At 39.2% G+C, this 283,081-nt stretch overlaps 15 protein-coding genes and 1 long non-coding RNA gene across 25 annotated transcripts in view; 10 read left to right on the forward strand and 6 right to left on the reverse strand.

Moving 5' to 3' along the window:
• The window catches only part of LOC147333331 (sterile alpha motif domain-containing protein 9-like), a 3,673-nt gene extending 2,674 nt beyond the window's left edge, over positions 1-999 (forward strand). The window contains exon 2 of the mRNA XM_086266410.1: positions 1-999. This exon is cut by the window's left edge and continues 1,546 nt beyond it. Coding sequence (XP_086122536.1) covers positions 1-595 — 595 coding nt within the window. The 3' untranslated portion in view covers positions 596-999.
• An 18,723-nt stretch (positions 1,000-19,722) lies between these two features.
• LOC147333332 (macrophage mannose receptor 1-like) lies at positions 19,723-27,367 on the forward strand. The gene is made up of 6 exons (XM_086266476.1): positions 19,723-19,750; positions 21,339-21,407; positions 24,813-25,151; positions 25,536-25,862; positions 26,082-26,173; positions 27,164-27,367. The coding sequence occupies exons 1-6, from the start codon at positions 19,723-19,725 to the stop codon at positions 27,365-27,367; spliced, it is 1,059 nt and encodes a 352-aa protein (XP_086122602.1).
• Positions 27,368-31,994: 4,627 nt separating this feature from the next.
• On the forward strand, positions 31,995-38,135 carry LOC147333333 (Fc receptor-like protein 5). Its single transcript, XM_086266180.1, has 8 exons — positions 31,995-32,096; positions 32,352-32,387; positions 32,597-32,863; positions 33,334-33,600; positions 33,712-33,990; positions 36,228-36,518; positions 37,035-37,142; positions 38,131-38,135. Exons 1-8 carry the CDS (start codon positions 32,060-32,062, stop codon positions 38,133-38,135), a joined length of 1,290 nt encoding a protein of 429 aa, XP_086122306.1. The 5' UTR covers positions 31,995-32,059.
• A 7,273-nt stretch (positions 38,136-45,408) lies between these two features.
• On the reverse strand, positions 45,409-52,052 carry LOC147333334 (macrophage mannose receptor 1-like). The gene is made up of 7 exons (XM_086266538.1): positions 52,022-52,052; positions 49,945-50,013; positions 48,683-49,021; positions 46,612-46,938; positions 46,368-46,459; positions 45,936-46,044; positions 45,409-45,795 (listed from the first exon to the last, which is right to left on the reverse strand). Exons 1-6 carry the CDS (start codon positions 52,035-52,037, stop codon positions 45,958-45,960), a joined length of 930 nt encoding a protein of 309 aa, XP_086122664.1. The 5' UTR covers positions 52,038-52,052; the 3' UTR covers positions 45,409-45,795; positions 45,936-45,957.
• A 10,326-nt stretch (positions 52,053-62,378) lies between these two features.
• On the forward strand, positions 62,379-71,510 carry LOC147333335 (E3 ubiquitin/ISG15 ligase TRIM25). Of its 2 annotated transcripts, none has more exons than XM_086266436.1 (8): positions 62,379-62,727; positions 63,648-64,496; positions 64,676-64,784; positions 65,424-65,519; positions 68,515-68,748; positions 69,050-69,072; positions 69,804-69,952; positions 70,095-71,510. In XM_086266436.1, the coding sequence occupies exons 2-8, from the start codon at positions 63,853-63,855 to the stop codon at positions 70,376-70,378; spliced, it is 1,539 nt and encodes a 512-aa protein (XP_086122562.1). In that variant the 5' UTR covers positions 62,379-62,727; positions 63,648-63,852; the 3' UTR covers positions 70,379-71,510. The 2 variants fall into 2 exon arrangements, with proteins under 2 accessions (XP_086122562.1, XP_086122569.1); XM_086266443.1 differs by having other exon boundaries at positions 63,651-64,496.
• A 1,363-nt stretch (positions 71,511-72,873) lies between these two features.
• Positions 72,874-75,631, forward strand: mrpl48 (mitochondrial ribosomal protein L48). Its single transcript, XM_086266509.1, has 8 exons — positions 72,874-73,034; positions 73,366-73,424; positions 73,662-73,693; positions 73,783-73,868; positions 74,129-74,298; positions 74,893-74,995; positions 75,122-75,211; positions 75,386-75,631. The coding sequence occupies exons 1-8, from the start codon at positions 73,014-73,016 to the stop codon at positions 75,461-75,463; spliced, it is 639 nt and encodes a 212-aa protein (XP_086122635.1). The 5' UTR covers positions 72,874-73,013; the 3' UTR covers positions 75,464-75,631.
• On the reverse strand, positions 75,427-82,806 carry LOC147333337 (sterile alpha motif domain-containing protein 9-like). 3 transcript variants are annotated; one of them, XM_086266353.1, is made up of 10 exons: positions 82,601-82,806; positions 79,587-82,372; positions 79,243-79,286; positions 79,065-79,129; positions 78,705-78,919; positions 78,366-78,622; positions 77,741-77,869; positions 77,496-77,652; positions 77,369-77,403; positions 75,427-76,244 (listed from the first exon to the last, which is right to left on the reverse strand). In XM_086266353.1, the coding sequence occupies exons 2-9, from the start codon at positions 82,345-82,347 to the stop codon at positions 77,393-77,395; spliced, it is 3,639 nt and encodes a 1,212-aa protein (XP_086122479.1). In that variant the 5' UTR covers positions 82,348-82,372; positions 82,601-82,806; the 3' UTR covers positions 75,427-76,244; positions 77,369-77,392. The 3 variants fall into 3 exon arrangements, with proteins under 3 accessions (XP_086122479.1, XP_086122471.1, XP_086122462.1); XM_086266345.1 differs by lacking the exon at positions 77,369-77,403 and having other exon boundaries at positions 79,243-79,283; positions 82,601-82,805; XM_086266336.1 differs by lacking the exon at positions 77,369-77,403 and having other exon boundaries at positions 82,601-82,805.
• Positions 82,807-85,058: 2,252 nt separating this feature from the next.
• On the forward strand, positions 85,059-109,853 carry LOC147333338 (large ribosomal subunit protein mL48-like). Of its 5 annotated transcripts, XM_086266569.1 has the most exons (6): positions 85,059-85,142; positions 97,475-97,544; positions 97,724-97,764; positions 98,868-98,970; positions 99,281-99,388; positions 109,493-109,853. In XM_086266569.1, exons 2-5 carry the CDS (start codon positions 97,485-97,487, stop codon positions 99,356-99,358), a joined length of 282 nt encoding a protein of 93 aa, XP_086122695.1. In that variant the 5' UTR covers positions 85,059-85,142; positions 97,475-97,484; the 3' UTR covers positions 99,359-99,388; positions 109,493-109,853. The 5 variants fall into 5 exon arrangements, 2 of the variants coding, with proteins under 2 accessions (XP_086122695.1, XP_086122687.1); XM_086266561.1 differs by lacking the exon at positions 109,493-109,853 and having other exon boundaries at positions 99,281-99,601; XR_015125353.1 differs by lacking the exons at positions 99,281-99,388; positions 109,493-109,853 and adding exons at positions 98,616-98,702; positions 99,075-99,106 and having other exon boundaries at positions 85,112-85,142; positions 97,475-97,764.
• On the reverse strand, positions 87,121-92,064 carry LOC147333339 (sterile alpha motif domain-containing protein 9-like). Its single transcript, XM_086266385.1, has 2 exons — positions 89,009-92,064; positions 87,121-88,369 (listed from the first exon to the last, which is right to left on the reverse strand). The coding sequence occupies exons 1-2, from the start codon at positions 91,725-91,727 to the stop codon at positions 88,305-88,307; spliced, it is 2,784 nt and encodes a 927-aa protein (XP_086122511.1). The 5' UTR covers positions 91,728-92,064; the 3' UTR covers positions 87,121-88,304.
• On the reverse strand, positions 99,521-107,575 carry LOC147333340 (sterile alpha motif domain-containing protein 9-like). Of its 2 annotated transcripts, none has more exons than XM_086266366.1 (10): positions 106,767-107,575; positions 103,785-106,542; positions 103,439-103,479; positions 103,244-103,308; positions 102,881-103,095; positions 102,542-102,798; positions 101,916-102,044; positions 101,671-101,827; positions 101,548-101,582; positions 99,521-100,303 (listed from the first exon to the last, which is right to left on the reverse strand). In XM_086266366.1, exons 2-9 carry the CDS (start codon positions 106,522-106,524, stop codon positions 101,572-101,574), a joined length of 3,615 nt encoding a protein of 1,204 aa, XP_086122492.1. In that variant the 5' UTR covers positions 106,525-106,542; positions 106,767-107,575; the 3' UTR covers positions 99,521-100,303; positions 101,548-101,571. The 2 variants fall into 2 exon arrangements, with proteins under 2 accessions (XP_086122492.1, XP_086122500.1); XM_086266374.1 differs by having other exon boundaries at positions 101,541-101,582.
• A 666-nt stretch (positions 109,854-110,519) lies between the features above and the next one.
• Positions 110,520-114,727, reverse strand: LOC147333341 (sterile alpha motif domain-containing protein 9-like). The gene is made up of 2 exons (XM_086266399.1): positions 112,105-114,727; positions 110,520-111,572 (listed from the first exon to the last, which is right to left on the reverse strand). Exons 1-2 carry the CDS (start codon positions 114,701-114,703, stop codon positions 111,496-111,498), a joined length of 2,676 nt encoding a protein of 891 aa, XP_086122525.1. The 5' UTR covers positions 114,704-114,727; the 3' UTR covers positions 110,520-111,495.
• Positions 114,728-126,862: 12,135 nt separating this feature from the next.
• On the reverse strand, positions 126,863-184,453 carry pea15 (proliferation and apoptosis adaptor protein 15). The gene is made up of 4 exons (XM_086266531.1): positions 184,063-184,453; positions 129,243-129,417; positions 128,968-129,123; positions 126,863-127,059 (listed from the first exon to the last, which is right to left on the reverse strand). Exons 2-4 carry the CDS (start codon positions 129,412-129,414, stop codon positions 126,995-126,997), a joined length of 393 nt encoding a protein of 130 aa, XP_086122657.1. The 5' UTR covers positions 129,415-129,417; positions 184,063-184,453; the 3' UTR covers positions 126,863-126,994.
• Positions 184,454-210,211: 25,758 nt separating this feature from the next.
• casq1b (calsequestrin 1b) lies at positions 210,212-233,266 on the forward strand. Of its 2 annotated transcripts, XM_086266454.1 has the most exons (12): positions 210,212-210,606; positions 226,821-226,853; positions 228,613-228,706; positions 229,042-229,142; positions 229,356-229,467; positions 229,580-229,653; positions 229,858-229,988; positions 230,478-230,523; positions 230,663-230,717; positions 231,035-231,135; positions 231,301-231,375; positions 232,085-233,266. In XM_086266454.1, the coding sequence occupies exons 1-12, from the start codon at positions 210,370-210,372 to the stop codon at positions 232,406-232,408; spliced, it is 1,383 nt and encodes a 460-aa protein (XP_086122580.1). In that variant the 5' UTR covers positions 210,212-210,369; the 3' UTR covers positions 232,409-233,266. The 2 variants fall into 2 exon arrangements, with proteins under 2 accessions (XP_086122580.1, XP_086122589.1); XM_086266463.1 differs by lacking the exon at positions 226,821-226,853.
• A 9,144-nt stretch (positions 233,267-242,410) lies between these two features.
• On the forward strand, positions 242,411-244,313 carry LOC147333344 (uncharacterized). The gene is made up of 3 exons (XR_015125361.1): positions 242,411-242,829; positions 243,014-243,145; positions 243,567-244,313. It is a non-coding gene; the product is annotated as an uncharacterized LOC147333344 (long non-coding RNA).
• A 1,242-nt stretch (positions 244,314-245,555) lies between these two features.
• Positions 245,556-249,666, forward strand: LOC147333345 (complement C1q subcomponent subunit B-like). The gene is made up of 3 exons (XM_086266487.1): positions 245,556-245,902; positions 247,929-248,057; positions 248,266-249,666. Exons 1-3 carry the CDS (start codon positions 245,590-245,592, stop codon positions 248,544-248,546), a joined length of 723 nt encoding a protein of 240 aa, XP_086122613.1. The 5' UTR covers positions 245,556-245,589; the 3' UTR covers positions 248,547-249,666.
• Positions 249,667-271,533: 21,867 nt separating this feature from the next.
• On the forward strand, positions 271,534-272,808 carry LOC147333346 (complement C1q-like protein 3). The gene is made up of 3 exons (XM_086266520.1): positions 271,534-271,932; positions 272,058-272,186; positions 272,450-272,808. Exons 1-3 carry the CDS (start codon positions 271,758-271,760, stop codon positions 272,728-272,730), a joined length of 585 nt encoding a protein of 194 aa, XP_086122646.1. The 5' UTR covers positions 271,534-271,757; the 3' UTR covers positions 272,731-272,808.
• Positions 272,809-283,081: the final 10,273 nt, after the last annotated feature.

Genomic DNA, 283,081 nt, shown 5'->3' on the forward strand with positions numbered 1-283,081 from the left:
GTCAGCAGACTCAGCCTGGGAGGACAAGGACACTGATGAGGAACGAGACAAAGAACCTGGGGAACCTGCACAGCTTCCTGCTGACCTCATGTTTGACATCAACCTGCAACAGTATGTCACATTCATGGAGGAAGCGTTTAAGAAAGCCGACTATGCCAAGTACCTGCGAGGACGTTACTTGTTGCCATTGTTTTTTCTGGGAAAAGGCTCCGGACTGAGCAAATGGATCCACAGATCCATGCTGGATGCAATAGTGGAGGAGAAGGTGGATGCTGAGTTAAAGGATAAACAAAATAAAAAGGAGAAGATGAGGCGGATCAATCATCTGTGGCTCAGAGGGAAAGTGTGGCACATTACAGATATCAGAGATATCCTACTTCCGGTCCAGATCGAGCCGCATTCTTCTGCAGAGTCACAGGAGCTTGAAGAACAGGAAGTGTGTGTTTGTGTAGGAGACCAGAAAATAAAGGCAAGAACAGAAGCTCAACCACCTGAAGCAACGCTGCCAACAAGGCTGTTCTACTTGGGCTTCACCATTCAGGGTCCTGTTGTCTTTGAAGTTGGAGTCCTTAACTCTGAGAGTGACCGTCAGTGAACTCTATTATGGACAATTACTTTACTGAGTTTACTGTAAAAAACAGTAAAAGTAAAGCATGAGTCATACCTGAAAAATCTCAGATGATTGCATGTGTAGATAAAGAAGAAATATTAATATTAAAATAACAGTAATTTTTAAAAATGTATTTCTCAGTTAGCTGAAAAGCGTTTTGATACCTAATTTAAGTTTTTGTTTCGCCAGTTATGATGTTGTTTGAATCTGTATTTTCCTACATTTGATGAATTTCAGGTTTCATTAATGCAACATATTTGTGACTGTAATCACTGCATTAAAAATGTTTTTGTAAATGTAATAAAAATATGTACACTTGAACATGAACAGGGATTATCTCCATGTCGTTTTTCAGATTTCAGCTACAGATGTGCACGAAGTGATTTTAACCAAGTTCACCATCATAATAAATGAATAAAAAAAACTTTTATTGTCATAGGTCGTTGACCCAGCATTTTGTGTTTCCTTTTGGTTTCATCTCGTGTTTTGTGTTAATTCTTATTTTGTATTAGTTCTTAGGGTTTGGTTCTTGTGTTTATTGCTTCAGTGTTTTATCAGCCCTAACTGTGTCTGTCCTCTGTGCTCTGTTTGTGCTCCCGAATTTGTGTTGTAAAACAGTGTGTGTTTCCTATTTTACTTTGTAGGTCTGTGTCTCTTCTTGTGAATTAGGTTGAGTTGTGCTCCCCTTCTGTGTGTCATTCCCTCATTACCTTGTGTGTATTTATAGTATGTGTCTGCCTGTGCTCCTGGTCGCGTCGTCTGTCAGTGTCAATCAGTGTTTCTCTTCATCTGTCATCTCTGTGTATCTCCTGCTGTCCTTATGTTTTCAGGTCTGTTTGTTAGTTTTCCCAGTTTAGGTTTATGTTCAGTTCTGCCCTCACCTTGGTTATGGTTCACTGTAAATAAAACTCACTTGCACCTCCGCCGCTTTCTGCTATTTGGATCCTCCTTCTCACCTCCACACGACTGCTGCCCCAGCCGTGACATTTATATGCTGTTATATTTTATTTATATGTCAGAAGTTTCAAGTCATTGGCAGCTGGTAAAAAGACTCTAAGTCTAATCTGACTGTCATCCATGATGACTGCAGTTTAGTCACCACACCAACAACTTTAAAATGAAACATTTAAAATCTTGCAGTCAAATTAGGTGGAGAGGGGCACATTCTCAAATGCTTCTTTATTCTCAGGCCACAAAAGGAGTCCACAAAATTCCATCATTAAATGGTTTACTGTTTTTTGGGATTTTGTGGGAAATCACAAACGTCACTGTTCCTTTCCCCGGATGTGTGAAGCTTTGTAGTCCGTCAAGTTCTCATGTTTCGCTGCGTTTTTACTCTTGTACATGTGATTCAAACTGTAATCCTTAAACACAGCAATCTGCTCTCTATAAAATAAACACATGGCTATGTCAGTTAAATTTGTAAAAAAAAAAAAAAAATGCTGTCAAGATAGCGCCTATTTGCAAAAGTGCTTCATTGTTTCTGGAAATGCCGCTGCCAGCTCACCTTGCAAGTTGGAATGGAATGCACAGCTCTCAGTATAAACCCAGCTGGCTGTCGCCTCTCTGAGGCTGAACGCCAGACTTAATATACTTTCATATCAGGTCTTTGTTTCCTTTATAAAGGCAGTTGAATATGCTGCTGGCTATCGGCCCTATCCAGGGTATGTTTCTGGTATCTGGGCTCACCCACCCTAACACCAGGACCTTGATAAATGCTTGCACAAAGTGGGTTTTCAACTCAAGTAAACCCAGGGTTTCCCAGCGAATTCACACGAAAAGGGTGTTGACAGCATCAAACTAATCTACGAATCTAATCCATGGGTCATATGCCAGATGAGAGTACAATAATAGATTCTCTGAATCTATTATTGTACGATCTACTGTATAATTTAAATCGCCTTGAGGTGACCATTGTTGTGATTTGGCTCTATGTAAATAAAATTGAATTTAATTGAAGCAGAACAGCATTTATACACAAAAATCAACAAATGAATACACACACATTCCTGTACCAATGATACCAATGATTAGTTATTAATTAACATTAACAGTAATTCAGTGGCCAACTTACCAACACTCAGGTCAGTGGCTCAGAGTTTAGTGACCCATATACATTGTTATTGGCTCGTGAAAAAGCTTTAATATTTTATATTTTTAAATATTCATGCAATTTAATCAGTGTTGGGACTAACGCGTTATTAAGTAACGCGTTACAGTAACTACGTTATTATTGTGGTAACGAGCACGGTAACTAGTTATTATGCCAAAATCAGGAACGCGTTAGTCGTTACTGGGATTTAGATAGGGTCGTTACTCGTTACTTCGTGTGGTGGCTATCGCATAGATTCAGTAACATTAGCAAGTGGTGGAAGCCAGCAGGTGGATGAAGGAAAAGGGAGGCAAGAGGAGAGACCCGAGGCGGCCGCCGGTCCAAGTGTGAACTGAACTTCAGGTAAGAAGTTATGACCTGCAGTCTCTCTGGGTCAGATATAAATCAAGTTTAGGTGGAGTTTATTTTCGTTATTCTGACTTTTTCCGTACTGCGTGCTAGCTAGCATGACGGAGTTTCTATACAGCTGGGTGGGTGCTATGAAGTTAATGATGTTTAACTTTATTTTGATCATAAGTTATTAGAGTTGCCAACCGTCCTGTCTGGTATTCAGAGAAAATATTAAGCGTTTCTTATTGAGGTGAAAAGGAACAGTTTGCCCCGTAATTCAGTTACAATGAAAAAGGCACAAAGCTGGAGTTATTCTGTGTCTTTGCTGCACAGCTGCCTCTTCTTCTCTCATCCTCTCAACCTCCCTCTCCCGTTTCTACTTCAATCATGAAAACTGATCAGTGATCAGCTGATCGGCTCTCTTGTTTGTTTATCGCTCACTTTGCGCCGAAAGAGGAAACCAGTGGATGTCGTGCTAAACAACAGCAGCACGTTTGATCAGCTGTTGTTAGAATTTATTTAATATTAATTTCTAGTATCAGCTGATGTTTGCTGGAGCCACAGCTGCAAAAAAGCTGCTGGTCATGATATGGTTTGGTTATCTGGTGAGAGGGAAACATGAAGATGAAACCAGGAGATGTCCTTACTGAATCATCAGAGCTGAGCAGGTGATGGAGAAACAGGTTTACCTTTTAGGTGACATGAATGAGTTGAAGGGAAGTTATGAACTGTTTCTGAGAGACAAATAACACCAGGATCCTTTTTTAGGTAGCTGACAGCTGGTAACTGTGCAGGTGTGGATCTAGCATGTGTTGCCAGGGGGCCAGGTAGGGCATTAACAGGGAGAGGAGGGCACAAAGAAATACTTTTCTTTCTTATTCTCATTTAAAATGTCTCGCTTTTAAAAAATAATTATCTGAATCTTACAACAAACGATTGATAGATTGATGCATATATACCATCAAAACAGTGTACATCACTGTCACAACAGTGTTTATTTTCATTCAAAGGCTTTATGATTTTTCCTATAATGGGCCGATTTTTTGTCCCAGTCCAGCTCTGTATGCAGCTCATCTGCAGTCTGGTGTTACCTACATCTTCCTATTGAGAAGGCAGAATTTCCGAGTTCTGAGTACAATCGAAAGCACCACGACTGCAGTTTTTGTGTTGGATGTAAAAGGCGCACATGACTCTGTGACGTAGGCTAGAATCATGGCAGCAGTCAATGACGGTCCAGGCGTGGGATTTCTCTCGTGGAAATATGCACATTATCTTTTCCTTTCTATTGGTAGGTGGCACAGTGCACTTGTGGCAAGTAAGCAAGCTAGAAGACTGGCAACGTTATGGAAGAAACACATTAACAAGCGAATTCTGAGTAAAACCAAAGTTACTTTCCCTAGTAACTAGTTACTTTGAAAGTAACGAGTAACTTGAAGTAACTGAGTTACTTTTGAGAGAAGTAACTAGTAATGTAACTAAGTTACTATTTTAAAGTAACTTACCCAACACTGAATTTAATTGATACAACTTTTAATATTTTTTCACTTTCAATCTTAAAAATGTGAAGAAAGTCTTGAAATTAATGTGGTGTGGTACAAACCATCCGCTCCTTTAGACCGCTGTTTGCTGCAGGTATTGATTTCATGGAAAATAGTATGTGCTTCCCTCTTGTGGCGATGCCACGAAATTACATCTACATAATCCCAAATAAAAAACTGTGAATTAGTGCAATAAAGCGAAGCCTTTTACACCAATAATTTCTTCAAACAAATTACTACGGTGACCATACATTTGCATGTTGTTCGTATTAGCAAAATCAAATGTCAGTTATAAGTCTGTGTTTAACACTTACAGCTATATACTTATTTTCTATGGCGTTATTTTTGTGCCACTATCCGGTTGTTCAGTCTGACGTCACTAGCCGTGTCTGGGTCTAAACTCCGCTGCAGGTCCATATATCAAACGATCACTGTGGCATTACTGAGAGTTGAAAAACTGTCTAAAGTCTTTCATCTTTAATAAAATGATCAGCGTTCTGCTTTACCAGGTGTAACAATTGAGTTTAACATCCAGGCATCCATGAAAATGGAATTTATGACATTTAACGGAGTTAGAAGTTAGCAGGGAGTTAGCTCGCTAGCTTCTATCTAAATACAATATAGCATGTCCTGACTGCGGGGTTTTGGAAACAAATTAAAACATACAGCTCTGTTATCACTTCCAGCATAAATGAAGACAGAAAACTAAACAGCAGTGACACTTGTAGGGTTACTGAAGTTGGGCTAGCTGGTATATAATGATGTGCTACGTGACCGCTAGCGACACAGCTATGTTAGCATAATATAAACAAGCTAACTTTTTTTCCACTCGATAAAAGTTAACGTGAGTGTTCTCGGTGGTCAGAAACAAATGTAATCGCATGGCAGGATGCTGTAAAAGGACCAAACTTCAGCCAGGAGAACAACTGAGATAATCCATCCACAATACGAGGTTAGTCATTCATATACTGCTGTAGTTACATCCTAAGGTTTTAAAAACTGAGCTTAAATAAATGATTAGTGGTAATAAAAGCCGAGGGAGGTCAACAGGGATCACTGACTGTTTTAGGAGCTTTTTGAGATCAAATAGAAGAAAATACATAGCATTAAACATGTTAACAACACAAAAGCCATATTAAACGCAGACTACTTTAGACCCGGAAGTAGGATTCGTCGCGTCATCACTGAACAACCGGATTGTGCCACATGAAGAAAATATAATCTGATCAAACATTATTCAGCTTTAAATATTGTTCAGCTTTAAACATTATTCAGCTTTAAATATTGTTCAGCTTTAAACATTATTCAGCTTTAAATATTGTTCAGCTTTAAAGTTACTGTGCAACTGTGTAATAAAAATGTGCTCACGACTTTGGCCTTGAGAGCGATAAGAAGCGATCGCCTCATCCTGCAGGTGAAAGATATCTGCAAGCGAAGAGACTAGAACACCCAAGGCCGATTTCCTTTTATGGAGTTGTTTTTCTGCTAATGCAGCACTTTCCTCACAACCCCCTCCTGTAAGTTTTAGAGAATATATACCCATCCTCACAGCAAATATTTGGAATCTCTTGATGTGAGCTGCGTTGAGAGTTTGTCTCTGTCTCAATAAAAGTTCACTGATTCCCCATCTGCAGCAGGTGTCCGGTTGTCTTCATTCTCCGCCAGCCTGGTTAAGTCAATTCCTCCTTAACATCTAAAAGAACCTATTTAATGAAGGAAGACGGGTTCACTTTGTGTTTAATATTATTCTATTGCTGTTGTTGTTTTTTTATATCCTTCAATTGGCGTCACGAACAGGATCCGCTCCAGGTCAACTGGACCGGGTGGGAGGACATCGGCAGTGGTCTGAGTGAACGGAGTTTGGACAAAAGCTGTGTGCACACAAAAACAAGGTAAGCAGACCTTTTATTTCTGCTATATTGAACATTATAAAAACACTTAGTGTCCAAACTCCTAGTAATTCATAACCAAAATTGTCTGGCTTACTTAAGGCTTGTTGAGAATCAGACAAGTGAATAAGAGATAAGTGAATAAGAAATAAGTGAATAAGTGAATAAAGATAAGAGTGAACTGAGGTCTGACCACGGTTGCAGCCGACGGGTTTGCTCTCCGGTGTCGGATACATACCTCAGCAGGTCTGGGACCTTGAAAGGGTTTATTAGTAACGCCTTTCTAAACAAATTAAAAGGTTAAAGGCCTTGAGAATATTTTTTAGTAATATTCTCTAAACTACAGAAGGGTTAGGAAGGCCCAGAGGACTTTATTAGAAAAGATCCTCTAAAACTTAAAAAAGAGAAGTACTGGTTGGAGTCCAAAGGACGGGTCCCTTTGATCAATAGGAGAAAACGGATCTCTTCTTAAAACCCCGATGATTTTAGTGTTTTAAATGTTTTGATGTTCTGTTTGATATTGGACACACATAAATACACGCTGAATGCTTGCTGTGGAACACTGGGCAGGACAGTTTGGTTCTCCGTTGTTCACAGATTACACAATTAAAGGAACTAGGTTCCTCTTTTGGTTAAAATAATACACCACACATAGAATTTTTTTACACATTTATTACATACATAAGGAGGGTAATGAGTGACTGCAGGTAATGTATGAAGTGTGAATGAGACGTGTGAACAAGGTGACAACCAACTAGCACCCCTATCAGGAAGCTCTAGGCAAGGTTACCCGCCAGACTCCGGTTTGGTAGAAGCTTGGTAACACCTGAAGGGATATTTCAGTGCTGACTCACCTTTAAAGCAGCGCCCCAGCTGATTAGTGCCTAACAGAGGCAGAAACCCAGCTGGCCCAAATTCTCCTTTAAAAGCAATAAAAGAACACTCCTCCATTGACAGTAAAATGGATGGAGAATTAGATCGAGAAACTAATGATGATGGTTGGGGTCCCGGTGTTATTCTTAGCACATTGGGAGAACAATTAACATGTGTTGAGACAGTCATCAACTCCACACACCAGCCTAAAGAAGCAAAAAAGCAGAAAGAGTCATTGAGGAAAACAGCTGAAAGATGCTTTTAAATTAGTCAAAAATTTAGCAACACCAGCAGAGAAATAGAGAAGTGAGATAAAGTTGTTCTGGCATATGGTGTTTTCTTAGGAATTCGAGCGCTATCGGGAGGGCGTTCCCGAGGTATGTATTGATCAGCAAGGCTAGGCCTGGGCTATAGGTGCTTTTAAATTAGTCAAAAAGTTAGGGGTAACCTCTTCTGGCATATGTCTATGCGGGCCCGTGTGTAAATAGAACATAAATTACCGGTGTGTGTAAATAAAGTGTAAAATAGTGGTATAAACTGTCTGTTGAATTTCTCCTGAGTGTTGAAAAAAGGAAAAACTCTTTTCTGCTCTCTCTGAGAGAGGGGCTGTGTGTGTGAGACAGGAAGTGTGCATGCCCATAGAAGGAAAGAGATGAGGTAAACTCTGTGCAGATAGACCGAAGTAAAAAAAAAAAAGGAAAAGGGTCTCTCTCTGTCTCTGTGAGAGGAAAAAGGTGGGGGCCGAGTGAGCCCGCGGGGCCGAGCGGGTCCGCGGGAGCGAGCGTGTATGCTGTATGAGGAAGAAGGGAGTGAGGGGGAGCGAGTGAAAAGAGTAATCGAGTATTTGGTGATTTTTATTATTTCAGAGGCACTGGGTAAGAGTTTTGACTTTAGCTGTGAGAGTTGTGAAAAGAGCAGGTTTTTCTTTTGTTGTAGACTGTGAGTAATCGGTGTTTTTCTGCCTATTGTGCTGCGTGGGAGACACAGAAGTGTAGAAATGTTTGTGGTTTATCTTTGTTTGACGTTTTATATAGAGTTGGTTGATTCAGGGTGATTTCTCCCGTTTAAGGGAGGAGTTGCATTGTGGTTATGTTAAAGCTTTGCTGTAGGGGTATGTGTGTGATTTTGTGCTGGCTTCGCATGTTTAAATGGATGCATAGAAGTTTGTCAGTGAGAAATTGTTATGGTGGGGTTTTAAAGTTAGTAAAGAGTCAAACAACGCCCACTGTTTTAAAAAGGCCCAAAACATCATAAAAGACACCTCACATCCTGGCCACTCCCTGTTCGAACTGTTGCCCTAAGGCAGACGGTACAGGGCAATCAGAGCAAGGACTAATAGACTCAAACACAGCTGTTATCCAACTGCAATAACACATCTGAATACTACAAAAATGTCCACCATGCCACTCTTGTGTTAATCTATGCACGGTCTGAAGCATGACGGTGGGAATACTTAGTATTTTAAGTATTCTATCTATTTTATTGATTGAATTTTATTGTTTTTTTATATTTGATATTACTAGGGATGATGCAATGATCGGGGACCATTCTTAATGTCGTCGGTCTCCTGACAATGACAATAAAGTTTTTGATTTTGATTCTGATTCTGAAATACACCCTCCTCAAGAGTTCAATGATTTAGGCAGTTATGTTTATACAAATACTAAATGTATGTTTAGTGTCTTCATACAGGTGTTTTTTCTTAACCTGGAAGCCTGAGTACGGCAGCAGAAGACAGGCCAAGCTTTGGCTAAAATTCACGGCTGGACACCAGAGTTGTCCTCACCCCTCCCGGTAAAACAAAAAAGAGAGAATGTAGTTTGAGGCGGGTTTTTCTCGCTGAACTGCTCTGGGTGCTGTGTCCCTGAATCTCACCAGTGTTAACCTCTGGCGGAAGACATGGAGAAAAGGAAAAGATGTTCCTGGTAAATCACTGAAACAAATAAAACCACACACAACCAGAGAAAGATATGAGAAGGGTGAGGAACAGACACATGTGCGTGTTAGAGACATGCCTCGTTTGAGAAAAAGTTAAAGTAACCCAGATACAGACGCACCCATACATGCAATGAAGAAACAGCTTACATACATGTGCACGTACATGCAAGGTTAAAGTAGCGACACTTAACATACACCTGTTTTTAAATGATATAGTTTATACATTACTGACAATTAAACGCTTTGGGTTGCAGGACAACAACGTAACGTCAAAAGACAAAGACACTGGTCTGAGGATTAAGTGAGGACACGACAAATTTAGTGGTTAAAAGGGTCGACTTGGGACATGTTTTTGTTGATTGTTTAAGACAAATGACTACTGAATGATAGGAAATTCCTTTTTAGATTTCTAAACAGGATCTTAAGAATTTTAACACGTACCTGTGTTGTCCTGTCAACTTGAGGGGTTATGAGTTGATTATATGGAGAAAAAAAAAAAAAAAAACAAAAACAAAAAAGGGGGGAGACGAGATCTCGTTGTTTCTCCCCTCTCGGGATAACACAGCCAACACAGCACAGCCAACACAACATCATTTTCCTGTTCGCCTGTTTTGTTTTGTTTTTGTTTTTTCTGAGAGCCGAAGCTGACCTGGACTCCTACCCTCCCCTCTACCATCGTTGCCCTCTCCGCGACCATCTTTGACCCTTTGACCCCTGAAGGCCACAGCAGCTGGACTCACAACAACAACTTGAGGATGTCAACAGTGCTGCAAAAGAGTGATCTCATGCAGCAGAGACGGAGAGCACTAAACCTAAAGCCCGTTTCACTACACGGGGGAAATTCCCAGGCTGCGTCAGCTGACAGAGCTGTGACGAGACGCGCATTAAGCCCGGAGGAAAAGGGACGGTGAGCAGAAGGATGCTGACCTCTGAGAAGAGCCGAACAGCAGAGCTGCAGAAGGCCGTGGAGCAAAGTAAGGACAACATAAACAGACCCAAAGAGGAGGGGAGGACCCTAGGCCATGCGTCAGGCCGCTGGTTTACCTAAACTACAGAACAGGAAGGTGATGAACACAAACATATACCAACACACGAACACACACTTCTGCATGCGCCTACTTAGAATGAAGGGAAACACACACATGAACACTTATGCACTTGTTGAGGGAGTAAAAACTGATACATACCCATGCACTAAAATCAAAATGTTGATTTAATTTACTAAGAAGTGACACACAATGCTCCAGCTGCTGCAATGAAGAATGCTTTACTGACAAAGGCTCAATGCTGCACACAACAAAGTCAAATACAGAATTTGCTATAATAATAAGCCCAGAGGGCATTGGTGTGGTCTGGGGAGCAGAGTCCGGAGCGGTTTGGTTATGAAAATGATGCCCGTGCGAGATATCTGGGGCTTAAGGCCTCGACTTAATTGTTTACTCTACACTAAAAAGAAAAGAAAACACTCTGAGCAGTGGTGCAGAGTGAAAACGAGGAATTAACAGTGTGAGTTTTATTTCAGAGCGCCACGTCATTGTGATGGAGATTTAATAAAGGAGGAACACACGGACAAAGAAGAAGAGAAGGGGGGGCAGCCCTTGAACGCGATTGCCTGAGGCATTAAAGTTCTGTGCTAAATTCTGGTTTCCAGTGTGAGAAAAGTCACGCAGTGCCAGTAGTAGAGCTAGGTTGAGTGATGATTCTAAATTACTGTAAGTAAATCATCGTACACCGTTCAAGTTTCATGAAAACGGGGATCTAGACTTTGTTGAACCCTAGGCAATTTGAACAGGTAAAAGTCGAGTGACCAAGTAGCAGTTGAATAAAAGTCATTGAATAAGTGTTGAAATAAACTGGCAGAATTAAGAGAATTAAAACATTTCAAGAGCTCAACTTACTTAATGGTTCAATTTTGTTTCACGAACGCAAAACATATAGGTTTATGAATATGAAAAGGTTGAGGTGGTGTTGATTTGACTCTGTGTAGGTTTAGGTTGGTATTTTTATTGATGGGAAGAATATTCAGTGACAAGTCCTAAGACCCGGGCGTCTGCATTTTGTTTTTGTTATTTTTCATTTTATTTTGTTTTATATTTACTGATTTTTGTTGGTGAATCTTTTCTTTAAGCAGATCTGCACATCGGAAATTACAAGCATTACACGTCGGCGAGAAAATTGTTGTAAGTGAGTTTCTCCGCATTGAAATGGGTTCTGGAGGAAACACTTGTGGGGACAATTAGAAACGAGAGTCCCTGTTTAAAAAAGGATTCAGCGAGGTAATCCAAACTCAAGTTCTTGTTTCTTTTTGAGATGACGTCATTTTGCTGAGTGTGGAAACTAGATGCGACGACAGGTTTCACTATCAGCAAAGAACGGATGAATGGATGAAAGACTGGGAATAAAAACAAACGGACTGACTGGTAAAAGATGACAAGACTTGACCATGACTCAAGGTTAACCACCTCCACCTAGATAGGATAAAAGGGTGGATGAATTTATGTGGGTTTCTTTTACAGGAGTAGAAGGATGACAAAATATTCGAGGATGAGTGAACCTGTAAATGCCATTTTTGTGTCTTGTGTTGCTTACAGAGGTAACTGCGCAGCGTTACCATTTACATTTTCTTCCCTACAGGGTTACAGTTTTAATGTTTTTCTATTACAGGATTTCTGGGCGGATGTGTGAAGAAACGGTGGTTATGGGTTAGGAGTTGGGGATGCTATTACACTGTATTCTGGTGAGAATGTTGGGGGAGACACACCCTGTCTTGAAAACTGTGATTCTTTTACAGGAAATGTTTTATAGCACCTATGGAATGAGGATGCCTGACTACGGTCAATGTGCTGCTAATGTTTGCTTTGCTTTGGTGAGAGGGGTGCAGTAGAAAACAGACAAGTGACATGAAAACAAGTAATAATAACAAAGAACAAATTTGGGGACAGTTTGACCTAGAGCCCACTAACTGGCCATTAGGGGCTCTCTCTCGCTCTCTCTCTCTCTCTCTCTCTCTCTCTCTCTCTCTCTCTCTCTCTCTCTCTCTCTCTCTCTCTTGGAATAACATTGCCCAAAGGGTGAATAAAGCAAATTGTGGCAATAATAGTGATTTAATGATTGGAGAAACCTGAACATGATACTTGTCTGTTGAGCTGAATCGTTTATTACTCTTATGATTTTCCGGTGGGACTATGAAGATTTTTTGGTACAGATTGCAGGTTGTTGCTCTTTAACTCCTAGAACACGCCCTTGGCGAGGTGGGGGGAACTGGACCACCTTTCTCTGCCCCATCATCCTCTATTAGACGACATCCAAGCTAAGTAAACATGTCTTGGCCCTTTCCCCCTGAAATGACAGGCAGGCAAAGATGTTGCGTCTTTGTTTGCTTCCTGGCCCTGGGTCTCATTCCCATTGGCATAATCCTGATCTGTGAAGGGCCCCCGACACTTCTGACACCTTCAAGTTCAAAAGCTTCGCCCCCTTCTGACAGTCCCAATCTGACAAATGTAGCCCCTAGGGTCTTGCCCACCACTTCCTCTCCAGTTTTACCATATTCACTTTTGAATGTCCGTAGCAGTTACCGTTCTGAGTTTATTTTACGGTTGATTTATTCTTTCACATTTTCACGTTTATATCTCTCATTATTATAGTATACTCTGTACTCTCCACATTTTTATCATTACTTATGCTTTTTGGTTGCTGAGTTACAGGAACTGTTAATTTTGTGTCACTACCCTGGTTGCACTAACTCGTTGTACCCTTGTGTGCAGGACAGCTGTTACTGCTTTCGTCGGGAACCGAGACTGCTTGCAGCCGACCCCTGGGCAGGGTGGTGCCTGGACTCTTTTCTCCTCATCTGCAATGACAGATAAAGACAAATGAAAAGACCCGAGGAGTTTTTCGAGCCAGGCTTCGACACGTCTCTGTGTTCCTTTGAATGTTACTTATTTTTGTGTGTTGACCCATTTAAGATGGGTCAAAAGGGGGATTTGAAGAAAATATAATCTGATCAAACATTATTCAGCTTTAAATATTGTTCAGCTTTAAACATTATTCAGCTTTAAATATTGTTCAGCTTTAAACATTATTCAGCTTTAAATATTGTTCAGCTTTAAAGTTACTGTGCAACTGTGTAATAAAAATGTGCTCACGACTTTGGCCTTGAGAGCGATAAGAAGCGATCGCCTCATCCTGCAGGTGAAAGATATCTGCAAGCGAAGAGACTAGAACACCCAAGGCCGATTTCCTTTTATGGAGTTGTTTTTCTGCTAATGCAGCACTTTCCTCACAACCCCCTCCTGTAAGTTTTAGAGAATATATACCCATCCTCACAGCAAATATTTGGAATCTCTTGATGTGAGCTGCGTTGAGAGTTTGTCTCTGTCTCAATAAAAGTTCACTGATTCCCCATCTGCAGCAGGTGTCCGGTTGTCTTCATTCTCCGCCAGCCTGGTTAAGTCAATTCCTCCTTAACATCTAAAAGAACCTATTTAATGAAGGAAGACGGGTTCACTTTGTGTTTAATATTATTCTATTGCTGTTGTTGTTTTTTTATATCCTTCACACACACAAAAAAAACCTGAACTCACGTAAAAAGATTTTTGCAAGTGCAAGTGTTGCATTTTGACGAAAATGTTAGAGCACTTTTGCAAATATGCAATGTCTTCAGCACATTTTTAAAGTTTACACAGCACCATTCTGGCTTGAAAATGTATCTTAAAAGTTTATTTTGGGGCGATCGTGGCTCAAGAGTTGGGAGTTCGCCTTGTAATCGGAAGGTTGCCGGTTCGAGCCCTGGCTTGGACAGTCTCGGTCGTTGCGTCCTTGGGCAAGACACTTCACCCGTTGCCTACTGGTGATGGCCAGAAGGGCCGATGGTGCGATATGGCAGCCTCGCTTCTGCCAGTCTGCCCCAGGGCAGCTGTGGCTACAACTGTAGCTTGCCTCCACCAGTGTGTGTGTGTGTGAGTGGGTGGATGACTGGGTGTGTGAAGTGCTTTGGGGTCCCTAGGAGGGACTAGTAAAAGCGCTATACAAATACAGGCCATTTATTTTGTGATCTAGAAAGAGTAATATTTCAAACGTCGCCACTCTGCGTTCTTCTGCAACTTCCTCGTTTGAGTTTTGGACGAAATGCATTCTGGGTTTGGGTACAGTAGCTAGCGAGCTGATTGGAGACCAAAACAGCCAATCACAATTTTTTGCATCCAAGTCTGTGGTTTTGTGGCACAAATATAACAGTGTACAGAAAGATTTGAATGTAGGGGCAGAAATGTTGAGAGCGCAAGCAACACATTGCGAGTGAAAATGTGGAAAATATGGATAATAGCAAACACTGAAATACATTTTTTGAACGCATCAATGAATTTTGCTGCCTCAAATTTAGCTTTTCTTCTCTCAAGATAAATTTCTTCTCAAAATGCAACACGTGTACCTGTAAATTCTTTTTAAATGCGCTCAGAATACTGGCACAAAAATAACGCCATAATTTTCCATTTCCTTTATTCAGAATCATGTATAATGAAAGGCTTTATTATATTTCCCATTCCTGTAGCCACACAGAGACGCTAATCTGCCAGTGTCAAAGCTAAGTAGTTTTCTGGAACTCCAAGTGATTACCTGATGACATCCTCACTTACCGACAACACCATCTCCACACTGCATGCAAATCCATCTTACCATGGTGGATTTGTATGCAGTGTGAATATTTTAAAACTTAGCACACCTAAAACAACCACAGAAGTTACAGGGAAGCCACAGAGTACACAACGCATCATATCAGGTAATTGTTCATTATAAATAATTATTTGAACATAAAAAAAAAAAATCTATTTCCATTAGTTCCTTTACTGGTAGCTACCAGTAAAGGAACTAATGGAAATAAATTATTATTATTTTAATTGCAATCGTTATGTTTAGTTTTTTAATCAAACTGTGCTTGTGTTAATGTAAAGTTCAATTTGTGTTACAGACATAATTTGAATCTGCTAACTTGAACTTTCTCCTCTATTTTACAATCATGAACCATAAACCCATCTGTGGAGGTAAATCAACATTTTCTGCTTTAATTTTTGGCCACCTCAAAATTTTCATAAGAATTTAAAACTCTTATGATAGCGTATCTATGTATTCACAGTCTTTTCAGAGCTAATGACTTTATGTGTGAGTGAAAAGAGCAGAGACGTTTTCTTTCCCTACACATCCTGATAATTGTATCAGTAATAACTATGACCTATACTGTATATTGATGTGTGCTTAAGCGCTTTAAAATGGTGGAAATTTGGTTTGCAGTGAGGTTTTGACATAAACAAACTACCTGGATATCAGATAAAGGGAAGCAGGAAAACCTCTGAAATGTTATAAAATGCGCACAATGTGACTAATTTCACACAAAAATCAAATTTAAAACTAAATTTAGGTTTTCCATAAATATTATATTTCAAATAGTTTAGTAAATACTCTTAAAATAATAGCATCACGCTAACGCATTTTGTCCACTCTGTGTGCTTGTAAGGGTCTGACCCTTTCACTCCTTTGATTTTTTCCTCGTATCTTTTCTTTGACTTTTCATCAAGTCTGTCTTTGTACGGACCGGCATTGTTCTCCTTCGTTTTGTACATACCTTTTTGGGGGGGCAAAGAAAAAGCAAGAAGGTATTGGAACCGGAGAATGAACGTTTTGCGGTGCTGCAAATGCTTGCATTTGATGCGGTACTTGGATTGTTTTGCCACGAGTTCCTGGCATGCAATGTACGAAAGCCACGTGGTCTGTCAATCTCTATAGGGAAGGGGTGTTTTTTCTTTTTCTTTTTTCACTCGCAAAGGAAGAGTGTTTGCTAGCGATGTCTGTAGAAAACGCAGTTTTTACCATTCTTCCCACTGTAAACACCACTGTTTTGTTCAGAAAAAAACATCACGTGTAGTTTTTATCATAACTCTGGTTTTACGTGGCCCATCGATACAATTCAAAAACTGGTATGTAGTTTGAAGTCCGCACTTTCGACCCAAGTTGAAATGGAGACTCTGAATCGCTGTATCTTGTAGCTGTGTCGTCTTAAATTGGTCATGTGATTTTGACGTGCCGGCGCGTCCGGCGACCACAGAGGGTTAACTGAAGGCTTTTCAGGGAGTTTTTAGGACTTCCTGATAACAACGAATTACAGTAGTCCAGCCTAGAAGTAAAAATGCATGAACTGGTTTTTCATCATCACTCTGAGACAGGATATTTCTAATTTTAGAGATATTGTGCAAATGGAAAGAAAGCAGTCTTATATATTTGTTTAATATGTGCATTGAAGGACATATCCTGGTCAAAAATGACTCCAAGGTTCCTCTCAGTGTTACTGGAGGCCAAGGTAAAACCATCCAGAGAAAGAATCTGGTTAGATACCATATATCTAGATTCTCAGGGCTGAGTACAATAACCTCAGTTTTATCTGAATTTAGAAGCATAAAATTAGTGGCCATCCAGGTCTTTATATATTTCAGACATTCCTGCAGTTTAACTAATTGGTGTGTGTTATCTGACTCATCTAGCCCTTAAGAACCCAGACCTATTTCTACTTTCATGAAAATTACGGGGGTTGTAAGTTATATCAAATGAATCATATATAACACACACAGTTTTTTTTTGTAATAGCTCCACCCACTGCCCCAGATCTGAAATGTCACATATGCGTCACATTGGGCATACAAGGTACATTTGTTCCATATTTAGAAAGTAATTCTGTAAACACTTTCTTGCTTTTAAAAACAGAATTCTGTTCTGTGATGGGCGCTCCCTGTGTGATTTCCAAAGGATCAGGCTTGTGGCAACTTCTGCCTGGAAGCTTCTTTCTTTCAGTGGCTTTTGGACACCAAGTAGCTTGCAGTCACGATGGTAAATCAACCATGTGTTGACAACACCGAGCATGATGGTTTGCCAGAACAGGTAGAGATACCACCTCCGTGACTTCATGTGGTACTTGTACCTTGCAATGCAGGCGTCAAGCAGGTCAATACCCCCCATGAATGTGTTGTACTCCACAATGTGTGGCCTTTTGACCTCAACAAATGCCTTGCCCGATTTGCTCCAGCGACGGACTGTATCTTGAGGCTCAGTTGCACAATAGGATGAGATGAGGGTAACAGATTTGTTGTCATACCACTTCACAATAACCATGCTCTCCTCCTTAGTCACCCTGGCATCAACAGATCCTCTGCCTCTCTGGGCAAGATTTTTTTCATCTTCAAGCTGACAACCTGCTAAGCGATTTCCACGAAGTGTTCCTACAAGGTAGATCTGTCGCTGAAGAAGTGTGAGCACAAGTGGGGCTGAGGAGAAGAAGTTATCAGCAAATCTTTGTAGTTTTGCTCAGCTGGCAGAGTTTCACACAACTTCACCACAACATCTCCTCCAATCCCAACTAAAGTCTTCTTCCCAGTACCACCTTGATAAACAACAAAATCATGGAGCATACCACAGGATGAGCACTGGGCCCAGATTTTCAATCCCCAGGGGTGGGGCTTTCCCTTCACATACTGCCTTCTTGGGCTGTGTGTCCCCTTGAAGGGTACCATTTGCTCATCAACAGAGTTGTACTCCTCTGGGACGATATCCAGGCATTGTTTGCGAAACATTTCAAACCATGGACGGATCTTCCAGCACTTGTCTTCTGCATCTCTGTGTAATAAATCTGTATTGTCAGTGAAATGTAGAGATCCCAACAGGGTTTGAAATCGGTTGCGGGACATGTTATCTGCTACCATAGGACACCTGGTGTCATTTTCCCAGTATGCTCGATTTCCAGGCATTTGGCATAGACCCATCCTCAGATAGAGACCAGTGAGTATTTCTAGTTCTTTAACAGTGGTATTTACATTTCTCAGATGGTTGGATTTTTGTACACTGTATAAATTTGTTTGTTCCATTAACAACAGCAGCATATCATCTGTGATAAAGTTTTTGAAGTACTCCAGTGGAGTGTGGATCTCATCTGGAGGTTTGGCACAGGGTCCCTTGAATGTGGTCTCAGGGGTTTCGAACGTTTTCTTTCTCTAGGATAATTTTTGTCCTTTGATAGCTGCCTTGGGCTGCCCAGTGTCCATATGGCTGTGGCTCTGTCTCTAAATCACTTGAATCACAACTGTCTGAATCACTGGATTCACTTGATTCATCACTCTCCACGTCTTTGTGGGGGATGTAATTAGGGTCTCCAGAATCTTTCACATCCCTCATGCTCACTCTCCTCTGCAGTGATAAACTCTAGCGCCTCTTGAACACTATATTTTTTCTTTTTATCCATTCTACCAAACAGTGAAAATGACAAAAAAAATGGGGGGTAACTGAAAAACGCCTCGACAAAGCTAAAGTAAAGTTCCATCACAAATTTAGGTAATTTAATAAATTAGTTATGCTTGAATTTAGTTAAATATGACTGAGAATTAACAACAAAGAATACATTTACTTAAAATAACTGAATGAGCTAAACTGACTAAGCAAATGATCAGTTTTTGTCTTTTTGTGACAAATATGTCACAGCATTTTTTTAAAGAAAATTTAGAGTTTAATGCCCGATGTGACATATTTGTCACAGCGATATTTAACAAACTGATTCTAGATCAAAATGTTTCAGAAATATTACCAAACTAGGTTACAAATGACCTATGACATCTTATCTAAAGTTTAGAATTGCTGAATGAGTAAAAGCTTACCTTTGCAAACAGAAAAGAAAGTTTTTAAAATTGGCATAGTGGTCTCATTAGCTAACCAGGTGGACCAAGACTTTGAAAATGGTGTCTTGAACACCCAGAGTGCCTCACTTGTCACATGACTGAACTAGTTTGTGCAGTAGACGTCACTTAGGGACTTTATTAGTTAAAAGTCAAAGTTAAACCATTATACATAGTTTTTCACTGTGGGTCCTTAAGGGCTAGACATGTATACATTGGATAAGCATGTAACACCAACGTGCAGGCTTTAATGCTATAATGTCATGTTAACTGTTTCTGAATCACTTAATGATTTTGCACGAGTGTAGTGTTAATGTATAATTGCAGAAAGCAAAATATTAAAATGTAATCTTACTTCATTTTCTTAATGTCAGATGCTCCGGTTAGACTAGCCTAATGACTGTCACTGGCTCTTTGGCACACCTATAACCAAATAAGTTTCAGTGTCTGCATAGTTTCTTTGCATAGTGTGTAAATCAAAAGACCTTCAGATTCACAGAAGGTTTCAGAAGCAAATCAAGTCATTGAACCGCATCAGGTACTTGTATATCTCTGAGTATAAATTATTTATAGATCAACCGTTAACTTTCTTTGCTTGTTGGTACTTGTTGCTGTACTGGTTGCAAAATATTTAAATGGTGTATGTGGTGTTGTATGCTGTAGTTGAGAAAACTGAGTATTAAGTTGCTGTTTTGCTTTTTTTTTTCTAGACTACTTCTTCTGAACCATGGGTCATAAAACTCTCATTTGTGCAGGTAAATCCAAACAGTAAAAACATTTTTTGTGAAGTAATGATGAAAATAAAAAAGAGTTAACTATGAAATAAATCAAAGCAAACTTTTTAAAAATTTTGTTGCAAATTTAGTCTTATAAACTCATTAAAGAGGGAAAAAAAACACAAGATTTCATAAATGAAATAAATTTTTTATTTTTTATTTTTTTTAACTGAGAATAAAAAAACGGTTTCGTGGTAAAGAAGCTGAAAAACTGCATCGAATATCACTAGTGAAAATATTATGACTGAAAGCTTTTTGAAACTAACAATGATATGGGTCTATAAACATGTTGCAAAACCTAGAAACATCTTTTCAGGGTTGGAACAGTGGGTGACATCTGGTCACAGAGATTTTTATATTCATTGACTCATTTGTATTGCTTTACATGCAAGTCCACAGTATCATAGAAACTCAATAACAATGGTAGAGTTTAGCTTGGTGATACAATACGCTACCAAACTTTTGAAACAAACAGTGAGCTTGGTCTATAAACACTGAAATTTTGCAAACTTCATCTTTTCGGAGTTTTAAGAAGCAATTGCTATCACAGTCACAGAGATCTTTTCATCCAGTGACTCATTTGCATCATTTTACATACAATTCCCATAGTGTCATTGAAACTCCACAAGAATAATAGAGTTTAACTGTGTTATGACAGAGTACAGTGCAATCTAAGGAGTTTGGAAAGAGTCTGGACTTCTTTAAGTTTCTTGACGATGTTTCATCTATCATCTGAGAAGCTTCTACCATTCTGAGAAGAATTGGTGGAGTGTCCCAGATTTTAAGCCCTATTGGAAGTGTCCCTGACAGGGTCGTGGACCAACTATTGATAAATGCCAAATCACACGAGCCAAGATTTGAAAACGGTATTTAGAGAACTCTAAACACCCCCCATTAAAAAGACATGCCAAGAGACCAAATGTGATATCGTTAGCTTCATAGCATAATTGCCTAAGTCATTTGACTAAGTCAATGACTTAGGCACTTATGCTATGAAGCTAACGATATGATTCTCTGCATTTATAACAAATCTAACACCAAGGTTTTTGCAAGCCTAAATAAAAAAACAGTATAAAACAATTTATAGGAAATGTTAAGCTTGCTCAGTTAATTGGTGTCATCGACATCAAAGGAGAGTTATTGTGTGTAATCGTTATAGAAAGATTTAGCCATCCTGTACAAATGGGGAAGAAAGAAGAAGAAAAAAAATGGATGGTAAATTATTATGTCAAAGTTAGGATTTTTGTAACTTTCCATTTTACAATACATTAGATATGAACAATTCTTTTTATTATTCATGTTTACTACCTACTGCATCATTGAATAATGAATTACTTAGGAATTTAGTTAGGTGATTCAAAGCCTATATGTCAAGATATGTGTTCAGTTTTAAATTAATTAATTATCATACATGTGTAAAACAATTGTTACTCTTTTTACTCTTTCTGTAACTTCATAGAAAATAACAAAAAAGATGATATATTTATACATTCAGTTTGGATATATCATCAACTGAATATGGCAATATTCAGTAGATGAGTGCTAGTCATTCTTCTTTGGTTTGCAGGAATTTTCATAATGCATTTGATGACCACCACCAGACCTGCACTGCTTTCAGCAGGGTCCAATATAACAGGTAAACAAGCATGCACTGCAGTAGCTCAGTCAGTGTTTTGTTTAGTTTTTTTCATCCATCCATCCATCCAGTCAGCCAGCCAGCCATCCATTTTCTTCTGCTTGTCCGGGGGCCGGGTTGTGGGGACAGCAGCCCAAGCAGAGAAGCCCAGATCTCCCTCTCCCCAACCACCTCCTCCAGCTTGTCCGGGGGAACACCAAGGCGTTCCCAAGCAAGCCGAGAGATATAATCTCTCCAGCGTGTCCTGGGTCTGCCCCGGGGCCTCCTCCCTGTGGGACATGCCCGGAACACCTCATCCAGGAGGCGCCTAGGAGGCATCCTTGTCAAGTGCCCGAACCACCTCAACTGGCTCCTTTCGATGTGAAGGAGCAGCGGCTCTACTCTGGGCCCCTCCTGAAAGGTCGAACTTCTTACCCTATCTCTAAGGGAGATGCAAGCCACCCTTTGGAGGAAACCCATTTCCACTGCTTGCATCCGCGATCTTGTTCTTTTGGTCACTACTCACAGCTTGTGACCATAGGTGAGGGTAGGGACGTAGATCGACTGGTAAATTGAGAGTTTCATCTTTACACTCAGCCCTGTCTTCACCACAACAGACTGGTACAGTGTCCGCATCACGGCGGCCACAGCACCAATCCGTCTGTCGATCTCCCACCCCCTTCTCCCGTCACTTGTGAACAAGACCCAGAGGTACTTAAACTCCTCCACTTGGGACAGGAACTCGTCCCTGACCCGGAGTGGGCACTGGCGGGGCACTGGCGGAGCACCCACCAGGAACGAGTGTGGCCTGTTCCACACTCGTGTGTGGGAGGTGTTTGGAGAGGCCATGGAAAAAGACTTTCATACTGCCTCAAAGAGATTCTGGCAAATAGTCAGGCAACTCAGGAGGGGAAAGCGATGCTCTACCTGCACTGTGTATTTTGCAGGTGGAGTGCTGCTTACTTTGACTGAGAAAATTTTCGGGCGCTGGAAGGAATACTTCAAGGACCTCCTTAATCCCACTGACACATCTTCCGTGGAGGAAGCAGAGTCTGGGGATGAAGGGGATGACCCACCAATCTTTGGGGGCGAGGTCACTGAAGTAGTTAAGCAACTTCTTGGTTGCAGAGCCCCTGGGGTGGATGAGTTCCGCCCCAAGTTCCTTAATGCTCTGGATGTTGTAGGGCTGTCTTGGTTGACACTCCTCTACAGTGTTGCGTGGAAATCAGGGGCAGTACCCCTTGATTGGCAGACCGGGTTGGTGGTTCCCATCTTTAAAGGGAAGCCCAGCTATTAAGACATTCTTGCGCTAAAATATGTACTGTGCTTTCAATAACACATATGTGGTATTAAAATACACCAAATGTTTTCCTTTTAAGCATATTTTACATAAAACCGATTTACCAGTAGGTAAATCGTTGTTATTTACTTCTCAATGCACTCTGGGTAACCTTTCCAGTTTGAACCAGAGCAACCCGAGAGAGAGAATGAAAATAGTCAACTGCACTTAGTTTAGATGAAGATGAAAACAATCCGTCACACGAGGACGAGAGAGTGAGGGAAAATTACTGGTGTCTATGCGGCTACTGCTTGCCAATGACAACGGCGACTGAGAAGGTTTGTTGTAAAGCACCAAAACTTTTTGAAGCCGTATGTCTTAATCCAGATGTTCTTTGGGCAGCCCTTGTTAGCCTCCATGACCAGTATCCAGTCTTTAAGTGATAACGTGATGAATCCTGTTTCAGGGCCCTAAGTATTCTCATTTAATAAGAGTGTTGTGTTTTCAACATATTTTAATGCTTTGTATCTTGTTCGATTTAATCTCAACAAGCCCCTAAAAACAGTCAGTGATCACTGTCGGCTTCTCACAGTTTTTATTACTGCTAATCATTTTAAAGCTCAGTTTTTAAACCCTTACGATGTAACTACACAATAGCTTGTCGCGCTAGCGATCACGTAGCACATCATTATATACCAGCTTGCCCAACTTCAGTAACCCTACAAACGTCGCTGCTTTTTACTTTCCTGCCATCATTTATGTTGGAAGTGATAGCAGAGCTGTACATTTTAATTTGTTTAATAAATCTCTCAGTCAGAACATGGTATTTTATATTTAGATGGAAGCTAGCGAGCTAACTCCCTGCTAACTTCTAACTCCGTTAAATGTCATAAATTCCGTTTTCATGGATGCCTGGATGTTACACTTAATTAACAATCAAACTTAATTGTTACACCTGGCAGAGCAGCCACACTGACCAGTTTATTACAAATTAACAATTTTAGACAGTTTTAGAACTGTCAGCAATGCTGCAGCGATCATTTGACTTTTGCAGCAGAGTTTGGGCCCAGGCATGGCTAATAATGTCAGACTCAAATACCGGATAGTGCGGGTCTACCAAGTCGTCACCAGGTCACTAATAGGCAAGTTAATTAATACGGTTGCTACACTATAAAAAACAAAACAGGTTAGCTGAATGAGAGCACCTATACAGCCGACAACCAATACACGTCATCGTCCCAGAATACGTTGTGTGCGAAAAAACATGGCCTCTCCCATGGCTCCAAAATAGTTTTAAACAACAAACATTTAATGAATAACAAAGAAATTGTAGTTATTCTCAAGTATGTTTTTATGTAGGGGACATAATTTGTAACATATATAGAGTAACTTGTCATAATAGTCGTGGTTTGAAAGGGGACCGGAGGGTGTGTTCCAACTACAGGGGAATCACACTCCTCAGCCTCTCTGGGAAAGTCTATGCCAGGGTGCTGGAGAGGAGAGTTCATCTGTTAGTTTTTTTAAATACATTTTTATATTTTTTTTGAGCAATGATAAACCCAGCTGGATTTTACTAAAATTGAGGAGATTTTTTGGTGATTGTAATGACAGTGCATTGTCATACTTAAAGGGAAAACTAAAAGTAGACAAAAGTAGAAAGATCAGCTTAACTGGAACTGGAACTAATAATTTCCAGTTTTTTGTTTTGTTTTTGTTTTTCAAGCCAAGAGGACACTGTTGGGTTTCGAGCCATATCTGAACTGAATTCTTGGCCAGCATTTATTGCAGATCTGTTTCTGACTGAATATTCCTGAGACCTTGACGTGTTTATCAGATTTACCAACCAATTAATATTTTAAAGTTGCAGACGTTTTTCATCTCTTAAAACCAGCTTGTTTCTTAAATTCCTTATTTCATGTTTCTTGATTTCACGAGACAGATTATTCATTGGAACAAACTCACTGAATAAAAAAGTATTTTAGAATAAAACAGTTATGAGATGGGAAACAAAATATATTTTTGGTTGGTAGGTTTAACTTGAGTAATCAGATGTGTATTTATGCATGAGAAAGTTGATGCTCGTTGGTGATGCACTTTGTCTGTTTTTAATTGAAGAAAGAAAGGCTAATCTGCTGGTTTTTTTTAAGTGCTTCAGCAGTATCACTTCATCAATAAATCCCTGACCTGGTATGAGGCTCAGAGCTTCTGCAGATTAAAGTACACCGACTTAGCAACTATAAATAACATGGATGATGAAAACCAGCTGATCAACACACTGGACGTGACATCGTCATGGATTGGACTTTACAATGGACAGACCAACAGGTGGCTTTGGTCTGATGGCAGCGGTGTAACGAGCTTCACCCAGTGGACCCCTGGTGAACCAAGCAACTCTGGAGGAGTTGAGGCATGTGGACAGATGTATGATAACGGCCTCTGGAATGATGCTCAGTGTGGATTAGCCATGGCTTATGTGTGTTATGAAAGTGAGTAAATGACACAATGATCTTTAAAGCAAATGTAAACTGATGCAATTACATACAGTGATTAAGTTGAAATAAAACCTTCAGGATTTTGATATGAATTATTTAATGGTGAAGATAAATATAAATTTATATTTCTTATATCTAAAACAAAGAAAGAAAAATCATTAGCTGGGTAGCACACAAAATGATAGCCCAGGTGTGATTCTTTTAAATGTGTGCACATATATGAATCAATACACAATTACAATGGTTTAAGGCATTTAGCCACACTATGGCCCTCCTAAATGTTAATCTGGCTCTAAAAATCTTACCTGATTTCTACTTTTCTTGGAAGAAAAAAGATGTCTAACTTCCTTTTATTCCTCTCTCCTTGTATGTTTTTAGTTCAGCAGGATGGCAGCAAGAAGTATGTGGTTTACACACAGGGACAAACCTGGCCAAACAGTCAAGATCTGTGCAGGCAGAAGCACACTGATCTGGCATGTGTGCATACAGCACAGGAAAATTTAGCGATTGCTTCAGTTACAAACGCAGTGTGGTTCGGTCTGTTTAAAGATTCCTGGTACTGGTCAGATGGAACAAAGACCTCCTTCAGGTACTGGAAAAGAGGCGGAAGTTATAGTGGAAAATGCGTTTCTGTGGAAGGATCACAGCAGGGACGCTGGATACCAGCTGACTGTAACCAGAAAGCAACATTCATGTGTCAAGGAGGTAAGTTCCTGAAATACAAAAGCAATAAGTCATTTCTTGGAAAAAGTGTGATGTCAAAACTCGGATAGAAAAATAATAATATTCATAATAAGGATCGCAATCAACACAACGCTCAGATGAACCAAAACAACTTTCTTCTTCCTTTCCTGGATGTAAGAGCATTCATCAAGACAGTCTAAATAATGGCTGAGATTATATTTCTGGGTTTGTATTCTGCAGGTCTCAAGCTAAAGAAGATGGTCATAAAGATGAAGGTGCAGTCTGATGTGGATCTCACTGACTCTACTACTTCCAGCCTATTCCTACAGAAGGTACAAACATAGCTTCAAGGGTCCACCAGGGGAAACTGGTTATACTGCAAGAGTTCATAAAATTACAGTAAACAGAACATCAACCAAAAACTACCTACAGAAAAAAATAATACCAGTATGCAAAAAGTCTTGAGTAGAGTCAAAAATATAAAAAGAGTAATATTTTCAGTGAAGCACATCTGAAACACTTTGTTATTTATGACATCATGAACTCATCCCTGAGGTCTAGCAAGACTGTCAATTCTATTTTTATACATAATACATTATGGTCTGTGTGCATTTGTTTTTGAAAGTAATAGAAACTAAATAAAAATATTTAAATTCAACACTTAAGTATCTCCTCAAAGTCCAATTCAATTCAATTCAATTCAATTTTATTTATATAGCGCCAAATCACAACAAAAGTCGCCTCAAGGCGCTTCATAGATACAGAGAAAAACCCAACAATCATATGACCCCCTATGAGCAAGCACTTTGGCGACAGTGGGAAGGAAAAACTCCCTTTTAACAGGAAGAAACCTCCGGCAGAACCAGGCTCAGGGAGGGGCGGCCATCTGCTGCGACCGGTTGGGGTGAGAGAAGGAAGACAGGATAAAGACATGCTGTGGAAGAGAGACAGAGGTTAATAACAGATATGATTCAATGCAGAGAGGTCTGTTAATACATAGTGAGCGAGAAAGGTGACTGGAAAGGAAAAACTCAATGCATCATGGGAATCCCCCGGCAGCCTATGTCTATTGCAGCATAACTAAGGGAGGATTCAGGGTCACCTGGTCCAGCCCTAACTATATGCTTTAGCAAAAAGGAAAGTTTTAAGCTTAATCTTAAAAGTAGAGATAGTGTCTGTCTCCTGAATCCAAACTGGAACTGATTTAAAAATGGTTTAATTATTATAGTTATCTTAATGTTACACAGAGAGGTATGAAGCTGTGTGCTAAATCTGGAGAGTATGTCAAACAATTCTTTTCTTTGATTGTATTTTTCTTTTAGTTGGAAACAATCCTGAGAGATCAAGGGGTGACTGATGTCCAACTTAAATATAAACGTGTATTTCAACCTCAGTTGAAGACCACTGAGAACACGGGTACGAGAGGCCTCCGTACAGGGAGCATCTATCATGCTAACCTTAATTCGAAACATACCAATCATTTTGTGCAAAGTAATTTAGTAAAAGAACAAACAAACAATCAGTGAAAAGTTTTTTTCCTCTCTTTACAGGATGCTGAGAGCAGAAGTGCCAATGTCGTTTTACTGCAACATTAGTGGTTATAGTGGTTTGTAGAGCTGATGGATGGAAACAGATTATTTAAAGATTGTTGCGTTCCCCAGCAAATTTATTTACCCTATACTTGTGTAGTTCATAACAGCTGATGTATATTCTAACCTAAGTTATTAAGTAAATTAAACTTTTACTTACTTTAAGAGTGTAATTAAAACAGTAGATTTTGTCCTCATTTTCCCCCTAAGGTTTTTGGTCATAATATTGTAACTATGGGTGGGAAGAAGAACCTATGCAATATAACATTAAATATTGTAATAATATGAACTCAAAATCAAAGTGCTAATAATAGATGCAAATCACTTTCAAGCTTTGAAAACTTTGCATTACAGTGCTTTGGACATGGCATCTAAGTACTTTATTTTGAGAAGACTTTAAATTTTTAAAAAACAATTGTGTGAAGAAAATTTTTTTCTGCTTCTTTCAGTCAGTAGAAAAAACCCCAAACATATTTATAGCTGCAACCAGACTGCTCCATTACTTTGTAGTGACTCTCATGTTTTCATTTGGTCACCATATTGTTATAAGATAGCCATCTCTCCTAATCTGTGTTTATGGAGGCATGTGTTCTGTCTACAATAAAATAACTCTCTGAATGTTGAACCTTGTTATCCAGTGTTTTTCTGTTGTATTTATCCCCCCTTGCCTCACAGCACAGGTCTGAGAGAGATCATTTTTACAACTAACAGTCTGAGATCACCCGGACAGGTAGAATCTCAGCCATGATAAAACCTTTCCCATAACTCTGGTAAGATGTTCTAGTCTATACCAAAAAAATACAGTCATCCACAGTGGCTTCATGTGTCTGGCCCGTCGGTGTGTGGGAGCTGAGTCTTCAGTCCTGCAGAGAATCCGGTTGTTCAGTGATGACGCGACGAATCCTACTTCCGGGTCTAAAGTAGTCTGCGTTTAATATGGCTTTTGTGTTGTTAACATGTTTAATGTTATGTATTTTCTTCTATTTGATCTCAAAAAGCTCCTAAAACAGTCAGCGACCACTGTTGACCTCCCTCTGCTTTTATTACCACTAATCATTTATTTAAGCTCAGTTTTTAAAACCTTAGGATGTAACTACAGCCCAGCTAGGGTTGCCAACCGTTCCTTAAAATACGGAATCGTCCCGTATTTCGAAACAAAAGTACACGTCCTGTATTGAGCTAATAAGGGACGCACTTTGTCCCGTAATACAGTGAGAATCAAAAGTAGTCTATAAATTTTTATGGAATTAACGCTTTGTTTGAAAACATAATTCCCAGCCCCTCTCCTGCTTTGTGACCAATGAGCTGACAGCACACTTATGACAATTCGAGTATGACAATTCAGATTACCGCTCATCTCATTGGTCGAGGAATGGTCGCTTGCGGAGAAAATACCGGAAGACAACAGATGACCACAACAACAAGCATGGCCAACAGGGAAACAAACGCCGACACTGCGGTGCAAGTCTCGGACGTCAGTACACCTAATGCTGGGCAGACACTGTGCGATTTTTTCAGTCACGTTATTCAGCTCCTGCTCAAACTGCACGATTGACTTGCAGGGGTTAGAGGTTCGTAGGTCACGTAGCTCTGATGCGACCTGAGTGCTCACACTGTGCCAACATAAAATGAAGGTTATAACAGAAAATCTGTCGCGCTCTCTCTCGCTCTCTGTCTTTCACTCACACAGACACACCACCATCAACTTTGTTAAATTGCTAATGAAAAACATTGATCAGGCAGCTGTGATTGAGCAGCAGTGTAAATCCAACTATTTTCACGGTTGTTGTGGTCGTGATAATTTTGTGATGCCACATGGAAAAGGCTCGGATGAGCTTTCCAAAGTTCTACAAGTTGTGCCTCCATCGCTTGTGTCCAGATCACAGGCTGCACAGCCGTGCTGCTCCGTCTTTTTCACCGACGTTTACGTGTTTGCGCGTGAGCAGTGTGAGCGCCTGTGGTGACACCCTCACGAGCGATTGATGATCGGGAGCTGGTCGTGAGGTGTTAATCGCTTCTCGTTACCCCACGTACACTACACGATGCACGATGAAGGCCAAAATCGGTCCGATCACTCAAAAATCGGCTCAAAATGGGCCTAAAACCGCACAGTGTGAGCCCAGCATTAGAGCAGCAATGTTTGTTTCCCTCAGAGAAAGGGAAGAATGGGAAAAGGAAAACACCTGGCTGGAAAAAGTTAATATGGGCATGTGCAGTGAATATCAGCGCTATGTGGCCAGAAGTGTGATAATATAACTTATTTTGTGTAATAAACAACTGCAAGGATAGATGATTACAACAAATAGATGACTAATACATAAAAGTAATACATAGATGAATAATGATGATGAGCTATGATGCGTAATCATGGGAACAAGTGGGTTTACAAACAGGAGCAGCTGATTACTATTAGAAAAGCTGAAATAATACCTCAACTGAAGCCAATTGTACTAAATGCACTAAATGTGCACTGTTACAAGAATGTTTTTCTTTCTATTGTTTTCTATTATTTTAAGTTAAGCAGGACAGAGTTCTTTTAAAGAAAGATTTACTTATATTCTCAAAAGTTAAGCATGACAGGCTTCTGTTTAAGAAGGAGACCTGTTTTACTGTGTTAATGTTGTAATTTTGAGCTAAAAATAAATGGCTAAATGATCATTTGTTTCACATGTGTTCATATCACAAAGAATAGAATATGCATCTGCTTAAATCAACTTCAAGTCAAATGGTTAAAAAAATAATTTCACACACAAAAAAGAGCTAGAAAATTCACCACACTGGGAAGGGTGAAGACAACTGGGTCGCCCGGCCCTGGCCACGAGGTGTCCCTTATTTATTTTTCAGGGAGTTGGCAACCCTAAGCCCAGCCCATGCAGCAGTATATGAATGACTAACCTCGTATTGTGGATGGATTATCTCAGTTGTTCTCCTGGCTGAAGTTTGGTCCTTTTACAACATCCTGCCATGCGATTACATTTGTTCCTGACCACCCAGAACACTCACGTTAACTTTTATTGAGTGGAAAAAAAGTTAGCTTGTTTATATTATGCTAACATAGCTGTGTCGCTAGCGGTCACGTAGCACATCATTAAATACCAGCTAGCCCAACTTCAGTAACCCTACAAACGTCACTGCTGTTTAGTTTTCTGTCTTCATTTATGCTGGAAGTGATAGCAGAGCTGTACATTTTAATTTGTTTCCAAAACCCCGCAGTCAGGACATGCTATATTGTATTTAGATAGAAGCTAGCGAGCTAACATCCTGCTAACTTCTAACTCCGTTAAATGTCATAAATTCCGTTTTCATGGATGCCTGGATGTTAAACTCAATTGTTACACCTGGTAGAGCAGAATGCTGATCATTTTATTAAAGATGAAAGACTTTAGACAGTTTTTCAACTCTCAGTAATGCCATAGTGATCGTTTGATATATGGACCTGCAGCGGAGTTTAGGCCCAGACATGGCTAGTGATGTCAGACTGAACAACCGGATACATACAGGAAGAGGTGGAACTTCATTTTTATGGGCACACAATCGGCCTATCACATGCAAAGACTGAGATCACACCATTATGTGAAAGAAGGGCAGACGTTCTGAAGACGGTGGTACAGGCCAGGTATGCAGAGAGACGGGGAGCCGCATTTAAATGCAAGCGTGTCAGAAAAAGTAACAAGTGAACACATAAAATGAGCAGCATCTGACTACATTTCACTGATGTTGGAGACTGCAAAGCTGAATGCAGGATTTATAAAATTAGGAGATGGATAATGTGATACGCATTTTTATTTTTTAGCCATTTTCCATTGTGGAGAATAAAAGGTTTCAAACTTTTCCAGGCTTTAAACCTCATACGTTCTCCCTATTAGCAGTGAATGCATAAAAACAAGGCTTTTATGAAAACACTGAATGAAAAATTTCTTCTTGAAAAAGACTAAATGTACAGTTCAGTATTGAATATTACATAAAATAAACTATGTACAAAGTGTCTTTAAATGGCAGAGATGCAGAAATGTGTGCATGTAACACAGAGGTATTGCTCGTGTCTGCGTGCATAAATGAGTCACTGGCCTGAATGTGGCATGAAGCCATTTATAATTCTTACTCAATTTGATCTGCTGCTCACCACAAACAAGCAAGTAGAAAAAGTTTTTGGACTTTTATTTATATTTTCACAGGTTTTACACTTTTTCCTACTGATAAAAACCTCCCGTATGATCATTCATACTACACAAAGTAATTATGAAATAAACAATTAACTTGTAGAACCAAAATGTTCCCGGTATTTGAGGCAAGAGGGAGTATGTTATGTTATGTGAAGGTGCAGCCAGAGCTCTGTTCTTGTTGTGTTTCTGGGTGTAAAATAAAGGACTTCACATTTAACTTTAACTTGTGATCTCCTCATAAAAAATCTGCGTAACATGTCTCTGCAGCAGCAGGAGACAATAAACATGTGACAGTATGTTGTGGTCAGATCTTCTTGCTTTGTCTGTGTAAAAGGAAGGAAGCAAAAACTTATAAAAAGTGTTTGTGGTCTTCACAGCTCTTTGGTATCTGCTATGCTGCTGCTTCACTCGCTGTCTTTACAGAAAGTTGTAGAAGTTTTCAGACGTGTCACTGCTGGATGTGAGGATGGGAGCCACTTTGCTCTGTGAGCTGGGCCTATTCTGTGAGTACATCACTGACTCCTATTGTTTGATTCATACTGATCCATAAACATGTTTTAGTAAGAAGAACAGAGCATCAGTCGTTTGTACCATTTCAGGTCATGTGATCAGAGGACTCATGTTTGTTACCAACATGTTTGTTTGTAGACTGGATTAGATTTTAGTGGACTGACTTAGATCAGAGTGGAGCTGGTTTAGTTTATCTAAGAAAGGTTTGTTTAGTTTGATAATGTCTGAAGTCTCTGTCTTTATTGTAGTGCTCTGTACACTCCTCTGCACTGGACACACTCAAGGTGACTGAACAGTTTTCACTTTTTTTTTTTTACTTCTTTTTATTCATTTAGTAAAGATTCATCTTAGCCTACTGCATCAGTTTTAAGCACTTTCTGGTTTTGCTCATTTTTGCAACACATTTATATTTTTTATGAACATGTTGCTTCTTGACTAAATAAAATGTTTCAATGTTTCAGATTGTTAACGATGTGGTTGTGTTGGATTCTAGATGCTGTGCTAACGATTGAACCCAACTGGTCCAGTTTTTTCATTGGGGAGTTCATTGTCTTCAAATGTGACATGAATGAAGGAAAAGACACTGACTGGAAATATATAATCAAGAAGGATGGTCAAGAATTTATCCGCTACAGTGATTACAAAAACCACAGATTAAAATGTACAATTACAGGTCACAGTGGTGAATATCAGTGCTCTGGTCACAGGACGAGCAACAGTTATACAAAGAACAGTAATACTGTCTCTATAACTGTATTAGGTAAGTCCTCAGTGACCAACAGCATAAATTTATGATCCTGTACATTTAAATGTTGTCACATCAGAGGTAATGAGCAGACCCAAACTCTTCCAAACAAAGACAGTGAGTTTATTTACAGTGATAAATAGTGACAAAATAATATGCAAATCCCAGTGTTGTGCCAAAAAGTGGTTGTTTTTCAAGTATCTTTATAACTCTGTGTTATTGTGCTTACATTATAACCAATCCGGTCCTTTATGTCCACTTCGTCAGGCAGGACAATGGAAAAACAGTTATATTCTGTTTATTTAGAGATATACACCCTGCCTCTGTTACCATGTTGAGAAAGACAGCAAAAAATCAAAGAGCAGAAAATATGATGAAGAAGAATTTTGAAGATTTTCCTGCAAGTAGCAGGTTTTATGACATTAACACATGCTTCTTTTTTTTTTTTAATGTATGTATCTGTTTTTCTTTAATTTTTATAACAGCAGATAAACCCAGGGCCACACTGACAGCAGGAACAACAATCATACCAGTAGGGGGCAGTGTGACACTGACCTGCTCTGTGCAGAGCTCTGATGGATGGAAATATGAGTGGTTCAGACGAACCCAAAGAATCTCTGAACTTCAAATCAGAGATCAACAAAACAGAGATATCAGAGTATCTCAAGGAGGAATCTACAGCTGCAGAGGAACAAGAGGAAACCCAGCTTACTACACTGATAGAAGTGATGATGTCACCATTGAGAAAACCTGTGAGTTTAGTATGAAATATACATTCACTCATGATTATCAAATGATGCTAAGGTTCCTCTGTTGATTTCATGTTTCTATTTTTTATCTTAACTGTTAATATGTTTGAACAGTTTCCAATAAAGTTGTTGTAAAACAACAACCCAACTGGCCTCAGATATTCAGAGGTGAGACGATCACTCTGACATGTGAGGTGCAGGAAGGAGGTGAAACCACTGAGTGGGAATATAAATGGAGAGGACCCAGGACACTCAAAGTGTGGACACGCAATAATGATGTGACATTCAGAGTTTCTGAGTCCAGCAGTGGAGACTACATGTGTAAGAGTCGACGCAGAGATGACTCATATTCTTCAACAGAGTGGAGTGAAGCCTTCACATTGTCAGCATCAAGTAAGTCATGTTTGTTGTGTGAGCCCAGGATGAATTCAATGGTCTACAAAGGATGTTACATTGTTACATTGTTACAAAGAGCTGCAGCTGATAGTAGCTCATTGTTGGCAGTTTGTCACCACTTTGTCTCCTGAACTTTCAGCTGGTATAGGGACAGCAATGCTGACCTGCTGCTCCATAACCTGAGTACAATAATGATATAAATAATGATAAAAAAAAATGTTTTTTGTAAGTAGGGAGGCAAATTTGGTTTGTGTGTGTGCATGTGTGTGTGTGTACATGTTTAGACATCTTTGTAAAGACAAAAAATTGGCATGCTACTATATTTGTGGGGACCAAGAGTCCATTGTGGGGACAAAATGCTCGTCCCTGCAAGTTTGAAGGTATTTCTAAGACTCAAAATGTGGTTTTAGTGTCAGGGTTACAATTAGGTTATGGTTAGGTTTAGGCTAAGGTTCAGGATTAGGCCTTCAATTTTTCAATTAGATGTCCTCACTAAGATATGACAATGAGTAGGGATGGGTACCGGTGTCCGGTGCCATCTGACATAAACGGTAGTAACCAGACCGAAAAGCAGCGCACATTTCGGTGCTTTATTTCGGTGCTTTTTTTTCCTGAGCTGTGATACACTTCTAGCCAATCATTTTACGTTTCCGAGGATAGTAGGCGGGGCCAGCTACGTACGTTCTGTTAGAGCAGAGCTACAGATTAAAAATGTCCAAGGCGAAGCGGTCAAAAGTCTGGCTGTACTTCATAGCAAAATATGCAAACTCAGCAGCAACAAGTGCTTTAAGCTGACACTGTGATACTGTCAAAGGAGGTAACACCTCAAATCCGATGAAACACCTGGCGACGCATAGCGTTTTTTTTAAAAGCCCAGAAATGCGCCGTATTTGATAGCTTGCTGCGAGACCTCACACCGAGCACATCTACTGCGGGTGGGTTGCCTGTTATCGGACCCGGAGTTAGCAACATCCCCCAAGAACCCGAAGAGGAGAGTCCTGACCCCTAGCCCTGCCAGTGTAGCAGAAATGATGACGGATGATGGCAGCAGCAGCCGTTCTTCTCTGCGTGAGTAGCTAATTTACGTTGAGTAGGCTAACCACGTTATTACATTAATGCATGTAAGGTGAACTAGCAAACATCATCATAGCTACATGCGGCTGTCCTCTTGTTTGATGGCAGATACTCCCTTCACCCTGGCTAAAAAGGCTAAAATGACCAAAGAAAAAGTGGAAAACAGTTAAACATGAGAGGTTTAGGACAAAGTTTGTGTTTTTTCCATTGTTTAAGCACTGCTTCCAGCCAAGAGTGATACCATATATGCCCCATAGCTGCAGAAAAGGCTAACATTGTTATATTTTTACAAAAAACAGCTGAACATGAGAGGTTTTTGGACCAATTTTGTGTTCTCCATTCTTTAAGCACCGGTTTGAGCACCGTTTGAGCACCGGCACCGTTTCAAAAGTACCGATTTGGCACCGGTATCGGATAAAACCTAAACGATACCCATCCCTAACAATGAGTGTGTGTGTCTGTTCCTGTCTATCTATCATTGTGAGGACCGAAATCTGCATTCTACTATACATGTGAGGACCAACAGTCATTTGTGAGGACACACACCTGAAGGCTGAAAATGTGGTTTTAGTGTCAGGGTTACAATTAGGTTATGGTTAGGTTTAGGCTAAGGATCAAGGTTAGGCATTCATTTTTAATGGTTATGGTTAGGGTAAGGGGTTAGGGCAAACATTATGTCAATGAAGGTCCTCACTAAGATAGCTGAACGAGCGTGTGTTTGTGTGTCTTGTGTAAATGTTGATACTAAGGTAAAAAAAAAGTGTAATGTGATCTGCAGGAAGTTACAGCGAGATGAGCAGGATTTTCTTTCCTCTTACAGGAAGGCAAGTGTTGATTTCTTCTCATGATGCAGGACGAAGTTGTCTAGCTAAACTGTTGCAGTCTATAAATGGAAAAAAAGCATCAAAATGAAACTATGTAAAAGGCATTACAGCTATGTATTAGAGGAATGAGTGTGTGAGAGGCGATGACATCAGTGTTAACACAGTTTGGGCCATTGCACTATGTTGCATATACTCACACTGTTACAATTTGGTAATTGGAGGAGGAAGACCAGAAGAAAAATGCAAAATGAAGGCACATAACATCAGGGTAGTGTAATCCTGGCCTGTGTGTGGTGTAATATCTATTTTCTTTCTGTCTTTGTTTAAACTCAACAGCAGATCACCCAAAGGCCCAAATAACTATTGATGTGAGAGACATTCCAGTAGGGGGCAGTGTGACCCTTAGCTGCTCAGTGAACTCATCATCTGGATGGAAATACTACTGGTACAGAGATGTGAACTCATCTGAACCTCTGACCACACAAGATGCTGTTCAGATGCAGATGCAGTTCCCTTCAGAAGGACAAATCAGTGTCTCACAGGAAGGACTCTACAGGTGCAGAGGAGGAAGAGGACACCCAGTCTACTACACAGAGTACAGTGATCCACTCATCATTGATGAAAATGGTGAGCTTTTCATCAGTGAGTGTCATAGAAAGACAAAATGTAGAAACGTTTTTTATTTTCAGTTTTATGCCTGGATCAGTAAGTCACAGTTTTTGAGATATTGCAACACATTTGGCCTCAAATACGCAGACTAGTCAAGATAATAATCAGATGTGAGATCCTGGAGAAGACACTGAGTGGGAGTGTGAAGGGAGAAAGTTAGTGTCAGTTTTGCAAAGAACAAAAGGAAGCTGATATTTCACCCCTTTGTGCTTACACTGTGCTTATAAACACTAAACACTAAAATAGCAGCTTTAAAAATGCTTCTGTTCACAAGGACGATGGCATTTTACAGTAATATAATGCAGTGGATAAGGAGCGGGACTAGAACTAGATTCTGAATGTAACAAAGATTGGCCTGAGTGATGTCAAACTGAAGTATTTCACTCAGGTGTGTTGAAGACTGTAGAGAACTTTTCATTCTGAGGAAAAGTTTCAAGATGGTAGCAGTTAATGTTTCTTTTTTTTTCACAACAGATGTGCTCGATCCTGAAAGCTCTTCATTTGTTGTTCTGATGATCTTTAGACTAATGATCGTTTTCATGTTCCTCCTGTTCTTGTTGTATTGCTGCACAAAGTCAAAAGGTGAGTGTGGTTTTTCTTCTGATATTAAATATTTTACTTTTTAAGTACAGTACTGTGCACAGGTCATGAGCCATCCCTCATTTCTTAATATTTTGCTAAGAAAATGGGAAACAGTTGCAGTAATCTAGTGAAACATGTAAACATAAATGGAAATCTAGCAAATAAAATAAAAACAATGTGGATAAATAACAACTAAGAAGTCAGATGTTTTCCAAATGTTATTTCATGGTGGATCAAACTCTGACGGTCCTTTTCTGTTCATAATTCATCAATTTTAACAAGATCTCCAACAATGTCAAATTTGTATTCATCGTGTCATCAGAGCCATTCCCACTGATTTTCAGCCCAGTTCTTTTGACATTTGGTGGAACTCAGCCTTTTCTTTGTTTTTCTTCCTTAATTCTTCGCAGCCACCCTTCCACTGAGACCATTTCTGATGAGGCTTCATTGAACAGTAAAAGATTCAGCTGAAGGTTCAGATGCATCATCAGGTGCTGTGTCAGGTCTTTGCTGCATATAAAGAGATGAAGGGTGGCTGAAGACTTTTGCACCACACAGATGCAGCATGTGGCCCTAAAGTGGAAACAGCTATGTATAATAGATGACCATGTAAAAGCAAATGCCTTTTTAAAAGTTTCTAATAAAGGTTTTGCGGATGAGGGTCAGCCTGGATGAAAACCAGGCTGAGTTATGGACTCCTCTTGTCTTCACAGTTAGTTTTTCCATCAAGTTTAAACTATTCTGATGCTTTTTGTAACACAACTGTACTGATTACATCTGCTGCAGCTCTGACACTGTTGAATTAAACAAAGCCAAGTTAATAATATTTAATTTAAATGTGTTTAAGTTAGTATCACAGACATCAGGTGACCTGCAGGTGATCATTGTGTCTATGAGTCAGAGTTCGTGATACACTTTTATTAATTTAAAGTAGTTGTAGAAGCTTTGTGGTTATCATTAAAATCAATGTTAACATTTTTTTTTTCAGGTTGACCGGAAGTTAATTATCCATCCTGGGATTCAGCTCAAAGTCATTAACAAAAAAACATGAGTACACAAAAAAAGTGATAATAAACATGAAAATAATAATTATGATCACTAATAATGACAGAGGCTGTTTATTAGGGACAAGAATCTTGAGAAGTCTTTGTTAATAGTCTTTCATTTATTGTCTTAATTTTCCTGTTTTTATTGTAAAGCACTTTGGTGTACCGCTGGTCTTTTAAACGTGCTATACAAATAAAGTTTGTGACAAAGTGGGTGAGAAGACCATTTGTCTATATTCTTAGTTAACATTCTTGCTTTGATTTAACCATATTTCACATGTAATCTGCAAGAGGCAAACATCTACTATCCCAGGTTTGTTTATGTTGTGCACTTTTACAGATTATATAATATCTTGGTTTAAATCAATTCCTACAAGTTTAAGTTAACATGTTCTTTATTTCAACTGTTAATTTGTATTGTTTAGAACTTGCCTTACCTACCTGTCTTCCAGAAACAAAAGGAGGAAATGTAGTTTTACTTCCTGCTTTATACCTTCTGGGTTCATCTGGGGTCACAGGAAGAGACCAAGTGCAGAAGGGGAAGAACTCTTATAATTTAATAAAGTTTATTTTACAGGGTTTATGAAGAAATAGATTTATTGTTGTAATATGTATTGATTACACCACAGAGTTCATGTTGCCAGTAAAGAGGAGTAGTAGAGGTTTGAATATAATCATGTTCATCTTACCTACCTACTGAATGGAATAGTCCAGAGGAGAAATTGTTTGGTTAAGTGGACTATTTAAGCAGAAGAACTCAGGTGTTTTGAGAGAAAGGTTCAGGTCAGTGTAGCTGTGTGCAGGTTGACCTTAATTTCAGTTGATTTAAGTTCAGTTATGTTTATTTGAACTGAGTTAATTATAGAGTTGAGTTTCTTATTTGTTTCTTTGTAAATACTGTTTGGGTCACAAAATGGTGAAAATGCGAAATGACGCGCAGCTGCACTACAGCGATGTTAAAGCGGCAGAGTTTACTTCTACGTTTAGAAGACAAATTATTGAAATTAAATAATGATATTCAGCGAGTTTAATTATTTTACAATGTAACGCAAGTGCATTGTAAGTAACTGTAATTAAAATACCTAAAAATGAACAGTAATCAGTTACTCTACTTTTTCAGTCGAAAAGTAATTTAATTACAGTAATGCCTTACTTAGTAACATGTTACACCCAACACTGCTTGTTCACTAGTGACGGGAGAAGGAAGCCGGAGATCGACCGGTCTGTTGTGGTGAAGAGGGAGCTGAGTGTAAAAGCGAAGCTCTCAATTTACCGGTCGATCTACGTCCCTACCTTCTAACTATGGTCACGAGTTGTGGGTAGTGACCGAAAGAATGAGATTGCGGATACAATCAGCAGAAATTAGCTTCCTCCAAAGGGTGGCTGGCCTTCCTTAGAGATAGGGTGAGAGGTTCGGCCATCTGGGAGGGGCTCAGAGGAGGAGGTCCCGGGGCAGACCCAGGACACGCTGAAAAGATTTTATGTCTCAGCTGGCCTGGGAACACCTTGGTCAGCTGGAGGAGGTGGCTGGGGACAGGGAGGTCTGGGCTTCTCTGCCTGGCTGCTGCCAGATAAGTGGAAGAAGATGGATGGATGGTACATGGTCTGTGGACCACATTTGGTAATAAAAGGCACACACTGTGATTTTTGTTAACTTAACTTTTTGATAATTAAAAAAATAGTAAATGTTGTCTTATTCTTCTATCCATTCATGCATATTACAGAGTACAGATGATGCCTCAATCATATATAGCCAAAATTTGAAGGCAAAATTTGAAATGTGAAGGCAAAATTTTCCTGAGTATTTTATTATCTATTGGAATCTGGAATTTCATTGGCACTCTTAATGACATTATTTGTTAAACTGTTTAAAACAGGATTTGAATTAATGTTCATACACTATCTAAATCTATATTTAATTAATAATTTATAAATATACTCTTAAAGCATGACTCAGGCTCTAGTTACCTGATATTGTTCATCATTTTTAACTGCGTTTAATATTACCACAGACAATTTCCTGTTTCTTCTTTCAAATCAGATATGATATATCCATAGCTCTTTCCAAGCCATACACCATAGCTGGTTTCATTACCCTAAGTACCCTAAAGCAGATGACTCGTAATCTGGAGAGGAAATGGCGTGTCACAAATCTAGAGGATCATCATTTAGCCTGGAGAAATAGTTTGCTGCTTTATAAGAAAGCCCTCCGCAAAGCCAGAACATCTTACTATTCATCACTGATTGAAGAAAATAAGAACAACCCTAGGTTTCTCTTCAGCACTGTAGCCAGGCTGACAAAAAGTCAGAGCTCTTTTGAGCCAACCATCCCTTTAACGTTAACTAGTAATGACTTCATGAACTTCTTCACAAATAAAATTTTTATCATTAGAGAAAAAATTACCAATAATCATCCCACAGATGTAATATTATCTACAGCTACTCTTAGTACCATTGATATTAAGTTAGACTCTTTTTCTCCAATTGATCTTTCTGAGTTAACTTCAATAATTACTTCCTCCAAACCATCAACGTGTCTTTTAGACCCCATTCCTACAAAACTGCTCAAAGAAGTCCTGCCATTAATTAATTCTTCGATCTTAAATATGATCAACCTATCTCTAATAATCGGCTATGTACCACAGGCCTTCAAGCTGGCTGTAGTTAAACCTTTACTCAAAAAGCCATCTCTAGACCCAGCAGTCTTAGCTAATTATAGGCCAATCTCCAACCTTCCTTTCATATCAAAAATCCTTGAAAGAGTAGTTGTCAAACAGCTAACAGATCATCTGCAGAGGAATGGTTTATTTGAAGAGTTTCAGTCAGGTTTCAGAGCTCAGCACAGCACAGAAACAGCTTTAGTGAAGGTTACAAATGATCTTCTTATGGCCTCTGACAGTGGACTCATCTCTGTGCTTGTCCTGCTAGACCTCAGTGCAGCGTTCGATACTGTTGATCATAATATCCTATTAGAGCGATTAGAACATGCTGTAGGTATTACAAGTACTGCGCTGCAGTGGTTTGTATCATATCTATCTAATAGACTCCAATTCGTGCATGTAAATGGAGAGTCCTCTTCACACACTGAGGTTAATTATGGAGTTCCACAGGGTTCAGTGCTAGGACCAATTCTGTTTACATTATACATGCTTCCCTTAGGCAGTATCATTAGAAGACATAGCATACATTTTCACTGCTATGCAGATGACACCCAGCTCTATCTGTCCATGAAGCCAGATAACACACACCAATTAGTTAAACTGCAGGAATGTCTTAAAGACATAAAGACCTGGATGGCCGCTAACTTTCTGCTTCTTAATTCAGATAAAACTGAGGTTATTGTACTCGGCCCTGAAAATCTTAGAAATATGGTATCTAATCAGATTCTTACTCTGGATGGCATTACCTTGGCCTCCAGTAACGCGGTGAGGAACCTTGGAGTCATTTTTGACCAGGACATGTCCTTCAACGCACATATTAAACAAATATGTAAGACTGCTTTCTTCCATTTGCGCAACATCTCTAAAATTAGAAATATCCTGTCTCAGAGTGACGCTGAAAAACTAGTTCATGCATTTATTACTTCCAGGCTGGACTACTGTAATTCATTATTATCAGGATGTCCAAAAAACTCACTGAAAAGCCTTCAGCTAATCCAAAATGCTGCAGCAAGAGTCCTGACAGGGACTAGAAAGAGAGAGCATATTTCTCCTGTTTTGGCTTCCCTTCATTGGCTTCCTGTTAAATCCAGAATTGAATTCAAAATCCTGCTCCTCACATACAAGGTCTTAAATAATCAGGCCCCATCTTATCTTAATGACCTTGTAGTACCATATCACCCTATTAGAGCGCTCCGCTCTCGCTCTGCAGGCCTACTTGTTGTTCCTAGAGTATTTAAAAGTAGAATGGGAGGGAGAGCCTTCAGTTTTCAGGCCCCTCTTCTGTGGAACCAGCTTCCAGTTTGGATTCGGGAGACAGACACTATCTCTACTTTTAAGATTAGGCTTAAAACTTTCCTTTTTTCTAAAGCATATAGTTAGGGCTGGACCAGGTGACCCTGAATCCTCCCTTTGTTATGCTGCAATAGATGTAGGCTGCCGGGGGATTCCCATGATGCATTGAGTTTTTCCTTTCCAGTCACCTTTCTCACTCACTATGTATTAATAGACCTCTCTGCATTGAATCATATCTGTTATTAACCTCTGTCTCTCTTCCACAGCATGTCTTTATCCTGTCTTCCTTCTCTCACCCCAACCGGTCGCAGCAGATGGCCGCCCCTCCCTGAGCCTGGTTCTGCCGGAGGTTTCTTCCTGTTAAAAGGGAGTTTTTCCTTCCCACTGTCGCCAAAGTGCTTGCTCATAGGGGGTCATATGATTGTTGGGTTTTTCTCTGTATCTATGAAGCGCCTTGAGGCGACTTTTGTTGTGATTTGGCGCTATATAAATAAAATTGAATTGAATTGAATTGAATTGAATTACCATCTTGTGTTCTAAAATGCACTCATGAAACTTGGGTTTTAAAATACTGAAAGATTTTAAAAGTGGTTGAAAGTAAAGCAAAAGGTTTACCTAAACAGGTGACAGTTTTATAATCCATGCATGAAAACCTCAAACAAAGAGTCAGTAAATAGCATCAGTTTCTCTATACAAAAACTGAGCAATATGTTGGACATAATTATGAAACTGAAAGTAGGCTTTATGCAATTAAAAACAATGAAAAATGAAAACATTTTAATTATGTGTAAATATTTTTTAATCAAGTAACTTATTTTAAGTGCGTTACATTTGGCATGTGGAAGTCTTTTCTTGGCTCTTGACGGAGGCGGCTGCACTTTCTCCTTCTCCCTCTCCCTTATCTTTCCTGCTTGGCTTCTCATGTCTTTTGCATAGTCTCGCTTATTCTCTATCCCTAAGAGAGTCTTCCAGACTTGTTCTCTAAAAACCTAAAGAAGAATTATGGATTTGATCAACAGGTCCCTTAACGAAACTGAAAAACTGATTGTCCCGCGGAGACATTTGCTGCCAGATACTCAATGGTTGCTTACGTCATGTGTCTGACAACACTCTCGATGGAGGACATTGAAAGACATCTACCAATTCAGAACCATGATAACAGAGTTCTGGCTGATTGGAGCTGGCTTATCGAAGTACAAGAATCGGCTAGAGCTGTTTAAAATCCCACAAGGCTGGCCGACATGATAGATGATGGGCAGGGCTGTGAGTACTCAGACTGTGTTTATTGAAAGCAATATGGACAAGATCTTGGAGAAGAAGAACGGGAATTGAGAGACCTGGTGACCAGTGACGGACATTAGACCAACTGGAAAACTGGAAGCAGTTTGTTCACGCTAACCAAAACAACTACCATCTTCATCTAATGCGACCCCCCTGGCACCAGCTGGATGCTCAAGGCAAAAGCTGACGGTCAAAACTCTCCTTTAGATAACAAGACTGTTGATGTGACTCTCTCCCTCCTCAATCAAGGCCAGCCGCGTCAACTGAAGATTGTTGACTTTTGCCCAAGCGAGTGAAGGGCCACTTTCTCTTGGCTGAACACGGAACACACACACACACACACACACGCATGTACACTGACACAGACACCCCCTCCCCCCCATGTTGTTTCCTCATGTTGTGCATTTTCCATTGTTTTGGTTCTGGGTCACTGCTCGTGCAGTCAACTGGCCAGTGCTACCAGGCCTGACCTGTTTCCCCATAGTGATGGGTCGTTTGCGAACGAAATGGCTCTTAGAGCCGGCTCTTTGACGTGAACGACGCGAGCCGGCTCCTTATCGCGAGCCATCACGTGGTTTGTTTGTTTTTTTCTCTCAGCCTCTCTCTTGCACTTCTTTTCCGCTTCGCTCCGCCGCTGGGCAGAGGGGGGAGGGGCGGTAGTTACACTGAGTAGCACAGGAACAGAGCCAGAGGGAGAGAGAGAGAAAGAGAGCCAGGGACAACAGCGTCACATTAGAAAGGTATAGTAATCATTCACAACTATTTTCGGTTGCAGATGATAAAGGATTCAGAAAGTTTATTCATGCAGGTCCATATGACAGAGAATATGCATGTTCTTTTTGTTTTCATATTATAATTTATATTTAATTGTGTTGTGGTTTGCAGTGTTTTGTGTTGTTTCACTTTAAATTTGTAAAAGGAAAAAGCTGAAAATTTAAATAGTTAAAAGTTGAAATGTGAATAGTTGATTTTTGTATTATATGATTTATTTATTACATTTTATGTGGAGTGAATAAATAAAAGTATATTTACAGTGGCCCCTAGAGACAAAGCACATACAAACTCCAAATCACGTACAAACTCTGAAGCACGTACAAACTCCAAAACACGTAAAAACACGTACAAACTCCGAAGCACGCAAAAACTCAGAAGCATATAAAAACTCAAAACACGTACAAAAGACAACAGAAGTGCTCCAGCATGCTGGGCGCAGTGTTGAGATTTTGTTACCTTGTGGCTACACAAGCCAGCAAGTACCAACGACCGGATTTGGTGTGTGGTAGTAACAGGTAAATGAACTTTTTTTAAAAATTATTTGAATATATGTGAGTGCTTGTGTATAAATACACAAACAATACACACATGCTTTCAATTGTGTAATTTAAGTGATCTAGTAGCTCTGCTTTGGAAGTTCAGTTCATGCTAGAAATGTGTTTTGGAGTTTGTACGTGTTTTGTCTCTAGGGGCCACCGCATATATTTATATATAAACATATATAAATAAAACTACTTTTTTTTTACGTTAGTAATTCCTTTTGTGCATAATTTTATATTGTTGTTAATAATAAATTAATTAAAGCAACAAAACAACCTGAAGAGCCGGTTTGGAGCTGAAAGAGCCGGCTCTTTTTAGTGAGCCGAACCGAAAGAGCCGGATCTCTAAAAAGAGCCGGAAATCCCATCACTACTTCCCCAGCGTGATGTTTCTGTATTGTATATCCATTTGGCAAGGTATCATCTATCTTAATTGCCTCTTGGGGATAAGTCTTTCTGACTCTGACTCTAAGAATCACTTGTGATTAAAAAAAAGAATTAAGTGGCACTATAAATGGTTTTAGAACATAACAAAGAACAAAATCAAGACAATAATGAGTGTGGGGAATCAGAATCAAAAACCAGTACGAAATCAATACATAAATATGAATAAAAGGTTGAAAATTCAGAAAGTTACTTTATTGTGGACAGCCTTTAACATTATAGAGGCCACATAAAAGCACAAGAATCCTTAACAAGGTAATAGAACAACTACAAACTTGTTTTTTGTTTTGTTTTTTTGTTTCTTTCAAGCTACAGGAATAGGCAGAGAAAGCTATTCTTCTTGCATTTTTAAAGCTCGTTTTTGCAAAACAAAGCACTTGGACTGCGATGTCCAAACCAGGCACATTTTACAATGCTTAAAAATGATTTGCATCTATTATTAGCACTTGGATTTCAGTTCATATCATTGCCTTATTTAATATTATATTGTATGAGTGCTACTTCCAACCTATAGTTTCCACCTAAATTCAGTGAGGTGAGAACCAATCTTTAAATAATCTGTTTCCATCCATCAGCGCTACAGTAAAGCAACATAGGTACTTCTGCAGTCAGCATCCTGGAAAGAGAAAAACATGTTTAACTTTTTGGTTTTTAACTATATTGACTATATTTCTTTCCACAATGATTAATATGTTTCAAATGAAAACTAGTTCAATTGCAGCATGGTGTATACAGTCTGCAGTGAGCATCTCTTACCCGTCTTCTCCATAGTTTCCAACTAACGCTGAAAGAGACTGCCATTTTTATCACTTTGCCAGCTGAGTTTGAAATCAGCCACCCCTTGATCTCTCAGGATGGTCTCCAACTTGAAGAAAAACATTATAAAAGAAAAGAGCTGTTTTTCATACTTGTTAGATTTACCACACATAGCTTTATGTCCCTGTCATGCAGGTAATAATCATATTTAAATGTTTTTAAATCATGTTAAAAGTGAAATTTCGTTATGTTTTGGAACAAAATAAAAAACTTTTGCTACTTTTCTTTACCTCTAATATTTTTTTCTGTAGATATTTTGTGTTTGTTGTGATGTGTTTGGTGTTTACTGTTGTTTTATGAACTCTTGCTGCACAACTTGTTTTCCATAATGCGACAGTAAAGATACAAGGAACCTAGAACCTACGTTTGTACCTTCATTAGGAGTTGACTGGAGGCAGCGGAGTCAGTGAGACCCACATCAGACTTCACCTTCATCCTTATGACCATCTTCTTTAGTTTGGCATCTGTAGAACACAAATAAAGAAATATGTCATTTATTGTTGTGATAATTATTATTATTATTTTTTAACCCACGTTTTGATGCTTTAATGAAAACAACAGTTGTATCACACTTATAAAGAAATTGATTTATTACTTGTCCATTTCAGGAACTTACCTCCTTGACAGATAAATGTTGCTTTCTTGTTACAGTCAGCTGGTATCCAGCGTCCCGTCTGTGATCCTTCCACAGAAACACAGTTTCCACTATAACTTCCGCCTCTTTTCCAGTACCTGAAGGAGGTCTTTGTTCCATCTGACCAAACCCAAGCATCTTTAAACAGACCAATCCACGCTTTGGTGGTAACTGCAGCAATCGCTGCATTTTCCTTGTCTGTAAGCACACATGCCAGATCAGTGTGATTCTGTCTGCACAGATCTTGACTGCTCTGCCAGGTTTGCCCCTGTGTGTAAACCACATACTTCTTGCTGCCATCCTGCTGAACTAGAGACACACAAGGGGAGAGGAGTAAAAAGGAGTTAGACTTGTTTTTTCTGCCAAGAAAAATAGTCAGGTAAGTGATTTAGAGCCAAATTACTAACAGCAGAGCCATGATGTTTCTGGTCATAAACACTTGGACCTGTTGTCCATATATGTGGACATCACATTTTGGGGTTGTCTACAAAATCTTGTTTTTTTTTTTTTTTATACAAGGGCCTGTTATCCACTTACGAGGACATTATACTGCCACAGTTTTATCAAACTTTAAAATGAATCAGGCCCTTGAAGAGCAAAATCAGGTTAAAAGATAATTCTTTGTTTTTACATTCATCAAGTCCCAATCAGCCCAAATAGCAAGGAGAAATTAAAAATGCATGCCATGAAAGAGTTCAGGTCTTAGGAGGTTAAAATATAAAGCGCCTTGAAGCAACTTTTTTTTAATGATTTGTTGCTATATAAATGAAATTAAATTTAACTGAAGTACAACTTAGGCTTGACCTGTATTATTTTGGTCAGTAGATCATTTGCTCTTTCATTAAGTCTGTTTGGCCACTGTAAGAGCCAATTAAAGGCTAGTTCACTGGTTCTGGTAAAAGGGGTTAAAAGGAGAAATATAAATTTTTTGTTGTTAAGTATAATTTTCAGATGATTTTCAAATACTGTTATGTTAAAAGCATATAATACAGAAATGTGAAATTCTGATGCGCTTTTTGGTAATTATGTGCTTAGATAGTTGGAAGTCGGATAAACTGGAAGCAACACAGTTTTTTCACCAAGTCTTGCAGTGTTAATTTACAGTTTCATTAAACATCTCCTTTGAAAGAAAAGTACCTGGTCTTGCCCATGTTTCAAATGCCTGTTGCTGGACTGACTTCTAAAAGAAGATGAGTGAAAAGGAGCCGGAGTGCCGCCATTGTAGCCACTAATCTACTGGTTTGCTCAGCCATTGTTTGGACGATGTTTGTCATTACTGAAATAAACTTGCTGTATCTTTGTTACATTAAAAATATTTTATATTTATTTTATTTTGTTTTGCTGGAATTCATCCTAAAGTTCACGCAAAAGCGCTGAGATGAACCTGAGGAGAAAATACAGACCTACCCAGAGAACAGCCAGAGTTGGTGGGATATTTTACATCCTTTTGGAAACATAGCTGTTGAGTTACTTCAGTCTGGACCACAACTGTTCGAATCAGCACAGTGAGTTCTCATAATCTCACCACTAGCAAATTATCATTTTGTGTGCTAGTCACTCGGTCACGTTTTCATTTTTGTTTTTAAATATTATATAGATTAAATTGATTATCATCAATAAAAATTTCATATTAACTCATTCACTGCCAGGGCTTTTGAGCATTCTTACTCATTTTTGATGAGCCACAGAAAACTGTGTTATGATCATATAAACGCTGAACCTACCAAAATGAAGAACAGACTCTCTTCTTCCATCCAAAAAAAAAAAGCTTGTTTCTACCATTTTCCATTCTTTAGTAATCAGCTCTAGAAGAGAGGTGGGTTCCACCAAAAATGCCTGTTTTGACCACAAAAAGGGAGAAAACGAGCTTTTTGTGAAAAATACATTTCAAGCAGTCTGATGTTCACTGACAAGCTGCCCGAGGTTGTATTCTAGCCCCTCCCATTGAAAAACGTAATTGACGTCTATAGACGTCCATGGCAGTGAATGAGTTAAAATTATGATCAATTATGATCACTCACAACAGTTTCAACTGTAATTGCAATTTACTCACTTTCATAACACACATAAGCTCTGGTTAAGTCACATGGAATATCATTCCAGAGGCCGTCATCTTGTATCTCTGCACACGACTCTTCCCCATTATAGTTGTCTGGTTGATGAAGGCTCCATTTGGTGAAGTCTGCTCTGCCACTCCCATCAGACCACAGCCACCTGTTGTTCTTTCCGTTGTAAAGTCCGATCCATGTGGCGGTCTTGTGACTGTCCAGTGTACTGACCAGCTGGTTTTCTTCATCCATGTTGTTTATGGTTGCCAGGTCAGTGTATTTTAATCTGCAGAAGCTCTGAGCCTCATACCAGGTTAGGGATTCATTGATAAAGTGGAACTGCACTAAAACACAAGATTATCCAGTCTTACACACAGACGCCAAGAAATAATTCCCAATTTGTTCCAATGACTTTATGTCATCATGGTCTTATTAAATAATTTTTTTTCTGAAAACATTTTAGAGTGTTGCCATATTTGTGCCAACGCAACTTTGAGAGATGAAGATAATGATGTAACCTGTACTTCCCTCAGGGGAAGTACAGGTTACATCACCCTGGACAGGTTGCCACTCCATCATAGAGACACACCTAACCATTCATGCTTAAGTTGGCCAATTTTGAATCACCAGCTAAAACACTATGTATGTCTGTGGATTGTGGGAGAAACCCAGAGTACCCAAAGACAGTACACACAAGCACAAGGTCAAACACGAACACATATAACAGAGAGTCCCAAGTGCCTGGGGATTCAAATCCAAAAACCTCTTGACGTGAAGCAATAGTAGTAACTGCTGTCTGCTTATCTAATCAGCCAATCACGTGTGTGTATCTCAATGCATTTAGACATGCAGAAATGGTCAAAATGACCGGCTGAAGTTCAACCTGAACATCAGAAAGAAGAAAAGGGGGATTTATGTAACTTTGAATTTTGCATGGTTGTTGATGCCACGTATTTCAGAAGCTGCTGATCTACTGAGATTGTCCCAAAGAACCATCTCTACTGTTTAACAGAGAATGATTAAAAAAAGAAAACAAAATTCAGTGGGACAAAGTTTTCTGCTGGGAAAATGCCTTGTTGATACGAGAGTTCAGAAGACAAAGGCCAGACTGCCCACAAAAACATTGAATGCTGAATACTGACCTGAAATACATGTATACTAAAATATTAACTGTATCAATGATTGAAAAATGCAAAATGCAATGACAACAAAATAAAAAGCAAACAAAAACACCAAAAACAAACAATGATCATGTGTGCTTATTTACCTGTTTTACTGGACCCTGTTGAAACCAGTGCCATCCTGGTGGTAGTCATCAAAAGCATTAGGAAACTTCCTGCAGCCCAAAACATGCAGAATAATAACTTGCTGTCATCCACTGAATGCACAAATATGTCATATGTTTTGGTTATGTATAATAAGGTGTACTATAAAGTTACAGAAGCAGTAGAAGCTGGCTAAATTATTTTAAAAGCAAAATAGGTAAACTTCCATCCCAATGACACAACTATAACTCTCCATTGATATTAATGACGCCAATTCATTGGACAACTTTAACATTTCCATAAAAGAAAAATATAGAAACAGACATTATATAATTTTTTCTATAGTTATGGTATTAAGGCTTTGGTATTATCATTATTATCTGCCTGAGTGCAAACTATCATATCAATTCTGTCGTCCACTCATGCCTGCTTGTTTGTTTCCCAGGTTGTTTCCCAAGATGCTTTTTTTGACAGGTCATTTAAATATACGAATTGCAATTGATTCATTTATTCTTGGATGAATTTTAAAAAAGTGATTTTGAGTTCACTAAATTTCTTCTTCATATACAAGATTTTGTATATGTAGACAAATTAGTCTGGAAACAAGAAATACACAAGCACTTTTTTCAATATACCAACTTTGAAATAAAGGCATACAGATTGGTTTTACTAAATTATATAAAAAATGATACATAGAGTTAAACCAGTGCCTGATATGTTCCACTGTATCTGGTGTAGTTTATCTATGCACCTACTGTAGATCTGAAGGTCCATTTACTTGTACATTATGCAAAGCAGTTTTGGAGAAACTGAAATGCATTTGGTTAAAAGTGCGTCATAGGAGATTTAAAGAACCACTGACAGTCATCAGGTGAGTCTAAGTGGAATGTAAGACATTAAGAAAATGTTACTACTATTTGGCTGAGGGTAATTGTACATTCAATTATACATTCAAAAGTCATTAGGATTCTTAAACCTGCTATATAAAGTTTACATACACAATGCTTAGACGCTAACCCATTAACGGAGATTTACCATTAATGCAGTTATGGCGTTAATGTCATTTTAATGAGATTAATGCTGACAACACTAATGCATAAATAACTTGGATTTAAGTCTTTAAGTCCTTTGACAAACCAAGTACACCCTATGATTTAATAAAATGGTCTGGCACTGATACGGCACCGTTCTAAATGATTTACGACAATCTATGCTGTGGAGCCATAGTCTAAATTAATCTATCTTGCATTCAGCTGTTATGTTATACTGGATTATCTCAACGACATCTCTGCACTGCCTGCACACAAGAGCTTGCCTGGTGTGATAGACAAAAGCATCCATCTGTCTTGTGCTCAGAGCTAATTCTAAGCACCATTTTTAGGATTCCATGATGGTTCTTCTACTTGCTCCTCTTCTTTTTTACTGCTTCCAAGGTATTCATTAAGCATGTGGTCAGTTGTGGCCATGATATTTCATCCTGGATACTGTTCTGACACTCACTAGTCCTAGGCCTCCTTCCTTCTGCTGAGCATAGTCTCAGGGTGATGGATTTAGGATGAAACCATCCAAGGACTTTTCTTGCCTTGATGGCCTCTAATGTTGTTTTCCACTTTCACATGGAATTCCCGGTGAAGTTTCTTAGTGTCCTAAAGCTCTTGTACATTTCCAGGCATTCCAGAATCCAAGTGCGTCCTGTATGACTGGGATTTTATCTGAATCAGTTTGCAGGTGCATCAGTCTAAGCCAAGTTGCCAAGAACTTTTTCTTCTGGAAACAAAGAAGTGTTTCGTTGCTTATCTAGAGTAACTTGTTTTTTAACTATAGTGATTTTGATTAATAAAACAAATAACAAAGTTGGGCTGTACCGAATTGGGTCACTACCTGCAATCATTGGAGCCTTGCTACTCATTAGCCATTCGTGACACTTTTCCAGCAATCAGTCATTCTTAATTTGCCCTGCTTGGTTTCATTAAACTTGAATGTCTGCTGCCATATGATATTCAGCTGAGTCATCAACACATTATATTTTTGAAAGACTTAGTCTTAAAGGCCATAGCGGGTGTAACTGTACTCAGTTACCTGTTGAATGTGACATCGTGGTCTCTGGAGTCAAAAGCCCAAAGAACATTCCTGCAATTCACAGAAAGAATTTAAATATGGCTGAAGTCAAATCCAAGAATTTCTTTGAATGGAAAATTATCCTTATTTGTTTACTCTCAAAGCCTACCAGGCAGATAATTGTTGTGTCATGCATTGCACCTACTATATTTACTTAAAAATATAACTATGAATAAATTCACAAAAATACGTGGTCATTTATTATTTGATAATCAAATGGTTTACAAAAGCACCATAAAAACAATGAAGCCAGCTTCAGTAAATTTCCGTTGTTTACATGTTGTGATCAGCGACTGGTTGCTCTTTGTAGATTTACACAACTGAATTCAGGAGGTTTCATAGATATCTTGGCTGATTTCCATTACTCTAACAGTATACTGTATAGAAAGACAGTATACAGCTGGCATAAAAGTGAATTCCACTTATGTCCGTAATAATATCTGTAACCATCAAATTAAGCTACTACAGTTGATGTAAACCACCACTGACCATGGGCACCACAGTCACTGTTACAATAAATTCACCACAGTACAACAAGCTAAGCTCTTTCCACCCGTACAAACTACCGAGTAGTTTCAGGCAGAATTTGAGTAACACATAGATATTATAGCCGAGTTTGTTTTGCAGGAATAGCTACTATGTGATCAGTTCATTTCAATTCCACTTTATTTATACAGTGCTAATTCACCAAAATAATAAATACAGAGAAAAACCCAACAGTCAAAATGATGACATTACATATAAGCTTTAAATTTGCAGTTTATCAAGCGTCACTCAGCTGTCCTTTCCTCTCTCTCCTATCCTGTCTTTTCTCAAATCTCCCTGTGTACAGCAGCTGGACCTTAAGCTGACAACACACTGTGCAACAAACTACACACAACAGTTTGTGTGTTTGCTAATATTTGTTAAAATGTTACATTTGAAATGACCTGACACTTAAAAAAAAGGTGACTCCCTATATGCGCCCTCCTCTTCTGTAGGGTGGGCTAGATTCTGAATTTACAGATACCTGCACTCTTTCTGGCCCACTTTGAGTCCCAAATATAAACGTTATAAACGAACCTAAAGTTACAAGTTGATTTTAAAAATACAAGAAGTAAAAAAATACTTGTTTAAAAGTGTAGGGAGTAAAGGCAAAAAGTTGTCAGAAAAATAAATACTCAAGTAAAGTACAGGTACCTGAAAAGTCGACAGTATTGAAGTACTTGTACTTCTGAGTATAATTATAATTGTGGGTTTATGTTCTAAAAACCTTACGAGAATACGTTCCAATTTTGAAAGCTAACAATTAAAGTAAAACATTAAAACTAAAAACAACTATTACTACCAGTAAAGCAACTAATAGAAATAAATAAATATTTGTACATGTAAAATTTGAATTTATAATCAAAGTTTAGAAAGTACCTGATCTGATGTGTTGTGTACTCTGTGGCTTCCCTGTAACATCTGTGGTGCAACGTGCCAAAACATTCACACCATATGGAAATCCATCACAGTGAGATGGATTTGCATACTCTGGTCTGGTGAGGTGATGTTGTTGGCACGTGCATTGTCAGGTACATCTGCTGTGTTTTGACTGTGAATCCTTCTGTGGAACTGAAGGTCAATGTATTTGTACGCAATGCAAAACAATTATGGAGAAGAGTTAAGGGAATTTAGTTACCACTTCCTGGCCGAGTTGTTGTCATTCCTAATTGTTTCCACTTTATTACAATACTACTAACTACAGGGGTTTTACCTTAAAATATAAAGCAGCTTTAGGTGGCTGTTGGTGGTATATAAATAAAACTGAACTGAATTTCATTTAATTAAATTTCACTGAACAATTGACTATGGAATATTTAGTAGTAACCAGTGTTGCTCAAGTTACTTGAAAAAGTAATCAGTAACTAATTACTGATTACTTCCCCAAAAAGTAATCCCTTTAATTTACTGATTACTTATTTTCAAAAGTAATTAGTTACTTAGTTACTTTTTAAAAACATGATTTACTACTTGAATAGGTAATAAAGCAATAGATCTTTCAGCTCAATTCGACTTTACTACTTTCTACTACTTTCTGCATAATCCATTATATAAAATGCAATCAAATGAAAAAAAAAGTCTAAAATTTTTTTATTAGTTTAAATCTTAACTTTATGCATCAAGCAAAAATCAAATTATATGCAACATTCTCTGACCGGAAGAAATTTGTTTAACATTTAAACCTATTTTCTCCACATTCCAGCACATAAAATAAAATATTTTTTGTGTTTACACTCAGTCTTTCAAATAGATGCAAGTAAAACACAGCAGAAAATAAATAAAATCAAAGACTCAGCGGTCCTGTTGCTCTGTTTTCACCTGTATAGCAGGCGGAGGTTTGTCCTGTAAAAAGAAGTTTTCTTCGCACGCAGTGAACAGCAGACACTAATGTTTTTGTCACTTTTTACGGAATCAAACTCAAAGTAAGGTCAGTACTTCCACGCTTTAAACGTGGCATGGTCATACTCTCTCTAGCACTCAATATATGATCTATTGTTGATCTGCACACAGCTGTTGTCACGCACGTCGCACTTGCTTACATCATTGTCATGAGACACTCACAAAAGAATCATGGTTTTAGTAACGTAGTAATGCAGCATGCTTACGGGTAAGTAACGGTAATTTAATTACCGTTTTTGCAATAGTAATCCCTAACTTTACTCATTACTTGAAAAAAGTAATCAGATTACACTAACACGTTACCGCGTACTGTATTTTCAACCCCTCATAGTACCATATGAACCCAATGAAGCACTTTGCTCTCAGACTGCAGGATTACTTGTGGTTTCTGGGGTATTTAAAAGTAGAATGGGAGGCCAAACCAGTTCCCAGTTTGGATTTGGGAGATAGACATCCTCTCTACTTTTAAGATTTGGCTCAAAACTTCTTTTTTTTTAAATACATATATTTTGAGTTGGATCAGCTGACCTCCCTTAATTAAGCTGCAGTACACCTTCCACTCTATATGTGTTTATACAACACTCTGCATTTAATCATTGTGTGCCTTTTGGCCTTACTCCCTCCCCTCACCCCAACCAGTCGCTGCTCCTGCCTGAGGCTTCTTCCCGTTAAAAGGGACTTTTTCCTTCCAACTGTCGTAAAGTGCTTGGTCATAGGAGGTTGTTTGTTTGTTGGGGTTTTCTCTCTATTAATATAGGGTCTATTAGATGCATTGAGGCCAATACTGTAGTACTGTTGTGATCTGACACTATAGAAATAAAAAAGGAATTGACCCATATTTACTTTATTCTCCTGTTTTAACTTTAAGTAAGAGAATGATAAAGCTCAAGAAAATGCACTTATTTACATGTAAGTCCTTATTTGCAAATGCAAATTTGAAAATGCTTAAGATTACGAGAATCTCCAAAGTGTTTCTAGTGTGTTGTTATTCTGCCTTTCTTTCATCTTGTCATTTCCCTGTGTATAAACAATTAAAGACCAAAGTGAGTTTATGAACCCCTTTTAAACTAGAGGTACATGTTTAATTGAACTTAATCTTCTGTTTTAACTTTCAGCAAGAGGATGATCAAGCTTAAGATAATACTTTTATTTACATGCAAGTCCTTATTTGCAAATGCAAAAGTTTAATATTTAGATTTATTGCAAGTGACTATTAAGATTACTTGATTGTCAAAAGTGTTTTTATTGTTATTCTGCTTTTTTTCCCCCATGTCGTTACTCTTCAGTGTGCAAAGTCAAGCTGAGTTCTTGAAACCACTTTAGAGGCTGATGTATAACCACACTTGGATATGCATTTTCATACATGTAAAAAGGACCACGCACACACACACACGCACACACAGGTGACTGCCTCCATCTAGTGGTGAATAATGGAACACCGGTGTAGAAAATCATAACAGTCTTTTTTTCTCTTCTTTACTACTGTCACAAAACCCTGCACGTTCATTATATTTCAGTATGACAAAAATTAATTTCTAAGCCAAAATTATGCAGCAGCTCAGAACAACCTCCATAATATTTTTCACTTAATTTTTATTCTGAGGATCATCAATACCTGCATTACACACTGTGAGAAGAATTTCGATTTCAGTCAGATCTGAGAAAAGCCACACAAACAGTGCATGGGATTAATGAGTATAGTGATGAGTTTACACTATACTGTGGTCAAATCTTCTCTTTGGTCCTCTTTTAGAGTAATTTGCTGTTCTCCACACATGTGTCTGCCAGAGGAAGAAAGAGATGTGTGAACCTGGTTAGAGATACACTGAAATCCAAACAGTCTAACTTCTAATTTCGACCAGACAACTTACATACTGTTTAGCTGTTTTGTTTTTATATCTTAAAGAAAACAGGACCTGATATTACGAGATTATTTATGTTTTTTTCTCTTAAAATAGGTTGTAAAACCGTAAAAAGTCCCCTCTCCCTGGCCTCAAGGATTAATCATCACTTGTTAATGTCAGATAGGATATTTGTGCATTCTTAACAGATCTGTAGCTCAAAATGAAGATTAGACACTGAATTAATCAAAACATAAAACTGGTCCAAAGACATGCAGCTTGTGGGGATAGGTTAATTGGATAATCCAAATTGCCACTAGGTGTGAATGTGCGAGTGAATGTGAGTGTGAATAGTGTCTGTCCCTGTGTGTTAGCCCTGCGACAGACTGGCGACCTGTCCAGGGTGTACCCTGCCTCTCGCACTATGACAGCTGGGATAGACTCCAGCGCCCCCCGCGACCCTGAAAAGGATAAGCGGAAGCGAATGGATGGATGGATAAAACTGGCCATGAAATTCTTCTAGTTTCCAAACATTTCTCTCTTTAACATATGGATGAAATAAAACATAACCATATATGGGTCACTGGTGACATGGTGTTCACTGTAAGTACGTTATTCAGGATCTGTACCTTCCTTTTGTTGATTTCCATTTTTTTTTAAATCAAACCAAAAGGAAATGCACTGATGGACTAACAACAATAAGACTTATTTAAGTTTATTCATATTCTACATAATATCTTTTGAAAATTAAACACATCGACTATTCTTTGTCATTAAGCATTGCCAGATTTTTCATAGCTTTACAAATTGAACGCTGTTGCTTCTCACAGCAAATAACCAAACTCAATAAGTTTTTAATTACTACATTATTAATTATTACATTAATTGTGTTGTATGTGCAATATGCACATGGGGCTAATAATTAACATGTTATATAATGTGTTATACCTTGCATAGGAAATGTCAGTGAGGCTGTAGTTGTACCAGTGTTGTTACTTATGGTATCTAGTTTGAAAAGAGCAGAAAAAGAATGACAAGAAAAAATTAGAAAACTCAAAATTCCAAATATCATATCTGAACCTTAATAATTCCCAGTGTGCAATAAGTTCATGTTACTCACAAATGGAATTGTAATTAAATAAAATAATAATAAATATTTTAATCTGTGAAAAAAAAAGTTTTGTATCAAACCAAAAGTAAAAGAACTGATGCACTTGGTATGAATAAGACTTATATAAAACCAGAAGCTGCAGGTGGCCTGTTACCAGTCCTCAGTGGAGGGAGGGCTCTCCTACTGTCCAGGTGTTTGGGACACAGGAGCCTCAACTGAGAACAGGAAGGATACACAGAGGGTAATTGCAGAGCCCAAAAGATCATTGGCTGCCACCTCTGTTCGCCATCATCAGATGACACAGTTTTTTCAGGCTCCTCAAATCTAGCACGTCTTCCCTTTGACATGAAAAGACCGTGATTGAGCAAATCAAGGAGGCCTGGAAAGCTGGTGGAGTCTGCTGCTCTGTTTTTTTGTGTAGTACTCATAACAGAGTGCAACAACCCCCCCAGAAGAAAGGCGACTCAAAGCTGCTCATGCCAGGTTTGGAGTAGGTTAGATACCATTTGCCTTTGCCCTTTTTAAAATGTCATCTTTATCCTTACTGGCTTGAATTAAGCGTTTCTTATAAACTTGTCCAAGAGTGTCGGCCACGTAAGAGTTGTTTGGAGCTCTTGCAACCACTGTCTTGACCCATTTTTCAGCTAGTCCTAAATTCTTGGTTTTTGTGCAATATAGACGAGAAATTTTGGGGGGGGAAACAAGAATTTCTTGGAATTTGTATGTTGCAGATTTCAATACAGAGACAGCACGGTGAAGTTTTTCTTTTTCCAAAATGTCTGTTATCAATCCTGAAAACTTTTTTTGTTTGTTTTTCCCATTTCTCTCTTTTGTTAACAAATCTTTAATTAATTGTTTATACACATGGTTCAGTTTGAGCAACACAAACTGAATCCATTAATTTCTTCACAGTTTTACTTCAGTTAAACCCAAAGTCATTGAGTTTCTCCACAGCTTCCCGTGCTATCTCCTGGTCCATTGAAACACGTTATTAATGAAGGAGATAAAAGGCTTCATTCGTTCTTCAAATGGGGGTCCTCTATGGATTGGATCAGGTGGTCTAAGGATTTGTTGACACTGTTGCATCGGGAGGTGAAACTCAGGTACGTAAGCATTAATCAGTGCCAAGAAAGAGAACAGCTCCCTGGTTCTGGACACAGTAGGATTATCTGTGATGTCAGTCTCCAAAACTCCTGCTACATTTTCATTTTGTTCCATGGCTTTAAGCTTAGACTTCAGAATGAAGAGGAACGTTTTGTGTCTTTCTTTAAATCCCACTGGACTAGTTTCTGAAGCAGAAACAGATACCTGAAGAGATGTGGATTAGACAGAAAAACATAACATCATTACACTATCATGCATAGTGTTCACCCCATACTGCCTTCTTAGTTTATGCTTTCTGACATGAAGACTAACAAAACTAGATGCTGCATCTCTCCCAAAACACAACAAAAAACAAATCAAAACAAAAACACTAACCATAGTTGCAGCACAGATGTTATAATTTGCTATAACATTTTGACAGCTCAGCTAATGTACAGGTAAACCCTTTGAATCAAAACCTCATTCTTCATTGTGCTTTTTTTCACATAGCTCAGTCTGATGTCAGTGAGAGTGGATATGCTTGATATGGTCAAGTCAGGTGCACAGCCTACCTGCCGGGGTGCTTTTTCGCTACCTATATTTAGGCCACACTGCCCTCGAGTGCTGGTTGGTTGCAATACCTGTACCTATCCAGCTGGCTTGCTCCAGTTTCCATAGGGAGCTGTGCAGGATATTCCTCTTCTTCTGAGGGCCCACGATCAATATTTTAACAACCATAACCAGTACTGGCCACTGTTTACTTGCATGGTGCAAGTTCAGCAGTCCGTGTATTTTGTTTTAAGTGTATGTGTGCATGCGCGTTTGTGGTTTCTTGTTTTATTAAAATGTACACTTTCTCAAGACTGTGAGCCGCGAGCTTGGTGCTTGGTGTTTTTCATTGACTTTTAACATGTTTTTAACTTGAGAGACAGATTTTGTTTTTAAAACAGCAAACTAAAGACACACCAGTAGCCGTCGGACCTTCAGTGGTGGGTCACTCTTTTAACACTTAATATGACTACTTCATGTTATGGATGCACAGTGTGAGCATTCAGGTCGCATCAGAGCATTGGGCCGTATGGTGTGAGTACCTGCATCATGACCTACAAACTTCTAACCTCTGCATTTCAATTGTACAGTTTGAGCAGGAGCTGAATCACACACAAAAAATGACACAGTGCATGCCAGCTTAACTCCTGTCCATTGTACAGTTTTATGTAATCCAAGACAGGTTGTGCCACAGTTAGCTTTATTGGAGCATCCTTGAATCTCTACAATCTTTTCTGGTTTTTAAGATTTTGTATTTCCTTGGAATGGAATTCCCCTAGATAGCGTTGTCATTTTATTTTTATTATAACCCCTTTTGATTGCTTTGTCACATCTGGACATTAAATTATCAAATCACCAAATAGATTTATGATTTATTACAGCTTGGATTGTTAGGTTCTTAACTTACAAATTTTAAATAAAGAGAAAATTTAACTGTTTTTCTGTCTTTCAAAAACACACGAGATATTTTAGCTTACTCACCTTTTAGGAGACCTGTTAGAGCTGCAGCAGGTGTGTGATGACAGGAGAGTCTCAGCCACGCCTGCTGCATACTGCACATTCCTGTGTCTTTGGTATTATGTAATATGTTCCATTGTGCTGAGCGTGATGTCATCTCTTCCTGGGGATCAAGCATGTTAGTGAGACAATTGTATTAATCTTTGTGCATTAGTAAAATACCTTCAATCATAGCTTCGTTCATTTCAGCAGAAATGAAAATGAAATGAAAAGTACTGCTTTCCTGTATATAGTCAGTTTACCAGAAATTTGTCTTAATGGTTTCTAATTACAGTGATATCATGCAGTATAATTAAGCTGTTGGTTTTATTATCAAATCATTAAGATCCAATACCAGCGTCTCTTAAACGGAGAAGAATGGACTGCACGGCAAATCACTAAAATTAATAAAGTTCATCCGCTGAAAGGTCCTCACAATGATCAGAATCGACTGATTTCTGTGATTTATTTATTGTAATAACGTTAGTATATTCATTTGAACAAAACAGAATATTTAACAGGTCAAATTGATATCATTAAACAGATCTAGTAAACCCGTAGTTCAAAATTAATTAGGGCCCAAGCACTGAAGTGCAAAGGCCCTATTGTTTCCGTTTATTATTTTTCAGTGAAATTAATGGCCTTTAACATGTTGAACTCATTAAATTTTGTACACGTATCAGGTCTGGTGAAAAATTACATATTTTAATGGTTCACATATGGGCGGTGCAAATTTGCTCTAGAACACCACCTATGTATTGTTTAATGAAGTCCTACAAACACATAGTTTGAGTCACATAGATTAGATTTGGTAAACATGTGTAACATGGCGAGACAAACAAAAGTCAGTAGACCGATTGATGCAAACCCAACAGGAAGTTCACCGTTTTGAATTGAAAGTGACATTTTGGTGCTAATTTTGCCATTTCCAGGCCCTAAACTTGTGCGAACTCCTCCTAGGGATTTGATCAGATCACCTTCATATTTGGTCAGTGTCAACTACACCGCTGAGTTTTTGTCATAGGGTGTGGACATGGCGCCACAGCAAATTTCAATCATTCACCATGAAAATCTTAATTGCTCTCCCTTCCTACATGCATCATTCCTACGTTGATCGTGGCTCAAGAGTTGGGTGTTCACCTGGTAATTAGAAGGTTGCCGGTTCGAGCCCCGGCTTGGTCTCGATCGTTGTGTCCTTGGGCAAGACACTTCACCCGTTGCCTACTGGTGGTGGTCAGAGGACCTGGTGGCGCCAGTGTCTGGCAGCCTCGCCTCTGTCAGTGCGCCCCAGGGTGTAGCTTGCCATCACCAGTGTGTGAATGGGGGGATGACTGGTTGTGTAAAGCGCTTTGGGGTCCTTAGGGACTAGTAAAGCGCCATACAAATACAGGCCATTTACCATTTTACATTCTTCAAGCTGGACCAAACTTCTCACATGTGATAAGGCTCCCTTGCTGAACATATTTAACTGCTATATTTAACATCAGCAACAGCGCCAACTAGTGGGAACAGAAAATGTCATGTTTTACACTTCTGGTATAGCATAGAGGTGGATGACCCAAGCCACCTTTCGTCAAAAGGCGTGACACGTTTGGAAAGATTGATATTTGTAATCAATGGTTAGAGTCCCACCCAGTGGGAAGAGAAATAAAATCTATCAGTGTGACACCAGATCGGACTTGCTGGGTGTAGGTGTTGGGAGCAGGGGCAGATCTAGAAGAGTGGCATGGAGTGGCAAGTGCCACCCTAAAATGATCCTTTGCCACCCCAAGTGCCACCCCTGTTTTGCATATGACAATGTTGTTTATTAAAATAAGATAGCATTAACAGTTTGAGCGTAGTTACAGTCAACATTGAATATAAATGCTAAAACTGAATTTATTGCATAGTGTCCTGGATTTTGCCACCCTCATGCCACTCTAAGAAAATTTCTCTAGATCCCCCCCTGGTTGGGAGTAGCTTAACACGCCCTCTCAACACTGCTTGCAGCTTTCATTGTTTAATTGTTGTTGCATTCCATGTTTAGAGAATAAAGGCTTGTTTTCACGTTCACTTTTGCGTCTGTGTAAGTTTCGCTTCTGAGTCCTTCTGTCTTCACGGCCTCAGCCATGACAGTCCCACATCTTTGAAATGATTTTGCTAATCGTCTTTCTTAAAGACATGAGAGAAGATCATGAACCCTAAATTGTCCTCTAATTATAGAATGACTCATAACAGGGTTCAACAACCATTCTGCAACAGCCCACACTATGTAACAGCGATCCCGAGCGGCGCAATCACAAACAAATCGCGCAGTACGTATAAAATACAGATTTCCCAGGCACAGTGAAGGCAGCATTTTCCCCGCATCAACCTGCTCGGTCTCAGTCCGCCAGCTGTCCGTTTGTCTTCCGCACAGGTTTGTGTCAACTCGTCCTTTTGTGTCACATCCAGAAAACTCCAGATGGGAATCTAAATGCCGGCTGTCTGGAATATTTCCCCGCGGACTAACCTGGACTGTGCGGACACAGAGGGAACAAGGGGGGAAAAGCGGCAGCGCTAACGGGCGGTAATGTTAATACGTTAGCCACGGCAGGTGCACCACGGCCACGACTGACAGGCTGTCAAACCGCAAAAATCACCGTTTCATCTCTTCACAAAGCTACCTTGGATACTCTGTCGAGGTAAGGGGACTTTAATGTCTGTTTGTGCCGTTTTTTGTTTTGTTTTTTAACCTATTCCCCGGCATCTCGACGGGGAGCGGGAGATTAGTGTAGCCAAGTTAGCTAATTGTCGGTTTAACACTAACGGACAGAGGCGATCGCAGGTTTTTAAATCCGTGACACATTAAAGGCCCTCTGTTTTAATCAAGGGCTGGACGCTTTCATGGCAGCTTTCCAGGCCTGTGTGTGTGACGGGTGCGACACTGGAAACCAGTGCTGACCACTGGGAACTGCACTTTTTTTTGTGTGTCATGTAAACAGCAGACTGATTTTGTTAAACGTGTTCAATAAACAGAGGAAGACGGGACAAGTGACTTTGCCCTGTGGTCTCGACAAGCAGGAAGTTTTACTTTCAATTCCAGGCTTTATTATGCAGCATGTACAATTAGGAGGCAGCGAAAATGATCACGTGACACTCTCAAGCGTACTTAAAACAATAACATAAATATTTAAGAACGTTGCAAGTGTTTATAACACCTGCTTTCCGTGGAAGTGCTCAACTTTGTTTGTTTTGGCGGTGTTTTTTTTTTTTTTTTTTGTCGTTGTTGTTGTTTTATCAGTGAAAGCCAGATCTGCTCAAGTTTGCCATCACGAGAAAAGGAAAAGTTAGCACATTTTGACATTTGAGTCTCAAAGAATAATTAATACTCGTGATTTCTTTTTTTCTGACTGTAAATGACTGGCAGCACATTGAAATTATGCAAACCAGCTGCAAAAAACTGCATTTGCCTGGTTTATTTGTTATGAAAAGCATAACAAGTAAACTGTTTTTCTCTAGGCCTTGTATGTTTATTTTTGTGTTTTTAAGCTATTAATTTGACAGAATAATATTTGAAGACATTCATTAGCAATAAACTTAAACTTGTTTCTTCTGTTTTCAGCAGCCTGCAGAAAATTAAACCACACTTTAGGAAACGCGTGGAGTCCTTTTTTCCTCCTGTTTCTTTTCCTTTTACTCTCTCCTATCCCGACCACCTCACCCTCTGTTTCCACGTCTGTCCCCCCCCTCATCATTGCATCTTTTTCCTATTTTGGGAAACGTCCATCTGTCTCCGGCTCATTTCCCCTGCCCTCACATCCAGTGACATGGCCTCGGCTGAGTCACCGCAGTCCAGTGTCCTTCAGGATGAGCTCACCTGTCCGGTGTGCTTGGACTTGTACCGGGACCCTCACTTGCTTCCTTGCGGGCACAACTTCTGCAAGACTTGCCTCGATCGCCTGAAGCGGCAGGCAGAGCGGAGTCACTTCCGCTGTCCAGAATGCCGTAACAGCCACCAGTGTAGCACCAAATTTCAGAAAAACTTTAAACTTGCCAATATCGCCGATGACTACCGTCACAGGCGCAGGGTTCGCGCCATGCCTCCCACAGCTTTAAAATCAAGGGATCTGCCGTCGTCCTCTCTCGTGCTACAACCTTGCAGGAATGGGATCGCTGTGCCATGTGACTACTGCCCTTCAGGCTCTGCCGAGGCACCGGCTGCCAGTGCTGCTGTGGACTGCTCTTCTGCTGCTTCTGTTTCTCAACAAGGGGGTGATAGCGAGGGAGCAGCAGCTCCTGCTGCTGCCGCTTCGATGTTTGCAGTAAAGACCTGCTTGAAATGCGAGGTGTCGATGTGCCAAGAGCATTTAAAGCCACATCTGGAACTGCCGGCATTCCGCATGCATCCTCTCACCGAGCCGATGAATGACTTCTGGAAGAGGAAGTGCCGTGATCATGATGAGATCTACAGGTAGGGAGGAGGAGGAGATGGCCTTTTGACTTTTTCATGAAGAGTAGCTGAGTGCCTGTAAAACATTTATTTATTTACTAGTGAGGATGTCGCCCCCCCCCCCCCAGGCTTTACTGATTTGCTCTGTTGATCAGCTTTTAGTGTTCATTTTTATCTGAGCCCTGTTATTCTTACTCCAGATATTACTGCATTGATGACAAGATATGTGTGTGCAACGCCTGTACCATAGAGGGAGGACACTCAGGACACACGATCAAGACTCTGAAAAATACAATGAAGGATTTAAAGGTACACTCTTTACCAAAATTAGAGTTTCTCCAGTCTGTAATGTTATGATGATAAAGAGGTTTTGTTTTTTTTAATGGCTAAACACTGAATATACACGCACTGGCCACTCTATTAGATACATCTGTTCAAATGCTTGTTAATGTGAACATAATCAGGCATTAACTCATTTAGGTAAGTAGAAATGCTGAAATTCTAATTGAGCATCAGAATGAGGAAGAGGGTACTTAAGTGATTTTGAATGGTTGTTGGCATCGCATGGTCTTGTCTGAGTATTTCAGAAACTGAGATTTTCCCACAGAACTGTCTATAGGATTTGTAGGAATGGTCTGAAAAAGACAAAATGTCCTATGAGTGGCAGCTGAGAATTTATTTAATTGTTTAAGCTGAATGAAAGAACCACAGCAGACCCGTCCACATTTTAGCGCTGTCCAGCGTATACTTTATGCCCTCAGCTGTTTCAACACTGCTTGGCTGTAGCTTTGCAGCTCCCAGTCTCACACACCACCAACAGCAACAACAACATATTGACAGGACGCACTTCTTATTTTACGCTCAATCTTGGAGTCCCTTCATGTTAAACGTGAAACCGTTTTGTGCCTTCATTCGCTTTAAACTTACTCGGCTGCTCTTGTTTGCCAGGGGGTGCTGGACAAGCAGCTGTACAGGATAGAAAGGAAGTACAGCATGGCTGAGAAAAAATTCCAGGAGCAGAAGGAGAAGGAGCGGCACAGTAAAGTAAGAGGCCTCACATTTCACTATCTAAACATAACTGATACATTTTTTTTTTTTTAGTATGTTACCATTTGTCCTGGGGTTTTTTTTTTTTTTGTTTTTGTTTTTTTTTAAACTACTATTATTTTGCACTTTTGTCTTTTCAATCCCAGTTCTGGGAGGCCTGTACCTAAACATAAATACTGACTCAGCATAAGCATGTGCCAGTACTACTTCTAGTTCTAGATGAAGCCTTTAAGAGACTTCTGTAAAGCTCATTCCTGAGGAAAGCAGGGATGATCGCGCTGGTGGCTGGAATAATTATTAGTGAGGGCTATGTGGTATCAGGACACAGGTACAGTTTTTCCAAAGCTCCTTATTTATTCAGATAAGGCTAACACAGCACCTTTTCCTTTAGCCTAAACTAGAGATGGACTGATCCGATATTCGTATCGGCATCGGTCTGATACTGACCTAAATTACTGGATCAGATATCGGAGAGAAATAAAAAAATGTTATCCGATCCATTAAATATCAAAAAAGCACCTCACAAAACTTGCAACACGGCGTAACTCTGCTCATAACCGTAGCACGTCGGAGCAGTATGCGTCATGTGATAGAGCGGCTGTGTGTTTTTGGAGCCTCGCTACCAAACCGGCATTTCATCTCCGAGGAAGTTATCCCAGAGAGAAGTAAAGCAAGTGTGTAAGTCCATCTCTTAATGTTTGTAAAGCATTCCCGCGTTAAGCTTAACAACTGATATATGGAGCGACTGCCTCTTCTCTCCCCCTCCCTCTCCTGCTGCTACTTCAATCATGAAACTGATCAGTGATCAGCTGATCAGCTTTTCTGTCGTGACTCCCGTCTCTTGTTTGTTTTTCGCCCACTTCGCGCCAGAAAGAGGAAACCAGCGGCTGAACAACAGCAGCACGTTTAAGCTTGATAAGCTGTTGTTAGAATTTATTTAATATTACTTTCTACACCAGGATCTTTTTCTATGCAGCTGACGGCTGGTAACTGTGCAGGGGCGGATCTAGCAAAGTTTAGCCAGGGGGGCCGATAGGGTATGAACAGGGGGCACAGAGACACACTTTTCTTTCTTATTGTCATTTTAAATGTCGAGCTTTTAATAAATAATTATTTGAATCTTACACCCAAAGTTTTAATCTGATGTAAAATGTATAGAAGTCCATTACTGTATATAGTAACTGTTAAGTCTAATATACCCTAGTAAGCTATAGTACTTTTTTCCTTTGGAAAGGTACCATCTGTTAAAGAAAAATGTTTAATCTATTTAATTGTGGAAAAATAATTGATTTCTGTGCATTTTTTTTTATTTTATTTTTTTATTTTTTCCCCTTTCCCACCCTGCATCAAATTAAAGTTGATTACGTCAATTAAGCCTCATGAGGTGGAGGGTGGTTCCCTTTTTTTGTTTTGTTTGTTTTGCTGGGAGTTTTAGAACCCTATTAGTTAGGTTGCTTAATATTTCCGCTAAGTACTCTGTAAAATACCAGAATAGGGAGGATGGTGTAGGTTTAAGTTTATTAGATTGATCAGTTTTTGCTCAACTATGAAATAATTTGGGTGCAGTGTATTTTTTGCATACAGGTATAACACAATAGCTTTAGTGTTTTTGTTTTAAACTTCAGTATGAACTTATACAAAATGCAGCAAGATATAAAAAAAACCAAAAAAACCCCCAGTTCTATTGATTAAAAAACACTATCGGCTTCATATCGGTATCTGCAGATATCCAAATTTATGATATCGGTATCGGACATAAAAAAAAAAGTGGTATCGTGCCATCTCTAGTCTAAACCACACCAAAGTTTTATGAATGTAAGGCCTCAGTCATCCCAAAACTAGATAAAGTCCACCCAGGCCTCTGAAGGTGCAGATTGACGCCTGTAGAGGTGCTGGGTCATCATGTTCTACGAAGCTCTGCTGCACGTTACTTTAGAGTTAAATGGAGCCAGAGACCTCTAAACAGAAGAAACCGTTACAGCTCACAGGATGATCATGAAAACCACTTTGAAGTTTGAAGTTTGCAGTTTCATTTGTTTTAGTGTTTTGTATATTCCATGCAGTGATTGGGGAGGGGAACCTTTTCAGCACCATGGAGAGCAATCTGGAGACTTTTTCAACATTCATGCCCATGATGACTGTATAACCACAACTGTACAGTACTGTGGCAAGAGGCTCAGCCACTGTCAGTTCTCCTCTGCATAGAACAGCTTGTTCAGCTTTGTAAACAGGTCGCTCAGGGCACGCGCTTTTTAAAAGTCCTTCTCACTGTGTACATCCTCCTTGTATGACTTCCCCTTCTGCTACAGGTGTGCCTCTTGCCTCACCTGATACTGCGCTCTGAATCAACCAGCTCCACCTTTCCCATCAGCAGTCAGGCAAAGCGCACAGCTCAGCACCACCACTGTTTAACAATTTACTAACACAAAATTTGAATCCTAAAAAAGAAGTAATATGTCCAAAGTTGAGAACTTGAATGGGTTTAAAAAAATATAAAAATTATAATTATAAATAAGCTTAATATGGTAAGGAGTATAATAAGGAGGGGTTTTTGTTTCTTTTCTTCTGCTCCCTTAATCACTTAGGCTTGCTGATTGATTTATTTTTAGTACCCAGGATGTCTTTGCTATGGGCACTTGTTTCTGCTTCAAAAAAACAAAGTCAGGCAATGCTCTGACTCAAGCTTGAGTAACTCTAAATTTCAAGATGCCTAAATAAAACTTTTGAGTTATTAATTTGAAATTTTAACATTGTAACACAAAATTTGGATTTACAGATCCTGGGAAAAAAAAATCTGTGGCAGAAATGAGCTTCCATACCTTCCCGACGCAACCCCAAAGGGGACGGTCTCATCTGGTTAGGTTAGGTGAATGTGTAAAGCACTAGACCGTTTACACATCACTTATTCATGTTGAGTAAATTAAATTCTTGCACTTTTGCACCATCGTCCAGCTGATTGACTTTTTCTTCTTTCCGTCGCTTCCCTCGTTAGAAGTTTATGGACGACACCGAGCTGTGCTTGACCCGACTGGGAGACGAGATGAAGACCAAAGTGCAGAGCTTCATCGGCAGATTGCGAGACTGTGCACGCGCTCACTGTGACATCAACAGCCCGACCATTCAGATGAACATCATCAAGATCACCAAGGACCAGGCGCGCTTACAGGAAGTCCGCTGCGGCATCGAAGGTCTCATGCTCGAGAGCGACCCTTTCCGCTTCATCGAGGTGAGACTCTAACGCGTCACTGTCAAACTGCGGCCGCGATTTTACTCTTAAAGCACGGAACATTTTCTTGTGACATTATTGAACTGATCCGAAAGAAAGTTTATCCTGCTGAAGTTAAAAGCTGTAAAAATACCAACAGAATGCTGTCATCAAACTCTCAGACTATCCTGCTAGGATGATGTAAATGTGATGGTTTATATTCCAGGGCTGCCCACCAAAGTACAATCTGTGTGTGGAGATACGCATAGATTTGTTTTAATAATTGATTTATTTGTGTTGATGTCTGTTTTGTTTTTTTCAGGCATACAGGACAAAAGGAAAATAGTAAGTTTTTTTTTTTTTTTTAATTTCTCAGTTCATCTTTGCTTTATTCTTACATCATACAGACAAAATAAAGTTTAAACATCCTAATATTTCTCACAGCTGAAATTATCTGTTAGCTTATTTTTTTGTGGGGAGGAAAAAATAAACACTCAGCAGCCACTTTTTTTTGAATACATCTCATTGGTGCCAGGTTCTTAACTACAGAGCGACTTGAACAGGTTGCTTGAAATATTTGAGAGATTTTGGTCCATGTTGACATGACTGTATCACACAGTGGCTGCAGATTTGCCGGCTTTACATGCATGATGTGAATCTCCGGTTCCACCATGTCCCAACGTTGCTCTATTAGATTGAGATCTGCTGACTGTGGAGATTGTTGGAGGACAGTGAACTCACTGTCATGTTCAAGAAACCAGATTGAGATGATTCAACCTTTGTGACATGTATGTTGCTGCCATGTGATTGGCTAATTAGATATTTTCATTCAGCAATTCAACAGGTGTACCTAACAAAGTGGCTGCTGTGTGTGTATATCACGAAAAACCATTAGAAGCATGATATTTAAGGAGTTTTTACCAGTACATATTGTAGTTTTACTTAAACTGATTATTATAGACTGACCGAAGTGCTTAGTTATGTGTCAGCATGGTTGCAAACAATTAGCGATTTAAGACGTGTATACATGGATGAAGGAAGCAAACTGTAACTTCTTTTGTCTTTGTGCACTTTAGTTACCGCAGGCAGCTAAGGAAAAACATGTTTTACCCAGAGTATGTCGACATGGAGACGGAGGGTGTGGGAATGACGATGGAAGAGGAAATGAGAAAATTTCTGGAAGAGGAGCTCCGGCCTCACATTAGCGATGCTATCAATTCCCTGTGTAAGAAATATTCAGTCATTTGCTGACACTCGTCACTGTGTCTGAAACGGCTTCACAAGCCTCTAACCCGAAAACATCTGGCAGCGTAACGATTTGTGCTGTTTCAGCTCTGCTCAAACTTCTGTTTCATTTTCTCCATCAGGCTACATTTCTGATCCTGAGGAGGAGCAGGACGAGAATGAGGAAGAGGCTCCGGAGGAGGACGAGGAGGAGGACGATGAAGATGAAGACGACCTAGATGACAGCAGCGAAGAGGAAATGAGAAGTGAGGGGGAGGAGGAGGAAGACGATGAGGAGGAAGATGGGGTGGGACCGCATGATGATGATGATTACAGCCCGGAGGAGGAGGAGGAGGAGGATGATTTTGAAGAGGAAGAAGAAGAGGATGGGGATGAGGAAGAGGATGACGAAGAAAGAGGAGTTTAATAGCATTATTTTCCACCTAATGAAGCACTTTGAAGTTGATCCTCGACTGTGGACGAGTGCACAGTCACATGACAAATCGCTCGTCTTCATGTTCGCAGAATGTGAAGATTAAGACTCAAGAAGCCCCACAATTTGCCTCTAACCCTCACACAGCATTCAGACACATGCTGGGCAGTGAAAGCCTCCAGTTCAGCTGGACTTGAAACAAATCAAGGGCTGAGAATGTGCTGAAGTGACTCTCACCCTAAACATGTGTCGCACACTGGCAAACCTAATTCAGGTGCTTTCCTTTAGAATCATTCGCTGTACATGAATGTGAATGTATAACGGCTCAGTTTGGGAAACCTTTGCACGTCTGTGACACCAGATTTTCGAGCACTTTGCCAAAAAGATTTTTTAGAAAGTGAGAATTTACTCTTTCACCTTGTTAGCTAGATTTGCTCTAGCTTGATTGAAGAACTTTCTGCAAAACGTTTGATACAACAATAGCTCCAAAGAAAGCCCTTCGATCAGAACTTCTGCTGAAGGCTCTGAGAAATCTGCTGGAACAGAACCTGTGTATGAGCTTGTGATTGTTTCAGCATTGTAAGCCAAAGAGAAAAGGTTGTGAGTGAGAGTGTGTGTGCATGCATACTTTAGGAGATGTTTGTCTGCTTGGCATGATGTTTAAAGAAATGTGCTAACAGAAGTTTACTGCAGAATGACGTTTTGCTTTTTGTGCTTTAAAAGCAGTTAATGCATTTACAAACATGTAAAAACAAAAATAATTGTTCCTATGCACAGTTCATACATTCTTCTTAAAATACCAGTTTTAGGTGATGTGTACTTTCGCACTTTACTACTGTTAATGCTGTGGTACACCTGAAACCTTTGAATGTCGACAGCTGATTTCCATTTTGATAAAATTATTTGAGGGGCCAAACTTCAGGAATTGTAAAAATTAAAAATAATAATAAAAAGCCTGGTGAATGTGCACGGTTGTCACGGTGTTGTTTATGTTGCTGGAGAAATGTGACGTAAGAGTTTATATTTTTGCTTTGTGTACAGGAAACGCATTACTGCAGTTTGATTAGGACATTTAAAGCTAACAGGCTGAAGACTTTAAACACAGGAAAATGGGCAAGAAAGAAAATAAAACAAATGTCACATATCCCTAGCATCCTCCTTTTCTGTCACACCAACCTTCTGTTTGTACTCCTCCATTAAATCCATGAACCTCATCTGTGCTCTTCCTTTTTGCCTGGCAGCACCACCTTAAACATCTTTAGCTGTCCCTCCAAAATCCACATTACTATTCTTGTCCTTTCTGGTCACTCCCAGTGAAAATCTTAGCATCTCCAGCTCAGTCGCCATCTCCAAACCGCACATCTAACATCTTGTAAACCTTCCCTTTCAGTCTAGCTGCTATTCTTTCACTCAGATACTCTTCTCCACCCACTCTTCCCTGCCTGCACTGTCTTGTTCACCTCTTTGTTAACTGTCTGTTGCTTTGGTTGGCCATAGGTATTTAAATTCAGTCTCCATTGCTCTCTCTCTTCCACCTGCTCTCACTACACGTCGCAACATCATATGCAAACATAGTCCACAGACACCCCAGCCTGACCTCATCGGTCCATCACTGCAGACTAATAATAATAAAATCTTAGTTTAGGCCTTTAAGTGGGATAGTTTAGAGACAGCTTTCAGTACAGGAGTAGCCTGTTCAACCACGCAAGTCATGGGGCGCCAATATATTTCACTACACTGTAGAGGAGAAGCAACCACCTGCTCTAGTATTTAAACTGTTGTGTATTATTGGCCTATAACATGTCAAGCTCATTCTGAGCCAGAAAGAAAATTCCTGTCACAAAGTGACTTTTGCATATCCATATTTATCTGGGTGAAAGTGTCACTGACATCAAAAGTCTCTTCTTCACGAGAGGTGGAGCCAAGAGGGAAGCATGGATTGTATTAGCATGAATCACAGTTCTACAAATACAAATACATTTTAACTGCCCCAAGGGAGTGCATTTTAATGCAGAGGACAGAGCAGCAGTGCCAGATCTAGAAAACTTTACATCATGAGGGTGTAAAAGAGGGGCAAGATGTCCAGAATGGGAAGAATGTGAAAATCCCTTATGGAGTCAACAAAATATCCACTAAAATAAAACATTTATTGTATCATTATATCTTCAAAGAAAATAAACGTTTTGGACAAACAAGCAATTAAGACAGCTGAATAAATATCAAGAAGAATATATAGAATATAAAAAAACAACATCAAGATGAGTACGAGTTGAAGTGCTTGAAAGTAGTGCAGTGGTCTTAGTTTATACTTTTAAAACAGGCCAATTCTTTATTCTACATATAGCCGCTTTGTAAATCATGTTGTCTACAGGTTATTTACCAATATAAGGAACTATATTAGGCATTAAAAAAACAGAACACACAGAAACATCTGTAATCACGTTTTGCCACGACACCCGGAACGGTTGTACTCCCGTGTTTAACCGACGGACAAAAAACAGCACGGACTTCCGGCGTCTGCACCAGTGCGTGTGTTATTGCATGTTATTCATCCTAAGCAGATGCAGTTCTGTGAGGAGTTTCGTCTGAGCATATCTGACATTAAATATCGACAGAGAGAGGCGCAGTGATGAATCCTGTCTTCCGGAAGGTGACGTCCCGCTTATTTGTTTTTTCTCTGCTACAGGTTTGCTGACTTCACAGAGGTCACAGCTGTGCTGGAGCTAAGTTAGCTTCCTGTCAGCCAGCCCCGTGTTTGTGTCGTTGTCTTTTCTGGCTCCTGTAGAGGTAACTGGAAAAACAGAGGATGTTGTAGATGGAGCTGCCAGGCAAGGAGGAAAAGAGGAAGACCGCAATGGGTGTTTATGGTTATACTGAAGGAGGATATCCAAATACTGCTGTGCTTCATAATTGCCGGGATACACTGTTAAATTTAAATGAGTGTGATAAATAGTGGATTTGACAGGTGATGTTGTCTCCAGGTGCAGGCGTCTGTCGCACAGCAGGCGCTCCTGCTGAATAAAGCGCTGACACCTTGCCGGTAAGTCTTTGCCTTGCTTTTTCGGTTGTCCCAGTTGTAGACATTATATGTTTAATTTAATTAAGCAATTAGGTTAAATTTGTCAGTTTTTAAAACAGATTGAAGCACAGACATTTACAACAAGTCTCAATTGTTAGACCGTAGAATTTGTTTTATGTTTCTAAACACATCGCGGTGAGATGATTTCTCCCCTTCTGATACTATTTATGATTAATCTGTGTTCTGTAATCTTTAAAGGGCTGCACCGTCCATCCAGCATCCTGTTTGGTGTAAGTATTTGTGTCCTGTGTATGCAAACTCAATGCAAACTGCTCGTGGTGCTGCAGAATATTTAAAGTGTTGTTTGTTCTCTTCTTAGGCACACACTCTGTAAATGAACGACAGTACAAGGGCATGCCAACCCACGGCATTGGGAGGTGGAAATATCTGTTACCTAAGCAAGCGGTAAGACTCCAAGTGGAGAATATATTGATTGGCTACCTGCTAAATCCAGAATTGAAAATAAAAACATTCTCCTCACACACACAGTTTTGAATAATCACGCCCATTTCATCTTAAAGACCTCATACCACCAGTGTCCTCACAGAACTCTTCAGTGTCAGACTGCTGGCTTACTTGTGGTTCCCAGAGTGAATTTTAAATTGTTTGCAGGATAGAGTTAACTGAAGACACTGTCTGGCCCTTTGCTGTTTTGTTGCTTTTAGCCGAGGAAAAAGAAGGACAAGCACCAGATGAAACGGATCATGTCTGCGACAGATACAGCGTACGGCACTCTGAATGTGAACGTGTCAGGATATGACATGACTGTCGTGGAACATTACTCCCAGTACATCCATAACTTCTGCAACCGGCTTGGCATCAAAGTAGCTGACAGGTGAGGATGTTTGGATGGCAGGTCTGAGGTTTCTGATCACTGCAGGTCAGCAGGTAACATTTAACTGAGTCACTTAAGGAGCTGAGATGCAAACCATGCCAAGTTCAATAGGAACATTTCCATTTTCTGCTATAACTGCCCCCTGTTCATTAAGATTAGATGTTTGAAGTTAAACTGTTTTTATTCTTTTCCATATACGAACAACATTAAATATGATTTGGTTTATTTTATTGGTAGACCGGGTATCAAAGGTCCCCCGTCTTCTCTCTTATGTGTGGGTAATTAACAATTCACTCAGCAGATAGAAACATAGTTAGGATGAACTGCAGGTTTGTATAAGTTGTTTTTCCCTGTAAAGGATGGAATAAAAATTATTTAGATATGCGTTTCACATGAAGGGACTGACACAGTTAAACTATCAAAGCAACAGTAAGGATGGTAGATGATCAAGTTTTAAACCTTGATATATCAGACTTTGGTCACTAGATGGCAGCAGAGTTCCTCTGCATCTGCCAAATATATTACAGTGAGTTGTTTTGTTTTTCTTTGTAGTAGACTTAAGCTTTAATGCTCTTTAATGCTTCCCACGTACAGCTATGCTTTACCAAGAAAGAGCACAGAGGTCATGCTGATGCAGGAGCAAGGCACCAAGACGTACGTCGATGCTGTCCTCAAGACTCACCACCGAGTCGTTCAGGTAAGACCTGGCTTGTTGTGTTTTTTGGGGTTTTGTTTGTGCTTTCAGCTCAAACTGCAGGTGCTGCAGGTGTACTGACAGGTTTTAAAGACCTAACTGTTAACGGTGTTATTACTTTTTGTCCAGCTGAGCACTCTGAACGCCGCGCTGTGTCCCGTCTTCATGGACGTCCTCTTAAAGAATCAACCAGAGGGAGTTCAGCTCTCTGTGACGGAGGTGAGTAAGCTGTTGCATGTTCATCTTTTAGTCCATAACTGTTGGAGAACATTAGAAATGCTCACTATAACCAACCAGACTCCATCTTACTCTTAAAGGCAATATGCATGCGTAGTTTTTGGTCATATCATAATTTTTAAAACTAATCCACTTCTCTCCCTCTGAACCTCTCAGCACACCGAAGCTGATTTCCAAGCACGGTTCAAGGCGCGTCCAGAGCTGGAGGGGCTCATCGCTCAGATGAACCAATAACTTTCCACCTCATTATGTACAAGTATCAGTTTGATCTAATTTATTACCCATCATTCCTCAGTAGCATCCTGTATAAATGGATTATCTGAAATGGAAAAAAACTGTGCACATTAGTCTCATTTTGTGACCTTTGGGAAATAAAACCACGCTCATTTTTCCACCTTAAAATATTTTCATATTTATTTTTCTGGTTCTTCTGCTTCATTGTAAACTTTGTTCACTTTAATACACATCATGTCACTGTAATTTTTTCAACCTTTGGACACAAAATGTAGTATTTTAAATTTCTGTGACTAAAAGTTAGAATTGTAGCAATCAGGTATTTTTTAATTTAAATATAAAAGTTCAGAATATTTTATTTGCCTGTATTCTGAGTAAACATTAACATCTGTATCCCATGTTGTAGAAAAACGTTAAAGAAATTAAATTACACAGATAAAAACAAGATAAACAATTTAAAAAAAATAAAGAAAGGTTTTTTTAAACAAGAGAAAAATATATATTTGGTTGAGTTAAATAAAAAAAAAAAAACTTAAAATGTGGTTCATATTTTAACATTCTCTAAACAATACATTGAGCTCACTCAAGCTCATAGATGAGAAACCTCAGAGACTTTATCCCTTGGACTTCATAGAGCTCATCTTTGAATAATCTCTCATTTAAATTTCTCACAGCATCAAATTTCTCATTGGAGATCAAATCTTTTTCCTGGAGTTTGTCTAGAACGGCTGCTGCCTCGTTCACTGTCCATCAGAGCCGTTGAATGGCGATCCATGAAATGCTGTCCAGAAAAATAAAAAGCAAATGTAAAACATAATAAAACACAGTAAGTTGTAATGCTCTACAATATAGTTTTTCATAAATATATAGTTCTGAAAAAAGAAGCTGTTTTCAGTTATAAGGTTTTACATATCAGCACCTAATGAAAATCTCCTGGTCTTTACAAGACTGTAAAATTACTGAAACTGTAGATGAACAGCAACATGACGTCATTATTTAGTGAAAATTAAGCCAAAATGCTAAATAACTAAGCACACTGCTCCCTGTGCAAGTAACAGCCAGGTGCTGATACAGAAATGCACTTGATTATTGATAATCAGCACGTGTGAGCAACCCATACGAAAGCAGTCATTCAGTAGTTCCCTAGTCTGGAGCATTCAAGTGTGTGTTAACACAATTCCAAATAGGAAAGCAATAATTTTTAAAAAGAAATTGCTGATGTTCTTCAGTCTGGGAAGAAAGATCATTCGCAAACAGAAAACATTCAAGACGGCTTCCAGTCAACACAGGAGTCACTATCCCAGTAAATTCATCCCAGTATCAGACCATGCCCTGCTCAGAGAAACTGCAAGAAACCCAAGAGCTACATCTGAGACTCTGCAGGCCTCAGCATGTTAAAGTTAATGAGAGTACAATTAGAAAAAGACTGAACAAGTTTTGAACGGGCTTTTTTTGGAAAGAGGGTAAATATCTTCTATCTAAAAAGAACAGCAGTAATGCTGCATGTGGAAAAAAAAGCAATATATTTTGGATAGGTGAGACCTAAGTAGGCATGTTTGAACAAAATACACAGCACTACCTTTGGAGAAAACCAAACAGCATATCAGCACAAACACCTCAAACCAACTGTCGAGCACGGCGGTGGAAGGGTGATGGTTTGGGCTTTGTTTTATAGCGACGGGATCAAACTGGAAATCGTGCAAAGAGACAGTGATCCAGACCACAGCGAGAACTTTACAGCAAATGGGTGAAAAAGAAAGACTGCTTTTTGTTTCTCTCAGGTTTGTTTTTAGGTTGTTTCAGAACCCAGTTTTCTTTTTAAATTATGTCTTGATAAGCAAATCATAAGATTTGAAAAAGGAATTTACTTTATAAAATAATCATGGATTAAAGCGAACCTCTTACCCTGTTCTTGGTGAATACTTGTGCTTAATATTCATCTGGAATAAAAGGGGTCAAGCTGGTCAAATACTGGCCTTGTCTAAATATTTTAGATGAGCTGCGTTAGGGTAACAACATATAAAACACTAACCTGTTCCGATAGTGCACGTCCACACGGTGTCCTTTTCCTTTCCTCCCCTGCGCTCAACTTCAAGTTTCAGTTTCACGTTTCCGAAGTCGCTTTTTTCATTTCCAATGACCACCTCAAAGAAATTAGTGTCGCTCCACTCCAACATGAACTGCTGTTTCTGCAGAGAAAACGTTTTATGGAAACTTGAGGATTTTTGCTGTTTCTATGTTATGGTGCAATGAACAGAAGTACAGCTTAGTCCAAACCTCAGGGCAGATTTGTGCTGTGTCCCAGTCTGTTGAGAGGTAGAAATAACTCTCCAGCTGTACAGGGTCAACAGGACTTGTCTTTCGGATTTTTCTGAATCCGTCAGATTTCTCCTTCTTCTCCACTTCCTGAAACATGGAAAAATGGACCATTCTTCACATACAAGTAATGGTTGGAAATCTTTGGGAATCGTGTTCACATCTATTCATGTCTTTAAAGAACATATGTGTTTGTGTTTATATCAAGATGAGAACATTGATTTGCACTACTGCAATCCATGTAACTGAAAAGGGAAAATGCCAAGCAAACACAAGTAACAACTACAAAGTTAAAAAAAGCTCAAAGCTGTTCAAAAAACAGCTTTTGAAAGAATGATTAAATTACATTAGCATAAAGATGGCTGTAAGTTCTTAACTTTTAATGCAGTTTTCTCTGCCTGAAAGTCAGTAATGTTGTCAGTTGGGTTGTCAAAACATTTAGAGACCAAACTCTATTAATTTGCTGCCTTGTAGTGTCACTGTGTTTTTGTATTTATCAATGAGAGCATTTTATTTCTCTGTGTTATTATATATTTTTCCTCACTTCTACTTTATATTGTTGCTCCAGTACGTGGCATTGTATTACCTGTTGTATTAGAGGATCATGTGGGACCAGGTAAACGTGCAGAGTGAGGCCAGATGTGATTTGCATGTATATCAAGACATCAGCAAAAACTTTTAGATATAGGCCCAGTTTCTTTAGGATCATGGCTCCTCTTAGAGAGAACTCCGGCTTGTTTAACTTCACATGGGATGATGTCATTTCAGACACTTGCTCCAAATAACCTCCACTGCTGTCCACATGCAGAACTCGAAATATGTCTGACATTGCTGCATTTTCACCTGCAAAGCACAAACAGTCATGTGTGCATAAATATCTTTATTACTGTAATAAAACAATCATATGCGTTTTACGACTGCTCACCTGTACAGATCCAGTGCGGCAGACGGACTTCCTCTAGCTTCCCATCTGTGACTTTGATGTCCATTAGGGGTCCTGCTGGTATGTAGTCCATGCATACAGGTTTCCTCATGAATCGCTCCCATGAGCTAAACTGGTATCTGAAGCTGACGGTTTCCTTACAAACCCACCGCAAGGCAGACTCGCTGCATTCATATTTGCCACTTTCAGACTGCAGGCTGAATTTGAATAGACAAGACAAAATGCTCTGTTATGCTCTGTTCACATGCACGAACAGAAACAGCAAAACTGCAAATAGTACAAAGTGGTACTTTAAACCCAAACCACTTCATTGTGTGTCTTGTAATTAGTGATAACCTTCACCTGTAAGTATGAACCTTGTCCATTATCTGGACTTCAGGTTTCAGCTTCGTCCACGGACTGGAGTCCTGTTGTACAAGATATTTTTACATTGTCATGGTCATTGAAATTGTAAAATCTTTACAATTATTGTAAGATGCAATAAATGAGTAGAAAAAAATCCACAGAAACAGAGACTTACCATTTCATTGCCAAAAGCTTTCAGAAGTCTCTCAGAAGGTTCTTCTTAAAGCAAAGTTAATGTTTAAAGAGCTAGCTAACAAAATCCAATAATTCTAGCACAATTTTAACGTTACTTTAACTTGTGCGAGATTTCTATATGATATAAGTACATAAAAAACATGCTTTTTAATCTTAGCATCTTTAAAGCAGAAAAATGGAGGAAACACCATTTGGTCATGTAAAATTATCAACCTAGCTGTATTAAAACAACTATTGTCATTATAACATGAAAAAATGTAATACTCAAAGAGGAAAGCATTTAATTTGTTGAGGGAAAGGATTTTAATAGTTTCATTTTCTTACCCTCAGTTCTTCTGTGAACGTTGTAAGCAACAGGACCACTGATTGTAAATCCAAGATAAAAGAACACATGGCCTGAGTTCCAGAGGCTGTCTTTTTGGTTAACATCCAACTTGATCTCTGTGCCGCCAAATGTTGCATACAGCCTGTAATTTCTCACCACCCCTTTAACCCTGAGAAGTTTGTCTTTGACTGTTGGATTTCTGAAAACATCGTCATTCCTCCAGTTTGTTTTTGGGTCTTCCAGTGCATCTTGGGTCCACAAGATTTCAAGGTTGCGTCTGTGAACAAATCTGTTCAGACCCTGACCCGGTCCAAGAAAAAATATGGGTCGAAGGTACCTTGACTGAAAGAGTGACTTATATTCTTGTTCATAGGAATACAGAATATTTTGGATTAAATGAGGGAGGTCAAAGGTCAATTTGTCTTCACCATCTGTAGGCCAACACAACAGCAGAGCTAACATGTGAAACTCGGGTTGCATCTCAGGAGCCAATGGCATTTTCTCTGTAAAGCTGCTTTGGTAGTCGGAGCTGGACGGAGGTTCTTTCATATTTATCAGCATGATATTGGCCAGAACGTAGTTGAGTAAGGCATGTGTAGCAGAATGTTTGTGTTGGCAGATTTCTCTCCACCATACAGCAATGTCCTTGGTGTCTGATCTAGTGCATCTTTCAAGACATGAAAGTACTCCCGGAGAAGTGACAGCCAGTTTTTGTTTAAGTTTGTGGAAGGCTTTCTGGAGTTGATCATTTGGTTCTGCGTCTCCAACATACTTTTTGTAGCATTCTATTGTCTTTCTGGAAATGTAGGATGGATCTTCTTTCTTTACAACAGAATATGAATAAGTTAAAAAAGTGTCGAAAAATTCAGATCTTTTCTCAACCAAATCTCTGAGGCTGTTTATTAGCTCCTTAAACCTGAAAAGTTTCTCATCTCCGAGGGATTTCAGGACAGAGCCCAGAGACACAGTCTTTGTGAGAACTTGCTTCCAAAGTTCATCATGTCTGATAAGATGGTCATACAACAGGGTGCAAACTTCCAGATAACCAAACAGCCCTCTGGTGTTTAAAGCACGCAAGACTTTTTTATTGCCATCTCCTTGTTTGCCTTTCATGTGTTCATTCTCAGCAAGTCGTTCCTCATCTTCAAAAGCTTCAATGCCTTTTTGGGCAAGCTGTAAAATTTCTCTTGGCTTGGCAGAAAGTTTTAAGTTCTTCAGGTGGATCTTATGGACTTGGCCTAGTGTATCTGCAACATATGAACTCCAAGGTGCTCTCTGCTTTGCTTTTTTTGCCCAAATTTCTGCCTCATTGTAGTCTTCTATTTCTATATAATATAAACGAGCAAGAGTTTGTGGAAAAAGTGGGTTGTCATCAAATTTCTTTGAGGCCACCTTCAAGACTGACAGACTCTGACTTTTGCCTTTCTTTTTGTCATCATCTTCTGTCTTTGTAATATCTTGAATCAGTCTGGAAAACTTTTCTTTCTTCTCATTAATTACACCAGTTGGGTCCTCTATCATTTTAATTTCTCTTTTGGTTAGCATGTCTTTGACAAACCCAAGCAAACATGGGGGAACATAACTTTTGCAAAAACTGTTCAAGAAGTGTCTTGTTGTGTCACTTCTGGTCACACCTGCATCACCCAACAGTTCAGTACAACACTGAGCTATCATATTGTGAGCCATGCAAACCTTTTTTTCAGATCTTTCACCTTGTTGGAAGGTGACGATCAGATGACTGAAAGGCTGCATTTGATCCTCCAGTGAAAGGTCATCTTCATCTTCATGTCTGAGGAAGTCCAGGCACTGAGACTCCAGGAGATATGAACCTGGTACGTAGGCGTTCAGCAGGGATAGGAAGGCAGCAAGCTGCATCTTCAGTGGCTTATTTGTTCTTTTGATATGTTCTAATGTAGCACATGCGTTCCTGATGTAGGCTTGAGAGAAATTAGACTGCAGAATGTTAAAACCATGAAACTGCTTGCACCGATCACCAAATCTTCTGCCAAGCTCTTCTTTTTTCATATCAAAGTCTGCTTGCTCTCTGTCTGAGAGAGATTTTTTGAGAATAATAGATTTTCTCATTTTCCTCTTGAACTTTTGTTTCAGTTCATAAGAACGCTCCTTTTGGTGGATAATCCCGTCACTGCTTCTCACACAGTTCAGTAAAATTACCACAGGCAAATCAATTTCTATATCCTGTTCAGCAATCTCATCCATAATCCTGTCCTGGAGGATGTCCAATATGAACTCATCATTTAGTAACAACAGTACCGTTTTCTGGTGGCCATGGCTACCTGCTGTAAAAAGGCTGACCACATCTTGCGCAACTTTTGTGATATCTAATGTTGAGCCTGTCAAAACAGCACATCTGAAGGTTTTCCTCAAGTCCCACAGCACCTGCATAGCCAGTGTGGTTCCCCCACATCCTTGTTGATGAAACAGTTTAATTGTTGATGTCCCGGGGCCTTTTCTTCTCAGGTGAATTTGTTCTTTAAGGGTTTCATATCCATCTCGTTTGATAAAAGGAGTTGCATTGCCATCTGACACTGCTTGTTCACTGATATAGAAGTTTAACCAGTTCGGTGGGGCCCCTCTGTAAAAGTTTTCCTCCACTTGCTCAGCGTGTTGAGGTTCAACAAACTCTCCTTCAAACTGTCTGGTGTAGAGGACATCCAAAAATGAGAAGGAATCACTGATTTTACTCGTTACATGTATTTGTCCACCTTCAGCAGTGGGCAGGGCTGGTCTGTTTGCCATCTTCACACTTTCACTTTGCTTCACCCTAATGAATGTTAAACCAAACAAACATGAGTCCGTCTTATGTCTTAGCTTAAACTATTTGTAATTTAGGTCTTACATTCACTTTATGGAATGTGATACATTTAAATAGCCATTTCATTGCTGGTCAATCACATAAAATAAATATAGCCTTCTCCATGTAAAGAACCAGACACTAACTTCAATTAAAACTTCCATTTGTCATTTGCAGATCTTAAGAGATTTTTCTTACCTTCTCCCAAATTACACGGACAGCTCTAAAGACCTGCTATTATGTGTGTGTTCAAGCACTGGGACCGTGAATGTGTCATGTAACCCGGAAGGTAGTCGTCACACCCAAAGCAGGTTGGGATAATCAGGTACAGACATGTACATCTCTACAGTTTGAATGTTAGAGCAGTTCCAGTTTCAGAGTAGTTTAAAAAAAGGAATGAGTCAATTTAACAGCACATTTTCTTCCTGGTTTTTAAAAAAAGCAGAGGCTACGCTTGACGTGTTCAGTCAATAAACACGTCAAGCTGGCATAAAATATTGCACAATCAGACGCTAAAGATTGGAAATTTGCAAAATTGGCCAACAAAATAATAAAATATGTGATATATGTTAATATTGTCCTATTTTGAAACATTACCTACATTTGTTTAAAGGGCAGGGTGACTTCATTTGATTAGGATATGCTTGTCACAACAGGAAATACTAAGGCTTTACTATGAACGGTTTAATGATGAAAGATAACAATTCTTTCTGTCTCTATTTCACTCATGTGGCTGCTGTTCAGGTCTCAGTTTGCAATTAAACAGTGCTTGAGTATTTGGAAACATTTAAACAAATAAAAGGAGGGCATTAAAATAGGTTAGGATGTAAGCAAATGTAAATAATCAATGAAGAGTGTTTGGAAGCGCATCAAAAAAGAATATTTATGTGGCTTGATCACAGACAGTTCTCTATTATCCAAAATGTTTTTCACTCTCTTTTTCTGTCACATTCACTCTCTTTCACACACACACACACACACACACACACACACACACACACACACACACGCACGCACGCACTTTATCTTTAATGAATGCTGACCTATGTTTTATAAAATCATGTGTACATAACCTGGTTCTGGTCTTAAAAAGGGTAAAAGGACATGACAGACTTATATAGAGGTCACTCTATAAAAAAAAACTCCTCTCACCCCTACTGGTGGTCTATGGCCACCACCACTATATCCGGTTGGTTAGCCACCTCCATCCGGAAGTCCCACAGGATCTTAGCTCAGTCATTCTCCACCACCCTAGAGGATGTCTCCCATTTTGACCTCTGGACTTCCAGGCCATATTTGGCACAGATGTTTCTGTACACTATGCCGGCCACTTGGTTATGGCGTTCCATGTATGCCCTGCCTGCTAGCATCTTGCACCCTGCTGTTATGTGTTGCCATCTTCCTGATGTATTTGTGGATGTTTGTTGTCTCATCCTGGACCGTGGTACTGACACTCACCAGTCCCCATCCTCCTCCTTTCCGCTTAGCATACAGGTATCATTCTTAGTGCTGCAATCACATCATCTAGTAGATCTTCTGAGGGTACTTCACCTAGTCTTGGTAACTGGCTACGGGGGATCCAGGTTTCCCCACTTCTCATCAGGGTGCCCTGGTACCTAGACACCTGTCTCGGACTTTGTTGATTAGGGTGACGTCCGAGATGGCATGACTTTATATTTCTCTCTCTCGTTCATGTCGAGAATGAGAGGGGGGGGGGGGGGGGGGGGGGGTGTCTAGCCTAGGACTCTTACTGGATACAGATGGTAAATGGCCTGCTTTTGTATAGCGTTTTTCTAATCCCTAAGGACCCCAAAGCGCTTCACACTACATTCAGTCATTCACACACACATTCACACACTGGTGATGGCAAGCTACATTGTAGCCACAGCTGCCCTGGGGTGCACTGACAGAGGCGAGGCTGCCGGACACTGGCGCCACCGGGCCCTCTGACCACCACCAGTAGGCAAACATGGGGTTAGTATCTTGCCCAAGGATATTTGGTATGCAGCCAGGAGGCAGCCTGGGATCGAACCACCGACCTTCTGATTAGTGGCTGACCTGCTCTGCCATCTGAGCTACAGCCACCCGATGCCCCAGGTGCCCCAGGTGGGAATCAAACTTATGACTCCTGCTCCAGAGATGTACATATATATGCAAAAGTATTCCCTTGTCTGCCTTCACATACATATGTTCACTGTTTTCTTTATGTTGTTGTTGTGATTTGGTGCTATATATAAAATAATCGGCTTGCCTTAAGTGAGATCCTATTTTTAATCCATAGAGCTTAATATGCAGCTATATCCAGAGGTGGGAAGCAATGAAGTACAAACACTTTGTTACTGTACTTTACATGAGTATTTTTTTCCTGGTATCCAAGAGGCTTCTTCAATTCTTAAACCAAAAGGTGGAAAGTCCCAGGCATTTAAAGTGGGGATTGTCAGTGATTTATTATCAGTGTTGGGACTAACGCGTTATTAAATAACGCGTTACAGTAACTACGTTATTATTGTGGTAACGAGCACGGTAACTAGTTATTATGCCAAAATCAGGAACGCGTTACTCGTTACTGGGATTTAGATAGGGTCGTTACTCGTTACTTCGTGTGGTGGCTATCGCGGAGCTTCCACAGATTCAGTAACATTAGCAAGTGGTGGAGGCCAGCATGTGGATGAAGGAAAGGGGACGCAGAAGGAAAAGAGACCCGAGGCGGCCGCCGGTCCAAGTGTGAACTGAACTTCAGGTAAGAAGTTATGACCTGCAGTCTCTCTGGGTCAGATATGAACCAAGTTTAGGTGGAGTTTATTTTCGTTATTCTGACTTTTTCCGTACTGCGTGCTAGCTAGCATGACGGAGTTTCTATACAGCTGGGTGGTGCTATGAAGTTACTGATGTTGAACTTTATTTTGTTCATAAGTTATTAGAGTTGCCAACCGTCCCGTCTGGTATTCAGAGAAAATATTACGCGTTTCTTATTGAGGTGAAAAGGAACAGTTTATCCCGTAATTCAGCTACAATGAAAAAGGCACAAAGCTGGAGTTATTCTGTGTCTTTGCTGCACAGCTGCCTCTTCTCCTTTCATCCTCCCCCCTCCCTCTCCTGTTTCTACTTCAATCATGAAACTGATCAATGATCAGCTGATCGGCTCTCTTGTTTGTTTATCGCCCACTTTGCGCCGAAAGAGGAAACCAGGGGATGTCGCGCTAAACAACAGCAGCACATTTAAGCTTGATCAGCTGTTGTTAGAATTTATTTAATATTAATTTCTAGTATCAGCTGATGTTTGCTGGAGCCACAGCTGCAAAAAAGCTGCAGGTCATGATATCGTTTGGTTATCTGGTGAGAGGGAAACATGAAGATGAAACCAGGAGATGTCCTTACTGGATCATCAGAGTTGAACAGGTGATGGAGAAACAGGTTTACCTTTTAGGTGACATGAATGAGTTGAAGGGAAGTTATGAACTGTTTCTGAGAGACAAATAACCCCAGGATCCTTTTCTAAGCAGCTGACAGCTGGTAACTGTGCAGGGGCAGATCTAGCAAAGTGTGGCCAGGGGGGCATGTAGGGCATTAACAGGGAAAGGGGGGCACAAAGAAATACTTTTCTTTCTTATTCTCATTTAAAATGTCTCGCTTTTAAAAAATAATTATCTGAATCTTACAACAAACGATTGATAGATTGATACATATATACCATCAAAACAGTGAACATCACTGTCACAGCAGTGTTTGTTTTCATTCAAAGGCTTTATGATTTTTGCTATAATGGCGGCCAGTCTCTAGTCAAAATGCCCGGGATGATTTTTCTGTCCCAGTCCAGCCCTGTATGCAGCTCATCTGCAGTCTGGTGTTGCCTACATCTTCCTATTCAGAAGGCAGAATTTCTGAGTTCTGAGTACAATCGAAAGCACCACGACTGCAGTTTTTGTGTTGGATGTAAAAGGCGCGCATGACGCTGTGACGTAGGCTAGAATCATGGCGGCGGTCAACAACGGTCCAGGCGTGGGATTTCTCTTGTGGAAAAATGCACATTATCTTTTCCTTTCTATTGGTAGGTGGCACAGTGCACTTGTGGCAAGTAAGCAAGCTAGAAGACTGGCAAAGTTATGGAAGAAACACATTAACAAGAGAATTCTGAGTAAAACCAAAGTTACTTTCCCTAGTAACTAGTTACTTTGAAAGTAACGAGTAACTTGAAGTAACTGAGTTACTTTTGAGAGAAGTAACTAGTAATGTAACTAAGTTACTATTTTAAAGTAACTTACCCAACACTGTTTATTATTAATTAATGTTAATATTATTTCACTACTAATCATGTCTCAAAATAAATTAAAAGCATGTTTAACAATTTATGGTATTATGTGTGTTATTAAATGATGCCAATATTTCACTTTGAAATAATTTTATAAGACGTGGCACTTCACAAAACTAAAGGCCAGACGTGCAAAACTGTTAGGCTGGGCTTTAAACAACTAACTGTTTCAGATGTACTAAATAATCTGCAAACAAACTTTAAATTAATAGTAAATATAATTTACTAATTAGGGTGGCTGGCCTCTTCCTTAGAGATAGGGTGAGAAGTTCGGCCATCCGGGAGGGGCTCAGAGTAGAGCCGCTGCTGCTCCACATCGAAAGGAGCCAGCTGAGGTGGTTCAGGCATCTGACAAGGATGCCTCCTGGGCGCCTCCTGGCTGAGGTGTTCCGAGCATGTCCCACTGGGAGGAGGCCCCGGGGCAGACCCAGGACACGCTGGAGAGATTATATCTCTCAGCTGGCCTGGGAACGCCTTGGTGTTCCCCCGGATGAGCTAGAGGAGGTGGCGAGGTCTGGGCTTCTCTGCTTAGGCTGCTGCCCCCGCGACCCGGCCCCGGATAAAGCGGAAGAAGATGGATGAAATATAATTTTTCAAATATGTCTATGAAATCAGTACCAAATGTGTGTAAATGTGCAATTAAATACTTTATTGAGTAAACTCGGATAATAAAACAAACAGCCCTCCTAAACTAGACAAGAACAATAAGTAAAAAGAAATCAAACACTGGTTAGACAGGGGTACAAACAAACAAACAAACAAACAAACAAACAAACAAACAAACAAACAAAAAGCTGAATATAAATCCTTTTCACATTTAAACTTAGATAAATCCATAACATTATCGAACCTTTATTTAACAGCATGTACATCCTCTTTTATACTTTAGAATCTAACACATAAAACAAACACAAAAAGGCAACCTTTAATTGAGAAGACCCAAATGCAGATGCCTGTATACGGGACTTAACAAAAGCAAGCCATTTATAGAGGTTGCACAAAATACAAAACAAAAGGCAAACGTAGACTAAGACTTTGCCTGCAGGAAACATAACCTGGAAAGTACTAGCATGGAGAAAGAACCTACGTTCCAGCACCAGACAAGGGCAGATTTGGCCAGTATATACACAGCGAGGGTGATCAGGGAGGTGAAGACAGCTGGGAACACAGGAAGGAAAAAAAACAGGAGTAACAAGACAGGAAGCAAAACAACAATTTAAAACGATACTTTGAGGAGACATTTTTCTTCAGATGTTGATTAGCAAAGTCTTTAGAAATGTATAAACAAAATATTAAATAGACACTATGCAAAGAAGCCAAATTTTAGGAAGTAAATCATCTCTAAGAATCAGAAAGTCTGAAAGTCTGTTGTTTAGGTGTTAGCATAGACAATACATACATGACTAAAAGTGCTGGATCACATGCATCACATCAACGCTACAGCACAATTTTCTCCTTTTAGTTTTTGCCCCTACATATAAAAAGACATAAATACTATAAAGGAAGCTTCAGAATCACTTTCCTATTGGGGGGGATGTTGAGCAGGATTCACAAACTTGGATGTCCCCCATTATCTTGTATGATGTTTAAAGCTTAAGGGGCAGCTTTGGTCTCTTTCACACTGTTGGTCAGAGTTTTCCCATTCTGATCTGCAATAACTGATGTAATCAGCAAACAAAAAATAAAGTAAAACAACAGAAAAATGGATAATACAGGTTAAAAAACACAATACAATATTATGCTATGGTGTATTTATAAAAAGTCCAATAAGTAACTATTACTGTAATGTAGCCAAATAAATCCTCATTTGCACTGTTTAATTTTGTAATATTGCATTTATGTGTATGTACTTTATGTTATTATTGCACCGTGAATCATGTCAAAACTTGTAATAGACCTGCCGGTGCACCGTGTCCATTTCACGCTTTCCCTTTCCAAACCATGAAAAAGACACACATGCAGAAGTTGCAGTAAGTTGCACGCTGTAGTAACTGCAGAATGAGATATTTTATTTCAAGCTAACATGACAATAATCAAGTGAAAGTGTTCAAATGGACATTATTAACACATTTACATCTATATACATAGATGCCACCTAGCTGAAATTTACTCTATGTCTTTTTGTTCAATCCTGACTTCTTGGCTTAATATGTTATCTCGCCCTGCTGGTAATGCAACTTCTACATGTGTGTACATTTCACATTTTGGAGAGGCAAAGCATGAAACAACTACTAACTAGTAGTGAATGTTTGCAGAGCATTTTACTTCATTGCAATGTTACTGTTATGTTATCTTACCTGTGTCTGCAGTTTTATTCTGAATGCCAAAGGCCACAGGACCTCTGATAGTAAATCCAAGGTAGAAGGTAACTTGACGTTTTTTCCAACAGCTGTTTTGCAGATTGGCATTGATCTTAGTCTCTTTACCACCAACTCCTGTATATACTCCGTAGTCTCTTACTACTCCATCAAGTCTAAGAAGGAGCTCTTGGACATCAGGACTTCTGAAGATTTCTTCTTTCTTCCAGTTATCGCTCCAATCTGGTTTTGCTTTCAGATGATTTTCAATAATTGTTCTGTGAACAATTCTTTTCACACCTTCACCTTTTCCAATGAAAAACACAGGAAGAAGATACCTGGCACGAAAGTACTTCTTATTTGCATTTTCGTAAGTGTTCTGCATTTGCTGAATTATTTGACTGATGTCATAAACACACTGGCCTTCATTTTCAGGCCAGTACAAGAGAAGGGTGAACATGTGCAGCTCAGGTGGGTCTGTGTCACTTGGGGGCATTTTCCGTCTAAATAGTGTGAGGATGTTGTTGACAAGAGACGTTTCTGAATCTGCACTTGGATGCATTTCTCTACACTTTGTAGATATGTCTTCGAGCTCTGATTGAGTGTATTGTTTGACAAGAAATGACAGCACTTCCACAGACTGGTCATCTAGGTTTCCCTCCTGAAACATCTGGATGAGTTGTTTTGCAGTTGTGTCTCCAACATACTTCTGGTAGCACTCTGAGATGTCTTCAGATATATATTCAGGATCATCTTTCTCCGTGTTAGGCTTTGAGTAAGTCAGATATTGTTCCAAAAAAATGCATTTTCTTTCAACTTTATCTCTGAGGCTTTCTAGTAGTTCAATGAATCCGAGGAGTTTGTAGCCTCTAAGTGATTTCAGGAAAGAGGTCGCCGATACTTTTTCTGTGAGAACCTTTTCCCAGGTTTCATTTTGACTAACAAGTTTGTCATATAGAGTATTGCAGACCTGCAGGTAACCAAAAAGCCCTCTTGAATTAAAAAGTCTTGAAACATTCCTCTTGCCATGTTCTTTCATGTCTGGTCCATCTTCATCCTCAGCTAATCTTTCTTCATCTTCAAAAGCTTTAATCGCTTTTTGAGCCATTTGCAAAATTTCTCTTGTTTTGGCAGAAACATTTTGCTTCATTAGGCGGTTTTTATGGACTTGGCCAAGTGTGTCAGCAACAAATGAATTTTGAGGATCTCTTTCTATTGCTCTCTGTGCCCACATTTCTGCCCGATTGTAGTCTTTTAGTTCTATATAATAAAAACGAGCAAGAGCTTGTGGAAAAAATGGATTTTGAAAGATTTTACATGAGGCCTTCTCTAAAACTGTTGCACACTGACATTTCCCCTCCATCGTATGAATGTCTAGAATTAGTCTAGAAAACTTTTCCTGTTTCATTTCTGTGCTGTTGACTTGGTCCACTTCTTTTTTCATTTCTCTTTTGGTTAGCATGTCTTTGACAAAACCAAGCAACCACAGAGGAATCTCATATCTGCAAAAACTGTTCAAGAAGTTTCTTGTTGTGTCACTTCTGGTCACACCTGTCTTTGCCAACAGTTTAGTACAACATTCTGCTATCATAGTGTGAGCCATGCGGACTTTTTTCTCACAACTTTCATTTTGTTGGAAGGTAATAATGAGATGATTTAAAGGCTGCATTTGATCCTCCAGTGAAAGGTCATCATACTTGTCTTGTCTGAGGAAGTCCAGGCACTGAGACTCCAGGAGATATGACCCTGGTACGTAGGCGTTCAGCAGACACAGGAAAGCAGCAAGCTTCAGTGACTGATTTGTTTTTTTGCTGTTTTCTAATGCAGCACATGCCTCCCTGACGTAGTCCTGAGAGAAATTACTTTGCATTATGTTAAAGCCATGAAACTGTTCACATTTATCTTTGTACCTCTTTTTAAGCTCTTCCTTCTTCTTATCAAAATTTTTCTTCTCATTGTCTGAGAGTGTGTTCTTTAGGACAACATGGTCACTCTGTTGAGGTGCATTGTTTCTCACACAGCTGAGGAAAATGACCAAAGGCATATGAGTAACTATCTTCTGCTCAGCAACTATCCTCATAATGCTGACTTCGAGATCTTCCAGAATCGACTCATTGTTCAGCAACAACAACACAGTTCCCTGGTGGTTTTGACTGCCTGCTGTGAAAAGTTGGACAACCTCCATTGCAACTTTTGTAATATCTGAGGTGGAGCCAGTTAAAACAGCACACCTGAAGGTTTTTCTCAAGTCCCACAACACCTGCATGGCCATTGTAGTTCCCCCACATCCTGGTTGGTGTGACAGTTTTACAGCTGATATCCCTGGAAATTTTCTATTTTTCTTAATTTGTTCCCTGAGTTCTTCATATCCATCTCTTTTGATAAAAGTAGTTCCAGTCTTTAGGGACTCTGCCTGTTCACTGATGTAGAAATTTAACCACTCAGGTGGGGCCCCTCTGTAAAAGTTTTCCTCAGCCTTTTTTGTGCATTCCAGGAGATCTTCATCTGAATATTTTCCTTCAAACTGATCTGCATGGAGAATATCCAACAATGGGAGGCTTCCCATATGCAATTCCCCTTCCTTAGTGGACCATGCTGGTCCATTTGCCATCTTTAGCTTTAAGTGTCCTGCAGCATAATAAACGTGTGAAAAGATTTTTAGTCTGAACTGTTCTCTGAGGCTAAATGGCAGTAGCACACACACATTTGAAATGTACATTACTAAGGGTTAGGATTTTACATTCATCAAATTATACCTACTGCGTTAGTTTTATTCTTGATTGTTATTATTCACTAGCTGGGCCCACGTCCTCATTTTAGGTTTGACAGCGTTTTAGTAGGTAAAAGTGAATGCTTTGACATGAATTGAGCTGCGGTTTGGGGAGGACTTGAAGGGGACTGGCGATGGCTCCCGGGCTGGGCAAATCCCCATGTACTAAATAGAAGTGAAGAAGTTAAAGAATGGAGAACAAGGGATCAGCTTGCAGTACTGGGGGGTACCTATATAGATGACAGCCGGAAGGAGCGTGTTTGGAGGTGTGGTCCTGCTCCTGAAATTCCGATACATAATCTCCAATTACTGGTTTTAACCCTTTAAACGCTGACCTAATTTAGCCTTTAAACCAGGGGTAGGCAACTCCAGGCCTCAAGGGCCGGTGTCCTGCAGGTTTTAGATGTGTCCTTGATATAACACAGCTGTCTTGAAGTTCCTCAACATGTCTTGAAGTTCTCCAGAGGCCTGGTAATGAACTAATCATGTGATTCAGGTGTGTTGACTCAGGGTGAGATCTAAAACCTGCAGGGACACTGGCCCTCGTGGACTCGGATTGGGGACCCCTGCTTTAAACCCTAACCCATCACCAGTGACGGTTAGCATTTTTAGCAAGGGTAGGAAACTCCAGGCCTCGAGGGCCGGTGTCCCTGCAGGTTTTAGATCTCACCCTGAGTCAACACACCTGAATCACATGATTAGTTTATTACCAGGCGTCTGGAGAACTTCAAGACATGTTGAGGAGGTCATTAAGCCATTTAAATCAGCTGTGTTATATCAAGGACACATCTAAATCCTGCAGGGACACCGGCCCTCATGGACTGGGATTGGGGACCCTTGGTTTAAAGGGTTAATTAAAATTTGGCATGTAGTAGTGTTTTAGAAAATAAAGCAGACTTGGAGATAAGTACTTCTACATCAAACTTGTAATTCTGACCCCTAAAGTTATCTTCATCCACTAAATATATTTTATGTATTGTACTTTTACAAGCCCCTGGAATCTTCTAAAACCTGGAATCATTATGTCCAAGCAGTTTTTCCCAGGTCTAACCACAGATTGACTGTAGGGTCATTCCATCTCATATCATCAAATCTTTACAAAAAAATCTGCTCAAGCATCTTCAACTTTTTTAAACATGTATATAATGATTGGTGTGAAATTTTACATTCATACATAAAATACTTTTCAATATATATTTTTCTGAGAAAAACAAATCTGATCAATTTTCATACCAAACTCTGAGACTGTTGAACAGAAAGTCTGTGTTGATTTAAGATATAATCACTGCTGTTGTATATGTAGCACTTTTTGTGTCAGGACAGAGATTTACAAGTGTAACTTCTCAAAAACTCCATAAAGATTTCTCTTACCTTGTGTTCTACTTGATGCAAATGTGTTTGATGTCCTCTCATATCTTACATGTATTAGTGACTAGTGACTTTTGTGCTGGAGTTATATATAGTATACAGCCACTTGTCACACCCAGGTAGGTGTGAGAGTAGATACTCAGCACACACTGACCAGATGAGGTAGTAGTAAGATATGTTCAAAATGTTTGAAGGAATCATTAGGACTTTATATTTACTTGTTTCTGAGAAAAAGGCAGATTGGAATAAAGCCTATTAAAGATATTCAGATGGAAAATCTAGAAGAAGCTATCAATGAAAGATCAGGGAAAATGTAAAAAAAATGTCTTCAATGTTTGAGGTTATTGTTTTCTTACTTTGACGCAGCAGTATTATTGTGCGACAAAGATTGAACATTTCCAGGAAAAGCGTGGGGGTGAGATCAACAGATATGTTACTGACAAGAGGCCATGCAACTGTAAACTTTGTAACACTGTCAACAGTTTCTTTCATATTCTAACATGCTTTGTTTCCTTCATTTCTTTCTTCTTTCATTTCATTTCTTTCAAAGGCATTTTAAGTTTCCTTTTTCTGATAATGAAACGTACCACTGCAATGTTTTCTGTTCTTACTATCTGACTGTCAAATGTTACCAGTGTTTTTTAGGTTATGACATAGTCATGCTGACATTGGAGTGCGGTGTAATGCACTTTTAAGGTTGCAGATGTGCATATAATGCTTAATAAGGACATTTTTAGGATCTTTTGGTTATTACAACTAAATGACAGGGCTCCACGAAATGTAACCTTGATCACAATTTTGGCTTCCCACGATTAAATTAACACAATCTTGAAAATGATCTGTTATTTAAAAAACAAAGCAAAAGCAAATTAAGTACTCCCTAAACGATGCCTGATCACAAGCTTTCATGTACCACACACGCACAGCTGTTCATTGCATCACACAGCTTGAAGTTTCCTGGACTTGTCAGTACAAGTAACACTGCCAAAAATCAGAACAACAAAAAACAAAATGTCTGGCACAACGTGTGGAAATGCTTGATTTTTAAATAATGTGTGTCTGTGCAGAGAACTAAACTGACAATTTTTTCAACCAGCTGAAAAGGGGAAATGTAGAAGGATCCCACAGCTGTCGAGTACTTTTCTACGAGTTTAGTCCCATCTGTCATGTAGATGAATGGAGTGAAAGAGTTTAAATTTTATTTCTATTAAATGCACTCTTGTCCAGCTAAATATGGATCTCATAGATCTGCAGAGGTTAATTAGCAGTAATATAGAAAAATGTGAAAGAAGCCCTGTTGATATAGGTTTTGGTGCCTTTTTTTAATTTTATATTTTTCTTCTAAGTGAGGAATAAGCAGGAGCAGTTTTACTTTTGCCACTGAAAGAATAAAGTTATATATGAAGAAAACAAAGGAAATGTTTTATTTATGTTCTAGTCCTGCCATGTTGCAAGAGAGCCTGCTTATGCAGTTCAACAGACCGACCACGTTCACAACGTGAACCACGTTTTATTTTGCCTTTGCCATCAGAACGTCATTACAATCTGGCTACCTGACAGAAAATGACAATGAATCCACATTTTTGCACAGATTTGACCTTTTAAAGGTCCTAAACTTTTGATCAGCTGTAAAACAGCCTGTTTCAGTTTAAGTGTTGTTTTTAATAAATTGCATGCTCAAGACCATTTTTCAAGTGGTCTTCAACTTTTGAGCCGGACTGTGTTTTGATGTGTAATTTTAGTACAGTGAAAAAGTGACACAATTTTAGTTCAGTCTCATTTAAATTGTGACAAAACGCCAAATCCTTATATTTGTCTAAATATCCATGATATTTTGCTGGAGTCAGTCCAAAATAAATCATGAATCCAGAAATACTTCTTGCCTAAATTAACAATGCATGAGTTCTACATCCAGGCTGACTCAACATGTTGTGTAAGTGTGCTAAAACATGTTGTTAATGTTGCAACTAAAATGGTTAATTCCTCAGGGAAAGTGCGCTCAATCTCTTCACTTCACTTCAGGCTCAAACTAAATTTAACCATGTGCACAATAACAGGCGTAACTCGTAATCTGATCTATTTAAGAGCAACAATTCTTGACAAACATAACGAGGTGGATCAACTATGAAACAACCACACCTGCCACATTATTTAAGAACTGTGTGCTTTACAAAAATAAGAGGCCATATGAATATTAGACAAAACATCCCACTGACTGACTCAAAAGACAGTAACACACAGTTACTGAACAGAATAAGATTTTTTTTAAGTGCTGGAAACAAGTAAACACTTGTCTACTGTGCATGTTCTTTCATGCTAACTCTATTTAGAATGCTTTCATATGTATTATTATAATAATACATATCATTATTATGAAAGCAAAATCAAAGCCATAGGACGCCATTCTTATGGCGCCATAGCTGCTATACGCTAAGACTGATAACATTAATATTAAAAATGTTTCAAAGATGCCTCTATTGCCTGCTACAGCAAAACATACATGCCTAGAAATGAACTTTGATCATTTCAAACATCACCAGAAATTCCTTATCGTCAAACACGTCATGACACATGGGTCCTCCACACCAGCAGTTTGTAACTAAATCCAGTTGGGACTTTTTGTGTGCATGAGAATATTAGTCTCAATGAAAAGTACTTTTATATTTTATATTTTTGCTGTGCACCTCTAGAAAAATGCAATCACATGAAGTACAGAAGCAAAACACAACATTGAAGAAAGTCCAATTTCATTCAACTCAGCCTCCCTTTGACAGTTCACAGACACAAAACAAACAACATTGCTGCACGTCATCTCATCTCACATTCAGCATTCCTACATTTGCAACATTCTCGTTGTCATCACCGGCATCTCAACATCGCATTCTTCTGCAAGACCTGCCACATTCCACTGTTGTAACTCATCATTTCATGGCCCTGTATCACTTCACAAAGCATCTAATAACAATTAATCTTAACCTTAGACACTTAAATTATGTCTAAGGTATTACGTTTGTATATTAACACATATAAAGCAAATGAAACTGATATAAAAACATTCTGAACACATGAATGTAGCATAAATCATCTAACTCATTATGAGATCATTTAATTGATAACTTTTTAGATTTTTTCTAGAAATGTTTATTAATTCTTAAATTTAGATCATTTATTCTAAAAACAACACAGGAGGAATGACTGCAGCAGTTGGAAATAACCAGCACAGCACAGAGGTACTGGAGTTACATTCATATTTTATTTAGGATTGACCGATATTTCCACTACATAATTAAACTAATGAAGAAGTTAATGTCATAAAAATGTATTTATTTAGTTTCTCACATTTGGGGCTTACAATACAGTATTGATCACATTTGTGTGGTGACGTTACAGTCACTTAAAGCCTGTTTATTCTGCTTTCATTGGTTTGTGTTTGCACAATGTGTCCAGACTGTCTGTAATATAAAAGACTTTTTTTTGCACTTTGTGAATATAGTGCCTCATAAGGAGCATGCAACCCAATGTCACTGCAAAGTGTGTAATAGGCCAGCTGGTCTATTGTGTGGATGTCATGCTTTGCCTCGCCTATGCATGCTTAAGCTACAGTACTTTGCAGAACCAGCAGAGGTTAAAAATGTATTTAAAGCATCATGAAAACAGTCAGGGGAAACTTAAACTTAAAGAAACATTACGAACACATTTACACGTAAATACATATTTAGCTTAATCATAATGTGACATAGAAGGAGCCTGGAGTGTACTTCATAACATCCTTTCTCAGAAGTGTCTTGTTAGCTTTAAATAAATTACAGACCTCTGCTGGTACACGTGTCAATTTCACGCCTGGGAGAGGCAAAGCGTGACATCCACTCAATGGACCAGCGGCTCTGTCGGGTTAGAGAATGTTTCATATATGATATTAATGTAGTGTTTTTTGATGTAGGCTCTAGAGGGCAGGATGTGACCACATTTACAGTGAACCAATAACAGCACCTTCTTTAAGGCTGTTTATTTCTTCTTTTGAAAACAACAGGTTTATTTTGTTATTTTTATTTTGATCGGTGTAACTGATGCAGGTGTAATGTTCACAGCTGTGAGCGCTGTGGCAAAACTGTCTTTTTTCACACAGTCGTCTGGGAGTTGAGCTCCACATATTTCTGGTCTTCAGTAATAATGAAGCTCAAGTGTAACTTGAGTAAGGAACATCTGTAATCACTCATCGGCCTGCAAACTCAGTGCTGACATCATTACTCTGGTCCAATCATTTTCCTGCCTGTCTTCTGTTCTCTGTGTTTGAAATCTTAGTGCTTTTCCATTATTCTGTCTTTCAGACTTCCATTGATGCCTCCCACCTCCTCCTCATCTTCATCTTCACTACCACCAGCATCTAGACTCCAGGGGGTAATCCTCACTCCTCCCACTGCTGGGATCTCATTCTGCTACGATGGGTCACGGATGTCTAATTGCCAAATAGCCTAAATGAATTCTATAGCTCGATGAATCACGCTCACTTCTTCTGCATGAACTGTCCATGACCACCAAAAGTGGAAATTACTAATGTGGCATTTGTCTCCTTATAGACACCAAATTTCTATTCAGACACATCCCTGCAAGCGTTACGGTAAGTGTCGACAGCAGATGGGCACTAAAAAAATAATTCAGGCCAAGAGTTTGATTCCTATTTAGTCTGCTCTGTTTATACAAATCATCAGGCTAAGTAGGCAAATTCCAGTTGCTTGTTATGCTGTCATATATCACATTTTCACTGAAGTATCACTATGGACAAAAATATTTATGAAATTATGTTGGTCTGATATTTACTTCAGAAGGGTTTCTCTTTCATTTTTAGACAAATTAATTAAGAGCAGTGGCAGCTGGGTGGGTGGTCTAACAAAAGAATTAAAGTTCACACTACTAGCAGCAGCATCATATCCTCGATACCACATTACAACCAAAAGACCTTATCGTAGCAATACCAACAAAACTACATAAGGGAATACACAGAATGCCAGTCACACACACTCTCACACAGATTTTGACTAGTTGTTGCTGAACACATTAGCCTTTTTTGATTGGTTGTTGTTGTTGTTTTTACAGAGACAAAATATGCAAGAATGATAGCTGATGATCAGAATGGGGCAGGTTCTGTGTGTTTATAGCAGATAGAAACATTTAGCCAGGATGAACTGCAGGTTTGTAAAAGTTGTTTTTCTCCCTCTAAAGGGAGGAATAAAAATTTATTTAGATGTGTTTTACATGAAGGCGCTGACGTAGTTATCAAAAACGTTAAACTGTCAAAGCCACAGTAATGATGGTAGGCGATCAAGTTTTAAACCTTGATATATTTCAGACATTGGTCACTAGGTGGCAGCAGAGTTCCTCTGCATTGCCTCAGTGTGTAAGATGAAAACTTAAAAAAAATCCCACTCTTGTTCTCTTGAATGAGCTTTTTTATGATGTTTCACTCCTCAGAAATTCATCATCATAAGTTAAGAGAACAAACAGCCCTGGTATTTTTCTGTTTACAAATAGAGATGAAGAAGAAAGCGCTCTGAAAATGTAAGTGCTTCTAAACAAATGTGAAAAGATTCATGGATACAGATAACCTGCCCAATTCTCATCTGACCAATATATTACAGCAAGTTTGTTGTTTTTTGGGTTTTTTTTCCTTTGTAGTAGACTGAAAATTTAGCTTTAATACTCTTTAATGCTTCCCACGTACAGCTATGCTTTACCAACAAAGAGCACAGAGGTCATGCTGATGCAGGAGCAAGGCACCAAGACGTACGTCGATGCTGTCCTCAAGACTCACCACCGAGTCGTTCAGGTAAGACCTGGCTTGTTGTGTTTTTTGGGGTTTTGTTTGTGCTTTCAGCTCAAACTGCAGGTGTACTGAGAGGTTTTAAAGACCTAACTGTTAACAGTGTCCAGCTGAGCACTCTGAACGCCGCGCTGTGTCCCGTGTGAGTAAGCTGTTGCATGTTCATCTTTTAGTCCATAACTGTTGGAGAACATTAGAAGTGCTCACTATAACAAACCAAACTCCATCTTACTCTTAAAAGCAATGTGCATGTGTAGTTTTTAGTCATATCATAATTTTTACTACTAATCCACTTCTCTCCCTCTGTACCTCTCAGCACACCGAAGCTGATTTCCAAGCACGGTTCAAGGCGCATCCAGAGCTGGAGGGGCTCATCGCTCAGATGAACCAATAACTTTCACCGAGTATCAACACTACAGTACTTGTACGACAACTAATTTATAGCGCATTGCTCATTCCTCAATAACATCCCGTAAAAACTGATTTTCTGCTTTAAGAAAAACAAAAGTGTGCACATTTCTATTTGTCTTATTGGGGGAAATAAAACCATACTCACTTTTTTTCCAGCTCAAAACTTTTTTTTATTATTTAATCTACAAATTATTCTGCTTCATTGAAAAGTTTGAACACCAAACGTAGGCACGATATCATTTTTCACTTTTAATTAAAACAAACTAGTTATAATAAAATGTGAGTTATTATAATTAAGTGTGTTTATTTAAATATTTTCTCATCTTCTGAATAAAGATTAACTTCCATTTCCCATGTTGTAGAAAACATAAAACACATAAAATTACAAAGACAAAAAAAGGTAAAATATTATTTAAAAAAGGCATTTTTTAAATTTTTGAAAAAAGAAAAAAACAATTATTTGGTTGCGAAAACAAGATTCTGCAATGTTCATAGGTTTATATACCTTAAACAATAGATTTAACCCTTAATGTTTATGCCACTAACTAGATAAAATTAGGTTTAATCATTCTTTCACATCATATTCTTGCACAGGAGGTACGGAAAGGCCGCATGTTAATCAAATGTACAGATCGGCTCCATTTTCTAAGCAGTCATTACAGTCATGTTCTTTCACTGAGATCCTTCAAGCTCATACATGAGAAACCTCAGACTTCATCCCTCTCAGGATTTTATAGACATCTCTGCTCTGTTGTGTCAGCGTCACAGACTAAACAATCTCTCTCATTTGGTCTCATGTTGCATTTGAACTTCTCTCATCACCATGTTTGTCCTCAGAGATCACATCCTTTTCCTGAAGCTCGTCTACAACAGCTGCTGCCTCACTCGCTCTGCCAATCAGAGCTGTCCAATGGCAAACCACGAAATCCTGAGCAGAGGAAGTTGGTGAAAATTTAAAAAAAGAAAAAAAAAGTCTAGTGTTCAGATCATCACTGTTGAATACTAGACAGTGATGATCTATATTAGGATTATAGTTGTGAGAAAAGAAGTAAATCCTTTTTTCAGTTCTAAGGTTTTACTTATCAGAATATAATAAATATCGCTTTGTCCTTATCAGGTTGTAAAAGATCAACTCACTCATTTTTTAATGAAAATTATGGCAAAACGCTGAAAAACTAAATAGACTTTAATGCTTCCATTAATACAGAGGGTAAATAGCAGCCTGGTGCTGCAAACTAAACAAAGCTACGAAGCTGCTCTCTTTTCTTTTACAAGAAATCACCACAGCTGACAGATTTCCAGGGAAGAAAGTAGTAATAATTTTAAAGAAACAAGTGTTGATGCCCAACAGTCTGGTGAGAATTATTATTCACAAAAAGAAAACATTCAAGGACGGCTTCCAGTGTTCACACGAGTCACCATCCCAGTAAATGTCAGACCGTGCAATGCTCAGGGAAGCTACAAAAACCCCAAAAGACCCTAAAGGCCTCAATTAGCATGTTATATGTTGAAGAAAGTCTCTTCACATGTTCTCTTCTCGTTTTGCAGCCACAGGAACTAAACATTTGAGTTGAACTTCTCGGTATACCAAAGTTTTCAAGAGAAAAATGCAAGGGCATCTGCTGACAGATAAAGCTTGGCTGAAATTAAATCATGCAGCAGGACAATGATCCCAAGCACAGGAGAATGGAGCAGTCAAAGTACAGACCTCAACCGGACTGAAATGCTTTTTCAGACAGCTGTGTGTAAATGAATGACAGCAAAGTTCAATGAACTGAAACGGTGCTGTAAAGAAGTGTGGACCAAAATACCTCCACAATGATGTGAGAGACTGATAAAGTAACACTGATTGCTTCTTATTGTTGCTAAATGTGGTTTTACAAGCCACTAAATCTTGTGTTGTGCTTAGTTTTTCACACACTACTTCTGCACTTTGGCCTAGTTTTGTTAAATGAATAAATATAAACACATTCCTCATCTCAGGTTTGTATTTAGATTCTTTCAGAATCCGATTGGAACCAGATGTTTTTTTTCCCTTCAAATTATAGCTGGATAAGTAAAACCTTAGAATAAAAAAGTGGTGTACCTTCTTTTTCATGACTATTTTTTTAAAGGGATCTACTTTGATAACAATAATAATCTAATAATTATGGATTAAAACGAACCTCTTACCCTGTTCTTGGTGAATGCTTGAGTTTAATAGTCATCTGGAATAAAAGGGTTCACATTGGTCAGATGGTGGCTGTTTATAGTTTAGATGAGCTGCGTTAGGGTAACAACATATAAAACACTAACCTGTTCCGATAGTGCACGTCCACACGGTGTCCTTTTCCTTTCCTCCCCTGCGCTCAACTTCAAGTTTCAGTTTCATGTTTCCGAACTCGCTTTTTTCATTTCCAATGACCACCTCAAAGAAATTAGTGTCGCTCCACTCCAACATGAACTGCTGTTTCTGCAGAGAAAACGTTTTATGGAAACTTGAGGATTTTTGCTGTTTCTATGTTATGGTGCAATGAACAGAAGTACAGCTTAGTCCAAACCTCAGGGCAGATTTCTGCTGTGTCCCAGTCTGTTGAGAGGTAGAAATAACTCTCCAGCTGTACAGGGTCAACAGGACTTGTCTTTCGGATTTTTCTGAATCCGTCAGATTTCTCCTTCTTCTCCACTTCCTGAAACATGGAAAAATGGACCATTCTTCACATACAAGTAATGATTGGAAATCTTTGGGAATCGTGTTCACATCTATTCATGTCTTTAATGAACATATGTGTTTGTGTTTATATCAAGATGAGAACATTGATTTGCACTACTGCAATCCATGTAACTGAAAAGGGAAAATGCCAAGCAAACACAAGTAACAACTACAAAGTTAAAAAAAAGCTCAAAGCTGTTCAAAAAACAGCTTTTGAAAGAATGATTAAATTACATTAGCATAAAGATGGCTGTAAGTTCTTAACTTTTAATGCAGTTTTCTCTGCCTGAAAGTCAGTAATGTTGTCAGTTGGGTTGTCAAAACATTTAGAGACCAAACTCTATTAATTTGTTGCCTTGTAGTGTCACTGTGTTTTTGTATTTATCAATGAGAGCATTTTATTTCTCTGTGTTATTATATATTTTTCCTCACTTCTACTTCATATTGTTGCTCCAGTATGTGGCATTGTATTACCTGTTGTATTAGAGGATCATGTGGGACCAGGTAAACGTGCAGAGTGAGGCCAGATGTGATTTGCATGTATATCAAGACATCAGCAAAAACTTTTAGATATAGGCCCAGTTTCTTTAGGATCATGGCTCCTCTTAGAGAGAACTCCGGCTTGTTTAACTTCACATGGGATGATGTCATTTCAGACACTTGCTCCAAATAACCTCCACTGCTGTCCACATGCAGAACTCGAAATATGTCTGACATCGCTGCAACTTCACCTGCAAAGCACAAACAGTCGTGTGTGCATAAATATCTTTATTACTGTAATAAAACAATCATATGCGTTTTACGACTGCTCACCTGTACAGATCCAGTGCGGCAGACGGACTTCCTCTAGCTTCCCATCTGTGACTTTGATGTCCATTAGGGGTCCTGCTGGTATGTAGTCCATGCATACAGGTTTCCTCATGAATCGCTCCCATGAGCTAAACTGGTATCTGAAGCTGACGGTTTCCTTACAAACCCACCGCAAGGCAGACTCGCTGCATTCATATTTGCCACTTTCAGACTGCAGGCTGAATTTGAATAGACAAGACAAAATGCTCTGTTATGCTCTGTTCACATGCACGAACAGAAACAGCAAAACTGCAAAGCAAATAATATAAAATGGCACTTGTAATGAATTACTTTATGTTCTGTCTTGTAGTTATCGATAACCTTTACCTGTAAGTATGAACCTCCTCCATTATCTCAACTTCAGGTTTCAGCTTCGTCCACTGACTGGAGTCCTGTTGTACAAGATATTTTTTTCATTATATTTTTACAATATAATTATACATTTACATTATGACTTTAGAATTTTTATGTGACATACAATATATGAGAAACAAACAAAATCCCAGAGAAGTAGAAACTTACTGTTTCATTGTCAAAAGTCTTCAGAAGTCTCTCTGATGGTTCTTGTAAAGCAAAGTTAAATTTTAAAGAGCTGGCCAACAACATATCATTCAGACACATTGGTTTTTTCCCCTTTACCACAAGTGCTATCTTGTGTGAGATTTCTACATAACAAAATTACATTAAGTACATATAAGATATCTATTTTCTATTGTTAGAATCTTTAAGTGTAACAATAAAACCAGTTTAGTACAGGAAAACTTTGTACGCAGCACTAACTCACTTTGATAATGACAGTACAAAATGTGTATTATTAACACATATGACATTTGTAAAGATGAGGACTTTAGTAACTTAATTCTCTTACCCTCAGCTCTGTGAACGTTGTAAGCAACAGGACCTCCGATTGTAAATCCAACATAAAAGAACACATGGCCTTTTTTCCAGAGGCTGTCTTTTCGGTTGGCATCTAACTCGATCTCTGTGTCACCAAATGTTGCATACAGCCTGTAATCTTGCACTATACCTTCAATTCTGAGGAGTTTGCCTTGGACTGTCGGATCAGTGAAAATATCGTCGTTCCTCCAGTTTGTTTTTGGGTCTTCCAGTGCATCTTGGGTCCACAAGATTTCAAGGTTGCGTCTGTGAACAAATCTGTTCAGACCCTGACCCGGTCCAAGAAAAAATATGGGTCGAAGGTACCTTGACTGAAAGAGTGACTTATATTCTTGTTCATAGGATTGCAGAATATTTTGGATTAAATGAGGGAGGTCAGAGGCCAATTCGTGTTCACCATCTGTAGGCCAACACAACAGCAGAGCTAACATGTGAAACTCGGGTTGCATCTCAGGAGCCAATGGCATTTTCTCTCTAAAGCTGCTTTGGTAGTCGGAGCTGGACGGAGGTTCTTTCATATTTATCAGCATGATATTGGCCAGAACGTAGTTGAGTAAGGCATGTGTAGCAGAATGTTTGTGTTGGCAGATTTCTCTCCACCATACAGCAATGTCCTTGGTGTCTGATCTAGTGCATCTTTCAAGACATGAAAGTACTCCCGGAGAAGTGACAGCCAGTTTTTGTTTAAGTTTGTGGAAGGCTTTCTGGAGTTGATCATTTGGTTCTGCGTCTCCAACATACTTTTTGTAGCATTCTATTGTCTTTCTGGACATGTAGGATGAATCGTCTCTTTTAACAACAGAATATGAATACGTTAAAAACGTGTCAAAAAATTCAAATCTTTTCTCAACCAAATCTCTGAGGCTGTTTATTAGCTCCTTAAACCTGACAATGTTCCTATCTCCGGTGGATTTCAGGACAGAGTCCAGTGACATGGTTCTTGTGAGAACTTGCTTCCAAAGTTCATCATGTCTGATAAGATGGTCATACAACAGGCTGCAAACTTCCAGATAACCAAACAGCCCTCTGGTGTTTAAAGCACGCAAGACTTTTACATTCCCATCTCCTTGTTTACCCTTTGCATGTTCATTTTTAGCAAGTTTTTCTTCATCTTCAAAAGCTTCAATGGCTTTTTGGGCCAGTTGCAAAATTTCGCTTGGTCTGGTATAAACGGGCATCTTCTTTAGGTGGATCTTATGGACTTGGCCTAGTGTATCTGCAACAAATGAACTCCAAGGAGCCCTCCGCTTTGCTTCTTTTGCCCAGATTTCTGCATTGTAGTAGTCTTCTAGTTGAATATAATAAAAACGAGCAAGAGTCTGTGGAAAAAGTGAAACTTCATAAAACTTATTTGAGGCCATGATCAAAACTGACAGACTGTTGCCCTCATCTTCTCTTTTTGTAATATCTTGAATCAGTCTGGAAAACTTTTCTTTCCATTCTTTAATGCCATGAGTTGGGTCCTCTATTACCGTAATTTCTCTTTTATTTAGCATGTCTTTGATAAACCCAAGTAAATATGGAGGAACATAACTTCTGCAAAAACTGTTCAAGAAGTGTCTTGTTGTGTCACTTCTGGTCACACCCGCATTAGCCAACTGTTCAGTACAACACTGAGCTATCATATTGTGAGCCATGCAAACCTTTTTTTCAGATCTTTCACCTTGTTGGAAGGTGACGATCAGATGACTGAAAGGCTGCATTTGATCCTCCAGTGAAAGGTGACCAAACTTGTCTCTTCTGAGGAAGTCCAGGCACTGAGACTCCAGGAGATATGAACCTGGTATGTAGGCGTTCAGCAGGGATAGGAAGGCAGCAAGCTGCATCTTCAGTGGCTTATTTGTTCTTTTGATATGTTCTAATGTAGCACATGCGTTCCTGATGTAGGCTTGAGAGAAATTAGACTGCAGAATGTTAAAACCATGAAACTGCTTGCATCGATCACCAAATCTTCTGCCAAGCTCCTCTTTTTTCATATCAAAGTCTGCTTGCTCTCTGTCTGAGAGAGATTTTTTGAGAATAATAGATTTTCTCATTTTCCTCTTGAACTTTTGTTTCAGTTCATAAGAACGCGCCTTTTGGTGGATAATCCCGTCACTGCTTCTCACACAGTTCAGTAAAATTACCACAGGCAAATCAATTTCTATATCCTGTTCAGCAATCTCTTCCATAATCCTGTCCTGGAGGATGTCCAATATGAACTCATCATTTAGTAACAACAGTACCGTTTTCTGGTGGCCATGGCTACCTGCTGTAAAAAGGCTGACCACATCTTGCGCAACTTTTGTGATATCTAATGTTGAGCCTGTCAAAACAGCACATCTGAAGGTTTTCCTCAAGTCCCACAGCACCTGCATAGCCAGTGTGGTTCCCCCACATCCTTGTTGATGAAACAGTTTAATTGTTGATGTCCCAGGGCCTTTTCTTCTCAGGTGAATTTGTTCTTTAAGGGTTTCATATCCATCTCGTTTGATAAAAGGAGTTGCATTGCCATCTGACACTGCTTGTTCACTGATATAGAAGTTTAACCAGTTCGGTGGGGCCCCTCTGTAAAAGTTTTCCTCCACTTGCTCAGCGTGTTGAGTTTCAACAAACTCTTCTTCAAACTGATTGGCATGGAGGACATCCAAAAATGAGAAGGAATCACTGATTTTACTCCTTGCATCTGCTTCTCCACCTTCAGCAGTGGGCAGGGCTGGTCTGTTTGCCATCTTCACACTTTCACTTTACTTCATGGTAATGAATGTAAAAACAAAACACAAACATTTTTTAGTCTTATGTCTTAGCTTAAACTATTTGTAAATTAAGGTCTTACATTCACTTTATGGAATGTGATATATTTAAATAGCCATTTCATTGCTGGTGGAGTACACGTATATATAGCCTTCTCCATGTAAAGGACCAAACAATAACTTCAACAAAAACTTTCAGATCTTAACGGAATTTATCTTACCTCCTCTAAAATGTCGCGGACAGCTCTAGCGATCTGCTATCATGCCATGTGTTCAAGCACTGGGACCGTGGATGTGTACTGTAACCCAGGAGGTAGTAGACACACCCAAAGCAGGAAGAGATAATCACCTACAGACATGGACACCTCTACACTTTTAACGTCAGAGCACTTCTAAAACAATCCCAGGCGCATTTCCTTCTTGCTTAAAGTTTTTTTTTTTTTTTTAAAGGCAGGGGCTACACTTGACTCGTTCAGTCGATAAACAAGTCAAATATTGCACAATTAGAAGCCAAAGAGTGGAAATTTGCAAATTTATCCAGCACAAATAATAAAATAGGTGGTATATGTTAATTTTGTCCTATATTCAAACATTACGTGCACTTCTTCAAAGCGGTATTGTATTCATAAGTTCATTTGATAAGGAAACGTTCATCACAACAGGAAATACTGACGTTTCACTATGAACGCGTTCATGACGGAAGATTATTTTATTCCGTCACTAGTTCGCGCTTGTGGTTGAGTTAACCTGTTATTCAAGTTCATATAGAGATAAAGTTAAGTGTTACGAACGAGTACGATATAACGATATGATGATTTACAAACGTGTACAATGATTTGTGTGTAATGAGGACTCACAAGCGCGTGCTTCGATCGACCATGTAAAACCCTCCTACGCATGCGCATATCCAAGCCTGAATAAAGGGTTTCAAAACCGTTATGTGCTGCCGACGGGAAGCTCAATATTGACGTTTCGATAGCGTATTGAGTATCTACGGTCATTGGTATTGAGTCACCGAGGCACAGATGTTTCAAAACCCAGTTCCAAAGTGCGGTAGAAAACACCCAGGTCACGTGACCACGACAAACTCCGACGTTGTTGTGTGTTTCACGCCTGTTTCGACAGGTGGCGTACTTGCTGCTTCCAGCCAACGAGAGGCGCCAGGATATGAATCAGTGATGTTTTTGACATTAAAGCTTCTATTTTTTGGTGTGTGTAAAAACAAAAAATGTATCTGATTATTCTTATTATTTGATGAGATATAAAATCATACGTAAACTCATTAAAATATCTCAATAAAAACTCATCTGCTTTCAGGGAGAAACACAAACGTTTCTTTCATATTAATCAGCATGATATTGGCCTGAATGTAGCTGGGTAAGACATGTACAACAGAGTCTTTATGTTGACATAGTTCAATGTCCTTGGTGTCTGATTTAGTCCATCTTTCGAGACAGGAAAGTACTCCCGGAGAAGTGACAGACAGGTTTTGTTTAAGTTTGTGGAAGGCTTTCTGGATGTGATCATTTGGCTTGGCACAACATACCTTTTGCAGACATTCTGATGGGGTTTTTTTTGTGAAATGTAGGCTGAATCATCTTTTTTCAAAACAAAATCTGAAACTGTCAAAACATTTCAAACCTTTTCATAACCATATCTCTGAGACTGTTTACTAGCTCCATAAACATGAAAAGTTTCTCATCTCTGGGGGATTTCAGGACAGAGTCCAGTCACATGGTTTTGGTGAGAACTTTCTTCCAAAGTTTATTGTTGTTCATTGTCTGATAAGATGGTCATACCACAGGTAACCAAGCAGCACTTTCTTGTTTGCCTTTGACATGTTCATTTTTAGCAGGTTTTTCTTCATCTTCAAAAGCTTCAATCCTCTCTGGGCCAGTCTCAAAATTTCTCTTGATGTGGCAGAAATGGTTGTGTTCTCCAGGTGGCTCTTATGGACTTGGCCTAGTGTATCTGCAACAAATGAACTTCAGTGAGCCCTCCGCTTTGCTTCCTTTACCCAAATTTCTGTGTTGTAGTAGTCTTTTAGTTCAATATAATAAAACGAGCGAGAGTTTGTGGAAAAAGTGAAACTTCAAAAAACCTTAGTAATTCAAGGGGGTTGTGAATATAGTGCCTCATAAAGAAAATGCAACCTGATATCATAGCAAACTGTATAATAGGCCAGCTGGTGTATTGTGTGGATGTTATGCTTTGCCTCGTCTATAGGTATCAAATTAACATGCATGCTTTTCAGTACCAGCAGAGGTTAAAAATTAGTTTAAAGCATCACGAAAACAGTCAGAGCCAACTTTTAAAGAAACATTACTAACACATTTACACATAAATACATATCAACCATACAGCTTAATCCTACGTTGCATAGAAGGAGAGTCAAAGCATGACATCCACTCAATGGACCAGCGGCTCTGTCGGGTTAAAGAATGTTTCATTTATGATATTAAAGTAGTGTTTTTGATGTAGGCTCTAGAGTGCAGGATGTGACCAAATTTACAGTGAACCAATAAAAGCACCTTCTTCAAGGCTGTTTATTTCTTCTCAATTTTCTTTATTTTTTCTTTAGTTCTTCTTATCAAAACATTTTCATCAGTGTAACTGATGCATGTGTAATGTTCACAGCTGTGAGTGCAGTGGCAAAACTGTCTTTTTTCACAGTCCTCTGTGTGAAAAAACAAAAAAACAAAACAAATCAGCTCAAAACCTTACCCTTATCAAACAGTCCTCACCCAGCATGCTGGGAGTTGAGCGCCACATATTTCTGGTCCTCGGTAAAAATGAGGCTCATGTGTAAGTTCAGTAAGGAACATCTGTAATCACTCATTGGGCTGCAAACTCAATGCTAACATCATTACTCTGGTCCAATCATTTTCTTCCCTGCCTTCTCTCTGTGTTTAAAATCTCAGTGGTCTTCTGTCATTCTGTCTTTCAGACTGTCATTCATGCAACCAGGCTCCTCCTCATCTTCATCTTGACTGCCACCAGCATCTAGACTCCAGGGGGTGCTTTGCTCTCCTCTCACTACTGGGATCTCATTCTTCTATGATGGGTCACTGGAGTCTAATTGTCAGATAGCCTTACTGAATTCTGTAGCTCACTTAATCATGCTCAGTTCTTCTGCACGATCTGTTCTTGTAAACTTTTTTTTAATTTTCATTTTTCAAATAAAAAAGAGCAGAAGTAGATTGTGACTTGAGGTTTTTACTTCCACACACTGTTCAGGTCAGTTATGACTGTTGTAACTGTTCACATTCACTTAAGGGTTTTTTTTTTGTCACCATTGGATAATAAAGCCCTCCTTTACTTTCCAAATAGTGTTATTTAATTCTTTAAATCTCTTCTTATGTTGTAAATGTTTTTTTCTTAAACATCAAGCATCGTCTTATCAAAGACGTGTGTACTTGGAAGTTTATAATATATTTTGGATAATTTAGTATATGCCAGACAAGCTCTATGTTTATGTTTACAGTCAGAGAGCTGCACCAAAAGTGGAAATTCATACACACATTCATACCTATCCCATACACAATTGTCACGTAATTATAGGCATCAGACGGTGGTTGACAAAAAAAAATAAAAATAAAAAAAATAAAAAAAATAATCAGGCCAAGAGTTTGATTCCTTTTCAAGCTACTCTGTTTATTCAAATCAACAGACAAAGTGCAACTATATGTTTATTATGCTGTCAGATGGCATAGTTTCACTGAGGGATCACCATGGACAAAAGTATTCAAGCAAATTAGGTTTTTCTGATATTTAATGCAGAATTTATGTCTTTCTTTTTTAGTTTTTTGACAAATAAATTGAGAGATAGTTGGCAATTCTCTAAAAGTTGACCATACTACTACTACTACTACTACTACTACTAATAATAATAACAACAACAACAATAACGATGTAATGTAATGTTTTAATGGTATGCCACAGCTATAGATACACCCTTTAAAATACCCCCAAAAACCATCAAATGCAAAACCGAGTGTACATTTAAAACATTTAAAAGTAATTGTTTCATTTTCACTAACAGCCAGTAAACACATTTGAAATTAATGCAAAACAATATTATTATACAAAGGTGGCTATGTATGTAACTTTAATATTGATTCACATAATCAAATTTGAGTATGCAAATTTCCAAATAGATTCAGTGCTGCAGAAACAAAACATTACCTACTGAGTAATGATAAATTCAGCAATACTCATCTTAATTTAAACAAAGATAAAACTACAAAGGTCTGATTAAAAATGTGAAAAAAAACCTCACAACACAATGCAACACAATAAGAACAAAGAAACCCTATTTTCTATTTTTAAAATTGCATAAATCCCTAATAAATCCATGAAGGTAATAGCACATACACGGAACTGCATTTTAATGCACAAATAAAACAACAAATAAACTTATATCTCATAAATCTACTGTTTTAGAAAAAAAATCAAAACAGTACAATATATCAAGCAGCAACTAAAATATGTCAAACATTTTCATTGGTTATGCTTCACTCGTGTCATGTTATAAATGACAAAACAATTCTGTAATATCATGTTTTTAAAACTTCCAATTAAAACAATTAAACAACAATGTAAAAAATCATTTGAGACGTTTCTTCACAAAGTTTCTAAACTTCACTACATAAAAGCTTACATAGATGTGACAAATCCACTAACAAAGTATTAAATAGACACTTGGCAAAAAAGTTTTAGGAACTCAACTTTTTGTTGTTTGTCTGTTGTTTAATCTAAGGTGTTAGCAGAAATAATATATTTATGACTAAAACTGTGGCAGCAGGAAAAATGACCATAACACATACTTCTTTTGCATTGGTTTTAAACATTACAGAGCCCTTTGCTTTCGTTTTTGCCCCTACATGTAATCACATAAACACAAAGAAAAGTCTCAGAATCACCTTCCCATGGGGTAACTGAGCACAAACTTTAATGTCCCTCATTATCTTTGGTGTCTTTCACATCGTTGGTCAGGGCTGTTCCACTGAGATCCATGACGCTGTGATCTGAGGCAATCAGTAAAAATAAAATAAGTTGAAAAACACAATAATGGATGTTAAAAAAATCTTATTCCACAACAGAAACTAAGGTGTATACAAGCTGATGTTGTAATCTTAGTAGATATAATGTGTTAGTAAACATATTTGCATGTTAATATTTAGAACTTGCTGTTACATTAATGTCCAAGGTGTCTTTCTGCTGATATATAAAAAGTTGTCTGTTTGGTATATGTTTCCTTCCAAACATATATTATTGCTATTAAGAGCAACAAAACACTAATGGCGAGGGGACAGGACTTTTATTTTATATGTACCAATATTCATAAGAAGAGTAATTTCCTGGACTTGCTGGTTGTTTTGCAAATAAATACATGATGTTGGTTAAACTGGTAGTTTTACAAAATGTGTTTCGAAAATAATTTTTCAACCTGAAAAATGATGTCTTCAAGACCATAATACAAACACGATCACTATAGAACTATAAACTAATAACAAGCAGCTACAGTTCACTGTAGTTTCAACTGTTATGCTTTCTTACCTGTGTCTGCAGTTTTGCGCTGAATGTCAAAGGCCACAGGACCTCTGATGGTGAATCCAAGGTAAAAGGTAACTGAGCGTGGTTTCCAAAGGCTGTTTCTCACATTGGCATCGATCTCAATCTCTTTGCCACCAACTCTTGCATACACTTTGTAGTTTCTTACTTCTCCATCAAGTCTGAGAAGGAGCTCTTGAACAGCAGGATTTCTGAAGATTTCTTCTTTCTTCCAGTTATCGCTCCAATCTGCTTCAATAACATTTCTGTGAACAATTCTCTTCACACCTTCACCTTTCCCAATGAAAAACACAGGAAGGAGGTATCTGTTTCGAAAGTACTTCTTATATGTATTTTCATAAGACTTGTACATTTGCTGAGTTAACTCACTGAGGTCATAATCACATTGGCCTTGATTTCCAGCCCAGTACCAGAGGAGGGAGAACATGTGCAGCTCAGGTGGGTCTTTCTTGCTCGATGGCATTTTCCCTATAAATAGTGTGAGGATGTTGTTGACCAGAGCTGCTTCTGAATCTGCACTTGGACACATTTCTCTACACTTTGTAGATATGTCTTCGAGCTCTGATTGAGTGTATTGTTTGACAAGAAATGACAGCACTTCCACAGACTGGTCATCTAGGTTTCCCTCCGGAAACATCTGGATGAGTTGTTTTGCAGTTGTGTCTCCAACATACTTCTGGTAGCACTCTGAGGTGTCTTCAGATATATATTCAGGATCATCTTTCTGCATTTTAGGCTTTGAGTAAGTCTGAAATTTTTCCAAAAACATGCATTTTCTCTCAATGTCATCTTGCAGGCTTAATATGAGATCATTGAATCTTTGGAGTTTGTTGTCTCCAAGTAATTCGAGGACAGAGCCCATCGATACTTTTTTGGTGAGAACTTTTTCCCAGGTTTCATTTTGACTGACAAGTTTCTTATGCAGAGTTTTGCAGACCTGCAGGTAACCAAACTGCCCTCTGAAGTTATAAAAAGGTGAAACTTTTATATTGCCATGTTTTTTCATGTCTGGTCCATCTTCATCTTCAGCAAGTTTTTCTTCATCTTCAAAAGCTTTAATGGCTTTTTTGGCCAGTCTCAAAATGTCTCTTGGTTCAGAAACCTCATTGTTCATTAGGTGGTTTTTATGGACTTGGCCAAGTGTGTCAGCAACAAATGAATTTTGAGGATCTCTTTCTATTGCTCTCTGTGCCCACATTTCTGCCTGATTGTAGTCTTTTAGTTCTATATAATAAAAACGAGCAAGAGCTTGTGGAAAAAATGGATTTTGACCAAATGTATTTGAGGCCACTTTTAAAACTGTTGCACACTGCTCTTTCCCCTCCATCATTTCAATGTCTAGAATCAGTCTAGAAAACTTTTTCTGTTTGATGTCTGTGCTGTTGACTTGGTCCACTTCTTGTTTCATTTCTCTTTTGGTTAACATCTCTTTGACAAAACCAAGCAACCACAGAGGAATCGGATCTCTGCAAAAACTGTTCAAGAAGTTTCTTGTTGTGTCACTTCTGGTCACACCTGCCTTTGCCAACAGTTCAGTACAATATTGTGCTATCATAGTGTGAGCCATGCGGACCTTTTTCTCAGCTCTTCCATCTTCTTGGAATGTGATGATGAGATGACTGAAAGGCTGCATTTGATCCTCCAGTGAAAGGTCATCGTAGTCTTCATGTCCGAGGAAGTCCAGGCACTGAGACTCCAGGAGATATGAACCTGGTACGTAGGCATTCAGCAGGCACAGGAAGGCAGCAAGCTGCGTCTTCCGAGGTTTATTTGTTTTTTTGCTGTTTTCTAATGCAGCACATGCCTCCCTGACGTAGTCCTGAGAGAAATTACTTTGCATTATGTTAAAGCCATGAAATTGTTCACATTTATCTTTGTACCTCTTTTGAAGCTCTTCCTTTTTCTTATCAAAATTTTTCTTCTCATTGTCTGAGAGTGTGTTCTTTAGGACAACGTGGTCACTCTGTTGAGGTGCATTGTTTCTCACACAGCTGAGGAAAATGACTAGAGGCATATGAGTAACTATCTTCTGCTCAGCAACTGTCATCATAATGTTGATTTCAAGATCTTCCAGGATTTTCTTTTCATTCACTAACAACAGCACAGTGTTCTGGTCGTTTCGACTGCCTGCTGTGAAAAGTTGGACAACCTCTTTTGCAACTTTTGCCATGTCTGAGGTGGAGCCAGTTAAAACAGCACACCTGAAGGTTTTTCTCAAATCCCACATCACCTGCATGGCCATTGTAGTTCCCCCACATCCTGGTTGGTGTGTCAGTTTTACAGCTGATATCCCTGGAAATGTTCTATTTTTCTGAATTTGTTCCCTGAGTTTCTCATATCCATCTCTTTTGATAAAAGCAGTCCCAAGGGACTCTGCCTGTTCACTGATGTAGAAGTTTAACCACTGAGGTGGGGCCCCTCTGTAAAAATTCTCTTCTGTCTTCCCAGTGAGTGCTGGATCAAAAATTTCTCCTTCAAACTGATTTGCATGGAGAACATGCAACATTGTGCAGGAATCTCTGAATTCACTCCGTACATATACTTCCCCACCTTTAGCAGTGGACAGGGCTGGTCCGTTTGCCATCTTTAGCTTTAGCTGTCCTGTGCTGTAATAAGTTTTAGAAAATGAAAGTAATTTAGTTTGAACTGTTATTTGATCCTAAAGGAGTAGTCTAGATAGTAGCAGACACAACATTAATAAGAGTTTTGTATGCTGGGGTTGCACATTGACCCTATGAAATGTGAAGCACTTGTATATGAAGCCACAATATCAACCCCTAAATTTACCTTCATACACAAAACATTCACTCACTGACTGGATTTTCAGGTACACCTGTTCAACTGCTTGTTAAAATGAACATCTTGTCAGCTAATCATATGGCAATATCTCAATGCATTGTTGTATTTATAAAATCTTTAGGAATCTCCTAAACCCTGGAATTATTCCATGTGCAACTACAGAGTGACCGTACTATCTGCAGCACTCTTTATGTCAAGATATACATTTACAGCATCACATTCATAAAAAGTTTAACATTGTTGCAGATGAAAATTCATACAGATTTTTCTTGCCTTGTCTTTCAGTTGTTGCAAATGTAGCTGAGCTCCTCTCAAATGTTCTGCTGATCTGTGACTGGTAACTATGTTCCATAACCTGGGTACCAGGAAGCTGCTATATATAGTATACAGCCACATGCCACACCCAGGAAACGTTTGTGGGTATATGTATACACCCACCAAAAGACCCGTAGAATGTGAAAATCAAAGTGAGTAGTATGCTATGATCAAAATATTAGAAGGAATCATTTTAGGTAATATATATGGTCACATAAAAAGGTAAATGGGAATGGGGTATATTTAAGATATTTAGATGGAAGAAAATTAAGAATGAAGCTAATAAAGAAAAATTAGGGACTATGTTAAGAGTATAATATTGTATACTTGATGTCCCTCGAACTTCATGAGGAAGAATGTCTACATTGACTTAGGCTATTGTTTTCTCACTTTCTTGCAGCAGTTTCTTTTTACTGCAAAGTTTGGACATTTCTGGTAAAGGGCAGGGTGAGTTCATATGAACAGAAATTTTACTGGCAACAGGCCAGTTACATTCTTTACCCATAACTTTGTAACACAGTAAGTACAGTGTAAAAAATGAAGGTCAACTAGTAAATTCATTTGAAACTACGACTAAATTGAAAAAAAAAAGTTCTATTAACATGTTTGTTGTAAGGAATTTAATATTTTTGTTCTCTCTCATAATGAAACCTATCACTGCATTTCTTCAACACTGATTCTGACTGTCTCTGTAGGCCTGTCTGTCTGGTTTTATCAGTTACAATAAATCTTGTGTACTGACAAGGTTGGTGATTAACCCGTAAAAGGTTGAAGTGAATTCATTTGAAGAGAAATGTTACTGACAAGAGGCCATGGAAATGTTAATATTTGTAACACTGTAACTGTAAAAAAAAAAAAAGAAAAAGAAAAAAAATACTCAGTGAAGTAAAGTTTCATTTTTCCATGTTATTAAAACATGTTTTTTCTACTTTTATTTAATTTCTTTGACTTTCTTTCATTGTCATAACAAAACCTATAACTGCATTTCTTCACTTTCAGTTCTTACTGTTAACCTGTAAACCTGCCTGCTGGGTTTTCTGGTACTGACAGAGGTTTTTGTTTAGATACTGGAGGATGTTTTTAGGATTGCTTAGTTACCAGAAGAACCAAACAATACTATTCCAAGAAAAAACGTAATGCTGAAAATGTCTCCAAAATGTATTTAAATATAACTGCTGCAGATGGGTTTAGGCTACCTTTTTGGAAGCCACTGGACCAAGCAGGAGAGTAATATCAAGAAATGGCCAAGTACTTCAGTTATTTAGGTTATTGTTCGAGTGGCTCAGTCACAAATCCTTCTTTTTCATTTCTTCCTCTGATGTCTCCATCGGCAAGTTTTCTTCCTTGTAAAAATTGCACTTAATAACTTTACTTTTGTAATTTTGAAGTTTACAAACAGGGGCATGCGAGGAATTTATTCATTTTTAGTGTAAAGTTCATCAGCGTTTTTATTTGTCATCTCTAACTCTGGATCTAAATCTCACCACATCATCCACCTTGAAATTCAAAACTAAGTTATCAAGAAATCTGACAGCAATATGTTCACTCACGCCAATGACAATGGTGACGACGTCGAACAAGAAGAAGTGAGACCTTCTTTCTGATTGTGATTTTTTTCATATTAAACATACACAAATAAAATGAAATAGAGATTTCCATTAAGTATAGTCGACAAGTATATCACACTCTCACTTAATTATAAATAACATATTAACAACACACACACACATATAAATTCTAAAAAACATTAATGATTTATCCAATTTCTGAACAAAATATTACATAACTCAAAAATAATCTTACATTTATATCCATTTAGTTCTTAAATACTTATCGTTTGAATTATAATCCAAAACTCTAATTAGTTTTTAATTAGTTATTAATTAATTATTACAGCTGTATGGCATGCCATAAATTTTAACAGTTTTTTTAATCACGTGACATGTGCGGGTCATAAACCCCTTCTAATATCCCTCCTTGTATACAATATTTTGGGTCAGTTTTTTCTTATTTTGATCCAGCAGTATCGTTTTACTGGAAAGGTTGGACATTCACCCCCTATATGAACTCACTGGCAACAGGCCAAATACCATGTGAAAGAAGGAAGTGCTATTAGCATAGTTACTGTAAGGTATTTAAGCTCTCCTTCATTCTCATAATGAAACCTACCTGTCAGCGCCTGAGACTCAGCCTATTGAGTTATTTTGCATTTTTGATTTCTTATGATGTATTGTGGATAATGTTCAGTTCTAGTGTTATTATTAGTAGGTTTAGTCTAGTTAACATTGTCATTCATGCTCTCTGGTTTATGTGTCATTTCTGTCTTGTCCTCTATGTATAACTTTTAGTTATGTCTGTGTCTTGCAGCCCTTAGCTGTAGCCATGTTCCTCTCCTTGTATTCCTTTCTGTTTCCCCAGTCTGTCGTGTATTTCATGTCTGTGTGTTCCAAATCCTATAGTCAAATTAGTGCTGTTATGCCTACGTCTCACCATGTTTCCTGTTTTTTTTTTGAAAGTCTTGTGTTGCCATGTTCAGTGTGTTTAGTTGTATTTCTCCTGTGGTTCATTTGTGTCAGCTGTGTTTCCCCAGTTGTTTCCACTTCTCTCATTATCCTTGTGTGTATTCAAGTTCTCTGTCTTCCTTGGTTCAGTGTCAGGTTATCTGTCTATCTCGCTTCATGTCCATGGATTCTCATGTCACTTAGAGTCTCAGGTTTAGATATGCTCATGTTGTGCTCATGTTATAGTTTCATAATGTTCAGGTTCATGTTCATGTCATAGTTTCCATGTTTTGTTCTAGTTATTCCCAGTTTAGGTTATCATTTAGTCTTTGCCTTTGTTTTGTTTTTTGCTATTATCCTGCATAAACAGCTCGCTTTTCGTTACACTTCAGTTTTGCATCTGGGGTTGGGTCTGCTCTTCAAACACACCGGGTGCCCAGCCGTAACACTAACACTGCTGCTGACTGTCTCAACAGTCAATATTTACAGACAAAAGTCTACAGGTTTTATCATTAAAAATCTCTAGGATGGACATGTATTCATCCTAAAATTGGATTGTGGTAACAGAAATTACAAGTTGCTGAGGATTATTTGCACTCAGCATGAAGACAAATAAAGCATTTGGTACTAGTCCAGTGACATTTTCACCTCTCCATCTTCAGATTTTATAACTTCTTAGTTGTCTTTGAAGGAGACGTCCGGGCAACACAGAGTTGGTTAGCAAATATATTTTAATATATAATAGTATATTCATTTTAGCACAATGACAAAATGGCATAATTTCAGTTCAGTCTCATTTAAATCATGACAAAAAGCCACACCTTTATATGTGTTTGAATACCTCATGATGTTTTGCTGCAGTCATTGCAAAATAAATCATGAATCCTGAAGTACTCCTTGCCCCATGAGAGGAAATCCTTAGCAAAAGTGTCTAACAGCATTGAGCCCATAGGATCCAACAGGGTTACTTATGTGAGCTGAAATATTTAATGGTTGTAATGATGCTCCTCACTGCACTCTTAAGGTCAGTGTCACACTAGATCACTTCAATGTTTCACATAACAGGCAGAACTCTTAATCGTATCTATTAAAGAGCAACAGTTCTTGACAAATGTAATGAATTAGATCAACTATGAAACAGCCACACCTGCCACTTGTAACATCAAGTAAGAACTATGCACTTTACAAAAATTAGATAAATGCAGAATATGAGACAAAACATCCCACTGACAGACCGACTGACTCAAAAGGCAGTAACACACAGGCAACTCACAGAGCCCAACAATTAACTGAGAAACACATCAATTTAAATGTTTACATTTTCTTCCTGTGGTAATGGATCCAAACTAGATACCTGGAGAAATGAATATTTATTATGGAGGTTAATAATAAGTTAAAGGTATGACACTACTGATATAATTTGTAAAAAATAAAAATAAAAAATGCCAAAACCTTTCATGTCAGCTTGAACTGTTAGAAGCCTACAAAAGCCAAACTAAAACCGTAGGAAGCTTTCTTAGCTGTAAGTTAGACCTTTACCCACAGTGGAGCAGGAAAGGACTCCATTACTTCAGTGCTTAACCTCCATTGTCTGCTACTACAAAACACACATGCCTAGAGATAATGATTGTTCAGGATGAACATCATGGAAAATTGCTCAAAGTCACGTCACAATTTCAAGTTCATTCACTCCAGCAGTTTGCAACTGAATCAAGTTGGCACTTTTACCTAAGATGGGAACATTTTTATGCATGAAATGTAAACTTTATTTGTCTCAACAAAAGCAAAAACATGTTTTTGTTGTGCAGCTCTAGAGAAATGCAGCACACGAGGTTAAAAACAAAAAACAAAACTTAAGCACAGTTTTCAGGAAAGCCAAACTTAATGCAACTCATTCTTCTAGTGACAGTTCAAAGGTACAATGGAAAACAACAACAAAGAAAACATTGCTGCACAACTTCATTACATCACTCACCGTACATTCAGCATTCCTACAGTAACAACAGCCTCATTGTCATTAACGACATCTCACCTCTGTACAGCATTCTTGTGCAACACGTGCCACATTCAGAGTGATCTGATAGAACTAGATGTGGACATGAGTTGCACACCCTCCCCCCGAGATGCTTCATCAAATATGAACCTACATATTTAGATGTGCTCACACTTCTGCATCTTATCTTAAACAGCTACAAACCACCAAGCTACTCCTCACTACTTACACTAACTACTGTGCACCTTCTCCATCTATCACCCCACAAAAGCACCTTTAACCCTTCATTAAAACTTGACTTTAAACATAAAAAAGGAAATAAAACTCAGGAGCCTCACATGGTGAACATTAAATAGGTTAACAGACCATTATTTGATATAAATGAAAAACTACGTTGTATAAAATATGAATGTAACATACATTATCACCTCATCATGATGTTATATATCTTTTGACTCATTATATTTATAGAAATCTTTGCTTAAAATTCCCTTGCAGCCAATCATATGTCACCAGGTTGTTACACAGAGCTGTTAAATGTAGTCAATTTTCATTGGCTATGGCAGAAACAGGAATTCTGATCGAGCCAATTGCATAAAAAACTACAGTAGCTGCTGTTTGTTCTGATGACAGTTTCCAGCTGTTTTTCACACCAAGTTTTTTTTTTGTTTGCTTTTTGTGAGTAGAATTAAATAATATCACAAAGAACAATTTGATTGGTTAAACCAAATAGTAGATCTAGGTAAGTTGCTGGGCTAATTAGCTTCATTCTACTTCCCTCATGAGAGGATAACTCACAAAACTCGGGTCTACATTTGTAAAATTTGTATATACACCTACATTTACATATGTCCGCACCTTTTATATGTCCTGCTCGTGTTGCAACTTCGAAGTGACAACATACCTCACGTGAACAAAATGGCAGAATGTGATACTGTGACCTTTGTCTTTTGTCATGATTTGGAAACTCTCTGAATCAAATTATTTTACAAGCAGTGACCACAACACACCTGATCAATTACAACACAGTAAAACATAATGTTACATATCAGTAAATACAATTAAATGAATATCACTTTTTAATATATAAAAACATCACCCAAAGCTGTAACAGCAAAACATAAATGAAGAGAATAACACGAATTAGAAAAAAAAAACGTTGATGCGTGATCTCCTTAACTAAGCACAATGTGTTCATCCCCTTGGTTTGTTTCCAGTTAGTAAAACAAAATCAGGATATGTAAAAACAACAACAATATATAGGCATTGAATAAATTAATCAATTTAAATCCCAACACAGTGATATATATATTCAAAATACATATTTACAACCTATTAAAATAAAAGAGAGAGAGACAAAAAAAATAAGTCCTAAAGGGAAAAAGTTTCTTGAATAAATTTTAATTGACTGTTAGCATTTCATGCTGAAAACTTTCACAATGTCCACCTCTTTTCTGAGCTCACTCATATATAATTGTGAATTTTCCATAAATAGACAAGTATTTTAGTAGGTTAAAACTTTTGCAGCATTTAGTAAGTTGATATGCACTTGGTACATGGAAATCCAAATCTGACATCATTTGTGACTGATATGTTAAAATACTATGTGCCGGTGGCTACAAAGGAAAAAGCTAAGGGAAAAGAAAAAAACAAAGCACAAAAACAACAAAAGGGTGCAGCACAGCAACATTTCGGTTGCTGACTATGAATAACCCCAATTAAAACATTTAAATTAAGCTATAATCAGGAGCTAGATCATCAGACAGTTTGATTTTTTTATTTCAAACTACTAACAAACTACCACATAGTTTTATTTCCATTGCTTACTTAAATTCTGAGAGTGAGGAAAAAAACAAAAGCCACTTAGTCACATACATCTAAATCCACAAACTGCTGTTGAAAAAGCAGTTGAAAAATAAATAAAGAGAAAAAAAAATCTTCTAATCTTCGTTTGCTGACTTTTTTTGAACAACAGTGGAAACACATGCCAAAAAAAAAAAAAAAAAAGATCTCTTCACAGGAAATGGTAAGTGGCGATTAAACATTCATGGCCGATAATTTCACTCAATTTAACACTGAAAGACCATTACCCACAGGTCATAGCAGTGACTACAACTGCCTCCCCTTGCCTGACAAAATGCTCATGGTTCAGGTCTGATAGATGCAGTGGTCCCACTTTGTGTTCAACAGGCTAAATCAGGAGGGCAGCCACCGCTTCACTTGGGGTCCGGCCTAGTCTGGACTCTGAGGGGAAAATCCACCCAGAAATACTTTGACACTGTTCAACTAAAATCCATTTGGTGATACTATTCATTTAAGAAAAAGTTTACCAAAAACACGTCTACTTTACTTTCTCCTTGTGTGAAGGTTTGAGTTTAAAGCAATACAACCAGTGAGGGTTTTTTGTTAACTCAGAAACCGGCTGATGTTGTCAAAAAGTCAAAAATGTAGAAGTCACTATCATAAGTTACTGTGCTAATATGGTATGGTCATTCGAGAAGCTTCTTCAGTTCTAGGGTCAAATGGTGGAGAGCCCCAGATTTAAATCCAGACTCTCCACCAGGAGCTTTTCCAGATGCTTTTCTTCCCATGCTCCTTAGATTTAGAGTTTTTTCTTCTGTTTCCTGTTGTCTTCTTGAGTTTCAGTGCATTTGACTGCTCAGGGCCACCATACAAACAGCCATTATCTGTCAATATTGGTTGGCCGATATATCACAGCACTGCACACACAGAGTGAAAACTAAGCAGAATCAATGATTGAAAACTGATTACAAGTTTTAGACAATGTTCATGACCATCCACTGTTGAATAATTATAACCTCCCCCCCCCCAACCAAAAAAAAAAAAAAAAAAAAAAATTAAAACGTGTTCACAATAATGTCAGTGTCATAAGTTTCATGTTGGAATGGGGCCACAATCCTCGGGTGAACTTGAGTGTGTGCACCAGATTTCCTGTCAATCAGTTCAATAAGTATTGATATACTTTACTATGGACCCAACTGGTGAACGGGACTGAACGCATAAAAGCTAAACCTCAGATCGATTTAACACGTAGCGTATCTATAACAGTGTTAAAGTATTTAAAGGTGGATTATTCCAGTACTATAAAAAGCTTGATCTGCCCTTGATTAGCTGGATGCTTTATATATAAAAAATAAATGTCCAGCGTTGGTGGTTAACCTCAGCATATGATTGCATTCATTAAAGGACTTTTGACTAAGACTTGGCTTGCTAAAGAGCAGAATGAGAGCTTTACAGTATAGTTGGTCTAACAAGGTATAATTCCCCAGTTTCAAACAATGAACATTGGAAAACAAACACTTTTCTTTCCAAACACTGCACAGTTCCTTAAAAGTGCCACTCCATCCAGTACATACATCATGCAATGTCAACACAAGAATATCAGGATCTTTGTCAAACACCCTGACTAGTCACAATTAAAGAGCTCAGTTCCTTAGATTAAGCGGTTTGTTGGGAGGTTATGTTACAGTGCAGTTTTCCTACAGACATAAATGCATAGGATACAAATCAGTCAAACACTACAATAAACGTCAAGCAATACAAAAAGAAAAGGAGAAATAGAACAGAAGCAGATCACAAAAACTGTGATCGAAATAAAAGTCTTGGTCATTGGCACTGGGGGTCGGAGTGGAAGGGAAGCGGGGCGGTAGCGGGGCTGGAATAAATAACTAGTCATACACTGATAAGATTTATATATGGTTGCCTCATTTTTGGATCCTACAGCTGTGAGGACAACAAAGACAGGTGCAGAAACAGACCACAAACATTCTGTACACACTAACACTGAAGTCCTTAGCAAATTTCAGAATAAAAGTAGCGTCACTCTCTAAAAAAAGTGAGAGCCGTTTGGTGATCGACTTGACGTGCGTGCGCCTCGCACACAAACTCTCACAGTTCTGGAAAATTTTTAGGGGTAAACACAAAGTCTGCTAAGGCTTCATCGTGGGGATAAGAGATACACAGTGTTCAAAAGAGCAGTTATTATAGTTTAGTTTCAACAGTCTTGCTAGCGATTGTGTTTGGTGCATGGCAGGAGAGGCATAGTCAGCTTAGGTTAGGTTATGAGCCGCTGTGTGCATTAGAGATCCTTGTCACAATTATGTACACTTAAATAAATGTATGTGTTACTGTCACATGCCATGTTTTTTTGTCTTTCTTTCTGATGCTTTCTGCCATTCTGCACCTTGACTTGAACCTTTATTTTTCCCAGAGGCCTTAACTTGTCTACCAGTCGGAGAGAAATCACATGCGGGTCAGTTATTTCCTGTGCAACAAATGAAACGAAAAAAAATTACTTGTATGTATAAATACCGCATGGGAATCTTTTTACATAGTATATATGATATCTTATATATTCTGTTAAAATATACTTTTCAGTTTTCTAGAGTAGTCCAAAGTTTGTCTTTCATCTTACTTTCAACTCATGATACTGATTACTTAAAATTAGGGTGAAAGTCGGCACAGACAGTGGAAATTTGCTGCTAGAGTCGAGCTCTCAATATATTATTTCTGCTATATTATATTGTAATATATTATTTGTATATCAACGTCTCTAATCAGCTCATACAAAAGATTTTCATGCTAACAGGTGATGGAAAAAAACTTCAATAATATAGAAATGACTGCTATAGATTTTATATCTAAATAACTCTTGCTATGACTGTGAGCTAAAGGCAGATATTGGCTTTTCCTATGTAAATCAACTTCATAAAGCTTCCTCTAAAATACTAAGACTTCATGAAAAATGATAAATAATGATTTATTTAACAGTATAGCTCCATCCACACAGGAGGCGATTTACTGATGATTAGTCGCTAGCAGTCAGCATGTCAAACAGTGATATCTTGAGCTTGAGCTAAACTGAGACAAGTTTAACTTAAGACCTGCCCACTTTGTGCAGCAAGCACTTTTTCCTCCTTTTTTTCCCACTTTGAGTCTCTGAATGTGACTTTCTATGGTTGTTTCCTGTGTGGACGGGGCTGAAAGGGAATGAATATAAAACCGTTAGCTGAATAATAGTCAATTAAGTACTTTTTTCTGGATTTGTTTCTAAAATGGCAACAATGTGGTAACTTGATAACTGTTGTTTTTAATAAACTATGATATATTCAAAGGCAATAGTTACACATCTGTGGAAATACGGTGTTTCGTTTTTCACGGTTTCTTCCCAAATTTTTGAAGCCATTCACAAATCCAGGTTGCAGTGTAGTGTACCTACGAAATGCTAACCAGAAGTGAATTGAGAATTATAATAATAAGATTTTCATTAGCCAGTTTGACGGTAATTAGTATGCAAACGTCTACCTTGATTCCTTGCTTCTTTGAAACAGCACCAGTGCTGCTTATCTACCTATTGTTATTAGGCTAAGATATTGTCTATGGGTTGCCATGGTTGCACAGAATAAATTCAATCACCTTATTATGACATTAGATGACACAATGTTAGCTGCTCTAAATAGAGGTCAACAGTAACAACATACCCAATTTCTGGAAGTGAATTTCTCATTCATTTTCTCCATAGATTTCACTCAAAAAAACCTTCTAGTCTTCTCAAATGTATTCTTATTCATTTTTTGTCGGTTAGCATAGCTTGGAAGAGTACTTTGTTCCTGATTGCAATAACTGTCCTGGTGCTTTCTTAAATTTTGTGTTACTCAGTAAGGAACCTGATGTTCATGGGTTTAAACACCAACAAGTATCTCTTTTCCATGACATCTTGAATAAAGCAGTTTCTATTGAAACAAAGTTGATGTAATACAGACTTCCTGTTCCTACAGGAGCACACACCATCGTTTCATACTTGTACCTCAAGGTAAGCCTCCTTTGGTGTGTTCCATCTTTATGGCTCGTACTCAAACCCACTATGGAGAATATGAATGGGATTTTTACTCCGTGGCCTCACTGTTGTGCTTTATAGAACAACATAAAAACCACAAACAGAATATGTGCAATAAGATCACCCTCTCTATAAGGTACCTTCAGTAGTACCTGAGAACCACTGCTACTATGACTTCTCTAAGGTTGACTTCTCTTGAGCATGGGTTAAAAAAGTCGGCAAATAGAACAAAATAAAACCTGGTATGCACATGCCAAATGTTAAATAACTGGTGCTGCTGATTCATTTGTGTAACATGGAGGCATTTGTAGCAGTGACCTAGCTAGCTGGCGGAACAAATCGGCTGCCGGATTCATGTATAGCTAACACTGGGTTTGATTAGCTTAACTTATCTTAAAGATCTGAAAGAGACTGAAACATCCAGTCTGACTCTGTCAAAAAGTTCTTCGAAGGATTTTAAATTTAATTTGTTAGGCTATCGACAGGCTGTCCACTCCAGTATTCCCAGTCTTTATGCTAATGCTAATCTTCTTTTAAGCAGCTTAAGCTGCACATTACATGAACCCTGTCACAGAAATGAACCAGAGGAATATGTTATGTATGATTACTTTTAATATTTAATTGCTTTAATCGCTGCAGTTTTGATTTTAAAATTACTTCTGATAATGCAGATTACTGTTTACATTTCTTACATGGTAGTTCAGTAGTTTTTACACAATTGTTTGTGACATTTTGGCTAATTTGCACATTCAAGGCAAAAAAACAATAGAAACATTTAACTAGTGGTTAATTCTGTTAGTCTAAGTATATTGCATTATACCTATAATCCATATACACCTTTAGTATTTCTGTTTCTTCTTCTTTAAAATTAGATTTTGGAAAAAATAAATGAGCCATTGTTTAGTTTAGAGGCAGGGGGTTGTAATTTCTGCTTCCTCTTGGGAGGATGTAGTCTTTGTTTTAAATTTGACAACCTTGACTGTCATGCACACACAGATGGTTGCAATAAACACAGTATCAAAGATCACACTCATTCTGAACTGACCCACTCAGTGCCTTAATCGGGGGCAGACTTTGGCTCTCTCTCTCTCTCTCTCTCTCTCTCTCTCCACACACATACTCTGTTGGTCCGTCTCCAGATTTCTTCATGTAATGTCTTTTTTTCTGCAGCTTCCAGTCTCTCCACAGCTTGGGAAGAGTCTGCGTCACTATGATCGGATTGGTTGCTTGTGTTGGTGGCGGCCTGCGTGGTTCTGGTATGTGGTAATGCAGGGAAAGGGGGTGGGGGTACGTGGCTGGATGTGCGAAGGGGTGAAGAAGGAAGGGCTGGCCAAAGACGGTTGATTGGATAACTGGAGTGCCAGGAGTGAAGAAATCAAGGTGCCAAGATCAGGGCTGGACTTCGTGACCTCATGCTTTTTTAGGGGGTGGGGCCAACTTGATGATCTCATCTTCAGATGGCTGGCGGATGATGTCTTTATTTCACAGCGGAGGGGTGAAATGTTGGAAAAAGAGAGTTGAGAGAAAGAAAGGGTAATCATAAGAAACCTGGTCTTTCAAAAGGTGCAAGACAACAAGTATAAGACAGCACATTAAAAACAAATGATTTAAGTCTTTTCTCACGTAAAGTAAATGCTTCTACAGATATCCGACTCACACAGCTCGATTTATAGCTGTTTATAGCTATTGTTAAGACTAGACTCAGTTTCAGGCATAAGGAACGTTTTCTGCTGCTTCGCGTTAACACAATACACAGCATCAGAATAAACTTTGATTTCTCATCAAAAATGTGCCGACAACGCTAGAAAGATTTTCCACCAGAAACTTGTTAAATGTTATGTTTGAAGTCCAGTGTGCCAGCTCAAATTTGGGCATACGAATGTGAATTCAGTTTGCTATTTGCCTAATGCAAAACAGTATAATTTTTAGTTTTCAACTAATTTTTAAAAAGATTTCTAAAGTATTTGCGTTTTCTTGTGTTTGTGACATGCACCGTCATAAAAACCAGCAAAAACAAGCTGTCCATGTCCTCACATCTGTCTCCCTGTGGGATTGCTCCTCTCTCTGATTCCTGTTCTTCTGTCTCTATTCTCTAGTAATAACACAAGTTAGCAAGCAGCTGTTAAAAGTTAGCAAACAAAAGTTGCTTTTTTCTAAAAGATTCTAATATGATTTACTTTTTTTTGCAAAGTGCTAAAATTGAAAACTCCCAAATAACAATGTTAGTTATGTTCTATCTTTAAAAATCTAATTTTGTACTTAGTAAATGAGTACTGCCAATTAAGGGCAGCTAATGTCAGTTAGTGTCTTAACATTATGTCCTTACATTATGTGTCAGTTTAATGAATTTGTTCATCACTATACAAACAGCAGGACTAAGAACATTCATGACATTTTTGGTGCCTTTTATTTTTACTAAGTAACATCCAGAAAAGAGAAAAATATTGAATTAAAGGACATATTTGAAGGCAATTGGCAGCAGCTGAAAGCTTTAAATTTTTGTTTTTAATTTAATTTTTTAACTTTTTATTGTAATTTAAAAGTTTCATTACAGCAACGATCTGAAAAGATTACATTTTTCTTCTTCTTTTGCCTGATAAAATCATTAGTTATGTCAGTGTCACATTTTTGTAGCACTTTGATTATTAGTAATTAAACAAGATGAACAAACTTCGATGGAAAGATAAAGAATGATGATGATGACGAGGAAACAACAAGACTTATTTGACCATTGTCCTCACATTTTTATGTTGTTATAACCTCACTCTATTACAAGACAAAAATATTGTAATAAACTAAACAAAAAACTAAATAAATGAATAGGTAGAGAATGGAAATGAACATTTTCAGTTCAACATGAAGCCTCTGAATTAATTTAACCTCTCAAAAGCTGACAGGTTATTGCAGTCTATTGGAAATTGCAGTCTGTTTAATACCAGCAGTATATTTCAACCTCATAATTAAATCTGTGTCTAAAATGTTGAAAGTAAAACATGAGATTTAATTTAAAAATAAAAAAGGGGAAACGGAGGAAACTGAAATGCGGCTGATACGACATAATAATTACTTTATTTCTCACATATTGGTCTTCCAGTAATGCTGAAGCTTTAGTTGTGACTTTACATATTACTGGTTAATGATTACAACATCAAGTATAACCATGTAAAACACGATTTCTTTTTAATCTATTTTATGAGCAGATCAGCCCGTTTCATACATTTACTGAGAATGAAGATCACTGAAGAAGCTGTTCAGGCAGTTATTCGGTTGAGCCACTAGAGAGCAGAACTAGATCAGATTTGGGAGAACATTAAACCAAACAGGGAACAATCTTTCAAATAAACAAATTCAACTTTCTCAATTTTTAAGACAGAGCGTGCTACCTTTGTATTTCTTGGCCGAAGGGATGCGTGTGAGCTTGGTGTCGATCTCATCATCCTCAGAAATCTTGAGCACTTTGGTGCGATACTCGATCACCCTTGTCAGCAGGTCCGGTCGCCGTGAGATCTCAAAGATGTGTTCGATGTACGACAGGTTATCTGCATTAGGAAGCATTATTAGAGGAGATTTTTTGGCTCATAAAGGTGTTTCTGACATCAATTTAAGCCACATATGAAAAGAACCATAACAAGAAGTGGATCTAATTTATGTCTCTCACCCTGGGCCAGCTTGTCATTCTTCTCCAGGTAGCTGAACCACTCTTTGGAGGAGGTGATGTTGTTGCTCTGGTCCTCAGGGATGTCCTCCTTGCAGGCAGATTTGAGCTGCTCCAAGTCCTCGTTGGTGATGTTTTCAGACAGGTCGCTGAGCAGAGAGCTGTACTCCGCCATGGTCTGGTCACGGGAAGAGGGAAGAGAAAGAAAGGTTAGAATTGAAATAATGTTAAGTTGCAACGATGGCAGCGCGAAAGAACAAAATCTACAGCGATGAGAGAAAGAGGTTCCTAAATTATCTCAATCTAATATTGCTGTGTGCAGCAGCAGCAAGCAGCCCACCTACTTCCCAGACTTCACAATGGAAAACAGCGAGAAAAACTTAGCTGATGACAATAGCATACCGTCAGGGTGGGATGGAAAAGCACAAAGACACAGAGTCATCTCCTTTCTTTAAGGTCATTTGCTGCCAGAGTTTGGTTTTTAGCAGAGAGTTGGAAGAGGAGACTGACTGAAGAGAAAAAACAGGACCAATCTGGACAAAACACAGACTTTTAACCATAACAAGAAGGCCCCAAAGGGAAGATCTTTTAACCCAGAGGAGGATTTTATTTAACATTCAGTCTATTTTTCTCCACCACAAGTCGATGGATTTATTTTGATAATCTTTTTATTTCATATAGGTTTCGCAGATCTCCCATTTGTCCAGAAAACGATTAAAAATACATCAGAGAATATCATAAATGAAGATATCTGACATGTAATGATAACAATGAATATGGGCACTGCATTTTATTCGGGGTCAACACCAGCTTCTTCTTGCAGGGTGTAAAATATGGATGCAAAACAAAAGCACTTCTTACTCCTGCTTATGCAAACCTTTGTGACTGTCTCCCCCTAGTGAAATGACTGAAAATGACAGTTTCTTTGTTTGTTGGCTTTTCTGTGTGTTTCAGTTCAATTCAATTCAATTTTATGAATACATCGCCAAGCCACAACAGCAGTCACCTCAAGGCACTTTATATTGTAAGGTAAAGACCCTGCACTTATTCAAGGAAAACAGAGAAAACCCAACAATTTCAGGACTTTGAAATTGTTGCGGCTAAACATGTGACTCCTGGTTTCGACTGGGGAGGAGACCAGAGGGGAAAAAAAAAAACAGTTTGTGAGCAGGATTCTACATTCACTGGCCAGAGAAATAGGTACACCTTGCAAATACCACCGTGGTCCTCCTTTTGCCTTCAGAACTGTCCTAACATTTCATGGCAAAGACTCAACAATATGCTGCAAATACTCCTCAGAGTTCGGTCTGAGTTGACATGACAGCATCACAATCTGTTGCAGATTTGTCAGCTGCACATCCATGATGTGGATCTCCTGTTCATGCTTTGATGTTGTACACTAAACTGTGATTCTACCATCTGAACGTCACAGGAGAAACAAATCGAGAATGAGACCGGGCAACGTTTTTTCAGATCATCTGTTGCCTAGTTTTCACGATCCTGTGTTCATTACAGCTTTTGTTTCCTGTTCTGAGCTGACAGGAGTGGCACCTGGGGTCGTCTTCTGCAGAAACTCAGAGAGAAGAGGGGTTGAGCAGGTGTACCTAATATTATGGCTTATAGTGTATACCCAGATTTGAAAGGAAAATGTCCTGGCACTGAAATGACAGCCAGAGCTCCATCCCCCCCACCCAATATAAGATATAAGCTCCAGATCAGAAGTAGAGGACATCATCTTATGAATCGTTTGCTGTGAAATCATGATCCACAAGGGGACGGCAGCACACACTTTGGGAACAGCTGACACACATTATTATGTAATCCACTGGAGCTACGATGTAATAAATATTCATTCTGGGGGGATAACGTGAAATTCTATAAACAGAGTCAAGACAGTAATTTTTTACATCTCTATTTACACTTAAATAAAGCTGTGTTTCCTTATGTTTTACTTCAATACCAGTTTGAATAACAGATTTTGAGGCTAACAGTTTTGACTCACAATTTTTCCTTCTCCTAACATCTGCTTCTTTTCAGCTTTGACGTGAAATGTAAGCAGTGGTCAGAAGATTCAGTACACAGGCATGCTGTGGTCAGAGATCACACCAGCGGCAAAGGAGCGTGCGTTTTAAGGATTTTAGGGTTAAGGTTGTTCTTACAAAGACATAGTATGAGGGTATTTGTTTTTGTGTGTGTCAGTGTGTAGGAGTGGGTGAAGAAAGGGACCCCCCCCCACACACACACACACAAAGTAAAACAGAGGCATAAACTGACAGTGTGTCAGACATGTTACACAGCCTGTTTGCTCCGCTCAGCGCCGCTGGTTTAGAGGAAGCAAAGAAAGTGCACCATGAGGTCAAATGCAAGCTTTTATAGTGAGACTGTAAATCATATCTCGGGTTTATCATATTTGGGTCGAGGGATTTGCACGCACTTTCATATTCAGATGACTGTGTAGCGATGATCTGCATGAGGTGAAGAGAGAGGGAGGAGCAAACAGACATATTTTTGCAGGTGCTGTGTTAAATCATTTATATTTATATTCATGAATCTGTTTTTGTGGGAGCACAGTGGTGAAGCGCTTAGCACTTCACCAAGCAGGTCCTCCTATCTGGAGCTTGCATGTTCCCTCCAGATAATCCTCCTGCCTCCCACAGGCAGGTGTGTCTGTAGGTGTGAATGCGAATGTAAATAGTTGTCTGTCTTTAAGTGTTATCCCCACAATAGTTTAGCAGCCAGTCCAGGGTGTAACGTGCCTCTCAGCCTTTGACACCATGGAAGCTCCAGACCTTAAACTGGAAAAGCATTCATTTCACATTATATATATTTTAACATACACGTATTATTTTTGTCCTGATTAAACAAATGATGATTGTATCATCTTAATTCTTAGGTAAACTAAAGTTGTCACAAGTAAGCTCACTCTTAATTGTTGCAGCTTACTTATAACATGGTTTGACATTTTTAAATGCCACACACACACACACACACGCACACACACACACACACACACACACACACACACACACACACACACACACACTTAATTCTCCCTGGTTTGCACTGTGAAGTCTGGTGACAAAGATAGAGGGGCTGAGACATAGTGAGCTGCCAATGCTAATTTTTCCAGCATTTTCCAACCAATCACATGGCTGCCTCAGGATTTCCAAAGTCCTGGAGAGATTCCTTCGTCCCTGAGAGAGTTTACTGAGGCTGCAGATTAGCTTTGTTGAAATGATTAAGGTCACCTAAAAAACAAACCAAAAAAAAGTCTCTCTGGGAACTCGACAGGATCTGTTGTTTTGCTCTGGGACACTTTGGGCAACTTTGGGGAGTTAGACAAGTTGTAGCAGGGCCTTCTATAAATCCTACAAGTGCAACATAATTATACTTAAAATTAAACATGAACTGTTCATTTGATATCTTTCTGTCCCATCCCCCCCGGTCGCTTGTCCCTGGGATACATGCAGCTGGCGAGAACCAGCAGCTCTGTGCAGTGCATCATGGGCACTGGCACGCAGGTCTGTCTGCCTCTGATCCCCTCAGTCTCATCACAGTGAACACGGCATACAGAGAGCCCAGAAGAGCTCCATGATTAGCGGCGTGACCTATATAACGGTGCTGCTGCCTACCGCTGCCACCAGAGGGCCCCCACTCGCTGTGGAGCGTTACATAGCGTAGAGGCAGCTTTGCTTGCTCAAGCAATAGCATCTCACTGCACAGCAATATCATCCTAGCCTCATCAAAGGGGGCGTTATATTTGTGCCTGAAACTACAACACCACATGCACTACTTTCTAAGCTCGATCATTCAGAAAGTAACCTGTTACCTTTTATGCACACTAGAAGAAAAAAAAGTAGAGTCAACAGCTGGTGACTTGATGAACAGATACTGACAGAGCGACTAAGTCTTCAAATCAGCACTCGATGTGTGGGCCAACGCAGAGCCTCAGAGCAAATATGATGGCTAATGTAATCGTCCCAGAGGCTGATTTAAGGTCACATTTGTTTGTCTGTTCTCTAATGGCTAATGGTTGCATTTGGATTAGAACCCTGATCTCAGCCTCGGGGCGAGAGCACAATGATGACAGAGCATTTCTACAGTGTGTGCATGCTTGTGTGTGTGTGTGTGTGTTATTTCAGTCTTAAATGTCATATTCATCTCCTCTCTAACCAGAGCAACTTGCTCAATCAACACAAAGCTCTGCGTGGGAGAGAGCAGGAATATGCACCTTAACTCCACTGAATACAATGAGGGTCTCAATACTGTGTGTGTGTGTGTATGTCTGTGTGTGTTTGTGTGTGTGTGTGTGTGTGTGTGCTCAAGTGAATGCATGCTTGTATGCTTCAGCTCATGAGCTTGTGAATTGTGCCCATGACAGAGGGAAGCTGATTGAAAGAATGAAGGTTGTAGTTGTGTGTGTGTGTGTGTGTGTGTGTGTGTGTGTGTCTGAGCCTCCTCTCTCGACCCAGGTCGCCCTGCCTGCTCCCTGTTTTGCACCACAATGGACTGGCGCTGCTTTTGTGTACTTTTATATGAGAATGGCAAAACAAAACAAGAATGGATGGAGTGGCTACATTTAGTGTTTCTATCCCATCACCCCGTTTACATTCCTCTGACTCTCTGCTGCCTTTAACTCTTATTCCTACTGAAAATGTGCAGTCTTGGGCTTGCTACAGACAAATAAAGGAATATTGAATATTGTCATTTTATTGATGTGTGCCCTTCTTACTTTCCCTAATTTCTTTTCTTTCTCTTTTTAGCTCCCTCTGTGCTCTCAGCGATCACCACCTTATGTTCGTTCAACTATGGAAGCTCATTTCTTTTACTTTATGCAAGATAGTTAACTTTCCTAATATTGTAAAAATTGTGCCAAATTTATTAAATTTTTGCAGCTGATTATAACAGTATAGTATGCATGACCTATTTTGCACTCTAATTGTTGTATAGGTAGGTCCAGTACTCATGTGAACAGTGGTACATGGGATCTAGACTTCAGGCAGCCATTGCATTAAACATAATTGTTTTTGATTAAAATTTTTGTTAGTTTTTCAAATTATTTTTGAGTGTCTGAAAATGAGGGACTGTATATAAAATACAACTGCTGCAATGCATACATATTGTAACATAAAACTGCTTAAATTGAAGCTGAAAGTCTGCAGATGTCAGATGGTCTCAATTGCATGTTTTTCAGTTGCTGGATAAATAAAAAATAAAAGTCTCAGTGAACATGTTATGCTTTTTTATTAACTAAGGATGACACTGCTTTCTTGGTCAGAGCATCGAGGCTCGTTGTTGCCTGACAACTGATACAGAAACCATGACGATGAATGAAACCACCACTACTGAGCTGAATGCCACAAAAGATCAGGTTTCTGCTACTGATGAGTCCCTGATTTCCCTGTAAAAGAGTAAAAGACTGTTTTTCATTTATATATGTGTAGTATTGCAACCATGCTCCAACCACAAGAGTCTGTTAAAGCCTCCCTGACTGCAACCCCTCCCCTTTTTGCTTGGTTTCTCTGGGACGAGCCTGACACTGCTTCCATACATAGAGACCCACTGTGCTTCACATTCTCATGAACACAAACATGCTTTTGTCTGCTCGTTCCTCTGTCTGCTGCCTCTCGCTCGCTCTCGCTCTGCCCGAGTGTTTGCATGTGAAAGCGCGAGCAGGAGGAAGAGCTGTCACTGAAATTATAATTACAAAGTCCAATAGCTCTGTCAGCTTATTTGCTGTGTGCACTGTCACTACACTTAATTGTTAAAGAGGCCTGCAGGCGATCTTGAACAAGAAAAACTGATTTCTGGAACAGAAAGCTAGACATAGGTTGTCTGACGGTATTTTTGGAATTAAAACTCAAGTTATATTGCGAATATATGGAAAGTAATTAGTGGCAAAACATTTGAATGAGCAGCAAATCTAATTTAGCTGTAATCAACTATGCAAAGGGAAGATTTGGACTTGCAAAAGGAGGTTTGGAGCTTATGTTATTAAAAGTTACATTGCATTAATATTGTTTGTTATTACATGAATAGCTGAACATGTTGAGAACGCGTTGCATCAGTATCACTGTCAAGAAATCTGCCTGCCTTCACTTTTATGCTTACTAAGTCACTGCATTCAATTCCCCCGTTTCCAGTCTGAGTTGAGCTAACCTAACTGGCTCCTGGCTCTGTTTTTTTTTTCCGTGGACAGCAAAACAAGCCCGTCACAGGAAATGCAAAACAATCATTTGAGGCATATAAACAAATTACAGGAGCAGTCTGAGATTATTCAGTAGACAGAGCGGATTATTTTACCCTATGGCTGTTCATGTGTGCAATCATCCAAACTAGGCAACTTTGAAAACACTGTGCAAAGGAGGCCCCGGAGCTTAGTCGTATCTAGTGACACAGGCTCTCTTATCCTGTATGCAGACATGTGTAGCCAAAAGTCCAGAGTGTTCAGCCGTCACTGAATTTTGCATGAATTTCAAAACGTTTCACCTTGTTTTGTTTCCAAGTGTCTGGAGAGTGCGACGCACACTGCAGCGTCCTAGAGCTGTAGAGAAGAAAGACGCACTTCTATTTTGAGAGTTGAGGCAAGTCGTGAAGTGAAGCTCATCTACGATACCAGCAGATCAGCTGATCTCTGTGCCGATGACTCAGCTTATACCCTTCTACCCATCCAATTGGCAGATCTCATGCACGCCACCAGATGTAAGTTCCTTTAGAGTGTCTGTGCTGTGCCTGATGTGTGTTCTTTACTTATTTTATAGCTACAATTAAACTTAATTAAAGTCTGTTTCTATAGCACCAAATCACAACATCAGTTGCCTCAAGGTGCTTTATAGGGTAAGGTAAAGACCCTACAATAATAGAGAGAAAACTCCAACAATCAGATGAACCTCCTATGAGTAAGCGCTTTGGCAACAGTGGGAAGGAAAAACGCTAAAAAAACTTAAGAGGAAGAAGCCTCCAGCAGAACCAGGCTCATAGAGGGGAGTAAGGCAGGATAAGAGACACATTTTGGAAGAGAACCAAAGATTAATAATGATTAAATTCAATCACAGCGCACAATATAAATGGCCTCATATGGAAGGATTCTTCTTTTAGCTATAGCAATGGACAAACTTGCAGTCAAGGATGCACTTTTGGCAGCTGATGTCCCTTCTCGGTGTTTACTGAATCTATACAAAAACAATTCAAGCCATAGTTTGGTCCTGACTGCTCTCCCACAGCTCTCAGTGTGAATAGAAACCAAGCAGCAAGGCTTCTTCCACTTCATTACGGTTAACTGTTAACCCCCTCTCCCTGCCCACCTCCCATAGTCTGCTGTGCAATCAGGTCATTATCCATTCAGACACAACATACTGCTCACCCACTACTACTGTTTCTCTTTCTCCCCCCATAAATGTTCGACAACATGCGTGCGCACGATTTGTCCTGGAGTAGACACAGCAGCAGCTGATCGGTATCTTGTACCAAAACACGAGGCAGCATGTGAGAAGACAAAGATAACGACTGATACAAACGCAGAAGACCATGAACTGAAAGCTGCTGCTATGATTTCCATTACAGGCCTCATTTTCTTCCTCTTTCTCTTTTTTACATTTGCTCCCTTTGTTTAGGACACACACACACACACACACACACACACACACACACACACACACACACACACACACACACACACACACGTATACTGTATATGTATACCACAACCACCCAAACTCCATTCACCAATGACATCACCATGGAAACCAAGCCTGGCTTTGCCTTTAGGCCTGGAGACTGTTACCTAGCGACAGGGCCGAGACCCCCTCTCCCCCTCCTCTGCTTCAACTCAGTTCGTACATTGAATTAAATGTTTTTTTATAGTACCAATTCATAACGATGTCATTTATCCCAAGGCACTTTATATTGGAAGGTAAAGACCTAAAAATATTACAGAGAGACAAAGTCTCTTTCAGAACAAAAGCCTACAAAAACACAGGGGTGATCGACTTGTTAAGGAAAAAAACCCTTCAAAAGTTAACGTATTAAAAGTTTCTTTTTTTAGTCCATTTGAAATACAGACAGAGACCAATACAATACAGGGGAAAAAGTTAGCACTATGCATTCAGACACATACAAGTGAGCACAAAGAGACATCGTGAGGATGCTCATCTCTTGACTGTGACCTTGTGACAGTCATACGATCAATAGACATGACACACACGTCTCCTGTGTGGCTCCTTGTATCAAAGGCAAATAAACACACACACACTCTGTCCATCTCCCTTTCAAATACACACGCAGGCACAAACACAGCGCACACACAACTGTGCTGGACTCCAGCTTGGAGACAAGCCTTTAGATTTTACCATAGCAACCGAACCACAAGGATTGCAGCTCAAAATCTTTCTGACAGAGATCTGGAACAAGAAACAGACTCCGCTCTATGCAATTTATTCAAACTGTGCAACTGGTTTATCTTTGCCAGCACTCCATTTCCTCCCCCACCCCTGCTCTCCTGCTCCCTCACACAGATATTGCCTTTTGTCTTTATTGCTGTTAGTCCTCCTACATCTTCATCAGTTGTATGAATTGGTTACCCCTGTACAGAGTGTATTAATATTAAAATACTTCACATTCTTTCGTTTGTTTTTTTCTAATGAATGTTTTTTAATATGTTAACACTAATGAAATCGCGATGACTGCTGGTGTGTAAATGCTGCAATAAACTCACTGTTAGCTTGTGAGTTTGCCAGATGGTAATAAGTTTATGATACATCTCAAACCTTTGGGTTGCAACTAATTAATATTGTCATTATAAAATAACGTGTCCGTTAGTTTCACGAGTCACTTGATCAAATATTTAAATTAAATTTTAACATGAATATTTAAATCTTTTGAATAACCACAACGCCAGTGATATATTAGCTCAACCAGCTCATGGTCCATCGGTTTCCAGGCTTCTTGCAGCTTAAAATAACAAATGTGACCCCAGTTTTGAACACAATTTGGGTAAAGACCCTGACTCCCAAGGCATAAGCTCATTGGCCTTTCAGAAAGATGAGCTCAAAGAAAATTATCGACACATCTCACAGATCCCAAACAGACATCCTGAACTAGTTTTTTATTAGTATGAGTCATATGAGTCAAGGCACTCTCAGGGCACTACGTGATACACTCATGGTCTGTTTTCTATTGATTTGTATCTCAGAAGTTAGTTTTTCAGTTCATAAATGCTAAATCATGTCCATAAAATTACAAAAAAAAAAATCTATTTTACAGTTTTAAAAGGAGAAAACATTCACATTTGGAGGTTGGAGAGGTTGGTGGAGGACTGAATCATTTCAGTGTTCACGCCAAGTCGAACGAGTCATACACATCACGGATTTTTACACACCATTTGTATTATTTTCAATCTGTTATTAATTCAAAACATCTTACATGCCTGCGAGTAGAAAAAGATCGTGGTTTATTTAAATTCTTTTAAAGCTGTTTTCTTGGTTGCCATGATCGTGCATCTCTTTTTGTCTCAATATAAGTGCTGCAGACAATAAATATACGTCCCGTTAAAGTAGTTTACTCATGGTCATGGAGACTGCACAAAAAAACCCACAAACACACAGACAAATATTAGTCTGGGCTGACATGATATCAACTTCAGTTTAACTTGTTGGTGGCAATGCAGTAATTCTAATAATCACTTTGCTCTGCAACCATTCCTGCGCTGGAAAGTGTGGAGATCAGACCACCATCTATGCTCTGGGAAATCTGTTCAACCAAGATACACAGCCGCAGGTTACACACATGAGATATTTGAAGTGAGTGAAGTGGTTCCACGTTTGTAGATGTTGTTACCTACACCAAGCCAAGAACTTGTTGTCTGCTAGTGTCAAATTCACTGTGCAGACATTACAGTCATCCAACTCTTGGCAACTCTTAGTTGATGTGAAAGATTACTTTTGAATATTAATCTTTCATCTATCAAATAAATATGCTTCTGAAATTACGACACAGTACATTAGCATCTTTCTCTCCAGTTGTAACGTCTATGTTTGCAATTCTTAAGTTAGTTTCCCAAAGATCATATTGCAAAGTAGGTTGTCAGTCATTCCTTGTCAAACTTTAGGCCTCCAGACCAGTTGACGACAAGCTAGCAAGCATCAGCTATTAAGCTGTATTGCCCAACTGAGAGTGGTTGCTGTGAGTCACAAGGTGAACTTAGTTGCAAAGCGATACACAATGCTGTACCAAAAACCTTGTCATCAATAGTTTGCATGGATGCCAAGGAGAAGGTCTGGCTTATAAACACCCACCAGCTACTTATTAAATGGTAGTGAAACAGTGAAAGGTGCAACACAAGTTAGACACAGAGCCCGCTCACCTTCAAAGCTGCCTTTGAATGTGTGTTATTTTCAGCCACAAGGTACAACTTTTACTTTGAAAGTAAAGATTTCCCATTTCCCTAACCATTATTGAGTATTTGCACATAAAATTGTGTTTTCCGCGTAAACAATTGGTGACTGCGGCAATTTGCTAGTGACCAAACCAAGGTCACAAGGAGGTTTTTTGTGTACCGCCCTCTTTATGACCTCCGGCAGCAACAACCAGCAAACTCACCCACCCCTCAGAAACCTCTGGTCCTCTCCTAGAAATCATAGTGGCAGGGACATAAATATAATAAAATAAAATAAAAAAACTAATTGCTATCACTTATCTTATCATCTTGTTTTACTCAGGGAGGCAGAAGAGCTGGTTTCAGTCTTGTTCATTACCCTGACCTTTGAGGACCTCCCCTCATCTCTTTCTCTCTCTCAGGATTTTTTTCTATTTCACTCAGATGCACTGAGAGGCAGAGAGTAGGAGTCCCGCCCACTCTCCATCTTTAAATCTCTCATAAACAACTTTACAAAAATCTCTTCTGCGCTCCACGTAGAGCAGCGCCTATTCTGACAGAGCAATGGCTCTTATTCCAAAAATTATATAATTACATGACGTAATCTCTGTCTAATTTGAGCAATGCTACTTTAAAGCATACCAAGGTTTAAGTGAGCTTAAATGCATTTCTTTCATATTGTCTTTCCCTCTCTGTATATCTTGTTTTGTTTTTTTTTCCACATCTCTCAGTACAGTAAAGCATCTTCCGTCTCATATGAGCAGGAGGAGGTAAGGGATCAGGGAGTGGGAGGCAGAAGAGCTCACAGTTGCAGGTCACAGCAAATGTCCGCCTCCAAAATCTACATCTCAGGTCAGAAATCTCCCTCCCACCCAAAACAGATATAAATTAGCATCTCTGAGCACATAGCTAATTACTTTGTCTTTCAAGCATTTCACTTCAACCCACCTGCTTTGGTGTTGGTGTGTTTTTATTCCTATATATCTGCACTCACTAACTATGGATTAAAATGTAAAAACATTAATAAAGAAATATGCAGAGGAATGTGGGCACAATTATTTAATCCGTTGTTTCCGGTGTACAAATTTGCACTCATTCTTATGTTGCCATTGGCTGATTTCCCAGTGCAAATCAACCTATTTACTGAAGTGACGACATATGTTACCAACAATAAGCAGGTGCTAAAGCATGCGCTCATTATTAGGCCTCACACACTGTTTACAATCAGTTTTGATTCTTGTGTTGCATTTATCAAGACAGGGTCCTGTGGGACTGTACAAGTTTAACATTATGTTCAAATATAATAGATGCAGTCATATGAACAAAAACAAAAATAAAAATAAGTAGACCCGATGATTCAGCAGCGTGTAGAACCACCTTTAGCCTGTCACACAGATGGAGCCACTCTTCTTTACAACAGTGCTTCACTTTCTTGAGGTTTGCTGGCATTTGTTTATGCAGGTCCTAATACAGCTTTTGAGTCAGGCTGAAGTTGGTTTTTGATCAGGCCACTGATTCTTTTCTGTTTCAGTCATTCTGTTGTAGATTTGCTGCTGTGCTTGGGATCATTGTCCTGATCACTGGGTCAATTTCAACCAGACAGATGGCCTCACATTTGCTTCTTGGATACTTTAATCTACAGAGATATTTATGGTTGGATGAGTGACTGAAAGGTGTCCAGGTCCAGTGGCTGTAAAACAAGCCAAAATCATCACTCCTCCACCATCATGCTCAGTTTGTGTTGATATGTTGTGTTTGGCTTTCTCCAAAGATGGTGCTGTGCATTATGGCCAAATCTCCACTTTGGTCTCATCCTTCCAAAGGGCATTGTTCCAGAAGTCTTGTGGTTTGTTATCATGCATTTTTGTGAACCTAAGCAGAGCTGATGATCAGTTATTTAAGTGCATTTGATTAGCAGCTACTTATGCTCTCAATTCTTGTGAAAGCAGGTTTTACATATGTATGAAAGATGTTTCCTCATGTGAGCGGAGTGATGAAGTCATTTTGAGTGGAGACAGAAACAAAGTAGCTTTTCTGTTTGTTTTAGTATTTTACTGGATGTGGTTTCTGGTATTTGTCATCACCAGTGGTGCCTGCAGAAGCTTTTTAGTAGGGATGGCACAAAAAAACACCCGAAAAACTCAGCTATTCTCCTATGATGTAATAGTGAATCCAATTGAAAACTATCGATTCTTATTTTAGAATTAACATTAATATCTTATATAGAAGATATACAGGGAGTGCAGAATTATTAGGCAAATGAGTATTTTGTGCACATCATCCTCTTCATGCATGTTGTCTTACTCCAAGCTGTATAGGCTCGAAAGCCTACTACCAATTAAGCATATTAGGTGATGTGCATCTCTGTAATGAGAAGGGGTGTGGTCTAATGACATCAACACCCTATATCAGGTGTGCATAATTATTAGGCAACGTCCTTTCCTTTGGCAAAATGGGTCAAAAGAAGGACTTGACAGGCTCAGAAAAGTCAAAAATAGTGAGATATCTTGCAGAGGGATGCAGCAGTCTCAAAATTGCAAAGCTTCTGAAGCGTGATCATCGAACAATCAAGCGTTTCATTCAAAATAGTCAACAGGGTCGCAAGAAGCGTGTGGAAAAACCAAGGCGCCAAATAACTGCCCATGAACTGAGAAAAGTCAAGCGTGCAGCTGCCAAGATGCCACTTGCCACCAGTTTGGCCATATTTCAGAGCTGCAACATCACTGGAGTGCCCAAAAGCACAAGGTGTGCAATACTTAGAGACATGGCCAAGGTAAGAAAGGCTGAAAGACGACCACCACTGAACAAGACACACAAGCTGAAACGTCAAGACTGGGCCAAGAAATATCTCACGACTGATTTTTCTAAGGTTTTATGGACTGATGAAATGAGAGTGAGTCTTGATGGGCCAGATGGATGGGCCCGTGGCTGGATTGGTAAAGGGCAGAGAGCTCCAGTCCGACTCAGACGCCAGCAAGGTGGAGGTGGAGTACTGGTTTGGGCTGGTATCACCAAAGATGAGCTTGTGGGGCCTTTTCGGGTTGAGGATGGAGTCAAGCTCAACTCCCAGTCCTACTGCCAGTTTCTGGAAGACACCTTCTTCAAGCAGTGGTACAGGAAGAAGTCTGCATCCTTCAAGAAAAACATGATTTTCATGCAGGACAATGCTCCATCACACGCGTCCAAGTACTCCACAGTGTGGCTGGCAAGAAAGGGTATAAAAGAAGAAAAACTAATGACATGGCCTCCTTGTTCACCTGATCTGAACCCCATTGAGAACCTGTGGTCCATCATCAAATGTGAGATTTACAAGGAGGGAAAACAATACACCTCTCTGAACAGTGTCTGGGAGGCTGTGGTTGCTGCTGCACGCAATGTTGATGGTGAACTAGGGCTGCTCAATTAATCGAATTTTAATCACGATTCCGATCTGGGCTTTCAACGATCATTAAAAATGACTGAGGCGATTATTAGCCCCTCCCTCATTTATCCGCGACACCTTAAAGGCCGGTCCGTGAAAATATTGTCGGGCATAAACCGGTCCGTGGCGCAAAAAAGGTTGGAGACCGCTGATTAAGAGGACCCGAGGGAAGCTCGGAAAGCTAAGGAGAAGTTATTTGGAGAGGAGAGTGACTGCTGTTGGTTGAAAAGAGAGGTTAAAAAAAAAAAAAAACTTCAGTGGTGTTGCACACTATTTTATATTATTTTTTAAAGTCATTGTTAACCCTTTAAATCCGGTCAGAGCAGCATGCTCCGTTTTGTGTAACTATTTTTAAATCCCTGTAGAACCTGAACCACGTAAGCTAACGCAATAATTTGTTTTGCATATGAAACCGGAGGAGTTGTACTTACATCTTATGCCATCAGCTTGTCCTCGGTCACGGTTTCCTTCCACATATAGCTTTGCAAAAATTGCATAAAAAGCGCTTGCAGGAACAAAAACATAATATTCCAGAAACACGCTTTGCCGATCCGATCAGCTGTTCGTAACACTTCCCACAGTGAAACAGACGTCAGCGCGAACTGTCGCATGTCCGCCATTTCCTGGCCGAAACCGGAAGTGACGTCATTTTTGCGGAAATGTAGTTTTTTACTTGTAGGCCTTAAAAACCTCTACTGGTCATGTTTGACTTTTCTGAATAGTTTCTGGGATGCTTAGAACTCAAATTGCACTGCTGGAAATAGTTTATTTTGATGCACCTGCTGTTTTCTTTGCAAATTTGCATCATAGGATTGTTTTTTTTGTTTTTCCTGCAGTAAATAAAAATTGGTGTATCTCCAAAATAAAACTATGAAGACACTCAAAATAAATTTCCTGTTGTTGTAAACTATTTTTTGCAACTTTTTTGTATTTAAAGTTTTGAGGGATAAGCCTCTTAAATTTCTCCAAGTAGAAATATATGTAAAAAAACAAAACAAAAACGATATTAATTTTTTTGTAGTTTATTGCACTTTTTTGCAATTAATGTAGTTACTATGGACTTAATGCATACATATTATTAAAATATGGGCTATAACAGTTATTTAGCAACTTGAAATGCTCCCACAAATGGCACTACAACATGTAAAAAAATAATATAAGCTCTGGCGGACTTGGTTCTATAGTAGGTCTTAAAGGGTTAAATAAATATCGTCAAATAATCGTGATCTCAATTTCAGTGAAAATAATCGTGATTATCATTTTTGCCATAATCGAGCAGCCCTATGGTGAACAGATCAAAACACTGACAGAATCCATGGATGGCAGGCTTTTGAGTGTCCTTGCAAAGAAAGGTGGCTATATTGGTCGCTGATTTGTTTTTGTTTTGTTTTTGAATGTCAGAAATGTATATTTGTGAATGTGGAGATGTTATATTGGTTTCACTGGTAAAAATAAATAATTGAAATGGGTATATATTTGTTTTTTGTTAAGTTGCCTAATAATTATGCACAGTAATAGTCACCTGCACACACAGATATCCCCTAAAATAGCTAAAACTAAAAACAAACTAAAAACTACTTCCAAAAACATTCAGCTTTGATATTAATGAGTTTTTTGGGTTCATTGAGAACATGGTTGTTGTTCAATAATAATTCTGCACTCCCTGTACAAAGCCTACTTTATTCTCCTTTTTTGTCTTTAATCGAGACTGTTATTAACAAAATAAACATAATGTTCTATTTAACAACATTTAAACATGAAGCAATTTGTTGTTTATTGAGTGAGCAGATTTACAATTTGAATTTAGTAACCGCAGGAGACACCCCCTGATGTCCATGAGAGCGAATGCAAGATTAAGATCGGATGCGGTAACTACATCCATCTTTTACATTGAGTCTTACATTTATAGATAAACTATTGTCTGCCTGCAAGAAACTATTACAGTGAGAGACAGGACTAAGCACAACAAGAAAAAAAAAGAGCTCCCAAAATCAGCAAAAATGACTTTAAAGAAAACCAAGGCTGACAAACTGGGCAGCTGAGAGTTCATGTCAGTGGTTACAACTGCTTTTACTGCAGTCATGGCCATACCAACAAAACTTTGTGGCATGGAGAGCTCCAGAACATGCCTTTTTCTCTTTATAAAAACATATATACATATAAACATCCCAAAACATGAAGAAATCAGACACTAAATACTAAGTATGCAAAAAAAAAACTGTCATTATACAGCTTCATGATTGGAAAGGAAGGCTGCCACTTTATAGCCAACATGACTGTTATGAATCACATAAATACAAACCTAATGACCAGTCTTAAACTTGCTCAAAAAGTTACTCAGGAAGTAACTACAAAGAATGTGCCAGCACACAATAAAAGTCTCATGCTGTAAAGCCTCTATGAGCCACTGCAGAATCTCTATGGCGAGTAAGAAGTCAGAAATTGATCAGTGTTCGATGCCACAGGCATTAAACTGAGCCAGTCTGCCTCTCTGCATGTTTCTTATCCAATATTAAACAACAAACGGCCGTCCCCGGCAGATGGCAATCAAATAAGGAGGAAAAGCTGTCCGGTCACTGCAGGGATCACCCAGCATTCGCTTCGCATCGCCATACAACAGCTTGATCCACCGCTGCTACACTGCAGCATCCTGTTGAGCTACAGAATGATACCGTACTGTTAACACGCGGCTGTTCCTCCCTTTATTTCATTTTTACTGAGGTAGTTGTGGGCAACTTTAGTAGTAATTCTCCAACTGTACTCATTTTGGTTCATGTTTGATCAAACAGTTGTTGCAAATCTACTGTTCCCAGTGTTTCCCAATCAGTAATGAACATGTGAGCCACATGTTGCAACATGTAGATAATTAAAAAGGCTGATGATCAGATGGGTGACACACTGGTAATTCTTTTGCATAGATATCCAATTTCATCACTTTATTCATAATCCCAGCTACTCTCTAAATGATAGCTAAGTATTTACTGAAGCAGAAACAGATTTACCTTTGAAGTTAAAGTACTTGTAAAGGGTCTCAGAACTAGGGGTGGGCGATATAAACGATATACGATAGAAACGATATAAATTTGGCCAACGATAGAGATTTTGACTATACCGCTCTATCGCAATAGCACATGTTGATGGCGTCATCAAGCTGCGCCTGTTTTGGTTGAAAGCATTGCAGCAGCTACAACCATTATCATCTGCAAATTATGGCGGGCGACAGTATGGGAAATATGGGGAAAGCCAAAAACTGCGCTTCCCCCACTTCAGTAACATTGATTCATTAATGTTGAATTCTCTCTCTATTCCCGTGTTGTTGCAGTATATTAATAACTAACCTAACCTAATAATCTCAGTTGTTCTCCTGACTGACGTTTGCTCCGTGTATGGCATCCTGCTATGCGATTGCATTTGTCCTTAACCACCAGAATCCCTCACGTTAACTTTTATCAAGTGGAAAAAAAGTTGGCGTTCATCCTCCAGCTTCACTGTGCTAATGTTATGCTAACATAGCTGTGTCGCTAGCAATCAGGTAGCACAACATTATATACCAGTAGAGCTGGGCGATAGAACGATAACGATATGTATTGCGAAATAACTTTTTCTTGATAGAAAAATGAAACTATTGCGATAGACCTCATCTCTCTCTCTCTTCCTCTCTTATAAAAAAAAGGTCAGCCAATACAAATTAAGCAGCACAGAGCCGAACCAATCACAGCCGCAGCGTCACGTAACTTGTTACGTACAGCTCAAGTGCCAAGCCGCACGTGTGTATTTGTTTGGGAAGCAGCCAGCCACCGTGTGGCCGGGTAATGGAGGAAATGAGTGTGCTGACTAGAGAAAAATCAACCGAGAGCTTGGGTGACCAGGTTACCGAAGAGAACACAGATGACGGTTCCAATGGCGGAGAGATTGTCGAAAGGAAAGGCCAGAGAAGTTCTGTAGTGTGGAGGTATTTCGGCTATTTGAAGTCTGACAAAAAACAAAGTAACGTGCACTGTAAATTGTGCCGAAAGCATGTTCCCACAAAGTCTGGAAATACAACAAACCTTTTTTATCACCTGAAGCAGTGCCACCCACTAGAGCACGCTCAATCTCTGACTGAAAGTGCTAATTCGTCATCGAAAACAACCAAGGGAATCCCTGTGAAGCAGCAACAGTCAATTGAGTCGGCTTTCTCCAGCGTCTTATCATAGGACAAAAAAGCTAAGAGACATAGCAACATAATGAACGATAATGAAGGATTCAAGCAGCTAATTAAGGTAATGGATCCTCGTTACCAACTCCTTGGACATAAACATTTCTCTCAGACAGGCCTTCCAAAGCAATATTAAATAAGTTAGTCAATTTTGTCTCTTCTTCTGTAAAATAAACTAAGATTTATTTTTAGAATTAATATTTTGTTTCTAAGTGGAATTGACAATTTAGTAGTCTGTTTCGTTTGTTCTATTTTGAAACTTAAACGCTTTAGCGGCTACCTTTTGTGTAGTTTGTAATATTTGCCTTTATTTATCTGAAACTGAAGTCTCATTTTAAGTACATCTGCCCTGTTGAACTTATTATGGGAAATAAATATTTAAATCAAAACAAGTTGCTGATTATTTCACATTTTACTTGTGAGCAACAGCACATTTAAATCTTACAAATATAGTTATTTGGCTTATATCGTGATAGATATCGTTATCGCCTGAAATGAAAAAAACATATCGTGATATGAAAAAAATCTTATATCGCCCAGCTCTATATACCAGGTAGAGCTTCAGTAACCCTGCAAACACCACTGCTGTTTAGTTTTCTGTCTTCATTTATGTTGGAAGTGATAACAGAGCTGTACGTTTGAATTAGTTTCAAAAATCTCTCAGTCAGAACATGGTATGAAATGTTTAGGTGTAAACTAGCGAGCTAACTTCCTCTTAACTTGTAACTCCGTTAAATTTAATAAATTCTCTTTTCATGGATGCATGGATGTTAAACTTAATTGTTACACCTGGTAAAGCAGCATCGCTGATGATTTTATTAAAGATGAAAGAATTTAGACTGTTTTTAACTCTTAGTGTTCGTTTGACTTTGGGACCTGAAATGGACGGAGTTTTGGACCCAGATTACTCCGCGAAGCTCCTCACTACGGCAGCCGTAATGCTCTGACAATCCATCAAGCAGTGCGGCTTACCAAAGTTGTACTAAAACATTTTTTAACAGATTTCTGCACGCCCAAATCGGTTCGAGGTCAGTAAGCACAACCAGAATTCATACATAAGGCACACTCTCGATTTTTGAGAAAATTAAAGGATTTTAAGTGTGCTTAATAGTGTGGAAAATGCGTTATACAGAAGAAAAGAATATATCGCGATATATATCATTACCGCACGTGCTTCAAATTATATCGCAATATGGATTTTAGGCCATATCGCCCAGCCCTATTCAGAACTTTAATCCCACAACCTTACAACATGTATTCTGTGGTTAATACATGTGTGCTAAAGTCTGCTGTCATAGCGTAACCATTCAGCCATTTTCCAAAAGCGGCTAACACCAATCTCAAACAATCAGTTAAGGAAAACACATTTTTCCCTAGCAACAAGAGGTTGCCAGGAAGTCGCTGACTGGTCTCCTGTTCTGTATGACTGAGGATATATAAGCCATGCCGATTCATGACTTTTGCATATGTCAAAGCACAAGCGCATTAGCACACAATGTAAGGTTAACTTGCCAGGTGTCAAATGGCTGCTATTATTTCTATGCGACTATCCACTGACAGACTTTGCAGACTGGTCGCTCCAGTTAACTGAAGCTACACTTACTATAGCATGGCCCATGTATATGTACCACAGTTAAACTGCAATGATGTTACGAGATATTCTTCAACCTGCTTTAAAAAAAATAACAGAGATATGGGTATCATTTTAAACCTAATACCAGCTATATGTACTCAACTGTATAGATAACTAAATTAATAATAAGTAAAATATTTTTTTACAATTAGTACAATAATACATGTGCAAAGTTCAATATTTATTCAGGTTAAAGTATATCTCTTGAGTAAAACGTCCGAGCTCTGATAATGTGCCTTTAAAGTCAGCAAATATTATACATTTTGCTGACATGGATTCTGATCACATTTCAAATATGAAATGGATTCAGTAATGGACATATGTTTTATTCATAGCAGACACTGTAAGATAACAGTCTAATGGTGAAGCACCCTGTGTCTCTTAATCCAATTAAAAACTGATTTTTCCTCTTTTCGAAAAGGAAAGCAGATTTTAAACCAAGATGACATTTATGTGGCTTCTACAGAGATTATTTTTTATGGCCAAGAGTGGCACTGCCAACTGATACACACACACACACACACACACACACACACACACACACACACACACACACACACACACACACACACACACCTTAAATTAAAATACAATCCTTCCACTGAAAGGTCAAACACAGTGCTCCAAGGTTGTGCCATCCATCCCCTTTCTACACCCACATCTTTCTCACCCATCTCTGATTCTTTCTCTGTCCTTGTCTCAGTTTCCCTGTCCTTCGTTGCCACTCTGTCCTTACTTTTCACTTAGCGACTACATACTTTTTTTAGGCCTCCAAGTGCTCTTTATGGCACAGACACATGATAGTCTTTGAAGTCGTCACCATCACAGGAGCATCTTGCTGCCGGGAAACATTAGAATTGATTTCTGACCGTTAATCTTACTTTGATGTCTCTTTTGCTGGGAACATTGCCCATGTACCTCACCAAATAAAACACCTCGTGCACACCATCACTCATGTCTGATCCCTCCTTCAAACGCTTGGCTCGTTTGTTTTTTCTCATCTTGTGCGAGTCCAACTGTTTCTCTCTCAGATGTCCTGTTTGTTTTTGCGTGCTTTGGAGTGAATCCCACCACTTCAACATAAGATTAAGCATCCTCTGGTCAGTCATATTCCCTCATTGCACTCTCACCATTCACAACACAGGCTTGGACGGTGAAAACAGGCATGCAGAACTGAAAACGAAGAACGCAAAGACTGATAATGTGAATGGAATTATTGGATGAGAGCGGTAAAAATAAAGAAGGATAGAGAAAAAAGAAGAACACTCGCTTCTCTTCCTCACAGACGGCCTCATGTCCAATGAGGCAGCGGGCACTGCCAGCACTTATCAGTTCAAAAGCCCAGAGCAAGAGAGATGGAGAAAGAAGGGGAGAGAAATGGAGGAAAGGAGGAAGCACTAATCTGGAGAGAAGCAGTGAAACGCCAGAGAATATAGGCCACTGGCCCATTTTCATTGAGGAGAAAAGAAGATTTGCCGAGTGTAAAAATAGCACAGCTGATTTCAATATCTTTTTTTAAACAGTCCGTCAGTTTGTCTTAATGTTTTAACTACCCTTTTCTCACTGATATAAGTTGGTGAATCCACCTGCACTGAGTATTTCTTCTTCAGTCACCTTTCTCACTCACTGTGTTAGTAGACCTCTCTGCACTGAATCATACCTGTTATTAACCTCTGTCTCTCTTCCACAGCATGTGTTTCATCCTGTTTTCCTTCTCTCTACCCAACTGGTCGCAGCAGATGGCCCCGCCCCTCCCTGAGCCTGGTTCTGCCGGAGGTTTCTTCCTGTTAAAAGGGAGTTTTTCCTTCCCACTGTTGCCAAAGTGCTTGCTCATAGGGGGGTCATATGATTGTTGGGTTTTTCTCTGTATGTATTATTGTAGGCTCTACCTTACAATATGAAGGGCTTTGGGGTGACTGTTGTTGTGATTTGGCGCTATATAAATAAAATTGAAATGAATTGAATTGAGACCTGAAGATGATTTTGAACACGCTGTCTTAATTTCAACAAAAATCCTCAGCATTTTCAGGTGGCTTATGAAGCAGGTAGGTCTCAAAATCTTAGGCATTTCTCAGATGCTAGGTTTTTTTTCTACATTTGATACAACATAGTTGATGGATTAGAATGAGTGTCAATAACTTCTCAGCTGATGTGCTTGGTAAAATGTTGCAAATAGGTAACAAAAAGTTTAACATGAGAAGCATTGAGCTGTTTTGTAAGAGAAAAAAAAAGAATTTATAATTTAAAAACCACACCTCTAGCTGTGAGCCTGGCATTGCAGTGTTTTAATTTATCTGTTAAAAAAAAAAGAGCAGATCTTGGTTTTTAGGCATGAGGTAGACAATATAACTGATGGACATAGCTCCCATGTCTGAAAAGTAAGGCCAAAATATATAGCATATATTCTAGCAAAGTCTGTGGAAAGAAAAGTCCTCAAGTCTCTCGCTCAGTGACGCCAGAAAACAATTTCTTGGTCTCAATTGAAAGTTTTTGATTATATAGAATTAAACATGAAGTTTTGTAAACTAAGGTCATTAATAAGAGTCAGAAAGAAGGACAAAACAGGGAATGATCACTGGCTACCAGCTGATGAGTGTCTCAGTCACACCTGCCCCCCTTCCTTTATCACATACTACCAATGAGTGACGTCCTGGTGGCCATGTACATCTTTTATTTTGTCTCTTCAAGTCAAAATAGACAAAACCTCTGAAAATATGAATGGAAGCTGACTCACAAACTCTTGAATGGTGAGATTGTTACTGTCAAGAAAAATAAAGCCCACTCTCAGCCTTGCATTAAATCCTCAGCTGTTAAGGTTACCACGCAACTGGTCTGTATGTGTTAAAGCCAACAGATTTGATAAAAAATGAGGAAATTGAATCTACAGTGCGCCTCAGAGAACACATTCTCTGATTAAACTGTTGCAAAATCAAACCTTCAAACAACAACATGTCCAACCTGAATGAGACTTCATGACGAGAAGAATATGAAGCTGATTAAAGCTTTTTGCTTCCTGGCCTGATGGTTAAATCTGCTGGAGTGTTATTAAACCTGCTATGTGAAAAAAACAAATCTAACAACAACATTTTACACCCATTTCCTGGAAGATCTCCTTCCATCTAGCATTTCACCGTTAATAACGGTAATAGGATTAAGAAAGAAGGAGCTTTATTAGTTGTCTGGGCTGGATTGTGCTGAAGTCTAACGAGTCAGTTCCCCGAAAATGCAAATGAAAAAGTATTTAAACAAATATAGTTTTGGTTTTTCTTTGCCCGGATCAACCGACTTTTTGTTCGTGTCCTCCACAACCCTCAAAAATTTCATCTAATACTCCTTAAATAATCCTCCGTTTACTCTGGATAATCCAAAGGGATCACTCCAAACCGCTATTTTGATTTCCCTCTCTCTCTCTCTCTCACTCACTCACACACAGGTTTCCTTTTTTTCACAAAATTTGCACAAACTGATTAAGCTTCACAGAAAATCTAATTTTGCGTCCAGTATTATGATTTACTTCTTAACAACACAAACATTTGCACTTTAGCACGCGTGCTAAGGCTGAACACAACAATTTATCAAAAGCATCCAAACAAAAATCCTTGAACCTTTTTATCCATGTGCAACACAACTTTGTACTTTTTGAATGTACACAAATTTGCATTTGTATCTACACGTATGCATTTATATATTTATGTGTATGTTGGTGTTTTTACTTCCTATTCTTCTACAGAAGAACAGCACTAGAGAGAGTTTGAGTGGGCAGAACCAACAATCAAGCCTCCCAAGTGACACACACACACACTCTGTGGGCACAGTGTGGATGTGTCCTGCATACAGATACTCCTTATTTTTTGGCTCAAGATTGCGTAAAGCCACAGGGTGAAGGTCACCAAACCGAAAAGCACAGGAGACAAATAAACTGAGTTTTTGGTGAGTGAATACTGGGAGAAATTCAGAATGTGAAAATGTGAGAATTGCTGCATGCAGCTGCATTTATTGTTCACTGGTAAAAGAGACTGACCAGATGCTGTTTTCTCAAACATACACACTGGTAAGTGTACGCATGCAAACCTAATGATAGCAAATGCATACATGCAGACATACACAGCATTATCACAGCACCATATCTGTGAGTGAGGAAATAATTACGGTATATTAGAGCAGACTGACAGGAATCCATTGCCACTTTTCATAAAGTGTCAGAGATGCAAGCGTTAAAGCGGTCTGAGGCTTTCAGATGAATGCGAAAACAAGGCATCTCAAAGAGTTCAAGACAGTGTGTTGTGTGCTGCAGAGACCTGGCTTGGACTGACCAGTCTAAGCTTTACTTCCTGCCGTCACCATGGACACACTTCCTGGCCCTGGGTTTGGTGCAATGGAAAAAGAAAACCACTGCCGCCAAGGGAGAGTGCAGACAGAAAAATAAAGAAGGAAAGAATGATGAAGAGAGTGAAAATAGGAGAGTAGAAAAGACATAGGGAGGACAAAAAGAAGAAAAAGCAGCTGCTGGACTTCTCATCGGAATTAAAACTGGAGTTAATCCCATATGTTTGTTCAGTGTCTCCTATTTCCCACCGGCTTGTTTTTTTATGAGGACATATTATGAAGAAGGCGGATCTTGGACCACGCTTGTCACACTGCACTGATGAAGATGCTTCAAAAACATCCAAAGGCACAAGTTTAGGCAGAACATAAGACTTTGAGTGGTAGCAGATTATTTTTAGATAAAGACTGGAAATGAACCTTTAATTCTGTGCAGAGGAAACCATCTACCACATTACATGATATACAGTCTTTTAAAGCCCCCTTTTTACTGCAGGCAATGCTGTATTTCAACAGCTTGTATAAAGTGATCGACACTGCTGTAAAACAGTTGGATGATATATAATATAGACCAGCTTCTATTCATCAGGCCTCTGGTACGTGTGCTACAGACAGTGTGCAGATTGTTTGTGAAGAATGGAGTTGTATAGAGTCTGCTAGACATACACTGTTTCTAAATTGCTGCATGCATCTTTTTCTGTCTTGTTTTAAAACAAGTAGAAAAGGATGTGTATTGGGCATCACATAGATCAATAATAAAGTTCAGTACCAAGTTGAAGTGCATCAACAATCAAATGGTAATGAAATTTAAATCCCGACAGCCTAGTGAAATGAGAAACAGAAGTCTATTTTTAATCTCTCTCTCATCTGAGATTGTTAGTCGTCACACTGGAGTAAAAACATGTGACAGACATATAAGTTACAACAACTATACCAGCAAGATTATAAAAATCCAGATATTGTCTATAGTTGTCCATCCATCCATTTTTGTCGCTTCACCAGTTCATGACCTCGGGGGGAGATCTGGAAACCATCATTGGGCAGGTTGCTAGTCTTTTGCAGGGCAAAGACAGACAACTATTCACGCTCACATCCACACACACACAATTTTGAATTGCCAATGAACCAAAGATGTCTTTGGACTGTGGGAAGAAGCCAGATTACCGGGAAGTAACCCAAGTGGGCTAACCTTTATCACAACATGCAAACTCCACACAGAACGGTCCCAGCCAACTATTATTTTCCCTGCTGTGTTAAAATTCACAAAATTAACCAAAAGGTTAAGTGCTAGATCTGCCAAAGACAGTCAGATTATAAATCCACAATGAGTCTGAAAAACTGTGAGTAAGAGCTTTTCCATCCATCAGCTACAACCTGAATGCTAACAGCGTTTTATTGTACGTGCATCACCATCCAACCCCTCCAGGGTGGTCAGGAGTCACAGAAAGACAAAACAGAGTGAGAGAGAGAGAAAGAAAGAGGGAGTGCTTCTTCCTGTCAAGGGAGCTGCCTTCCACTTAATCTAAATTCTAAATGGCAAACGTTTCATTGTGGCTGCAGGGAAAGACCAGATGGCCATGACTAAAACCAGAAAGAGAGAGACCAAAAAAAGATGTGGTATGAAGACATGCAAAAAGAGATACAGCCAGTAGGAGTCAACAAGAAATGAAGATGGACGTGATGAGGTAAAGGTAATAATCAGAGCATCTGCAGAAATACCAAGAGTGGATTATCGAGTCCCCACGATCACACAAAGGCACAGTTGTGCTACTTCGAACCAAAGTCAAGACGTACCTCATGACCCAGTGACCCTGCGGCAGGCAGCAGTCATCCAAGCACGGCGACAAAAGCACGATCTCACACGACACACCGCCACAATGCTGAGCCGCCGTCAGCTCTAATTCTCTAATCCATTAAAACCCTGCTTCCATGTGGCTGAGCTACCTTAAGCAAGTCAGTTACCTTCAGCACCCCTTAAGTCGGCACAGTCAACAGTCATTACAAGCCGTTTATGCTTTAGTGTGGTTCTAAGCTGCCGGTAGAGCTGGTAGTAGTGTCATTTTCTTTTGTTGGGTGTGTTGTTAACTGCACCTGTCAGAAGCATTATTCTGAACATGGCTCCTCTGCTTCGGAATATAAATTCTGGTTCTAGTTTTTATTTAAAAAATAAAATAAAATAATGATAATTCAAGTTAGCTTGCTTTAGTTTAGCATAAAAATAGAGACAATAAATTAACTGTTATATGTTATGTGTTTTTCTTATACATTTCTGTATGAATAACATAAAACAACAACAACAAAACACCTACTGGCTTCATAGTTAGCCATCTGGCAGCTAGCAAAAGGGTATATCGGTGGTATCTTCTCTTAAAACTCTTTACAAGAAAACAGATAAATGATAAATCAAAATGTAAAAAAAGGAAAACAAATCAGGTTTGAGGTTAAAAATAGATATTTACGTCCATTTTGTCACAGGTTTGATAAAAAAAAAGCTGCTTATGCCTGACAGCGAGAAAGCTCAGCATCTACTAAAAGAATCAAGGAGGCGCTAAATATTAGCAAAACAAACCACTGTAGATGTAATTTGGCTCTTCTGTTGCATGCGATCAGTGGACTTGACAGACATTATCATTTGAAAATTATTAACATAATTGCGCACATAATGACCTGCATAATGTCATTGGGCTGAGACTCTGTTAGCGTCAGCCAAAGTATGCTAATGGTTTATCATCATCATCTGTTCAGCGAAGCTGGTTTGGAGATGAAGGGGCATTTTGTTTTGCTAATTTCCCGTTCTGTTGACGGTACCAGACAAATCGTCTCTGGTGGAATATTTATTCAAATGGGACCATTAATAGAGCCATTCTCCATATGCAAGATTCAAATTGCATTCACAGGTTTGCTTACATAAAAATACTGAATGTGTCATATGATTATTATGTTTTCTTTATAAAAGCAAATGCAGTGACAAGTCTGTTGACAGAGTTTGAAAATCTGTGCATAATTTGGTGTAGTTTTATGGATCTTTTCATTAATGCAAAGAAGCGCCACGTCAAAGCACATTTTTTTAGAAGTATATAATCAAAGTTGCAGTATGTGAACAAAAGTATTAGGCAACACCTCTTAATTTATTCAACTGCATTTTATTTTATTTTATTTTATTAATATAGCACCAAATCACAACAACAGTCCCTTCAGAATGCTTTATATTGTAATGTAAAGACCCTACAGTAATACATAGAAGATGTAAAGAATCAAACAACGCTCCTGTTGAGCAAGCAGTTGGGAAGGAAAAAAATCGTTTTAACAAGAAGAAACCTCCGGCAGAACCAGACAGCCATCTGCCGTGACCAGTTGGGGGGATGGGAGGAAGTTGGGTGTTTTCAGTCCCATTGCCACAGGTGTATAAAGTGAAGCAACCTAGCCATGCACGTCTGCCTTTACAAACATTTGTGAAAGAATGAGCTCCACTAACATCAGCACAACAACTGTGCACCGGGAGCTTCATGAGGAGCAGTTCCTGTAGGGCTAATGTGTAGGTGGTCCAGTACTGCGATCCATATAGTTTAATAAACAAGACTAAGAATATGGCATATGTTCAATGCCAGCTAATTTTTTGACATTTCTGACAGTTTTCAGCATTTATTAGTACATTATATTATATTGAGACAGCTCTTTATAGGTTATAAAAATGTCATACCTACAATCTTCCAAGTGCCAATGACTTACAAATCCAGCAACATAAAAACAAATGAAAGAACAAATTTGAGTCATATAAGACAGAAAATCAGAACAGCTTCATTTCTGAGAAGCTTGAAATAATAAATATTTGTTCAAATGACTAATAATCATCACTTTGATGTCAGTTTACTTACTTTACTGTTACTGACTGCATAACAATAGAAGCCTTTGTCTATGGCCGATTCTGTCCTGTCTGTCTGTATTAAGCTCTAACAGTCCATCATCTGCAGTCATGTCATCTTGTGTATATCTGAAACTGTCAGCTGTCGAACAAAATAAAAATTCAAGAAAAACAATCTAAGCAAAAGTAATTTAACACTCTTAGTAAGTATAATACTTGAGTTAATTACATTCTACCTTGGAAAATTGTACAGCATTAGGATTAGAAACCACACGGCTTATTAATTCTTACTTTGTAGGAATTAACTGATTCACACAGTAAGAGCAGAGTGAGTAGAAGACTTTTTGGATCCACTGCTTTTAGGTTATCCGTGACCCACTGCACCACACATACTGTATATTTGCAGGAGGGGATTATGATGTTAGATAACCATGTATACCGTATCACTGAATGCGGCATGTGCTGCCAGGATGCCTTAGGTAGGATGAAGCTGTGTGGTCCGGCTACAAGGCCGACGACTTAAACTGCCTCCAAACGTCAGACTTGATGACAGCCTCTTGCATCATGCAGACCGAGAGCACATCCCTCGATAGCAATAACATGATACAGCTCTGAGTTTGTGAGTCTGGGCTTGTGCCTCAGGTGACAAATTTAGGATTTGAGGGCATTTTCAATCTTATAACACAGCAAATAAAGTCAATATTTCCAGATTGTATTGTATTTTTTAGCTGTAGCTAAATTTTCCCCCTTAAACAAGAGCAAATCAGGCACTTGTGTTGGTTACATCCAATTGTCACAATGTGCTGGAAGAACTGTGGGTCTTATTTTCTGACACTGTGAAGTGTTTTATAAAAAAGCTCCAAACGAGTAAATGGACTGGAAATAAGTGGAATAATCTCGCTTCGCTGCCTCTCTCACCTAATGAGGTTTTAGGCCTGAATACACGATTAAATGGCGATTTTTAAATGTAAAATTATCACTGAAATGCAGCAGAACAATCTGGTACGTCACGCGCTGTGACAAGTTCACAGGCACAAATCCTCTGGTGTGTCACGACATCGGCGGCAGAAGCCACATATGAAAAATCATGGAAATGTATTTGTGTCGTCGATGCTTCATTAGCGTTAGGGCTTTACGGGAGATAAAAATATCTCTGTGCCTCTGGGAGGAGAGAGGACGAGGAGGGGAGGGGCAGAGTGTGTGCATCAATGTGTGTGTGTGAGGAGATGAAATCAGGATGCATAGGGGTTTTTTTTCCTCCCCTCCTGCAAATGTCAGTCTGTGTGTTTGTGCACGACCGGGGTTGTAACAGCCACGTCGTTCAGAGCAAAACTTCCAGGCAAAAAAAAAAAATAATGTGACAAAGGGTGCAAAACCACGAGCTGACGTCAGCCACTTCAGACACTCGACTGTGAAGTCAAGTCAGATATATCTCCTCACCTCATCGCCGCCACCTTCACACACACTATCCTCCTCACTTCTTCTTCCTGCTCCTTCATCAAAACAACACTGCAGGCTTTTGTGAGAATGTATGCAGCAGTGCATGAAAACATGCCGGTGAGGATGAAACAGGGGGAAAAAAGCAACTCTGTAGCTAAAATTTGAAAAAAAAAGGTGATTCGGTCTAATCATATCCATATACATTTCAATTTTTATTAAACCATTTAGCTTAAATACCTTCAAATATCCCAGATTTTTAAACCTGTGCAAAAAGCTGTTAAGCACAAATACAGGAAAACTGTATCACACATGCATATTTTAGACCTGTTCTGACTAAATGAAAGGACTAAACTGAGTATCATTACACCAAATTGAACCGGTTTCAGATCCATTCATTTCACTGTGACATGCAGGAAAATTATGGTGTAGAAACCACTTTTTTTACCCACCAGCTTTAATGTCTAAAATTGTTGCTTGAGCTGAAAAGGCTCCAAAATGATGGACTATTTCAGTCCTGGACACTCAACGAAGAGCAAAATCCTGTTACAAGGCGAGTGATGGGGTGAACAAAACCTCAATCGCATTAAAGGTAAAAATACACAGGTGTGTCAGCAGCAGTCACCTTGCATGAAGTGAAAGGCAGTTGTACGCCTTTCACTTCATTTGTTCAGACTCTTCTTATATATGTAGGGAAAACTCATTTTTAGAAGAATGATTTTGTTTGGTAAAGCCCTTCTCACTGACCTACGAATCACTCTGGCATTAAAAGGCACCTAACTCAACGGATGAACCAGAGTTGTGTCTAAACATAACAGACAATTCAGTACAGAACCAATTTTGAATTGTATTTTTAGGCACTTAGCAGCCTGTTACAAAAGCATGCCATGTGTGCCCAGTGTCCAATATGTGTTTCACTGAATCTATGAAAAATGCCAAAGATAACAGAGTTTGACAGTATAAAATAGTATTTTTGGACCAACAAAGAGCTGCAAGCTGAAAGCCTGGACAAGTGGAGGACAAAGATGAAGTGGAAGGTATAAAAACTACAGCAGAGGAACAGTATCTGAAAGTCATGTCCTTAAGAAATGGAAAAAAAAAAAAATCGAGCAAAGACCTGACACAGGCCCTCAGAGCTAGAGGATACCAAATTACACGAGATTTGGACTCAAAATCAGTGGCAACACTTCTGACTGGGTGTCTACAGCCATCTATAAAACACAGTATGTTTTACAAAGCTTTGGTTCATGTAGTTCAAGAATGATGGAAATATTTGGATCGTATGCTAAGATAAGACATGCAGAAACCACCAGAGGGGTTTCTTGAGGTTCACATCAAATCCAGAAAAATGACAAATAAACAGGATTGTGAATTTTGCCCCAAAAGGTGCAGTTCTTCCTCTGAGAAAGCTAGAGAAACAGGTGGCTGGGTACTCAAGCAGGAAATTTAATTAAGAGCCAGAACTGTTCAGACACAGTCAGCCTGCAGCGAAACACTGTCAGATGTTTTGATTGGTTGTCCAATAATCAAGAAAATCAGACAGAAGTCTGGCTGCTTTCTTACATTCAGCTGCTGATGTGTCTGACTGTGCATTTCTGTGTGTGTGTGTGTGTGTGTGTGTGTGTGTGTGTGTGTGTGTGTGTGTACTGAGTCGTGAGCACAGAATTAAAAAGACAAGCGGAGTAAGACCTGAGGGACAAGAGGATGAAGAGGAAGAGGTAGAGAGGAGGGGATAAAAGAGGGACCAGGCAGTGCTGAGACGCTGTGACTTATGTGTAGGACACGTTTATTGACCAAAGAGGACAGCAGAACGGCTACTTTATTGGTGCCTCATTTCCTCAAGAGGTTAAAGGTCACACAGCATGAACTCATTATTGGAAGAGTTAAGAGGTGAGGAAGAACTAGAAGACTCTAATAATTTTTAAAGTCTCCTTTAATCTTGAAATCCCCACCGAGGACCCCAGATTTCCCAGTAAGTGCAGTTTATAAATTCCGATTGCGATATGAAACACATTATGAACCATCTTGATGTAACAGCTGCGCTCCTGAACCTTTCTTTCTTCTCGGTTATTGAGAAAAGCAGTTGGTAATCTCTTCACACCGCGCCTCATCTCCAAACTGCTGCTCAAGCTCAGCATCAGACAAACACCTCATCGTATTATCTTTGGACTAAAAAAAGTCGACTCATGCCAAGTCCTAATAACAGCTATTTGAGGTGGTACTCAACAGTAGTAGAAGTCCATCAAGGCAGCGTGACAGCTGCTCATACAGGCGTTGTATGAATAATATGGAAACTAACAAAAACACCTCAAACGCATCACCTTGCTGTATGAAACTGGCGCTGACTGCTGCCAGCCCGACTTAGCTCAGTGCCCTTTCGTTGTAAAATATTACTGTTCTGTTGTCGTAGTCTCTCTTTCTCTTAAACTTAAGTTGACCCTAACCATGTGTTGATCTTACCTAACTAATATATATGCTTCAACCCCAAACCATCTCGAACAGTAGGCTAAATGATCAAAGCACTCCAAGGTACTCGCTTTTCAATTAAAATTGAAAATGCCTTTACAGCACGGTCATGTTTCACCTAAAAAACCCTAGCTCCTCATTTTAGCGAGTTAAACAGAGTTCATGAAAACACTGGCTCTTGTTAAGAGGTATTCCATCAATGTTAACGTTCCACTTGTGGTGGACGGTAGGCTTCCCCCTGGGGTGAGAGTGGAATGCTCCATCAATAACAGGGATCTTTAAAACCTGGACAACAGCCCAAACGGACATCAAGAAAAACAGTATCAACCAAAGATAAAATGAACGCATCTACAGTCAGATGCAGTTGGGGTTTTTTTGGTTTTTGTTTAAAAGGAATAAAATCCGTAATTTATAAAATTTTATAAAAAAGCTTCCCTTTGGTTAAGTCTCCTTTGACTGAAACCTCTTTGTATGGAAAAAAGACATTTGGTCAACTCCAATAAAATAACACAAGTGATTTTTTTCCCTTTTTCTTTTTTTTTTTTTGTGATAAAATCAAGTTCTAATATTTGCTTGTATGGTCCTATTCTTTTTATTCTATTTCATTTTTTAATGAAAACATCTGCTTTCACATCATGAACTCCACATAAAGGCTGAAAAAAGGAGGATAACAACAGCCTGGCTCAGACCTGATAATGGACTCACTGTCCTCACATTTTTGTTGCCGTCTCTTCTTATTTCTTTACTTTACCCATTTACACCTTCTCATTCACTCCACCATCACTTTCCTTTTGTTAGTGTTGTGCTGCTCATGTATTTTCACCAATTATACTTTTATTTCCTCCTCCAACGTTTTCAAAAACACAGTCTTCGCATTATTTTTACACCTTTGAGAGAAAACAAATCCTTAGGATAGAAATTTGAATACAGAAACGTATGCTTCATATTATGTGTAGGTCTTTTGTTTGTATGGTGATGAACAAATTGACCTTTATGTTTATAAATGTCTGTCCTCCAACATAGTGGCTTTTCTAATAGCTCTACAGTGCAGTGGTTTATGCATACACATTTGATCCTGGTAGAAGACACAAATCTGCCATAGATATCCTGAAAATCAAACATGTGGAGCCTGCTGTGGTCAAGAAGTTGAAACTTGAAGCTTCTTCTATTACTTGACATTTCCTCTAGGTCTTTATGGGAATGGTAGTTTTCAAAAACTTTCATTAATCTTGACTAAAATTCCTTTCTTGCTCACAGTTCATTCAACTTTATGGAAGCATTTTCAGGCATTGGTCTAAACTGAACATGTTACTGAAAATGTAATGTGATTACTTAAACAAGTTACACCTGACACTGTTTAGGATCTTGCCAAATCCCTTAACTAACCTTTGGAGTAGAAGACAACCTGCTCCAACTCCTGAGCCGTGGCCTGAATTCAGTGAAAGAACAAGACGAATTATTTCTTATGCTTTGTTCACACTTCCTACTTGTTGTTTTAAATGCAGGCTGGTGATCAAAGCCCAACACTTGTGTCTGCATAACGGGCATGAGAGTTTAACTGCCCACAACTTCATTATCACTGCAACAGTGCAGTGAAGTATCAACCAATTGTGCACACATAAAGAAGGCCAGGCAACCCTTCAGGTACAGTGTAGCTATGAAACACACAGCATTGCAGTGCAGGCAGTCAGTGTGTGTCTACTTTAGCATAGCATAAAATATTGCACCTTGTTTTCTTGATTTGCACGAAGACCAAAGTGTAAAAATGTTTTTGTTTTATAGGAAGTGGTGGGCATATTTTTGTCTGAGAGCAGCAACTAGTCAATTCATCACTTTGTCAGTTGTGGCAGTAAAATGTCAACAATGCTGCTACGATGGCTTTGAGCTCTTTATGTTTTAAAAACTTAAGAAGCAAAAGCACCTCTGTCTGCTGGTGAAAACACTTCAAAGGCTGCATCCCACATAATCTACAACAAAGTGGGATGAGATTCTTGCCCTGATATTTCTGTTGTGGAGGCCTTCTAGAACAACAGAAGGCATCTGGAGGCGAGCGCAGCTTTGGACATGATGTGGCTATTCTACCTTTAAAAAGCAACACCAGGCCCTCCGCCACACATACGGTGCACTTCCTCTCTCTCTTCTTTGTGTCTCTCTCAGCAATATGCAAACAGAGGCAGTGAAACAAGCACGGGGGCCAAGCGACACACACGCTGGGTCAGAATCACTTATGCAGACATGCAAAGCAATGCTGATAAAAGGCCCACTCTGACTTTGATGGTGCAGGCTAAGTTCCCCACTCACTTTGCACACTGCACCTTTGCATAAATAACTCCAAGCTGCAGACTGAAAAAAAAAAGATCAGTTCCTGTTTGGCTCCTGTCTGATCCCAAACGGAGAAACTACATGGAAATATGCTGCTGGAGCATTTGGGCAAGGTAGTAAAGAAAGACAGGAGAGAGAAGCTTGTTGCTCATGTCTTTGCATATAACGAGCTGGCAAATTGTAAGGTTTTTTCTGCTTGGGATTCACTAAAATACATACTGGTTTTCTCCAGCTAGCATCCTACACTTCATCTGCTGCACACTGTCCCACTGTGTGGGTGTATTTGCATGTTTTCGTGTGTGTATTTGACAAACACCTGCACAAACCCACAGTCTCACCTTTATCAGCCCGATATGAATGTGTGAACATTATGCCTTTGTAAAAAAAAAAGTTGGCTTTCCTGTTGTTGGCCTGTTGTATTTATGACTGTGAAGCATATGTCGTGTTTAGACATGAGCATTAGCGTGAGACTCCCGGCGTGTTCAGTGGGCTTTCACTATATTTAACTCAGTTTCTGTCAAACTAGAACGTGTCCGCACAGAGGTGATGAACACATGAATATATCTACTATATTTATAATGAAGTTTCCCTGACCTCGATGGTTTACTACGATAGTTTTTCTTGGATGTCACATAAATACAGTTACAGTGGTGGATGCTTATATTCATCACTATCCATTTTTAGGCTGGAACCTCCTGTCATACATCGAGAGGCAGACAAAACTCAACTGAACTGATTTTAAATCCAGAACCTTCCTGCTGTGATATGCAAGCGCTAACCACTGTACTACTAGTCCTTCTTGAATCACATGTTAATCATATTTATATTATTACAATTAACCTGTTTGAGCCAAGAGCTCCGGATGCTTTAAACACTAGTCTTGGTTTGGCATGATGATGTCATAGACAACTTTGGCTGTGAGCATAGAAGCCCCACCCACTCACTGCTCAAACGTTCTGTTTATGAGGTGCAGCCAATGGAAATAAAACCTAGCTAAAAGCTTGTTTCAGGCAATGAAGTGCAAAAGGTCCGTCCATCCATCCATCCATCCATTCATCCATCCATCCATCCATCCATCCATCCATCTTCTTCCACTTATCCAGTTTAGGCTACTGAGGAACTGGATACTGAGGAACAGTTGGGATAGGCTGGTGCAGACTCACCCTGGCCAGTTTGCCAATATATCACAGGGAAATAACCAGGGACTATTTTGAACTGTGAATCCTGCCAATCAACCTGAGCTCTAGTTGAGTCCAAGCATAAAAAGAGTTTGAGCAGAAGATACAGCTCACCCAAACTCTTTGCATCAACCACCTTAATGTTTAAAGGCTTCAATGGTAGCTCTAAAACATGTGTAGTTTCCTCATTATGAGGAGCTGTGGCTGCTTCATTTGGTTGCTATGATGTTTGCATAGTCCTACGAATCAAAACATGAACCACGCACGATCCGATGCCAGTTCCAGCAGAATAATGACATCTTATTTGTGTTTTTCAAACAGAGAAGGATCACAGATGCCAATTAATTGTTTTAATAACTCAAATACAAGATTTGAAGAGTGGCTAACAGATTTTCAAAATTTTGGGTTGTCGCAGATATAAAACTACAGGAGTGAAAACAACACGCTGGCAGGCACACAAAAGTCATACACATATGCACATAAAGACGTACTCCAGTAAAATAGTTTTTTAAATACAGATTTTTCTGTTAATTTAACTCAAAAGTCTGTCCTCTACACACGAGTTTGCACCCACAAACACAGATGCACAGTTGAACAGCCAGCCTGGGTCCGGATGCTGGCATTCTCCACAGTGATAATGGGGCCGTATCCCACTGTAATGCACAGTTCACTGAGGCTGGCTCTCCTCCAGATGGAGAGGCAGCAAGGAAAAGGAACAGGATGCCATAACCTCGGCTCACACAGTGGACAAGAGCCACAGCTGCAGACGCTCACACACATACACACACCGAAGCGCACAGGCCAGAGCATCATCAACCATCAACCCGCATGGATGCTTGCATGTATGAAACACAGAAACAGACAGCCACAAGCAGGGGCATGCGATTAAAGACACGACAGAAGTGGTGCAAGAGCACGTCAACATCACGTTCATGCGCACGCTCACATGGAGCGCACTTCACGGAGTGTCGGCTGCAATCGTGCAGCTCCACTGTGTGACAGGAGGAGAAAGTAGGGGTGGTGGAGGAGCTGGAAACGGCGGAGAAGTGGGAGGAGGAGAAGCTGCCTTTTGTTATATTTTCAGCATGACAAGAAAGGCAGAGGAGCCGCGATGTGTGAGAGGATTTGTCGCTGAGAAGTAAGAATGTTATTCCGCCCCGTTCTGACCCGTTTAGGCGAGGAAGCCAAAAAGCCTCTTTTTATAGGTCTGTACCAGAGCTGGCTCAATCCTTCAACGCAGCAGGGGAGAAACTGAGGTCCTAATGAGATCTTTTTTAAATTTACATTCAGTTACTAGGATTTATTTTGGTGTTTACCTTCAACCTTCAGCTTTCTCACTGATGCAAGAGCATATTTCCAGAAAATGTTCGTGATCCTCGTGCATTTTTGTTTCTTCTCACAAACATATCTCGCAAGCACAAAAACCAAACACCGATCTGAGAACTTGCGTTACATAATAACAACTGCCACCTTGATTTCCTGCAGGAGCCTTAAGTTTACTGGCTGCGGCATGAATCACATTTTTCATCTGTCTTTTATCTGTTGTAAGAATGCTCTAATCTTAGAGGATACAACAGTGCTGCAAAGCCAACATAACAGGCTTTTCAATTTCAAGGTTTTATTTATGACAGGTTAGATTTTGTTTTTTTGTGTCCATTAAACTGTGTTTTAATTCAGCGATGAAGTTTGTGCATGAGTCTGATAAGGCCTCACTGACACAGGTCTGCAGACTGGTTGGCGAGCCCCTGGTAACCTCTGGTTGCTAGGGAAAAATATGATTTCCCTGGTGAGTGACTTCTGATAGTTGTTTGGTGAAACTGATTGCAAAGTGGTAGCAACAGTTGTACTTGGTAGCAGTTTACCATGGCCCACTGAGCTTGCATGGAAGACAATGGCTTGTCTGCGAACACTTGAGGCATTAAAAAAAAAAAAAAACTCAGATTGAAAGTTGCTCCTTGCCACTGCAACACATTTCAAAAGGTGAAACTTTTACTTTCTCCAACATTCTCCGTTTGTGGTTTGCAGAGTGAGTGTTTGTGGATAAGTTGGCCTCTTCCATTCAATTATGAGCAAGTGACCAAAACAAGCACAAGGACATTTTTGGTCCTCTGCAACTGATTTCACCCAGCAACAGCCAAACTCCAGTTACCAGTTGGTGATTACATATTTTTCCCTAGCAACTGGAGGTTACTGTGGGGGTAGGTGCACATCTGTGTGACTGTGGTGTCACTGAAGAAATACAGATTACTCTTAATCTCGGACAAATCTCGGAAATCCTAATTTAACAGTTACTGTAACTAAAAACACAAAAGCTGCTGCAGCCCTGAATCTCGTAGCAAAAAAGATGTGAACATCAGAGAAGAGGTAAAAAGAAAAGAGAGGATGGAAACTAAAAAGGGCCGGATGAGGTGCAGGTGGAGGAAGGGGAGGAGGTGGGGGATAGTATGAGTCATAGGCCGTTACAACCACAAGCCAAACGGTGGCGAAGAGACAGAGACACGTGCGCACACTCAGAAACACACTGAAGTAGAGGAGAGGAAATCTTTAATGGCAGCTTCCCTGTCTCTTTCACTAACATGGACATGGAGTCAAATGGTCAGGAACTGTGGGGAATGGCTGTCTATATTGGAGTCACTGACCCCTCATGCACACACACACACACACACACACACACACACACACACACACACACACACACACACACACACGCACACCTACACACACACAAATGGGCTGGAGTCCCCAAACAGTCCATTAGAGATTAAACAAGTTGTTCAGTCTATGTTTCAGACTCCAGGCGTGACTCAAAATTTCAAATTACTCTGCCGGCTCGTCTGCCTCCTCTCCTCTTCCCCGCCTCTTTCAGGCTTTCTTTCTATCACTCAGTTCGCTATATTGTTCCATTAGTGGATTAAGCGTGCTGGTACTGGGGAGGAAGATGGGTGCAATTCAGAGAAAATGAAACTCAGTCCATCAACCTGCATCAGGGGAGACGCAAGACTGGGGTACTTTACCTGCCAGCCCTCATCACCTCTTCACATTACTGCGTTATTATAGATTTCTCTAATAAAACAACACAATATATGAATTCACTGCAGAACTCCTGAGTGCAATTCTAGGATTTAGGGTTTCTCATCCGCGTTATTGAGGGAATAACTAACATTTAAATGAGTTGGCAAAGCCAGACTACAGCAGCTACAGAAATATTTAAAATCATGTTGTGCTTGCGACCTGGTAGTTATTGTTGAATACATCATACTCTGTGAGGGTGGCGATAGATGGGAAATCAGAGGAAATCCACCTTATTGGAAATCTACTAAAAAGTCGTTACGTTAATAAGTCATTATAATTACCATGCATATCACAAGTACACACCCTCCTCTAACTTGTAGCCAACTTAGCAGGCTGTTATCATCCACTGTAATCAGGCAAAAATGCAGGAGACCTCTAGTGGTTTTACAAGGAAATGCATACAATAGCTATTGTTGTAAGCTAGTAAATAGAGCTTTGTGACATGTGCTAACACATGTCCTGTGATCTGGCACATTCAACCCATATCAACTAAATATCACATAAACAAACAAAGAAAAAGTAATGTCATCAAACTTGTGCCCACAGTTGCAAGAGGAAGGTGAAAAATCGTCAACTTATTGCAGAATTTTATTAAGGCAAACAAGTGCTAACACAAACCTAATGCTTTCACTCAGCACACTGAAAAGTCTTTTATTCTGTCTTCCTCTCCTCACTCCTAACCGCCCACTGCAGACAGCAGCACCTTCCTGAGCCTGGTTGTGCCAGAGGCTTCTTCCTGTTAAACGTGAGTTTTTCCTTCCCACAGTCGCCAATTTGATTATTGGGCTTTTCTGTATTATTGTAGGGTCTTATAGTAAAAAGCACCTTGAGGTGGCTGCTGTTGTAATTTGGTGCTATATAAATAAAACTGAATTGAATCAGATGAACCTTACTGACACCAATGGAGATATGTGTAGGGCTTAGAAAAAACTAGGAACATTGGAAAGGGTTATTTAAATTCATCATCTGATACAAAATTTCATGAAAAAAGGTGAAGCGCTTGAGCTATCTCAATCTGCACTGACTTATTTGACTGATATTTAAAGTAAAAGTCTTACTTTAAATGGGAACTTTTTTTACAAGCACAATTTTTAAGAAAACTTCTGAATAAAGTAGGTAATTATTTCTTTACTATGTTTAAAAGCTTCATCTTCATCGGCTGTGCTCCCTTTAGTTTTTGGACATAAAGAGCAGCTATGCAGCCATCAAAGCATCCAGAATTACAGTGAAGCAGCTGCTTCAACCCCCTTGATTAAAAAACACATGTTAACTACGATAAGTAGCAGTATTATTATGAAACATTGATAAATAGTCCCTCGGTTACCAAACCGCCTGCTTTAAAGCTCTCAGCTCTTGCTGTAATTATCAGCATCATTGAAATACAACTTTCATCATGGAGACTGCTTGGATTCAATTACTGCTTATGCAATACAACCATTAAAGTTCCATTTGCTCTCCTGCACATGCTTGTTGTCCTCCTAATGTGAGACTAGATGCTGTGTAAGGTCTTTAAAAAGGAACATAGGAGGGTTATTAATCGCCTGTCTCTCATTGGCTGATTGTGTTGATGCTTTCATTCACAGAAACCCAGCAGCAACGACGTGTCTGTGCTTTGCCTTTCCTGCTAATGGTTTAGTAAGATTGACTTTACCGCTCAATAGTTCAACTTCTTTCCAAACGCTGTCTGCCAAGAGCCTGCGCACAACATGAGCAGCAGTGCATGGTGCTGATGACTAAAAGGGTTGTTTGTAATAATGGAGTGCACAGAGAGTAGAGTGTGAGACAAATATTGAACTGCATGTTGGAGGCCAGCTATAAGGTCACTATGGCTGTGAACTACACACAGCGAGAGTCCACTTACACGGCAGTTCTGTTTGAAAACTGAATCGTGGAAAACTTTATTGCAGCCAACACATATCAGATGAGTTAGGGGGCAAACTCACCCACTCCTCATTCCTTACATATTGATGCTTGCAAAAAGACCCCTCGGCGTCATCTTTGAACACACTGGTTCGGCATCAGTTTTCAAGGTTGATGCATAGTTAATGTTGGAAAAGAGCATGCTGTAGCACATGAAACTTAGCAAGTAGTTTAAGTACCAAAACCTTCGCTGCCAGCACCGCAGTCTCCTCACTGACAGAGTTCTGACTAACCTGCTAAACACCCATCAAAAATTCCCCCCTACTGTGAAGTTTATTGGGCCTTATAAAAAAGGCCCGCCATGTCTTGGCTCATGTCAGGCTCACATCTTGGCTCAGTGTATTGAACTGCCAACGCTAAAGGACATCTTGTGCACATCTCTGTGACAACATCTGAAGGCATGGCAACATTTGGGATGATAGCCCAGGGCCTCAAAGTGAAAAGTAAAAAATTACTCTAAACCATTTCACATCCTTTAGTGGCGCGAAAGCAAAGCGGAAACTGATTTTTCTGCAATCAAGAGCATATACAACTAGCAAGATTGCTCAGGTAGTGGGTATAAGTCCTCCGTGAGAAAGAACGTGTAATTGCTTCATTAAATTATATTGCAGCAATTATATTACAAGCAAATACCTGCAGATTTTCTCTAGAGTACCACACAAGGGCAAATATAATATTTACTGTTAGTTGTATTTAAATAAATAATTCATTCAGCGTGTAAGGATATCAACACATTATATTCACTGGACACTTCATTACAAACACCTTGCTAGTACTGGGTTGAACCGTCTTCTGCCTTCAGAAGTGCCTCAAGCCTTCATGACATAGATTCAAGAAGCTGCTGCAAACATTCCTCAAAGAATTTCGTCCATGTTGACATGATGGCAAAACACAGTCGCTGCATATTTGTCGGCTGCATATCCATGATGAGAATCTCCCGTTCGACCACGTACCAAAGGTGCTTTTTTTTGCTGATGGTAGAGGCCATTTGAGTACAGTGAACTGTGACATGGTGTGTTATCCTGCTGGAAGCAGCCTTTAGAAGATAAGTACACTGTGGTCATAAAGGGATGGACATGGACAGCAACAATTTAGGTAGGCTGTGGTGTTTAAATTATGCTCAGTTGGTAATAACGAGTTCAAAGAGACAGGGAAATATCCTGTCCACCATTACACCACCAGCAGCCTGACCTGTTGACACAAGGCAGGATGGATCCATCCTTTCATGTTGTTTCCTGTTTCCTGGTCTACTCATCAGACCAGGAAACATTTTTCTAATCGTCTATTGACCAATTTTTTTAAATTGTAGGCTCAGTTTTCTGTTCTTAGCTGACAGGACTGGCACCCAGTGTGGTCTTCTGCTTCAAGGTTTGACATCTTGTGCATTCAGATATGCTCTTGAGGTACTGTTACAGGGCATTCTCCTCTAACCTCTGACATCAACAAAACGTTTTATCACAGAGAACTGCGGAGATGGTTGTGTGGGAAAATCCCAGCAAATCAGCAGTTTCTCAAATATTCAGGCCAGCCCATGTGCCACTAACAAACAAGTCACGTTCAGTTACTTCAAATTAAATCACCTTTCTTCCTTATTCTGATGCTCAGTTTAAACTTCAGCAGGTCGATTTGACCATCTCTGCATGCCTAAATGCATGAATTGCTGCCATGTGATTGGCTAATTATGTTCAGGAGTTGGACAGGAGTACCTAATGATGTGGCCAGTAAGCGATTACAGCAGCTCTGAGGATTAAACTTATTTTCCAGCAGAAGAATGGCAATAAGTTTTGCAAGGTTGTGCATGTAACTGAAAATAAAAAGCCATAGAGATTTATGCAGCTTTCCTTCTTTTAAATGTGAACTTTTCTGTTTCTATGAAAACATTCTTCCAACTAATAAATAAAAATGTCATGTAACTCACCGATCTGAAGAGGTTGTTAAATTTTGAATAAGTGCTGGGATCAGACCAAAACTAAACAACAAGGGCAGATGTGGCTTGCAGGCAGCACGTTGCTCACCTTGTGTTTATCGGCTCCAAAAAGTCGTGAAAAGGTATTACATAAAAGCTTCTAGCCGGGTCTTTGTGTAATGGTACAATGCATTAGTGCAGACTGCAATACCTCGAGCACTAGGTGGACTCACGGGTCCCCAGAGGGTTACATAAACAACGTACCCAGAACAAGTTTGACGCCTGCATCGCATTTTATCGGTCTCATTTGAAGCGGAGAGAAGCTACATCCATATGTACGCGTGTGTGTGCGCATGTACTCTGAATTTTTTATCTCTGCAGCAAGGAGGTTAACCTGATTCCCGAGGCCTTTTCAACCGCACGTGAAGTATGTGCGCGCACAATGAAGAACACATGCATAACAGCTGACAAGGAGACAGAAGAAACAGCAGTAAGGCATTCAGAGACACGTTCGGGGGGCTCTAACTGATTCATTCAGGAGGCGAACATCCTTTTTGAGACGTGGATGGATGATCAGAGTTGAGACAGCTGTGAGCAGGGGAAACAAGTATGTGAAAAATCACGGTATTTAAAAGTAAAGCAGTATTTCAAAAGCTTGCGAGAGCATGGAGGCGCATAAAGGCAACATTTGGTTCAGTTTATGCCTAGCTCAGGGCAGGATAAAAGGCGGCTGCAGCTCTGAATCACCTCAATAACACAAAGTGTCTCATCAAGCCGCTCATTGCTCATCAGAGCAACTGTTGTACACCCGTGCTTTCCACCCACGCCACAAGCTTCTTCATCATACAGTTAGACGCACACACACAAAGACCCATCATCATCCAACGAGCAGATGAAGAAGCACAAACACAACAGACCCCCCGACGGCCACTGCCAGCTTCTCTACGCGCCACAGGCTGACTCCTCGTCTGTTGCGAGACAAAAACAAAAACTGTCCATAAAAAAGTTAGCTGCTTGTGACACACATAAACACACAGATGAGCTCATTCAGCTAGGTTACTGTGGTTTAGGAATTGTTTTTTATTGTTATTACTTTCACTTTTACCTTAAATGATGAAATAACCGCAGGTGGGATAAAACAGTGAACCTCTTATTTGCTTTTATTGTCTGTAATATTGTAACACGCGTGTTCTAAAATCTCCTACTTCAGGGGAGTAGTTTGCCATTTTGAGAAATCCATTTATTCACTTTCTTGCCAAGTCGAGAAGACTGATATCAGTTATAAGTAGACTATATGAGGTGAATGTGAAGCTACAGCCACAACAACGTTAGCTCAGCACAAAGGCAAGCCTGTTGCCCGACCAAAATTAATATAACTGAGCTCTCATCACGTCTAATGAAACAAGCAACATGTTCTTGTTAAATACAGTACTCTGCAAAAGTCTTGAGCCAGCCCACATTTCTTTATATTTTAGGAAAATGGTGAAACAAGTACAAACATGTAAAAACGACATATGAGGCAAAAACACAGTTTGTACAAATCTAATGAGCTTGAAAGTCAATAGTTGTTAGGTCAAGTTTTATTCTCCAACACAGTCTGAACTCTCTTAGGCAACTTTCTTGTCATTTCTTTAAGTAGTTTTCGGGTATAGTTCTCCAGGCTTCTTGAAGGACATGAAAAGCTCTTCTTTGGATGTTGACTGCCTTCAGATGATCCCACACTGCTTCAGTAATGTCGAGGTTCGAGCTGTGGTGAGGTCACTCCATGGCTGATGGAGTTCCACTGTGTGTTTTTCTATCTGGGAATATTTTCCCTGCATTGGAAGTGTGTTTGGGATCACTGTCACACTGAAAAATGAAGCCAATGTCAATCTGATGGTTTCCAGATGATGCTGTATGGTGGATGAAATTCTTATGGCACTTTTCTATGTTCAAATTTCCATTAATTTTGACGAGATCCTCAGCACTATTAACATCCCAACCATGACTAAGACGCCATCGTGCTTTATAGGTGGTTGTAGACACAGTTTCAAAATTGGAGTCATCACACTGTCAGACCTGTTGCACAGATGTTCAGTCCAGTTCTTGTGTAATTTGACGTTTTTCTCATTCTCAAGTACATGACTTTTAGATACTAATCATGTGCTCTTCATCTGTCTGTCACTTCTCCACTTCTCCAGTTTCTTAGTTTTTTTGTTAGTTTTTTTAAGGACACAAGGAACAAATTGTGTTTTTGTGACATGCTGCTTATAACAAAGTGCCTGAAGATATCATTTAAAAATAACTCTTGGCTAAGTTTTCTCTTATGTGTAGACACTACACTGGTTCAACCTTGAGTTGGGTGCCTTTTTTATGCTTAAATGGTTCATAGGGGAGTAGCAAGCAAACAAACTTTCAGAAAGGCTGGTCAAGAGCACTTTAAAACATTTACAAGACAGTCGGGCTGCTTCAAATAAAATGCAAAGAAGTGAGAGATGGCTCAAGACTTTTGCACAACACTATTAAAATGCATTCGATCAACAGCAGCAATCAGTTAGAAGGTTTGGAACAAGTATCTGCATGTGAGAGAGAGAAGGGTGGAAACGGGTACAACAATACAAGCTGACCTTTGACATAATATCCTGTAACACCTGAAACACACACACACACACACACACACGGGAGAGTTGTTTTTGCTTCTCTTCCTCTCCTGCTTCAATCGAATCAAGTCTTATCAAATCCAATCAGACCCACTGAGGCGTTTCATTTGGAGTCAAGCAGCAGAGGAGATTATACACACGGATGAAGAGGAATGGCTTTAATCAGTGTGTGTTTGTGCATACATGCAAAACAGAGGGATAGAGAGCATTTGTGTTTGTGCATGTGTCAGTCTGTGCTGTTGCTGTCTGTGTGACTCTGGCCCGTCTGTGTAGGCTTAGGTGTACTGTGTGTGTGTGTGTGTGTGTGTGTGTGTGTGTGTGTGTGTGTGTGTGTGTGTGTGTGTGTGTGTGTGTGTGTGTGTGTGTGCAGATCATTTTATCCATTACTGTGGCCACTGTGAAACACTGCCAGTCACACAGATTGGGCTTATGAAACACTTCCACAGCTGTGTTAAAGCAGAAAAACACCCCTGCTGTGTTTCTCCCTCTCTCCTTTAACAAATAAATAAAGCGATTAACAGAATCACTCTAGTTTAACCAACAATCATGCTGAAATCACACCATCCTGCTACCAAGCCAGCACGTTTCTGCTCCGCCCTAAAAGAGGAAAACTGCGGTGTGTTTTATTTGCATAGCTTCACTTACACAGAGGAGTGCAGAAGAACATTTTCAAAAGTAGCAGCAAGCATTACAAAGTAGCTGTGTAGGCGTCACTTGTAGCACAGCAACCAAACGACCACGCAACCAAGCAGTTGCCAGAGGGATTAAATCTGTGGTGTTTTTTTTTTTCTTTAAATTTTTGGCTGCATCGAGAGCGCTTAACATGTGTGACTTTGAAACACATCACAGCACACATACAGATACACAAGGTAAATCTGTCTTTTAGTTTGAATGCATGATTAATGATGGCCAGCTGCTCGCTTCCTCTTCTTTTCCCTAATAACATATATACAGGATATCGTGCAAAATTTTAAGGTAAACATCAAAATGACAATCTGTCGAGCGCATTAACCTGCAAACACGACAGAAATTTAGGATATACTGAAGGCATGTGGGTGGCTTTGAATGACAAAACCCACGTAACCCACGCGTGATCTGCAATGTATCGAGAATTCAAGAGAGCAGGGAGTAAAAACAGACTACATCTGGTGATGTAATTGGAATGCGGACTTCCCCTTCAAGGCATCGCATCCTGTTTGCCAAAGAGTGGCGCGGACGTGCTCGGGGTAAATTTTAAACAATAAACAGTGTTTGACATTTTTTTAAATCAGCGGGGGTGGTAAACTTGGCTGTGGGTTCCGGTTTCACTCATGACCACTGCTCGGCCATGCTGGCGGTATCACTTTCTATGACCCCAATGACTGAAACAGAGACATCTGACCAAGGTTTCATACTGTTTCAGATGATGTGCAGTTATGAGTAATCTTGGGCTCAAGCATTCATGTTAATACGTCAACAACCACCATCTAAAAATTGATGCACAGCAATCACCCCCAGAACGGGAATGACTCTGTCCATCTGCAGCAACCTCGCCCAGAAGGACAATACACCTTGCCACACGACAAACTGGGTGAGCAGCATGACAAATACCTTGGGGTCCTGACCCGGCCTTCAACTTCTCCAGATCCCAGACCCAAGCATCTGTGTTATGCACCAGAAGAAGAGTGACGCATGGAGGCCCCACCCCATTCAAAGAATGGGGTGCTGCTGCAAAACAACACAATCCCAGGTCCATGCCTTGACTTGGCAGAGCTGTCACATCAAGGCATGGACTTGACTATTTCAGCACTCAACGCTCTCTCTTCTACAAGCCTCGTACATTTATATAGTGAGGCTTGTGCCTAACCTAACATTCACACACTCTGAACCATGCACATAGCATAAACTCAAGGAAACGTTAACATGAAGCCTAGACGAGATGGGAATTGATCCACCAATTTTCCAACTGGCAGATGACCTGCTCTGCCTTGAGAGCCACAGCTGCCATCCATCCAACCATCTGTTTTCTTACTCACTTATTTAGGCTTGAAGGGAGGCTGGAGCCTAACCGTTTGCAGAGAGAAAACAGTATTTGAAACAGTTTTAGGTTTTAATTATTTTTATTGGATTTTAATGTTGTGTCTGTTTTGTATGAAGATAACACGGTTACTTCAATACAGCTGAAAAGAGATTATTGGATTATTACAAATTAAAAGTTTTACCTGCAAGACTTGCAAAATGAAACATGTTGCTTCTACAAACTTGACCTAAAAACCCAACCACATTGAAAAATACAGGAGTTTGCTAGCAGAGTGCAGAATGACTCATTGGTGTTTAGGTGGTAGGCTTCATAAATCCATCCACGATAAATGGAAAGAAATAGTATTTAAGAGAATTACCCAGTTAAACATTAGTGACATAGATTCAACTTTAATTTGCAGCTGAACTTTGATACTTAACTCGTTAAAAGAAAGTAAAACGGAAAAAATCCTCAAAACTACTTGGATGTGTTTATTTGTTGCAGAAGATTAGTTTGGTTTGGGTTGCAGGCTTCCAGTGCAAATTTTGTTGCATTTTTAAAAAGAAAAAGATTATATTATTTGCTGATTGTATAGACAGAAATATTCCAATTTGGATAGAAAGTGGAATCTGCTCCTAAGGTTTAATCTGTCAGTGGACACCTAAACACAGCTCAGAAAAGTAGGCTGCAGGACGTTGCAAGCTGTAGTGCAGATTACAGGCAGTGATGTAACATGCCATAATACCAGTGACCTTCTGTAACTCATAGCTTCCTGGGGAGCCCTGTGTACACATGGTGAAAATAAATAAATCTGCAGCCGAAGGGTGAGAGGCAATGGGAAACAAAAGGCAGGGATAGTCTGACAGTGAAATATATGTTCCCCTCTGTGAACCGGGAGGCATGTCAGAGGATCTCCTGCTGCAGGAAATGATCCCTCCAGAGTGACGGCGAGGCATCTTCGCTGCGAAACACAGGTTGCTTTTCATGATACCCGAGTCTGTACTTTAAGACCACACACGTCTGTGTTTGTTTTCAGCACAATGTGAGCTTAATTACCCAGCGTAATGCGTTGACATGCACTGTTGTCAGATCAAGCCTATACAAGGTTTTTATTAAATAATGGATGTCACCTGCTGTCAGTGTCATCTGCCACTGAGAAACTGAAGGTTAGCCGAGGTTTTTATCTACTTTGTCAGAGACTTTTAATCACTTAAAAATGCAGTTCTTTAACAACTTCTAAATCTAAGCAATAATAAAATGATATAAAATTTAAAAAAAATATCTGATCGTGGAAACTTTAGTAGCAGAGAAAGCTACAATGAGATTTGAAAAAAATAAATGAAATATCCTTAAGTGTGCTCACAAACAAAAATGAAAATGTTAATAATAACTGATAATTGATACATAAGGCTACGTCACGTTCTACCTTCTTCTAATTTTTTGAAAATGTTCTCATGTTGTTGCTTCATCACGATCTCAATGGTGGATGGAAAAGATTAAATGTCAACTTTTGCATTTTTTCTTTGTTTTTTTTTAGCAGTTTGTTTTGGTTGTAGTTCAATATCTTGGGTAAAGTATGGGGCTGCCTGCTGTACGAGTGGTTAAAGCGTAGCATTCTTCTTCAAAATGTTTGTATTTGACAGGATCTCATGGACCTATATCTTGTTAATAAATAATAATAAAATACTGAAAAGATATGAAATGTTTAAACTGAGAAAATATGTAATTACATTTTTTTTTTATTGTTTTGAGTTTGATGGCAGTACCATGTCTCAAAATTTGAGATAGAACAACCAAAGGCTAGTAAAGTAAATGATAATAAAAGAAACAAGTGCAGGAACGTTTTGCTAATTATGTTAATCGGTCAGTAACATGATTGGGTATAAAAAGAGCATTTTAGAGAGGTGGAGTTTCTCAGATGAAAAAATAGGCAGATGTTCATCAATCTGCAAAAAATTTGTAATAATTCAAGAATGATGTTGCTTAATCAAACATTTTGAAGACTTGGAATATCTCATCATCGGCAGTAGATATCATGATCAAACAAAGTCAAAAATCAGTTTTGGATGCCCGTGATCATCAGGCACTCAGGAAGTATTGCAGTGAAAACAGGCATGATTCTGTTTATGACTATTAGTTAAAAGAGGATCCCAGACAGTGATAAACATGGCCCTGTCTCAACTGTTTGAAGATGTGTTAATGCCCTGAAATTGAAAATGGGCTAAAATATGCATTAAATAGTTGTAAATTTCCTCAGTTTATACATTTTCTGTTGGTTCCTTTTCTGCACTGAGAGACACCAACAAAATTCTGAACAAAAATCTGAAGTTTGGCAAACTTAAGGAAACGACTGATGACTAATTAGTGATTGTTCATCAGCAGCTGAAAACACACGATTCGAGTGTGACGAACCACAGAGCTGAAATAAACCTGATCTAAAGGAACTGCAGGTGGACATCTAATTAAATCAGTGCACTCTGTTTTTATTTACATATTAGAGCATCTCCCAACTTTTTTTCAGAACTGGCAGTTAACATTTCTTCGCTCTCGCACTGCAGGCTTACTTGTTGTTCCTAGAGTATTTAAAAGTAGAATGGGAGGCAGAGCCTTCAGTTTTCAGGCCCATCTTCTGTGGAACCAACTCCCAGATTGGATTCGGGAGACAGACACTATCTCTACTTTTAAGATTAGGCTTAAAACCTTCATTTTTGCTAAAGTATAGTTAGGGGTGGATCAGGTGACCCTGAATCCTCCCTTAGTTATGCTGCAACAGGCATAGGCTGCTGGGGGATTCCCATGATGCATTGAGTCTTTCTTCTTCAGTCACCTTTCTCACTCAGCATGTGTTAATAGACCTCTCTGCACTGAATCATACTAGTTATAAACAGAGATGGTAGTAACGCGTTACTTGTAACGCATTACTGTAATCCGATTACTTTTTTAAAGTAACGAGTAAAGTAAGGGATTACTATTGCAAAAACGGTAATTAGATTACTGTTACTTACCTGTAGGAACGCTGCGTTACTGTGTTACTAAAACCGTGATTTTTTTGCGAGAATGTCTCATGACAGTGACGTAAGCAAGTGCGACGTTCGTGGCGACAGCTGTGTGCAGATCAACAATGGTTAATATATCGAGTGCGGGAGAGAGTATGAGCGTGCAGCGTTTAAAGCGTGGAAGTACTGACCTTACTTTGAGTTTGATTCCATAAAAAGTGACAAAAACATTAGTGTCCGTTGTGTGTGGGAAGAAAACTTATTTTTACAGCGAAAAAACCCTAAACTTCCAAGCAAGCACCGAGTGCGCAACGACGTAATGGGAAATTCACAGAGAAACTCGCGGATTCTTCCACTGACCGCGGCACACCTGCACCACCTGCACCAGGGTAAACCTCCGCCTACCCCCACTCCTGCTTTACAGGTGAAAATAGAGCAACAGGACCGCTGAGTCTTTGACTTTATTTATTTTCTGCTGTGTTTTACTTGCATCTATTTGAAAGAGTGAGTGTAAACACAAAAAATATTTTATTTTATGTGCTGGAATGTGTAGAAAATAGGTTTCAATGTTAACCCTTTAAGACCTACCATAGAACCAAGTCCGCCAGAGCTTATATTATATTTTTACATGCTGTGGAGCCATTTTTGGGAGCATTTCAAGTTGCTATACATCAATACAACCATTATAGCCCAGATTTTAATAATATGTATTCATTAAGTGCATAGTAATTACATAAATTGCAAAAAAGTGCAATAAACTACAAAAAAATTGAAAATCGTTTTTGCTTTTTTAACATATATTTGTAGTTAGAGAAATTTAAGAGGCTTATCCCTCAAAACTGTAAATACAAAAAAGTTGCTCAAAATAGTTTCCCACCACAGGAAATTTATTTTGAGTGTCTTCATAGTTTTATTTTTGAAATACACCAATTTTTATACACTGCAGGAAAAACGAAAATAAATATTATACTGCAAATTTGCAAAAAAGCAGCATATGCATCAAAATAAACTATTTCCAGCAGTGCAATATGAGTCCTCAGCATCCCAGAAACGACACAGAAAGTCATAAAGTCAAAGATAACTTTTAAAAAGACCAGTATAGGCCCTGAGGCCCTGATGGTAAAAAAGACTACATTTCCACGAAAATGACGTCACTTCCGGTTTCGGGCAGGTAATGGCGGAAATGCAAAAGTTTGCGCTGACATCTATTCCAACGTAGGAAGTGTTATGAACAGCTGATCGGATCGGCAAAGCGTGTTTCTGGAATATTATGTTTTTGTTCCTGCAAGCGCTTTTTATGCAGTTTTTGCAAAGCTTTATGTGGAAGGAAACCGTGACCTAGGACAAGCTGATGGCATAAGATGTAAGTACAACTCCTCCGGTTTCATATGCAAAAAAAATTTTTGCGCTAGCTTACATGGTTGCAGTGCTACCGGGATTTAAAAATAGTTACACAAAACAGAGCGTGCCCGCTCCGATCGGCTCTAAAGGGTTAAACTAATTTCTTCCAGTGAGAGAATGTTGCATATAATTAAATTTTTGCTTGATGCATAAAGTTAAAAGATTAAAACTAACAAAACAAGTTTTAAAAAGAGACTTTTCCATTTGATTACATTTTGTATGATGGATTATGCAGAAAAAGTAGAATTGGGCTGAAAGATCTATCGCTTTATTACCTATTCAGGTTGTAAATCGTGTTTTTAAAAAGTAACTAAGTAACTAAGTAATTAATTACTTTTAAAAATAAGTAATCAGTAAAGTAACGGGATTACTTTTGGGGGAAGTAATCAGTAATTAGTTACTGATTTCTTTTTTCAAGTAACTTGACCAACACTGGTTATAAATCTCTGGCTCTTTTCCACAGGATGTCTTCTATCCTGTCTTCCTTCTCTTTCTCCAACAGGTCGCAGCAGATGGTTCTGCTGGAGGTTTCTTCCTGTTAAAAGGGAGTTTTTCCTTACCACTGTCGCCAAAGTGCTTGCTCTTAGGGGTCATGTGATTGTTGGGTTTTTCGCTGTATGTATTATCGTAGGGTCTACCTTACAATATAAATTGCCTTTAGGTGACTGTAGTTGTGATTTGGCGCTATATAAATAAAATTAAATTGAATTGAATTGAATTGAATTGAATTGAATTGAATTGAACTGAATTGAACTGAATTGAATTGAATTGAATTGAACATGGATCTTTTTATTAATGTTTGTTGCTATGAGATAAAGCCAAGTTTACTTCTGCAAGAGAATGTGAGGAGGAAATGCACTGCACTTTGTGGTGTCTCATACCAAATGAAACTAAAAGCGGGGACAGAGGAAATGGATCGGATGTTAGTGAGTCCAGATTTGTCTCAGCAAAGTTTCAATTCCTCATTTCCTGTGGTTTGAGACATACCCATACTCAACGCTGGGCTTTCATATAGCCTAAAATGGAGTGCACATTTGGCTTTCGACTTGTGGTGAAGCAATGTTCTACCAAAAATAACAGGTCCTTTTAACACTTTGGCTGTTAGGCTGTGAGCTGTTGCACAAATGGGTTTGTTAGATTTCTATTGTCTGTAATGTGCGACAACCAACAGCTTGTTGAAAAGGAAATTGCGAAAGTGCATGGAAAAAATAAACAAAATCAAAGAGCATATTGTGCCTTTGGTGTTGATTATTTCAAGCGCCAGTTTAACACCGCTTTTCCCAAATACTGTATTTGTCTCGGTGCCTGCAAACAATCGACCACAAACATTCCCCTGTCGGCGGCAGGAGGAAATCCGAAACCACAAACAGACGCACACACACACATATATAGGAAGTGAACCTGAGAGAGGAAGCACATTTCTGCTGTCCCACTTATTTCTTTTCTCTGTGTGCACAACGACAGATCGATGTATACATGTATCAAAAAAGAGAGGAGACCGGCTCCCAAAAAGCCTAGTCAAGGCTCATACACACAGGCCTCTATTTGTATAACTGTGAGGACCCTTAAGCTCTGTTCATAACCTAAAATTAAGCTTTACCCTCAGGCAAAGTTAAAAAAAAAAAAGTCCTCACAAAGATGTATTATAAGTCCACAGGAATGTTCGACAGCTTGCAAAGATTGGACAGTGTTCAGGGATAAAAATGAGTGGAATGTGACCTAACAGGAAATGGACTGACAGCTGTCACGCTGTGCATCTGTTACACGCTAAAGTGCAATGTGCTGTATGAGTGTGGCAGATGGGGTCAGAATGAATGGGAATATGCAGTAATTAATGACAAATAGCTAAAATTAGAGCAGAAGCTACATGTCAACAAAGTTAATCAGGATCTACTTGGCTAATTGTTCATGTCATTTTTTAATAAATATGCTAAATACTGTGCCAGCATCTTTACCGTGATGCGTTTCTAACTTTTGACCATAAAAAAATGACTGCTTGAGTTTATGCTAGCAAGCAAAGCGACCAATGTCGGGCTTAAGAAGTGGCAAAGGGAAACATAAAATGGGTTTAATTTACATACAGCAATAAATGTTTTAGCTTAAAACAGACTTAAAAGTAAACTGGGAGAACAACTGATGGTAAAATCCGCAAAAATTGCCTTGTTCTTTTTTACTTTTTTTGTATCTCTTTATAGTTCTAATTAATCTTTTTGGCTGTTTTTACATATGTCAAACCTCTATCAAAAACAAAACACATTAGTTAAGGGCTGTAGCTAATAATGGTCCCATTATACCTGCTGTTCTTTCCTCTTATGCCAGCACTGATGTAAAGGTTTTATCTGAGTGGAGACAACTTGATAGTTTTATCCCATCGTTCAGAAGAATATTGAAAAAAAGCACTCGCTTCCTCAGCACTAAACAGGACAGAGCTGTGCAGACGTCACTTTTGACACAAGAAAAACATAATCAATGCATCGGTAAAATGGGCCAGCTATAGATTTAAGAACATATTAGAAATTACACATTATGTATTATAACAGTATAAATAACATTATGAATTTAAAAACAATAGTTTAAATTTTGTCACTGGAGCTTTTTGTTTGTGTGAAGTCTTTTACAGTTAAGTAGAAACTGTTGCAAACATTCAAAGAAAAATGCTGGTGTGACATGTGCAAGCCACCTATAGAAAACAGTCGTGTCAGGAAAGGCATCTGGCTAAAAATCTGCCAAATCAAACATGATCCCTTATTCACAAGTTCACAGGGGAATAAGAAGAGTAGCTTAGTCGAGATAAGTCTGTTACAGTTGGGGAAGAAGACTTCCGCTCACCCCCACCCATGTGCACGCACAAAGTGTTCAAATTCATTCATAAAAGACCCACCCCTTCCCCATCCGCTCACACACACTCTCAGCCATCCGGGACAGTCACAGGTGGTCACCAGTGCTTTATCATCTGCTCCTCTGGTTTAGAGCCAGAATATTCCAGATCATGTGATCCTCATGAATACAGATCTACTAAACCAACACCACAGACTTTTATCACACAGTATAGCTGGGATTCAGTGGGAGAGTGCACTGTAATCGTCCAGCCTATACAAGGAAAACTGTGGGGATATTCAGCAGGGGTGTAATGAAAAGGACACTAGATACATGAATAGCCTGCCCACAGCCACACTCAATCCAATTAGTTTAATCAATGGTGTATTCAGTGCACTCTTGAGAATGAAACATCCATCCATTTGCCATTTAAAAGTCCATGAATGAGTAAAGGACATACACTTATTTCAATTTTAGCTTCTTAAAAGTGTTTATTTTATTGTTAAGAAACAACTGTGACGAACGCCCCGTGGAATCACTTAACTGACCAATGTTGTATGTCCTCCTCACAGGGGTCTCAGGTTTATTTTATAGTTCACAAAAAACAACTCTCATTGACAGCAGGCTGTGAAGTAGGCGAGTCTCCGACACAGCCTCCATGTAACGGTATGCAATGACAGAAATGAGCCGTGTCCATGAATGGAGAGCGGGATGACGGTCAAATGAATGAAGTACACTCTGGGGGAAATGGGTCTTAAAGCAACAATCCCCCACGGGCGTGTGAGAAAAAGCATGATTTTTTTTTAAAAAAAAGAAAAAAGATGGAGACAGGAAGGGAGAGTTAGAAAGAGATGTACTCACCCCGAGGAGCAAAAATGAGTCAGCTACAGGCAGGGAGAGAGACACAGAGATGGAAGTGATGCGTGAGTCTGCGGGACGATTTCCTCTAAAACGCTAAAACTCGTAGAAAGCAGCCCGACAGAGGCGGCAGACTTGGTGCAAGGAGGGAGGAAAAAAGTCCACCTGGTCAGTCCCGCTTGGTTTCGGTTCACTTTTGTGGTTTTAAGGCGCTCAGTGATGAACTTGAGTGTGATTCATCAGCGTGGCAAAACGCGGCAGCGGTGCCTGGGTTAGACGAACTGTCAGCACGAGTTTGGGGTGTATGATGCTCGTGAGGTGTCACTATGTCCGCTTGCTTCGCTATCCGCCTCTGAAACTGGCTGCTCTAACGTGGAAACGCCTTTTGTCTCTCTCTCTGCGCCCTCCTCTCTCTCTCTCGGTCACGGTTAAGCACGCTGTCTGATTCGCCCTGAGATCGTCTGTTGAAAACAACGCCTCACTCTGTCAATAACACGACGCTATATATGGCAGTAATAATACTAATGCTAATACTAGTACTACTACTACTACTAGTAATAATAATAATTCGATTTTTGAAGGGACTTCAGGGGGCTGTGAAGCTTGACAGTGTGTTCCCTGTAACACACTGTCATCTTATCTTCTTAATGTCTCTTCATTTCCTTTCAATTAATGCTTTTGGGGATAAATAAGGGACATCTTTAGCTTGCATTTCTTCAGAGCTTCTGGATAGCACTGATTCAGGCATTCCCTCGATGTCAATTTGTTCGCCATTTGCACAAATTTCAAGTATCCGATGTGTGAATGCTGCTTTATCCTTGGCTCAGCACTCTCGTTTAGGGCACTTATCCAGGACCCTAGCTGAGATGTGATGTTCATATGGACAGGCTAACCACTGAAGTCACATTAACACCACTTTAGATTTACCAGCTAACCTGACAAGAGTCTTTGGACAGCTTCAAACCTGGGAGCTTCTTGCTGTCATGTGACTATTGTGCTAAGCTGTTTTATTGGTTTAGCTTTCTTTTATTGGCTTAGTCATGTAATCAATCTAAAAACACCATTAATGACCCTCAAGCTTCACAGTAGTGATCACTAGTCTCTAATCTTCTTTCCATCCAAATATTTTATGTGTTTTACCTTCTCCTACTTAGCCCATGGTAATATGGACTGTTAAATGTTTAGCACTCACTTAGTCCTCAAAGCACTTTGACACTGCAAGATGAATCCACAGACACGTGCTCAAACCCACACAGATGCATCACTGGGTAACTTGGGGCATTTCTTCAATTGATCTCTTATTAAAATAGGGCCTTTTTGGAGTATAACCCAGAGAAATATTTGTTATACATGTGGGGTTAATTTAAAGTTAAAGAAACAAACAACCAGCAGGAATAACACGACGAGCACACATTCGTGTTCTCTTTAGTTCTCGGTAAAAGGAGCAGAGTGGGAGCTCCTTCCCATTCGCCATTTTCCCTCTGATTCCACACATACTCTCTCAATTCCACACACACATTTTTCGAAGCTGATGTCACTGAGCCGCTATCCGGTCTGCAAATCCCTCCTCCTGTTCCTTTCTCTCTGTCACAAACATCCCCCCCCAGCTTCAACTCCATTCTTTTAAAAGTGACAGCGAGCCAACAGAAATTGTGCTTCTGGGTGCTGATCTCTCAAATGAAGTTAAAGCATTCATTAGTTTCTCCCCTCTGGCCTCCGAAAGAAAGGTTTCCCCCTTAGTACAGTGAAAAAGGACACAAGTGGGAAAACAGCTGCAATTATAGAGTTTATGTCTGTATTTCAGATATTTCTGTCACAAAATTGCTTTAAAAACGACCGATGTCTGTTCTTTCAATGGGAATAAAATATTATTTCATTGCTTTCACATTACACATTCTGCAACACAAAGCAACTATGTTAGCGAGATGCATCCATAGATTATAACGAGGCTATTATTTCTCATAGTATTGGAATGATAATTGCATTCAAAGTCAGTCAGAAGTCATCACCATCAGAAACATGGAGATATGTTTAGATTGGTAGTAGATAGTAGCGTCCATGTCTAACACACAGTTACTGTACAGTTGGAACTATTTAACTGCAAACTCTTTTGTAACTCTAAGCGTAATTTTCATGGCTAATAATTTTCAAGAGAAGCTCTACTGCTCACTAGTGTTTTGACAGTAAAACGGTCCAGCAGGGGAAGCACATAAGTGCTATAGGCTCTACAATGCCGAAATAAAAATTACTGTAAGCTGTCAAAGCAAAGTTGGCATGCACTACCATTTTTCCCTTGCTTCCCCACAAAACCTTTTTGGAGATTAAACTTTTGTTGCTGCATAAACGGTTGAAGTAGCCCGTTAACTCCAGCTAGTCCTGCATATGTTATTATGAAAAGAACACAAACCCCCTTTTAAGTGTAAAGTAAGGTAAAGTACGTTTTTTGAGCAGTCTTTGCGACCATCAGGAACTTAGAGTAAAACGTCCAGACAACTAAAAATAATAACTATGTGTAGTGGAAATACCTTTATATGTGATGTCACATTTCCTGTTTTTTTAACCATCTTCAGGTTACACCAAGAAAACAAGAATTGCTTCCTGTTAAAAGCTGCTTGAGACATTCTACACTTCACTTTTCAAAGGTCTTCAGAAGTGCGCGTAGCTGGGTGTGAAGCGCACAGCTGTGTTCATTCTTGCAAAGTGTAACTTAAATCCAAAAACAGGTGCCGTACATCAAATGTCCGACGACTAAACTTTAGATCACTCAAAGAAATCATTCTGCTGGAATAAACTGCTAATGGCCTCTTCACACACCTCAGAAGTGCGTGAGTGTGTTTTGACATAATTTTGGAATATGTTATGACGGACATGAAAAAAATGCCCCCAAATTTAAAATAAAACACATTTCATAATATAGAATATAAAAATAACCTTTAAATTACAACATTTTACAGTGCATCTCATGATTTTGTTGTGTTGTTATGACTTTGCAGTTGCTCTGTAACTCATGGTGATGCAGATCATCAAATCTGGAGGTTATGAATAACGCTTTTCTTCTCAGGTTTTGACCTCGGGCATTGGAAAAAGTCCCCTTTTTTTACTAATACACAAGCATGTACACATGATCACTCACGAGGGTGCAAAAGAACTGGATTAAGAACGCTGATCTTGGGAAAGTTTGCATTTGCTTTTACTTAAAAATCAGAAAAACTGCTGCAATTCAAAGAACCAAAGCATAACATTTACTGAGGTTAAATGCATTTATATTCTTTGTGATGCTGAGTGATGACAGACTGTAATACTACAGTCTTACTAAACAGAGCTGTAGTTGCATTAAGGCCTCACCGGCTATTATTTGAGTAGTTTTTAAGATCACTAGGGTGTAATCATGACTATGTTTACATCTTTATTTATTAATAAAAGTGACTATTTAATGCCTGTAAAAAATCATGATGTTCATGACGCCTGACTTAAAAGTTTGGACTGATGAGGAGACAAATTAAAAAGACACATATATTTTATCCTGTTTTGAGCACTTTTTCCAATGACTTCATCGACTTGTTGGCCTTATTGAATGGAAAACACTGGTTTGTCTTTTCTTTTGCAAAGTTTTCTGGAATGAAAGATGAAGATTAAGCTTTATTTTGCTGAAAACGTTGAAAATGATGAATGCCTTCTTATTTCAGATTGCTAAAGATTGTCTTCACTATCAACAACACCCTAAATTGGCATTGATTCAGGGGAAGCATGTGAGTTAGCCCATTACTGTTTCAGTGCACTTCTTTGCTGTCTTTTAAACCCAATGGATGCTTTTTTAAAACACAGATCAGCTGTACATTTTTGAAAGTGCATGTAGCCTTGGAATAAACACTTAAGTTAGTGCTGTAAATTCGCCTTGATGCCAACAGCATTAAATTCCTTACACATCAGCAGAACCTCGCTTTCTCACTTAAATATCAGTGACCACACGACAAGAAAAGAATTGAAAAGTTAAAAATGTTTATTTCAGTGTAATGTTAATTAAATGGGGCAGCATGGTGGTTAGCACTGTTGCCTCACAGCAAGAAGGTCCTGAGTTCAATTCCACGATCAGGCCAGTGTCTTTCTGTGTTGAGTTTGCCTGGGTTTTCTCTGGATACTGTGGCTTCCTCCCACATTCGTGCATTTATTGAGGATAGGTTAATTAGTAAGTATTAGCCCTGTAACAGACTGGCGACCTGTCCAGGGTGTACCCTGCCTCTCACCCTAAGTCAGCTGGGATAGGCTTAATATTGATTCAATGAACAAAGAAGCAGTTCATGCAAAAACCTGCTAAAGAAAGGAACACTAATAACATACTCGGACGTAAAAACTGAATGTATATTTAAGCAAAACCATGAAATGTTTTGCAAACATCCTGTCGATATATATATATATATATATATATATATATATATATATATATATATAGTAAACAAAATATTAAATAAAATATAATTATGATCATCATTATATTGCAAACAGCAGTGAATACAGTGACACCAGATTTCCTGTACCTGTCACCACCTCAGTCAGTCGTCTCCGGATCAGGTTTCACTGTAACAATGGGCTTCCTGTTGTTAATGCATGCAAATAAGGACAGAGTCATCTGAAATGGAGAATGAGACAGTGCTCTTTGGACTCAGAGTGATACAGAAAACAGCACAACAAAACTTCTTTTTTATGGGTTTAATCTAAGGTATTTTCTACTTGAAAGAGCTGAGGTTCAACTTCAGCCATTTTTCATGAACAAAAACTGAACACGTCAATGCTTACAAATACAAAAGGAGTGGAAAACAACAGCTTGTGTTTCTAACTCTTGCATCACATGTCAGATATTCAAATAGATCTCAGTGGGTGATGTATGAGTCAGTTGACAATCTTTGGTTGCCTTGGAGGCCATATGTTGATTAGCGCACTGGGATTTATGGAAGCATTCTCAACATGAGCTCCCCAACTTCCTGTAGCGGAACAATAAAGAGTTAACCTTTCAATCATTGCCATGTCAAGAATTCTATAATAATAATGGATTAGATTTATATAGCGCTTTTCTAGGCACCCAAAGCTCATCTCATTTATTCTTAGAAATATCTCTAAAGGACGCGTCAACTCTGTAGCATATAGGAGATTTATTTTTTCTCTAAGGATGCACCACATATATGAAAAACATTAGTGTTAGCACAAACTCACTTGTTTGGGCTTGCCATGGTAACAAAATCCTTTCACAGAGAGTTTGAAGTAAAGAAAAAAAACTGAAGTATTAAAATAACAGTGCTATTACAGTGAAAAAAGGAAAACCCCTGACAAAGGAGAATTGATCCATTAGCCTGTCCTTTACCCCTCAGATATCTGGTAAAAATCTCTCAGTGTTCATTAAAAGCACAAAAAATAAAACTCTGGTTCAACCTTATATCCCTAAAGGATGAGTTCTCACTTACAACACAGCTGAAGAAAAGAAGATGTAGGTGTAAAAATAAGCTGGTTAGATATCAGTGAAGAATATTTAAAAAGCTAAAGTTTTAAGATACATGTATCGACTACGGAGCTCAGAATGAAATAAAATAGAATTAAAATGCAATTTATATTTATGCAAGGAAATAAAAAGAGGCAAGCTTTTAACTTATCTGCCCATTACTCCAGGCTGCAGGTGCACAGTGAGTAAAACTAGACTTTAACAAGATTGGTGAAAACAGTCTGCAGAGTGATTCAGTCATTCTCGGTAGAGATGATAAGATTATCATAATCACTATTTCTGGATTCATAAAAAGCATACACTCACCAGCCAGCTATTAGGATCCCCTTCCTAGTATTGCATTGGATCTCCTTTATATTTAATTCTCCATAGATTCAACAAAGTGCTGTAATCATTTCTCATAGATTCTAGTCCACATTGACATGATTGCATTGCACAGTTGCTGCAGATGTGGCGGCTGCACATCCATGATGAGAATCTCATTTTCCACTACACCCCAAAGGGTCTCTTTTCTTAGATTAAGAATTAATTATTGTGGAGGCCACTTGAGTACAAAGAACTCATTATAATGTTCAAGAAACCAGTGTGAGATGATTTGAGCTTCGTGACATGGTGTGTTATCCTGCAGGAAGCAGGAAGAAGATGGTACAAGATGAGTTTGTCCATCCCTTTAAGTCTTAAAGGGATGGACAAACTCAGGTGGACTGTGGTGTTCAAATGATGCTCAGTTGGTAGTAAAGGGCCCAAAGCCTGCTGATATCCCCCCACATTATTACACCACCTGGACTATTGATACAAAGCAGGATGGATCTATGCTTTCATATAGACTACACTCAATATCCTATAATTCAAATGTTGGAGCAGATTTCGAGACTCCTCAGGCCATTTTTGCAGTCTTCTGTTGTTTCATTTTAGCGAAACTCAGTTTCTTGTTCTCAGCTGATATAAATAGTACCCAGGGCGGTCTTTGCCTTTTCCTAGTCCATGTCCATAGGCTTTGACATGATGTATATTGAGCGATGCTCTTCAGCATACTTTGGTTGAAATGCCTGCTCATTTGAGTTACTGTTGGCTTCCTATCAGCTTGTAGCAGTTTGGCCATTTTGCTCTGACCTCTGACGTTTTCACCCAGCGAACTGCTGCTAACTGAATATTTTCTCCTTTTTGAACAATTCTCTCTCCAGAGACGATTGCGTGTGAAAATCCCAGCAGATCAGCAGTTTTTTAAATACTACGAGAATGTCATGCGATGTGGTAGGACTCAGGCGCAGAGCACAGTTCAGGGAAAAACAACGTTTATTTACACAGTCACCAGGTGCAGATATATACAGTGAGGGGAGCGAGAGTCCTGGGTCCGAAAGGGAAGTCCGGGATAGGAGTCACATACACGCTAGCTCTTCTTCTTTACAACGGTTCAAACAACAGGTTGGTCACGGGTCCGGGGAAACTGTGCACAGAAGAACAGAGGGTTACACAGAGATCACAGCAGGTCCACAACGCTTAAGGATACCAGGCTGAGGTTTACTGACGTGTCTAGCACAATCATCCAGCGGTGAGGCTGTCTGCGTCCCGGCCTTAAGAGTCGAACCCATAATTAGAGCCTGACGAGACGGAGGTGTGTGTGCCAAGGGCGGGAGCCTGAAGTGAGCTCCGCCCTGGCGGGGAGGAGAGAGGAGAATGTACACCAAACACATGTGGCCTTGTGGAGCCGGCCGGGCAGACAGGGGGACCATGACAGAGAAGCCCATCGGCAATGTTCAGAGTTACTGTAAATCAACTTTCTTCCTCATTTTGATGCTCAGTTTAAATTTCAGCAGGACGTCTTTACCATGTCGACATGTCTGGATGGACTCGGTTGCTAAATAAGTAGTTGCATTAACAAATATTTTTTTTAAAAAGAGGGGGATCTGTTTACTTTTATCTGGATTGAGAAACAATTTCTGGTTGTTAAATTATAACTCAGAGTAGTACTGGTGAGTTTAACAGCAGACTGAACATAATAATATCATCAGCATACAAATGCACAGTCCGGCCACTTCCACATGCCATCAGACAGGCAGGACCCAGATCAAAAACAAAAGGCTCACACACAAGAACACTAATCTGAGGTTTGGGTTAAGCTGCAATTTAACAGAAAAAAATGCATGCAATGTACAGCATGCGTGTGTGAAACTGGGCATTTATGTGCCCATGTGTGTGTGTGTGTGTTTCTGATTTTGTTTGCATGTGTGTTTTTCCCAGAACAACTAAAATAGGGAAGTTCTTGCTTCCCATCACAAGACTGGCTTGTTTATTTGAGGGGAGACCAAAGCCCAGAAAGGAAGCTTCTCCAAATAAAACAACTGAGGGTTCAGCTGCTGTGAAAAGAAGGAAAGAAGAAAGGAAGGAGGAGAAAGATGCAAGAAATATAATTGAATAAACCTGAACTGGATGATAAAAAGGGGGAAAAAGAGCAAAACTCAGATGGAGAAAGGATGGAAAGAAGAGACAACAGACAGAGACAGAGAGAAACAGAGACAGAGAGAGAGGGGATATCGAGGGACTTTTGTGTCACTGTGTGTGAATGTGCTTATTGAGAGGGATGATTCAGTAGAAAGGGAAACAATGAAAATGCAGAGTCACAGCACCCCTTTTATTCAGATCTTATATTCTGTTGTTTTCACCCTCCCAAACTTTCTTTTCTGCTGTTTTAAAAGCTTTACTCACCACAGTTTAAAGTGTGTTTTTTTGGATTTTAATGGCAGTATGTTCAGTGTTGTCTGATCTTTGTTAATCACTGAGAGCAAGCTGCACAAACTCATAATTTTGGATCCTTTCGAGGTTATATCCTTTATTTTTGTCACTAAATTGGAACTTATGTCAAGGTCCCTGATTTAAACCCAGTGGGAGTTTCCCCCCAAAGACCCTAAACCCTGGCTGGTTGTGACCCACACCCGCTTTCACACCTTGGCTCATGTGATTAGGTAGAGGATCATCAGGGGGTCCTTTGTCCCTCTTTGGGGGGAAACTCCCACTGGGTTTAAATCTGGGACTCTCCACCATTTGACCTTAGAACTGAAGAAGCTTCTCGGATGAGAGGTGAAACATCTTCAAGCAACTCAAAGAAGTCCAGACGCTTTTCTTTCCAAGCTCCTTAGACTACAACATGTAACACAGATTCTGTCTGTTTCTTTCAGTCTGCGTTGTCCTCCAGCTTATATCTTTTCCCATTTGTCATGTTGCCAGCTCACCTGCCTTCTCTCATCACTCACTGCCTACCTGCACTCCCTCCTCCTTGTAAACACAGCTTTAAAGAAGCGTCTCCTCCACATTGTCATTATCTTCCTGGTTTAGCATCTGTCCTGTAGTCATCCCTGCCCTCTGTTTTTCATTTCCTCACCCTTCCCCATGATGACACTGCCTCTGTAGCAGAAATTAAAGGCTGAGCTCTAATCGCCAACCGCACTAAGTGCAGGCCGACAGCTCGGGGCATCCAACCCTATTATAAACACAGGCATCCAGATCAGAGCGGTAATGACAAATGCCACAAAGCAGCCAGCAGACAGACAACTCTGCCCTCCCTTGTTAAACCATGACCATTTAATGCTTTCTGCTGGGCTCTTTCCTATGATTAAATAATAATACTAAAAGCTCAGCTATTACAACTGCTACTACAGAAAATCCATCAATAATAGTAATTATTATGCTCTTTTAAATAGTTTCAATTAAGGCTCACACAGATGGACAAGACATAAGAATGTGTAAAAGTCGCTCAGACAGATGATAATTTATATTCTTGTTGAGGCAACTGGTTCAGTTTCATACTTTTTCCTTTTAGCTTTCAATCATGGAGGTAATAATAACGCTTCGTGATTGCAACGCTACTAGAACAAAGTGACATTATTAAACCAGGTAAGAAACAGGCTGGAAATTAAAGGCTACAGTAACCAAACAAAGCCACAGATCAGTCAAACTTATTTAGCAGGGAAAGAGTTTATTTAACTTATCGAATTGTGGTTCAACTTTGAAATAATGTGTCTACCATAGTTATTTTCCTGTACACGCAGAAGTTATTACAGATAATTGAGGTGTGCAGAAAATGGCTTGCAGACAATAACCACAACGTCTGCTGTTCTTCTGCTATGTAATCATTATTATTTCCACCATATGTCAGTTCACTGTTTTGGATTTACACTCAACTCCTTTTTATACCCATTCATAGATATATCTTAGTTTCCCCCTTGGCCCCAGGGTTTAGAGTTTTTCTCTTAAGGAACCATAAATGGTACCTTCAATGGACATCAACACTGGCCTCACCATGCATCTCTGTCAGGTTGTAAAACCAACCGTGAACTTTTCCCAACCAATCAGCATAGATCACAGAGAGACATAATTGCATCTGACCAATCAGCAGTGGCTTGGAGCATTTTGAACGTCAGTGTTTTTCTGGATTTGGTAAATTTGTTTTTATGGTCCTGCCTATCTATTATCATGGTTCATAACATAGAAAATGACAGTGCTAAGTTGCTGAAACTCTCACATTATGTGGCTGAATTGTTGTTTTAAATGCTGAGATAGGAGTTGTTCATTTCTTGACATACATCAAATGCATCTAGAAAGCTTTACTATTTGTATTTATTTTTGCTGTCTTATTTTTGCTAAAAATTGATTAAATAATTCAGTATTTGACATTTATTTAGCTTTAAATTATTCCACATAAGAAAAAAAATGTCACAACCAGTACTTAGTGTGTTTTTTTCTTCACTTAATAATATACATTTACCATTTATACATGAATATTTTTGGTTTTCAGTGGATCTAAACTTCACTTTTACTGTTTATCTTTGAAATGGGCTCAATATTGACCTAAAATATCCGCTTGTATCTTTTGCTGCTGTCTGCTCAACTGCTTCATGGAGAGCGAGACACTGTTGTGATGCCATGCCATCAAATACCATGCCACAGAATAGCAAGACCTGTACTTGGCTGCTCTGTTTAGCCTTAATTGAGTGTTTACAAAAGAGCTTAAATATTTGAAGAAAAATAGTAATGTGTAACTGCAGCAGAACGTTCAGCGGTGTCACCAAGCACTCTGAAGAAGCTGCCTAACTGACTGGACAGGACCGCACTTTGATATTTATGTTATAATTATGAGAAGCATCAAGAAAAATGTAAATGAATAAACATTTTTTTTTAAAGCTTATACGTGTTTTCCTTATATTTTTTAATTACCTAATGGCTCTGTTCCTACTGTGCCTGTGATTCACTCCTTGTGAGTAAAGCCAACCAGTTAACATTCCTCATGAGTCAAGCATCAACCTATTCCCCTAAACACCACTCGACCACAGGAACTGTAGGGTGGGCACATCTTTGTAGAATTTCCATAGATTCTTTTCAAAGGAAAGCCATCTAGAGTGTCACACATTGGTTAGTGTCACTTTGTTCTCTCTTATTTTGAAAAGAAACTGAGACTATGTTGCACAGTAACCACCTACTGAAAATTCCTAAAATTCCTAATTTTTCACATTTATGTGAAAGCCTCACAACCACCTAATCTGAATAATATGTTACACAATATATATGCCTGGCAAACCCTTGACAAAAGACTCAAATGATATTTGTATTGCATAGCAGGACCTATTGCAGAAATGCCCTAATTTTTTATGAAATCAGTCTCCAATTTACTTCTATAACACCATCTTACTATCCCTATGTTCTTGTCTCTGTGTGATTAAGTATAAGTTAACCAACAGAATGAAGAGACAGAGTAATACAGTAACATGCGTATGTACTGTATGCACTAGTTATATAATTATTGAGAGTGAGATTGGTACTTGGATTACAGTTTGTAAAGAAATAAAGACAAGTAGCAAGAAGTGTGCTTCCTCCTCTCGGCTAACAACAACCCAAACCCAGCTATCTCCCACTGAACTTTAGGCACATGTGACAAAAACACAACATCAAATGGATCCTGACGTTCTGTATCATGTGTGTGGAAATTTTTGTTTTCCTAAATATTCTCTCTATAATTTTCTGACAGCTTATTGATGTATTTAATGCCTTTGAACCATCCAAGCATCATTAATTCAGCTTTAATTGAGGTGCGACAGATAAGCTCTCCAACATTTGTCATCTACCACTAAAGAAAACGACAGAAAAATATAGCAGGCATCGACCCTAAGCAGAAAAGTAGACATTTTACAATGAATTTTTAAAGTTTCAAAATAAGAAAAAGCAAAGTCTTACAATTAATTCCAGCCACTCTTTCCAATTTTAGCCGATGAGTAAAATTCTAGAGTCTTAAACAATGAGTCAAAAACCTGATCTCCTCAGGGTGACTTGAGTCATTCGGGTCTTTGTTTGCGGCGCTCCTGAAATACTCCAGCCCCATCTAAATGTGTCCCGATGTTACAGATGGTCGTGACTCCTCGATGTAGTCTGTTAATTACATCTCACATTGACTGGTGCGATGATGAGTAATGACAGAACAAACCAAAGGCTTTTTTTATTTTTGTACCATGTCACAAAACGGGCTCTTCACACAGGACATTATACAATTGGAAATGGCACATAATATTAACATAAAAATGAGAAACGCTCTAGGGTTTCTCTTTCAGTACATACAATAGGCAAAAGTAAACTCCTGGGATCTTTTCCTCTTTGTATTTGAGACTTTTTAAAATTTTATCTGTTTAGTTAATGTATCAAATAAGTCCCAAAATATCCATAAAGAGCATTTTAAGACAACAAGGGCACGTAAAAATAGTTTTTCATGTATTTCTTTTTGTGCTTCTGCTTTTTGTAACTCTTCTGCCTCCATGTCTCTTCTCGGGAACATTAGGCTAGGTCTGGTTTAGACAACTGTGCACTGAAAACTGGTCTCCATTACCCACCGTTTCTTAATTATACCATCCTCCCAAGGCCCGTTAGTTGAGGCAAAATTACAGCCTAAAGGGGTTGTTACATTAGGTGTTGCTCAGAAACCTGCAGAGGGATTGATTACAGCTCATTAATCACAACACAAAATGCCTGCTGCGCTTTATGGTCTTGTTAGAAAGAGAGGGAGAAATGCTGCAGTGAATGAAATGGTGAACATAAACGTATTGTTCATCATGAAATTCGTGACTTTTTGCAGCGCCTTGGGAGATCGACTGTGTGTATCGATATTAACTTTTAAAAATCAAAGCAAAGGCATTCTTTGTTTGTAAAATGAAATAAAAAAATGATCCCAGACAACCAAATAAAAGCATCTGTGAAAATAAATTGATTTTTTTAAACATTTTTTCCTACTAAAACAACATAGCACAAACAACATAAAACCACTACCAGACGAATAACTGATTGACATGGAACATTATGCTATGTTACTAACCAAACAGTGTAAAACTTATCTGCATTATCTTCTGATAGAAAAAAGAAAATGCTTCTTTTACATACTTGAAATGATCTCAGTGTCTGTCAGCATGCAGGTAACAATTCTTCATTTACAAATCTACTTTAGTATTATTGTGTGAACCTTTCTGCAATGAGCAAACTGTTCCTAAACCACCCACAACTACCCATTGCTGTGAACAACTGACTTAAAGTGTCTCCAAGCAACTTGGAAAGATACATGCTAACACAAGCTAACAACTGCATAACATATTTGAAAGATGTGCAAAGTTTTGTTTCCAATAACCAGCAGGTGGCGACTCTGCAAGAAGTTCAGTTGAACTCAGTAAACACTTGACACGTGAACAAGTGAAGTCACAAGTCTTTTTGAAAAAAAAATGTACCTATTTTTTGTTAATATGAGCCTGACTAGAGTTAAAGAAGAAGAAAGATAAAACAAGACTGATATGTCGCTACTGTACATGCAGCGTTTCTCATTTTCTCAGTCAGATCCAGGCCTGGCTCGTCACATCTGGTTTGGAAACACTAAGAAAGCAACAGTGAAAGTGCTTAATTGGATGCATCCCAAAACAAAAGCCCTCTATTAATCTTCTTTGGTGCTGGTCATTCTTTACAAACAGTCTACTGGGAACAAGATATCTTCAGACCCAGAGATACCAAAGCTTCGTACATGCCATTACCAAACATGCAGTCAGACGTGGTTTTTCAGCATCTTTTAGGATTACTGCACCATATATGTGCTGAAATCTGTTTCTTTAGTAGCTTAGTTTCTTTACTATCATTGCAATCTAGGAATCTGCTTACAGTTGTGTATTCTTGTGATTATTATTTAGAACTTATTAAGGCTATATGTTGAGGCTAAGTCGTAGATTTCCCACTGCAGCATAACTCGGGCTTTAGAGAGCAGCTGTTTAGTGACTTAGAAACAACAGGAAGTCTAGTTTGAGTAGAAGGGCTGACTGAAAAACAAGACAAAGGAACACTAAGTGCCTGGCTGGTGAACAAAATGGAACATTTCGCTGGATTCAAACATCCCTCTGGAGATGATGTAGGCTAAAAAGATAGCTTGAAGACATTGAATATTGGACTTCATTTTGCCAGGTGGCTGGAGACGTGCATGCAAGTGAGTCATGATGTTGTTCCTTGATGTGTAAACAAGAAGCCCTAGACAGTTATTGGATTATTCTTCGTACTTTTATATGTGTATTTTTTGTTTTTGTAAAGATACTTGCATCATCTTGTGGGTGCAGTGCACATATTATTTTTATACAGCATCATATTGTGTTTTATATTGTCATGTCTAAAAAATAGTGGTAGACTCAGTATTAAAAAATATTAAGAAAATAACCATCTGCTTCAGTTTGCTTTCACTCTCTAAACAGGATGAACCCAGTGACCCTGCCTCAGACATTTTAATTCTCCCTTGCAGATTTACACACACACACACACACACACACATGCACACTTACTACAGCATGTATGCCCATCCTACACACTCCAACTGTTCGGTCTGAAGCTTGATCTCTTAGTCTGTCAGGTTTTCGGTTACTTAGCAACACTCATCCTCCAGTCATCAGTCAGCTGTCAAAGAGTCTCTTCATATTGACATTTCTTGACAGAGACTAAATGGTCTCACAGTGCATACACACTGGAGTCAGAAATTAACTTCTGCTCTACTGTCAAATATTCATAAAAATGAGCAGCAGTGGCTCCAAAGCACCTCTAATTAGATCTCTGTGTGCATTCTCTGCATTTGACTATGTCGACATTTTATTCGCTGGCTTAAAAGGATTCATGGTGAATATGAATGAGCTTCATTGTGGTCCAACATGACTGATGCTGAAACTGGAGAATTCTGTCTGTTGCTTTTATGGGTGAGAAAAAAAATGAGTAGAAACTAAGAGCTCGAAGGAGCAGGAAATTATGGCAGCACCCTGGCTATATTTCTTACTGCTTGGAGTTTTTAGTGCTGTGCTACAACTACTGCGTCAAAACAACAAAATGGCTGGAGGTCTAGGACCAGTTATGCCAGTTTGCTTTTAAAGTCAAACACAATGCAGGAAAAGATTAAATGGAGCTACCTGCTGTAGTGAACAAGGAGGCAGCTGAAAAAGCTTCCTTTTCTTCTGTTTTTATAATGAAGGAAACTGAGTGAGCCACAAAAGGTGTTTTGTTTATTTTCTCTGAACAGGAGTGATGAGCCAAGAGCATTGGCTTATTAGCCTGTGTAACAATCTTTACCTACCAATCCACAGCATGTAGTAGAAACTAGAGTAAGCCAGTGGTGTGGACTTTGGTGGATGGTGGAAAGCCACGAGCACGGATGAATTCTGTTAAAAAAAGAATCAGGTCGAGATAGTGCCTCAAGTTTTCTTTTCTCACATGTAGCACACTGCAGGAAGTAATCCACTTCAAAGGCGTCACTTTCTGGAAATAATTTAGGTGGTTTAGGCGATGCCTGACAAAGCAGGCCACACAAGACAACCATGCAGCGACTGCACTGAGCTATCTGTGCAGAACTTTCAAAGACAACCTTTACTATTGAACAATGTGATGTTAGACCTTTTCCTGAGCAGTTCTTGGCCATTTTTCATAGCTAAAAAAAATGCATTTCACTAATAACTGTTGTAAAATGTATAATTAAAGATGTGTTATTAATAATAATTGTAATAATTCAGGTCATTAAGGTTGTTTTTTGACTTTTGTTGTTCTATTTATGGAACATGGACACGATAAAACGCTGTATTGTTAGTCACATGAATGCATAATGCTCCCTTTGCTCCTTCTCAACCATCTAGAAAAATACACAAGGGTTTTAAAGATTTTTTGCTCAAAACAGCCTGTTGTGCATTTTAGTGCACTCTTTTTCTTAAAGCCTTTTGGGAACATAATGACCTGATTATCTTCTGTTTGGCGCATTCTATTTTGCCTCTCTGAAGGCTTCAAGGACAGCCTGCAGCCTGTTGTCTAACATGGGAGATTGAGAGTGCAGAATTTCATTGTGTCCCCATAACCGGAGGAAAGACTAGATGTAAAAGGGGTTTTAAATAAGAACGTACTCAAACTAAGCACAGTTGCTTTGTATCGTACCTGAGCATGATTGTCCCTGCTCTCCACTCCACTGCTGGCCTGCACTCACACTGTACTTAATGATCCGGGCCAAGTATGCTTCAGCTTGTCTTAGCATCTCAAATCCTCGCTCCACCTCAGGTTTTCTCTCACTCTTTCATGAAAGGGCACTTTAGAAAACCATTCTTATGGAGAACAAAAAGGATTTGATGCATTTTGTTGTTTAATTAGGGCAGCTTCTGGAAACAGTGTCTTCTGTATGCTCACATAACTTATATTTACTTAACACAATGATTTTCATGGAGGCAGCTGTCATTGGAGGAAGCATTGGAGTTCCCTGGTTAGTGCTCATAATACATGTGCAACATGTCAGAAGAACCTGAAACATGCCTGCGTCCATCATGGTAGGATGCCATCCTCAATAGCACTCGCTGATGACACCAGTCAAATGAGGAGTTTCAGACTTTATTTCTATCTGACCCCCAGTTTCAGACTTGGCTGTAGTTTAACTAGTTGAGTTGTATCATTTGGCTCCATAGACAGAGGTATCAGGTATCATCTGCATAGCAATGAAAAAATATACTCTCTTTTGATAATATTGCCCAACCCAAATAGCAAATAATATAAATAGTACTGGTTCAAGCACAGAATCCCAAAAGGCTCTGTGACTAACATTCACGTGTGAAGAATACTCTGTTTAAATGCACAAATTAAGGTCTAGCTGGCGGATACAATTCAAACCACTGCACCATATTTCCTTTAATAGCAACAGCACATTCTAGTCTCTGTTGAAATGTTACTCAGCATTATCAAGTGTTAGAGACTAATTTTAAAATCATTTCTTGAATAACGTATATGCTTTTTAAGTTGGTGGTGTTTTTGTTAATTCTGGTGACAGAACTGCCCTGTTACCCCTGCTGCCTTTATTTTACTGATAAGATACATATACATTTTTTTATGGTAAAAGTATCTCCATGAAGTGGAAGTAAGTGAGTAAAATTGTGGCTGTTCAGCCCAGAAAGCTCACATCCTTCAGATTCATGAGAGATACACACAGAGGTGATATTTCTTTGTCGGTTCCTTACTTCAAGCCACTCCTCTGACGATGTTCCCCATTATTTTTGGAATTTGAAAATTAAATGTTAATTTCAGTTACTTCTTCCCCTGCAGCATGCCATCACTCTTTCTGTCAGCCTTATTCTGTTTATGAACTACACTTAGATTTGAATCTAAAGTCAAACCTCACGAGCCTTTCTTTCACAGCTGGCTAAGATCCTGGGAGACAGGTGAAATCTGTCAACCACTCAAAGGGCCTCACCTGAAAGACTGTGATTTCTGAACTGTAACAAAAAATAAATGTGGCTCATTCAAGGCCATGTGGCAAACACAATTTCCCTTTACTTCTGGAAATGTCAAGGGCTTAACTCCTAATAATTTAAACTGCACATCGCAGAATCTCTCCTCCTATCAGTCTGTGTGTGTGTGTGTGTGTGTGTGTGTGTGTGTGTGTGTGTGTGTGTGCGTGTGCGTGTGTGTGTTTGTGTGTGTTTCTGCCCCCTCTAGTTGCTTGGACACCAGAACACAAAGGCTGGCCAGTGTTTCACGCAGAGAGCCAACCCACTACTTTACCAAAAGAAATGTGTTTGTGTATGTGTGTAATCTCTGGGTGTATAGTTGTTTCATTTTGAGTATTTGTGTTGTACATACATGTCTTGTTAAACTTCTGTTGTTCTGCTTTCATACATCTTGTTGTGTGAATTTCTTAAACTTTGGTCATGTGTGTGCGCGTGTCAGAGAAGGAGAGAGCACCAGCTTTGTGAGGAGACGCTTAGCAACATTTAAACCAGCATACGGACCGTGGGTGTGGGACAGAGAGGGAGTGAGTACCAGGGCCAGACTGGTCCTGGTAGGAGGTGTGTGGAGGGTTGCGACTTGGGTCTGATTTGGAACATTATTTCGATCTGATAGCTTATTAGCCAAAACATGTCTCAGGTCGGCTCTGCTGCTGCATGTTGATGTGACTCACAAATGAATAAATATGACCGCAATCATGCAACAGGTGGATGTCATGAGTTTACGCCCACTTACAATCTCTAAATATCTTCTCCCTGTGGCTGGAAGGCAACACTGAAATACCTTAAAGACGAAATATTTTGTGCTATCTTTTTAAATTTTCTATTATTATAAACCATCTATAACAGAAATAGGGAGGGAAAAAGCCCCAAAGATATCATTTTCCATTCCTTCTACCATTCCCTAGATTTATGATACCATTAAGAATTTTCAGATATTTCACTACTTTGAGTTTTTTCTCCACTTTGTGTTACTGTCAGACATAAAGAGGAATAAAGATGTCCTCATTTTTCAAAACACTACTCCCTCCTGGTTGTTTGGGAAGATCCCAGCACCTTTGGTGCTAATAACCATACCACATTCAGAGTCACTTAAATCACTTTTCTTCCCCATTCTGGTGCTCAGTTTGAACCATTTCTACATGCCTGATTACACTGAGATGCTACCACATGATTGGCTGATTCAGTATTTTTGTTAATAAGCAGCTGGCCAGGCTTAACGTTTTACTGAGGTGCATCCATCCCAACAGGAACTTATGATGCAGACATAACTTGGGATAATAGATCTTCACAAAACAACTTTCCACTCATCAGTCTCTTGGACAGTGAACCCATTTAATTTTTTTTCACAGACTGTTTTATTGCTTAATTCCTGTTATATTGCACAATTATCCTATAGCAACATAATCCTCAGACAGCATTAAAGATGTGCACTTGTAGACCTTGATATACAGACATGCAAAGCACTCTTACAGATTTTAATTCATTTCTTGTATTCGTTCCTTATTTGCTTCCAAGATCATTTAAGGGCTCCAGACAAGTATATGAACTCACACAGTTTTTATTTTTGGTCCTTTCTTTCTGTCTTTGGCTGTAGGAGCAGTCCTACGTTTATAATATTAAATTCCTCATATTAGTATAGGAGTAGAGTTTGCTCTCCTTGTGCCTGTAATGTGTAGCTTTAAATGTGTATTTGTGATTTCTCACCTGGTGCCAACGCGTTACGTTGTATATTTACTATTATAACACGAATTCCTACAATCAAAGTTTGTCAAACCTGACTGTTTTCTAATAACCCTGAGTTAAAGTTTGCAGTAGACTGAGCTTCATTTGGCAGTACCTTGCACTGCTGTTCATTTCCACAGTGTTCATCGTGACATATTTTGACAGAAAAAACATAAAACAAAATCAGCATTTCCCACTCAGAGGTTTTGACATGTGTCAAGTGTGAGGATATGGTATTCTGCACAAAAACATTACCTGCATCTGAAATAACCTGCTGTGGTGGACATATAGCATCACAATAGTGCATCTGAAATGTGCTTAAGTTGACACACTGTGATACTGCCATACAATAAGAAAAAGCCATCTTTGCTTTATGCTTTATTAAGTTTTCACATTCTGCCTTTATTAAACTTTTGGCATTTTTTCTTTCACCTTGTGCATTTAAAATTCTGACGCAATCATGCATGATTAACAACAGTGCTGTTTCTGCCCTCTTAATTCATCTCTACTTGGCTAATTTTCTTTAAATTTTCTTAAAATATCAATTCACACATCATCATTTTCTGACTCTGATCTTCATATAAATCTATGCTTAATGGAGATGTTTTACAAACATAGGGTCTACTGAGTTCGGCTTCCATCATATCCTTTTATTGCATTTCTAATTGAGCCTGCTTTTTGGGCTCCTTCCTATGATTATGTTACTTGACTGACTGTACACAGCATTACTTTGTCACATTCAAGTGTTGCACTTATTCTTCTTCTTATAAAGTCCTCAGTTTATTTCTTTAAATTTTCCTTTTACAGTCGGTTGACGAGATCACAACAAACTAAATGAAGACTGGATGATGTGTTTCAGGGAGCTGTTACTTATGCCTAAGTGAGGTTTGATTTCCTTGGACAGTGGCTGCCTTTTAAATCACTTTCAGTCCAGCTGTTAAACCTAAAAATTTACAGAGGAATATTTTTTGGTTCGTTAAGCCACTTAACACTGACCTATGAATCATTCAAGCACAAAAAAAATGCACATAACACATGCTTCAGACACTTTACTTTACTAGCAGCGTGCCGCAAAAACATATGATTCATTTATTATTTGTAGATTCTTCTGAATATGCAAAAAAACACAAAAGATGAGGATAATGATAAATACTATTTTTGCACCAACAAGGTGATTCCCAGAGAGCTATTATCTGAAAACTTGGCATATCTCAGCACGCTGTGTAGTATATACTTAAAATTGAGTGGAAACTCGATAAGTGAAGGACATAAATAGCATTAGCTCACGTAAAAGGCTATCAACAGCAGATGAATAGTGTCTGAAAGTCATGTCCAACAAAGACCTAACACAGGTGGTTAACTTACAGAAGTGCAGTGTGGCTGCACACTAGGTGGCCCTTAGACAGTGATTTGGGCATCTGACTTGGATGCTGTTATGGATGACTATGCCTCAGATGAGTTTGTGCATATTTATTCCATTGTGGTAACTCTTTACATACATTAAATTCTCCCCTGTTATTAGCCCCAATAGCTAATTTTCCTGCTTTCTATATGAGTCAGTGTCCTTATTCTCCTCCATGTGTCATTCATTTCCTCCTCTTTTTGTTACTTACCTTTTTTTCCATCCTTTGATCTCTCACCTAAAATTACCCATCACACCTTTTCACCTCCCTTGTTTCTTCCATTTTCTCTCCTTGTGATCAAGCCTTTAGATCTCATTAGCACCCCAACTCGGATGTGTCATACTTTTCACCCCTTGCCACGGTGGAGGAGGTGACGCACAATATGGAGTTGAAAGTACAAGTACAGCAAAGTCTGTGCTGAAACGATGAAAGTCTTAAATGGGGACATCGTTACAGCATTTTTTTAATCTGAAAGAGGGAAAATGACTCTTGGTTCTTTGTTTCACAAACAGAGACATATCGGTACAAGAAAATAATTAACTGAAGCTGATGGATTTACTTTAGCTCTGCATGAGCCACATTTGCAGTGATCCTTCTTCATCTCACAAAACAAGCTGTTTGAGTCAGCCTGCCAGTCGCCTTAGCAACAGCACATGCAGAGTTTAATGACCTCGGCACAAACCGTGTGATTGCTTGTTATTACTCGTCCTGTTTGAGACAATCTAAAGAGGGCTGAGAGGGAGAAGATGGACGTAACAAGCCAAAAAAGAGATGAGGGTTATTGGGGCAACCGCCAGAGGAGGGAGCTGTCCTCAGATGTGCAACAGTTAGCAGACACAGTTAGGGCTGAATGAAGGAGGCAGCAGGGGCTAATGGTCTTAGTCACACACCTGTTAATATTTAACAGGAAGCTCTCAGTGACTGCGAGAGTCTCGTTCCTGTTACAGTGCTTGTTCTCCCTGATGATAGATCAGGAAGCCGAATAGGAAGAGGAGACGCTCACTCTGCTTGTGTCTCTGCGTCTGTCGTCGTCTTCTCACATGAATCTTTAGGAAATATAAAATCCTGCAGCTATCTTCCATCAATAATAATGTAACCCAAGCTCATCAACAGACCTTTATGTGCTTCCTGATGAGCATGAAGAGGAAGAATGTACTATTAATAGTAACAGTAATAATATAGTATTATATAGGGTATAGTAATAACTCAGTCTTAGAACAAAGTATTTAGATGAAGACATCAGGCAACATCTCTTGAAGTTAAGGTTGGGTGATTAATTAAGGTTAATCCTGACATGTTTTTAACCTAACTAGTATTCGACCGATCCACTTCAGACTAGGCAGCTGTATTGTTAGGACCTAAAGTGAGTGCAGTGTCACATGTGAAAAGCAGTCTCACATTAAGAGTGTAAGCAATCAATGTGCAGATGATGATGGCATCATCATTAAATCCTCGCATGCTCTGACATCATCTCTCACCAGTGATCTCACAGAGATGCCAGTGACCAACAGCTGCATATGGCCACACCAGCAGGCGCTGCACTAGTATTACATAACACCTGTTCTAGTTCGTGTGTAGAATATTCCAGTCAGGTGGTATTACTGCGCATTTTACTGATTATTTACTCTGCTGTCGCGCTACAAATTGGACACGTCTCCCTTTAGCTAAAGTCTGGCATTTTACCGTCCTCGTGGGAACGTTAAAGGATTTTTAATGACTGTGTTGCTTTGTTACTGTGGATCTCTTGTAAGCAGTAATAGACTGCTCATTATGTATTTGGCAGGCGAGGTACCACAGCCAACGAATTTGAAACTGTGGCTTTTACATTTTTGTTAAATTCAACAAAAACACTGGTTAATTGAAAGCAATACTGAAGAGCAGAAAGTCTTGAGTCACCCCTCATGTAGTTATGTTTTGCTTCCATTGAGCCAAACTTTGAAGGTCTATCAAAGTTATTCTCTGGACTTTGACTGCTTTTTCAATCATTTGCAGTTCTGAACCTGACCTCACCTATCTCAAAGGTGTACCTCAAGGTTGTGTCTAACCAAACCAAACTAAGAGAAAAGGCTGAGCTATGCTAAATGACACAATAACTGGACTGAAAATCAGTGACAACAGGTCAGATGGAGGTTTGATAATGATTTGGGGCTGCATTTCAGCCAGCGGTGCTGGGTCTTGTTAAATTGATGGAATTTTAAATGGAAAAAGTACTGTCAGATTATAATCAACCATGCAATACTTTCTGGAAAGCATCTGAATGGCAACAGCCTTGTTTTTTTTCAGCATGATAATGATCTCAAACACACTGCCAATGCAGTAAAAGCAGACCTGCATAGAAAAAAACACCACCAGTCATGATTGGCCTCCCCAGAGCCCGGACCTCAACATTACTTAAGGAGTGTGGGATCATTTCAAGGCAGCCGACATCTAAAGAAGAGCTTTGAATGTCCTTGAAGAAGCCCGGAGAACTATTCCTGAAGACTACTTAAAGAAATTAGAATAAGGCTGCCTAAGAGACAGAAGGCTGTGTTGAAAAATAAAGGTGGTCATGCTGAATATTGATTTTCAAGCTCATTCAAACTGTACATGTATTTTGCATGCATACTACTTCTATGTTTGTTCAATGTTTCAATAAATCGCTGCACCTGTTCACATTTTCCTCACAAAATATAAAGAAATGAGGGGTGGATCATGACTTTTTACACAGAAATGTACTTACAGATAATGTTAATATCTTCTATGTTAATGTTTTAACATCAATACCTAAGTGTAGTCAGCCTTTTAACAACATTTAAAAATGTCCCTACACCACTCCTTACTTTATAAACTGAAAATCGGGTGTTTCACACACCAATAGATATGAAGTCAAATATATTTACATCTGAAAACTCATTGTGATGATGCCCTAGCTGTGCCAGCACCCCTACGGCGGCCCTCACTGGCATCTAAATAGACACATGCTGCCTGACCCACCATGCTGGCAGAATGAGAAGGGCGATCATATTACAAACTGTTATTAATAGCCACCCTCTCCCCTTTCTCATTGTAAACTAATAGCTGACATGCTCTCACACTGTATCTGAGTCTCTCTGTGCCACTCCTCTATTAAATCTAATTTCTCTGCTCCAATTCAAATATAGCTGACGCACAGGCCAGAGGAGTGTGCTCAGAGCACGCTCATGCGTCAGCCAGTCACTGTAGCTATAATATATCATCTCCGTCTTCAGTCAAACATAAACTGTCATGAATTGTGATGTTTTATTGATGAGAGTTCAGGACTTTTTGCACATGAGCAATCCTGTTACAGTGGGGCAAAAAAGTATTTAGTCAGCCACCGATTGTGCAAGTTCCCCCACTTAAAATGATGACAGAGGTCAGTAATTTGCACCAGAGGTACACTTCAACTGTGAGAGACAGAATGTGAAAAAAAAATCCATGAATTCACATGGTAGGATTTGTAAAGAATTTATTCGTAAATCAGGGTGGAAAATAAGTATTTGGTCACCTCAAACAAGGAAAATCTCTGGCTCTCACAGACCTGTAACGTCTTTTGTAAGAAGCTTTTCTGTCCCCCACTCATTACCTGTATGAATGGCACCTGTTTGAACTCATCATCTGTATAAAAGACACCTGTCCACAGCCTCAAACAGTCAGACTCCAAACTCCGCCATGGCCAAGACCAAAGAGCTTTCGAAGGACACCAGGAAAAGTATTGTAGACCTGCACCAGACTGGGAAGAGTGAATCTACAATAGGCAAGCAGCTTGGTGTGAAAAAATCAACTGTGGGAGCAATCATCAGAAAATGGAAGACATACAAGACCACTGATAATCTCCCTCGATCTGGGGCTCCACGCAAGATCTCATCCCGTGGGGTCAAAATGATCATGAGAACGGTGAGCAAAGATCCCAGAACCACACGGGGGGACCTGGTGAATGACCTGCAGAGAGCCGGGACCAAAGTAACAAAGGTCACCATCAGTAACACACTACAACGGCAGGGAATCAAATCCCGCAGTGCCAGACGTGTTCCGCTGCTGAAGCCTGTGCATGTCCAGGCCCGTCTGAAGTTTGCCAGAGAGCACATGGATGATACAGCAGAGGATTGGGAGAATGTCATGTGGTCAGATGAAACCAAAGTAAAACTTCTTGGTATAAACTCAACTCGTCGTGTTTGGAGGAAGAAGAATACTGAGTTGCATCCCAAGAACACCATACCTACTGTGAAGCATGGGGGTGGAAACATCATGCTATGGGGCTGTTTTTCTGCCAAGGGGACAGGACGACTGATCCGTGTTAAGGACAGAATGAATGGGGCCATGTATCGTGAGATTTTGAGCCAAAACCTCCTTCCATCAGTGAGAACTTTGAAGATGAAACGAGGCTGGGTCTTCCAACATGACAATGATCCAAAACACACCGCCCGGGCAACAAAGGAGTGGCTCCGTAAGAAGCATTTGAAAGTCCTGGAGTGGCCTAGCCAGTCTCCAGACCTCAACCCCATAGAAAATCTGTGGCGGGAGTTGGAAGTCCGTGTTGCTCGGCGACAGCCCCAAAACATCACTGCTCTCAAGAAGATCTGCATGGAGGAATGGGCCAAAATACCAGCTACTGTGTGTGCAAACCTGGTAAAGACCTATAGTAGACGTTTGACCTCTGTTATTGCCAACAAAGGTTATGTTACAAAGTATTGAGTTGTATTTTTGTTATTGACCAAATACTTATTTTCCACCCTAATTTACGAATAAATTCTTTACAAATCCTACCATGTGAATTCATGGATTTTTTTTTCACATTCTGTCTCTCACAGTTGAAGTGTACCTCTGGTGCAAATTACTGACCTCTGTCATCATTTTAAGTGGGGGAACTTGCACAATCGGTGGCTGACTAAATACTTTTTTGCCCCACTGTATGTCAACACTTCCTACAGAGCATCTCTCATATTTGTTTAAATACTAAGGGGTTTCCTGATGTGTGCTGAAGTAATCTTTGCTGATTTAAAGTCAAAGCAGTCATTTTTAGTAGAGCTAACGTGCACAATTCGTTCATTCTGGTGTTTGAACAATGAGAAAAAGCCAGACTTTCCACCTATTGGGAATGGTTGGAAATGAACCAAATAAGTGAACCAAATATAACTGAGACCAGTTGTGGAGGGTGGCTAGAAAATTGGAGAACTATTAAAGGTTATTTTTCTGAGAAACAAACAAGTGTCCCCATTTTCTCTGTTTTTCTAAAGACAACTACTCTCTGACCCTCTATGTGGACTCTGTGGACACCATGTTGTTCAGAGTGTTGTCCAATAGAGCTCTTATTTTTAGAAAGAGTGTGTCTCCTCTGCAAAACTTAATATGGGAAAGGCATCTTAGAGCTCTCCTTTCTACCCACTCTCATCATACATCTATCCATACCTTCAGCCCTCAAAGACACTAGGATGGTATCTGCAGCTCTCCAAACAGCCAGCAACACTGTTTTCCCTTTTCATAGCTCTAGCTCCAAACAGGTGGCTCTACAGCCTAAACATGGCTCCTCCTATGTTGCCCCCCCCTTTGCTATTTTCCTGAGCACTATCCACCCTGACTGACCCCACCACTGTCATTCCTACATTTTAGACAGCCAATGGCTTGCGGATGGGCAGGATCAGTATTGTGCCCCCTTTACTGCCCCAGAAAATGGTACCACCCTCTTTAGCTAGTGACATCAGCAAAACCATGTGCAAATCTGTTTTAAAAGGAGGGTATTAATGTCAGGCCTGCTCTTCTCTAGCCTGCGGGACAAGAAGAAGACACTAAGTTGTGTTTGGGACAACATTAACTTCTTTAAGAGTATTTTAGTTGCCCTTCTACCCCGCTATCACCAGGCATTGAGAAGAAGAGTTCTTACAACGAACAGGTGACAATAACCATGAAATGGTGCTGGGTGTTTTTAGGGGTCTTCGCTTCTTTGGGGACCCTGTGCTGGGGAGAGAAGGGCTTGGAGATCCCTGAGTATGATGGCAAAGACCGGGTCCATGAACTCAGTGCCAAGAACTACAAGTCCATCATGAAGAAGTATGACGTAATGGTGCTTTACTACCACAAAAATGTGGATGGGAATCGCAGTGCCATGAAGCAGTTGCAGATAGAGGAGATTGCCCTGGAGGTGGGTGTCTGCCAAATAATGACACTGAATGAATATGTGGTGCATGGGTGTGAAGGGGCATGGTGGGAGGAGGGGCGTGAGGGAAAGGTTTCAGATGGGCAATTTGGCACCACACTGGGGGTTCCTGGATGCAGTCGCAGCTTTCACACTTAGGGTTATTGATGAGTGGTATTACCCATTTGACATTTAAGAAGAAAGGCAAAAAAGAACAGATTATTCAGTGAGGCCAAGTTGAATAATTAATAGATCATTCAATTGTGGCATCTCACGAGTATGGCTGCCCATGGACGAATGCTTTAGAGAGGCAGCCATAATGGAGAATGTGGGGGAAAAGATGCAGGGGAGTACTCATCTGGAAGTCTAGACTATGGATTAACATGCATTCAGTCACCTGTTATCAGATTATTTTCCAAATTAGGTAATCATACAATGATTCCAGTTTCAATGTTGAGCATAATTGATGTATCTTCACACAAACTCACAGAAATAACTGAAACTTTGAAGACCTTACAGGATAACCTGTCCATGTGGACACTTATGGCATATTTACATTTTATTGTGTCATGCAGCTTGTTCATTTAATCCAGCTACCTTTAGGTATGGTTGATGATAATGATTATTTGTTCATTATTTGTTGAACTTGATTAATTGACCCCTGTAGCTGCCTGCTTACATCATTCAGGAGAGACTTGGACTCTTATTGAAGTTAAACTCAGGTGAAATGATGTTGCAGCCTTCATAGAACTACACCAACCATGCTAACCATTGTAGGAATACGTAAAATATGAGTTTTGCAAAAGTAACAGCAGAACATTGACAAAAAATCTGGTGAAAAAACAACGAGATTTACACATTAAAGTCTCACGAATACTGAATAGTCATGACTGCAAAATATATAATTTTTTCATTGTGCCTCATCCTGTTCTGTATATTTCTTAATTCCCACATGGGAATGAGGCAGGACAGTGGTGCACCGTCACCCCAGGGCTGAAAGGTCTTGGATTGGAATCCGACCTGGCGGAGTTTGCGTGTTCTCCCTGCATCTGTGAAGGTTGCATTGGGATACTGTGGCTTCCTCCCATAGACATGCTTTGGTTTAGGTTTATTGGTGTGTAGTAGTTTGACTCTATGCGTTAGCTCTGTGACAGGTTGCAAGCCCACACATGACCATGATGTGGATGGAAATGGGAAAGAAATGTATATTATTCCTTTATTATCATAAAATATTAATCCTTTTGATCTCATAGTGTTTACACAGTGGCCCATAGGGTAGTGGTTAACACATTGACCTAACACATGACCGCTCCCTGGTTTGAGACTTCGAAGAACTTAACATCTTAGCATAATTGTGTAAAATACGTATGTGGATCTACTGCTTTGTTGACCTCTGATTGAATAAGAGGGTAGCTAAAATAAGCTCTTTTTTAGAACAATAAGTTTTGTATGAATTTCATACAAGGTCATCCAGGCCTTTGTCTTTAAGACATGCTTGTATAGTTGACTTGTATAATCTGGATTAATGGATAAATAAAGCTCGGTATCATCTACATAACAATGACAATGGATGCAGGGACACATGTTCAATATAAAAAGTATCCGTCCCAGCAGAGCACACTCTGGAACTTTGCAATTTTCATGTCTGAGACTCCACATTTCCATACACGTGTTGGAATCAGACAGATACAACTCAAACCTCTGCAGTGCAGTTCCTTTAAAACCAACAGTGTGTTACAATGTCTCTGGTAAAATATTGTGGTTAACCATATTCAATGCTGCACACAGGTTACCTCTAGCTATGTTAAGCCTAAAATGTTGTATACAGTACAAATATAACCTATTACAAATTGCTTTTAGTCTAACAACATCAATTATGGTATAACATGATGTCATGCTCATTTATCTGCATGGCATATGATGTAAGTGCAACAGCAAATGTAGGCAAAGCCAGAATGTTGCGAAAGCAGAAGTAAATGAGCCCTTTCTCCTTTAAGCACCTCTGAGGCAGGCACTTACTCATAGATTATCCAGAGATACTGCTAATCAGCCAAAGGAGGAGGGAGAGTATGTCTGCTCAGAAGACTTTTATTAGGTGAATAAATATGAACAACTCTTTATTAGACAATCCACAGCTGATGCACCTGGGTCCTGCTGTCAGCCAGTATATTCACCATAGCAGCCTTTTGCTTGTCAGAGCAGAAGTGTCTTCTTACAGAAGCGCAGTGTACCTTACACTAGACTGCATAAGTCACCGCTGGAAATAGACTGGGACAGAGCTGCATGCTTAGCAAGAGGCTAAAGCCCTTGTGGGAGTTTAAGGCCATATTTCACATCAACTACATCTCCCTCATTTACTACATGCCCCCCTGGACACAGGCTGAAGTCTTAACCCTCTAAAGGCAGGCGTTGCCGATTTGCAACACTTAAAAACTAACAACTTGATTACCCCACATACATATTTTATGAGTTTTTTTTTACTCAGAAGTACCACTGCAGGACTTGGTTGTGCATTAGCAACAAAAAGTTTAATTTGAGCCTGAGAGGGTTAAACCATCATTTACACACCCAAGTCAATGGATCTGATCAATTTCCTATCTGTGGTGCCAAGTGCTGCTTCTTGGCTGGAGAAAGAGATGCTTAGTGGAGCATGTCCCTGCGGGACTGTTACTCTCTTACTGACTTCCCGCCAGTCGTGACCAATCACGAACCATCCCCTTCTGCTCCAAAGGGGATGGTTAAAATAGCTGGTCATTACCACCTATGAATCTGAAAGTGTGAATTATTAAAGTGGAGAGCTCGGGGGCTCAGATCTTTACTAATTTTGTTTAAAAGCGAGGAATGACACGTATGATGGGATGTATTTATTCATCATTTTTCTTTCTTTCTTTCTTTCTTTCTGCTTTGCAACAAAATAAATATAAATATATTACAACTTTTATTAACATTGACTTGATTATCTTAATTTCAGTAAATGTCAAGCTATAGTTATGTTTAATTTAGGGTTTTCATGCATAGCCTTCATTTAAATAGAAATAGAAATGCAGTTATGTCTTGCAGACACAGTTGGTGTGCTAGCAGATTATATCAATTGAAAAGACCTGCACTCAGAAAATTTTCTATAGATGGTTTTTGCAAGTGGTGACGTATTACATATAACCTGTGCACTCTGGAATGCAAGCAGCAAGTAAAAGTATAACTGAAAATAATCTCAGATAAGACTCAAACTTTGGCTCCTTGATCAAACGGTGTGCATGTTTGTGCATCTGACCACCTGCCCATTGCTTCACACAGACTTTGTAAAGTGAAAACAAAAAGTGTTATTTCCAGGAAGCTCGAATAGACTTCATAGATTTCAGACATTAACACCAAATGAGAAGCATGAAGTTTCACTTTAAGGACTAGAAGTTGGTATCAATCACACTTTAGCTGGTTTCACAGATTTCTATACTCATGCTAGAATTATCTGAATGTCGTAAATGGCATTTAGCTGCATGTGTTTGTGAAGAAGCTCACTCAATTGTACATATATGTGGGAAATTATATGAAGATCATGCTGGCTTGACACAGACACATACACACACATCACAAATCCAGAGAGCAAGTCAAAAAGATATTCACTCACTGGAAACAAACTCTGGTAAAAAATGACCGCACTGGTGAAATACGTTACCAGCAAACTCAGCACTTTCCAGTGTGCTGCAAAGACTTACTCAGTCACTCCAAAAACATGCCCAACATGTCACCTTTGACCACAGCTGTAGTCACATTAGTCTGTGAAAAAGAACCGATGTAATCAAATTACACCCTTTACTTGTAGTAGCTATGGTTTATGAAAACTCAAATTAAAGTGTTTCAATTAGTAAGTTACACTGGCCAAAAACGGGGAAGGCACTTGGCACAAAACTCTGCCAACTCTGCCAAATCAAAACCTACTCTTACTGTTACTATTTTTCTTATTGATTATTGTTGCAGTTCCTAGTTGTACTCACAGGTAAATTTCCTTAACCACTCAGTTATTTTCAAGAAACCATATCGTATTTTTGCGAGGCATTTTTGGCTTCACCTACCTAAGTCATTTAAATAAATAATTATACATAACAAATTATATATTATTTATATAAAAAGAGCAACGCCCCCAACCCCCCCCCCCCCCCCAAAAAAAAAAATCAACTACACAAAAAAAAAACCCCACATATAGATGAGTAGCACATGGTGAATTGTCCTTGCTGAATCTTCTACTTTACTGCTATAGTTAATTAGCATGTCAGCAGAATCTGGAAGTGCATTTTTTCCTTGTTGATATGTTGATAAAGAGGTGACAGAAGAATAAAAAGTGATAATTTGATAGAAGTTTTCATGCTTCACCAGGCAACCGAGTATAAATATATCTCTCATGCATTTATTTAGTTCCATGCGATATGTGGGCGTTTAATCACACATGTCCAACAGTGCTGCGAAGTGACAGCAACAATCTGTTTAATGGACTGGAAGCAAATTTAGATGGCAGTGGTTAGACTTGAACGACCTAATGTGCTGGTCTTAAAATACAACCTCCACCTGCAGCACCAACAGCTATAAATATATCTCATTATTATGACAGACATTATTATGACAAATATTACAAAGCAGAAGTCATTAGGATATGATTAAAGACTAACGGACGGGAAGCAAAATTAACATCTAAGCGCCAAAAGCAGTGATTAAAATGAGTAAGTACTCAATGTTACGCTGGTTAAACACATGAAAATAATTGCATCAGTAATATGAAAACTTTAGATTCATAAGCAATTTTTGCAAACATTGATCACAACTTGTTTTTCTGCTTTCTCTCTTCGTCCATCTACAGATCTGAACTCTGATCTTTGGTTGCTATGTACTGTAAATGCTCATACTCACCAGTCTCTCCACTGCGCTCAGATTGTCTTTTTCTTGCCACACTCTTGAGCAACACACCAGCTCTCTGTTTTGCTGACTATGTTGCTATGGTCCCCTTTGTACCATCCAGTAAACTGTAGAAAGTAAACTGTGAAAACAGCAGGAGCCACATCAAATTACTCCTTCATTCTTGATTTATTTATTTTTCTTAAATTGGTATGTTTTTAATCAGTGAGTAACATATTACAAAGAATTTGTCTGGAATAGCTTTAACGCTTTAGAGACTATTTTGCAAAGTTTTGTTTTCATATTCTGTTCTTGTGCTTAAGCCTTTTACAAAGGGATTTGTTCCTGAGCCATCTGGTCTGACTTAATAAGCATTTTCTTTATTAAAAACACGATAAAAAAATATACATGTTGGGTTTTTGTTTTTGTTATCATTCACAAGAACTTTTAATGATGTTGCCTCACTTATGAGTTTCTCTTTTGATCTTTGTGGAGCTGGGACTTTCATTAGTTAAACCTCACTAATACTGGCCTGGACCCACTCGCCTTCAGAATTGTCCTATTCTTCGTGGCATAGATTTAAAAAAGTGCTGGAAACTAGACACATAGATTTCAGTTCATAATGACATGATTGCATCATATAGTTAATGTAGATTTGTTGTCCCATTATGCTCTCATCCGTAATAGGAATATCCAGTTCTCCAAGCTGTTTGACTAGACTGAGATCTGGTGACTGTAGAGTTCATAACAAACTTTATCCTGCTGTAAGCAGCTATCAGAAGAGAGTACACTGTTGTCTCAAAGGGATGGACATGGTCAGAAATAATACTAAGGTGTACAATGTGTGTCAAGGAAGTATCCCACATCCCATTACACTGATGCAAGCAGCCTGGGCCATTGATACAAACCCGGATGGATCCATCCTTCCTGTTTTTTACACCAAATTCTGATCACGCCATGCAAATGTTAAAGCAGAAATCAAAACAGATCAGACCAGGCAACATTTTTAAAGTTTCTTATGCTGTCCAATTTTGGTGAGCTCATGCAAATTGTAGCCTCAGTTTCTTGTTCTTAGCTGACAGGGGTGGCACCAGGTGTGGTCTTCTGCTGCTGCTGCCCATCTGCTTCAGGGTTTATTTAATAAATGTTTTCTGAGATGATCATTTGCATACTTTGGTTGTTCTCACTTTAAAAAGGGGGGTTTCACTCTTACCTGAAGTCATCAAATCAGCCCCCAACAAGCTGTGACATGTTTATTTCACATCACCTTTTCCTGTAGTTCAGTTATATTTAAAGTATAACAAAATGAACTGCTAAAATTGTATATATTTTATATTATAATTTAAAATAAATAAATGCATGATTTTTCCAAGGTCATTGAATCATGTCATAAACATCCATCCACATAGTGGGCATGTCATGTTGTATATGGAGCTGTCTTTCTCCCAGCCAATTTGATACAACTTCCAGACTGAATTTAAGCAACTGTTACATAGATTTGCCACAAAAATGCAAACAGACAGTCATAATTCAAACAGCATCACACTGTCTGACTTTGGCGATCACCTCAATCTTTATATGTCTTGACAAACACGATGCACTGTCCTCCTGGATTTTACAAATATTCACAACAGCATTAAATAAGACATATAATACCATATTTTATTAACTGAATAATAAAGTGCTGGGCAAGAGTGAATAGACTTACTGTTCATTTCCTTCTATGTTTCTCCAGGGAGAATAGAATTATTAAGTTATAAGTAGTTGTTATATTAATAGCTAAAAAAAAGTGACATGGGTGCACACAAGGCACGTTGTCCAATATTGTACAGGAAGTACAGGAAGGAGGCTTCTGAGTTGTCCTGTCTAATCTTCTTCCATCCTCAGAGAGATCCGGGAAAAGGTCACGCTGTCACTGTGGTAACTGTTATTCAAAGTGACTGCTGAAGCCTTCCCCCAAATATAAATCAGGCTTACACTTGAATGGTCTTAGTTGGTTGGGTTAATAGTACACCACTAATGCATCTTCACCTTAGCTACTACTGAGAAATTATAATTGAAGCTGCTGGTCTCTTATTAACTAGAAATCCCATAAATTCTCCTCAAATACAGGGTGTAGGATGTCAGCTTTTGAAATGAGTCAGTCAAAAAGACAGTACCTTTATTTCTTGTAATTATAATAATGTGAATTTCTTTGTGTATTTAAATAGAAATCCGCAATAAATTTCAACAACAGTGAAACAGAAGTTTGCTTTTGCTGCCTACACTGTTTAAAATTAAGGGCCATGTGTTTAAAAAATGCAAATAATCTGAATGGCCAGCCTTAAAAACCAACTGTTGCTGCAGCTGTTGAATAAAAAACAAAATAAGGCGTAACAATTATCAGTAAAAAATCAGTTAAATACACTCCTCTAAATCAGTGACCATATTATTGACCAGTGACCGAACCTTAACCTGATTGAAATGCTGTGGTGGCACTCCTAGAGAGCTCCTCATCAATGAATGGCAACAAACCTCAGTGAACTGAAACAGCATCTTAAAGACGAGTGGCCAAAAATGCCTCAACAACAGTGGAAAAGACTGACAAAGTCATAGAAAAATTGCTTACACCAAGTTATTGCTGATAAAAGTAATTCTACATTCTACTGAATCATGGGGTGTACTTATAGCCCTTTTAGTACCTTGACTGCAAGCTGAAAGGTCTTTTGCATGTGACAAAACACAGCAATGGAGGATGTTGAGGTGATTTACCTGCTGCTTGGTCTGTGGCTTTTTGTCAGACTTGAGGACCACAGGGTTTTTGTGCAGCCATTTCCTTTGTTTTCCTTAATTTTCTCAAATGAGTCGCTTTAATGACTCATCATTAACTGGCCAATCAGTGGCAAGCAGTCATTTGATGAGTTGGCGTCACATTTTTGGATTGCCTCAGATTGCTAGGAACTCGAGGCCAATAGGTACTAAAAAAGTACCTGGTACCAAGCCAACCAAGAAGGTGCTACTGGAAAAGGGCTATTGTTTTTTCACAGGACTGTTAGTCCCGTGTGTCTGTCCATCCTCTTCAATAAATTGCTATGCACACAAGTCTTGAAGATAATCTGACAGCCTCTGAGTCATTCCTCCAAATGCAAGGCAAAATTATAGGGACAAATGAGAGTGACGAGTAACACACCTGTCAAAATGTAACATAGAATAACACAGCTTTTGAGTTGTGAGAGACCTAATCCTGTCTTATCTTCTTTCCTGGTCCCAAAATTTAAAGTGTGAAAGACATACTAAATTAAGAACAAATTTGTGAGATGTGATATCATTGGATACGACAGGAGTTATGCATACGTGAACTGTCCTTGGTGTTATTCTGCGGCATCATCTCATCTGTGTTGATAGATAAAGATGTTTGTTTGCCAGCGAGACTGGCATTCTGACTGCTCCAGTTTGTTCCATGTCAAAACCCACCTGTTGTTTATAATAATAGAAGAGTGTACCTCCTTATTTGGTTGGGGTGAAAGAGTTAAAATGATGTTTTTGCAGCCTTGTGTGGTAATATACCATGAAGCTTTTATGCAATGTCTGTTTTTCTATTTTTTTTCTAACTCTTCTCAATAATCCCAGGCGTGACTATGCAGCTCTGTGGTCAGTAATGCATATGGCCCGAGGATCCATGGTACAATATGATACCTGGATAATGTGTTTTTTGTCATGAAAGGTAAATATGATAAACTACTGGTCTCGGGTTGATCGCACTGAAACTCTACCAGGCGTTAAATTATCTGTTTAATCTTTCTGAGGTATAAAAATTCGAGCTAGTTAATGTGATTTCATAAAATATATTCCTGAATATAATCACAGAGACAGCATGCCCTTCTCTGCAGATGAATAGCATTGAGTATTTTCATAAACAGCCTCCACAGATTACATTTGCACATCTGCAATTTTGTTCGGTAAAACCACTTGACAGGTTTATCATCGTTATAGGGCTCCATCAAGCAGCTGTCAGCCACAGTGGGCCTGGATATGAAGTGCAGGTGCAACGGAGAGCAATGTCTCATACCAACAAACTCAGTTTTCCCTAATGAAATTCTGCTATTATTGACTTTTGTCGTGTGGCAGGGTTTTTGGGTATTTGCTTGTTCTACCAGATAGCTTAAAATTGGTCATAATAAAAGAAAAACAGTATGGGATTGCATTCAGTTTTGAGATAACACAACCAGATGTATTTTTCTATGCTTAATTCTTTATTAACTGCTTCCATCCATCTATCCATCCATGTTACAAAGTGTGATGCTACACAGCTTGCCAGTCGCTGACATGGGCAGTGTTTCATGTATGAGTAGTTTTTTCCATGTGTACAATCATCTCTAAATTTCCACGCTATCCTCTCTTTCTCCCTCAACATAACACACACACACACACACACACACACACACACACACGCACATTTTTGCCTTTTCCATCCTCTAAACATTCTTTAACCCACACCTCTTTTATTTGCATGTGCACCTGCCTTCATATCATTTATTCATTGCAGAAGGATGTTAGGGAAATGGGAGGGATCAAGGTGCACTATGAAAAAAATAAATATGAATTATGTGACTTTGAAACCCCAGCTTACATCTCTATTCCACAACGTGATGGACCTGAAGAAGGACATGTATGAAATTGTTTTCTTGCAGTTTATTGCGGAGATACAACCATAAATTTAACACTGTAGAAATAGAAGAAAACATATTTACAGCTAGATATTGATATTTTTCAAGTACAATACAGTGTTTTATTTTTTAGTCTTTGCAGAAATTATGGTAATGTAAAATTTGTCAGGATTCAGTAAGAGAGGCCTGTATGGGAAAAATCCCCTGCTAACTGTGTGAGTGGTTGATGGAGGTTTGTGTAGTCACTAGTGGGAAATTGGTCACAAAGAGGCACTGAATCTCACTTGCAGTTGCTTTGGTTGCTAAAAATGTTGCTGTTCTCACCTGCAGTTCGTATGGAAGACACCAACTTGCCAACACCAAGTGATAGTGAATCAGTTATGAAAACGTGATTTGCACCACATGTTTTCATACAGCCTTTTTAAAATGTCTTGGTTAAGCATCAGGCACATCTTCTGCTTTGAAGGACTGAAGGTTAGTCAAACCCTAACCTGGGTTAAAATGGCCACGGTCTTTCTATGCAGACAGCATGTTCTTCCAGTGCCTGCATGGGTTCTCTCCAGGTACTCAGGCTTCCTCCCACAGTCCAAAGACATGCATGGGGTTAGGTTAATAGGAGAGTCTAAAATTGGCCATAGACCAATTTTAAGTGTGAACTGTTGTCCTGTTTACCCTGCGATAGACTGGCGACATGTCCAGATTGTACCCTGGGTAGATGTTTTGGGTAGATGTTGTTTATGGGGGTTGGAACAGAAATATTAAAACAACATTGTAATGTCAACCAAACAGCTGAAAGCGCTGTGCTGAGGAGTTCATGATATATAGTAGAGGACATTTTTTAAAAAGTATTAGTGTACAGTCTGCAACAGCTTTTCTGGTATTGTAGATGGTGCACTGTAAAAAAAAAATGCTGGCAAATCTAACTTCCTGCATACTTTAAGGTAACAGAGCAGTTTGTTGCAGCTATTCCATGGTCCATTTTCACTGCATACATTGTGAGTTGCTGGAAACACACACGTACCAATAACTTTAACAAAAGCTCTAATTAGGTCTCCAAGCAGTAAATCAGCATGGTCTGTTAATGCATCAGTTTTTACTTTCCTGTTTTTTTCTTGTGCAAGAATAAATAAATAAAAATGTATATGCTTGCTAATGAATACTTTGCTGCACCAGTTAAATTGAAAACAGACATCATTTATGCAGATGGTTGCAGGTGTACCATTTTTGCTATAGTTGGTGAAATATATTTTTCAGTAGTACACATCATGGTTCCTAGTATGTGTCTCACTGGAAGGCAATCGTGTGTGCACAGACACTCTTGGCTGCATTGGCACACCTCTTATCTATTAAATGGCTTTAGTAAAATAACACATGTGCAGTTTTTCTCTTTTCTTCTCTAACGCTCCACAGTGGGCCTGACAAATGCAGGAGATTCACAGATGGTCCCAGACATTTCTGTCCTCACAGTGTGCTGTAGGGAATCAGTTTCTGTGCCTCTGAGGTTTCCAAAAGCTTTCCATGCATTTCATCAGCTCTCCTGAGAAAGCACGCTGAGCTGAAGTAAAAAATAGAATAAACTTAAAAAGAAATCTATAGGATTGTTTAAAATTGTATTAATTAAAATTATTCATTTGAAAAGACAGTAGCTTTGAAAGTCTAATCTCTGTGGAAAATCCTAGACTGTCTCCTTGTGAACAGTGCAGTTACGCTCGCTAGTGGGAAGTCAGAGTGGGTTTTTTATGCGCTGTTGTGTCTGAATCTTTCATGACCACCCCGGTGCAGTGTTATGTAACAGTCTAGTGTAGAACGTCCTGATGTGTTACGGCAGCCATTACTAATTTACTGTCTGGCTGAGAGGAGGAAAACTAGCTGAACTTCTAATTTTGCACAGATCCCAGGACACCAGATTCTACAGGAAAATGGGAAATATTCCTGCTGTGACAAGCTTTTAATGTTTCTTCATTTGAAAGATTAAGCAATTTTAGAGTTGCAGACCAGAGCCTGGAGAAAATTAGTTTTCTGCCTTTTTATTGTGCATGTTACAGACTGATTTGCAGTATACTATCCTGTTGATTTTACCATCATTTTCTTATTTTTTTTTAAGAATCGTGATATTGTTGCATTGTCAGAATTAATGTTATTTATTTTACTTAAACGTCATTATCATACAACAGCATCCGTTATGACAAAGCCATTATGTATCTTCAGCATATATAACAGAGAGGAAAACAAAACCCTGTAACAATGTATTCACTAAAACATCAACCTTAAGGAACAAACATTGATGTTTTTTTAAAGGAGTAGTGACAAAGCTAACAGCAAATCTGCTACAGGCTGAGATTGGGTTTGTGTCCTTTAGGTTTTCACTGAGTGACTTACATCATAATGTCAAACACACACACACACACACACACACACACACACACACACACACACACACACACACACACACATGATTCATCAAGTGCTCATGTGTTCACTCAAGGAATAGACCAGAAATGCACTGGTGCAAAGCAAAAATGTCTCAGTCATAGCTAAACCAGCGACAGAGAGGGAAACAGCAACTAGGGCAGCTCTTTTCATGAACTTTCACTGGAGGAGGGAATGACATTTATGGTTGAGTTATGGCTGAAGAAGAATGCTGGGTATATGATGTCGAATGTGTTACTGATAACATGTCATGGCTGTGTGCAGACAGGCAGGATGAAGGGCCCAAGTGCAGGACTCACAGAGGCAAAAGTAAACTTAAAGACTCAAACAACTCAGAACAGACAACTTTAATTGGTGATACTGGGAACTGAACTTGAAACGGAACACACAGGCGAGTTTGAGGTTACAACGCGACGACAAGCAGGAGCAGACGCAGACACTAAATACAGAAGGGGAACAGGGCAAAGAGCAAACACTTGGGAGACACGGCTGACACAACAACGAGACGGAGTACACCAAAACAGAACCTGACGCACACAGACTGAAGACTACCAAAGTAAAACAGGAAGTACACTGACTGAACTTACAGACACAGACTCACGAGCAGACACTCTGACATCACAGACATGACAACAGAGGGAACACAGAGTCGTGGGACCAGGGTAGGCACAGAACAGAGGAAGGGCTGAAAACACAAAACAGAAACAAAACATAGGATAATAATAATCAGCACAGCACAACTAAAGAATCAGAACATAACCCATAACACAGACTCACATCAAAACATATGAAGCTCAAAATGCTGTGTCAAAAGGACCCAGAATCATGACATAACATATTGTTTACATACCCAGAACAAACCCACAGTACATGCTGGCATTGTTGCACTGAAACTTAAGTTCAAAGCTTTTTTACTGAAGTCAGTCAGTTATGCATGGTGAACTTTCAGCATGACAAACAACACCTTGTTTTTCTCTTGAAATATAAAGGTGGACATTATAAAAGATCTCAAGAAAGACTCAGTTTTCATATAACATGTCTGACGCTTGCTAAATACTTTGTTTAAACACGGTGAAAGGATATAGATCTGACACTAAACTGTTTTGCATCCACCTCTCAAAACTATAATAAATCAATTCAACACACTTTTTTATCAGATAATAGAGGACATAACTCCACCTAGCTATTAGTAGGTGAAGATGTGTGATTCTGATTTAGTGGGTGGCTTATTTTTAATATAATTTTACCACTATCATTTTGAAGATCCTCCATTGAAACTTATTATAGCGAAACTTAGAAAAATAAGTAAAAATGGAAATAACTGAAAGAATGGATGTCTGTCTCGATAGATGCTGTGCATATAGTGTTGGTGTATTGATGGAAGGCATTCATATTAATATAATTATATTCTTCTAATTTGTGTCTTGAATTGTTTTAGCGATATATCTGAAGTGTCTGGACAAGCACACACATACATATACACTGATATGCACACACTCATCCCCCCTCCCTTTCCAAACGCCTTCAATACTTGTTCCCTCTTGGGAACACGGCGGGTCTAAGCCCGCGCTGGAATGGTAGCGCTGGGCAGGATGGCTGCTGTGTTTGCTTCGGATTACTCCTCACCCCCCACCCGACCCTGTGGCTTGTCACGTGTTCCATAATGTTGTGCTGTGGACATTTATGTGCTTTTTTTGTGCAGAGGAGTTTTTTTTTTTGTTTCCTGTTCTCATGCTGTCCTCCCAGGAGCCCAGCATGAGTAGAGGTCTCTCTTTTTCCTCTTGTACTTTCCCATTGTAGTGTATATTTCTGTGTTTTTTTTCTGTAACGCTACCGATCTCCGACCTGTATCCCCATGTGATGTCTGTGTTGTGTGTGTAAGGTTGGGGGGGGGGGCTGGGGTCCTATTTCACTGCAGGGCAACCTGCACGTGGCGAATAAAGCCTTGATTGATTGATTGATTGAGATGTCAGCAAAATTTTCCAGTTCCTTCTTGTGGGGGATGCTGAGGTCAGATGAGATATCTATTTCTCTGGCGAGTTCTCCGTCTGCTCCAGGGTCTGCTTCCACCTGGGCATTTCTGGAAACCCTCCAATGGGATCCTAGCCAGATGCCCAAACCACCATTGGCTGCTTTTGACACAAATGAGTATTTACAAATTTCTTGTGAAATAGGAAATAATTTCATGAATGCATATATAAGCTTTGACGCTAAATTTGTGCAGTTGAGTTTTGCATTATGTACAACTGATGCAATTTTACAAGGGTTTCTCAGTAGTACAAACATCTTCCACTCACACTGATGATGCTAGCAGGTTAGCCTAGTAGGCAGTGGACAGTTGTATATTGGACGAAATGTGATCCCCTATTGCACTGTACAGTCTATGCTCTCAATCATTTCTCAGCATTTGATGCCACAGCCAAGTGCAGCAGGGAGCCAGAGCATGTTTTTGACAGCTCACCTTGGTGCTCTTCCTCATCGGGATCACGTGACAAGCTGACTGTGACTGGGCATTAGCAGATGGAGCCAAGTAATTACGCTGCTGACCTCTAACTTGGCTTCGCGCACTCAGATTTCAGCATGGGTTGGATGATAGCAAGGGAACAGATAAGTAGGGGTGAAGTGAGGTGAGATATATAAAAAATACATATATATCTCAAGATGGAAAAGGTGTGATCTTGACACTAGAAAAGAAATGAGACCCTGAAGACAAAGCTGGTCAGCTTGATTGGATTGGATGATTGAAGTAAATCTTTACTTTTTGTGCATCATCCTCTATTCATCAGCTTCTTCGATTTATCATCTCTACCTGCCTTCTCTCCCCACAGCAAGCACCCAGAATATAATCTATTATACTTCAGGGCCTCTTGTGATAAATGGCTTCTGATACTGTTGTTTATTAAAGCTACTTTAATTCGAATTGCCTTATAAAACTCTATATTTGAATAAAAAAAGTAAAATGTAATATTGTATTATCCTCAAACAGAAATTTCTCAAATAAAAAAACATCAGATGCCACCACTAATTTGTGACTTACTATTTTTAAGCCACACGTTTGGCATGTTGGCATTTTTGGAACCAGAAGTAATTGAATTTAAATGTAGGATTCACAAAAAATCAGTTCTTAAAATGTCTTTCCTCTTAGATATTCCACAATCAACTGTAAGCTGTTTTATTCAAGATTTTCAGATTTTCAGTTTTCAGTTTTATTTTTTTCATATGCAAGTTAGCACAGGGTCAACATTGCAATGAAACGTGTTTGACGAGCAGCAGTCACTCAGCAGCATGGTACAGTAGATGAAAATATAATAAAATATAATAAAATAAAATAAAATAGGAAAATAGTAAAGAGCAAAATATTAGAGAGACGTGGTAAAAGAGAAAAGATAACTAAATATATATGTGTCTATAAATATAAATATATGTACACTAGTGATTAAATAAGAAAATCTTGAAAAGAAATATGACGGGAGGGCAGATGGGATATTGCACAGGAATAAGCAGCAGAAAATTACAGTATTGCACTTTTTAAATATAAATATTAATAACAATAAAGTGGAGTGACCAGTGCAGATTAAACAGAGTACTTGTGAAGCTGCAGGGTAGCTTCTGAGTGCGTCCTGTGTACTGTGTTGTGTGTGTTTAAGTGTTGTGGTTGAGGTGTCGTATGGCCTGGTGGTAAAAACGGTTTTTAAGTTTTGTAGTCCGAGCAGACAGACTCCTGTAACGTCTGCCAGATGGTAAAGAGTGGTAAGAGTGGAAGCTGTAAGGAAGTTACAAAGCAGGGTCACTGAGTGCTGAAGTGCATAGTATCTATATACCAAGACTCTGCTGATTCATATAACTGCAGAGTTGCAAACCTCTTCTGGCATTAACATTGTAGCATGCACTGTCATGGCATATATTTCCATGTAGGCGTAATATGTAGGTGTATCTGGAATGGAAAGTAGAGTGTGTAGTTACCTCGAGGAACTAGTTTTGTGCACTTTTGGACTTTTTCAACTCCAGAGGTTGCCACTTGGAATGGAATAAAATAAACCATTCAATAATTGAATGTAGTAGTTCCACTTAGTTATCTTTTTTTTTAATTTGCAGGGTCAGTATTTCAGTACTTGGAGTACATTTGTGCATGAAGTCCTTAGGTCATGATAGTCCTTTGAATAAGATCAGTGTAAGCCTTCTGTGTGCAGTGAGGGCCTTTCCAATTTGCTGTAAATCAAGACACTGTGCATTCCCCTAAAGCATTACTTCTTCTTGCAGTTGATCACAAGTCAAGCAGCATTTATCTATCAGGTATGTTAAGGTCTGCCTCTTGTGTCAAGTGTTTCAAAGCTGGGCTGTGAAATAAGGATTTCTCTGCTGCTGAAGTATCTGCTGATTGTTCCAATTCTTCTACTCGTTGACTGATCATGTGACGTTACAACATGCACCACAGACCAAAAAAAGTCCAGCAGCAGCAGCAGCAGCTTGGGCTGTGCAAGTTTAACTTCACGTTTCTGAAAAGTAAGTGTATACTCATTTAAAAGCTTGATCTGTTCATTAAACTCTAACATGTCCATCCATCCTCCTGCCTATTTATCTATACAGCAATGCAACCATCGGCAACAAGGGACTACTTCACCCAAATCATTAAAAAAATAATGTTGTTTAATTTTTCATACAACTCTTTATAGTATTTTTTTTGTGAAGACACATTAAAATTAAAACTAATGAGCTGTACCTCAAAATAGTTAGAAAACAGCATGCAGGTGCAGTGAAGCGTGCAGGTGAGGTTTTATTTAACACAAATTGTTTCAATTGTTCATTGGTGGAGAATATGTCAAATACATTTATTTCTTAAAGAAAAAAAACATTTTGAGATGATAATTACTTTCAAACAGATAAAGCCCAGTACCAATTCTATCATGTTTTGCTAGCAGGTGGCTAGTTTAGCCTAGATTAATGCCTGGAAAACTGCTAAAGCTAATATAGCTAAAGCTAACCATGCTGCTTTTCTTCAATATTTATAACAATATCCTCTCAGTATAAATTGTGTAAAATAAAGTGGCAAAAACATGATGCGGTGCTATGGAGGTTTTGTTCTGGGATAATCCCACTTGTGGAAGCTACTTTGAAAACTCTTAGTATCCATAGACTAACAAAGAGTGCATAAGTGTTTTTGTTTTTACTGATTTGGGAGAAATTAGCCTTGAAAAAAAAAAGACAACTCAGACATAAGCTACTCAGTCTGAACTTGGGAAACCAAAAGAATGGATGGCACTAAAGATTGTCTCTAAAGTGAAGCAGGAGATGCTTTCCACAGTTTACGGCTCTTACTGCTGGTGCTTTGGAGAATTTTGTCACTTATGAATGCTACCCATTTTGCAATGATGCTTTGCAGGCTGCTGTATTATGCTTTTGACTCACTTCATAGTGCAACCTTATATTTAAATGGTCGATCGTCATGTTATGTATGTAATGTAATGTATGTAATAAAAAATAAGAAGTGAGTACAAATGGAAAAGTGTATATGTTTGAAATGGTTTCTGAACTTGTGTGAAGAGAAAGAATAAGATGTATGTTTACAGTTTGTTTAAATATGTATGTGCATGTATATGTTCAGTAAATATGAGCTGCTCTTATTTCCATCACACCTGTTGCGACGTCTCTTATCCTTGACGTAGTTGGCCCAAGTTCTGCCTCTCTTGTTCTTCTGGAAAGCTTGCTGTCGTTCCTCTTCTCTTGCCAGCTATGATGGCTGTCAATTGTTGGCTTTGGTTTCACTGAGATTGAGAAAGTGCAAGGCAGCAATCTTAAAGGCTTTGGCCTTTAAGCCTTGAAAATGAGATGAAATGCCAAGGGTTTACTTGTGTAAATGAAATCAAAAATCTGTTTTCAATGGTGTTCAGGGATTAAAAAATGCCCACTATTGTCAGAGCAATGAATCACAAATATCAGACTGGGGCATAATCAGCTTAGGTATGGCAGTAGATTCACACAACATTCACTTTATTTTCTTTTTTCCCATCCACATGCTCAACTCATTTCTTTTTGTCTTTATCCCTTTATATAGCTTGCAGCCCAAGTTCTGGATGATTTTGATGATGAGGACATTGGGTTTGGCTTGGTGGATGAAAAGAAGGATGCTGCTGTTGCTAAAAAGCTTGGTGAGCATGACAGAAACATTGCTGGGAAATTAAGGGTCTTTGGATCAATGCAAATCTATGAAATCCCACTGTTTCCCACTTTTCTCACAGCCTTTCTTTATGCTGTCACTTTATGTACAGAAAAAAAGGCTCTCATCAAATTGATTCAGTTGATTCTTTTTTTTGTTAATGAAATGTTTTAGTTATGTTACAGCACGTAATAACACCTAAAACATGGTACACAGTATTGCACTATTGAATAACTGACAGTATTGCTGCACCAGAGCAAAAATAAATGTGATTTAAAAATCTATGAAATTAAATATTATTATAATGAAACACTTTTCTTGCACCAGGTCTTGATGAAGTGGAGAGTATCTACATCTTTGCCGATAACGAGATTATTGAGTATGATGGAGAGCTAGCCGCCGACACCCTGGTTGAGTTTCTTTATGATGTAAGCAAATTCTTGTCATTCATTAAGGATGTTTAAATTCAACCGTTGTTAACTTCAGATCTCTTACGATACATCTGTTGTACATGCATGTTTCAGTTGTATTATCTTTTAAAAGGATTGCTAAATTAATTTAATTATTATTAATTTCTATCCAACTTTAAGATGCTAATAAACGGAACTTACAGTTCCATCATTTCATTGTTGTTTTGTCAGGTGATTGAAGACCCCGTGGAGATCATCGGCAACGACCGTGAGCTTAAGGGTTTCTACAACATGGATGAGGTCATCAGGCTTGTCGGCTACTTCAAGAGTGAAAGATCTTCTCGTATGTTAAAAATTAAGACTGAAAGGCTGAGTCTCAAAAAGACCCTAAGCAATTAATACTGCTTTTTTTTTCAATGTGGAAATTTTTTTTCCTTTTTGTTTTTACCATGCAGATTTCACTGAGTATAACGATGCTGCTGAGGAGTTCCACCCTTTCGTCAAATTCTATGCCACATTTGACCCCAAGGTTTAAACTGCCTGATTGAGTATTTCTATTATGTTGGGACATTTTAACAATTTTAATTTCAAATTTTAAGGTTATATAATTGAGCTTGGTACCGTATATTTTATAGTATGCATTTACTTTGTATCAAGTGCCTAAAACATTTAAAAATCACTGCTGTGCTACTTTATTTCTACCTTAGTTCATTGTTTTTTTCTTTTCTTTCAGATTGCCAAGAAGCTGAAACTGAAGATCAATGAGGTTGATTTCTATGAGCCATTTATGGATGAACCTATGCCTATTCCAGGAAAGCCCTACATCGAGTCTGAGATTGTTGAATTCATTGAGCAGCATGATAGGTGGGATACTGACATAAAGAGCTTAAGGATATATGTGGCTGTTTGTGTGTTTCCAACATTTTAGATTGGGTTTCTCAGAGAGGACCAAGACATATTATTATAGCAGTAAAGTCCATGTGTGTGTGGTTTTATATTTAGTATAATGTAGTTTTGTCCTCATGCTGAACACTAATCTAGCAGTTCCATCTAGTGGTCGCTCCTATTACTCTCCTGCACTGTACTGTTGTTGATAGTAACTTTTAAAGCAATTGTTATGCTAGAATATGCATGATCTTTTGCAAAAGTCCATTGTTAACCATAAACATAAACATTTTAAATGTCAAACAATTACAGTTTTTAACTTAATTACAATAATGGTGGTGGTCATGTTTCAATATAGCATCATCTTATTCATATAAGTGATATATGACAAAATACTCTCGTCATTTTTATGTTATACTAAAAAAACTGTTTTGTGTTTATAAACTTTAACATTGTTTTATGTTTCAGGCCCACTCTGAGGAAACTTGAGCCTTACAGCATGTATGAGATCTGGGTAAGAGATCTGAGATTGCTTTGTAATAAAAAAAACAAACCTCCAAAACATTCAACTTATCATATTCAGAGTTACTTGTGTTGTTATTTTAGAGCATAAATATTCAAAATGCTTTCATGAACCTCTTTTGCACTTGCAGGAGGATGACATTGACGGAGAACACATTGTTGCCTTTGCTGAGGAGGATGATGCAGGTGATTTTCTGCCTTAGTGTTAGAACTAAACAGGTGAACCGATGTGGACACACTGAGGCAGAGGCTGTAAAAGAGATGAGCCAGTGATAAGAAAGAAGAGGCTAGGGCGTTGGCTAAGAGGTGGAAACCTGGGATGAGGGCTTGGGTTAGTGGCTGCAGCTGGCAGAGCTCTGTTCAGACACCAGAGCACCTCCCATCCACACCAGCACAGGGTGGATGGGAGGAAATGGCTCGTGAATTAAATCAGTGCGAAGTTCATATATGAACCCCTTACTCCAGTATCACTGGTACAATAGCTGACCTTTCTTTATCTCTAGATGGCTTTGAATTCCTGGAGATTCTCAAGGAAGTGGCACGTGATAACACTGATAACCCTAACCTCAGCATCATCTGGATTGATCCTGATAACTTCCCTCTGGTATGAATTTTCTCAGTTAAAGTGCATATCTACTACATTGGAAATTATTTGTGTTCATGATGTAGTCTACCTACAGGATAAAAATTACCCTAATGATTAAAAAAAAAAAAAGAGTCTCCATTTAATGCTTTCTTTTCTTTTCCTTTTTTCTGTTTCTCCTTTCAGCTGGTTCCATACTGGGAGAAAACCTTCCGCATTGACCTCTCTTCTCCTCAGATTGGTGTAGTTGATGTTGAGGATGTAAGAAAACTTTCAGCTAACCCATAAAAAAACAGGCTATCTGTACAGCATGAGATACTCAAATGGTCATTACCTCATGCTTTGATAATCAAAAGAGGGAAAAACCCTAAAATTCATGTGTAACTAATCATCCATCCAGGCTCATTTTTAATTGTTTAACAATATTTGCTCGTCACCATGGTCTATTTTTTGGTGCCATTGCCAAACAGTCTCTGAAAGATTAAAGCACTTTGACAGTAACTTTTCTTAAAGTAACTATAATTGTTATTGTCTAACAAAATGTATCAAATGTGACACATATACAACAGTCCTGATGAGGCCTTAGCTGAATCAGATTCTTAATGGAGCTTAATAGTAAGCTCTTTGTTTAGTTTCATGGTTTCTAAATTTGCCATTTTGATTCACTTCCTGGCACTCGTTAATGACCAAACAGGGTTGAGGGTAGTAGAGGAGATCAAGTAACAAGTTAAAGGAGAGGGAAACTTGCCCATCCAGCAACTGTTAACAAGTAGTCAAATGAACCCTGAAGGCAATCTATATGAAAGAAAGGGAAGACTTTGTGTTTCCTTTATTGTCTAATGTGTGTGGCGAGCACATGCCATTAACACACAACTGTTATATTGTCCTAAAGGAAATGAGTCGCCATGCAGGGCCCATGTGCATAAATGTGAATTTTTCTTTTGAATATATAAATGTCTGTCACTGGCAGGCTGACAGCGTTTGGATGGAAATGGATGACGACGAAGACATGCCAACAGCTGATGAGCTCGAAAAGTGGATCGAGGATGTTCTGTCTGGAAAGATTGATCCAGATGACGACGATGAAGATGACGAAGATGATGATGACGATGATGACGATGATGATGACGATGATGACGACGATGACGACGACGATGACGATGATGATGACGATGATGACGACGATGACGACGATGATGACGATGACGATGATGACGATGATAATGATGACGATGATGATGATGATGAAGATGATGATGATGACGACGACGATGATGACGATGATGACGAATAAATGTTTTCTACTATGTTTAACTTCACTATGATTAAGCCTCTAGTGACAGAACACAAATGTAGTGCCAGTTTTTTCTATCATCATGTGGGGAACACACCCACAGGTTTCCTACTGGGGACAAATGTTATGACCTTACGGGGAACATTATAATGTCAGTTAGAAAAGGAGATTTTCAGAAATTACTGTCTTTGCTGATGAACAGGTTGCAGATTAAAATGTTACAGTATTTACTGTATGCCCTTTGACTGCATAAAACTAATGACTCAAAATGTTCACAGTGAATGTGAGTATAGAGTCAACTTAATGTTGTAATGTAATGTAATAGACTGTGGTTCACCCATTTCTCATTTTCTCTAGTATACTGTAAGCCTGTTTCTAATGACATGTTTTCTACTTGAGGACAAGAAACACTTTCTTGTAAAGTTTTTAAAGAAAATAAAGGTAAAGATACTCGACAGTCTTAAGATTGTTGCAGTCCTGTGAAGTTTATGTACACTAAGTTTGAGCAGTTAGAATTAGCAGAAGAATTAGGTTAATCTTTCATATTTAAATGCTTGTTGCAATGCTGAATACAAAACTCCGTGTTTGGTCTGCAAGAAATATAATGGGGTTTGTTTTAGGTTTGCTTGTTAATACTTTAGTTAAATTTATTCAGTTACATCTAAGACAAAATAACAGGACACTCTTTGCTTTAGATTTATAAACAGCATGTATAATGTTTCAAAATAACAAACTAGTGGTAAATAGATATAGAAATCAATGATGGCACTGATAAATGGAAAAAAGAATTGCTTTTATTTAGTGGAATTTGAACATGATGTCATTGTGATGTTTAACAATAAAAACACCATCTTTCTCTCAGACTAACCAGTATCCTAAATATTCAAGGTGTTCCAACCTAAATAGGAATGTTAACACTGTCTCAAAGAAAATCAAATCAAAACAAAAAGAAATAACTTTTTTTATTTACTGACATGGTGAAGAGAACGTTTGTTGAATTACAAGCTGGTGTTAGTAACTGACTCACAACAGGTACAAAGGTCAGTACTGTTTCTAATCACTGGAATTTTGAGCTGGTGCAACAGCTGCTGCCAGACACAAATGCAAAGTGAAATAGTGTGACATAAATTAGTAAGGAAAATCAAAAGTGAGAGAAAGCAACTTGTCATAGCTAGAAAAGGGTTGACAAGATGTTTTTGGAAGAGACTCAGAAGACGGTGCAGTACAGTAAACACTGTAGGATCTTACTATTTATATTTTATTCCTACACAGTTGGTGTGGAGCACCCTCAATTTCATTGTACATGTACAATGACAATAAAGGGCTATTCTATTCCATTCTATCTAGTTCTGGGTAATTGTAGCTGTGTGTGTTAGTGCAGTTGGACAACTTAAAGAAATTCAGAAACATTGGAAAAAATAAACAGTAGGCTTGGGTTTTTTTCATTATGTAGGCCTGCTGCAAAAAGCAGAGGTTAAATTAATTCTTCATGTAGCATACAACTACTATATTACTATATAGTAATAATGGAGACAGTAGAAATGCTTTGTAGTAAGTGCACCGTATAACTTGTGGAATTCTCTGAAATGGCTCTAATAACTGGAATGTAGATTCCAGGTCTTGCTGATAAAAGGACAAAGGTACCTGGTAGTGCAGATTCTGAGAACTCCTTCAGCTCCTCGTATTGTTGCCAAAACAACAGTTAGGGAATGTCAGGGTACCACAACCAGTGAAGCTACTAGATGCATTTTGTGGACAAATTACAGTAAGATCTTAATGTGTGTGTTACAACTTCACTCTTAGAGAAAAGTCCAATGAGAGGACAGAAGGGCAAGATGAAAGAAGATATTAAGAGGTAAGGGCTGCTGGTAAGTTGTCTTTGATGAACTGGAAATTTAAAGCTGAAATGTTATGTTCTAATTCTTGTTAGATTTTTTTTTAAATCTATACAACAAATGTACATCAAATTAAATTTGTGATATACGGGATATTTTAAATGTTTCAAGTACTGGCTAAAGTAGATAGTTTACAGCATTTTGATCAAATTCCAAGTAATAGGCTACGATGAATGGTGAATAAATAAATGGTTACTACGAGGTTAGGCAAAGGTTAGCAGTAAGCAATATGAAGTTTATGTATACTGACTTGGCTACAGGATTTGAAGCAGTTATGACAGCTCATGTATTCATACAGAGGTGACCACAGCGGGTAGCTATGCATGTTTGATTTGACAGCTTTTTTACAGCAGCTAATGTTCCTGACACGACCAGGATCAGACCCCAATTTGGTTGATCCACAGTCAAAATCAGAAGGATCAGGCTGATCACAGCCTGTCCAAATATCTACAGCACTTCACAATTCAAATTATTAAGTTATTTTATTTCTATACATGTCATATTCCCAACTGCTCCCATTTGACAAATCTCACTTTAAACTGAATTAACTATTAACTAAACCCGATCTCATAGATGTCAAGGTAATTTGGTGTGGAGCAGAGTGACTGGAAAAGTGTTTATATACGGTAAGGCAAAGTAGGGGAAAGGTCTGCAGCAGAGGGGCTGTGCTACTGGGTATTGGATACTCTCCATGAAAGTACTTAAGCTAAAATAATATTTTAAACAAATGTAAAATTTAGATCAGATGTTCTTATTTGATCCCTCATAAATAAAGGGATTTGGAACTGAAGAAGCAGCACTATATAAGATTCTTAACTCCTAATAGATTGAGCAAAAGTAAAACACAATGAGAAACTGTGAATAGAGTGAGAGAAGAGTCAAGAGTTTAATAACCAAAAAACTGAAAGGCTTTTCAGACGGTCCCCAGTTTACGGTTACCATTGTGCATCTCTCATAGTTTAGCCTAGACCTTCTTTCAGTGTTTGTTCCAAGTCATCGGTGTAGATATGCCAGAAAGGGCCAGTGCTACGAACTGAAGTGATTGTAGACACCGCCGTCATTTCTTATCACTGTTATGTGAAATAACATTTTATCTTTTGTTAAAGGGTCCAATGGCTTACTTATACCACTGGTGCACTAAGATACAGCCTTGGTCTTTTTTAGAGAAAGTCAAAATATTTTAATCATATTATGTAATATACTTCAACACTGCTTTAGTATTCATTAAAGCTTTTAGTGCACCAAACCTAACAAATAAACATTAAACCAGATTCTTATAGTGTTCAGTTTGTTTAAAGATTGTCTGGTAATTTTTAACATATAAGATCTGGCTTTGATATCCAAGACTTATTTTCCTGATCCTATCCACACCAGTTCTGCAGATAGATATGGAGGATGGGGAAGTGGAAGATGAAAGTTATAACGTTATATACGCTGTCAGCTTAGAAACTCCTGATATGAGCCACATCAGTTAACTGTACTTACATAATAATTTCCCCCAGGGATCAATAAAGTATTCTGATTCTGATTCTGATTACAAAACATACACCAATTAATAATTTGATCTTTTTCGTCCAGATATCGCTTTTTCCAGCTCTATCTATGTCGCGACTGTTTCAGGTCATCTAGTTTTCTAGGGCTGTGTCACTATTGAATGAATGAAGGGATCTATGTCTCTGCCTCTGCGTGTCTGTCCTTCACTTTCGAGAACTGTTTATCTGATTCAAATTTGAGGCCATATATTGCAAGTTATCTGAGTACAGTAAGTGTTGTGTCAAGGCTTAAGTTTTTGGGATAAGAAGGGTTTTGTTGCCCTGAGCTGATTGTGCTGCTTGGTTGCCTTGTGTGTCATCTTGTTTCAAGGTAGCTGGTATTTGCCTTTCAGGTTTAGTAGCATTTGAAATGTATGTTATTGCAAATCTCATAAAAAGACACTTTTTAAATCATCTTTATAGGGACATGTACATCTTTAAAGTAAACATTTTTTAAAGTGAAAAGGAGAAAAAAAGTGTTTTTTCTCTGTTGTTTATCCTTTAAGTATTTAAATCATGAACACACAGAGGATTATTAGGTACACTTGTTCAGCTGCACATTTAAATGTCTAATCAGCCAATCACATGGCATTAATTCATTACATTTAGGAATGTAGACTGGTCAAGAAGACCAGTTGAAATTGGATGTAATAATCAGAATGAAACAAAAGCTAAACTCCTCGCAAACTGGTTTCCCACTTTGCCCTTAAGCTTACAGAGTTGCAGTTGTAGATCTCTTTTACTTACTGATTTTTCAGTTTTACTTAATTTTTATTGGTCCTCTCGAGTGAAGTGTAGCATAATACTCAGTAGCTACTCAGACGTAGATTTTTACTTAACCCTTATATTCTCATAGGGACATCAAAACTGTTATTGCAATTGGAATGATACTAGTGTACTTTGTTTCTATTGTAATTTGTTTGTATCCTCTTACTGAAGCTTGTCCTAGTGTTGTGGATCAGTGAGTCAGTGCCTTGCTCACTCGTGGCATACAGCTTAATGTCATCCATGTAGCAGAGGTATAGAGGGTCAAACATAGCCCACTTGAGTGAAACTCCAATTTCTGTCAGTGTAAAGAAGTTTAACTACACATATAATCAATAAGATAGCTTCATAAGAGACAAAGAAGAACAGTTTCAACCACATGTCTCAGTTTTTCTTAGTGATAAAGGAATGCTGTTTTAGTAGATGAGAGAAATCTTTCTGCTCTTTGGGTTTATATTGTAGGAGATACATGTGTAAAATTACTGAATGCTAAAATGTGAATGGTCATGAGGGTGGGGGGTATTCATTAGTAAGATATGCTGTAAAACTTGTATAAATAGAATTAAAAGTCCAAAGTTTATGTTCTCCTAGACATTTTCCAAAGCCATCCTATGGAGCCGGATTGGAGTCGAATTCTGGTCCCCTTATGTTTAAAAGCCCTTCTTTAAGTCCAGTATGTAGCCCACTGAATGGTGCTCAGTATATTTCAAATATGCTCTATGAAAAATACCTGAAACTGTTTGTGTTGTCTTTCAGGTCTGTTCTATTTAATAGCCCAGAGCAGCGGTGCCCTACCTTTTTTGTGCCACGGACCAGTATTTCACAATCATGGACCGGTACCGCTATGCGCCCCTGTGGCGGTTGGGGACCGCTGGCCTTGAGCACATTTGAAAACCAGAAGTTGACCCAAGGTGCTTTAGAGACAGGCACATTTACTTTCCAGGCCTCTAAAAACACCCAAAATTTGAAATTCATGACAAGCTGAAAGGTGTGTTTTGTTGTATAAGCTAAATGTTATGGAAAGTAAAAGTCAGAGTGACTTAGTGGTCATTAAAATGTATGCACACACTGCTCTCCTCTACATAAGCTGCCTTTGTACTTAACCTATATATAAGTATTGCTACTGGTATCGGTAACAATGGCCCTGCATTTACTTGATATCAGATTGATACCAAAATTTGCAGTATCATACAGCACCATTAACAGATGGTTTTCAAAAAAACAAGTGCAAATCCTATAAAAGTATATTTTCTTTGTTCTCTGAAACATTAATTAAGGATTAATCATCCATTTTTCAATGTATTGATGGCTATTTATCCATTCTATTGATCTGCAGTTGGATAATTGCTATAGACATTTATCAGGAATGTCTATTCATTATAAATGTCTTTAATTTTTTATCTTTTTCAAAACTTAACATACTCTAAAGCAGTGGTCCCCCGGGCCACAGACCGGTGCCAGTCTGTGAGTCGTTTGGTTCTGGGCCGTGAGAGTTGAGGCTCGGGTGGAAATTTATGGTTTTCAGGGTTTTTATTGTTAACTCGGTTTCCCTGGGTCTTTTCCCGTGTTGTAGTTGTGTGTCTTATTCTGAAATGCTGCTAATAAAGTTACACAATTCCACTTTGAATTTGCGTTTATTATTATATTTACAAAATATTACCACAGTTTTTGTCTTAGTCGTATGATTTTTTTGTTGTTGTTGTACTATCTGCGACAACTAAAAATATTTTCTGACATTAAACTGATCCTAGGCGTAAAAAAGGTTGGGCACCACCGGTCTGAAGTCATAAAATATGAACAGTATGTAAGGTGTAAGGAGTAATTTAGCATGACCTACGTGCTCCTTTAATCAGCTTCATTTTATATGAGTGTTTTGATTTTTTCTGATTTGATTTAAGTTCACCAATTTGTGTGAAAATCTTTGAAAATCTTATGTGTATCCCACTGTAACTTTACTGTATAAAGAGCTAACATCTCCAAATTTTTTTGGAGTAATAGGTCATTATAAGAAGTGTTTGTGAACTAAAAATCAAGAATGTGGGATAGTGTTTGTCCGTGATTTGGACAGCCCAGCGTGTGCTCCTGACACAGGGGAAACAAATTCTGTCGGGGAGACCTACCTTGGCACCACCGCTGTGCAGATGAAGCGAAAGGCAAGTGGTCATCATATTTTCTAGTCTTTGGCTTGGAAGGAAGTTGGTTTGGAAACATATTTGGCAATGCTTCATCTTCTGCTTTGCATTTGTGTGGGAGCCCCGTCAAAAACCTGTCCGGGCATGTTTACACACCTTTCCTTGTGTTAGAGCCCTTGTGTTGCTTTGAATAATGGCTACTGCATTATAGGAACAGTAAATTCAGCTGATGGACACCACAATACAAACTTCCAGCTACAACTGATATGTTTTTGATCTGTGAATAAGTGAATAGTACGGTGGCCCTGAGAGGCCAAACGGACTGCAACTTCAGAAAACACTTGCAAAAAGAAAAATGCTGCAAAAAGGAAAACGCTGCAAAAAGAAAGACGCTGCACTGCAACTTCAAGAAAAACGCTGCACTGCAAAAAGAAAAACTCTACAAAAAGAAAAACGCTGCAGAAAGAAAAACGCTGCAAAGAGAAAAGCGCTGCAAAAGCACACAAAGCACAACGGAAATAGGAAAAAAGACAACGGAAAGCTTCATTTCTAAGGCTACATTAAACATTATCTTTGTTAGAATTACCTTTGAATGTATATTCCAGATATCTGTAGTATTATTAGAATCATGAGATTACAACACATTTACCTCTCCTCCACTTCTTTGAAGCGTGTCCCAGTCCTAGCGCACTGGTTAGCATGTTTTGGTTCGTGCAGCTGGTCCATCGGGTTATTGTCTCCCCAGGAATTTTTTTCCTATTTCCGTTGTGCTTTGTGTGCTTTTGCAGCGCTTTTCTTTTTGCAGCGTTTTTCTTTTTGCAGTGCAGCGTTTTTCTTGAAGTTGCAGTGCAGCGTCTTTCTTTTTGCAGCATTTTTCTTCTTGCAAGTGTTTTCTGAAGTTGCAGTCCGTTTGGCCTCTCAGGGCCACCGTAGAATAGGTATTAAAAACAGTATAAGTATTAAAGTACAGCTGCTGCCTGAGCTGTACAGTTCAGACAAATCACTAAAACACTACTGACTGAAAGAGATGCATTAATCACAGTCAATTGTAAGATTTCCAAACAGCATCAAACTTTGTATATTATAAAAACAACTCAATGGTGATAACATTAAACTAATATTTTGAATTATTTATTTAATGTGCAGCAGCATTCATGGTATAATGCAAATTATAAATTGGAATATAATTTTAAAACAGTTTGCTTTTACTCTCATGGTCCCACATCATGCTAAAGTTAAACAACCACAAAAGGGCAAAGTGTTAGTCTCTGAAAATAAAATTGCATAATTTTTAACATGACACTGATGAACCTGCTTTCAGCCACAACTCTTCTAAATATGAGTCAATTTCCTCTGAGCTAAAATATACCTCAGTAAGTGACTTAACTTCACACTAATCCTACTTTACTGCCCTTTTGCCCTAGTTGCTTTTGCAGAAACCTAGACCTTCTTTCTGTCCAGCGTGCTGAAACAGATTAACATCCCCTACAGAATAACTTCCTGGGATATTAGAAATATTATTCTGAAATGAAAAAAATCCTAGTCCAGGTCACTCAGCACAGTCTAGTTCATTCAGCTAGTCCTCTAGCCATCACGTGTCACTTCATTTTTTTTTTTTTTTTTTTGCTTTTTAAGTCAGTAGCACCTTTTGGGTTGCTTAGCATTAATGGGTAAAGGTTCCTAAACCTACAATTTCAAAAAAGGTTTCTGGTTGATCTATGTTATGCCATCTGCTCTTCCTCCAGTAGAGGGAGTCATTTGTCCACTAGCAGTTGAAACTCCAGATTTGACTGCTGTACCAAACTGTGACTTGGCTGAGGTATGTAGCACTTTGTCTTCCTCGCCATTAACCACGCAACTGCATTATAGCTCTGTTACCAGCTGCTTCTCTTTCCACTACCTGCCTGCCTTCTGTATCTCTCTAAATGTCTTTACTGTATGAACTACCAAAGACTTAACATTACTGTGAAGCAAAAGTACCCAGTGCCAAATCTCTGCAACACCTGGTACTAATAAGAAACACATGAGCGGAAGGCAGCCGTTAATACTGACATGATGACATGTAGACTTTTCTTTAACAGTTTGGAGGAACATGTTCAACATGTGAGACAGGTCCTGCAAAGACTTTCAGAATAGCTGAACCACTCACCAGATGCGCATCAATCAATCAACCCTTCATCTGGGATTCTTACACTTCTGCCCCCATGTTCAGCTAATCACACCCAACACATCAATTAACTGTTGAGGTGAATGGTTTTGATTCTAGAGTAGATGTAGTGTTATCACAGCAAATTGATATCAAATTGCAAGCATGACCTTTGTTCTCATGATGCCTGATCCCAGAAAGCGTAATTATGATGTGGGTAACTATGAACTTTTTGGCTATTAATTTGGCTTTTTTGAGTTGGGGCACATTTAATCTGCCAAGCATCTCAACTCCTACTGGGTTCCTTTTTTTCTTTTTTGCTGGCCTGGTGGAAGGAACATCAAAATTAATGCATTTCCACACCAGTTCTCCACTACTCCACTTTTTTAGAGAAGCTACATAATAGCAGCATATAAATGCTGTGGGATCCTTCTCTTGGGAGGGTGAGTCAGTGCTGCAGGTGCATGTGGTGATGTCTACTATAGCAAAAGACATTCTGAACTTAATGATCTTTCAGTGTGTGAACATTTCTAAGGTTGTGGCAACTGATGTCACACTACTCTGCTCATTCATCTTTTCTTGTGAAAAGATTTATATGTGATTTATATTGTCTCTATCAATTTCAATTCAATTTTAAGATTTTAAATTCTTAAATTACAAAAAATGTCTTTTTGGTGCCATTACACCCACAAAGGTCAACGAGGTATCTGGCAATAGAGCTCCACTGAGACATACCACGCTGAAACTTTGCTTGCCTGCATGTATAATTATTTATATTACATTTTTTTGTATATTTTTGACAAACTGATAACAACTCAAGGCCACATTGACTTACTTCAACCATACTTTTAGTGACGGTTTATTTATCTTAGAGTTTGGCACCATGACAGTAAACAATGAAAATAATACGGTAGGATAGAGCCAACTAGCCTCCAAATTTAATTTGTTAGATTGAGGAAAAGTTCATAGTTTAAAATAAGTTAGTTCACAAACACAAATACAAATAGTAAAGGCTATCCAGAACCTCAAAACGTGACAGTCCTGAGTTAATGAGTTTGGAGTGAGGTCAGGCTAAAAGAAGCAAACGTGAAAACAAAATCATAAAAGATCACGGTTTGTGTTTATATACCCCAGCTCCCAAACTTACATGTGCACATTGAGCACTCAAGCCCTTAAAATGTGACATCAAAGAGTCCTGAGGTAATGAGTTGGGAGTGAGGCTAGGCTCAAAACTGCAATAATCTGATAATAAAATAATAAAATGGCACAATAACAGGAAGAAAATAAGGTTGTATTCAATGCAGCAACTGGTGTTGATGGAGAACTTTGACCGTTCAGCAGAAATACAACTAAATGGTGGCAATGTTTACACTCTCTCATAAAAAAATCTGTTTAGACTTTATCTCTTGGAATGATCTTTCGTTTGAAGCAATTAGTTTTTAGCTACACTAAAAGTGTTTTGCCAGTAAGTGTACTAGTTCCTTATTGATCTGGGTTCAACTTGTGCAGTTACACAGATACACAAAAGATTTAAAAACAAGTCTATTGATATGTTAATGATTAACAGACTAAACTGCATAAAAGGAGCATCAACCATGTTAATCAGAGGTTTGAAGATTGTGTGATGCTGATTCAGCTTAGACGATGAGCGCTTTATGGTTTATTTTTCTGTTCTGTGGCTTGAGTCTGTCACAGAGTGATAGTGAAAATGCTACTGGAACACAGCTGTGCCATCCTGACATTTATAATTTCCTGAAAGAATTTGGAGTCATGACAGAAAAAGTTAGATCTATGGAAGCCAGACTTAAGGACAGTGAGACCAGGCTTAAGGAAACTACAACCAGGCTGGAGTACAGTGAAACTAGGCTGAAGGAGAGTGAGACCAGGCTGAACGACACTGTAACCAGGCTGAAAGACAGTGAAAAACAGATTTTGGTGCTGCAATACAAAGGTAAAATTGTGGACAAATAATCAATTTCAATGAAACATTACTCATCCAAGATAAATGTCAAAAGACAGAATGCTGTCTCTTGTCAAAGAAGTCATAATTATGTCTGCAAGAGATAAAACATATTCTCATATTTTGGTTTGGGGTACTGAAACTAGAACTAATGATGTTGTTCTTAATTCTCCAGAAAGAACAAAGGTAATATTCAGTGCAGCAGGAGGAAGAGGAGATATATCAATTGGACCCTTCAACACAGAAACTACATTAGCCTTCAAAAGAGTGATTACAAACATTGGAGATGCGTATAATAAATACACAGGTACGACTCGCAATATTGTTTGTGTTAACTAAATAAATTAGAAAAAAATGATAGTATCATTTTACATATACATATACTTTTCAATTTAACTGAAAAGTTAAATGACAAGTACTATTGTATGCTGACTTAATAAGTTTGATGTGTCACATGGCCCTCTTCCTATTGAAAAAACAAAAGTTGTATCCAAGATGGCCGACTTCTAAACGGCCACCATGGTCACCACCCATCTTGAGGAGTTCGCCCCCTCACATATACTAATGTGCCGCAAACAGGACTTTAATATCACCAACCATTCCCATGTTATTATGGTGTATCCATATAAAAGGCCCACCCTGTAGTATTGAAGTATATTGCTGATTTGCGATGTTGACTTTCTGCTTTTAATTTACAAACTGTGACCAGAATTCTTTTTTTTCCTCAGGAGTCTTTATAGCACCTGTCACAGGAATTTACTACTTTTCAATTTTTTATCATTCTGGAAGAAACGGAGCACTGAAACTGTACATGAACAATCATTTGATTGCCATGACCCATCATGACCAGCCAGAAAAACATGGATCTAAAAATGGAGGAAATGCAGTATTCCTGCAGATGCAGACAGGAGATCAAGTGTATGTGTGCTTGGGTCCAAACTCACAAGTTTGGGGATCAAACTATCATACGACTTTCAGTGGGTATTTAGTTACTCCAATATGAAAAACTGAATGAAGCTAATTATTACTGGCTCATAAGCTCAGGGAAAGCAAATGGAACCATGCTTCTCTCCCCTTCTTCAGTGAGGAGAGAGCTCATTGTATCTGCCTTTTAGTTTCTTTCTTTTACCTTTAATTTAACTTTTCTTCTGCTTTAGTCATCTGTGTGTTATTTTATATTTTATAACTAGATAGACAGAAATTAAATAAATAAATAAATAAATATGAGGTTGAGTTAAAGAACAGCAAAAAGTAAGACTGAGACTGTGCAAAAGAGTGGTGTAAATTGCATTAATAAAAACAGTATGCAGACTGTAAATCTACAAAAAGCTGCAAGTAAACAGAAGTATGTGTGTGAAATCTTACGCCTCACAAGTGACAAGTGTCATTTTGTAACAATAGTAACACATTTTTTCGCTTGTCTTAATCCTTTTTATCACTTATATAATGCATTTTAAAATGTTCCTTAATGTTAACCTAACCCAAATAAACATGTCTAAACTACAAATACATGTGTTATTTCCACACTGTTCTTTCCCTGTAATTACTTACTGTTTATTACGCATACTTTGACACAAACAGATAATAAAGGTTTAAGAAATGCTATTGATTAACAGATGATTATAAAACAACAAAAGAGAAGCTGAAATATGAATAACTATAAACACATTTCCAGCCAGGAAAGTCAATAAAGAAGCACATGAGGTAATAAACTGAAACCATTTACTGAATGATACTGCTGATAGACTATTTGATGTTTCAATCATTACTTTCAATGAAACATGATGAACAGCGGTTTATTTTCTAAGTATCTTTACAGCATGTACTAAAATTCTTTATTATTTTATCTTCGTCTGTCATGCTGCCAGTGTTTGCTTACAATACAGTGCATTGACAATTAGAAATATTAATACACTGAGTATGAAACAGCATGCATGTATGCAAAATATGTGAAACTGAAACATTTCAGAAATACGATTTTTGTATGTCTCTGAAAAAAACAATAACAATTTATTGGTCAACATTTAATACACACCTGATGGACATTTGTTTTGTAATTTTGGCTGAAAATATAACAAAATTAAAATAATATCATCTTTCAGCAACCATTCAAATTTCCCCTCTAATCCAAATGGTTAAGCATTAAGGGAAGAGGTGAAGAGCACCTGGTGAAATCAGACAGAGCTGGTTGTTTCTGCTCGTCTTCAGACAGGAGTACCATGTTAGTAGTACTGTGATAACTATATGCATTTATACTTATTTGAACACAAATAATGCCCAAAGAACAACATGTAGTAAAATGCTTGTGTCCAAGCTGCGGACAGGCTGCAGACGTAGCCGTGCCATTTCAGGGGGTCTACCAGGACCCTTACTGGATACTGGGTGGGAATCCAACTTGTGACTCCCACTTTAAAGGTGTGTAGTCTCAGGTTCAAACACATATATAGATATAGATATAGATATAGATGTATTCAATATATACTAGAGTTTGAGCTTAGACAATGGCAACTACACTGAGACTGTTTCCTAGTAAATGTATTACTATTTCCTCAATACTCTTCTGTTGAGTTTAACTAGTACAGACTGATAACAGCTGGATAAAATATTTTTTTTTAAAAAGTTTATTAGTCTGTTAATAGTTAACATGTGAATGTTAACTATTAACATAAAAGCATTATACCATAAAAGCAGGTAGATCAATCACATTAATCAGATCTCTGCAGGGTGTGTGACACTGAATCAACTTGAAAGATGGATTTTGACATTTTATGCTATATAGTGCTGTTCTGTGGCTGGAGTTTGGCTCACAGTCATAACAATGCTACTGAAACAAAGTCATGCAATCCTGACATGTGCAAATTCCTGGTAGACTTTGGGGTCATAATGGAAAAAGTGAACTGTATGGAAGCTAAGCTGAAGGAGAGTGAAGCCAGGCTGAAGGACACTGAAATGAGCCTAAAGGAGACTGTAACCCAGCTGAAACAAGACAGTGAGACAAAGCTGAACCACACTGCAAACAGGCTGAAGGAGAGTGAAAACCAGATTTTGGAACTGCAACACAAAGGTACATGAAGGGCAATTTTATTGATTAATCTAAACACTTTTTTCATAATTGTTTTTGGTTGAATCCTCAGTTTGACTGAACCTTATGTAATCATCAAGGAATAATGTGAAAAGACAGAAGCTGCATGTAAATGTGTTTACTGTCAGAGAGTATTAAAGGTACAATTTTGAACTGCATCTCCAGCAGTGGACAGGGGAAAGGACTGGACTGACAATGAATGAAAAAGCAGTCAATGCCCAAAGAAAATCCCTGAAAGATCTTTACAAAACCTGGAAAACTACTGCCCAAGTAATACGATTTGAAAGTCTAGCTCTTTAGAAGTAAAATGCAAAGAAATGAGCTTTGTCTCAAGGCTTTTAGTTTTGTTTATTTACAGCAGTTATTCTGTGTCCCGCTCTACATTTGCATTGCTTTCTCAAAATACTCTCCTGAGGTCCAAAGCTGCAAGTTTAAACCACTTTAAAGAATCTCAAACTTTCTCCAGCACAGTTAAGTTCTGATGATCAGAAAATGATTTTTTTTCTTTGTCTGTTTCAGATTTATTATTGTGTGTACTTACCCAGTACTATACAAAGGTACTTCAAAATGAACCAATGAAATTAAGTTGGATTTTACGTATATACACAGGATGCTGTCTTTGCAGCTGTCAGTACATTGCCAATAAACAATAAAATTTAATTTTAAAAATCTCATCTGATTTTTAAGATCAAGTGAGATGAATTTGACTGCTCTGTGACTTGACCAGTCATGCCTTTCTGATGTGTCACGTCATAAGAGAGCTGGTTGTCATGAGAAACTGAACTGTGCAACTGAAATCTTTTGAAAATGGTTTCAAGAAAAGTTGTTTTTTGAGAAAGACCAGATATAATCAATGTAATATTAGGACTGGGAGATTGAACAGGTGGACACTTAGGTTCTTTAACCTCCTAAGACCCGAACTCTTCCATGGCATACATTTTTAATTTCTCTTTGATATTTGGGCATATGTGATCATGAATGTAAAAACAAAGAATTACCAGATTTTTTTTTTTTACCTTATTTTTGTTTTTAAGAAAAATAAGCGCCACATATGAGGATATTCGTTTAAAATTTTGATAGAACAGTAGCAGTATAATGTCCTCGTAAGAGGATATCAGGCCCTTGTAGAGCAAAATTGAGTATTTTGGTCTAAATAACCCAAAAATGTGATGTCCACATATGTGGACGCCGGGTCCTAGCAGGTTAAAACAGACACACAGTTACTATATAGAAGAATGAGATATTAGTCCCTACCAAGAATTCATAGGTATGACTGATTAGAAGGTATCAGTGAATGGACTAGTTAGGTTTAATGAAATTACAAGTGTGTTGAAGGATATTATTGATATGGTATTTTAACTATTGCAACTTTTAATAACAATGACCAACAGCCTTGTGTTATTTACAGCAGCGGTCTCCAACCTTTTTTGCGCCACGGACCGGTTTATGCCCGACAATATTTTCACGGACCGGCCTTTAAGGTGTCGCGGATAAATACAACAAAATAAAACTACTGGTACCGAAAAAAAGAAGATTTATTCATAACACACGTGAAAAGACCCAGGAAAACCGAGTAAACGATAAAAACGATAACAAAATAACGCTGAAAACCGATAAAAACCCTGAAAACCATACATTTCACACCTAAGCCTCAACTCTCGCGGCCCGGTACCAAACGACTCACGGACCGGTACCAGTCCGAGGCCCGGGGGTTGGGGACCGCTGATTTACAGAGCTTGTTTTTTTGGGGGTTTTTTTTTCTTGTGTTTGGCTCAGGGTGATGGTATGGCAGAAAGTAGTTGTCCTAACATCCTAAAAGAGTTTGATGCCATAAGGCAAAAACTCAGAGATCAAATACTAAAATACCAAGATACTCTGTCTTTTTTTGACGAGTCATAATTCACAAAACTGCAGGAGACATAAGACAAAATACATGTTTTTGTGTGGAGACAATCATAGATTTACTTTACACAAATGTATTATATTTTTTATGATTTGTTTTCCACAGAAGCAACCAAGATAATATTCAGTACAACGTTAAGAGGCAGTGGACATACTGGACCTTTCAACACAGACACAATCCTAGTCTACAAAGGAGTAATTACCAATATTGGCAATGCCTACAGTCCAGTAACAGGTAAGAGTTATGCAGCACTTTTTACACAAAGCAAAATAACGCATATAATCAGTTTATTAAATTTTACAAAGCAGTTTAAAAAGCAGACAGTTGTGACATAATTATTTGGTTGAAGGACAATAAAAAGGAAATACAATACTGCACAAATGATCTCCAGTTTGAGTTTTCAGATTATTTTTAATGTGACCACTGCTCTTCTACTCTTCAGGTGTCTTTACAGCACCCGTTGCAGGTGTTTATTACTTTACCCTCTTCTATCATGCTGGAGGAAGTCATACACAATACCTGTTTCTCCATAAAAACAGTGAAGTGATGGTGATGACAAATGATCACGCGACACACAGCGATGTAGCTGATAATGGAGGCAACGCGGTGTTTCTGCAGCTGCAGCAAGGGGACAAAGTGTACGTGCGCATGGGTGCAAACTCACATATTTGGGCATCCGAAAGCCAAACAACCTTCAGTGGTTTTTTGGTCACTCAAATGTGAGAAACAGCAAACATACATACAAGATAACAACAACAGGGTGAAGTTAAGGCATTTTTCATATTCTTACCTATGTAAAATGCACTAAAACAATGAAAACCACATGTCAAAACATGCAAAGTCCAAGTCATTCAATCACTTCAGCTCTGTGATCAGCAAATAGTGATCAGCAATACTGCAAATGTTATTTGTATAAATGAAGATTGTGAGGAGACTCAGTAAGTATGATAATCACTGTTTTTGTCACAGTCAGGGTGAAAAAAGAGAGCAGCAGCTGTGCTTGATGTTGGTATCAAAACGTGTGCTGTGTAAATATATGAGATGGTATCTTTAGGGAATAAGTCAAACCCCCTCTGTGTGTTTTGTCTGTGTTTGGTTAGCAGGTCCAAATGTGATACTGACCTCTTCTGTTTTTTTTCTGTGTACTGTGTATAAATGGCACAAGAGTTTTAATTGATTGGAATTCAGTGACAAACATGTTTCTAATGAGCCTCAGAGCTGGCTGCAGTGTAGCATCACAATGGCTTACACAAATACAGATTTCTGCTATGAAGAAACATGAAATATGAGTATCTTTAGCTGAGAAGTCACACTTCCTCTAAATGTTTAGTATGTTTGTTATAATTTTTTTTCAGGTTTCTTGGTCTGACAGCATGGTAGAGAGATCTCAGAAATACCACTACCAATTCTTGGATTTGCTGTACGGTGTAAAAGTCTTGAGACATCCAATATCTATTATTTCTTTGTTTCTTTATTCTGCTTCCTGTCTTGTATTTTTATTAGTGGTCTTAAACAATAGTTAAAAAAAACCCCAGAACTTTGGATACTGGATATTGACTATTTTTTCCACTCATTTTCAGTCTAATCTTTGTACCTGACCATTTTCAGAAGAATGTCTTTTTGTTTGTTTTTTTGTTTAACCCTTTAAGACCTACCATAGAACCAAGTCTGCCAGAGCTTATATTATATTTTTACATGCTGTGGAGCCATTTTTGGGAGCATTTCAAGTTGCTATACATCAATACAACCATTATAGCCCAAATTATAATAATATGTATGCATTAAGTGCATAGTAATTAAATAAATTGCAAAAAAGTACAATAAACTACAAAAAAATAGAAAATCATTTTTGTTTTGTTTATTTTTTTTACATATATTTCTAGTTAGAGAAATTTAAGAGGCTTATCGCTCAAAACTGTAAATACAAAAAGTTGCACAAAATAGTTTCCCACCATGGGAAATTTATTTTGAGTGTCTTCATAGTTTTATTTTTGAAATACACCAATTTTTATATACTGCAGAAAAATGAAAATAAATATAACAATGCAAATTTGCAAAAAAACCAGCATATGCATCAAAATAAACAGGTAATTTTGGACATACGATAGTTCGTGCTGGTGTCTATTCCAACGTAGGAAGTGTTACGAACAGCTGATGGGATCGGCTGTTCGTAGGCTCATGGCTGTTCACGACAGCCGTGAGCTTGTCCAAGATGTTGTCAGATGTCGTCAGAGTGACAGTACTCAAAGTGTGGTGGATTTTTGTTTGATATGTATAATTATGTAACTATATACACTATATATCTATGTGCACTGAACATATATATTTTAACTTATTTTAACGTAGAGTCTTATGCACAAGACATTTTGCTTCACCGAGGTTTATTAAGGTTTTACAGTAACAGGACAGTTAATGCTGTTGAGAGTTCGCCTGAATAACTCACTCTCCAGCTCTGGTAACTAACCTCCTCCAATACACACTCAACGTCTTTCATGCAGCACAACCAAAACAGTAACATTGTAACAGAGATCCTGAACACATCACGATAAAATATCATACAATATAATCACACACACACACACACACACACACACACACACACACACACACACACACACACACACACACACACACACACACACATACTTTGAACCTACACTGATGTAGTTATAAGATTGTGCCAATTGCTATGTAAGATTTAATAATTAGGATTAATGTGTGACCTTTGACTATGTTGTGACCTATTGTCAGAAGGCAAAGCAAAGGGTTAACCTAAGGGTGTCCCTTTGGGCAGGGCCCTCAGCAAGAGCCCTGCCCGTACCCTGGCCTGTACCTGACCCCTGCAGCTGTGTTTGGGTGCGTGGGAAAGTTACCCAGCAGCAAGGGGCGGGGATACTGGTCCCTATATATTAGGGGACCAGTGGACACCCCCAGCTCTTTTCCTCCTGCTGCTGCTTCCTGTCCATCTCTGTGTTGCTCTGCTGTCTGTGCTTAAGGCTGTACACCCCAGGGTTTTGCTTTGCTTGCTTTCTGCTTGCTAGATGTATGCATGTATTTTTCCTGCTGTTCATATGATTCAGTGTATTAAACTCTGTTCCAAGAATTCTACTCTTTTACAGAGCATCTTTTTGAGTGTCTTGATTTTAATTGGATCTAAAAGGGTTGGATCTCCACATCGTTGGTGGGAGAAGGTTATCAGGATGGCTTCAAAATTTGCGACCACAACAGCAGTCGCAAACTTCTCCAAGATGTCATCCGTGCTGCATCTAATGAGCCCAGTCTGAGAAGCCACGGCTCGCTCTATCGTTCCAATCAACATAGCGGGCAGCTTTGTGGGGATTTGAACAGCCGTTTCCGCTTTCTTTATTCTTTGATAAGCCAGGGCCCAGCCAGCGCTGATCAGCAACAACCCTGTTATCATGGTTCCGAAAAGGCAGATGTCTTCAATGGGCTCTCCCGGACCCAGGCTTCTCGAGGGTGTCAATTGCATTCAGGGACCAGTTGATCAAATCCATAATTCCTCTTTTAGGTTTTAGAGAACAGACTCTTCCAGGGTAAAGGGAGAAAAGTAGACAACACTAGACAGAGCCATGAGAAAGCCAAGCAGGAAAGATAAGGGAAGGGAGAGGGAGAAAGTGCGACTGCCCTCGTCAAGAGCCAAACGAGAGAGCTTAAAAACAACCTTGAACATGGAAACTACAGACTAAACTGGAAACTAGAAAATAAAACAACGCAAACTGGGAAAGCAAACCAGGAACTGAGAACTAGAACTAAGTCAGGACTACAAAGGGAGTAAACACAGCACGGTGAGAGTACAGCTCAATAATGGACAGAAAAAAATCACAGGGCTTAAATACACAAGCAGGACAACGAGAGGATAGGGAAAAGGTAGGAACACAGCTGGGACAAATCAGACCTAACGAAGCAAGACTAGACACACTGCACACAGGACAAGGACTAAGGAGACATATGGAACATAGCGACAAGGGTGACATGAAATGTGGGACACAGGAAAAGCATAGAGCAGACATGGGAACACAGACTAAACAGAGGCTGAGGAGAACACTAAGGGAGGGAGAACAAAGATCAGTGAGAACTAAAGAAAACCGAAACCATGAATAACAATAATCAACATCAACATTATTACAAAGTCTGAAACAGTAACACTTACTTTGAATCATATAGGAAATAAAAAAAGTACCTAATGAATGGACTAGTTGTCATATAAAAATATTAAATTTGTCACATTTTCTGTTTAATTGTGCAGACAGGTAGTAGGCACAGCAACTGCATTTCCAATAAACCAAGTTCAAAAACGGACTCTATGGCTGACGCGTGTTCCTGGTTTCCAAAAGAAATTCTTCCAGCTAAAGTATGACTTGAAGATTGTTTATTTATTACAAACTGAAGATGTAACAATTAATTTTTTTCTGAATAAGCATGAAAGTTCCAAAAAACTTATCCAGAACTACCTGTGTACACAGTCATATCCTAACCTCTCTGTCCATGCCTCGCTTCTTCCTAAACCACACAGCTTTTCATGCTGCCATTGCACTTACATACTTAAAGTGGTAGCGACCTCTTTTAGATTCTAATCCCAAACAGTGACATATCATTGCCTTACATAAACATAACTTAAATGTTCAAATTTATCAATCCTGAAAGATCAGTTATGTAACGAAATTATGTCTATCTAATCAAGTCATTTACTTGTAATGTGATCGATGGACTGCAGTCAGCCTCCTTTCCTGTCATGAAACTATTAATATACATATTGCATTTATTGCAGGTCTTTATTGTATTACATGCTTGCACCAAGCATATTGCATAAAAATCATCCATCCGACCTACTGCATTCTTTCAAGATGGCTGCTAGGGTGCAGACACACAGCTTGGCAGGTCCTGTGCTTTTGCCCAAAAAAAACAACCTAAAAACCATCTAAAAACCCCTGGATCTTGACATCAACTTGTCTTTTTGTTTTTATACAATTTTATCTTCTGTGGAGTTTGACATGTCTAAGAAAGCTGGATACCACTTTCCCTGCCAAATGGAGTCAACATCTTTTGTTCACAAGATTCTTGGATTTTGGTCATGCTAGACCACCCCCAGTAACAATTGTCCCTGGAGATACTGAAACTTGTTCTGACGCTATTTTTGGCTGGTGATATAGAACTAAATCCTGGAACTATTTCAAACATCAGTGATTTGGACTGGCTAAAACTAATTAGCCTAGTTAGCCTATGGGCACAGCTATCTCTGCATTGCTTTCCACCTCAACTAACTGTGCTCCAACCACCGTCCCAGTTAGTATACATCTGCAACTAATAGTGTTTACGCCCCTGTTGTCCGGGCCTCCGCTTCTGCTGTTTGGGTTACCACCTCAGCTCCTTGGGCCTCTGCTTCAGTTGCCTGGGTTTCTGCCTGGGCCTCCAGCTCAGTTGCCTGGGCCTACACCTCAGCTGCTTGGGCTTCCACCTCGGCTGCCTGAATCTTGGCTCACAAGTTCTTCTCCTGAGTCAGCGGTTGTCTTTCCAGAGCACACAGTATTCAGAAGGGATAGAATTGGAACAAGAGAAGGAGGAATACTTATGTAAAAAGACACCTGGATTGCTCTTTACTTAGTTCACCAATAGATGTTGAAATTATTTGGGTTAAAATCACTCTTTCTCCAGAAATGTCATTTACGTTGATCTGTTTATATCACCCTCCTTCCGCAAAGAATATTTTTTATGAACAACTACAGATATTACTTAAATATAATACTATAAATAATAAGTCTAATGAAATAATTGTAATGGGAGATTTTAATGTCAACTGGGACTGTGAAAACAGAAAAACACTCAAGGACATAATGGAGACTTTAAACTTTACTCAACACATTGAACAACCCACAAGAATAACAAAACAATCTTAAACTAAAATAGATCTGGTTTTTAGTAATAAGCCCGAGCGAATTATTAAATTTTACAATTTTATCACTGGTATTTCAGACCACAATTTTATATTATTCTCTAGAAAACTTATAAAATCATAGGTTAAGAATGACTTTCATAGTTCATCTAATAGGAGATCCTTTTATGAATTTATACCAAGAAGTCAGCGACAAAATGTAGCAGAAGCATTAGCATCAATTAACTGGGAGCCTTTATTAGCTGCTTGGCTAACACTAAAACAAACACTACAACACATTTTCTGAAGCCGCAGGTTGCTACTGTCATAGCATATACTTATAGTGCTATGTAGTGTAATAGCATTATGCCGATGATACACTAATACTCATTACAACAAAATACCGCAAAACAACATCATCACAATCATCTCAAAATATGGCCGAACAGTTGTTACTCAACTTACATGACATTCAGAAAAAGTTCGGTAACATAAAAGTTTGTTTGTCAGTACCTGTGGATTAATAGAGAGGACACCGAAGTTCGCGTCTTGCTCAGGCCGGAGCTCATTTATTTCTGAGCTGCGCATGCGCAGAGCCTATAGCTAGAGTCTATCTGGTAGTTCCACAGCAAGAACACCATCTACTGGCATAATGAAATATAACTATGGTCTTGTGTTAAATGTAGCAGAAGCATTAGCATCAATTAACTGGGAGCCTTTATTGTGTAGTGATGATCCACAATTCTGTAGCAGTCACTTCACTGACATTGCCAAGGATATTATATCAACATACTCCATTAGAGGTCGACAGAAAATAAAGACAACATCTAATCTGCCCTGGTTAAACAAAGAGTGCAAGAATCTAATGAAAGCAAGAGATCAATTACTAAAACAGTTCCTGAAAACAGGTCTAACTCTGGATAGTCAGAGATTTACTTCAATGTGGAACAAAGTAACAAGAAGTTTGAGACAGGCCAAAGCAATTTTTTTTATAAATATAATTGAAAGAGCCAAAGGTAATGGTAAAATTATCTGGCAACACCTAAATAAATTACATGGCTGTCATTCAAACAAAAACAAAAATACAATTGAACTATATGTAAATAACTCTATTGTTAGAGAGCCTCTATCTATTGCCAGTAACTTAAACACTTTCTTTATCTCATCTGTTAAGGAGATCAGTCAGAGCTTTGACTCAGTTGTATGCTCTGATAATGTGAATCATCACTCATATTTCAGACACTGAAGTTGCTAAACTAATTACAGGTTTAAAACAATCAAAAGCACTTGATGTATATGGTATTAACACAAATTTCCTAAAGGAACATATGGATTTTCTTGTACGTCCAACAACTCATGTTTTGAATATGTCTTTCAAACACTCCATTGTTCCAACAGATTGGAAAATTGCTGCAGTTACACCAATTTTCAAAGCAGGTGTGAAGACTGACATGGCTAATTATCACATACTCCCAGTCATATCTAAAATAGCTGAGAAGTGGGTGGTTAAACTCCTCACTGCTCACCTTGAAAACACCCAACCCTCATTACATCCATTGCAGTTTGGTTTTCGGGCACATCACTCCACAGATACTGTCCTGTGTATGTTAGTGGAGAACTTGAAGAGCTTGCTGGACAAGAGTCCCTGTGTTGGAGCTTTATTTTTAGATCTGAAGAAGGCTTTCGACTCCGTAAACCATCAGATATTGTTGTCCAGATTGACTCAGTTTAATATCTCTAGTCAGGCTCTTCAGTAGTTTGCCTCATATCTCTCACACAGGAAACAGTGTGTGGTGTTGGACGGGGTTAAATCTCCATATTTAGACTGTGATACAGGGGTTCCTCAAGGATTATTGTTCTCTCTTTTTATCAATAACTTACCTGAAGTCTGTCCAAATATATTTGCTCAGATGTATGCGGATGATGCAGTTATATATACGCAAGCAAATAGTGTCCAGCAGGTGGCAAAAGATCTTACAGCTGCTGTAGCATTGATGCATAGCTGGCTGGAGGACTCATGCCTAATGTTGAACACCTCAAAAACTGTCTGCATGTATTTTTCAAAACGCCCCTTAAACTTGAAGCAGTCAAACATATTCCTGGATGTAGTAGAGTTTGAATTAGCTCCAGAATTTAAATATCTTGGGGTCATTATAGACCCAACATTATCCTTCAAGAGTCACATAAGTAAAGTGTCCCAAGGACTTAAATTTAATAATCTAAATTTTAATTATATACATAGTAATTTAAACATGAATGTTGCAAAAACGTATTTTTAGTCAATGATCATCTCTCATAAAGACTATTGTTTGACGTCCTGGTCACTTACTTGTCCAACAACACTTAAAACTATTGAAAACATTTATAAAAGAAGTTTAAAACTACTTGACAAAAAACCGACTTCCCACCACCACTGTCATGTGTTAAAAAAACACTGAACTTCAATAACTTAGAGGAACTTAAAAGAGTGTGTTTAATATATAAAGTCTTACACTCCCTTGCTCCACCACCACTAAAGGAGTTCATTAGGCATAAAGAAAGCTCAGACAAGACCACTCGAGCTACAACCCAAGGAGACTTGTTTATACCCCACAGACAGACAGCATTTGGGCAGAACGTCCTCTCTGTCCAGGGCGGCCATTGGTGGAGCAGTCTTCCTCAATTCATTAGAGAATGCTCTGCATTCACCTTGTTTAAGGCACAGGTTAAAAATTGGTTATGGACAAATCAAGTGTGTGATCATGTATAAGTTGTATAGTTGTAATGTTTTATTTGGTAATAGAATTGTGTGTATGTGTGAGTTTGTTGATGGAGTTTTTATTATGAATGAATTATGAATTTCTTATGAATTATTATGTCTATTTTTTATGTTTTATGGACAACAGATGGAAATTAGCCCTTGGCTATAATCTGGTATGTTTACATTCATGTAATTTTTTTACATTTATGTTCATTAACATGCAGTGTCCTAAATAAATTAAATTAAATTAAATCAAATTATATATTCTGCTGATTAACATCTTTGGTATCTTGCTATGGTTGTGGTCTCACATTTTTCCAACCTATCTTCAAGCAGAAGGGATCGTACAAGGTGTTGTACTGAAAGAGTACAACACAGAGGCAGTTCTTTACATATGACAAAGAATCACAAAAACAAACAGAATCAGAATCTTGTTTATTGGCCATGTATATGCGCAAACACATACAAGGAATTTGGTTCCGGTAGGTGGTGACTCTCAAGCACAGCAATGTAAATCACAACAATATGTAAACAATGTACACACACACACACACACACACACACACACACACACACACACACACACACACATTTGTATTTGTATTTCTCTCTCTCTCTCTCTCTCTCTCATTCATATATATATATATATATATATAGTGTGTGACAGTTCAACTGTTTAGGAGGGAGATGGTGAGGGGAAAGAAGCTGTTCCTATGTCAGGTGGTCCTGGTCTGCAGGCTTCTGTACCGTCTGCCAGAGAGCAGCAGGTCAAAAAGTCTGTGTCCAGGATGTGAGGGGTCTGTGATGATTTTCCTGCCCATTTCCTGGTTCTTAGAGGTGCAGGTCCTGGATGGAGGGCAGGGGGGCGCCAATGATCTTCTCTGCTTCCCGTACAGTCTGCTTCACTCTGCTCCTGTCCTTTTTGGTGGCTGCTCCATACCAGACTGTGATGGAGGAGTACAGGACAGACTCAATGACCACAGTGTAGAACTGGATTAGCAGCTCCTGTGGAAGACTGGAGTGGACTTCCCCATTTGTCTCAGGAAGTACTAATCCTAAACAACAAAAACAAAACTAAAGATTATAAAAAAGACTAAAATGTGATATAATGATATAAAGCAAACATACAGTTTTTCATCGTTTCTCACATGTGAGTGACCAACACACACCCAGTAATTTACAAATGCTTTTTTCATATGTGTATTTGACTGGGTTTTGCTAATGTGAAAGTTGTAAACCAGGCAAACCATGGTTCCCTTTCAGTCGATTCACACATATAGCCGCTGTCATCACAGTCATCCCTCAGTTCGATAGCCGCTCTTCACCGAGCCAAACTGCTCAGTGGGGCCACCTTGTGTTGTACCTCGTTCCTCTCCTTCAGGGAACAGAAGTTATAGACATAACTGTTCGTTCCCTTTCAGTCGATTCACTCAGTACAACACATAAGTATGGGACATATATACACGCCCCGCAGAGCAGGGGCGTGTATATATGTCTTTTTGCTAACATCCTAAAAGAGTTTGATGCCATAAGGCAACAACTCAGAGATCAAATACTGAAATACCAAGATACTCTGTCTTTTTTTGACGAGTCATAATTCACAAAACTGCAGGAGACATAAGATGAAATACATATTTTGGTGAGGAGACAATCATAGATTTACTTTACACAAATGTATTATATTTTTTATGATTTATTTTCCACAGAAGCAACCAAGATAATATTCAGTGCAGTGGACATACTGGACCTTTCAACACAGACACAATCCTAGTCTACAAAGGAGTAATTACCAATATTGACAATGGCTACAGTCCAGTAACAGGTAAGAGTTACAGTCTTCTGTATTCAAGGTTCAAGGTTCTTTATTTGGAGGGGGGGACATTATATAACTGGTATATACATTGGGTGAATGTGCAGTAGTAGCAGCAAGCAGGTGAATTCTGTACATTAATAAGAATAGACATCTGACTATTTTACAGAATAGACAATATAAACATATTTAAAATTAAAGGAGTTTGAAATGTAAATTATGCCTGGGTTTAGAGTGTCTGGAAGAGAGTCCTGTCTCAGTCAAATATAGATGATATGAGAGGGCGGGTGTGTGTGTGTTTAGGGCCCGGATGGCTTGGGGATAGAAGCTGCTCTTGAGTCTCTCTGTCCTTGTATATTCAGTAATTCAGCATTTTTGGGTTTTTTTTACACAAAGCAAAATAACACATGTAATCAGTTTATAAAATTTTACAAAGCAGTTTAAAAAGCAGACAGTTTGCTATTTATTTGGTTGAAGGACAACAGAATGAAATAAAATAGTGCACAAATGAATTTGAGTTTTCGGATTATTTTTAATGTGACCACTGCTCTTCTACTCTTCAGGTGTCTTTACAGCACCCGTTGCAGGTGTTTATTACTTTACCCTCTTCTATCATACTGAAGGAAGTCATACACAACGCCTGTTTCGCCATAAAAACAGTGAAGTGATGGTGATGACAAATGATCACGTGACACACAGCGATGTAGCTGATAATGGAGGCAATGCGGTGTTCCTGCAGCTGCAGCAAGGGGACAAAGTGTACGTGCGCATGGGTGCAAACTCACATGTTTGGGCATCAGAAAGCCAAACAACCTTCAGTGGTTTTTTGGTCACTCAAATGTGAGGAACAGCAAACATACATACAAGATAACAATAACAGGGTGAAGTTAAGGCATTTTTCATAGACTCACCTATGTAAAATGCACTAAAACAATGAAAACCTTTTCCACATGTCAAAACATGCAAAGTCATTCAATCACTTCTGCTCTGTGATCAGCACCCAATATTGTAAAAGGCAGTGCTTTAAGTGGCCCAAAAGAGGTGCCGGTACTCTATTTTTTTTCCGCCTCCCCTGAGGTAACAACAACTATATTTAATGGGTTTTATATACAACAGTCAACAGACAACCTTATACAAAATAATAAATCATTTTATTAGTTTGTGGATTTGCTTGAGCTAGAAAGAGCTACTGAACATAAATAAAATGTGCAAAAAGGTATTGAATTTTTTTTTAACAAAATGTACATAAAATAAATTATAAACTAATTTGTATTTTGCTCTCTCTTGAGTCACTGCTGCTATCAGCAGCAGCACTTGTAAAGTTTTTTTTTTTTACACAAAATGTACATAAAATAAATTATAAACTAATTTGTATTTTGCTCTCTCTTGAGTCACTGCTGCTATCAGCAGCAGCACTTGTAAAGTTTTTTTTTTTTACACAAAATGTACATAAAATAAATTATAAACTAATTTGTATTTTGCTCTCTCTTGAGTCACTGCTGCTATCAGCAGCAGCACTTGTAAAGTTTTTTTTTTTTACACAAAATGTACATAAAATAAATTATAAACTAATTTGTATTTTGCTCTCTCTTGAGTCACTGCTGGTATCAGCAGCAGCACTTGTAAAGTGTACCTGCAGAGCTTGGTAGTTCTCCCATACTGCTTTCACTGTTCTCTCACTTGAAGCAACCCAAACATAATAACCATAGAACAGTAGAACATAATCTTGAGTCTTGAAGATGGTTCATTTCTTTACCCCTGAAAAATATACAAAAGCAGATTCAGCAAAATACAATCACAGTACACCAAATGAAAAATGAGAAATACTGTACAAATCATTTTACCTAGAAAAGGCTCCAGCACGTTTTGGGCTCCACTTTCCTTTCACTTTGGGCTTCGCAGTTTGTGGATGCTGCACTTCTCCTCCCTAGTGCCAGCCATGTCTGCACATATGTTTGTGCGTTAAACTGATCCAAGGGTGGTCCGTTGCATTTCAGGAAAATCATATTTGAAAGCCTTTTGATGTCGAGAGAGTTTCTTTTATCTGTCAAAGTATCATTCATTGAGCTGAAAGCTCGCTCGCATTCACTTGTTGATACTGCAATGGTGTGGACAGCTGTAAGAAGCGGCTTCAGGGATGCTGGTGTCTTGGAAGCTTTAAGGTCTTTATACGCCCTAAATCCTAGGACACTTTCCCTCTCCCCAACTCTGAATCTCTGACATAAACGTCTGACCGCTGCATCCCCATATTGAATATCTAGAGATGCAGGCCAGGAGTCAGACTGGAGGACCTTGATGTCTGAGAGGAGGTGACTATCTGTCTTTTCAGATGAGGTTTTACTGACATGCGAGGAAGTTGTTGGAGTCATCCTGCACTTAACATTTTCAGCCAGCCTACGGAAAAATTGGCCATGGTTGATTTTTATAACCCTCTGATTTTCATGCAGGCATACATTTCTGAAGATTTTCTCCTTTTCAGCTTCAATGGCAGTTTGTGTGTAGGGACCAGGTGTGGATACCATTGACTCAAACACCCGGATTTGTCGGTCCAGCTGCCTGTCGGCTTGATCCAAAGTCATGTCCCGTCTCTGGAGCATTCTTGAGAGGTCACTGAGTTCTGTGAGAGCGTCATACATGATGCCAAGATTGACCACAAAAGAAACAGTAGTGAGAACATCATTGAGTCCTTTGTATTTTGCTCTCTCTCTTGAGTCCCTGCTGGTATCAGCAGCAGCACTTGTAAAGTGTACCTGCAGAGCTTGGTAGTTCTCCCATACTGCTTTCACTGTTCTCTCACTTGAAGCAACCCAACGCACTGATAAAACACGGCCTATCACAAGGAGACGTTGTCCAACATTGTGAGCACTCTCGGTTAACTCCCTTTGGTTTTTTGGTGATGCATGGTAGAGGGAGTAAAGCTGATCTAAGAATATTTTAAAGTGGTTGATTCCTCCTACCTCCTTCAAAACATCACAAACTGCCAGTTCCAGTCTGTGATTGGAACAATGCCAGACAAACAGGTAAGGGAATTTGGAACAAAGCTGCGCAGCAACTCCTGCTTTCCTCCCAAGCATCACTGAGGCTCCATCACAAGCAAATGCCAACAAATGTTCCTGTAGGTAGTGAGGGTCAAAGCCATTATTATGAAGACATCCTAACAGTGCTTCAGTGATGTCCTTTGCTGTGGTCCCCTGCAGCTCAATCAGTTCAAAAAATATTGTGTCTGGATTTTCAGTAGAAATAGCTGACCGCAGGCACACGACAAGCACAGACTTTCCACTTATTGTAGTGGATTCATCAATGAGCACACACAATTTTCTTTCATTCATCACTATGTCATTGACTACCTTCTTTTTCATTTCAGCTGCAATGTGATCCAGTATATTTGCACATGAGTTATTAGAGTGCAAAACTCTGCCCATCTTGACACCATTTAAGACTTGCAACTGGACATCTATTGGCATGTCTGTAAAGGGACGCCCATGCTTGCCAATCTTATAAGCTGCTCTAAACACATTGAAGTTGAAGCGTAGTCAGCCTTTCTCATATCTTCAATGTGTTTTTGCATTGTATTTTGTGTTGCCTTCTCTTTTATTTCAACTGCTTTCTTGTGATAAATTGAGTCTCTGTGCTCTTTTATTTTCTTTCATAGTGAGTTTTGTTGTGCAGCCTTGTCCCTTCCAAAAGACGAGATTAAGCACCCACTCCACTCCTGCGACACTCTCCGCCCTTGCTGCATGTCCACGCGAGCACAAACTTGACTACACACACTACAACCCAACTTTTGATTTCTGCTGATCAGCCACTTGTAATTTGTGGAGAAATACCGGACTTGTGCTTGGGACCAACATTCTGGCCACTCATGCTCGCTAACGCGGCTGTTGTCATCGGTAGAAATGGTGTCATTCTCGTCCTCGTCGTCGCCAAAAGTGCCGTCGTCCGCGGCTGCGGCACTAGTGCAGCTTTCATTAGCTTGCGTCTGACCTGCAGCGATATCATTCTGGCTTGGTGGGGTGTCAGCCAGCGAGTCCTCTGATTCTGACCTTGTTCTTTTACTACTCAGAGTCTGAAGCCAGGAGAGCATATTAAGTGTTCATTGTTTTTGTATTTTAACCGAGCAGCTGTTTGCGCGTTTTACACACCCTCTCCGGACCACGTTGAGTTGTTGACATGACAACGGCAAAAGCGACGCATGCGCTTTTCACTTGTAAAACACATTGGTGTATGGGTAATGTAGTCTCTGCTCTCGGTGGGACGAATTAGGAAGCGTGCTTGTGAAGGGCGCTCTGAAAAGCGGCAGCGCAGCCAAACGATTATAACAGATGTGCAAATGAGAGTACCGGTACGCTAAAAGCACGTTCTGGGCGCATGGAGAGGTGGCGGTACTCTCAAGAGCTATATTTAGAAGTGGCGGTACTGAGTACCGGCGCGTACCGGCCCACTTAAAGCACTGGTAAAAGGTATTTGTGTAAATGAAGATTGTGAGGAGACTCAGTAAGTATGATAATCACTGTCTTTGTCACAGTGTGGGTGAAAAAAGACAGAGCAGCAGCTGTGCTTGATGTTGGGATCAAAGCACATGTGCTGTGTAAAGATATGAGCTGGTATCTTTAGGTAATAAGTCACACTCTCTCTGTGTGTTTCATCTGTTTCTGTTTTTGTTTGTGTTTGTTATAATTTATTTTCAGGTTTCCTAGTCTGACAGCATGATAAAGAGATCTCAGAAATACTATTACCAATTATTGGATTTGCTGTACTGTAAAGTCTTGAGACATCCCTCATTTCTTTGTTTCTTTATTTTGCTTCCTGTCTTGTATTTTTTATAGTGGTCTCAAACAATAGTTTAAAAAATCCAGATGTTTGGCTATTTTTAAACTCATTTTCAGTCCAATCTTTTTACCTGACCATTTTCAGAAGAATGTGTTTTTGTTTGTTTGTTTGTTTGTTTGTTTAAGCCACTTTGTCAAGGTCAACAGGACCAAAATGCAGGACTCATACATGGAATGAGCGGCACCTTTTATTGCTGGGAAGACTTTCCATATAACGTAAACTCACAAAAACAAACCAAAACCTTGAACATGGAAACTACAGACTAAACTGGAAACTTTAAAATAAAACAACACAAACTGGGAAAGCAAACCAGGAACTGAGAACTAGAACTAAGCCAGGACCACAAACGGAGTAAACACAGTACGGTGAGGGTACAGCGCAATAATGGACAGACAAAAACACAGGGCTTAAATACACAAGCAGGACAATGAGAGGATGGGGAACAGGTAGGAACAGAGCTGGGACAAGTCAGACCTAACAAAGCAAGGGAAAGCAAGACTTGACACACTGCACATAGGACAAGGGCTAGGGAGACTTAGGCTGTATCCCAATTTAGTGTCACGATTAGTTAATAAAGTTAGCTATTAGTTAGTTAGTTAATATTCTGTAAAGAATTACTTGTACTGTATTATAACAACTAAACAACAAACAGAACATTTTTCTCTAAGTAGAAGAAAAATGGTCTCTGTTCAAGCTGTTTCACCACCAGTATAACCCACTGGAATCATGTCTAGTAGATAGTTTACATTTTAAGTGTTTGTTTTGGCTGCTAAAATACTGTGCTTGCTCTTTGGTAAGGAAAACAATTTGTTGATATAACTTAAAGTTCATGGTCACTGATCATGATGAAAGACTGACACAGATAGAAACTGAATTTCTGCAGAAGAGAGATAATATATATGTCTGTAGGGTGCCAAGTTTTACCCAGTTGTTGTAGCACATAATTTAGTTTTGCATAGACATATTATTCACTCTTGACAACATGGCAATCCAAATCATATTTATGCAATAAGTGACTTGATTCTTGTCCACAGAAATCCATATGCTTTATTATGATGTAACACTATAGATCAACTTACCTCAGAATATATAAAGCATATAAACAATTACAGCAATATGATGCAACAAACACAGCAGTACTACTAATCCAAAATACTCAAAGCTTCATAGAACTGAAACAAACATTTATTTTTAGCTCCATTCTGCTGCTGATACATACTTTAGGTTTCTGAATATTAAACTTGTTGCTGCCTTTCATAGTGTGTAACTTGAAGGCCCTGAGTACTTTCTCCCACACTGAAAACACTGGAATGAGAACATTATTTTAACATTACCTAATAAGACTGATTCAGGACAGATAATTAGTTATTTTAAACTTTTCCAGCAGTCCTTCACAAACAGGGAACAGTCTGTCTATTCTCTCCATCTGTCAGCTGCTGCTGGCTCTTCCTCCTCCTCTTCCTCACACACTGCTGAGTTTGTCCTGGTGGATCATCAGGGGTGCAAAGCCTCACTGATGATGTGCAGCAGTGGGTCCCTCAGTCTGTCCTCACTCTGGACACTTGCAGTTGTCACACATGGAAATCAAATGTGTGATAAGCTGCAGGATTCAAACACAAGTGTCACTTATTAATACATGTTCATACTTTTATTCCACAATCAGAGAGAAAGAAACAGAGAGAGAGTGCAGGACAGACAGACAGACAGGTGACAGTCTCAGGTGTATACACTGCTACAAAACAGCACAAGAGAAGGAGGATTTAGGGTTTGTTTTATTACGAGTGCTAAACAAGAAGAGTTCCCAGATGGTACAGTGGACACATGTGTGACTGCTGTGATTAAAGCATCTTTCTTTCAGCTTAACGAGTGAACCGTCAGCTCGTTCAAACACACGTTAAAGTCAGTTTGGCTCGACACCACCGAACAGAGGCAGCAATATACCAACATAGCAAGCTGGTCTGGCCTGGATCTGGTATCAAGCCGGCACTGCTGGCTGACTTCTGGCATGATACGATGTACAGGGAGTGCAGAATTATTAGGCAAGTTGTATTTTTGAGGAATAATTTTATTATTGAACAACAACCATGTTCTCAATGAACCCAAAAAACTCATTAATATCAAAGCTCAATGTTTCTGGAAGTAGTTTTTAGTTTGTTTTTAGTTTTAGCTATTTTAGGGGGATATCTGTGTGTGCAGGTGACTATTACTGTGCATAATTATTAAACTTAACAAAAAACAAATATATACCCATTTCAATTATTTATTTTTACCAGTGAAACCAATATAACATCTCCACATTCACAAATATACATTTCTGACATTCAAAAACAAAACAAAAACAAATCAGCGACCAATATAGCCACCTTTCTTTGCAAGGACACTCAAAAGCCTGCCATCCATGGATTCTGCCAGTGTTTTGATCTGTTCACCATCAACATTGCGTGCAGCAGCAACCACAGCCCCCCAGACACTGTTCAGAGAGGTGTACTGTTTTCCCTCCTTGTAAATCTCACATTTGATGATGGACCACAGGTTCTCAATGGGGTTCAGATCAGGTGAACAAGGTGGCCATGTCATTAGTTTTTCTTCTTTTATACCCTTTCTTGCCAGCCACGCTGTGGAGTACTTGGACGCGTGTGATGGAGCATTGTCCTGCATGAAAATCATGTTTTTCTTGAAGGATGCAGACTTCTTCCTGTACCACTGCTTGAAGAAGGTGTCTTCCAGAAACTGGCAGTAGGACTGGGAGTTGAGCTTGACTCCATCCTCAACCCGAAAAGGCCCCACAAGCTCATCTTTGATGATACCAGCCCAAACCAGTACTCCACCTCCACCTTGCTGGCGTCTGAGTCAGACTGGAGCTCTCTGCCCTTTACCAATCCAGCCACGGGCCCATCCATCTGGCCCATCAAGACTCACTCTCATTTCATCAGTCCATAAAACCTTAGAAAAATCAGTCTTGAGATATTTCTTGGCCCAGTCTTGACGTTTCAGCTTGTGTGTCTTGTTCAGTGGTGGTCGTCTTTCAGCCTTTCTTACCTTGGCCATGTCTCTGAGTATTGCACACCTTGTGCTTTTGGGCACTCCAGTGATGTTGCAGCTCTGAAATATGGCCAAACTGGTGGCAAGTGGCATCTTGGCAGCTGCACGCTTGACTTTTCTCAGTTCATGGGCAGTTATTTTGCGCCTTGGTTTTTCCACACGCTTCTTGCGACCCTGTTGACTATTTTGAATGAAACGCTTGATTGTTCGATGATCACGCTTCAGAAGCTTTGCAATTTTGAGACTGCTGCATCCCTCTGCAAGATATCTCACTATTTTTGACTTTTCTGAGCCTGTCAAGTCCTTCTTTTGACCCATTTTGCCAAAGGAAAGGACGTTGACTAATAATAATGCACACCTGATATAGGGTGTTGATGTCATTAGACCACACCCCTTCTCATTACAGAGATGCACATCACCTAATATGCTTAATTGGTAGTAGGCTTTCGAGCCTATACAGCTTGGAGTAAGACAACATGCATGAAGAGGATGATGTGGACAAAACACTCATTTGCCTAATAATTCTGCACTCCCTGTATGTCATCCAGATATGGGCCAGGCCTGGCATAGATGGCACTGTCTATGTGATGGCATGCCACATCTGGCTCGATTGTGGTTTGGTTTATGTGGCCCAGTCTCATAGAAAACAGGTCTGGCCCGGATCTGGCATCAAGCTGGCACTTCTGACTGACTGGTGTCATGGCAGAGTGTATGTCAACCAGATGTGCGCCAGGTCTGGTAATGACACCACTGTTTATGCGATGGCATGCCATATCTGGCCCGATTATGGTTTGGTTTATGTGGGCCAGGCTCATAGAAAACAGCTCTGGCCGGGATCCGGCATCAAGCTGGCACTTCTGACTGACCGGTGTTATGGCAGGGTGTATGTCAACCAGATGTGGGCTAGGTCTGGCAATGATGCACTATTTATGTTCCTATTTTCCTATTTTAGTTAGAAATTCCAAATGCCATGTTGCAATACTATACTGCTATGGTAGCCAACGTTTCAAATGCAGGTTTGAGAGGTTTGTGAGTTTACACTTTATCCAAAACCTAGTAAGGGTTTACTCATCGTTGCCAGTGGGTGGCTGTAGCTCAGGTGGTAGAGCTGGTCAACTACTGATCGGAAGGTTAGTGGTTTGATCCCTGGCTCCTACATGTCGTGAGTGTGAATGTGTTATGAATGTAGTTAGGAAGCACTCAGTTAAGAGAAAGCGTGTGGTTGAGTGAATGTGGCATGTTGTATAGAGCACTTTGAGTAATCTGGGAGAGTTGAAAAATGTTATATAAGAATCACTGTCTGAACAGAGTTTTGTCATGTTACTTTTGCACTATTATGCACATGTTGTTATTACATGGCTGAATTAAGGTACACATTAGGCTGACATCTGGGGCCAGAGCTGAAACTGTTCTGGGCCAGAACTGAAACTGTTCTGGGCCAGCACAGGACCAGCAGTGTGTCTGCAACTGGCCCGTGGCTGCACACAACTTACACATGGCCCACATACCGCAAAGAATGATGGCCCTTTGGTGGCCCAGATCCGGGCCATACCAATTTTGCTATGTGGGTAACATAGCTAACATTAACAGTGCAGTGAATCCTGCTTGTAAGATGAATGCCAACTATTGAACGGTGTATATTTCAAAGGCTTTAAAACCAAATTGAGGCTGAAAGTACAAACATTACTAATGTCACATAATTTTGCCGACATGTGGCCAACAATAATTTTGTAATATTCTTCGTTATTAAACATTTGCACATAAATAAGTGACATCATATTTAGTACTTACTTTTATAAGTTTACTCTTCGGCCGCCCCGCTTCAGCCACCCACCTTTTTTTTCCGAAAAAAATATCCACACCCACCACCGGGCAAAGAATCTTGGGATAGGTTGGACCACGAAGGCTACACTGGACCGAGCCTTCAAATCTCGGGAAATGAAGGCCGCATTTGGAGGACTCTTCGGTAACTCATTAACGGAGATTTGCCGCGTTAATGCAGTTATGGTGTTAACGTCATTTTAACGAGATTAACGCTGACAGCACTACTTTAGACACTTTTGTATTGGCATCCTGTTTAAAAAATAATAATTTCACTACATTATCAATAGTTAATCTAAAAAAGCACATTATGTTAGGAGCCGGGTTATGGTTGCCTGGTGATTTTGTTTGTGTTTTGTGTCTCCTTTTTTGGCATAGGAAGGTGGGGCAGTTATTCAATGAACCTGTCAACCTGCTTTCTTCTGAAGCGTTCTTCAGAGCTGTCTGACAGAGGACTAATGTCGGAGTATTGACTTTTCTGGAGTGCCTGATAATCTGCCAGCCTGCCTACTGGAGCCTGTACGGAGTTTTGTTTCCTCCCCAGGGTTCTCATCTCTCGGTTTCTCCGGGTCACCTCGTTTGGTTTGTTTCCCTTACAGAGGTTTTTGGCAAACAGTACCAAGTAAGCTCTCCAACTCTTGGTAAAGTCTCTTTTATGCTTTTCTCGGTTTCGGGTAAGACCCTCCTAATTCTCCTGCTCCTCTTCCCTTAGATCGAGTGCGCTACCAGTGTCTCCTCACCTGCACGTCCCGGCTCCACGTCCCCATTCACATTTTATTGTATATACACTGTCCTTGAAAATTCATCTCCTTCACTGTAAATAAATTGTTTCACCACAACTCTATGCCTCCGTGAGTTCTGCTCCCTGAGTCCACTGGTATTTTTCATAACACATTATACCAGATGACAAAGGGCTAGGTAGCTAAAACTGTAAAGAATTACTTGTACTGTATTATAACAACTAAACAACAAACAGAACATTTTTCTCTAAGTAGAAGAAAAATGGTCTCTGTTCAAGCTGTTTCACCACCAGTATAACCCACTGGAATCATGTCTAGTAGATAGTTTACATTTTAAGTGTTTGTTTTGGCTGCTAAAATACTGTGCTTGCTCTTTGGTAAGGAAAACAGTTTGTTGATATAACTTAAAGTTCATGGTCACTGATCATGATGAAAGACTGACACAGATAGAAACTGAATTTCTGCAGAAGAGAGATAATTTATATGTCTGTAGGGTGCCAAGTTTTACCCAGTTGTTGTAGCACATAATTTAGTTTTGCATAGACATATTATTCACTCTTGACAACATGGCAATCCAAATCATATTTATGCAATAAGTGACTTGATTCTTGTCCACAGAAATCCATATGCTTTCATTTTTTCTTTTTTCTAATTATATGGTGTTATGCTGAAATTGTTCAAAAACCTGCTCTTCTGCACATACTGTAGTTTCATAAAGTGACAGGGATAATAATAATTAACAGTTGATCATGAATAGCATAAATGCAGCCATGTGAATTATTAATAATCAGAGATGAGGGGAGTGAGTAACACAGAATCAAGTTTACAAAGAAGAATTTTGCCCCTTTTTTTTTCTCATTTTTGAGACCCGAGTTCAGCCTGGAACTAAAATGCATCTGAAACACACAGATCAGTAGAAACAGACTGTTGTGTCTCAGCGCAACGTTTTAACTATGAACTCAGTGCAAGACAACGTGCACATACACACTACATATGATTTGTCTTCAGTGTTCAGAGTGTCTGATGATTTTTGGCCAATATGGGGAAGAAGGAGGGCAGGCTGTGTGTCATCTGATACAATGTCAAAGACAAAGCATTTTCTAGGACTCTCATTAGAAGTGCTGATTCTGTCGCTCTTCATGAAATCGTCAACCTAGGAGTCCACATAGAGTCTGCGAGTCCCACTACTACATGTTTAATGTCTGTACTTATATTTTCAAAACAGACTTGTAACTTTTGGTTTAACATATTTGAGGGCAGTTATTTCACGTCACATCAAACTGATTTGAGCCAGAACAGTAACACAATCCTATGACGTTGCAGTCCCGGTGCTTTTGCATCTAGCTAGAAATACTGAAGCGGTGTAAGCATAAAGGGAGTAACTTTTTGTTAAGTGGCAGGTAATTTCAAATGCAATGTTTCAAAGAACTCTAAAAACAACAGCAAACACACAAACATTTTGTGTGCAGCCTGTTGCTAGCTAAAGTTTCAGCTGCTTTGCTTCACAGGAAGATTAAAAAAAAAGAACTTCACTGAGAGATGGAGAAAGATAAAAAAAAGAAGGAATAAAAAAAAAGAATAAAAAAAGGACAGGAAAGGAAGAAGAGGGGTTATATTTAAAAATAAGAACTGCTCAGTGGCATTTGATTAACTTGAAATTTAAAGCTTACAAGTTTTTAAGTCAGATATTGGGTCTGTACATGTGGCATATTTTTTCATATTATGAAACGTGCTGCAAAACAAACTAAGGCACGTAACTGTGTCATCTAAAGGTTGCATGAGACTACTGGTGTACTGTGTTGAATTTAAAGTAAAGAACAGTGTAGGTTACAGAGTAGCAGAGATATATTTGAAATTAAGCTGAGGATACATAGAATCATTCACTAAAAGATTGAACTTTGCAAGAACCCCCAAGTTTGATGAAAAACTATATCTAATGCACCATTTATATTTTTTACATTGTTTATTTTAGCTATAATATTTGGTGTGTTGACACAACATAGAGTTCATTGCCCCATGACACCAATTACACTGTGACAATTTTTTTAACACAATTTTTTTTTTCATTTAGTATTGACTCTTGCCAAAGACAGAAAATCTACAATGATGCCATGTATTAGTATTAGTGCAAATCCACAGAAATTAATATCAGAGAAAGAAAGCCTATGTATTATAACAGTAACCGTAATGGTCATGCTACATTTATAATAGTTAATGCTGTTATTAGTAAATGTGTTACTCCAGTGGTCCCCAACCCCCCGGGCCATGGACCGGCACCAGTCTGTGAGTCATTTGGTACAGGTGTGAAATATATGGTTTTCAGGGTTTTTATTTTTAATTCGGTTTCCCTGGGTCTTTTCCTCTGTGATATCAATAAATGTTCTTTTAGAAAAAATAAATAACTTTACATTATTTCCGTTTTTTTATTATCTGACTCTGAACAGTGTTTCGGGCGTCATTGTCCCTCATTACTCCCAGGTGGGACTGTCTCATTCCAGAGAAACAAGCACAGGGCTGTCACTGATTTAGCGTCATGGTGAATTTTGCAATTTCATGTACTTTATATTTGTTTTGTAGTTGTGTGTCTTATTTTAAAAGAAATATTTACGCATTTCCATAGCAACCAGAGAGCATTAAGGGGCACAGAGGAGGATGTTACTCTCATTGTTGTCGGTGCATTTTAGGAGGACACTTTCTAATAAATTTACACAATTACACAGTGAATTCGTTTTTATTAATACCACAGTTTTTGTCTTGGTCGTATCATTTTATTTTGTTGTACTCTTTATCCCTGAAACCTTAAAGGCCGGTCTGTGAAAATATTGTCGAACTGGTACGAGACACAAAAAAAGGTTGAGGACTGCTGTGTTGCTCTTTCTTTATTGATTTCTTTCATTGTTCTTGGTTGACATAGTTAGATAACAAATACATAGAAAAATGTGTAAAAAAAAAAAAAAGTATACGTGTACATGTTAATAATTAATAGCGGATGAGTAGATGACATAAAAGCAACCAAAGCAGATCATTTGTCAGAAGTCTGTCAAGTGGTGAAATTTCGAAGATGAATCTCAGCAGTTCATTTTTGATTTTGTTGTTTTGTGGCCTGGTTGTGGCCCAGGGTACTATCGAAACCAATGCCATGACAGAAAAATTAAATTCTTTGGAAGTCAAGATGTTGAACATTGGAAGCAGGCTGGAAAACTACGAAAGTCGCATCCTTCAGCTGGAACAAAAAGGTAAAGAATAAAGCTGAAGCAGACGTTTGGTTTTTTTTTGTGATTTTCAACATTTGGAGAAATAAAATGATGTGAAGAATCATACTTTAACACATATCTGAAATAAACATGTTTTTTTTTCTTAGAGAGAAACACGGTCATATTCAGTGTTGGATTTGGAGAGGATTCACCATTTGGGCCCTTTAACACAGACGTAACTATGATCTACGATCACACATTTGTAAATATTGGAAATGCCTACAGCCCAGTTACAGGTAAGATTCTTCTTCACAGTTTTGTGTTAGTGAAGTAAATAAAGCCAAAAAAAAAAATGCGCCATGTGATGATGCATGTTTACATTCAGTAATAACATTTGCAGATTCATAATACTGAAACTTTTTTGATAATTTTGAAAAAATGAAAGAGATTTAAAGATATTACAAGTGTTCAACTGAGGTGTTCTTGCATTTATACGTGTAAAACTTGCTTCTTCAGAAAATGACAAAAAATTAAAGGAGTTTACTTTTTTTTTCTCCAGGTGTCTTTACAGCACCTGTTTCAGGTGTGTACTTCTTTACCATTTTCTCTCATTCTGGAGGTGAACATACATCATGGCTGCTGTTCTACAAGAACAATGAGGTGATCTTACACATCCATGATCACCCGTCAGATGACACAGCTGATAATGGAGGAAATGCGGCGTTCCTGCAGCTGCAGCAGGGTGATACAGTGTATGTGCGTTTAAAGCAGGGTACACATGTCTATAAAGCCAGAACAGTAACAACTTTCAGTGGATTTTTGGTCAAACAAAACAGTTAAAAAGAGATGTACATTTCTTTGAAATTGTGTTTGGCTGCAGTGGTTCTTGTGTGTGCTCCAATAAAACACATTTAAATGATACCTACAGCTGAATATGGGGTTTACTTCACTTTTGTGTTGTTAAACGATTTAGTGCTTATCAAACTAGTAAAAGACTCTTTAAATGTGGCGTGGAAATGCTAGTAAACTTGTTTTTGATGTATTTGTAACTAGTAGATGAACAATATTATGTTTGGAAACAGTTCACGGGGAATATTCAACATTCAATATTCAGGCCAACTGAGACATTTTTTCTACCGGTCTTTGAAACCAGGATTGAACTGAAACATTATTTTGTTCATCTCCGTCTCAGAGAAAACCAGCAACAACAACTTTGTACAACTCAAAGTTGAAACTCACACAGAAGCGAGGGAACTTCAGTGCAGTGTTACATGCAAATTTAACTTTGTATCTATAACCAGACCTCAACAAAAAAATGTAAATTTGTTTGTATAAATATGTTTTACAAACACAAATCTTTTTTTTACAGACACACAAATTCTCATCTTTAGATGCACAAACATAAAATTTTCAAATATTTTGGTTTATAAGGTTGCAAAACAATTCACAACTATGCAGTCTGATTTACAAGTACAACATTTTTATGACCACAATTTGAGAGCATACACAATTGACTCTTGTGTTGTGAAATGCATTCTTGGATACCTTGCTGCCCCAAGTCTACACTACCACCAGTTCATAGCAGTCGGTTATCTAGGACCGACCTGTCTTGACTTACTTTGCACAATAACCAATCAGATGTTAGACAATCTGTAGTGGCAGTGTTAATCCCCCCCCCCCCCCCCCCCCGCTCTGAATTTGATGGGTGAGGCTGACAGATACAAGGTATTCATAAAGACAGCCGCAGGGACAAGTTCATTTTATTTAAATCACTGAATGACTGAAATGTGGGAAAAATCCGCTACAGACAAGTCAATGCTGACAGGTTTTAATCATCTAGTCAGAAAAGATTAATCTAAAAGTCATCAACTGACTCCAACTGCCCAGATCTGATTTTAAAAAAGTTAAAAAAGTATTTTTTGGTGTTGAGAAAAACTTCGGACTGAAAATAAAATGTATTTCTATGGGTCAGTTAGAAGGTACTCACTCTACTTGGATTCACACGGTTCAAAAAGTTTAGGGTAGCATATTAGTTTGGATCACACACCCCCAACGTTCTGTAATGTTACTGATCAGCTCCACATTTATTGTGTATAGTTTTAGTCGCATGTTTTCACAACTGACCTGTTCCTCAAAAGCTGGCAACATTAGAGACCGTTACTCACTCCGGGGCTTCCCCAGAGGCTGGGTTACAGCCCTCAGCTTACTTTGGACCCCTGGAGGCCAAGATGCCAGCTGTGAACTGCACCGGGCTGTCACTGCCTGAGCAGGGTCAGGGCTCTGCGCAGCTGCGGTCCTCCTTCTGTGTGCCAGAGGCCCATGTGCCTACTGGTTTTGTTTCATGTGTGCCAGAGGACCATGTGCCTACTGGTTTTGTTTCACGCGTGCCAGAGGCCCGTGAGCCTGCTGGTTTTGTTTTGGGTGTGCCAGGGGCCCCGGTGCCCGCTGGTTCTGCGGCTGTTTTCGCTGGGGGGCCCGAGGAGCCCGTCCAGCCTCCTGTTTCGCCAGCTGGGGGGCCCGAGGAGCCCGTCCAGCCTCCTGCTTCGCCGGCTGGGGGGCCCGAGGAGCCTGTCCAGCACCATGCCACGTCGGCTGGGGGGCCCGAGGAGCCCGTCCAGCCACCTGTGGCTGCTTCACCACCTGTGGCTGACCACTGACCCGAGCCGTGACATTTTTATCTTTTATTCTTTTAAATCACACGTCAACTACACGAAGTGTAGGTAAGTAAGTAAGTAAGTAAAATTTATTTATATAGCGCTTTTCACAGATAAAAATCTATGGTAACCAAGGTGTTGGTTACGGTAAAGCATGTGACAATAGAAGCTGAGCATATATCATATTCTTTTTCAAAGGTGAGAAAAAAAGATTGATTTTTCTTCAAAAGATTTTTTTCTCATTAAATACACTCAACAAAAATATAAACGCAACACCTTTGTTACTGCTCCCATTCCCCATGGGATGGACGTAGAGACCTAAAATTCATTCCAGATACACAATATAACCGTCCCTCCCAAACAGTGGTCACAAATCAGTCCAAATGTGTGGTAGTGGGCACATCTGCTATATTGAGATAATCCATCCCACCTCACAGGTGTGCCACATCAGGATGCTGATCTGACATCATGAGTAGTGCACAGGTGTACCTCAGACTGGACCCTACGCCAGTGGCAGCCAGACGGGATGGAAGCTTCGTCAACATCAACCTCACCGGCCCAGGCCTCGCAGAGGCGGGGCAATGGGAGGGAATGCTGCAGCCATCATCCTCATGTAGCCTGAGAGGCACAGGATTTGGGCGGGCTCCCCATGCCCAGCCTGGCTGCAGCTGTCGTTTCAAGCTCCATCCCCTAGAGGGAGCGACAAAATGGCCACCAGCACAGCATACAGTAAGTAACCCACACAGCCCTGTAGTTCATGCCGCCCTGCCCAGGGAAGGCCCGAAGGGCTAACGGGGGAGGGGCCAAAAACAACTACACCCGCCATGCACGGCAGCATCCAACTGCGGGCAAGGGGTCAAAAATGCCGGGAGGCAGGGCGCATTTACTCACTGCCTGCAACCAGGCCAACCAGGCAGCAGCGGCACCTTAAGTGCTGAGGCTGCATGATAGCAACAACCTTGAGGTCCACTCTACTAGATGGGACCTTAGGAAGGGCTAATTCCCACACCCGGCATGCTCCAATCACCAACAGGTAGCCGGCACTAGACACAACTTGAATTCCCCCTTCACTGTTTCTAAGCTTCTGCGTCACAGTGCTGACAGGTAAAAGAATATGCTTGGAACTCTGACACATCTCCCCAATGTAGCCGAGCTACGAGCCAAGCCCTGCTGGTCACGTTAACCCGCAAGCTGCGGGCGACACGCCAGACAGGCTAACCGGTTGGATTAACGATAGGCCGGCACAAACCGTAGCCTGTCTATTATGTTTATTCCCCACAATGTTAAGCAGGCCAACAGCGAACACTTGGAACGCTGAAGCCGTATCCCTGGTGTGTGAACACACATAGCAGCCGAGCTGCACACTCACACACACACACAACACAAGTGGAGATCAAACGATCACCCGTGTCACGTCCGCACAGCTGTTTTATATGTAAGCTGTGGGGTGTAGCCAGGCATACTGGAGTGTCTTAAAGAAACATCCACACGCCATGACCAAGAGGGGTCGTTCCCCGTACATATGGAATATGTAACGGTGTGGAGAGATAGTCTCCATATGCTAGAGAAGATCAGCAAACACACAAACTGTGCGTGATACTTTTTTAAAGCAGGAACGTTTTCCAACATGTCCAGATATGTAACTTACATCTTTATGATTCATTTTAGAGTTTCTAAAATCAGGTCGTGGATCAGTGAGTGTGCTGCTGATAATTCTGTGTTTTCCAAAAGTTTCATGAAAGTATCAGATTAGTTGAGGTTAAACTGGTTAGTTTGCAGGGCTGTGGTGAAGGTTACAGAGGTGCTCGGTGCAGAGCGTGGTCAGTGTTAGAGTGCACCAAGGTTAGCAGACGTCAAAGTCAATTTATGCCGATCCTTAAGTTCTCTTTTGAATGCTGGCGTTACAGAGTGCAGGCTTTGGATATCAGCTAAAGAGCTCATGTAACATCTGTTTATATGTTGTTGAACTGAGTGGTGACTGTGACGTGACACCAGCTGATCACAGCTGCAAAGGAAACTCCCAAAACAAATGACTGTGTGACTGAGTCTTTCCCATCATGTGTTCATTAATGAGCCTTACAGAGGTGCGTAGTTGTATTTATTAGCAGCAGGTTCCCCGTTTAAAGTCTTTATGCTAAGCTAACCATCTTCTGACATGAATGGACAGAATAAGGTCAATATTTTCATGTGACAGCACATCTTTGACAAATCAATGCTGTCAAAGAACGATGACTTTATATTCTTGGATGAAATTAAATTACTGTGATATCTGGTTTGATTGTTGTGCAGACAACTCTGTACTTTGCAGTTCAGCAATTTGTGCAACAGCTTGTTGTTTTTAAATGTTAAAATAAGTGAGGAAATATTTAAAAATATCTCTAGTGCACATAAATATTACACTTCACCTTCATCATCATATTACGCCTCAACAAAGTATAAACTTGCAGCAGTGACTCACTCTGATACGGAGGATGCAGCTGTCAGCACCCACTGGTCGGTGATCAGAGACCCTGCAGAAAAAGTGTCTACAGCAGTGAACCAGGGCCACCTTCCTGGTGCAGCGTCACGAACAGCTAAACAGATCAGCCAGCACATTAAAACCACTCAGATAGATAAAACTGATCAACACTCTGCTAGGAGATCCTGAGCACTGACATTCATGTGGATGTTATTTTAACATTAGACTGTGGTTTACATGTGATCCACAGATGTTCCTCCTCTGTCTCAGAAAACTGGACGATTTTACAGAACAAAATCACAGTTTACAGAGAAAACAGAGTCTGAAACAAATGTGGACATCACAGTTTTATATGTGCTCATTACTGTACAGCTTACAGAAGGAAGACAAGGTTCAAATGTCTTTGGATGCTTACTGGGCTGCTGCGAGTGACAACCTGAAAATGAAAAAAACACAGATAAACCTGTTAAACCTGTGAAAGTAAGCACTGATTGTTTTTTCCAACTCGAAGAACCTATCATGCTAAACACAACACTTTTAAGGGGGAGAGGATTGTAGATCTTTAGGTTTAGTTTCTATATTTAAAACAGCTTTTAAGAAAATCTGCATCTTTGCTGAGACAAAATCCAACTCTGTCATTGATGATGTTGATAATTTTGACAGAAAACCTTTAAACATTAACTTACAAGTTCATCTTCAAGTGATATGTCTTTGCTTTAAAGAAAGAAAACAACCAATCAAACCATTTTCTCACCTTTGCAGAAGAAAATGATCACCACAGTGAAGCAGCACAAACTGTTGGAGAGCCATGGTTAACTGCACCTGTTTCAGGTCATCTTAGACTTTAAACATGTCAAATTTATGTCCAGTTCCTCCTGTTCCAGCAGTTATCGGGGCCCCACCAAAGAATCAGGTCAGACTTGTTGGTCTTTGTGCTTTTTTTTTACTGCAGTTAAGCACGAGGCACTGAAATTTGGTGCAGGTTCATTTTTCAGTTCAGTTGTGTTTATCCAGCCCCAAATCACAACAACAGTCACCTGATGCTGCTTTATACTGTAAGGTAGACCCTAAAGTAGCAGGTGAGAGTCCCCACACAGCAGTGATGTGTGTAATGTCAGAGAGTCAGTACTAAATAGTCATTAGAAGAAAGCACCCACAAACACACATACAAAGTCATGTTTTTATATTTTAGTGCTTTCCCGAGCTACTTCCCTTAACCATAACTATCAAAAATGAATGCCTAACTCTAACCCTGAGCCCAAACCTAACCATAACCTCACCGTAACCCTGACACGAAAACAAAAATGCCTTCAAACTCCATTTTATCCCCATAAGGGCTCTTGTTCCCCACAGAGATATGTAAACATGTACACACACACACACACACACCAAGAAGCAGGAGGGGGCAGATGAGTAAGAGAACAGCTGTTACAAAGACAAAAGCTGCAAAGGTGAGAAAAGGAGAGCGAGACAGTAAAATGGTGCTAACAGAGCTTCATTATGTTGTCTGCGCCTTGTAACCTTCCAGTGAGTATCAGGTGTGGGAGTTTAGGCAGCTAATGAGACACACATCATGTGTTAGTGTAGTAAGTGTGTTTTTGTGGTGTGGTTGTGGTGAATGTCTGAGGTCAGTGTGATTGATTTAAACTCAGCATCAGTGAATCTGAACAGTGAAAACAAACTGAGTCAGTAGTTTTAACCTGTCATTAATAAACAGGCTGAATATCCAGTTTGATCTGACTATGAAACGTGGTTTGGTGTGTTTACTGATCAGGAATAAAGTGAAAGGATCAGTGTTGTGTTCAGGTAACGTTTGATAAAATCAGACACATTATTATCAGAGACATGATGGCTGCTGTCAGAAGGACTTTAACCCTCCTGCCATCCTTTAAAAAACTCACACCCATCACCCTAGGGACCATTCTCAGCCACGCCATAAAAAGACCATATATCCATATTTTATTCCACTTTAAATTAGCCAACCTTGTAAAACTACTTCTCCCTGAAATATTCATGTAAAGTTTTAATTATATTTTCGTTGTTTTAACCCTTCAAATCCCAGTGTTATTACATGAGCGCCCTGTGTTATAAGCCCCAAAAACCAAAAAACGAAACTAAATATTTCCACAAAAAACCAGTTGAAGTAATATGTGATTGTCATTATAAGTAGGCCTTTAGATGGACCAAAGATTGGCACCAACATACATTTTGACCTGCCATTATTTTTTTTGCATTTTTTTTGCAATTTAAAAATTAAAACTTCAAGGCCCTGAGTCTTCATTGACATCCAAGAAAAGAAGAAAAAATAAAATCATATGATGATAATTTGGGGTTGAAAAATAGCATTTATAATGGAAGTCAATGGGCAGAAAATGGTCCCCAGGGTGATGGGTGTGGGGATTTCTGCTGCTCAGCCATTTTAGGCTGATTTAAGGAATTCACACTGGAATATTAACATTGACAGGTAAAAACTATCCTGTGGCAAGTTTGGTTATATTCCACTGAACACAGTGGAAATGGCAGCCATTTAACACATAGCAGTGGCACAAAAAGGTCCCAAGAAGGCAGGAAGGTTAATCAAAGTGACGTCCTCTTTCTGAGTTAAACACAGAGCTGAATGTTTGCTTTCACTTCTTTATTCAGTTGTTCTGGTTTGAACGCTCTCAGCAGGTGTTTCTAACACTGACCTGGATTACTGAGAACCTTCACAGACATGTCGAACATAATATCCTATTAGAACCATTAGAGCAGGGGTGTCGAACTCCAGGCCTCGAGGGGCGGTGTCCTGCAGGTTTTAGATCTCACCCTGGGTCATCACACCTGAGTTCATTACCAGGCCTCTGGAGAACTGCAAGACATGTTGAGGAGGTCATTTAGCCGTTTAAATCAGCTGTGTTGGATCAAGGACACATCTAAAACCTGCAGGACACCGGCCCTCGAGGCCTGGAGTTCGACACCTGTGCATTAGAGCATGCTGTATGTTACAGGTCCTGCCAACCTCACTCACAACCATTCAGGGTGCTCACCAGCTCCTGTGCTGGGCTCACTGGCTTTTAAATTTCTTATGTTTGTTTTTAAATGCCTTCACAATCTGTGTAAATGTCATAAAAATGCATTTTGGGTCCATGTACACATAGCCTACTAGCCTCCGGGTTCGACAGACACGAGCTGCAAAGAGGCGTGTAGGACTGCAACTCTTCTTCACCGTCACAAATTTGCTTGAAAGCCACAAAGGAGCAACGCTGCTTTCAGTTAATACAGCTACACATCACTTACAACAAACAGATGCTCAGGCAAGAATTTTATTCATTGATTTGACTTTAAAACAATGAGGACAATTTATTGCAGTAATTAATTATTAACTGGAGACTTTCTTACTGATCATCCACAGAAGTCAGTTTGTATGAATCATGTTTTATCTGATGAAATCCTTGTTAGTACTGCAGCGTGTGTTAAGGGTGTGTCTAATTAACAAGTTGAGCTTTATTAAAACTTGAGGGGAGAAACAAAGATCACAAGAGGAAACAAGAAGTTATCAATAGGTTTTCAATTAATTTTGCTACACAGATCAGCAAAAACACCACTGTGTGTTGGAACAGGAACAGGAAGTGATACTGTACCACAGAGAGAGCCAACACCAAGTGACAGCACCATCCACTTTTTCCATGTGCTCTGGTGAAATACTGACCTAATGAGGTCCCTGCCAGTGCGGTCAGACTGGACTTCCATCCGGCTAATAAAATTGGACCAGTAGTAGGGTGACCATATTTTGTTTTTCAAAAAAGAGGACACTTAGGGCGGTGGGGGGGGGGGGGGGGGGGGGTAATAAAGATAATAATAAAGAACGACTAGACACTGCTAGCATAATTGACAGGTTTTCGACGGGGCTCCCACACAAATGCAAAGCAGAGGATGAAGCATCGCCAAAGACTAGAAAATGTGGTAAAGCATTTCTTCCCTTTAGCTTCAACTGCACAACTGCAAAGGTAGGTCTCTGACAGATTTACTTTCCCCTGCGCCGGGAGCACGCACTGGGATCTCCCAATCACAGACAAACAGTATCCTACATTCTTGACTTTTAGCTCACAAACACTTCTTAGAATGACTAACTACTCTAATCCATTTTGGAGATGTTAGCTCTTTATTCAGTAAAGTTAAAGTGGGATACAAATAATATCAGGCTGATCTTGCCAAGATTGGTTCCACCTGTCCAAATGATGGATCCCACAGTTGTTTATGTTTTTAAACCAATTTTGCACAGAGAGGCATTTTTTGAAAAATGTATTGATAGCAATGTTGAACATTATCAGAGGACAAAAAAAACTACACGTAAAATAATCACACCGTGACGCCTCTGCCTTTCTAAATGAAGGGACAGTAACTGCGTGTTTATATGTAAGCGTGTAAAACCTGAAGATAGTCACATTAACAGTAACAGTATTTTGTCTCTATCCGCGATTGGAGAAATTCATCTCATGTAAACAGTAACATGGCGCAGATTGTGAAAAAAGGCACCTTTGACATTGCGTGACAAACTCAGTTTTCCTCGTCCACGCATAAAGGCAAAAACTAAGTTTTCGAAAATCTCCAACCTGGCAGGATTTTTAAGAAATCTCCGTTTTAGGTTATTTGAAACGCGTGTGGACGAAAAATGTCACATCGGTTTTTACAAGTCAACGAACGCAAGTCCCCCCCCCGCAAAAAACCCCCAAAAAAACCCAACTTAAAAGCCTCTGGAATAATAATGTTGAAGAAATAATGCCTCATCTGCATAAGAAAGATTACCAGTACACGGTCTGTCCCGTCTGTGAGTGCAGAACAAGCGCTCACAAAGCAGCAGTTCGGGGATGACACAAGGGTCCTCTGTCGGACTATAGGAAAACCCGGACATTTTCATCAATCTCGAAAATTCCCCTGGACGCCCCGGACAGGATGTGAAAAGTGGACATGTCCGGGGAAAAAAAGGACAGTTTGTCACCCTAACCAGTAGTCACCCCAAAATATTATTATATCCCATTCGACCAACCGTGGGTTCGTAAAGAGCCGACTGGAAAATAATTTCTCTGCAGCTTTGGCCCCATTATTGAACAATGCTGCTCCCATCAAGTTCAAAACGAGCTCTCAGTTTAAATATCTGACATATTTTCTGTGTTCTACTGTGAATAAATGTGAATTTATCTGATTTATAAATCATTGTATTCTGTTTGTATTCACGTTTTTACGAGGCAGCCTTTCTGGATCTGTGCTTGTTTTTCAGTGCTGGCATGAATTCAGAATCTGGGTGTAACAGATCATTGTTTACAACTAGCCCTGTAACAGAAACCAGTTTCTGTCATGGTCCCTGTGTTTTCCCGGCCAGCCCTGCTAGGCTACATGTGTTTTTGTTTTGTTTTCATTTCCCCTCCCTCCTGCTCCTGCAGCACTCGGCCGGGGCAGAGCTCTCTTTGGGCTCCTGCCCCTGGCATGCACACCTGCCACTATTCAATCACCTGTAGCTTATCACCACTCTCCTGTTTCCTCGCAATCTGGGGAATTGAGCATGAGTGAGCTGCGAGCAAGAGCAGAGTGTGAGGAGCGGCTGAGAACCCGTGAGTTTGGAGCATCCGTCCCTTTCCTCTTCTGCCCGTGGACCTGTGGAAGCCCTTCCCCAATCCCTCACTTTTGTAAATAGCACCTGGTGTTTAATAAAACGAAAAGACTGAACGCAACCCGCTGCCTGCGCTTGAGTCCAACCCGCTAGCCCCGACAGTTTCAGCTTAAACAGTTTTTTCCCTCCCATAAAAAGATCTCAAAACTTTAACCGTTGTAAAAGCTGGTCCTCACTCAGCAGGTTGTCTCCCACTCGAAGCACCAGACTCTTTGTTCCACTGACTGAAGTGTGGAGTCATCCTGCAGCCGCTCCTCTCTCACCTGTTGGGACTCGTCCTGAATTATTTTCAGCTCTAAATGAGCAGCTTTTATCCCACAGTTTCACTCACACTGCATATCTCACACATATGCGGGAATGTTGTGAACAACCTGTTCAGCACTCTGAGAGTCACCTCACACATTTTTAAAGCTGCCTTTCCTTCACGTTTCT

This window comes from Aulonocara sp. 'chitande type north' Nkhata Bay, linkage group LG3 (assembly GCF_057382095.1).
Source record: "Aulonocara sp. 'chitande type north' Nkhata Bay isolate Kocher_YH1m ecotype deep benthic linkage group LG3, A_spYH_male_GT1.1, whole genome shotgun sequence".
Classification (NCBI taxonomy): domain Eukaryota; kingdom Metazoa; phylum Chordata; class Actinopteri; order Cichliformes; family Cichlidae; genus Aulonocara; species Aulonocara sp. 'chitande type north' Nkhata Bay.

What these genes read in the sequence shown, in the direction of transcription:
- LOC147333332 (XM_086266476.1), top strand. Translation starts at nt 19,723, where the DNA reads ATGGGTCATAAAACTCTCATTTGTGCAG. An exon ending in TAAAACTCTCATTTGTGCAG is followed by an intron (nt 19,751 to 21,338) that starts GTAAATCCAAAC and finishes TTTGGTTTGCAG; the next exon opens with GAATTTTCATAATGCATTTG. An exon ending in AGCAGGGTCCAATATAACAG is followed by an intron (nt 21,408 to 24,812) that starts GTAAACAAGCAT and finishes GTTTTTTTTAAG; the next exon opens with TGCTTCAGCAGTATCACTTC.
- LOC147333333 (XM_086266180.1), top strand. Translation starts at nt 32,060, where the DNA reads ATGGGAGCCACTTTGCTCTGTGAGCTGGGCCTATTCT. An exon ending in TGTCTCTATAACTGTATTAG is followed by an intron (nt 32,864 to 33,333) that starts GTAAGTCCTCAG and finishes TTTTTATAACAG; the next exon opens with CAGATAAACCCAGGGCCACA. An exon ending in TGTCACCATTGAGAAAACCT is followed by an intron (nt 33,601 to 33,711) that starts GTGAGTTTAGTA and finishes ATGTTTGAACAG; the next exon opens with TTTCCAATAAAGTTGTTGTA.
- LOC147333334 (XM_086266538.1), bottom strand. An exon ending in AGCTTATGTGTGTTATGAAA is followed by an intron (nt 46,939 to 48,682) that starts GTGAGTAAATTG and finishes GTGTGTCTCTAG; the next exon opens with TTCAGCAGGATGGCAGCAAG. An exon ending in AACATTTATCTGTCAAGGAG is followed by an intron (nt 46,460 to 46,611) that starts GTAAGTTCCTGA and finishes TGTGTTCTACAG; the next exon opens with ATGCCAAACTAAAGAAGATG.
- LOC147333335 (XM_086266436.1), top strand. Translation starts at nt 63,853, where the DNA reads ATGGCCTCGGCTGAGTCACCGCAGTCCAGTGTCCTTCAGGATGAGCTC. An exon ending in ATACAATGAAGGATTTAAAG is followed by an intron (nt 64,785 to 65,423) that starts GTACACTCTTTA and finishes CTTGTTTGCCAG; the next exon opens with GGGGTGCTGGACAAGCAGCT. An exon ending in CGATGCTATCAATTCCCTGT is followed by an intron (nt 69,953 to 70,094) that starts GTAAGAAATATT and finishes TTTCTCCATCAG; the next exon opens with GCTACATTTCTGATCCTGAG.
- mrpl48 (XM_086266509.1), top strand. Translation starts at nt 73,014, where the DNA reads ATGAATCCTGTCTTCCGGAAG. An exon ending in TGAATCCTGTCTTCCGGAAG is followed by an intron (nt 73,035 to 73,365) that starts GTGACGTCCCGC and finishes TGTTGTCTCCAG; the next exon opens with GTGCAGGCGTCTGTCGCACA. An exon ending in GGCATCAAAGTAGCTGACAG is followed by an intron (nt 74,299 to 74,892) that starts GTGAGGATGTTT and finishes TCCCACGTACAG; the next exon opens with CTATGCTTTACCAAGAAAGA.
- LOC147333337 (XM_086266336.1), bottom strand. Translation starts at nt 82,347, where the DNA reads ATGGCAAACAGACCAGCCCTGCCCACTGCTGAAGGTGGACAAATACAT. An exon ending in GACAAGGTTCATACTTACAG is followed by an intron (nt 78,920 to 79,064) that starts GTGAAGGTTATC and finishes ATTCAAATTCAG; the next exon opens with CCTGCAGTCTGAAAGTGGCA. An exon ending in GACGTGCACTATCGGAACAG is followed by an intron (nt 76,245 to 77,495) that starts GTTAGTGTTTTA and finishes TTTTCTGGACAG; the next exon opens with CATTTCATGGATCGCCATTC.
- LOC147333339 (XM_086266385.1), bottom strand. Translation starts at nt 91,727, where the DNA reads ATGTACATTTCAAATGTGTGTGTGCTACTGCCATTTAGCCTCAGAGAA. An exon ending in GAATAAAACTGCAGACACAG is followed by an intron (nt 88,370 to 89,008) that starts GTAAGATAACAT and finishes TGATTACATCAG; the next exon opens with TTATTGCAGATCAGAATGGG.
- LOC147333338 (XM_086266569.1), top strand. Translation starts at nt 97,485, where the DNA reads ATGCCTCCCACCTCCTCCTCATCTTCATCTTCACTACCACCAGCATCT. An exon ending in ACATCCCTGCAAGCGTTACG is followed by an intron (nt 97,765 to 98,867) that starts GTAAGTGTCGAC and finishes TCCCACGTACAG; the next exon opens with CTATGCTTTACCAACAAAGA. An exon ending in CTCACCACCGAGTCGTTCAG is followed by an intron (nt 98,971 to 99,280) that starts GTAAGACCTGGC and finishes TGTACCTCTCAG; the next exon opens with CACACCGAAGCTGATTTCCA.
- LOC147333340 (XM_086266366.1), bottom strand. Translation starts at nt 106,524, where the DNA reads ATGGCAAACAGACCAGCCCTGCCCACTGCTGAAGGTGGAGAAGCAGAT. An exon ending in GCCGCACTGGATCTGTACAG is followed by an intron (nt 102,799 to 102,880) that starts GTGAGCAGTCGT and finishes TGTGCTTTGCAG; the next exon opens with GTGAAGTTGCAGCGATGTCA. An exon ending in CAGCAGAAATCTGCCCTGAG is followed by an intron (nt 101,828 to 101,915) that starts GTTTGGACTAAG and finishes TTTTCTCTGCAG; the next exon opens with AAACAGCAGTTCATGTTGGA.
- LOC147333341 (XM_086266399.1), bottom strand. Translation starts at nt 114,703, where the DNA reads ATGGCAAACGGACCAGCCCTGTCCACTGCTAAAGGTGGGGAAGTATAT. An exon ending in GCGCAAAACTGCAGACACAG is followed by an intron (nt 111,573 to 112,104) that starts GTAAGAAAGCAT and finishes TGATTGCCTCAG; the next exon opens with ATCACAGCGTCATGGATCTC.
- pea15 (XM_086266531.1), bottom strand. Translation starts at nt 129,414, where the DNA reads ATGGCGGAGTACAGCTCTCTGCTCAGCGACCTGTCTGAAAACATCACC. An exon ending in GAATGACAAGCTGGCCCAGG is followed by an intron (nt 129,124 to 129,242) that starts GTGAGAGACATA and finishes TTCCTAATGCAG; the next exon opens with ATAACCTGTCGTACATCGAA. An exon ending in TTCGGCCAAGAAATACAAAG is followed by an intron (nt 127,060 to 128,967) that starts GTAGCACGCTCT and finishes TGTGAAATAAAG; the next exon opens with ACATCATCCGCCAGCCATCT.
- casq1b (XM_086266454.1), top strand. Translation starts at nt 210,370, where the DNA reads ATGAAATGGTGCTGGGTGTTTTTAGGGGTCTTCGCTTCTTTGGGGACC. An exon ending in TGGTTGAGTTTCTTTATGAT is followed by an intron (nt 229,143 to 229,355) that starts GTAAGCAAATTC and finishes TTGTTTTGTCAG; the next exon opens with GTGATTGAAGACCCCGTGGA. An exon ending in TGCTGAGGAGGATGATGCAG is followed by an intron (nt 230,718 to 231,034) that starts GTGATTTTCTGC and finishes CTTTATCTCTAG; the next exon opens with ATGGCTTTGAATTCCTGGAG.
- LOC147333345 (XM_086266487.1), top strand. Translation starts at nt 245,590, where the DNA reads ATGGATTTTGACATTTTATGCTATATAGTGCTGTTCTGTGGCTGGAGT. An exon ending in TTTGGAACTGCAACACAAAG is followed by an intron (nt 245,903 to 247,928) that starts GTACATGAAGGG and finishes TGTTTTCCACAG; the next exon opens with AAGCAACCAAGATAATATTC. An exon ending in TGCCTACAGTCCAGTAACAG is followed by an intron (nt 248,058 to 248,265) that starts GTAAGAGTTATG and finishes TCTACTCTTCAG; the next exon opens with GTGTCTTTACAGCACCCGTT.
- LOC147333346 (XM_086266520.1), top strand. Translation starts at nt 271,758, where the DNA reads ATGAATCTCAGCAGTTCATTTTTGATTTTGTTGTTTTGTGGCCTGGTT. An exon ending in CCTTCAGCTGGAACAAAAAG is followed by an intron (nt 271,933 to 272,057) that starts GTAAAGAATAAA and finishes TTTTTTTCTTAG; the next exon opens with AGAGAAACACGGTCATATTC. An exon ending in TGCCTACAGCCCAGTTACAG is followed by an intron (nt 272,187 to 272,449) that starts GTAAGATTCTTC and finishes TTTTTTCTCCAG; the next exon opens with GTGTCTTTACAGCACCTGTT.